This window comes from Mobula birostris, chromosome 25 (assembly GCF_030028105.1).
Source record: "Mobula birostris isolate sMobBir1 chromosome 25, sMobBir1.hap1, whole genome shotgun sequence".
NCBI classification, from domain to species: domain Eukaryota; kingdom Metazoa; phylum Chordata; class Chondrichthyes; order Myliobatiformes; family Myliobatidae; genus Mobula; species Mobula birostris.
In genome coordinates this window covers 54,103,406-54,331,346 of record NC_092394.1, presented here as the reverse complement: position 1 = coordinate 54,331,346, position 227,941 = coordinate 54,103,406, and the positions used below count along the sequence as shown (strand labels likewise).

At 43.5% G+C, this 227,941-nt stretch overlaps 3 protein-coding genes and 1 long non-coding RNA gene across 7 annotated transcripts; 2 read left to right on the top strand and 2 right to left on the bottom strand.

Annotated features, from left to right (window-relative positions):
- The first annotated feature begins 451 nt into the window (after positions 1–451).
- On the top strand, positions 452–29,901 carry LOC140187888 (uncharacterized). The gene is made up of 3 exons (XR_011883171.1): positions 452–1,202; positions 17,500–17,811; positions 21,928–29,901. It is a non-coding gene; the product is annotated as an uncharacterized lncRNA (long non-coding RNA).
- LOC140187885 (protein phosphatase PTC7 homolog) lies at positions 15,102–122,048 on the bottom strand. 2 transcript variants are annotated; one of them, XM_072243707.1, is made up of 6 exons: positions 121,581–122,048; positions 70,602–70,781; positions 56,087–56,285; positions 48,648–48,771; positions 29,371–29,500; positions 15,102–21,765 (listed from the first exon to the last, which is right to left on the bottom strand). In XM_072243707.1, exons 1-6 carry the CDS (start codon positions 121,798–121,800, stop codon positions 21,707–21,709), a joined length of 912 nt encoding a protein of 303 aa, XP_072099808.1. In that variant the 5' UTR covers positions 121,801–122,048; the 3' UTR covers positions 15,102–21,706. The 2 variants fall into 2 exon arrangements, with proteins under 2 accessions (XP_072099808.1, XP_072099809.1); XM_072243708.1 differs by lacking the exons at positions 15,102–21,765; positions 29,371–29,500 and adding an exon at positions 42,745–43,263 and having other exon boundaries at positions 121,581–122,021.
- A 1,160-nt stretch (positions 122,049–123,208) lies between these two features.
- On the bottom strand, positions 123,209–163,979 carry prkrip1 (PRKR interacting protein 1). 2 transcript variants are annotated; one of them, XM_072243710.1, is made up of 7 exons: positions 163,827–163,979; positions 162,803–162,881; positions 149,243–149,343; positions 144,047–144,132; positions 137,203–137,270; positions 133,513–133,642; positions 123,209–132,070 (listed from the first exon to the last, which is right to left on the bottom strand). In XM_072243710.1, exons 1-6 carry the CDS (start codon positions 163,935–163,937, stop codon positions 133,542–133,544), a joined length of 546 nt encoding a protein of 181 aa, XP_072099811.1. In that variant the 5' UTR covers positions 163,938–163,979; the 3' UTR covers positions 123,209–132,070; positions 133,513–133,541. The 2 variants fall into 2 exon arrangements, with proteins under 2 accessions (XP_072099811.1, XP_072099810.1); XM_072243709.1 differs by lacking the exon at positions 123,209–132,070 and having other exon boundaries at positions 133,365–133,642.
- Positions 163,980–174,714: 10,735 nt separating this feature from the next.
- Positions 174,715–201,546, top strand: ift22 (intraflagellar transport 22 homolog (Chlamydomonas)). 2 transcript variants are annotated; one of them, XM_072242898.1, is made up of 6 exons: positions 174,715–174,825; positions 181,415–181,497; positions 186,232–186,321; positions 190,108–190,307; positions 200,623–200,689; positions 200,988–201,546. In XM_072242898.1, exons 1-6 carry the CDS (start codon positions 174,787–174,789, stop codon positions 201,085–201,087), a joined length of 579 nt encoding a protein of 192 aa, XP_072098999.1. In that variant the 5' UTR covers positions 174,715–174,786; the 3' UTR covers positions 201,088–201,546. The 2 variants fall into 2 exon arrangements, with proteins under 2 accessions (XP_072098999.1, XP_072099000.1); XM_072242899.1 differs by lacking the exon at positions 200,623–200,689 and having other exon boundaries at positions 200,988–201,543.
- The last annotated feature ends 26,395 nt before the right edge of the window (positions 201,547–227,941 follow it).

Sequence of the window (227,941 nt, the reverse complement as noted above, 5' to 3'; positions counted from 1 at the left end):
ATCAGCCATGGTGAAATGGCAGAGAAGACTCGATGGGCCGAATGGCCTGATTCTGCTTTTATAGTCTACTGTGTAGAAATCTTAGGCACATGTATAAAATAAAATTGTAAAGCAAAGATGCTTTCAAAAATAATGAAATGAAAGTTTCTAAATATATAAAAAAATACTATAAATATTAAACAGTAAAGAGCTAAATCAGATCAATACTTGGTGTAACCCTCCTTTGCTTTTAAAACTGCATCAATTCTCTTAGGTAAACTGTCATTCAATTTTAAAACAAATAGCTGGTAGATTGTTCTAAAATAAGCATCTTGGAGATCTTGCCACAGGCAGCCTCGATGATGTTGAAATCAGGGCTCTGTGGAGGCCAGACCATCTGTGCAGAACTCTTTGTTCTTCTTTTTACTGAAGATAGTTCTTTATGTTCCTGGCCGTGTGTTTAAGGTCATCGTCCTGCTGCAGAATGAAGTTAGGACCAATCATATGTTACCCTGATGGCATTGCTTGACAGAAGAAAATCTGCATTAATTCTGAGCAGATCACCAACTCCATTTGCAGAAATGCGGTCCCAAGCTTGCAGGCAATCTCCGCCATGCTTTACTGTTGGCAGTAGACACTCATCCATTTAGTGCTCTCCAACTCTTCTAAAGACAAATTGCCTCCAAAATTTCAAACGTTGACCTGTCAGTCCAGAGCACTTACTACCGTTGTTCAGCAGCCCGGTCCTTGTGTTTTTGTGTGGAGGCGAGTCTCTTGGCTTTGGTTCCACTTTGGAGGAATGGCTTTTTGGCAACAACTCTTCCATGAAGACCATTCTAACAAGACTTCTCCAGACTGCAGCGGGGTGTACTTGGGTTCGAGTGGTTTCTGTGAATTCAGAGCTGACAGCTGTGCTGGATGTCTTCCAACTTAGAAGTGACGACAGTTTGCAGTACCTCTCATCTGCTGCACTCTGTTTCCATGGCCGACCACTGCATTTCTAGTCCTCAACCTTGTCCGTTTCTTTGTGCTTCTTCAGAAGAGCTTGGACAGCAGATCTCGAAACTCCTATCTACGGCAAAATTTCTGCTTGGGAGAGACCTTGCTGATGCAGGAGAACCACATTGTGTCTTGAAGCTATGCTCGCTGTTGCCATGGTGAAAGAGTGTGCCAGTGTTTAGAGTGGTTTTGGCTCATCAGGCTCGGGTGAGGTAGATTCTCTTGTAAGTTACTCGCTCACTGTTCTTATTTGTTCATTCCTCATCTATAAATGCATAGTATAGTGAGAATGTGTCACAACCACACATTCGGCAGCGCGGGAGATACAGCAATTGCACTTGTGAATATGCACGTGTCAGCCAATTATTTAATCATGATCGTATTTAACTCCATACTTGTTGTCGTAGTGCTTGTTGACAATTGGACAGAGAACAGCAATGCTTCGCTGCCTGCTTGCTTTCAGCTTTCCCTGAGAAAATTGGACTAGCGTTTGTTTATTTTCCCTTTAACGCTGTTCACGTTAAAGTCTGTGAACTATCGACCTGCTTCAGTGTATCTCGCTCCACACTTGGGCCATATCCGAACCTGGTGACAGAATGGCTCCAGGAGCAGTCTTTTGTACTGTGTGTGGGATGTGAGAAGTCTGGGAGACCTCCAGTCTCCCAGATAGACATGTATGCACCAGGTGCACTGTGCTACAGCTCCTGACAGAGTGTATTAAGGAACTGGAGCTCCAGCTCGATGACTTTCAACTCATAAGAGAATGAGGAGATGATTGACAGGATCTATAGGGAGATAGTCACCCCTAGGTTGCAGAAGACAGGTAACTGGGTGACTGTCAGCACAAGGAAGGGAAATCAATAATAAGTTCTCCTCAATAACAAGTACATAAATTTTGGTACTAAATGACGGGACGGGACGCAGACTAGGAGTAGGGACAGGAACACAGACTAGGCTAGGGAAGCAGGACCAGCACGAGGGACTGGGAACAAGGAGTCTAGGTGTGGACTCCGAGCCAGAGACTGGACAAGGACCCAGAACCTGGCTCTTGACTCGGGCTCGGACCCCAAAACTAGGCAAAGACGTGGCGAGGCCTGGGTTCCTGGAGACCAGGCGAAGATGTGGCAAGGTCTGGGATCTTCGAGGCCTGGGATCTTCAGGACTAAACAAGAGCATGATGGGGCAAGGGTACTTTGAGGCAACTCCTGGGCAGGATGCAGGACTCCTCCCCATGGAGGCAAAGACAGAGAGGGACAGACCCAACCGCAGGGTAACGGCAAACGGCCTGGCTTACCCAATGGAGGCAAGGGACAGGAAGGGAGCTGGGTCCGGGGTGGCTCCAAGACTTGAGGTGGCCAGTAACCTCGGCGGGATACAGAACAGCCAAATCCATATCTCGATGTCTGCACTAGCCTTCCAGCGGTGGGTTGCTCCAAGGGGAGACTGACGAGACAACCCAGCCCCCACACTCGATTCCAGGGCCACTTATATTCCCAGCCCCAAGATGAGCATCAGGTGGTTATGGTAAAGTCCAACCGAAACCAGGGATAACCAGAAGACCCGGAGTCTGGAGTCCGCGGACTGGACCGTGAACCGGAATGTGGACTTCGGACCGGACCACAACAGACAGCCTATAGGGGGGAGAGGGTGTGGAGCCACAGTGATTGGGTCTCTGGCACTGACTCTGGTACTGTGGTTCAGAAGAGCAGAGAGGTTGATAGGAGCTTCTTTAGTCAGAAGAACCTGTATGTTGCCTCCCTGGTGCCAGGAACAGGGAGGTCTTGGATCATGTCTGTGGTATTCTCAAGGGTGAAGGTGAGCAGCCAAGAGTCTTGGTACATATCGGCACCAACGGCATAGGTAGACAAGGTGAGGAGGTCCTGAAGAGATCTCAGGGAGCCAGGTAGAACGCTGAGAAACAGGACCTCCAGAGCAGTAATCTCTGGATTGCTGCCTGTGCCACGTGCCAGTGAGGGTAAGAATAGAATGGCTTCTCAGGTGAGCGTGTGGCGGTGGAACTGGTGCACGGAGCAGGGGTTCAGCTTTACGGATCATCGGGATCTCTTTTGGGGATGGTATGACCTGTACAAAAGGGACAGGTTACACCTAAACCCGGGAGATCTAACATCCTTGTGAGCGGGTTGACTAGAGTTGTTCAGGTGGGTTTAAACTAATTTGGCAGGGGGATGGGAACCGGAGTGATGATAGTGCTGAAGATGAGGTAGCTGGTTTACAAGCAGAGGCAATGTGTAATGGGAATCCTAGCGAGGAAAGGCTGATGATAGGACAGAATTGCAGACAACAGGATGAGCTGCAACATAAAAGACAGACAAAATCAAAGAGGGTGAATACAGGACTGACGGTGTTATATTTGAATGTGAACAATATAGTGAATAAGGCTGATGTAGCACAGTTACAGATTGGCAAGTATGATGTTATAGGCATCACTGAATCATGGTTGAAAGGAGATTATAGCTGGAATTCTAATGTCCAAGGATACACGTTGTATCACAACGATAGGCAGGAAGGCAAAGGGGGTGGCTTGGCTCAGCTGGTAAAAAAAAAGTCATTAGAAAGAGATGACATAGGGTCAGAAGGTGTTGAATCATAGTCATAGTCATACTTTATTGATCCCAGGGGAAATTGGTTTTCGTTACAGTTGCACCATAAATAATTAAATAGTAATAAAACAATAAATAGTTAAATAGTAATATGTAAATTATGCCAGGAAATAAGTCCAGGACCAGCCTATTGGCTCAGGGTGTCTGACCCTCCAAGGGAGGAGTTGTAAAGTTTGATGGCCACAGGCAGGAATGACTTCCTGTGACGCTCAGTGTTGCATCTCGGTGGAATGAGTCTCTGGCTGAATGTACTCCTGTGCCCACCCAGTACATTATGCAGTGGATGGGAGACATTGTCCAAGGTGGCATGCAACTTGGACAGCATCCTCTTTTCAGACACCACTGTGAGAGAGTCCAGTTCCATCCCCACAACATCACTGGCCTTACGAATGAGTTTGTTGATTCTGTTGGTGTCTGCTACCCTCAGCCTGCTGCCCCAGCACACAACAGCAAACATGATCGCACTGGCCACCACAGGCTCGTGGAACATCCTCAGCATCATCCGGCGGATGTTAAAGGACCTCAGTCTCCTCAGGAAATAGAGATGGCTCTGACCCTTCTTGTAGACAGCCTCAGTGTTCTTTGACCAGTCCAGTTTATTGTCAATTTGTATCCCCAGGTATTTGTAATCCTCCATCATGTCCACACTGACCCCCTGGATGGAAACAGGGGTCACCAGTACCTTAGCTCTCCTCAGGTCTACCACCAGCTCCTTAGTCTTTTTCACATTAAGCTGCAGATAATTCTGCTCACACTGTTGTAGATAGACCTTAGGAACTGCATGGGTTAAAAGATCCTAATGGGAGTTACAGTGGTACTAGAAAGCTTGTGAAGTCTTTAGAATCTCTATTTCTGCATAAATATGAACTAAAGTGTGATCAGATCTTCAGAGAAGTCAGAAGACTAAATAAAGAGGAGCAAATTAAATAAATAGCACAAAGACATTATACTTAAAATACACACAAAATGCGGGAGGAACTCAGCAGGCCAGGCAGCATCTATGGAAAAGAGTACAGTCGAAGTTTGGGACCAAGTCCCTTCAGTAGGACTGGGCCGAAATGTTGGCTGTACTATTTTCCATAGATGCTGCCTGGCCTGCTGAGTTGCTCCAGCATTTTAGAAATTTACAGCACATCACAGGCCCTTCGGCCCACAATGTTGTGCCGGCCATGTAACCTACTCAATGAGAGCTGATTTTGTGTGTGTTGTGCAGATTGTTTGTGAAAACATTATTCTTGTTCATTTATTTATTGAGAAAAATGATCCAGTATTAGATAGATACATAGATACTTTTGATCCCAAAAGAAATACAGTGTCACAGTAGCATTTCAAGTGCACAAATATACAACTATTAGGAGAGAAGAAAAAAGGAATAAAAAGGTTATCTCAAACAGTCTCACAGGAGGGGGGAATCATCACCTCACTTCCCCAGCTATAGGTTGACTCATTATAGAGCCTAATGGCCGAGGGTAAGAATGACCCCAACATGTATTTGTTGGAAAAGGTATGTGAACCTTGGCTTTCAGTAACTGGTGTGACCCCCTTGTACAGTAATAATTTCAACCAGACATTTCCGTTCACTGTTGATCGGTTCTGCATTTCTGCTTGGAGGAATTTAATACCATTCCTCCCTATAAAAGTGTTTCAGTTCATCAATATTTCTGGGATACCTTGCATGAACAGCCCCTTCAGTTCATGCCACAGGATCTCAATTGGGTTAATATTTGGACTCTGACTTGGCCATTTCAACACAAATTTTCTTGTTTTTTTAAACCATTCTGTTGCTGGTTTACTCTTGTGTTTCGGATCACTGTCTTGCTGCATCACCCAACTACTACCAAGCTTCAGGTGTAGGACCGCGACCCTGACATTCCCCTGTAAAACGTCTTGATAAAATTGTGAATTCATTGTTCCCTCAATGATTGCAAGCCCCGAGGCAGCAAAGCAGCCCCAAACCATGATGCTCCTTCCACTATGCTTCACAGTTAGGATGTTTTGATGTTGGTGTGCAGTGTCCTTTTCCCTACAAAAATAACAGTTTTTGCCATAAAGTTCAACTTCTGTCTCATCTGTTCACAGGATATTGTCCCAGAAGCTGGTCTTTGCAAACTTGAGACGTGCAGCAATGTTTTTTTTTTGGAGAGCAGTGGTTTCCTCCATGGTGTCCTTCCATGAACACCATTCTTGTTCAGTGTTTTCCTTGTAGTGGACACATGAACAGAGATTTTAGCAAGTTCTAGAGATTTCTGCAGGTCTTTTGCCTTTACCCTTGGGTTCTTTTTCACCTCTTCAGCATTGCACATTGTGCTCTTGGTGTGATCTTTGCAGGATGCCCATTCCTAGGGAGAGTAGCAACAGTACTGAATTTCCTCCACTTGTAGACAATTTCTCTTACTGGATTGGTCTTTAGAAATGCTTTTACAGCCTTTTCCAGCTTCATGCCTCTCTACAATTCTTCTTCTGAGGTCCTGTGAAAGTTGTCTTGATTGAAGGATGGTTCACATAAACAGATCTTTGCAGGCTCTGCCAGTAACCTGACTTTGTGTTTCTTTTTTAAAGGGTAACCGAAAACCCTCACCTCCAAGGCAGAGTAGAAAGTAAATGGCAGGATACTTGGTAGTGTGGAGGAGCAAAGGGATCTCGGGGTACATGTCCACAGATCCCTGAAAGTTACCTCACAGGTAGATAGGGTAGTTAAGAAAGCTTATGGGGTGTTAGCTTTCATAAGTCGAGGGATAGAGTTTAAGAGTCACGAGGTAATGATGCAGCTCTATAAAACTCTGGTTCGGCCACACGTGGAGTATTGTGTCCAGTTCTGGTTGCCTCACTATAGGAAGGATGTGGAAGCATTGGAGAGGGTACAGAGGAGATTTACCAGGATGCTGCCTGGTTTAGAGAGTATGGATTATGATCAGAGATTAAGGGAGCTAGGGCTTTACTCTTTGGAGAGAAGGAGGATGAGAGGAGACATGATAGAGGTATACAAGATATTAAGAGGAATAGATGAGTGGATAGCCAGCTCCTCTTCCCCAGGGCACCACTGCTCAATACAAGAGGACATGGCTTTAAGGTAAGGGGTGGGAAGTTCAAGGGGGATATTAGAGGAAGGTTTTTCACTCAGAGAGTGGTTGGTGCGTGGAATGCACTGCCTGAGTCAGTGGTGGAAGCAGATACACTAGTGAAGTTTAAGAAACTACTAGACAGGTATATGGAGAAATTTAAGGTGCGGGGTTATATGGGAGGCAGGGTTTGAGGGTAGGCACAACATTGTGGGCCTGTACTGTGCTGTAATATTCTATGTTCTGTTCAATCTTATTTCATTGATTATCAGACCTGACACCTAATAGCTTTTGTAGAAGGCATCACCCCAGAGGTACTTTTTAGAACCTAGGCTGTGATTGCTTGAATGGAATACTCAGTGATGATGTTTGTATGTTATTAGTTTGGGCAGATTGTTTGACTATTACCTAGACCACTAGGTAAAAGAGAGGCAAGACTGCGCAGGCACTTGACATCAGCTAGTACAGCAGGAAAAGTTTAAAAAGACCGCCATATCCAGCAGGCAACGGAGTGAGCAGTAGCAGAGTGATAGGGCTTTGGCTCAACAGGCTTAGGTGAGGCGAGGTAGGTCTACCCGTGGTAATTGTGGAAAGGAAGTAGTATCAGTGTGAGGCCGGTTTTCTGTGCTCAGTGTCAGATGTGGGAGGTCCTGGAGTCTCCCAGCCTCCCGGATGGCCATATCTGCACCCGCTATGTCGAGCAGCAGCTCCTAAGGGACCGCATCAGGGAACTGGAGACGCAGTTCGATGACCTTCGTCCAGTCATGGAGAGCAAGAAGGTGATACAGAGGAGTTATAGGCAGGCAGTCACACAGGGGCCACAGGAGACAGACAAGTGGGTAACAGTCAGGGAATGGGAAGAGTCAGGTACTAGAGAGTACCCCTGTGGCTGTACCCCTTGACAATAAGTACTCCTGTTTGAGTACCGTTGGGAGGGCAGCCTCTAGCACAGAGTACGGCCCTGTGGCTCAGAAGGGTAGGGAAAGAAAGAGGAAGGCAGTAGTGATAGGGGACTCTATAGTTAGGGGGTCAGACAGGCGATTCTGTGGACGCAGGAAAGAAACTCAGATGGTAGATTGCCTCCCAGGTGCCAGGGTCCAGGATGTTTCAGATCGCGCCCACGATGTCCTGCAGTGGGAGAGAGAACAGCCAAAGGTCGTGGTACATATTGGTACTAATGACTAGGTAGGAAAAGGGAAGAGGTCCTGAAAAAAGACTACAGGGAGTTAGGAAGGAAGTTGAGAAGCAGGACTGCAAAGGTAGTAATCTCGGGATTACTGCCTGTGCCACGTGACAGTGAGTATAGGAATAGAATGAGGTGGAGGATAAATGCGTGGCTGAGGGATTGGAGCGGGGGCAGAGATTCAGATCATTGGGATCTCTTTTTGGGCAGGTGTGACCTGTACGAAAAGGACGGGTTGCACTTGAATCGCAGGGGGACCAATATGCTGGTGGGGAGGTTTGCTAAGGCTAGTGGGGAGAGTGTAAACTAGAATTGTTGGGGGGTGGGAACCGAACTGAAGAGACTGGGGAAGAGGTGGTTGGTTCACAAATAGAGAAAGCTTGGAGACAGTGCGTGAGGGAGGATAGGCAGGTGATAGAGAAGGGACACATTCAGATGGACGGTTTGGGATGTGTCTACTTTAATGCAAGGAGTATTCTGAACAAAGCATATGAGCTTAGAGCGTGGATTAATACTTGGAGCTATGATGTGGTGGCCACTACAGAGAGCATTACTTGGATGGCTCAGGGACAGGTATGGTTACTTCAAGTGCTGGGTTTTAGGTGTTTCAGAAAGGACAGGGAGGGAGGCAAAAGAGGTGGGGGCAAGGCACTGTTGATCAGAGATAGTGCCACCGCTGCAGAAAAGGTGGACGTCATGGAGGGATTGTCTACGGCAGCGGTCCCCAACCACCGGGCCGCAGAGCATGCTCTACCGGGCCGCGAGGAAACGATATGATTTGGCGATATGAGTCAGCTGCACCTTTCCTCAATCCCTGTCACGCACTGTTGAGTTTGAACACACACGAGGTCATTACCCACGCGTCATCCACGTCAGCGCGGGAAGGAGATCAACTCCTCGAGCTTGGAAATGATGATGGGCTGAAAAGTATGTTTGACATAACATCTCTGCTGGCATTCTGGATCAAAGTCGAGGCTAAATATCCTGAGATAGCCACGAAAGCACTGAAAACGTTGCTTCCATTTCCAACGTATCTCTGCAATGAATGCAACGAAAACTAAATTGTGGAATAGACTGGACATAAGGAAGCCCCTTCGAGTATCGCTGTCTCCCATCACCCCTTGATGGGACCGTCTTGTTGCAGGGAAACAAGCCCAGGGCTCCCACTGATTCAGCGATATTGGTGTGTTGCAATGATTTTATATGTTCATACGGGGAAAATACGTGCTGCGTGTTTAATATCCAAACGATACTTAAAATGTTATGATGCTATTAACATATAACAATTACAGCACGGAAACAGGCCATCTCTGCCCTTCTAGTCCGTGCCGAACGCTATTCTCACCTCATCCAACCGACCTGCACTCAGCCCATACCCCTCCATTCCTTTCCAGTCCATATACCTATCCAATTTTACTTTAAATGATAATATCGAACCTGCCTCTACCACTTCTACTGGAAGTTCGTTCAATATTTACTTCAAGCTCCCGTCCTCCCCGATAATTGAGTAATCACTATATTCATGCGAGGAAAATATGCGCTGGGTGTTTAATATTAAATTCGTTAGATAAACCCTTTTAGAAATGAAATTGAGTGTATTAGCCACTTATCACCTGTATTCCGGTCGTGATTAACACCCCCCACACCGAACAGAATCGCCAAAAACGATTTGTAGAAAAAAATCGTACACGCAGCGCACTGGTGCCCGCGCAAGGCTTCATGGTCATTGTAGTCTTTATCGGGGAAAACATAGCGTATTTGACTGCTACTCTTGTCCGTTCACAACCCCCCCCCCCCCCGCCCCCCGGTCGGCCGGTCCGCAGTGCGAAAAAGTTTGGGGACTCCTGGTCTACGGAGTCTCTGTGGGTGGAGGTTAGGAACAGGAAGGGGTCAATAACTCTACTGGGTGTTTTTTATAGACAGCCCAATAGTAACAGGGATATCGAGGAGCAGATAGGGAAACAGGTCCTGAAAAAGTGTAATAATAACAGAGCTGTCGTGATGGGAGATTTTAATTTCCCAAATATCGATTGGCATCTCCATAGAGCAAGGGGTATAGATTGGGAGAAGTTTGTTAGGTGTGTTCAGGTAGGTTTCTTGACACAATATGTAGATAAGCCTACAAGAGGAGAGACTGTACTTGATTTGGTATTGGGAAATGAACCTGGTCAGGTGTCAGCTCTCTCAGTGGGAGAGCATTTTGGAGATAGGAACAGACAAGTTAGAAAAGCGTTTAATTGGAGTAAGGGGAATTATGAGGCTATCGGGCAGGAAATTGGAAGTTTAAATTGGGAACAGATGTTCTCAGGGAAAAGTACGGAAGAAATGTGGCAAACGTTCAGGGGATATTTGTGTGGAGTTCTGCATAGGTACATTCCAATGAGACAGGGAAGTTATGGTAGGGTACAGGAACCGTGGTGTTCAAAGGCTGTAATAAATCTAGTCAAGAAGAAAAGAAAAGCTTACAAAAGGTTCAGAGAGTCAGGTAATGTTAGGGACCTAGAAGATTATAAGGCTAACAAGAAGGAGCTTACAAAGGAAATTAGGAGAGCCAGAAGGGGCCATGAGAAAGCCTTGGTGGGCAGGGTTAAGGAAAATCCCTAGGCATTCTACAAGTATGTGAAGAGCAAGAGGATAAGACGTGAAAGAATAGGACCCATCAAGTGTGACAGTGGGAAAGTGTGTGTGGAACCAGAGGAAATAGCAGGGGTACTTAATGAATACTTTACTTCAGTATTCACTATGGAGAAGGATCTTGGTGATTGTAGTGCAGACGTGCAGCAGACTGAAAAGCTTGAGCATGTAGATATTAAGAAAGAGAACATGCTGGAGTTTTTGGAAAGCATCAAGTTGGATAAGTCGCTGGGACCAGATGAGATGTACCCCAGGCTACTGTGGGAGGCAAGGGAGGAGATTGCTGAGACTCTGGCAATGATCTTTGCATCATCAATTGGGACGGGAGAGGTTCCGGAGGATTGGAGGGTTGTAGATGTTGTTCCCTTATTCATGAAAGGGAGTAGAGATAGCCCAGGAAATTATAGACCGGTGAGTCTTACTTCAGTGGTTGGTAAGTTGATGGAAAAGATCCTGAGAGACAGGACTTAGGAACATTTGGGGAAGTATAGTATGATTAGGAATAGTCAGTATGGCTTTGTCAAAGGCAGGTCATGCCTTATTGAATTTTTTGAGGATGTGACTAAACAGATTGATGAAGGTAGAGCAGTAGATGTAGTGTATATGGATTTCGGCAAGGCATTTGAGAAGGTACCCCATGCAAGGCTTATTGGGAAAGTAAGGAGGCATGGGATCCAAGGGGACTTTGCATTGGAGATTCAGAATTGACTTGCCCACTGAAGGCAAAGAGTGGTTGTAGATGGGTCATATTCTGCATGGAGGTCAGTGACCAGTGGTGTGCCTCAGGGATCTGTTCTGGGATCCCTACTCTTCGTGATTTTTATAAATGACCTGGATGAGGAAGTGGAGGGATGAGTTAGTAAATTTGCTGATGACACAAAGGTTGGTGGTGTTGTGGATAGTGTGGAGGGCTGTCAGAGGTTACAGCGGGACACTGATAGGATGCAAAACTGTGCTGAGAAGTGGCAGATGGAGTTCAACCCAGATAAGTGTGAAGTGGTTCATTTTGGTAGGTCAAATATGATGGCAGTAAGATTCTTGGCAGTGTGGAGGATCAGAGGGATCTAGGGGTCCGAGTCCATAGGACGCTCAAAGCAGCTGCGCAGGTTGACTCTGTGGTTAAGAAGGCATGCAGTGTATTGGCCGCCATTAATCATGGAATTGAATTTAAGAGACGAGAGGTAATGTTGCAGCTATATAGGACCCTGGTCAGACCACACTTGGAGTACTGTGCTCAGTTCTGGTCGCCTCTCTACAGGAAGGACATGGAAGCCATAGAAGGGGTGCAGAGGAGACTTACAAGGACGTTGCCTGGATTGGGGAGCATGCCTTATGAAAACAGGTTGAGTGAACTCGGCCTTTTCTCCTTGGAGCGACAGAGGATAAGAGATGACCTGATAGAGGTGTATAAGATGATGAGAGGCATTGATCATGTGGATAGTCAGAGGCTTTTTCCCAGGGCTGAAATGGTTGCCACAAGAGGACACAGGTTTAAGGTGCTGCGGAGTAGGCATAGAGGAGATGTCAGGGGTAAATTTTTACTCGAGAGTGGTGAGTGCATGAAATGGGCTGCCAGCAACAGTGGTGTAGGCGGATTTGATAGGGTCTTTTAGGAGACTTTTGGATAGGTACATGGAGCTTAGAAAAATAGAGGGCTATGGGGAAGTCTAGTAATTTCTAAGGTAGGGACATGTTCGGCACAACTTTGTGGGCCGAAGGGCCTGTATTGTGCTGTAGGTCTTCTATGTTTCTATTGTGACTTAGATGAAGATCAGACTATATTTTATGAGTAACTGCAAAGGGTTCATAAATTTTTTCTTGCAACAGTATATACAAGCCCCAAACAGTAGTGATGATGTGGTCTACAAGTTCCAAAAGGAGACAGAAAATGCATGCCAGAAGGGCAATGTTACAATAGTTATGGGGGGATTTCAATATATGGGTATATTTGGAAAATCAGGTTGGTGCAGGATTCCAAGAGGTGGAAGTAGTAGAATGCCTACAAGATGGTTCTTTAGAGCAGCTCATAGTTGAGACCACTAGGTGATCAGCTAGTCTGCATTGGGTGCAACGAACTGGAATTCATTAGAGAGCTTAAAGTAAAAGATCCCCGAGGAGCAAGTGATCATAATATGATCAAATTCACCCTGAAATCTGGGAAGAAGTTAAAGTCAGATGTATCAGTATTGCAGTGGAGTAAAGGAAATTGCAAAGGCATTAGAGACTAACTGAATACGTACTCGAATTGAATTGACTTTATTACTTACATCCTTCATATATATGAGTAAAAATCTTAATCTAGATGTGCAATGTTCAATTTATAGTAAATATTATGTACAACAGGATAGTCAATATAACATAGAAATACAATTGTATCAGCATGAATTAAGCAGTCTGATGGCCTGGTGGAAGAAGCTATCCTGGAGCTTTTATGCTATGGTACCGTTTCCCGAATGGTAGCAGCTGGAACAGTTTGTGGTTGAGATAACTTGGGTCCCCAATGATCCTTCGGGCCCTTTTTACACACCTGTCTTTGTAAATATCCTAAATATTGGGAAGTTCACATCTACGGATGCACTGGGCTGTCCGCACCACTCTCTGCAGAGTCCTGTGATTGAGGGAAGTACAGTTCCCGTACCAGGCAGTGATGCAGCCAGTCAGGATGCTCTCAATTGTGCCCTTGTAGAAAGTTCTCAGGATTTGGGGGGCCCATAACAAACTTCTTCAATTGTCTGAGGTGAAAGAGGCGCTGTTGTGCCTTTTTCACCATGCAGCCAATATGTACAGACCATGTGAGATCCTCGGTGATCCCTGAGGAACTTAAAGCTGTTCACTCTCTCAACCCAAGATCCATAGATTTCAATAGGGGCTAGCCTGTCTCCACTCCTCCTGTTGTCCACAAACAGCCCCTTTGTTTTTGCGACACGAGGGAGTGGTGGTTTTCTTGACACCATTGTGTCAGGGTGATGACTTCTTCTCTGCAGGCTGCCTCATTATTGTTTGAGATTAGGCCAATCAGTGTAGTGTCATCAGCAAATTTAATTAGCAGTGGAGCTGTGGGTAGCGACACAGCCATGGGTATCCAGAGAGTAAAGGAGGGGGCGTAGTACACAGTTTCTGGTCGAGCTTGGAGGGAACTGTGGTGTTGAGTGCTGAACTGTAGTTCAAGAACAGCATTCTCACGTAAGCATCTGTCTTCTCCAGGTGTAGAGCTGTGGCTATTGCATTAGTCCTTACTGTGGAAGACACTAGCAGTATGGTGGAAGCTCCAGGTGTCGGGGTCATGAAGTGTGTGAAGTTACCATTCCTAGGGAGAAAGTTCTTTGGTAATTGAAAGGTCTGAAAATAGTTAAGTCACTTGGACCAGATGGACTACTACACCCTAGGGTTCTGAAAGAGGTGGCTGAAGAGATGGTGGAGGCATTAGTTATGATCTTTCAAGAACCACTAGACACTGGAATGGTTCTGGAAGACTGGGAAACTGCAAATGTCACTCCACTCTTCAAAAAAGGAGAACGGCTGAAAAAAGGAAATTATAAGCCAGTTAGTCTGACCTCAGTGGTTGGGAATATGTTGGAGTTGATTGTTAAGGATGTGGTTTCATGAGGCACAAGATAACATTTATGAAAGGTTGTGATCATGCACTTTGGTAGAAGAAATGAAAGGGAGAGAAAATACAAAAATCTGAGATACAAAGAGACTTGGGAGTCTTTGTGCAGGATTCACTAAAGGTTAATTTGCACATTGAGTCTGCGCAGTGAGGAAGGCAAATGCGATGTTCACATTCTTTTCAAGATGACTCAAATATAAAAGTAAGGATGTAATATTGAGACTTTTTCAAGCACTGGTGAGGCCTCACTTGGAGTATTCTGAGCAGTTTTGGGCCCCTTATCTTAGAAAGGATGTGCTGAAACTGGAGAGGATTCAAAGGATGTTCATGAAAATGATGCCAGGATTAAAGTCATATGAAGAGCATTTGATGGCTCTGGGCCTGTATTCATTGGAATTCAGAAATGAGGGTGACCTAATTGAAACATTGAATGGTGAAAGACCTTGACTGAGTGAATGTGGAGCAGATGATTTATATAGTGGGAAATTCTAAGACCAGAGGACATAGCCTCAGAATAGAGGGGTGTCCTTTTAGAACAGAGATGTGGAGGAATTCTTTAGCAAGAGAGTGGTGAATCTGTGGAATTCATTGCCACAGGCAACTGTGGAGGCCAACATATGGCAGAAGTTGATAGATTCTTGATTGGTCAGGGTATGAAGGGATATGGGGAGGTCGGGAGGGGGGAAAGGTAGGAGATTGGGGCTGAGAGGTAGAATGGATTAGCCATGATGAAATGGTGGAGAAAATTTGATTCACCAAAAGGCTTAATTCTGATGCTCTATCTTATGGCATTATGGTAAGAATCAATGACTTGAAGGTTAAACTATCATGTCTGCCGCACTCTCACCTTTTACCTTGGTTGTCCTTGGCCCAGTTTGATTCCTTCTATAGCTGTTTCTATTTCAGTTAATCAGTTTAGTTCATTCAACTGATTGATATCCTGTTTGTTTTTTATGTTAATCATGCACTGTGCTGTATACTTACAAAGTAATCAAGTTTTTATTTGAAAAGTGGTCTTACATATTGTTACTTTAACAAAATACAAATATTTCTCTGTACCATTAATTTTTTTGGAAAACAAATATTTGGAAATCTAAAACTTCATCTTTTCTACTGACACACTAATGTAGAAGACAAAAAATAAACATCTGAAACAAAATTATATAAAAAAATTAGGGTCCTTAAGACTTTTGCATAGTACTTATATGAATGAGGACTTGGGGAATTTAGAAATTTAAGGGGTGAGTGGTTCATTTTTAAACACTTGTGGTTGAAGTCCGAAAGTTAGTCCAAAGCCCTTCAGCAGTGAAGTTTGGAACACAGGTACACAGGAGACTGGAGGTTCTTCCTCAAACTGCAAATAACTATTCACTTGAAATTAGGAACTGATTTTTGTTACCTAAGTTGTTATGATTTGAAGAGATATGTACAAGGAAAAGAAGAAGTTGTCATGAGCATGGTGGGCTGTTTCTGTGCCCTCCATCAACATTAAGAACAGGTACATTCTAGCTGAGTAATGGAAAACCCTCAAAGGCTGAATGGCCTATGCCTGTGTTCCCAGGGTAAATTTCAATGCACCCAAAGTCCTGATTCTTTCCTTTTACTCTCTCCCTGTACTTGGGCAGTAGAATCTTACATTGAATGACATTAATTTGGATAAAAGCAAAACACACCATGTTTAAATAAATAAAGATTATTATTAGACTTACAGTTTATAAGTTATGAATGTCAAACTTCAACAATTTCAACAAACCTAAATTTTACAATATTGGATACAAAGAAAAATTAACTTGACTTTCAAATTACAAATGAAGACAAACAATGTAATTCAACAAGTTCTTTCCATAAGTCATTATGCACAAAGATAACTGCACCCAAAAAAACAGGTGTTTACAACTCCACTGTAGCTTTTCAGAGTTTGGTTTTGTTACAGATATGAAATATGGAACACAGTAACCCAACATTATGTCCAGTTATATGGTGAATGAAACCACAATATTTTACAAATATAATTTTTCGCATGAATACACCAGATTGAGGGCTGTTCATGACTCTGCAAACTGCCGTTAAGCAAACCTTTGGCTTAATAAAATCTTTTTAAGTACTCTGCAAGATCAGGTAGGAGGTTACACTTTTGATCACTATGAAATATTTGGTCCTTGATTCAGAGTCCTGCCTGCTGGAAGACTCAACTAATTCTACCTCTGGTTCACAAAGAATATTTCAAATGTTTAAAAAATATAGAGTTGCAGACCACAGTTGTGACAGTAGTTCCCAATGGTACAACTGGTGTTCAGAACTTGCACATACACACATTTTAGCAACAAACTTCCCATCTTCTGAATCCATTTTAACTTTCATAGCTTTTAAATGACACAATATTACAGACATCAGAAGCACAAACCAGGTAAGTACAAGACATCTCATTATTCATCGAAAGAGCCAATACAGTTCAAATTCATCTCCATATCTACATCGACATATCTAGTGATGGATGTGACTCCTTCAAATTTCCCACTGGATGAGGAAACCTGAAAACCAAGTTCTAGAAAAGTCTACAGAAAAGCAATAGTTTGGTCCCAAAAGCAGGCAGTTCATGGCTGTCCACAGTCCACAGCATGCACTCAATTAACATAATTTAGCACAATAAGAGAAAATTAAATATAAAAGTTGGAGCAATTTTATTCTTTTGGTATTTATATTAATGAATTCTAACTAGAGTTATTGGATAAGACTCAGAGTTTTTCAGCATCCATAGATATACGGCATCAGAATTAAAAAATCTCAACAGCAAGTAAGAAAACCCAACATACAATAAAAATATCAGCTTCAATTAACTGAAAGTACATAGCTCTGAAATGGTTAGTGGATCTGAGTTTCAATTTAGTATAAGAACAGGATAAGAAAACTGTAACTTGCACTAAAACACACAACTTTGGGCTTTGTACTGAAGAAATATAATAAGCATCTATTTGTCATTTCTAATAGCAAAAAAGAGGTAATGGGTAAAAGGAAAGAAAGAAAGAAAAGGACTAGGCAACCAAGGAAGATGAAGGAACAAAAGGTGGAGCAAGGGGAGTTCCTTGGCAGGAGGGCAATTAGATCGAGAAGATTGCAGTGGAAATGGGACAGAGACAGCGATAAGTCTGTAAGGGAGAACTACACGCAGTTGGGGTGAGAAAATGACGGACATACAGAAGGGGGTTGATGAAAGGACATAGGAGCTCAATAGTAAATGATACTGGGGATATAGTTGATTGTTCTTATTCATATTAAAATGAACAAGATAATTTTTTTTCAATAAAGCTTCTGAGTTTAAATTTTGTGCATCATCTATTATTTATGCTACTAAACAGATTCTTTTTATATATCAGATTTCTGATGTTGTTCTGTTTCTTATCCAATTTCTCCTAGAGAGTTCAGTAGGAATAAAAAAAGGACAAATTTTTATTTTCTGCTACAGAAAACGATGGATTGGATCTAAATACGGTGTCCATATGAATAAACTCTTCTGGGGCTTTGATGGTACAGAACTACTATGCAGCACCAATGGCTTTTGGGACCACCTGGTAAAGGAAGCTATTGAAATAAAACTAGAGAAAAAGAATTTTGCCAAAGACAAAGGACTTGCTCTAAGTAACAACTGAAATTCCATTGTAATCAAAGGGGAGAGCAGAACCTGATTGGATGAGGACTAATCAATCAGCAGGGACGGACCATGGGTGTGTAAGTACCAGCGGACTAGACATATCCAGCTATCATCCCTGAAGAAGATGGCAGAGTTTGTCAATGAAACATCAGTTAGATCTCAATACCTATACCTGGCTGGAAGCCCAAGAAGGATTTATTCATCATATAAACCGGAGAGCACTAGATCCTTTTTCACACCAGAGTCCATAGTTAATCCATGCATTATAACAGCTTCTGACATTACAGAATATAAATAAAATGAATGGCCTCACATACTTCAATTAAAACATTTAAAATCTATAAGATTAAGAGATGTTCTAAAGTTTTCAAGTGCACTGTTTCCGTCATTGTCTAAAGATATCTGACTCTTTACAAACTGTCACTGCAGACTAAATAAAATAAATGAAGAAAACTTAGATTTTTCTTTTTAAAACTGAAGATTACAGCAGAACCAAACCTGAAAAGCACCTGTATAAATCTATGTAGGTAGTGCATGTATCTGTCATAAACAAATAAATTATATACAGAGAATCACAGACATATTCCTGCAGCAATATCAATGGCTCAATTCAACAGCAGCAGCTCTTTATAGAGAGAAAAAAAATCAAATCTTAAGCCAAGTTACACCTTGCATCCTTCTCCAATGGGGAGCAGAGAAATATGTGAAATAGTCACAATGTCAGTGCAGCACAAAGCCTGCCGACTTTTCCCTCAAGCTTTCATCTTATTTATCCCACTGAACTAAACTGTAGTTCTAAATTCCCAGATCAAAATATTTACAGTAACTAATTGTATTTCTTGCCTTCATATAAAAATACTTCCCTTGTATCTTCCGGGGTTTCTATATTATATGCTGCCGAAGTGCAGATAAACTGGTTAAAAGTTGAAAAATACACGTTGACTCAACACAGTAAATAAAAATTTTGCCTTTTCAGGAAGGATGAAAGACCAAGTAATATTGTACAAGCTCTCCAGCTTCCAATGTGCACTGAGAGACTATGTGAACCTGAACCCTTTAGCTCCTTTAAGACTGCAGACGAATTGCAGAGCCATAAAATGACAGGCATCCACAAGCAGCCTGTGACAATTTTAAGATAATGTACATATATTGCAATTCTTGAAAAGCCACAAAATGCTGAACTTCTTTGGTGCAACTTTTTCTGAAAACCATCTCTGCAGCTCTTTGTCTGCAAGAGCTTTATTTCAATAGGATAGCTTTACTCTATCCTACACCAATAATTACAATAAGCTGCTGAACACTTCCCCTGATTGGTGATCTCGGGAAAGAGGTAGAACCACAGAGTGGGGAATTGGAAAATCATGAAACTGGAATTCGTTGAGGGAGGATTTCAAGAAAATAAGCTCAGTAATAGTCTGGGAAACAATTTTGACTCAGTGGTCATGGCTCAGGCAGAAGTATAAGGTTGTGCAGGATAGCTGGTAAATAGACAAACAATGAAAGCACCACCTTCAGCAGCAGAATTAGGGGCTCTCTTCAGAGAATGTGGCACAACAAGTAGGTTAGAGGAATATATGTAGAGGGAAAAAGTTAATATTAACGCCAGCAGTTACTGATGAAGAGATCTAGAAGAATTAGAGGCCAGGAGGAGGGATTCTGTTGGATCAAGAATTGCAGAAATAGCAGAAAAGGCCCACAGTCTGAAGAAATGGATGTAGAAGCAGCGTTAGAGCTCAGCTTCACATCAGGCCCAGAATTTACTGAGATGGAGACTTAAGGAGTTGAAACTGACACCTTGGCTGAAGACAAGTCATTAGGAATAGACAGAGAGGAAGATCAGAAGTGGTCATGAAGGCATTACACAGACCAAGAGAAATATGAAGGGATGAAATATCTAGGGTATCAGAATTCAAGAGTTACTGAAACTATTGCTTTACAGAACACCTTTATTCTGTCTGCACAGGAATCCCAGTGACCTGCCACTTTTACTTCCATCTCACACTGTGCTACAAAGCTCATAGAACAGGATCTCACATTCCACCTGTCCTACAGGACTATGATTTCAGACCTGGCCCTGTCCATTCTTTGTACCTTAAAACATTTAATTTCCAACTTCTCCAAATTCTTGGATAAATCATTATGAGGCATTAGCTCTCCCTTTCCTTCCCTCCTCTCCCTAAAAGGCTACTTGCCCTGTTAAGTACTTCTAACATTTTGGGCTTCACTTCAGATTTCCAGCACCTGTTACATTTATGCTTTTTAATGGCCTCTTCATACTTTGCAAAGGTTTATGATTCTGAAATGTTCTCTAAATTCTAATATATAAGTTTCTCCAAGCTCTGTGTTCAGTGTAATTGCTGGTAAACCAACACAGACCAAGAGAAAAACACCCCTGGTGCCAGTGAACAGCCAAAGAATGGGCCGTGCCCAACAGGTAGTCCAGCATACATTCTCAGTGGCCTTTTCATATTTACTTAGGAGAAAAAGGTGAACTGAGCAAAGAGTCCAACCAACCCCACTCCATCCATCATTACATGTACAGTTACCCTGATACAGGAGAGCATTTGGCAGTGATGGAAGAATTAATAACAAACTGAAACTGTGATAACAACATCAATGTAAATGTTGGTCACAAAAATCATCAAGTGGCTTCTGCTCATTTTATGTCCTTAAAAAAAAAGATTGTCAAGGCAACAACCAGCTGTGGAAGAGTTTTAACAGTATAATTCCTTTACAACAACTCTCCAAAAAAAACATTTGGAACTAAATCTAATCATTTGTATTTTTAGAATATGATTAACCATTAACCATTAAAAATTAAAAAATTAACCATTAAAACCAAATGCTGGTCTAGCTCAGTTCTACAATTAGATTAACCAAGCATCACACTCCAAAGACCTTTCTTCTCGCTGCTGCATACTTTACTCTGCAGTGTAACGCTGACATGGAGCAAACTGCCTGCTGTACACATCAGTACAAGCTCAGAGCATGTTCAAGGAGAACTTTTTTGTCTTGGAAATATTACTGATTCTGGATGCAACAATTTTGTCGACTGCTCTCCAGGCTGTTCACATAAGGCTTTTGCAACAATAATTGCCAATGAGCAGAGGGTTCACCTCACAAAAAATTTATAAAGATTGCTCACAAACAATTCAAGAAACAAAAGAATCCATTGCTTAGAGGTCGAAGTTGTCATAGTACACTTATTTGGGAAGAGTAATGCGGGGGTAGGCAACCCAGGCTGTTTTTTCAGTAGGGTGGGTTTTTAGGCAACGTTTAGCTCCCTGTCAGGATCTAATGAGTTGTGCATGTTTCATCACCACCTCATATTAGAACTGTACTCCACACTGCTTTCACTCATTATCTTCTATAGTACTGAGACCGGATCTGTTCTCAGACATCTCCTCTCCCAAAGAGACTGGGCCAAAAACTAATGCTCCAGTCCACCCAGAACAAAGGATATTAGCAAAATAGAATAAGCACCCTAGATAATGCATCTCATCCCAATCCATATTTAAAACAAAGCCACTTGGATTTTTCCCAAATGCGATTTAGTGAGTTAACGTGATTCAAGAGTGCAAAATATTTTTTAAAAGAACACATCTTTTAGCAGACTGGATTTCTAGGACTCATTTGTCATCAAGGACAATAATTGGCATTACCATTGTGCGATTAAAAGATGTTTGGATGAGGTTAATGCAAGGGGTACAGATTTTAGAGACAAGCTGTTTTACACATTTCATAGGATGCAAAAAGCAGTAAAGAACAAATGTAACTGTTTTCAAATGACTGGAACTAATTAGAATTTGTTCACCCAATAGTTCAAAAATAGCCTTAAAAGTTGGTAATCTGAGAACAGTCTCCAGTAGGATGCCCACAAGAGAGATGGGATTCTCACAGCAGAGATTGGGGAGCCACTTCTAAAGGTGTGTCAGCTGGGCACTTGTGGCCAATGAGGCAAAACTTTCCTCTTCATTCTTTGCTTTCAGTCACTACTGATAATAGCACAGTGATGTCATCGGGTTTGCCACCTAAAAAAGAAATTATGTTCAAAATGCAGAATTATTGATGGAGGTAAATAATATCGTAGTAGTTACCTGAATATTATTGGTGTCACAAGTTGATTGAATGAAGTTTAATAGAGATCAAGAAAGCTAGAAAATGATTGAGGATTTTTAAAATTTCTTTCATAGATGTGGATACCACTGGTAAAGCCAGCAATTACTGTCAACTTCGAATGTCATCGGAAAGAAGAATTTTTCTGAATCATTTCAAAGGGCAATTCATAAACAAATATATTGTTGGATCTGGAGTCACTTTCAACCTGTGCACATTGTGGGACAGTCTTCATTTAGAGTCATAGAGTCATAGTAGAGCAGAGAAACCCTTCGGCCCATCCAGTTAGTTCATGTTGAACCATTTAAACTGCCTGCTCCCATACCTGAAGACATAAAACAAGTACACAAATTTTGCTACTTAGGAAGCTGTGACATCAGATGGCAGGTGCAACTTGGACATCGAAAGAAGAATAGGGATGGCAAAAGACACCTTTACGAGAATGAAGAGTATACTGACCAATACTAAACTAGGCATGACAACCCGCCTCAGAGTACTGAAATGTTACGTTTATCCAGTTATGTTATATGGCTCAGAATGTTGGACAATATCTAGTAACATGAGGAAATGAATTGTAGCAGCAGAGATGTGTTTTTTGAGGAGGATACAAAGAATATCATGGACGAAACGAATATCTAATGAGGATGTCATGAACAGAGCAAACACAAAAAGAGAAATAATGTATGAGATCATGAAAAGGCAACGTAACTTCATTGGACATGTGATTAGGAAAGAGGAGTTAGAATGCACGGTAATTATAGGAAAGATTAAGGGAAGAAAGCAAGAGGAAGACAAAGACAAATAATGATGGAGACAGCAGCCAGAGAACTAGAAATGAATACCAATGAATTGATCCACTTGACCCGAAACAGGAGTGTGTGGGCCATGGCAGTCAAAACCCAAACTGGGCGTGGCACCTGATGATGATGATAATGCTCCCATACCTGCACCAGGACCATACCATCCAAACTCCTCTTAAACACTGAAATCAAGCTGCATGTACAAACTTAGTTTTTTTCTCTGTTATAAGACTACTGAACCTCACAATCTACCTCATTATGACCTTGCATCTTATTGTCTACCTGCACTGCACTTTCTTTGTAACTGTATCATTTTAATCTCTATTTTGTTATTAATTTCCCTTGTTCTACCTCAACACACTGTGTAATCAATTGATCTGCACAAATAATATGCAAAGCAAGCTTTTCAATGTGATAAATCAATTTCAATAGTATACAGGTTGACTACCTCGAATCCGGCAATCAGTAATCTGGTTCCACTGCTGGTTTAGACATAATTTTTGCAAGCCAAATTTCAAATATCCTGCATCGCTGCATGAACCTGCCACCACTGTTTTGTTGGCAGCATTAGCAGAATCAGCTGTTGGCACAATCTTTAAAAGAAGCAAGTTGTTTCTCTGCGTTATTCTGCATTTATTTTTAATAACCTGTGCTTATCTTGCCCTAGAAATGTTTTCATTGAATAAAGGAAGCACTTCTCATGGTGTAAAAAGCCATAAGAAGTACTTCCTTTGAGGAAGATAAGGTGGAAGTTCTGAAAAAACTTGACAGTGGGGTATTTGTGAAAAGCATATGCGACTTGTATAACATTGGTTTTTCCAGTTTATGACATAAAGAAACAAAATGGATAGTTTACGGGAATGGGCAAAGAAGTGGCAAATGAAACACAATGCTGAAAAGTGTATGGTCATGCACTTTGGTGGAAGAAATAAAAGGGCAGACTATTATTTAGATGGGGAGAGAATTCAAAATATAGAGATGCAAAGGGACTTGGGAGTCCTTTTGCAAGATACCCTAAAGGTTAACCTCCAGGTTGAGTCGGTGGTGAAGAAGGCAAATACAATGATGGCATTTATTTCTAGTGGTATAGAATATAAGAGCAGGGATGTGATGTTGAGGGTCTATACGGCACTCATGAGACCACACTGTGTACAGTTTTGGGCTCCTTATTTTAGAAAGGATACACTGAATTCAGAGAGGGTTCAGAGAAGATACACGAGAATTATTCCAGGAATGAAAGGGTTACCGTACGAGGAATGTCTGGCAGCTCTTGGGCTGTATTCCCTGGAGTTCAGGAGAATGAGGGGGGGATCTCACAGAAACATTCCAATTGTTAAAAGGCCTGAACAGATTAGATATGGCAAAGTTATTTCCCATAGTAGTGGAATCCAGGACAAGAGGGCACGATCTCAGGTTTGAAGCACATCCATTTACAACAGCATTGCAGAGAAATTAACTTTAGTCAGAGGGTGGTAAATCTGTGGAATTTGTTGCCTTGAGCAGCTGTGGAGGCCAAGTCTTTGGGTGTATTTAAGACAGAGATAGGTTCTTGATTAGCCAGGGCATTAAAGGGTATGGAGAGAAGGCAGGGGAGTGGGGATGACTGGAAGAATTGGATCAGCCCATGATTGAATAGTGGAGCAGACTCGATGGGCCAAATGGCCTACTTCTGCACCTACATCTTATGGTCTAAAAAAGAAAAGTTGCTCCAGTTCTTTGCTGACAGTGAATCAAAAACACAGATCTGTGTAAGAAAAATAATTAAAGTTTGAAGATGGTCACAACTAGATAACGTTCTCATAAAGTGGTTTATACTCCACATCACAAAGGCATATAACTGTCAGGAGAGATGGTGAAAGAACAAGCAACATTATTTCATGAAGAATTACGACTGGATAATGAGTGTGATTTCAGCATTTCAAGCAGCAACATGGCAAAAAATTTCGTGCAATATGTGGTGAAAAATGGTCAATAGATAAGGAAGCAGCTGCTGAGTTTACTAAGTTAGCTTCTGATGAAAATTTAAGACCCAAGCAGATCTACCATGTGGTCAAAACTGCCTTATATTGGCATTGTACTACAAGAACAACACTGACAAAAGTTGTAAAATAATGCTGATTTTAGATAACTGCTCTGAACGTGCAAAAGTAAAGAATAATGTTTACGCTATCTTGGTAAAGAATAATGTTTATGCTATCTACCTGCCACAGAACTGTACATCATTAATTCAATTCATTGAATTAATCCGTCATCTAATTTGTAAAGGGTAATTAAAGAAAGGGTAAGGTGATCATCAAGTGGGTTAGAGGTGTTTATTTATTTAATCCTAACCTAATCACCTGTAATTCGGCAAAATCACTAATCCAGCACTGCTCAGGTCCCAATCATTCCGGATTTGTAATAGTCAACTTCTAATGCCTCATTACCAGTGCCGCTTTCTAAATAACAAAAATTTAAATGAGCTGTCGCTGTGGAATTCAAATCCCTGTCTCTTGATCAATACTTGAGACCACTGCATTAACTTCACAAAGTTACTACTGGAACTTCAGTCAATAACTGAGCCAAAACATTCACTGCCTGCAAACTCAGACCAACAGCAGTAGAGCAGGAAGCCATTTGTGCTTCTCCTTTGGAAATCAGAGCACAGAGACAGGAATTTCAGGCCAGTATGTTCACACTGTGCTATTCCTGGAGCACCAAGCTTACCCTGCTTTGCCTGTTCTTCCTAAATATTTAATACCTTGCTTGGAAGAAATCTCATTGAAGACTGACAAAAAACAAAATGCAAAAAGTTGACTCAAATAGCCACAGTAGCATATATGAAATAACAACTCAAAGTACCGCCACACAAAGAGTCTACACTTCCCTTCCAGGATATGACAAGGTATCCAGATTGCAGAATGCTAACTGACCCATGGGTAAATCAGAGCATCTCTATTTCCCCTTTTACCACTGCATGCATACATTTCAGCAAAGTTGGGAAGTTGAGAAGTTATTCACGAAACCCATGAAGTTATTCGGGAGGTCTAAAAGAAAGCCATGAGATTGCTCACAGACAAAGGTGAAGGGGAATCCTAAGGGCTTTCAGATATATTAAGACCAAAAAGACAGAAAGGGTCAAAATTGGTGCCCTGGAAGATCAGAGTGGTCATCTATGCATGGAGCCAAAAGAGATGGGGGAGATCTTAAATGTTTTTTTTCATCTGTATTTTATTCGGGAGACAGAAACAGAATCTATAGAAGTAAGGCAAAGCAGCAGTGAAGTCATGGACTGCAAACTGAAGAGGAGGTGGTGTTTACTGTCTTAGTGTGGCTAAATCCCTAGGGCCTAACAAGGTCCCTTGGACCCTGTGGGAGGCTAGTGCAGAGAATGCAGGGGCCCTTGCAAAGACATTTAAAACGTTTTAGCCATGGTCGAGGTGCCAGAGGATTGGAAAATAGCTGATGTTCTGTTGCTTAAGAACGGCTCTAAGGATAAGCTAGGTTAGTATAGGCCGGTGTGCTTGACATCAGTAGTGAGTTAATTATTGTAAGGTATACTAAGGGACCTTATATATAAAATTAGGATTAATAGGGACTGATTAGGAATAGTTAACATGGCTTTGTGCATGGTAGGTCGTGTCTGATTAATTTTATAGCATTTTTTGAGGAAGGTACCCAGAAAATTGAGGAAGGCAAGGCAGTGGATAGTGCCTACATGGACTTTCACAAGACCTTTGACAAAGGCCTGCTTGAGAGGTTGGGTAAGAAAGTTCAGTCACTTGGCATTCAAGATAAGGTAGTATATTGGAATAGAAGCAACACACATCAAAGTTGCTGGTGAACGCAGCAGGCCAGGCAGCATCTCTAGGAAGAGGTATTGGAATAGACACTGGTTTCGTGGGAGAAGCTAGAGAGTGGTAGTAGACGGCTGCCTCCCTGACTGGAGGCATGTGACTAGTGATGAGCTGCAGGGGTCAGTGCTGGGTCCGTTGTTGTCAGCTATATCAACAACAATCTGAATGACAATGTGGTAAACTGGATCAGCAAATTTGCAGATGACACCAAGATTGGGTGTGAAGTGGGAAGTGAAGAAAGACTATCAAAGCTGGCAATGGGATCTGGAGCACCTGGAAAATGGGATGAAAGATGGAATTTAATGCAGACAAGTGTGATGTTTTTCACTTTTGGAGGACAAACCATGGTAGGAGTGTGGTAGAACACAGGGGTCTGGGAATACAGTTCCATAATTCCTGAAAGTGGCGTCACAGGTAGATAGAGTCGTAAAGAAAGCTTTTGGTACATTGGCCTCCATAAATCAAAGTACTGTATTGGGGTGTTATGTTGAAGTTGCATACTACAGTACTGAGGCCTAATTTGGAATATTGTGTGCAGTTTTGGTCACGACCCTACAGGAAATATGTCAATAGATTGAAAGAGTGCAGAGAAATCTACAAGAATGTTGCCAGGACTTGAAGAAGTGAGTTATAAGGAAAAGTTGAATAGAGACATAGAGGAATGAGGGGAGATTTGAGAGAGGCATATAGAATTATGTGGGGTAAATGCAAGCAATCTTTTTCCACTGAAGATGGGTGAGATTGTGCTCTGTGACTCTATTACCACAAGAGCAGAACTCTGTTAACAATACATATAGATCCAAATTTGCTTTTGACAAATCTGTTAGAGTTCTTTGTGGAAGTAACAAGCAGGGTGGACAAGGAGAGGCAATGGATGACATTTACTTGGATTTTCAGAAGGCATTTGATAAGGTGCCACGTGAGGCTGCTTAACAAGATAAAATCCCATGGCATTACAGGAAAGATACTGGTATGGATAGAGGAATGGCTGACAGGCAGGAGGTAGTGAGTGGGAATAAAAGGGGTCTTTTCTGGTGGGCTACCAGTGACTAGTGGTGTTTGTTAATGATTTAGATAATGGAATTGATGGCTTTGTGGCAAATTTTGCAGATAACATGAAGATAGGTGGAGGGGTAGGTAGTGCTGAGGAAGCAATGATACTGCAGCAAAACTTAGACAATTTGGAAGAATGGGCAAAAAAATTGACAGGTGGAATACAGTGTTGGGAAATGTATGATGCATTTTGGTAAAAGGAACATAAATGCAGACTATTATCTAAATGGGAAGAAAATGGGAGGTACAGAGTGACTTAAGAGTCCTTGTGCAAGACTCCCAGAAGTTTAATTTACAGGTGGAGTCTGTGGTAAAGAAGGCAAATGCAATGTTGGCATTTATTTCAAGGAGAATAGAATCTAAAAGCAAGGAGATAAAGCTTTATAAACCACTAGTCAAGTCATACTTGGAGTACTGTCAACAGTTTTGGGCCTCATATCTCAGAAAGGATGTATTGTCATTGGAGAGAGTCCAGAGGAGGTTCACAAGGAGGATTCCTGGAATGAAGGGGTTAACATACGAGCAGTGTTTGGCAGCTTTGGGTCTGTACTGTCTGGAATTTAGAAGAATGTGTAGGGATCTCATTGAAACCTACCGAATGTTGGAAGGACTAGTCTGGGTGAATGTGTAGAGGATGTTTCCTCCGGTGGGGGTATCCAGAACTGGAGGGCACAGACTCAAAATTGACGGCTGATCCTTTTGAACAGAGGTAAGGAGGAGTTTATTTTAGCCGGAGAGAAGTGAATCTCTGGAATGCTCTGCCACAGACTGCGGTACAGACCAAGACTGTGAGCATACTTAAAGCGAAATTTGGTAGTTCCTGATTGGTCGGGCATCAAAGGTTATGGCGAGAAGGCAGATGTATGCGGTTCAGTGGGATCTGGGATCCCTGGTCTTTCTTTCCCTGTCCTTCTATCTAACATACCTTTCCTGTACTCTTTAAACACCCTCTACTTGTCTGATGTGGACTTTGCCAGAAAAAAAAGGCAATCCCAATTAGCGCTGCTTATTTTCCTGTCTAACACCCTCATAATTTGCCCTATTCCAGTTTGAGACTGTCCCTCAATAACAATACCTATTCTCATCTATGGCTATCCTATAAATTACAGGAAGGATATAAATAAGGTTGAAAGAGTGCAGAGAAGGTTTACAAGGATGTTGCTGGGACTTGAGAAACTGAGTTACAGAGAAAGGTTGAATAGGTTAGGACTTTACTCCCTGGAGCGTAGAAGAATGAGGGGAGATTTGCTGGAGGTATATAAAATTATGATGGGTATAGACAGAGTGAATGCAAGCAGGCTTTTTCCACTGAGGCTAGGGGAGAAAAAAAATAGAGGACATGGTTTAAGGGTGAGGGGAGAAAAGTTTAAAGAGAACATTACAGGGGGCTTCTTCGCACGGAGAGTGGTGGGAGTGTGGAATGAGCTGCCAGATGAAGTGGTAAATGCGGGCTCACTTTTAACATTTGAGAAAAACTTGGGACAGGTACATGGATGAGAGGTGTATGGAGGGATATGGTCCGGGTGCAGGTCAGTGGGACTAGGCAGTGAAATGGTTTGGCACAGACACGAGGGGCCGGAAGGCCTGTTTCTGTGCTGTAATGTTCTATGGTTCTATAGATTTGATTATACTTCAAGTTAGCCATACAAACAACTAGGCTAAACTCAATTCTATTTCATGCAACAAACTGCAATAAAAAAGGATGTTCTGAAGAATCACATGAATGACTTCTCACTGTATAACCATAAATCCACAGCCAGAAACCTCTGCAGATTAATATGTCCCGGAAAATTAAAGACTTTTATCTTGTTCACAGTAGCAAAGTGCTTACCTTGGACATTCAACCCATTCTCACAGGCACGTTCTGCAAAAGGGGACATGTAGTTTGGATCATATGCCAGTTGCTGGGCCTGTTCTGCTATGTTCTGCACTGTTTCTTTCATGCTCTCATAATTAGAATCCTGTAACAAAACATTACCATCAAGTTGAATAAAACGATCTTTACAGCAATATTTATCCATAATAAAAATGTCTACACTGGTTATTTGGTAAAAATGATTGGCTGACATGATTTATTGGACACAGTACATACTGTGACGATTTCCCTTCTGGAGAAGTTGTACAGACTCTCCTACAAAAAGTTAATTGCTGTCACACCGCCTTTCTTAATTTCTTAATTCCTCCATCCTGATCAAAAAGGCGCAATAGCGCCTTTATTTCCTGCGGAGCATGAAGAAAGCTCACCTCTGTCCCAGGATACTGACAGACTTTTACTGCTGTACCATTGAGAGCATACTCACCAACTGCATCTCAGTGTGGTATGGCAATTGCCCCGTATCAGACCGCAAAGCACTCCAGCGTGTAGTGAAAACTGCCCAGCGGATTATCGGCACCCAATTGCCCACCATTGAGAACATCTACCATGCGCAATAGCTGTCGTGGTCTGGTCCGCCAAGTCCATATTCCGGTTCACGGTCCGGTCCATCAACCCTTGCTCCAGGTTTTCCTATCTACCCTGTTTCTGTTCTTGTTGAGCTCTAATTGAGTCAGCTGATGCTCATTGGGGCCGGCTGCATAAATACCTTCAGAGACACACGTGTGGCTGCTGGATTGTTCTTGTCCTTACTCCTTGCTCTGCCTTCTGTTTCCTTGCCTGAAGCCCTGCCTTGTCTTGCCGGTAACTCTTGCCTTGTCTGAAGTTCTCGTCTTGCCTTGCTTTGCCAGAAGCCTTGCCTTGTCTTGCCGGTAACTCTTGCCTCATCTCGCCTGCAGTCTTGTTCTGGAGCCACCCTGTACTGATTGGCCCTCATCAATTGTGGGATTGAGTTTAAGAGCTGAGAGGTAATATTGCAGCTATATAGGACATTGGTCAGACCCACTTGGAGTATTGTGCTCAATTTTGCTCACCTCACTACAGGAAGGATGTGGAAATGATAGAAAGGGTGCAAAGGAGATTTACAAGGATGTTGCCTGGGTTGGGGAGCATGCCTTATGAGAATAGGTTGAGTGAACTCAGCCTTTTCTCCTTGGAGCGATGGAGGATGAGAGGTGACCTGATAGAGGTGTTCAAAATAATGAGAGGCATTGATCTTGTGGATAGTCAGAGACTTTTCCCCAGGGCTGAAATGGCTAGCACGAGAGGGCATAGTTTTAAGGTGCTTGGAAGTAGGTACAGAGGAGATGTCAGGGTTAAGTTTTTTTACGTAGATAGTGGTGAGTGCGTGGAATGGACTGCCAGCAGCAGTAGTGGAGGCAGATACGATAGGGTCTTTTAAGAGACTCCTGAATGGCTACATGGAGCTTAGAAAAATAGAGGGCTATGGGTAAAGCCTAGGTAGTTCTAAGGTAGGAACATGTTCGGCACAGCTTTGTGGGCTGAAGGGCCTGTATTGTGCTGTAGGTTTGTTTCTAAATGCAGCTTCTGCTTCAGTAGTCCAGACAAAATTTTTGAGTGTATTTGTTGACATGCCAAATCTCTTCAAACTCCTAATGAAGTATACTCACTGTCTTGCCTACTTTATAACTGCATTGATGTGTTGGAAACAGGTTAGGTCCTCAGAGACCTTGACACCCAGGAACTTGAAACTGCTCACTCTATCCACTTCTGATCCCTCCTATGAGGATTGGTATCTGTTCCTTTGTCTTACCCTTCCTGAAGTCCACAATCAGCTCTTTCGTCTCACTGACGTTGAGTGCCAGGTTGTTGCTGTGACACCATTCCACTAGCTGGCCTATCTCACTCCTGTACGCCCTCTCATCTCCATCTGAGATTCTACCAACAATGGTTGTATCGTCAGCAAATGTATAGATGGTATTTAAGCAACACAGTCATGGGTATAGACAGAGTAGAGCAGTGGGCTAAGCATACACCCCTGAGGAGCACCAGTGTTGATCATCAGCGAGGAGGAGATATTATCACAAATCTGCACAGATTGTGGTCTGTCGGTTAGGAAGTCGAGAATCCAATCGCAGAAGAAATTTGTGCCGGTGGGTGAGGTGGAGGGCCAAATGAAGCTCGTGGCAAGAGCTTCCATTATATACTCCTCCATGGTGGAGGACAAGTACCAAGCAGCAGGTCAATGGCACAGTCACAGGGTCAGTGAGGTGGAAGAGCCGAGGCCTTTGCCTTGCTGAAGACCTCTTCTAATTCCTTATCAACACAGGGGAGATCATCCAGTCTGTGTGTTGCTATCTCCTCCAGACTCCTGAGACTTATTGGTGACAGGGGTGATTCAACAGGCTGCAGAGACCTCTCTCCGAGCTCACAAATTTCATTCTGTGGAAACAGTGGCCGAATCAGAGTGTGACAGGCAACGGCAGTGTGGTGTTACAGAGGGTTCTTGCATCTGGGGAATAGGCTTCGAGGATCGGCATAAAGAAGTCTTTAATTTCCTTGAGGCCTGGCGCCGGTTCACTTCAGCTTAATGGCAAGTCTCCCAGATTGCTCGGGCATTTCCTTGGTCTTCTCCTGACCTAGAAATTCCCTCTCTCTAGTTCCTGTAGGATTCTAACTTGACTGTGTCAGGACTTGCACTGTCCCATTGGCCAGAACCGCTTGTCCGCTCAAGGTCTGGACTAGGCATCCAGAAGCTCTCAGGTTCCTCGCACTGAAGCCTGCCCTCTTATAGGTCGCTGGTCATCAGACAGCCAGGGTGTTGGAACACCATGCCATAATTAAAGCCTCTTATAATAATTTTCCCCTCTCTCCAGTCCAGATAGGTTATGCTAGGACAGCCAAGGGTACCTGAGAATCAGAGGTATGAGTGGAGAGTCAGTCAAGTAGCAACTAATGTCTTCCACATGATCCCCTATCCTCATCTGCAATTTCACAGTCTGTTGCTGTACCTGCCCAGAACCTAGCGATCAGCTGTCCAAGACAGTTGCGGGCATGGACTGGCTCAACTCTGATGTAGGTTGAACGGACAGGCTTATTATACGTTTGTAAATCCAGAAAATTACCCGCTGCCCCCAAGTCTGCAAAAGCCTTCACCTGCCTAAAGTTCTTAGCTCAAGTGAACTCCGCTTTCAGCACGAAGTCAGAAACTGTGGGATTGCATACTGTGGCTGACACTGGACGGTCTTAGCAGTTCTCCAGGTGGCTGCAGCTTCAAACATTCGATCTGCAGGTCATCTGCTTCTCTGCAATAAAAACAGCCACCTCGACTCCAATGCCGGGACCTTTCATCAGCAGAGAGTCTAGTGCAACTGACCTGCATGGATTTTGGTCATGGCCTGAGGTTGGGGAGTGGAACTGCAATGCTAGGAACTGGGCTCACACCAGCTTTCTTTGACCTCCTGAAGTGGCCCCACTTTCACTCTGCCAGACGATTATTGAGGCAGATGGACTGGTCGATGAGAACTTCTAAGTTCTCTGCTGGCTCTCCTGTGGCAAGGGCATCCTTCAGTTCATCTTGGAGTTCGTAGTGGTAGAGTATAGCCAAGGATTCCCCGTTCCAACCACTCCTCTGGGCCAAGGTCCAAAATTCGATCGTGTAATCAGCTGCTGACCATCCACCCCCACCCCTGTCGAATATTCATCAGGCGGCCTGAGGCTCGGCTGGCTCGGGCGGGGTAATGAAACAGCTTCCTCATGGTGGCCATGAACTCCTCTGAATTCACGCAGAACTCTTGACCTCAGGCCAGGGCTCTTCCACTCTGGAGAGAGATAATGAAGGCCACTTTCCCGTGCGTTGGAGGAACTGGGACAGCTGAAGTTTAAATACTAATGAGCATTGAATGAGGAAGCCACAGCAAGAGCCCGGGTTACCGTCAATTCTCTTGGGGTTGGAAGATGTACTGGCTCTACAGCAGGACCAGCTGGCTCTCCCAAGTGATTTTGGTTTCCTCCTTGCAAAGGTTGACCAAAGCCACCTGGAAGTCATGAATCTCCAGGCTCAGTCTGGAAATATCTTCGTAGTGGCTAGTAACAGCAAACAATAGACTCTAAAACATAGCTTGGTCCAAGATGGCTCAATTATACCATGGCGAGAATCCTTGACAGGGGCGGCTTGGACCCAAATGTTGGAATATCTGAGGCTGGGATTGAGACACGGTCTCAAATGGGATCGAGAAACTGAGCACAAAACAAACACTAGGTTTATGACTGAGCACTGAAGCTATGTTCAGGTCTTCCTTAAATACTCAATTCTTGGCAGTCAAAACATCATTATTAATTAACAGGGAAGTCCTATGCCCTTAAAGATGCTGCTCAGCTATCCATACTCTGGAGAGTTAGAGTGTTTTAATCTCAGAAGCTGTTACGAGATGGCCTTTAAATGTTGCTATTGTACCCACCCCAATCACTATTTCTGGCAGTTGATTCCAATTACACACCATTCTTTGCATGAAGAAGTTGCCCCTAATATCCCTTCTAAATCTCTCACCTCTGTTCTGAAACCTATACCCTCTTGTTTTTAACATCTCTCTGGGGGAAAAAAGACTATAGCACACCTCAATCTTATTGATGTCTATCAAGTCACCCCCTCAATTTCCTACATTCTAGGGAATAAGGTCCTTATCTACGTTTGTACATAATCTGTTCTTGTATCCTTGTAACACAGAACCCCAAATCCAGACAATTTCCTTATTGGTCCTACATCCTATAGTCGTACTGGTGCTACGATACTGAGGTATGATTAAGTAAACAAAAGGAAGAATATGATAGGTATAGAATACTGAAAATAAGTAAGGCCTTTTTTGAGTATAGAGCATATGGGAGGGAGGGGCCTACTTAAAAAGGGTGGTGGGGTGCAAAAGAGTAATGAAGAACAGAGGGACAGTTATATACAAGTCCACAGATCCTTACAGGATACACAAGAGACTGCAGATGCTGGAGTTTGGAATAACAAACGATCTGTTGGAGAAACTCAGTATGCCAAACAGCATCTGTGGTAGGAAAGAAAGTGTCAATGTTACAAATTTAAACCCTGCACTGGAACTGAGGTCCTGTTTGTCATAGATCCATAAAGATGGCAGCATATGGTGGTGGTGAAGGAATATCAGGTGCTGGCCTTCATCAGAAGGTACAAAGATAATAACACAAAGATCACGGCACAACTTAATGAAACCCTGGTGAAGGCACAGCTGAAATATACGTAAGCTTTAGTTGTCACACCAAAAGGAGAGTGAGACTGCATTGGAGAGATGTTGGCAGAATGTTATTTTTCATTCTGGGTCTGTTTCCCAAGGAACAGAGGTGGCTGGGGTGGCGTCATGTTAAGATGACAAAGGTATGAGTAGCATAATAGGGCAGATAGTGAAAAACTGCTTTTCCCATAACGAAGACAATCAAAACCAGGAGGCATAGTTTAGGTTAAGAACCAAGAAAATTTAGAGGTGACCTGAGGGAAAAAAATCACCTAGTGCATGGCTGTAATCTGGAACATGCTGTCTGGGGTAGTGCAATGCAGTTCTCTCACAACGTGACAGAAGTGAATAAGCAGTTGTAGTGCAAAGGCATAGGCTACAAGTTAACATAGAAGTTCTGGTCAATGGGATTATCATAGATGAATGCTTGATGATCAGTATAAACATGATAGGTCGAAAGGTCCATGTTCCAAAGTGCATATAACTTAATAAAGTGCTATAAAGCTGTCCATAGAGTAGATGGGTGGCTGGAGAATTAGGGCAGTTAATGAGCACAGAAGATAGTACTGTACTGTACAGAAACATGTCCTTCATCTCACTACCTCTATACCAACTATGATGCCAATCTGACTAATCCCATCTGCCTGTACGTGGTCAATATATTCTTACATTCCCTGTCTGTTTCTCTATCTGTCCAAATGCCTTTTAAATGCTGCTGTCATATCTGGTTCCACCACCTCCCCTCAGCCTCCAGAGAAAACAACACTGTCTAATTTCTCCTTATATCTAACACTGTCCAATCCTGGTGCACCTCTTCGGAACCTGCCTGGAATGGGTCCCCAAGGGAAGAGACAATTTGGTGGTGTTGAAGAGGCTTTTAAATAGACACATGAATGTGGAAGAAAGGGAGGGATACGGATGAAGCACAGGAGGAGGACATCTAGTGCATCAAGATAAGCACAACATTGTAGGCTGGATGGCCTGTCCAATGCTATATTGTTCTATGAACCCTCTCCAAAGCTTCCAAATCCTTCCTGAATAACTTGCACACTATACTACAAATGTGGCCTAACTTAACAGATTTTATGCAGCTGCAGCATAACATCCCAATGTTTACATTCAGTGTCCAAGATCTGATCTCCCAAAGTGCAACACCACACAGTCACGGAGTCAGAGTTGTACAACACAGTAAAAGGTCTCATTAAAGCTCATCCCATTTCCCAGCACTTGGCTACATCCTTCTGAACTCTTGTCATCCATATACCTGTTAAATATACCTTAAATTTACTGTATCTAATATAGCTGCCTCAAAAACTTCATCTGGCAGCTGGTTCCATATATCTTGTCTGGATTAAACTCCACCCGCCATTTCTCCGCCCACACATCACCCTGGTCTATATGCTGCTGTATCCTTTGACAATCTTCCTCACTGTCCACAGCTCCACCAAATTTTGTGTCGTCTGGAAACTTAGTCATCAGCCCACCATTCAAATTATTTATACACATCACACATAACAGAAATCCCCAGACTGATCCCTGTGGAATACCACTACCCAGAAAAACCCCCCTCCACCTCTGTTTCCTGCGATCAGAAACTTGGGGTACGAGTACACTGGGATGATTCATTTGGATGCTGCCTGGAACAGAAAGCATTAGCTATAAGGAAAAGATGGACATACTTAGATTGTTTTCTCTGGAGCATCAGAGGGAACCCAAACAGACATAAAATTATGTGGGCTATTAATAGTGTAGGTAGTCATCTTTTCCCCCACAGTGCAGTTACCCTAAAGGACATAGGCTTAAGATAAGAGAGGGAAAGTTTAAGGGAGATTTATCTTGATCAACACAGAGTGTGATAGGTGTTAGTTTGATTCGCAGCTCTCAGACATCGCTAAACATTCAACCCCCTCCACTACCAGTACACAGTGACTGCACAATGCACCAAGGTCACCGATCAACCAAATGAAGATGGTTGGGTTGGACATTTCTGAGAAGCTCCTGTACTTGTACATCACAATTGCTGTCAATACCCTCTTAACAACCATAACTATTTTCTTTGTCTAAGAGACATTCTAGTTCCTGGATGTCTGTGAATTTCAGTTTTGTTACCATTCCTTGATATCTAAATAATACCTTGTTCCAACAGCAGTCATTCCTACATTAGATTAAAGATAGGTGAACCAAGCCTGAGAATCCCAGTGACTCAAATCTAAACAGATGAAAAAGGAGAGTTTTGTTCAGCCTCTTTGACAACTCAACAGCCCATTTATACAAAGCAGCCTGGTGCATCACTTTGAAGCACTGATTGAACCCTATGAACTTCAGATCATGCTCGTTTTGAAGAGCCCTTGAGATCTGATGAACTTGAAGAGGGCAGAGGAGTAAGCTAAGTTGTTGGCTACTTCAAAGCAGGAACATTTGGGGGAATCAAATAAATGATTACGTTGTTCTCCATAAACTGAATTCATGGGGTAGCAACAGTTTCAAAAGGAAAACATTTTGATGTTGAAATTTAGTTTTTAACTATCAAGGGTGGGGCCTCCCTGATTGGATATTTACAGAGCCAGATTGAAACTTGCTTTGCAATATGGGAAGAGAAGCCTTCTTGTTACAGTTACAGGCACACCACCAGTCACTCAACCAATGGTCAACCTCTCGGTATGCAATTTTGGTTCTGTGCCTCAGCAGTTCCTGCAATAAACGGAATGGCAAAAATAAACACAAGGTGGTTCTTCAGTAACATTGGTTCAAGTGCTGGAAAATGGGATTAATACGGGTGGATGCCCATTGGCAGATGTGGACATTATGAGCTAGGTGCCGTGCTTTCATTGCGTACCTGCATGCACCATTTTACACAAAGCTATGCTCCCTGCTTTAAAAGGCAGAAGTACAAAGCAATGCAATACTTAGCATAAAGCTCTGAAAAGCAGCTGTCTTGTTCAGCTTTCTCACTGAACTGACACTTCCCAACCACCAAAAAAGGGAAGAAGCACTGTGCAGGGTGCTAAAACTGCCTTCCAGACATGAGAAGAGAAATCCATTTATTTTATTTACTCTAGTGAACTGTAATACAATTATTCCACTGCCCATTGCCCCAATTATAGCAAAACCGTGATGACAAGACCCTGTCCAGATAGATTTACAACAAACCACCACCCATTAGGGCAAGCAAAGTAATGGGTAGAGGAATGTACTCTAGACTTATCCATGTAGAGCTCACGATCTAACCTAATGGAGACAAGCAACAAGTTAACAACTCATTATTGTTTTCAGTGGCTAATTTAGGGGCATAAAGGTTAGACAGTGGTAAGGTCAGAAAAGTGCAGACATGGCTTCTGCTCTCTTTATTCCCATTAGTAGTACAATGCAGTACAATCACATTGCTTGGCCAAGAGTAGCACATTACCTCTTCCATAGCAGCCCCATAGCCTGCAAGAGAGAGCACGTTGCAATATTTAGATTGTGCAGAAAATATGGCTGAGGTGCCTTTGAGGATATGATTAGATTGCAAGTAGATGGCGTAGAGAAAACAAAAAATCCTGCTGTTTTTGAAAGTTGATAGAAATCAAAAAGTTCACAGCATTCGGAAGCTTCTGCCAATTTGGCTCTGCTTAGATAATAACCTTCCTGATATTCATTGATCCTCTGTACGTCATGTTAGGAATACTTTGTCTGAAAACAAAACTGCAGGCTGGCCCTGTGGCAGATTCAAATGGTGATGTAAATACACCAACATATGGAAACTTAGTTTAAGAGATGGACAGGGCAGAATTCTTAATACATTCGGGTTTTGATGCTTTAGGAATGATAGAGGGGCCAGCTGGTGGCACAATGACATCAACGCCAGACTCTGGAATGGAGGTTCCCGGGTTCGAACCCAGTCGGGTCCACTCCCGAGTACGCTATCCGTCCGTGCCGGGTTGAGTGTCGAGATCGCAACTCGACCTGGTAAAATAAAGGGAAAAATACTGCGAAAATGTCTGTGTGAGGAGTGGCGTGCCACACAGTCTCTCTTTCTCTCTCTCTCTCGCTCTGCGCCTTGTAAAGGCATGAAAAAGACATTGTCCCACCAACATTGTACACGCACGCAGGCATGCAGACACATGTGCACAGATGCACATGCAAAAGAAAAGGAATGATGGAGACGGAGATAAAAAATGGTAATGGTGGGGTTGGGAGGCAAGAAGGGACAGCTGCACTCAAGGAACATAATGGAGAACTCATTCATTAAATCTATATGGGTAGAGCTCAAAAATAAAAATGTGCAATCATTCTGATGGTATTATACTAAAAACCCAATGGCCTCCAGGATATTGAGGAATACCTATATGGGAAAATTAAGGATAGGTTTAAAAATACCAGCTCTTTTGTCATAAGTATTTTCAAATTCTGCAGTATGGACCTCCTTAGTGAGAGGTTTAGATATAGAAACACAGAAATGTAGAAAACCTACAGCACAATACAGGCCCTTCGGCCCACAAAGTTGTGCCAAATATGTCCCTACCTTAGAAATTACTAGGCTTACCCATAGCCTTCTATTTTTCTAAGCTCCATGTACCTATCCAAAAGTCTCCAAAAAGACCCTATCGTATCTGCCTCCACCACTGTTGCCGGCAGCCCATTCCACGCACTCACCACTCTCTGAGTAAAAAACTTACCCCTGACATCTCCTCTGTACCTACTCCCCAGCACCTTAAACCTGTGTCCTCTTGTAGCAACCACTTCAGCCCTGGGAAAAAGCCTCTGACTATCCACACGATCAATGCCCCTCATCATCTTATACACCTCAATCAGGTCACCTCTCATCCTCCGTCGCTCCAAGGATAAAAGGCTGAGTTCACTCAACCTGTTTTCATAAGGCATGATCCCCCATCCAGGCAACATCCTTGTAAGTCTCCTCTGCACCCTTTCTATGGCTTCCACATCCTTCCTGTAGTGAGGTGACCAGAACTGAGCACAGTACTCTAAGTGGGGTCTGACCAGGGTCCTATATAGCTGCAACATTACCTTAAACTCGATCCCACAATTGATGAAGTCCAATGCACTGTACGCCTTCTTAACCACTGAGTCAACCTGCGCAGCTGCTTTGAGTGTCCTATAGACTCAGGCACCCAAGATCCCTCTGATCCTCCACACTGCCAAGAGTCTCACCATTCATACTATATTCTGCCATCATATTTGACCTACCAAAGTTAACCAACTCACACTTATCTGGGTTGAACTCCATCTGCCACTTCTCAGCCCAGTTTTGCATCCTATCAGTGTCCCGCTGAAACCTCTGACAGCCCTCCACACTATCCACAACACCTCCAACCTTTGTGTCATCAGCAAACTTACTAACCCACCCCTCCACTTCCTCATCCAGGTTATTTATAAAAATCATGAAGATTAAGGGTCCCAGAACAGATCCCTGAGGCACACCACTGGTCACCAACCTCCATGCAGAATATGACCCATCTACAACCACTCTTTGCCTTCTGTGGGCAAGCCAGTTCTGGATCCACAAAGCAATGTCCCTTTGGATCCCCTGCCTCCTTACTTTCTCAATAAGCCTTGCATGGGGTACCTTATCAAATGCTGGGGCAGACGGGGCAGAATTTGTTTAGGCGCATCCAAGAGGTTCTTTATATCAGTGTGTAGATAGCCCAGTGAGAAGACAGGCGGTTCTGGATCCGGTATCCGGAAAAAGGCCTACTCAGAGGGAGAAGAGTTAGAGGAGATTGATTATAATTCCTTAAATTATAAGATTGTTATCGATAGGATACTGTACATCTTAAATGGAGACAACTCTTTTTCCCTTTCTAGGAAGAAGGAGAGCCTGTGATATGTTGAATTACTGGGTGAATGATTAGTCTTTGGGGTACTGCAAGTCTGTGTCTTTGTTGATGCTTTGTTACACGCTTGAGTGCTTGGCGGGGGCGCCGATGCTTTTATTTTGCTGGTGGGAGAGGGGGGATCGTTGCTTTGTTGCTGCTTATGCGTGGGTGGGGGGAGCTGGGGGGTCTTCAGGGTTCTAACATTTAAATGTCATTCATTCTTTGGAGCACTCCTCTGTTTTCCTGGATGTCTGCAAAAAAAAAGAATTTCAGGATGTATTTTGTATATATTTCTCTGATATTAAATGTACCTTTGAAACCTTTGAAATATGAACCCTGCGAAGAGTATCACAATGGAGTAGGACAAACTACATGAGTACGAGGCAGGAACTCGGGACAGTTAATTGGGAACATCTGTTTTTGGCAAGGCTGCAATGGACATATGGAGTGTGCTTAAAATCCATTTGCACAGAGTACAGAAAATTATGGACAAGAATGATGAGGAAACCTTGGATGTCATGAGAGGTGTTGAATTTAGTCAAGAAGAAAATGGAAGCATATGTAAAATCAAACACAGCCCTTCCCTGGAACAATATGATTGACTCTTGACTTCACACACCACCTTAGTGTGACTTTGCATCTTACTGTCCACCTGCACTACACTTTCTCTGTCTGCAGCACTATTCTGCACAATTGTTCTGATCGGGGATAAAAGAAGAATCATGTGCCTGGAATTGGAGGAGATAGGGGAGGTAATTAATGAATACCTTGTTTCAGTATTCACCTGTGAGAAGGACCTTGAAAATATGAGGTCAGCATAGAACATGTTGATATGTCATTGTTCTTTTGAAAAACATTATGATGGATAAGACCCTAGGGCTGGATAGGATATAACATTACCACAGGAGGCAAGGGAAGAGATTGCTACACCTTTAGAAATGATCTTTGTGACTGAGGTAATGCCAGAGGACTGGAAGGTGGCAAATGTTATTTCATTGTTTAGGAAATATGTTAGTATAAAAGCCGGTATTATAGACAAGTGAGTGCTGCATTAATGGTGGGCAAGCTATCAGAGAGGATTCTTATAGACAGGATTTACAAGCGTTTGGAGAAGCACAGTCTGATTATGGATAGTCAACGTGGCTTTGTGAGGGGCTGGTCAGTCCTTGTGAACCTGATTGAATTCTTTGAGGAAATAACGAAACATACTGATGAAGGCAGAGCAGTGGATGTGGTGCATATCGATCTTAATAAGGCATTTGACAAGGTTCCCCATTCAGAAAGTTAAGGAGGCATGGGAACCAGGCAAGCCTGGCTGCTTGGATTCAGACACAAAATGCTAGTGGAACGCAGCAGGCCAGGCGGCATCTATAGGAAGAAGTACAGTTGACGTTTCGGGCTGAGACCCTTGACTACTTCTTCCTGTAGATGCTGCCTGGCCTGCTGCATTCCTCCAGCATTTTGTGTGTGTCGTTTGAATTTCCAGCATCTGCAGATTTCCTCATGTTTGCTTGGATTCAGAATTGGCTTGCCCACAGAAGACAATCAATGTTCATACATTCTGCCTGAAGTCGGTGACTAATGGTGTTCCACAGAGACCTGTTCTGGATCCCCTGCTCTTTATGATTTTTAAATGACTTAGATGAGGAATTTAAAGGATGGGTTAGTAAGCTTGCAGATGATAGAAAGGTTGGTGGAGTTATGGATTGTGGAGAAGGTTGTCATTGGTTACAATGGGACATTGATATGATGCAAAGCTGGACTGAGAAGTGGCAGATGTAGTTCAATCTGGAAATGTGAAGTGATTCACTTTGGAATGTTGAACTTGAAGGAAGAATAAATGGTTAACGGCAGGATTCTTAATAGTGTGAAGGAACTGAACAACATCCAAGTAGATGAGGACAAAACAATGATCTCATTTGACATCACCTCTCTGTTCAACTCCATCGATCTGAGCCTAGCCAAGGAAAGTTTAATAGATCTGCTCTCCAATGAAGAACCAAACAGTGGGAGACTAAGCAAGGACAGTATGTGCAAACTGGCAGAGTTCTGCTTATGTACTTACTTTAACAGCATGCTTTACAAACAGCTGAAAGTAACAGCAGTGGGTTTGCCCATCTCCAGGTTCATAGTAGAGACCGTCATGCAAAATTTAGAAAAGACGGTGTAGCCAATTACAAACCCTAAAAGTTGGGTTCATTACATTGATGATACCATTATGGCGACAATAAAGTATGAAGTACAAGTATCCATAAAGTAAAGTATACCATTGATGATGATGATTGTGAAGACACGCAGTCCTCTTTTATTGTCATTTAGTAATGCATGCATTCAGAAATGATACAATATTTCCTCCAGTGTGATATCACAAAAACAGGACAAACCAAGACTGAAAAAACTGACAAAACCACATAATTATAACGTATAGTTACAAACTGTGTAACAATACCATAACGTGATGAAGAAGTCCGTGAGCACAGTAAAGTTCAAAGTCTCTCAAATGTCCCACATCTCACGCAGACGGGAGAAGGAAGAAAAACTCTCCCTGCCATGCCGACCACAGTCCGACTCTGAGTCATCCGAAAACTTCGAGCTCTGATCAGCTCTCCGACACCGAGTACCGAGCACCACCTCTGTCTGAACGATTCGACCTCCTTCTCGATCGCCAAAAGCAGGCAAGGCCGGGGATTTGAGGCCTACCCTCCGAAAGATTCCCGACCTCACAGTAACAACAGCAGCCAACGGGCGTTTCAGAAATTTCTCCAGATGTTCCTCTGTGCTTTCACATCCATTCTCCATCAAATCAGAATTGTCCACGGCCCCTATTTAACAGATACCACATCATTTTTCACCGGAGAGCTGCGCACACGCAGGCGCGCCGCCATCTTCTCCTCCCACCTTTGTCATAGTAAAATGCAGTGAGCTTGAGATAAGTTATAAATTAATCACAGTTTTGGGCTCCATATCTCAGAAAGGATGTGTTGACATTGGAGAGTCCAGAGGAGGTTCACAAGGATGATTCCAGGAATGAAGGGATTAACATATGAGGAGCATTTGGCAGCTTTGGGCCTGTACTCACTGGAATTTAGAAGAAAGCAGGGGGATCTCATTGAAACCTACCAAATGTTGAAAAGACTAGATAAAGTGGATGTGGAGAGGATGTTTCTTATAGTGGGGGTGTCCAGAACTAGAGGGCACAGCCTCAGAATTTAGGGGCGACCCTTTAGAACAGAGGTAAAGAGGAATTTTTTTCAGCCAGTGAGTAGTGAATCTGTGGAATGCTCTGCCACAGACAGCCGTGAAGGCCAAGACCGTGGGTATATTTAAAGTGAAAATTGATCGTTTCCTGATAGTCAGGACATCAAAGGTCATGGCAGGTGCATGGGTTTGAGTGGGATCCCCGATCAGCCATGTTGGAATAGCGAAGTAGACTCGATGGGGTGAATGGCCTAATTCTGCTATGCCTTATGGCCTTCTGATCTTATGTGTTCGACGATATTAAGTACAGAATGGAAACAGAAACTGACTGAAAACCAGCATTCATGGACATTCTGGTCAGTAGAAACACAGACAACACATTGGCAACGTTTATTGTAAGGGAACACATACCGATCAGAGCAAAGCACACAAAATGCTGGAGTAACTCAGCAAGCCAGGCCATATCTATGGACTGCTGAAGGGTTTCAGCCCAAAACGCCAACTGTACCTTTTCCCATAAATGCTGCCTGGCCTGCTGAGTTCCTCCAGCATTTTGTGTGTGTTGCTCAGATTTCCAGCATCTGCAGATTTTCTCTTGTTTGTGGTTTGGCATACAGATCAGACCTAAATTATCACACCAACAACCCAAATGCACACAAGAAGAACGGTATCAAAGCTTTGATCTGAAAAGCAGAGACACACTGCAGCACAGCAGAGCTAAAGAATAAAGAGGAGGAACATCTCTTTACAATATTCATACAAAATGGATACCCACAGAACTTCATACAATGATGCCTATGAGGTTGACAATGCATCAAACAAGAAGCAACCAAATGGATTGTCCTTCCATACTTCTGAAATATCTTGGAAAAGAAGGCCCAGCTGCTCCAGGAACATAGAATTTCAGTTGCACATAAGCCAACCACAACATTTGGGAGAGTATTTTGCAGACCAAAAGAATGAACCAAGCTGTTAGACAGGACCAATGTGGTCTACAAAATCCAATGCGGCAAATATTACTTCACCCAAACTGGAGAAAACGATCCACACGGATCCATGAACATCAACTGACTGTAAAGCGGTGTGAAGACAGAAAGGGACACAAAATTCAACGAGTCATCAGTGAAAGTCATGGCACAAGCAAACACGCAGCATGCAAGGGAATTGCTAGAAATATGGTTTTCCGTGAACAATTCCGTAAACAAACACGTAGACCTCAATCCTACTTATGAACCAATTCAGGCAAAATTTTAGATCACAACACATGAAATTTGCCACACAACCAATCAGCGACAAGATTTCCTCCCCACATCACAACTGAGCTTACGAAATGGCGACCATTCAGCTGATTAACAAGTATATAAAGGCCAAGCATTTGGGGAACACACCATTCCCATGGGGGATAGGAATTAAAATGGTTGGCTACCTTGGCAAGTAAGATTAAAGAGAATCCAATACAAACATCAGGAGCAAGAGGATAACTAGGGAGCGGGTATGACCACTCAAAGATAAAGAAGCAACATTTACTTGGACGCAGATGATGTGGCTGAGGTCCTTAATGAGTACATTACATCAGTATTTACCAAGCAGAAAGGCAAGCAGGGGAGATCAGTGCTGAAAGTATTAATATACCAGAGGAGGTAGTGTGGGATATCTTAAAGAGCATTGACATGGATGTCTCTAAGGCCTACTGGAATGTTCTTTAGATGCTGTAATTTGATTCGTCTCTACCACTTCCACACACACACATATCACCCTCTTTCCTCTCTCGCTTTAAACCTTTGCCCTCTAGTTTTAGACTCCCTGAGAAAACCCTGTAACCATTCACCTTATCTGTGGCCACCTGATCATGTGCAGTCATGGCCATTAAACAGCGGAAGTGTGTCAGGCACTGGAGCCTCCCTGTCCTCAGTGATATCAGAGCCAGGCACTTATGCAGGTGTAGTTGTCAGGGACACAGGAGGCCTCCCTGCTTTCCCACATCCCAGAAGAGAAGCATATCCTGCATGGCATCCGCACTGCTCCAAAGGTGCAATAGGAAAGAAATGAGAAAAATTAAATGAAAAAATATATTACCTACAGCTTCCATCGAAGCCTTTATAAGCCAAGGCCTCAACTCCTCACTCTAACACTGGCCCACTCATGCAATAGCTGCTCTGATAAACGTAACTCCTTTTTGTTGGTCTTTGCCAAGTGCCTAATTATGCACAATCGAACCTCTCATCAGGAACTCTGGCATGCAGAATGTCAACACTGTCCCTGCTCGCTTCTTTTGAAATCTTTCTCCTGCTACGCAATCCAATGTCTCCTCGGGAACTGTGCTGTTCAGAATTAGAAATTTCCAACACTAGGGACATGCAAATAAGGTGAGTTCAAAGGAGATGTGCAGAACAAGCTTTTGTTTGCAGTGAGTGGTGGGTGCCTGGAAGTGCTGCCAGGGACTGAAGTGGCAGCAAACATGAATGATTTTTAGGTAGCTACTTGAATGGAAGGATATGGATTTGTGTAGCAGAGGGACTAGATTAGTTAGGGTTTTAATCATTAATTTAATTAGTTTGGCACAGCATCCTAAGCTGAAAGCCATGTTTCCGTGCTGTACTATCCTATGTTTTGTATAGTTTCCTGAAAGTGGTGACTGAAGGTGATGAAAATAGCATTTGGTGTGCACTGAGTATGGGAGCTGAGGTGTTATTTTAAAGTTGTACAAGTAAAGATGTCACTCAGCTGGAAAGTGTTGGAAGATACACATGAATATTGCCAGACTTGAGGGCATGAATTATAGGGACAGATTGAACAGGCTAGCACTTTATCCCTTGGAACATAGGAGACTGAGGAATAAGACCATAAAACGTAAGAGCAGAAGCAGACCATTCAGCCCATCAAATCTTTTCTGCCATTCCATAATGGCTGATCCCATTCAACTCCATACACCTGCCTCCTTTGATGCCCTGACCGATCAAGAAACAATCAACTTCCACCTTAAATATACCCATGGACTTGGCCTCCAGTCCAGTCTGTGGCAGAGCATTCCACAAATGCACTACTCTTTGTCCACAAAATTCCTCCTTACCCCTGTTTTAAAAGGTTGCTCCTCAATTTTGATGCTGTACCCTCTAGTTCTGGATACTCCCACCACAGGAAACATCCTCTCCATATCCACTCTATATAATCCTTTCAACATTCGGTAGGTTTCAATGAGATCCCCCCATATTGTTCTAAATTTCAGTGAATACAGGCCCAAGGGTGACAAACACTCTTCATAGGTTAACCCTTTATTCCCAGGATCATCCTTGAGAACCTCCTCTGGACTCTCTCCAATGTTGACACACCCTTTCTGAGATATGGGGTCCAAACCTGTTGACAATACTCCAAGTGCGACCTGACTAGTGTCTAGTAATGGCTCAGCATTATCTCCTTTTATATTCTATTCCCCTTGAAATAAATGCCAACATTGCATTTGCCTTCTTTACCATACACTCAACCTATAAATTAACCTTCTGAGAGTCTTGCATGAGGACTCCTAAATCCCTCTGCACCGCTGATGTTTGAAACTTCTCCCCATTTAGATAATAGTCTGCATTATTGTTCCTTTTACCAAAATGCATTATCGTACATTCCCCAACACTGTATTCCATCTGCCACTTTCTTCCAATTTGTCAAAGTCCTGTTGCAATCGCATTGCTTCCTCTGCACTGCCTACCCCTCCACCTGTCTTCGTATCATCTGCAAATTTTGCCACAAAACCATCAACTCCATTACCCAAATCAATGACAAACAATATGAAAAGTAGTGGTCCCAATACTGGCCCCTGAGGAACACCACTAGTCACTGGAAGCCAACCAAAAAATACCCTGCTTATTCCCACTCGCTGCCTCCTGCCTGTCAGCCATTCCTCCATCCATGCCAGTATCTTTCCTGTAATGCCATGGGATTTTATCCTGTTAAGCAGCCTCATATGTGACACCTTATCAAATGCCTTCTGAAAATCCAAGTAAATGACATCCACTGCTTCTCCTTTGTCCACCCTGCATATTACTTCCTCGAAGAACTCCAACAGAATGGTCAGGCAAGATTTCCCTTCACAGATACCATGCTGACTTTGACTTATTTTATCATTAGTCTCTAAGTACCTTGAAACCTCATCCTTAATAGTAGACTCCAATACTTTCCCAACAACTGAGGTTAGGCTGTTGATGTTCAGTCGTTTGAGTCCAACTCTTTGTGACCTCATGTATTCCTGCACACCACGTTTCTTGTTGGAAACTGCCTCCCCAAGGTCATATGCATTGTCTGAGTAATATTATCTATCCATCGTAGCCTCTGTCGTCCTCTCCTTCTTTTACCTTCTGTTAACCGTCTGTTCTACCTAACATGAGTCTTTTCTATGGAATCTTATCTTCTCATAATGTGGCCAAAATACTTGAGTTTTTCTTTTACAATCAGGCCTCCTAGTGAGCAGTCTGGCTGTATTTCTTCAAGTATTGACTTGTTGGATCTTCTTGCCGTCCAACAAACAGTTTCCTCCAGCATCCAAGTTCAAAGGCGTTGATTCGTTTGTATTCAGCCTCACTAACAGTCCAGCTCTCACGGCCATACATCACACCTGGAAATACCACAGACTTGATAATACTAGGTTAGGTTAACTGGCCTATAATTTCCTTTCTTTTGCTTTCCTCCCTTCTTAAAGAGAGAAGTGACATTTTCTTATTAGAGGTGTATAAAATCAGAAAGGACACAGATAGGGTGAGTCTTTTTCCTAGAGAAAGGAAGTAAAAAGGAAGCATAGCAACTTCTTTATGAAGAGGCTGGACAGTCTATGAAATGAGATACCAGAGTAAGTGGTTGAAGCAGTTAAAATAGTATAATTTAAAAGACATTTGAACAACAGATGTTATATAGATAAGACTGTGAGAGGGATATGGGCCAAGCACACACAAATGGGATTAGCCTCAACGGACATTGTGATTTGCATGGATGAGGTGGGTATCAACTCAGCTAATAACATTACCTTCAGCTGTCTTAGTTGCTGCAAGATCATGTAGTCAGGCATATTGTCAAAAAGCCCATCTGTTGCTGTAAGAATGATATCACCCACTTCTACATTGAATGTGGAATCTTCTGCCGTTTCAGGGCTATAGGATACAAAGTAAATAGAATTAATTAATTCTCGAGGAGCTGCGAGCTTGATGACCAGATACACAAATCAATAAAAGGTACTGGACAGTTACAAAAATAAAAATTAGAATTAAACCTCATTCAGTTAGTTTTCAATGTAACTGAATGGGAGGAAATTTATCTCTGGCTGTACAACATCCATAGAATTCATTCTGGTACATCCTATCTGAAGAATATAGTTATGGTTAGCAGTCGGTGTGGCATAGTATGGAGATGAGTTTTATTCCGACTTTGATTTAGAATATTAAAATATGAGCTTACTAAGGTTCCAATAATTAAAGGATTTGATAGGATTTATTCTGCTCAATGGATGGAACTCTGGTTATTCTGGAATGATGTTAAGAAAACTCATTCATGGAAAGATTTACTTCCAAGGTTGAAGTTTTCTTGTGGATAGATCAACTGAGAACCACAAGACTAAAACAGAGGGATAGCTTGGAAAGCAACCAACAAAGGCTCGGACAAGTGCAACTTCGGTTACCCTTGAAGCTTTGATTTATTAATTCATGGCAGGTAGGCATCAGCAGCAAAGTTAATCTATAGTTCTGGAAAAAGATGTTGGCAATTGCTTTCTTAAATGGGTTCTGTTGACGTGGTAAGGCACTCAAGTAGTTTAGTTAAATATTTAATTAAAATGCTTCTGAAAGTTAGCATACTTCCACAAATCTTGAGCTTTGAGCTCCTTACTTTCATTTCCTGAATGTTTGATATTCCAGGAAGGGACTTAACAGAGCAGTATGAATTTAAACTGCCAGGTTACAAAAACAAACTTGATGGCATCAATCAAGTTACAAAACCAAGGCACAGCACACCACTCGATGGGACAAAACCAAAACATTACTTTTGCTGCACAATACAAGAACAGAAAATTCTGGAACATGGTCAGGTAGCAACTGCATACAGAAGAACAACAAACTCCGCACCATACTCTTGGCCGGCACCATTCAGTCTCCTTTCTTCTACTACACCCATTTTCTCTGATGGAAATATTTTCTCTGATGCAATACCTTACACTTATTGGCATTAAATTCCATCTGTCATTTTTTAGCCTATTTTTCTAGCTGGTCCAGATCCCACTGCTAGCTCTGATAGTCTTCCCTGCTGTCCACTACTCTCTCAATCTTGTCATCCACAAATTTGCTGATCCAGTTAACCACATCATTCAGGTCATTGACATAGATAACAAACAACTGTAAGGGGGTTTCTTTTTTTTTATGTCACTGTGTAGTCTAATTAAAATGGCTTCTTTGTTATGTTATAATTGAAAGGGCTTCTTTGTTACGTTAACTGCTGAGAAAGTCCTTCCTCTAGTAGTTTGTTTTGGATTATCTATTGATAAGAGGACAAATGAACCAATTGGGATAGTTGTTATGCTTTGGTGTGTCTGTAAGATATTGTATACGTGGGGTTCTGGGGGAGAAGGAGGGAGCGAGAGACAGAGGATGGACCAGGTGCTATGAGGTCCACTAACGGGATCGGACCCCGAGTGGGGCATTCGGCGAGGAGAGGAGACGGAGACGGACTCATGTGGAGCGTCTGGTCGACCACCATTGTTGTTCCCAGGCAGCCGGTCGAGGTGATCCGAGGGGTCGCAGGGTGAAGAAGAAGGGTCCTGAGCTCCAACTGTTTGTGCATGAAGAGATTGAACTTCGATAAATGTGGCACCTTTTATTTTCCTTTTATATTTTATTCTCTATTAATTATATAGTTCCAGTAATATCTATAAACTGTAAATCATTTAATCGTATCTGGTGTATTGTCTGTTATTTGGGCGGGGTGGGGTGCATCACACAACATCCACACAAACTGATTCCCCAGTTTGGCGGGGCTGAGGGCTGTTTCCCTAGACGACAGCGAGCCGAGCGACCCTGAGGCTGACCGAAGGGGCGACACAACAATGAACCCAGTACTGATCCCTGTGGCACTCCACTAGTCACAGGTAGGCAACATTCTACCACCATTCTCTGGCTTTTCCTGCAAATCCAATGCTTAATCCAATTTACTACCCGAACTTGAATGCCAAGTAACAGAACCTTCCTAACCAACCTCCCACACGAGACCTTGTCAAATGCCTTGCTAAAGTCCATTCAGACAACATCCACTGTCTTGCCTTCATCAACTTTCCTGGTAACATCCTTGAAAAACTCAATAAGGTTGGTTTGACACTGATGAGGGATTGACAGCATGGTTTGTGAGCCTCACGAGCCTGACTGAATTTTTTGAAGATGTAATAAGGTATATTGATGAATGCAGAGCAGTGGATGTGGTGAAATAGATTTTAGAAAGACGAAAAGTAATGGATTTTAGATAAGGATTCCCCATGGTAGGCTCATAAAGTTCAAGGTTCAAAGTACAATTATTATCAAGGTATGAATACATTATACAACCTTGAAATAAGTCTCCTTACAGGCAACCAAGAAACAAGAAACCCAAAAGGACCCAGTTAAAAGTAAAGACTAACACCCAATACACAGAAAGAAAATTAACAGGGGCCAGCTGCTGGCACAATGACATCGGCACCAGACCCAGGAGCAACTCGACCTCATAAAATAAAAGGAAAATACTGCGAAAATGTCTGTGTGAGGAGTGGTGCGCCACACAGTCTCTCTCTCACTCTGCGCCTTGTAAAAGCCATGAAAAAGACATCATCACGGACGCACACACGCACAGACGCGCATGCACGGACACGCAGACGCACAGACTCACATGCACGCAGACACACGCCAAAAAAAAAAGAAAAAACACAAATCATGCAAACAACAAAAGCAAGCAATAGCATTCAGAACAAAAGTGAAGAATAAATATGGACAAATCTGGAGCAGCCAGGACAAGCACTCAGCCTCAGTGCAACAAAGAGTGAATCGCAGAACCAGCCTGATCCTCACCTCTGGTCCCAACACCCTGCCTTTTCAATCCATCTGGCCCAGCATTTAAATCATCCAAACATCAGGTCATTCCTCACTCTAGGACCTGGGCCGTCACTCCGAGCCTAGATCCCACCGCCACGTTCTGGCCCGTACCTGACCCTTCCAAACCGACCTGGCGCATAGATCAATCAGTCTACACTCTTGGTTTAGGTAGATGGGCTCTGAAACTCCTCCGCTCTGACACTTTCCCACTTTGCGCGCCCTGACTCTGTCTTGACCTCACTCCAACCACTTCTCCCCGAATATGCCTCGACCCTCAAGTCAGCCTCATCTTCATTTGTTTTTTCATTGTTTGCGTGGTCATTGAGCATTTTTTTTACAGAACAAGTGCTATTAATAAAGTATTTAGTTGTATTTCTTGCTTTGGAAACCGCCAGTAGGTTGTCACTCATCTTCAGTAGCGCCATCTTAAATCAGAAGTCAGGAGGCATATGATCCAGAGAAACTCGGCTGTGTGGATTCAAGACTGGCTTGCCCATAGAAGGCAGAGGGTGATTGTAGACGGAGCATAATCTGCCTAGATTATGACCAATGGTATCATAAACACGAGAAAATCTGCAGAATAGTATCACAAACATGAAGTCCTGAAGAAGGGTCTCAGCCCGAAACATTGACTGACTGCTTTTTTCCACAGATGCCATCTGGCCTGCTGAGTGGTGTTCAGCAGGGAGTCATCCTGGGATCCTGCTCTTTGTGATTTTTATAAATGACAGATGAAGAAGTTGAAGGGTGGGTTAGAAAGTTTGTAGTTGACATAAATATTGTTGGAGCTGTGAATAGTGTAGAGGGTTGTAGAAGGTTACAGTGGGACATTGGCAAGATGCAGAGCTGGGCTGAGATATGGCAGATGGAGTACAACCCAGAAGATTTTTTAAGTGATTCACTTTGGAAGGTCGAATTTGAAGGCTGAATACAGGGTTAAAGACATGATTTTTGGCAGTATGTCGGAACAGAGGGATACTGGGGGACATCAATATGTTCCTCAAAGTCGTCGTGCAAGTTGATAAGGTGGTTGAGAAGGCTTTTGGTGTATTGCTTTAATTGGTCAGGGGATCAAGTTCCAGAACCGCGAGGTAATGACTATGGGAACTGTATCAGGTAAAACTATATTACAGTAATGAAAATGCAGGCCAGGCCCAGAAATACATGATTTCTTCAGTCCAGATTTCTGATTATACACCAGATACAAAAGTGTCACAATGCTTTTCAACAACAATAACATGCTTCCACCAAACTCTTAAGAGAATGGTGGGTTACCAAGAAATTAGGTGATTACATGACCATGATAATCAATCAAGAGGGACTGAGAATCAAATGCTTACTATAAGTAACTTATTTCTTAAATTAAGCCTGTAATCCCTCCGAATATGTTAATATTTATTTCAATGTTACATCTGTCCCACAACGTGAGGGAGTAAAAATATTTGCCTTATGACTCCGTTGCAATGTACAGACATGTGTATTTATGTCTAATGACTTGTAGAAAGAAGCTGTCCCGTAGCCTGTTAGTCCTGGCTCCAATGTTGCGGTACTGTTTGCCAGATGGAAGCAGCTGAAACAGTTTATGGTTGGGGTGACTGGTGTCCCTGAAATTGTCGAGGCCTTCTTTATGCACCTGCTGCTATAAATGTCCTCAATGGAGGGAAGTTCGCATCCACAGATGCGCTGGCCTGTCCATACCGCTCTGCAGTGCCCAGCGATCAAGGTTGGTATATTTCCCGTACTAGGCGGTCATACAGCCAGTCAGGATGCTCTCAATGGTGCCCCTGTAGGAGGTCCTGAGGATTTGAAAGTGCATGCTGAACTTCTTCAGTGGCCTGAGTTGGAAGAGATGCTGTTGTGCTTTTTTTTGCCACACAGCTGATGTGTACAGTCCAAGTGAGATCTTTGGAGATGTTATACGGAGGAACTTGAAACTACTCATCCTCTCAACTACAGTCCCATTGATGTTGGTTGAAGCTGACCCCTTGCTAATGAGTGCCCACCACTGCCCTCTTAGAAGCTCCCACAGGGGGACAATATTGCCCACTTTGGGAACCACTGATGCCGAGGAAAGGAGATTGATTTTAATGTATTTCCACTCATATGTACGTTCCACTTTACCAGAAGTACAGCGACATGCTGGAAGTAACAAATAAAGAGGTAAAGAATTTGATATTGATTCTTAAGATTAGTAACAGAGAGGACCCAAAGGAGGTAAGCAAATGGTACCAGAAGACAGAACACCCCACTACATTTGCAATCCATCTATGGAAAGTGTTTCAAAGGGCATATGGATCAACCTTAGATCGAAATCATTTAGAACAAAAATGCTCACATTGGTGGTTAAGAGCATTAGTATCTGATAGCACTGACGAATCTAGAAAAATGTTGCAACTTTTTGATGCCAGTAATCCAACACAAACTGAGGCATGGATACTGAAGAAAATGAATAGGGCATCAGAGATGGAAGTGCAGAATTTAGATTTCAATTTTAAGAATACTTCGGAGGCAGCTGAAATGTGTCCCCTCCAGGAAAATACACAGGGCATTATGTGGAGAAATACAAGTCAGGGCAGAAGCCAGCAGAAAGCTAGTGCAGAAATTGCAGAGGCTCTAGCAGTGATATTTAAAATGTTGTTAACCATAGGCAGGATTGGAGGATAGCTAATGATTGGAAGGTATTCTAAGAGACCAGATATAGAACTATTTGGATAGATAAGTACTGATTAGGGGTAGTCAATTGGCTTTTTGTGTGGTAGGTTATATGTAACCAACCATATGAGTTTTTCAAGGAAGTTAGGATGAAAGTTGAAGGCGGCCAAGCAGTGGATGTTGCCATCAGGACCTCTAACAAGGTCCTGCCTGGTAGATTGGTCAAGAAGGTTCAGTTGTTTGGCATTCAAGATGAGGTAGTAAACTGGATTAGATATTTGCTTCATAGGAGACGCCAGAGAGAAGTAGTAGATGGTTGCCTCTCTAACTGAAGGCCTGTCAGAGGGATTGGTGTTGGGTCCGTTGTTGTTTGTCATCTATATCAATGATCTGGATAATAACGTGGTTAACTAGATCAGCAAATTTGCGGATGACACCAAGACTGGGGGTGTAGTAGACTGTGACAAAGACTATTAAAGCTTGCGGTGAGATCAGGATCAGCTGCAAAAACTGGCTGCAAAATAGCATAAGGTATTTAATATAGACAAGTTTGAGGTGTTCACCCTGGGATGACAAATTAGGTAGATCTTACACTGTAAGCAGTAGGGTACTAAGTAGTGAGGTGGAATAGAGGGCTCTGGGAATACAGATTCATATTTCCTTGAAAGTGATGTCACAGGTACATAGGGTCATAAATAAAGTTTTGGCACATGCACCTTCAGAAATCAAAGTATTGAGTACATATGTTATGTTGACATCATACAACACATTGGTGGGGGCTAATAAGAATCACTGTGTGTGGTTTTATGCACCTACCTACAGGAAAGATGGCTGAAGATTGAAAGAGCTCAGAAAAAAATTACAAGGATGTTGCCAGGACTTGAGGACCTGAGTTATAGGGAAAGGTTGGATTGGTTAGGACTTCATTCCCTGGAGCACAAAAAAATAAAGGGAGATTTGATAGAGGTAAAAAAAGTTATGAAGGGTATAGATAGGGTAAATGCAAGCAGGCTTTTTCCACTGAGGTTGGGTGAGACTACAGCTATAGGTGAACGGCTTAAGGGTAAACAGTGAAATGTTTAAGGGAAATATATGAGGAGGAACTTCTTCAGTCAGAGGCCGGTGAGAGTGTGGAATGAGCTACCAACACAAGTGGTGGATGCAGGTTCGATTTCAACAATTAAGAAAAATTTGGATAGGTACATGGATGGGAGGGATATGGAAGGCTATGGTCTGGATGCAGGTCAATGAGTCTCAACAGATTAATAGTCAGCATGGACTGGATGGCCAAAGGGCCTTTTTGTGTGCTGTAGTATTCTATGACTCTATGACATGAAGTTATAGAGTCATACAGTATGGCAGCAAGCCCCTCAGTCCACCACATCCATCTGACCAGTTTTCCCATTAATCTCATCTGTCCACATCCAGATTGTCTTTTATTGCCTTGCCTATTTAAGTAAAGATATTATTTTTTAAAGAGTTTAATAATTCTGAATTTACGGACGAGCACAATATTTGCCTTTGTGCCATTAAATATACAGTATGTGCATAAAGACCAGTATCTGTGGAACAGGTAATTAAGAATGTAACTGAAACTGGAAATGAAAACACAGCTTGCATGATGATCATTCTGAGCACAGCTGAGTACATGATACCACAGGGCAAAGCGTTCCATGTATTTCTGCACTGCTAGTATACCCATTCCTCTTACCTGTCATTGAGAATTGAACCTTGGGCCTCAGGGGGCGGGATTGCTAGCTGAAAGGGAGTGTTGAAGTAATGCTGCTGCTCATCTGATCTATGTATGATCCTCCCATCGCGCACTATGAGAAAGCCAGAGTCTCCCAAATTAGCTGTGTACAAACAGCGTTTCTCTCTGTCCAGAATTACAAGACAAGCAGTACTGCTACCTGTGAACAAATTAATAGGAGTATCATGAGTTTGACTTGAATAGCACAGCTTTTGGTACATCACGCTTAATGCTGCATGAAACACAATTTTTTTTTAAAATGACTGTTGCAAATCAACAATGGAAAAAAAAACTGGATATGGAACATGTTTTCATATAATAGCAATAAAAAAGGTTAACGTTTGTGTAAAGAAATGAGATTCACCCTGAAAGATAATTCCATAGACTTAATCAAACTTTAAAGTTTATTTATTTTTATTTTATTGGAATACAGTGTGGAATAGACTCTTCCTGCCCTTCGAGCCACACCGCCCAGCAAACCCCAAGTTAACCCTAGCCTAATCATGGGACAATTTACTAACTAATTAATCTACTAACTGGGACTTTGGACTGTGGAGCACCCAGAGGAAACTCACACATTCCATGGGGAGGATGTAAAGACTCTTTACAGATGATGTGAGAAGCGAACTCTAAACTCCGCCACACCGAGCTATAATAGCATCACGCTAACTACTGTGCTACTATGTCAAAGTTCAAAGTAAATTTTATTATCAAAGTACATATATGTCACCTGAGATTCATTTGTCTGCAGACATAGCAAATCTATAGAACTGTAACTATAACAGGATCCAGGAAAGATCAAGTACAGTGCAGAAGACAAATAGAAGGGAAAATACAAATATAAATAAATAACAATAAATAATGAGAACATGAAATAACAAGATAATGAGTCCTTAAAGTGAGATCATTGGTCATGGGAACATCTCAATGGATGGGCAACTGAGTGCAGTTATCCCCTTTTGTCCAAGAACCTGCTGGTTGAAGGGCAGTAACTGTTTGTGAACCTGGTGGTATAAGTCCTGAGGCTTTTGTTCCTTCTAACTGATGGCAGCAGCAAAAGAAGAGCATGGCCTGAGTGATGAGGATCTCTGATGATGCTTTCCTATGACAGCCTTTCATGTAGATATGCTCAGTGATCGGGAGGGCTTTACCCTTGATATACTAAGCCAAATCCACTACCTTTTGCAGGCAACACACACAAAATGCTAGAGGAACTCAGCAGGCCAAGCAGCATCTATGGAAAAGAGTAAAGGTCGATGTTTTGGCCAAGACCTTTCATCAGGATGGGAGAAAAAAGATGAGAAGTCAAGAGTTAAGAAGATGGGAGGAGGGGAGAAAGAAATACAAGGTAGTAAGTGATAGGTGAAACTGCGAGGAGGGAGGGGTGAAGTAAAGAGCTGGGAAGTCGATTGATGAGATAAAGGGCTGGAGAGGGGGAATCTGGCAGGAGAGGACAGAAGGCCATGGAAGAAAGGGAAAGGGAAGGAGAACCAGAGGGAGGTGATGGACAGGTAAGGTGATATGGTGAGAGAGGGAAATGGGAATGGGGAATGATAAAAGGGGGATGGAGTGGGCATTACTGGAAGCTCAAGAAATCGATGTTCATGCCATCAGGTTGGAGGCTACCCAGATTACAAGGTGTTGCTCCTCCAACCTGAGTGTGGCCTCATCACGGTGGTCGAGGAGCCCAGGGACTGACATGTCGGAATGGAAACAGGAAGTGGAATTAAAATGGGTGGCTACTGGGAGATCCCACTTCTTCTGGTAGGTGCTTGGCGAAGCGTTCTCCCAATCTATGTCGGGTCTCATCGGTATACTAGAGGCCACACCGGGAGCACCAGATACAGTAGATCAGTGGTCCCCAACCACCGAGCCATGGACCGGTAGCAGGCCGCAAAGCATGTGCTACCAGGCCGCGAGGAAACAATATGATTTGGCGATATGAAATGATACGAGTCAGCTGCACCTTTCCTCATTCCCTGTCACGCCCACTGTTGAAATTTAACGCATGCGAGATCATCAGTGACCCAAGTTGCAAATGACCCAAGACGTGCAAAGGAATGGGTCCATCACCCATTTGTGAATGTCCCCGGTGAATCATCCATGTCAGCGCAGGAAAAAGATCAACTCCTCCAGCTTGCAAATGACGGCGGGCTGAAAAGTATGTTTGACTAACATCTCTGCCTGCATTCTGGATCAAAGTCAAGGCTGAATATCCTGAGATAGCCACGAAAGCACCAAAAACATTGCTTCCATTTCCAACATCATATTGCTGTGAAGCAGAGTTTTCTGCAATGAATGCAACGAAAACTAAATTGTGGAATAGACTGGACATAAAGAACCCCCTTCGAGTATTGCTGTCTCCCATCACCCCTCAATGGGACCGTCTTGTTGCAGGAAAACAAGCCCAGGGCTCCCACTGATTCAGCAATATTGGTCTGTTGCAATGATTTTATATGTTCATACGAGGAAAATATGCGCTGTGTGTTTAATATCCAAACGTTACTTAAAATGTTATGATGCTACAGACTTATAAGTGACATATAATTCAGTGGTCCCCAAACTCTGGGCCGCGAAGAATGCAGCGGTACAGCGATAGCCAGAACACACCCAGCACATCTTTAAGAAAAAAACCCAAATAAACAAGCTAATTAATTAGGTGCCACCCGGCACGTAAATGTCAGCCCAGATCAGAGGCGATTGCCGATTGCGTCGCCCACCAGGAAGGCCTCAAAGCTCTCCATTTCTTTCTGAACACCAGACCCAACAAATTCTCCTCCACAACCACTTTCCTCCATCTAGCAGAACTGGTCCTCACTAGCCTCTCAAAACATTTCATCACTGTAGACGTAGTGCGATTGGACAATAGTCGTTGAGGCAGATCACCATGCTCTTCTTGGGCACCGGTATAATTGAAACCTATTTGAAAACAGCTAGGTATCACACAGTGCTGAAATGTCAAATTAGGGGAAGTCGGGAACACTAGTTAGTTAGTCATAATCGCCATGTCAGAGCACCAATGAGAATTGTGCACAGAATACAGATGCTAGAAAATGAAAATAAAAATGGAAAATCAGGAAAGGTAAAAGAAATTAAATGACAAAGGTAACAGAAATCTAGAGGAGATGAAAATGCAAATTAGCAAAAGGAATTCAGAGGTTATAATCCATCTACATGAGAAAGAAATGCTGCTGTCTTACTGGTGTTGAGACAAGAAGAAAATCAAAGGCGAGGAAGTTGGAATGTATGCCATAATACATTGGAGTATTGTGTGCAGTTTTGGGCTCCTTGTTTTACAAAGGATATACTGACATTGGAAAAGGTTCAGAGAAGATTCACGAGAATGATTCCAGGAATGAAAGGGTTACCGTATGAGGAATGTCTGGCAGCTCTTGGGCTGTATTCCCTGGAGTTCAGGAGAATGAGGGGGGATCTCATAGAAACATTCTGAATGTTAAAAGGCCTGAACAGATTAGAAGTGGCAAAGTTATTTCCCATGGTAGGGGATTCTAGGACTAGAGGGCACGACTTCACGATTGAAGGACGACCTTTTAGAACTAAGATGCGGTGAAAAATTATTTTAGTCAGAGCGTGGTAAATCTGTGGAATTTGCTTCCACGAGCGGCTGTGGAGGCCAAGTCACTGGGTGTATTTAAGGCAGAGATAGATAGGTTCTTGATTAGCCAGAGCATCAAAAGGTATGGGGTGAAAGCAGGGGAGTAGGGATGACTGAAATAATTGGATCAGCCCATGACTGAACAGCAGAGCAGACTCAATGGGCTGAATGGCCTACTTCTGCTCCTACATCTTATGACCTTATACGAAAACTGAGGTGATAGGCAACTTGAAGGTCGATGTCATGCTTACAGACTGAGCAGTCTGAATGCCAAGTACTTCCAGCATTTCATTTTTATTTCAAAATTTATCCAAAAAAAATCTAACATTGTCATCACTTGATCAAACAACAAACTCCAACAAACTTCCAGAGGATTGGAGAAGTTGTTCCCTTATTCAAGAAAGGGAGTAGAGATAGCCCAGGAAATTATAGACCAGTAAGCCGTGCTTCAGTGATCCTGAGAGGCAGTATCTATGAACATCTGGAGAAGCATAACATGATTAGGAACAGTCAGTCTGGCTTTGTCAAAGGTAGATCATGCCTTATGAGTCTGATGGAACTTTCTGAGGATGTGACTAAACACACTGATGAAGGTAGAGCGTAGATGTAGTGTATATGGATTTCAGCAAGGCATTTGATAAGGTACCCCATGCAAGGCTTATTGAGAAAGTAAGGAGGCATTGGATCCAAGGGGACTTTGCATTGGAGATTCAGAATTGGCTTGCCCACTGAAGGCAAAGAGTGGTTGTAGACGGGTCATATTCTGCATGGAGGTCAGTGACCAGTAGTGTGCCTCAGGGATTTGTTCTGGGACCCCTACTCTTTGTGATTTTTATAAATGACTAGATGAGGAAGTGGAGGGATGGGCTAGTAAATTTACTGATGACACAAAGGTTGGGGGTGTTGTAGATAGTGTGGTTGGCTGTCAGAGGTTACAGTGGGACATTGATAGGATACAAAACTGGACTTAGAAGTGGCAGATGGAATTCAGCACAGATAAGTGTGAGGTGGTTCATTTTGGTAGGTCAAATACGACAACAGAATATAGTATTAATGGTAAGACTCTTGGCAGTGTAGAGGATCAGAGGGTTCTTGGGGACCGAGTCCATAGGACACTCAAAGTCACTGTGCAGGCTAACCCTGTGGTTAAGAAGGCGTATGGTGCATTGCCCTTCATCAACCGTGGAATTGAGTTTCAGAGTCGAGAGGTAATGTTACAGCTATATAAAACCCTGGTCAGACCCCACTTGGAGTACTGCGCTCAGTACTGGTCACTTCACTACAGGAAGGATGTGGAAAATATAGAAAGGGTGCAGAGGAGATTTACAAGGATGTTGCCTGGATTGGGGAGCATGCCTTATGATAATAGGTTGAGTGAACTCAGCCTTTTCTCCTTGGAGCAGCGCAGGATGAGAGGTGACCTGATAGAGGTATATAAGATGATGAAAAGCATTGATCATGTGGATAGTCAGAAGCTTTTTCCCAGGGCTGAAATGGCTAGCACGAGAAGGCACTGTTTTAAGGTGCTTGGAAGTAGGTACAGAGGAGATGTCAGGGGTTAAGTTTTTAAACGCAGAGTGGTGAGCGTGTGGGATGGGCTGCCGGCAATTGTGGTGGAGGCAGATACGATAGGGTCTTTTAAGAGTCTCCTGGATAGGTACATGGAGCTTAGAAAAATAGAGGCTATGGGTAACCCTAGGTAATTTCTAAAGTAAGTGCATGTTCAGCACAGCATTGTGGGCGTAGGGCCTGTATTACGCTGCAGGTTTTCTATGTTTCTAAACTGTAAGAACTTTCTACAGGAACACAATTGAAAGCATCCTGACTGACTGCAGCATCACTGCCTGGTATGGGAACTGTACTTCCCTCAATCACAGGACTCTGCAGGGAGTGGTGCAGACAGCCCAGCACATCTGTAGATTATGGACTTCCCACTATTCAGAACATTTACAAAGATAGGTGTGCTAAAAGGGTCCGAAGGATCATTGAGGACCCAAGTCACCCCAACCACAAACTGCTCCAGCTGCTACCATCTGGGAAATGGTACAGCAGCATAAAAGACAGGACCAACAGGCTCCAGGACAGCTTCTCCCACCAGGCCATCAGACTGATTAATTCATGCTGATACAAATATATTTCTATGTTATACTGTCTGTCTTGTTACACATAGTATTTATTATAAATGACTATAAATTGCACATTGCACATTTACACAGAGACATAATGTAAAGATTTTTACTCATGTATATGAAGAATGTAATTAATAAAGTCAATTCAATTAATTCAGGTCTCCAGCATTCACTTACTTTCTTTTATTTTCAGAAAGTATAAGTAGACTTATACTTTGGTATATACTTATACTTTATATATATATGGTGAGTGTCTCTTAGACCGTAAGACCATAAGCCATAGGAGCAGAATTAGGCCATTTGGCCTATCAAGTCTGCTCCACTATTCCATCATAGCTGATTTATTATCTTGCGCATCCCATTCTCCTGCTTCTCTCCACAAGTTTTGACAACCTGACTAATGAAGACCCTATCACCCTCTGCCACCCATGGCTCTGGAAGCCAAGTCATTGCATATGTTTAAAGCAATGAATTCCACAGAACCACCACCCTCTGGCTAAAGAAATTCCTCCTTCATCTCTGTTCTAATTGGATGATATCCATACTGGGGCTATGCACTCTGGTCCTAGTATAGGAAACATCCTCTTCACATCCAATCTATCTCTATCTAGGTCTTTCAATAAGTTTCAATGAGATCCCCCTCTTTCTTCTAAACTCCAGTGAGTACAAGCATATGTTAACCCTTTCATTCCCAGAAACATTGTCACGAAACTCCTCCGGACCCTCTCCAATGTCAGCACATCTTTTCTTCAATAAGGTGCCCAAAACTATTCACAATACTCCAAGTGTGGCCTGACCAACACATTATGAAACCCCAGCATCACATCCTTGCTCTTTTCCAGTCCTCTCGAAACAAATACTAACATTGCATTTGCCTTTCTTACCACCAACTCAACTGCAACGTCCACAAAATGCTGGAGGAACTCAGTAGGCCAGGCAGCATCTATGTTAAAGAGTACAGTCGACGTTTCTGGCTGAGGCCCTTCAGCAGGACTGCAGAAAGAAAGATGAGGAATAGAGTTAAAAGGGGGGGGGAGGAGAGAAACACAAGGTGAGAGGTGAAACCGGGAGGGGGAGCGGTAAAGTAAAGAGCTGGGAAGCTGATTGGTAGAAGAGATACAGGGCTCAATTCCCCCTTCTCCAGCCTTGTGTCTCTTTCACTAATCAACTGTGGATTGTTGCCTATGCCACACCCCAGTAAGGTGATTTGGCAGATGAATGCATGGCTGAGATACTGCATTCAGGGGGCAGAATTTCTGATCATTTGGATCTCCTCTGGGGAATGTATGACCTTTACAAAAAGGACAGGTTACATCTGAACCCAAAGGGGGCCAATATTCTTTCAGACAGGTTTGCCAGAGCTGCTGTGGAAGGTTTAAATTAATTTGCCAGGAGGATGGGAACCAGACAGGTAGGGCTGTTGATTTACAAGCAGAGGCAGTATGTAGTGAGACTGTCAGGGAGGACAGGCAGCTAACAGGGCAAAATTGCAGTCAGTGGAATAAGTTGCAGTGTAAAAGAAGGACAAAAAATTGATACAGGACTGATACAGGTGTTATATTTGAACACATGCAGTATACAGAATAAGGTAGATGATCTTGTAGCGCAGTTAGAAATGGCAGTATGACATTGTGGGCATCACTGAGTCATGGCTAAAAGAAGATTATAGTTTGCAGCTGAACATCCAAGGATATATATTGTATCGAAATGACAAGCAGGTAGGCAGAGGGGGCGGCGTGCTCTGTTAGTAAAGTATGAAATATAATCCTTAGAAAGAGGTGACATAGGATTGTAAGATGGGGAATCCTTGTGGGTAGTGTTAAGAAACTGCAATGGTACAAAGACCCTACAGGGAGTTATATACAGGCCTCCGAAGAGTAGCCAGGATGTGGGCTACAAATTACAACGGGAGATAGGAAAGACACATCAAACAATAGTTATCGCAGATTTCAATCTACAGATCAATTAGTAAAATCAGGTTGCTGCTGGATCCCAAGAGTAAATTTTGTAGAATGCATACAAGATGGCTTTTTAAGAGCAGCTTGGAGTTGAAAGCCTATTAGGGGTTCAGCTATTCCTGATTTGGTGTTGTGTAATAAGGGAGCTTAAGGTAAAGGAAGCCCTAGGAGCCAGTGATCATAATATAATAGCAATTTGAAAGGCAGAAGCTAAAATCGGATGAATCAGTAAAGGGAACTACAGAGGCATGAAAGAGGGGTGAGCCAAAGTTGATTGGAAGGGGACACTAGCAGGGATGATGGCAGAGCAGCAATGGCTGGAGTTTCTGGTAGCAATTTGAAAGGCGCAAGATAGATACATCCCAAAGAAATAGTGGTATTCTAAAAGCGGGATAATGCAACTGTGGCCAGCAAGGGAAGTCAAAGCCAACATAAAAGCAAGAGAAGGCATATAATAGAGCCAAAGATTAGCAAGAAGTTAAGGGATTGGGAAAATTTTAAAACTCAACAGAAGGAAACAAATAAAAACATATGGGTGGCGGGGGAGATGAAATAGGAAGATAAGCTAGCCAATAATATTAAAAGAGGATACCGTAAGTTTTCCAGATATGTTAAGAATGAAGGAGAGATGAGAGTAGATATTGGACCGCTGGAAAATGACACTGGAGAGGTGGTCAGTGGACAAGGAAATGGCGGACAAACTGAATAAGTATTTAACATCAGTATTCACTGTGGAAGACACCAACAGTATGCCAAAGTTCGAGAGTATCGGGGGCAAAAATGAGTGCAGTTGCTATTACTAGGGAGAAGGTGCTTTGGAAACTGAAAGGTCAGAAGGTAGATAAGTCACCTGGACCAGATGTACTACACCCTAGAGTTCTGAAAGAAGTTGTGGAGGCATTAGTAATGATCTTTCAAGAATCAATAGATTCTGGCATGGGTCTAGAGGATTGGAAAATTGCAAACGTCATTCCACTTTTCAAAAGGGAGGGAGACAGAAGAAAGGCAATTATAGACCAGTTAGCCTGACCTCAGTGGTTGGGACGATGTTGGAGTCGATTGTTAAGGATGAGGTTTCTGGGTACTTTGAGGCACATGATAAAATAGGCCAAAGACAGCATGGTTTCCTTCAGGGAAAATCTTGCCTGACAAATCTGTTGGAATTCCTTGAGGAAATAACAAGCAGGATAGACGAAAGAGAAACAGCGAATGTTGTATACTTGGATTTTCAGAAGGCTTTTGACAAGGTGCCACATAAGGCTGCTCAACGAGTTAGAAAGACAAGAAAGCATGGACCATGAGTGATATACACCGTGTGCAGGGAGATTTGATTAGCTTGGATTGGCACTGTAGTCGGGACAGACGTCATGGCCAGAGGGCCTGTTCCTATGCTGTAATGGTCTATGCACAATGACCACCAAATCTTTGGCACATTTTCTATTTATGAAAGTGTTTGCAGAATCCTTATGAGTAGCTCACACCAAGGAGCTGACTATAGACTTCAGGAGAGTGAAGTCAGAGGTCCATGAGCAAGTCCTCATTAGAGGATCAGAGATGGAGAGAGCTAGTAGCTTTAAATTCCTGAGTATTACTATTTCAGAGGACCTATCCTAGACCCAGCACGCATCCAATTGCAAAGAAAGTACGGCAGCACCTCTACTTCCTTAGGAGTCTGCAGAGATTCAGCACAAATCCAAAACTTTGACATACCTCTACAGAAGTATAGTGGAGAGTATATTGACTAGCTGTATCATGACCTGTTATAGAAACACCAATCCCGTTGAATGGAAAAATCCTACAGAGGGTAATAGACTTGGCCCAGTGCATTGTGGATAAAGCCCTGCCAACCATTGAGCACACCTACATGAAACACTGGCATAGGAAAGCAGCATCCATCATCAGAGATCCCCATCACCCAGATCATGCTCTCTTCTTGCTGCTGCCATCAGGTAGAAGGTGCAAGAGTCTCGGGAGGTTCAAGAACAGTTACTAACCCTCAACCATGAGACCCTTGAATAAACGGGGATAACTAAACTCACTTGCTCCATCACTGAGATGTTCCTACAACCAATGATCGCAAGGTTACAAGGTGATTTACAAGGAAAGTTTTTTTTTATTAAGACACAATAGGCTATTGAAGAAAGGAAATAAAACTGATTCATCGGAGATGGATACGCTGTGTCTAGAAGGAAATGACAGGGACTAGTGGCTGGGTTCAGACATTCATAACTTGACGGGACCAAATATCACACTTTCAACTGCTGATACCTTACAACTAGGTGAAAGTGAGAGTAGGGACTATGGAAAGGGAGATAGACAGGTTAGTGTGTGGTGAACCTGTGGAATTCATTGCCCCAAGTGGCTATGGAAGCCAAGTCATTGCCACAATGGTTATAGATACAATAGGGTCTTTTAAGAGACTCTTAGATAGGTACATGGAGCTTAGAAAAATAAAGGGCTATGCAGTAGAGTAATACTAGGAAGTTTCTAGAGTACAACATTGTGGGCCAAAGGGCCTGTAATGTGTTGTAGATTTCTATGTTCTATGCAAGTCATTAGGTATGATTAACATGGAGGTTGATAGGTACCTGATTAGTAAGGACACCAAAGGTTACGGAGAGAAGGCAGGAGAATGGTGTTGAGAGGAATAATAAATCAGCAATAATTGAATGGCAGAGCAGACTCGATGGCCAAACAACCAAATTCTTTTCATATGTCTTATGCTCTTAAAGTCTAAATGAGTGGGAAACCACATACAATGGGAAAACCATAATGTCGTCCACTGGAGAGCAAATAAATGCTGAGTATTTACTTTAATGGAGTGGGAATGAGAAGATTTGATATTCAAAGAAAATTATGTCTTCTTGTACTCAATTTTCCTAAAGCCAACATGAGATACAGCAAGAGACTCAGAAGGCAAATGATACATTGGCCTTTATTACAAGAGCAATTATATATAATATTCGTCTTTCTGCAAGTTTATTGTATTTTGATAAAACCATGCCAGCTCTTCCCTGGTTAGCAAACATTTATTTAACAAACATACTCTATAACAGTATCTTATTCATGTAATTTGTCACGAAATGGATGTTTTGTTTACTATAATGAAGGATAGAGAGTCCATTTGGAGATAGTCTTCCAAAAACAACATATAAAAATCAATGGGTGGTTTGATCAATAATCAAGCTATTTTTTACTAATATCCAAATATAAAAGCAACATTTTAAGTGCTGGAAACATGATACACAACCATGATGCAAACCACACTTCAAGCAGACAACATACTATGGTCCACTGAAGACAAGAAAACCATCCTGGTGGAGCTCATGGTACCATGGGAGGTCGGATGCAAGGAAGCACATGAGAAGAAGGCCCTGAAGTAGTCCAGGAGTGCAGGGACAAAGGATGGCAGATATGGCTATTCCCTGTGGACATCGGCTGTAGAAACATCCCAGCAATGTCAGCATGGAGGTTGCTGTCTGCGTTGGGCTAAGATGAAAAGAGCAAGAACCAAGCAGCTCACAGGACGTGGGAGGAAACAGAAAGATTCTCTTGCTGGATATGGTGCAGGCCAAAGAGGAGTTGAGCTGGAAGTCAAGAGCGGATGGGCAGTGACATGGCCACCGCTGCTGACCCACCAGCTGAAGAGTGTAGTGGTTAAGGGTTGAAACAATCTATGAAGGTTGGGCACCACCTGATGGCATCTGCTCCTGGCCAAAGCTCTACGGTTACTTCATCAGGTAACTGAAGAGAGTGCTCCGGTGTACAATGCAAGCAAATGCACCAGAAACACTCAGCAAGTAAGGCAGCAAAAGTGGAAAGAGAAAAATAATATTGATGTTTCAGCCAATGAACTTCCATCTGAAAAGTAAAGGTAACTAATCCAAAAGTTTGATTGGTTTCTTCTTCACAGATGCTGCCTGATCTCAATAAGAAGTCAACATTTTAGGCAGAGATACTTCGCAGGACTGTGTACATTGACTGTTTATTCCTCTCCATGGACGCTGCCTGATTTGCTGAGTTCCTCCAGCATTTTGTGTGTGTTGTTCAAGATTTCCAGCACCTGCAGAATCTCCTATTTATGATTTCCTCTCTAACATTTACATCAATTAATTTATAAATCTAGGCTTTCTGCTTTTTGATCTTGCTGCTAAGTGAAGCCCTTTGAGTGCCAATTAAACAGAGATATCCTTCAAAATTGCTGAGCAAGTTGATAAGGTATTTAAGACAGTCAATGGTGTGCTGGCTATCATTAGATTGAGCACAAGAGCTGTGAGGTAATATTGCAGCTCTATAAAACCGTGGTTAGACCACACTTGGCATATTGTGATCAGTTTTGATCACCTCAATATAGGAAGAATGTAGAAGCTTTAAAGAAGGTGAAGATAAAATTTAACAGGATGCTGCCTGGATTAGAGAACGTGTCTTAAATGATAGGTTGAGCAAGCTACGGCTTTTCTCTTTGGAGTAAAGGAGGATGAGAGGCAATTTGATAGTGATGTACAGATGATAAGAGGCATAGATCGATTGGACAGTCAAGAGACTTCTTCCCAGGGCGGAAATGGCAATGCAAGGAGTGCATTGGAGGAAAAGGGGATATCAGTGGTAAGTTTTTCTACAGAGTGGCGAGTGTGTGGAATGTCCTTCCAGGCATGGTCATAGCAGCAGATATAATCAGGGCATTTAAGAAAATCTTAGATAGGCACATGGATGACAGAAAAATGGGGAGATATGTAGGAGGAATTCATTAGATTGATCTTCAGATTAGGTTGTGCTCTGCTGTGTTCTATAACCCAGGTAACTGCAAGTCATTTGTTGGTAAGTAATTCATAAGAATACTGAAAGACAGTAGGTGATGTTAACTTTCCATATATTCAACGGAATTCCCGTGCTGTAAAAGAGCCGGATGGGACAGCTTATCAAATGTGTCCAGAAAGTTTCCTTAATCAGTACAGAGAGGTTCCAAGAGAGTGCAATACTATATCTAATAGGGAATGAGACAAAGCAAGTGTCATAAGTATGTGTAGGAGAGTGCTTTGCATCTAGTGGTCATAATGCCATTTGTTTCAAGAAAATTACGGGGAAGAGATAGGCGCGGTCCTCAGGTTGAGATTCTAAATTGAAGAAAAACAAATTTTGATGGTATCAGATAGGATCCGGCAAGTGTGGATTGGAACAGGTTGTTTTCTGGCAAAGGTGCACTTAGTAAGTGGGAGGCCTTCAAGAGTGAAATTTGAGAATACAGAGTTTGTATGAACCTGTCATAACAAAAGGCAAGGATAACAAGTTTATGGAAACTTGGTGTTCGAGAAATATTGAGGACTGATTAAGAAAAAGGAGGTGCATAGCAAATATAGTCAGGAAGGAACAAATGAGTATAAGAAATGCAAGAGAATACTTAAAAAGGAAATCAGGAGGGCTAAAAGAAGGCATAAAGTTACTCTAGCACACAAGATGAAGGAAAATTTAAGGGCTTCTATAGATATATAGAGCATAGCAAGGGATAAAATTGGTCCTCTGGAAGAACATAGTAGTCAGCTGAAGGAGATGGGGGACATCCTAAATGGACTTTTTTTGCATTTGCATTTTACTTGGGAGATGAAAACGTAGACCATTGAAGTGAGGCAAAACAGCAGTAAGGCCATGGACCGTATGCAGATTACAAAGGAAAAGTTGTTTCCTGCCTTGTGGCAAAATAGAGTGGATAAATTCCCAGGGTCTGACAAGGGTTCCCTCAGAGCTTATGGGACACAAGTGCAAAAACTGCAGGGGCTCTAGCATTGATACTTATAACATCTGTAGGTGAAATGCCAGAGGTTTGAAGGATAGCTAATGTTGTTCCCTTGTTTAAGTAACACTCTATGAATAAGTCAGGAAATGATAGGCCAGTGAGTCTGACATCAGTACAGAGCAAGTTATTGGGAGATATCCTAAGGGACCGGATATAAAATATTTGGATAAACAGGGACCAACAAACAAGAGAAAATCTGCAGATGAGGGAAATCCAAGCAATACACACAAAATGTTGGAGGAACTCAGCAGGCCACGCAGCATGTATGGGAAAGAGTAAACAGGTGATGTTTCGGGCCAAGACCCTCCATCCTGATGGCGACAAATTTGGGATAGTCAACATGGCTCTGTGCATGGCAAGTCATGTTTTACCAATCTTACAGAGTTTTTTAAGAACTTTACCAGGAAAGCTGATGAATGCAAGGTAGAGGATTATGTCTACATGTACTTTAGCAAGTCGTTTAACAATAGGCAGTAAGTTGGATTAGATACTGGCTTTGCAGGAGCAGCCATAGAGTGGTAGTAGATGGTTGCCTCTCTGATTGGAAGCTTTAGACTAATGTCGTACTGCATGATCGGTGCTGGGTCTGTTGTTGTTTATAATCTATATGAACGACTGGATATTAATGTGGTAAACTGGATCGGCAACTTTCCAAATGACACCATCAGGTAACCAATTCTAGTTTACCAGCCAACTCTGTAACAACCACAATGAAGGAATTACTTGCTACTAATAATGTTAATAATCTACATTACATTAAATACCAACAGCAAAACTGAATTCTAAAAAGAGAATCTCTTCACTCAACAGAATCTCAATATTCATATGCCATTAAACAGTATACAGTAGAATGCAACTCCACAACTGAATGCACCTGAATAAATCTCCATTTTCTGAATACGTTTTTTTAATACATGCAAACGTTTAAGAATTTACTCAGCCAGGATTCCTTCACAGTACGAAAAAACAAATCTTCACTAACCCAACAATGGAACCTTATTCTGAAGCATTTCTTTGTAACTGGCCATCAGGATGCCCACTGGGTTACTGGGAACAAACAGTCCTTCTTGAACAAGCCGCTCACAAGTTTGCATCAGCGTAGTGGAAAACTGAGATGGATCCACACCATAATCCCACCATCCTCCAACACCATCTGCAACTCCTGTAACAAAAATAAAACAGTGTCAAATTGATACACTAAGAATTGTGACTGGTCCAATGTTTTGAGGAAAGAAGACAGAAGCACAGAGCACTACAGTCCAGCAAACTTTCAATTTGAAATGGAATCCATCTAGGCCTTTGCAAATGCATTAAGAACAATCATAAACTAAGTTATAAGCCTCCTTCAAACTATTATGCTATGAATTAAATGCAACATAAAAACAGGGACGTAGTAAGTAAAATGGAAATCACTACTGCACTTATGAGAAAAAATTTCACAGCTTTCAAAGTGCAAGGTAAATTTATTAACGAAGTACATATATGTCACCCTATACAATCTTGAGATTCATCTTCTCATGGGCATTCACAGTAAATACAAAGAAACAGATTCAATGAAATCCACACACAAGATGGGAAAATAATCAATATGCAAAAGACAATAAACTGTGCAAAAAGAAAAATAAAACAAACATAATAATAATAAATGAATAAGCAATAAGTATCAAAAACATAAGATGAGGAGTCCTTGAAGGCGAGTCCAAGGGTTGTGGGAACTATTCAGTGTCGTGGTGATTGAAGTTGAGTGAAGTTATCCCCTCTGGTTCGAGAGTCTGATGGTTGAGGGGTAATAATTGTTCTTGAATCTGGTGGTGTGGGTCCTGAGGGTCTTGTACAACCTTGCCGATGACAGCAGCAAGAAGCATGCACGGCCTGGATATTGGTGGTCCTTGATGATGATTGCTGCTTTCCTCAGACAGCCCTCCTCCTAGATGCTTCTTGTAAATGTACCTTGGAAACAGCTCCTTTGCAGTTTTGTCAAAAGAATGTGCTACTAAAGATCGTGACATCAGTAGATATCGTGTCTAACAAGCCTGATGGAGTTCTTTGAGGAGGTGACCAGGCATATAGATGAGGGTAGTGCAGTGGATGTGATCTATATGGATTTTAGTAAGGCATTTGACAAGGTTCCACATGGTAGGCTTATTCAGAAAGTTAGAAGGCATGGGATCCAGGGAAGTTTGGCCAGGTGGATTCAGAATTGGCTTGCCTGCAGAAGGTAGAGGGTGGTAGTGGAGGGAGTACATTCAGATTGGAGGATTGTGACTAGTGGTGTCCCACAAGGATCTGTTCTGGGACCTCCACTTTTCATAATTTTTATTAACGACCTGGATGTAGGGGTAGAAGGGTGGGTTGGCAAGTTTGCAAACGACACAAAGGTTGGTGGTGTTGTAGATAGTGTAGAGGATTGTCAAAGATTGCAGAGAGACATTGATAGGATGCAGAAATGGGCTGAGAAGTGGCAGATGGAGTTCAACCCAGAGAAGTGTGAGGTGGTACGCTTTGGAAGGACAAACTCCAAGGCAGAGTACAAAGTAAATGGCAGGATACTTGGTAGTGTGGAGGAGCAGAGGGATCTGGGGGTACATGTCCACAGATCCCTGAAAGTTGCCTCACAGGTGGATAGGGTAGTTAAGAAAGCTTATGGGGTGTTAGCTTTCATAAGTCGAGGGATAGAGTTTAAGAGTCGCGATGTAATGATGCAGCTCTGTAAAACTCTGGTTAGGTCACACTTGGAGTACTGTGTCCAGTTCTGGTCACCTCACTATAAGAAGGATGTGGAAACATTGGAAAGGGTACAGGGGAGATTTACCAGGATGCTGCCTGGTTTAGAAAGTATGCATTATGATCAGAGATTAAGGGAGCTAGGGTTTTACTCTTTGGAGAGAAGGAGGATGAGAGGAGACATGATAGAGGTGTACAAGATAATAAGAGGAATAGATAGAGTGGATAGCCAGCGCCTCTTCCCCAGGGCACCACTGCTCAATACAAGAGGACATGGCTTTAAGGTAAGGGGTGGGAAGTTCAAGGGGGATATTAGAGGAAGGTTTTTTACTCAGAGAGTGGTTGGTGCGTGGAATGCACTGCCTGAGTCAGTGGTGGAGGCAGATACACTAGTGAAGTTTAAGAGACTACTAGACAGGTATATGGAGGAATCTAAGGTGGGGGCTTATATGGGAGGCAGGGTTTGAGGGTCGGCACAACATTGTGGGCCGAAGGGCCTGTACTGTGCTGTACTATTCTATGTTCTATAAAGATATTAAGGAAAGACAGCACACCTTGGCCAAAGTTATTAGCTTAGGAGCTTTTCAAAAGATGATCAGGCAAAATATAGAAACATAGAAAACCTACAGCACAATACAGGCTCTTTCACCCACAATGCTGTGCCGAACATGTACTTACTTTAGGAATTACCTCGGGTTACCCATAGCCCTCCATTTTTTTCTAAGCTCCATGAACCTATCCAGGAGTCTCTTAAAAGACCCTATGGTACCTGGCTCCACCACCATCAGTGGCAGCCCATTCCACGCACTCACCACTCTGTGTAAAACAAAACTTACCCCTGACATCTCCCCTGTACCCACCTTAAAACTGTACCCTCTCATATTAGCCGTTTCTGCCCTGGGAAAAAGCCTCTATCAACATGATCAATGCCTCTCATCAACTTAAACACCTCTATCAGGTCACCTCTCATCCTCCGCCACTCCAAGGAGAAAGGCCGAGTTCAGTCAACCCGTTCTCATAAGGCATGCTCCCCAATCCAGACAACATCCTTGTAAATCTCCTCTGCGCCCTTTCTATGGTTTCCACATCCTTCCTGTAGTGAGGCGACCAGAACTGAGCACAGTACTCCAAGTGGGGCCTGACCAGGGTCCTATATAGCTGTAACATTACCTCTCGGCTCTTAAACTCAATCCCACGGTTGATGAAGGCCAATGCACCATACGCCTTTTTAACCACAGAGTCAACCTGCGCAGGGTCTTTGAGTGTCCTATAGACTTGAACCCCAAGATCCCTCTGATCCTCCACACTGCCAAGAGTCTTACCATTAATGCTATATCCTACCATCATATTTAACCTACCAAAATGAACCACCTCACACTTATCTGGGTTGAATTCCATCTGCCATTTCTCAGCCCATTTTTGCATCCTATCGATGTCCCGCTGTAACCTCTAACAACCCTCCACACTATCCACAACACCCCCAACCTTTGTGTCATCAGTAAATTTACTAACCCATCCCTCCACTTCCTCATCCAGGTCACTTATAAAAATCACAAAGGGAAAGGGTCCCAGAACAGAGTCCAGAGGCACACCACTGGTCACCGACCTCTATGCAGAATATGACCCATTTACAACCACTCTTTGCCTTCAGTGGGCAAGCCAATTCTGAATCTCCAATGCAAAGTCCCCTTGGATCCCATGCCTCCTTACTTTCTCAATAAGCCTTGCATGGGGTACCTTATCAAATGCTTTGCTGAAATCCATATACACTGCATCCACTGCTCTACCTTCATCAAATATTTCAATCAGGCTCATAAGGCATGACCTGCCTTTGACAAAGCCAGGCTGATTATCCCTAATCATATTATGCCTCTCCAGATGTTCATAAATCCTGCCTCTCAGGATCACTGAAGTAATTCTCACTGGTCTATAATTTCCTGGGCTATCACTACTCCCTTTCTTGAATAAGAGAACAACATCTGCAACCCTCTGGAACCTCCTCCATCCCCACTGATGATGCAAAGATCATTGCCAGAGTCCCAGCAATCTCCTCCCTCACCTCCCACAGTAGCCTGGGGTACATCTCATCCGGTCCTGGAGACTTATCCAGCTTGATGCTTTCCAAAAGCTCCAGCACATCCTCTTTCTTAATGCCTATATGCTCAAGCTTTTCAATCCGCTGTAAGTCATTCCTACAATTACCAAGATCCTTTTCCAAAGTAAATACGCAAAGTATTCATTAAATATCTCTGCTATCTCCTCCAATTCCATACACACTTTTCCACTGTCACACTTGATTGGTCCTATTCTCTCACGTCTTATCCTCTTGCTCTTCACGCACTTGTAGAACACTTTGGGGTTTTCTTTAACCCTGCTCACTTGATTTGGGGGCCCATACCAAACTTGTTCAACCATCTGAGGTGAAAGAGGTGCTGCTGTGCCCTTTTCAACACACAGCCAGTATGTACAGACCACATGAGAACCTCAGTGATGGGTATGCTGAGAAACTTAAAGCTGTTCACCCTCTCAACCTCAGATCCATTGATGTCAATAGGGGTTAGCCCGTCTTCATTCGTCCTGTAATCCACAGCCAGCTCCTCTGTTTTTGCGACATTGAGGGAGAGTTTGATTACTTGGCACCACTGTGTCAGGGTGATGACTCCTTCTCTGAAGGCTGCCTCATTGTTATTTGAGATTAGGCCAAACAATGTGGTATCATCAGCAAATTTAATTAGCAGATTGGAGCTGTGGGTGGCGACACAGTCATGGGTATACAGAGAGTAAAGGAGGGGGCTTAGGACACAGCTCTGAGGGACTCCTGTGTTGAGTGTCAGAAGGGCAGAGATGAGCGAGCCCAGTCTTACCACCTGTCAGTGATTTGACAGCAAGGCAGAGTGAAGGCCAAGGTCTCTGAGCTTCTTGTTGAGCCTGGGGGAAATTATGGTGCTGAATGCTGAACTGCAGTCCAAGAACAGCATTCTCACATAAGCATCTCTCTTCTCCAGGTGTGTAAGGATGGTGTGTAGATATGGCTATAGCGCCATCTGTCGATCAGTTGTTTCGGAAGGCGAATTATAGGTGTCCGGTGTAAGTGATAGCATGCTGCAGATCTAGGCCTTGACCTTTCGTAAGCTTTTCTTTTCTTCTTGACGAGAATTTCAATAGCCTTTGTACACCATGGTTCCTGTACCCACCTTTCCCTGTCTCATTGGAACATATCTATGCAGAACGCCACACAAATATCCCTGAACATTTGCCACATTTTTGTAGTACATTTCCCTGAGAACATCTGTCCCCAATTTATGCTTCCAAGTTCCTGCCTGATAGCTTCATATTTCCCCTTACTCCAATTAAACACTTTCCTAACTTGTCTGTTCATCTCTCTCCAACACTATGGTAAAGGAGATAGAATTGTGATCACCATCTCCAAAATACTCTCCCACTGAAAGACTTCACAACTGACCAGGTTCATTTCCCAATACCAGATCAAGTACAGCCTCTCTCTCCTCTTGTAGATTTATCGACATATTGTGTCAAGAAATCTTCCTGAACACACCTAACAAACTCCACCCCATCTAAACCCCTTGCTCTAGGGAGATGCCAATCAATATTTGGGAAATTAAAATCTCCCACCACGACAACCCTGTTATTATAACACCTTTCCAGAATCTGTCTCTCTATCTGCTCATCGATGTTCCTGTTACTATTGAGTGATCTATAAAAAACACCCTATAGAGTGATCGACTCCTTCCTGTTTCAAACTAACAACCACAGAGACCCAGTAGACAATTCCTCCATGACTTCCTCCTTTTCTGCAGCCGTGATCAGCAGTGCCGCGCCCCACCTCTTTCGTCTCGCTCCCTGCCCTTTCTGAAACATCTAAAGCCTGGCACTCCAAATAGCCATTCCTGCTCCTGAGCCATCCAACATCATAGCTCCAAGTACTGATCCACGCTGTAAGCTCATCTGCTTTGTCCATGATGCATTTTGCTTTAAAATAGACATACCTCATACTATCAGTCTGAGTACAACGCTGCTCTACCACCTGTCGATCCTCCTGCTCGCACTGTCTCCAAGCTTTCTCTATTTGTGAATGAACAGCCCCTTCCTCCATCTCTTCAATTCAGCTTCCACACCACCCCCCCAACAATTTAAATAGTCGCCAATAGCCCAGCAAACCTCCCTGCCAGGATATTAGTCCCCCTCAAATTCAAGTGTAACCCATCCTTTTTATACAGGTTACACCTGCCCCAAAAAAGGTCCTAATGATCCAGAAATCTGAATCCCTGCCCACTGCTCCAATCCCTCAGCCACACATTTATCCTCCTCCTCATTCTATTCCTATACTCACCGTTGCGTAGCACAGACAGTAATCCCGAGATTACTACCTTTTAAGTCCTGCTTCTCAACTTCCTTCCTAACTCCCTGTAACGTTTTCAGGACCTCCTCCCTTTTTCTACCTATGTCAATGGTACCAAATGGTATTGCGACCTCTGGCTGTTCACCCTCCCACTTCAGGATATTGTGGATGTGATCAGAAACATCCTGGACCCTGGCACCTGGGAGGCAAACTACCATCTATGCTTCTTTTCTGCGTCCACAGAATCGCCTGTCTGACCCCCTAATTATAGCGTCCCTATTACTGCTGCCTTCTTCCTTTCCCTATCCCTCTGAGCCACAGGGCCAGACTCTGTGCCAGAGACACGGCCTTTGTTGCTTCCTCATAGTCATAGTCATACTTTATTAATCCCGGGGGAAACTGGTTTTCATTACAGTTGCTCCATAAATAATAAATAGTAATAGAACCATAAATAGTTAAATAGTAATATGTAAATTATGCCAGTAAATTATGAAATAAGTCCAGGACCAGCATATTGGCTCAGGGTGTCCAACCCTCCAAGGGAGGAGTTGTAAAGTTTGATGGCCACAGGCAGGAATGACTTTCTATGACGCTCAGTGCTGCATCTCGGTGGAATGAGTCTCTGGCTGAATGTACTCCTGTGCCCAAACAGTACATTATGTAGTGGATGGGAGACATTGTCCAAGATGGCATGCAACTTAGACAGCATCCTCTTTTCAGACACCACCGTGAGAGAGTCCAGTTCCATCCCCACAACATCACTGGCCTTACGAATGAGTTTGTTGATTCTGTTGGTGTCTGCCACCCTCAGCCTGCTGCCCCAGCACACAACAGCAAACATGATAGCACTGGTATCATGGTAGGCTGGTGGGCTGTCCCCCCAACAATACTCAAACATGAGTACATAGAAACATAGAAAACCTACAGCACAATACAGGCCCTTCGGCCCACAACGCTGTGCCGAACATGTCCCTACCTTAGAACTACATAGGCTTTACCCATAGCCCTCTATTTTTCTAAGCTCCATGTAGCCATCCAGGAGTCTCTTAAAAGACCCTATTGTTTCTGCCTCCACCGTCGCTGCTGGCAGCCCATTCCACGTACTCGCCACTCTCTGCGTAAAAAAACTTAAAATCCCTGACATCTCTTCTGTACCTACTTCCAAGCAACACTTATTGTTAAGGAGGACAGCCACAGGGGTACTCTCTAGTATTTGACTCTTCCCCTTCCCTTTCCTGACTGTTACCCACTTATCTGTCTCCCAAGGCCGCGGTGTGACTACTTGCCTGTAGCTTCTCTCTATCACATCCTCACTTTCCCTGACGAGACGAAGGTCATCAAGCTGCATCTCCAGTTCCCTAACGCGGTCCCCAAGGAGCTGCAGCTCGACGCACCTGACGCAGAAGTGGCCTTCCGGGAGGCTGGGAGTCTCCCGGACATCCCAAATCCGACATCCAGTACAGAACACCAGCCTCACAGACAGACTTCCTGTTTCTATTCTAGCTCGCCTCAGATCGTTATTGCCAAATCCCCTTTGAACCAAAGCATCCTACTCTGTCGCCTGCTTCTCGAATGCCCGCTCTATAAAGCTGTCTCCTTTTAAACTCGTCACGCTGGTCTAATTCACTGACGTCCACACGCTTGCGCAGACGTCCCTTGATTAAACCGCTGAAGAAAAAACTGTCTCCTTTTAAACTCTTCGTGCTGGTCTAACTCACTGACATCCATGCACTAGCGCAGTCGTCCCTCGATCAAACTGTATTTACAAGGTGGAGGAAAGAGAGAGGAGAGGGAGATTGAATTTCCATTGCTGAGCCTGATGCCATGGAATCATTGAGAGTTACAGCATTGAAAGTTTCTTCAGCACACACTATCAATTACCCACTTACACCAAAATCCTATATTAATAACAATTTCATTCTCCCCATCTTATCATCAATTCTCCCCAGATTCTACCATTCACTGACAGAGCAATCCTCATGGCATTCAATTAATGGGATTCATTAGCAAGGATGAATAAAAATAAGGCAGTGGCAAGCGGAGAAACAATGGCTGGAGTGAGCCAATGTTAGTGGAGCAGTGGGGAGGCTTTAGCTTAGGTAAGATTAGGCTTGGGTGAGGCAAGTATCTTCAAGTATCCTCGTCTTCATTCCTTGTATGTTCAGGCATAGTTAGAGAAGTGAGTATAACTCCTGGGGCAGTGTTTTGTACTTTGTGTATGATGTGGGAATTCTGGAAGACCTACAGCATCCCAGATAACCACATCTACACCAGGCACACTGAGCTACAACTCTCAGAGAACATGTTAAGGATCAGGAGCTGTAGCTTGACCTTCAGTTAATTCGGGAGACTGAAGATAGGAGTCACAGCAAAGTAGACACCCCTAGGTTGCAGGAAACAGATAACTGAATGACTGTCACAAAAGGAAGGAAAGAAAACAGGCAGCCAGTACAGTATACCCCTGAACAACAAGAGTACCATTTTGGATACTGTTTAGGGGGAAACCTTCCAAGCACAGCCATAGCAACCAGGTCTCTGGCAATGAGGTTCAAAAGAGAAAGAGGTGAAGAGGACTGCAGTAGTGATAGGAGATTCCATAGTTAGACGAATAGAGATGAGATTCTGTGGAAGCGATAAAGACACCTGCAAAGTATGTTCCCTCCCAGGTGCCAGGGTCAGGATGTACCGGATTGGGTCCACAACATTCTGAAGGGGGAGTCTGAGCAGCCAGAAGTCTTGGTACATATTGGCACCAATGACATAGCAAGAAAAGGTGAGGAGGTCTGAAGAGAGATTTTAGGGAGCTAGGTAGAAAGGTGAAAAGCAAGACCACCAGGGCAATAATCTCTGGATTGATGCCAGTGCCATATACAACAACAGGTGTATCACTTTGGATACTGCGTGGGGGGGGGGCGGGCGGGAGATGACCCAACAGTGGGGAGTAACGGTAGTCCGGTCTCTGTCATTGGTCAGCCTCTGCAACTCAGAAGGGAAGCGGGGAGAAGAGGCACATTGTGGTGATAGGGGATTTGTAAGTTATGGGAACAGGTTCTGTGGACAAGAACAAGATTCCCAGATGGTATGTTGCCTCCAGGGTCCAGGGTATCTCAGATCGGGTCCTCAGCATTCTTGGATGGGAGGGTGAACAGCCAGAAGTCGTGGTTCATGTAGATGACTTCAACTACTGCACAGAGTCTTGTCATCTTCAGAAGTTTTCTGATGACCCTGCCACAGATGGATGCATCAGCAGGGGAGATGAGGCTGAGTACAGGGCTATGGTAGGAAACTTTGTCACATGGTGTGAGTAGAATTATCTGCAGCTTAATGTGAAAAAGACTAAAGAGCTGGTGGTAGACCTGAGGAGAGCTAAGGTACCAGTGATCCCTGTTTCCATCCAGGGGGTCAGTGTGGACATGGTGGAGGATTACAAATATCTGGGGATACGAATTGACAATAAACTGGACTGGTCAAAGAACACTGAGGCTGTCTACAGGAAGGGTCAGAGCTGTCTCTATTTCCTGAGGAGACTGAGGTCCTTTAACATCTGCCGGACGATGCTGAGGACGTCCTACGAGTCTGTGGTTGCCACTGCGATCATGTTTGCTGTTGTATGCTGGGGCAGCAGGCTGAGGGTAGCAGACACCAACAGAATCAACAAACTCATTAGTAAGGCCAGTGATGTTGTGGGGATGGAACTGGACTCTCTGACGGTGGTGTCTGAAAAGAGGATGCTGTCTAAGTTGCATGCCATCTTGGACAATGTCTCCCATCCACTACATAATGTACTGGATGGGCACAGGAGTACATTCAGCCAGAGACTCATTCCACCGAGATGCAACACTGAGCATCATAGGAAGTCATTCCTGCCTGTGGCCATCAAACTTTACAACTCCTCCCTTGGAGGGTCAGACACCCTGAGCCAATAGGCTGGTCGTGGACTTATTTCCTGGCATAATTTACATATTACTATTAATTATTTATGGTTTTATATTGCTATATTTATACTCTATTCTTGGTTGGTGCAACTGTAATGAAAACCAATTTCACTCGGGATCAGTAAAGTATGACTATGACTATGACTATGTGGAGGACAAGTGACGAGGTTCCGCATAGGGACTTCAGGGAGTTAGATGCTAAGTTAGGATTGTGAGCTCAGAATTGCTACCTGTGCCACGTGCTAGTGAGGCTAGAAGTAGAAAGATTATACAGTTTACTACATGGCTAAGGAGGGAGTGCATAAGATTTTTGGATCATTGGGCTCTCTTCCAGGGAAGGTGGGACCTGTATAAAGGGACAGTTTGCACTTGAACTGGAGGGGGCCTAATGTCCTAGCGGGAAGGTTAGCTAGTGCTGCACGGTAGGGTTTAAACTAGCAGGGGGATGGGAACCAGAGTGCCAAAACAGTTAGTGAAGAGATTATGGAGGCAGATGTTGGTAAGTCCTCAAAGTTAGGAGTCAAAGGGTTGAGCATGGTGAGGCTAGTGTCCTGAGCTGCCTATATTTCAATGCAAGAAGTATCATAGAAAGGCAGGTAATAGTGCTGAAGGTGAGGTAGCTGGAAGCAATGTGTAGTGAAGAGTGGCTGCTGATAAGGATTGTAGTTGACAGGATGAGTTGCAAAGTGAAAGGCGGACAAATCAAAAAGGGTGAATACAGGACTGAACATGTTGTATCTGAATGCACACAGTATACGAAATAAGGTAGATGAACTTGCAGCACAGTTGCAGATTGGCAGATATGATGTTGTAAACATCAATGAATCATGGCTGAAATATTATAACTGGGAGCTTAACGTCGATGTAAACACGTTGTATCAAAAGGATAACCAGGAAGGCAGGAGAGTGGCGTTGCTCTGTTGGTAATATGACAAAAGACCAAGTTATCAGAAGATTGATGCCGATGAGACAGATAAGAGAGACAATGGGGAAACATTCAGAAACGTTAATGAGAGATGAGAGAGATTAACGAAAAGAGACACAGTTCCGAGTATTGTCAGACCGGTTGCTTTGAACCTGAACTGTTTGAAGTTTGATGGATAGGCGATAAAAGGAACAGGTTCGCTAAGGCAAGACACACCATGACACCACGAGATCACGAGGTAACGAGACCCTGGAAGTGCGGTGTGCCCCCCCCCCCACAAGTTGGTGGGAGTTTTGGAGGTCTGATCGCGGGACCGACCATAGACACACAGGGTGAAAAGGTACGATCGGCGGGAACCTGGTGTGTGTGTCCGCCCTTGCCTGGGTGCCGGGTTCACCGCAGAAGAACGATCGTATCCGGAACGGAGGGGTCACAGTCGGTGACCTCAGAAGCTATTAAAAGGGCTCGCGCCGAAGGCTAACTGCAACGAACATCAAGGTCTGCTGAATCTGATTTGCATATCTTTTTCTCTCTCTCTCTCTTTCAAACGGCACAACAGCGATTACTGCGAACTGAACTCAGCGTCACTTGAGACTGATCATTTTACCCCTAGACTGCGATAGAGCTTGATTGATCCTATTATCCTAGTTCTGCGTACATGTGTGTTTTATCATTGCTAACCTGTTGCATTTATATCCTTACTATTAGAGTACTGTGTTACTTATTTCTTTAATAAAAACTTCCTTAGTTCCAGTAATCCAGAATCCATCTAAGTGGTCCATTTCTGCTGGTTTGGCAACCCAGTTACAGGGTACGTAACAGTAAAAAAATGAAATTAAATCATTAGAAAGAGGTGACCTGGGGTTGGAAGATATTGAATCATTGTGGATAGAGCTAAGGAACAGCAAGGGTAAAAAGACCCTGATGGGAGTTTTGTACAGACCCCCAAACAGTAGTAAGGATGTGGCCTACAACTAACAACGGGAGATAGAAAATGCATGCCAAAAGGGCAATGTTACAATAGTCAAGGGGGACTTCAATATACAGGTAGATTGGGAAAATCAGATTGGTACTGGATTACGGGAGGGGGAAATTTCTAGAGTGCCTATGAGATGGCAATTTAGAGCAGCTCATGGCTGAGCCTAGTAGAGAATCAGCTATTCTGCTTCAGTGTTGTGCAATGAACTGGAAATGATTAGGGGCAAGTGATCATAATATGGTCAAATACACTCTGAAATTTAAGATGGAGAAGCTAAAGTCAGATGTATCAGTATTACAGTGGAGGAAAGGAAAATACAGAGGAATGAGAGAGGAGCTGGCCAAAGTTGACTGGAAGGGGACACTAGCAAGAATGATGGCAGAGCTGCATTAGCTGAAATTTCGTAGAGCAATACAGAAGGTGCAGGATAGATACATCCCAAAGTAGTAGTATTCTAAAGGCAGAATGAAGCAACTGTGGCTGACAAGGGAAGTCAAAGACAACATAAAAGCCAAAGAGAAAGCATACAATAGAGCAAAAATTAGTGGGAAGTTAGAGGATTGGGAAGCTTTTATAATCCAACAAGAGGTTACTACAAAAATCATAAAGATGGAAATGATAGTATCTGAAAGTAAGCTAGCCAATAATATTAAAGAGGATACCAAAAGTTTCTTCAGATGTATAAAGGTTAAAAGAGAGGCAAGAGTAGATATCAGACCACTGGAAAATGATGCTGCAGAGGTCATAATGGGGGAGAAGGAAATGGCAGATGAACTAAATAAGTATTTTTGATCAGCCTTCACTGTGGAAGTTACGAGCAGTATGCCAGAAGTTCAAGAGTGTCAGGGGGCCAGAAGTGTGTGAAGTTGCCATTACTAGGGAGAAGGTGCTTAGTAAACAGAAAGATTTGAAGATAGATAAATCACCTGGCCCAGATCACCTGCACCCCAGGGTTCTGAAAGAGATGGCTGAAGAGATTGTGGAGGTATCTGTAATGATCTTTCAGTATCAATAGATTCTGGTTCCGGGTGATTGGAAAATTGTAAATGTCATTCCACTGTTCCAAGAAAGGAGAGAGGCAAAAAGAAAGGAAATTATAGGCCAATTAGTCTGACCTCGGTGGTTAAGATGATGTTGGAGTCAATTGTTAAGGATGTAGTTTTGGGGTATTTGGAGGTACATGATAAAATTAGCCTAAGTCAGCACGGCTTCCTTAAGGAAAAATCTTGCCTGACAAATCAGTTGAAATTCTTTAAAGAAATAACAAGCAGGATAGACAAAGGAGAATCGCTGGATCTTGGACCTTCTGAAGGCCTTGGGCATGAGGCTGATTGACAGGAGGCAAAGAGTGGAAATAACTGGAGCCCTTTCTGATTAGCTGCCGGTGACTAGTGGTGTTCCACAGGGTTCTGTATTGGGACTACTTCTTGTTATATTATATGTCAATGATTTGGATGACAAAATTAATGGCTTTGTGGCCAAGTTTACAAGGATAGGTGGAGGAGAAAATAGTGTCAAGGAAGCAGAGAAACTACAGAAGGACTTAAGACAGAATAGGAGAATGGGCAAAGAAGAGTATGGTCGTGCACTCTGGTAAAAGAAATAAAAGTGTAGACAATTTTCTAAATAGACAGAAGGTCTGGACCCCTTATCTAAGAAAGGTTGTGCTGACATTGGAGAAGGTTCAGAGGAGATTCACGGGAATGATTCCAGGAATGAAAGAGTGACCACATGAGGACAATTGGTTGTTCTGAGCCTGTGCTTACTGGAATTCAAAAGAGTGAGGGAGGGAAATCACATTGAAACTTATTGAATGTTGAAAGGCCTCGAAAGAGTGGATGTGGAGAGGATGGTTTTCTACAGTGGGGGGGGGGGGTCTTGGACCAGAGGGCACAGCCTCAGAATAGATGGCCATTCATCTAGAATGGAGATGAGGAATTTTTTTAGCCAAAGTGTGTTGAATCTGTGGAATTCATTACCACAGGTGGCTGTGGAGCCCAAGTCATTGGGTATATTTAAGGCAGAGGTTAATAGGCTTTTGATTAGTCAGGGCCTGAAAGGTTATTAGGTCTGAAAGGGAAATGGATCAGCCATGATGAAATGGTGGAGCACTTGATGAGCTAAATGGCCTAATTCTGCTCATCTTATGGTCTTAACCTACCAACCCTCGCAGGTTTAGGAAAGTGAAGGAAACCAGAGCAAACCTATACAGTAACAGACAGAACATATCACAAATACACTTGCCAATTGAACCCGGGTCTCTGGTACAGTGAGGCAGTTGTGGTGCAACTCACTGGACGTACCTCAGAATTGGAGGAAGAAATGCTTAAAGCTTGTAGAGCTAGAAGGAAACGGGCAGGACAATTAGCTGATGCAAAAAAAAGGAGAACATTTTGAGTAAGGTTTAAAAAGAGGCCTGTCTTACTCAGGGGCCAAATAGAGTCAGCAAAGAGTAATCAATGAACAAGTGGTGGTGATGGAGTTCAAGTGTATTCGGTTCGCCCCTACTGGGCCCTATTCTCACCTCCCTTATTGACTGCGCTTTTGCTCTATCAACTATGTATCCATCCTCACAGCCTCTTAACACATTGCAACAGTGGAGATTCATGAGAATGAATTTGGGAGTGAAAGGTTTATTATAAGAGAAGCAATAACGGGTCTCTGGGCCTATACCGGTATAGCCCCTTCTTCTTCAGGATTGTCTAAATATTGCTTTAAGAAACCCGCCTGGATGCACTTAAATTCCACCCCAACTAAGCCTCCTGCATTAAGAAAGTCCCAGTCTATTGCAGACAAAGTTGAAGTCACCACCGTGACAGCCCTGGTATGTTTGCACCCTTCCCTTACCTATCCATTAATCTGTTCCTCAATGTCACAATAGCTACTGGAGGATCTGCAGTATAATTCCACCGGAGAGATTGCATCCATCTTATTTTTGAGTTCTATCAAATTCAGTGAATGAGCCCTCCGTTATGTCCCCCAACTGCAGCTCTGATACTGTCTCTGATTAGTAATGCAATTCTTCCCCCTTTCACACCACTACCTCTTCCAAAACATTAAAACCCTGAAACATTAAGCATCCAGTTCTGTCACTCTCTCAGCCAGATTTCTGTAAATGATCCATGCTCTTAAGTTTCATCACCTTCACCAAAGAGGAAGCTAGGCCTTTCGTAACCAAACAACCAAAGCCCAATCTGCTGCTAACGGCCAGGTCCTGGGAGATGAGGGTCAATGTGGGAAGGAGGTTGCAGTTCCCGGTTGTGGTGCACACAATCCTATGCCCGGACATTGTACTGTGGTCAACTGAAGACAGGAAAATAATTCTGATTGAGCTGACTGTGCTGTGGGAGGAGGGATGGGAAGAGGCCCACAAGAGAAAGGCCTTGAAGTACCAGCCCTTAGTGCAGGAGTGTAAAGACAAGGGATGGTAGGCATGGTTGTTCCCTGTGGAGATCGGCTGCAGAGGTTTCCCAGCCAAATCAGCATGGTGGTTGTTGTCAGATCTGGGCCTGGATGAAAGGAGCAAAAAACAAGCAGCTCGTAGGATGGGGGAAGAGGCAGAACGAGCCTCTTGTTGGATTTTGAGTAGGCGAGAGGAGGGAAGCTGGAAGCCAGGAGCAGATGGGCAGTGATTTGGCCACCACTGCCGGCCCACCAACTGGAGAGTGTTGTGGTTAAGGGTCAAAACACTCTGTGAAGGTTGGGAACCACCTGATGACAGCTGCTCCTGGCTGAAGGCTACGGTTACCTTATAAGGTATCTGGAGAATGCACCCTAACAGGTGTATGTAACAAGTAACAAGCAAACATGCACCCATAGAAAATTGGGTTTGCAAGAATAGAAAATTGGATTTGCTATTAGGCCTGTGGACAGTCACTTTACTCTGTAATCAGGTTACTCTGTAACCTAGTCCATTTCTTAGGTCTTTCTGTAGCCACAATTCTCTTATCAAAATGTAACTTTGGTAATCCCATCAACTGAGAATGTAAAAGCTGTACCAAATCCATGCTTGGGTAGATCAGCTCTGACTGGTCTCCTTCTGCACCCCAGTTTTTAAGAAATCACCCATTATTTGGAACACCAATTCCACGTGATCTTTCGGTTTGCTCCTACACTAGCTATGTTTCTCATAATTTTAAAACTTCTAACTGGTCTCAACTCAGCCTCCAATTCTCCGGAGACAACAATCCAAGTTTGTCGAACCTCTCTTTGAATTAGTGAGAGTGACATCATTGCATGGCCTGAGCCATTTGAAAAGAAAAAGTCTCATCGGGAGGGGGTTTTACTGAAGCAAGGTGATAAAGTTTAAGGGAATGGGGGATTCTCAGATTCCTGTAAACAATGAATTCAGTACTGACTATGCCTGTGACTGCTGTGTGTTTGAATAATGTCTCACAGCTGCTTTCTTTGGAGCAAGATAAGGGTTAAAGTTCACTCAGATCCACATAAGATGTCTCAGGGCTTTTCACACCTTTTGATTTTGACAAAAAGCAGTACCTGATGGAAATTAGACAGAACATTCCCTTCCTAATTAAAGCATAAATTTGATGTATGTTCTTATCTTTGTAATTAAGTTGTGGCTCCAACAAACCAGGTAGGACATTCCTTTCTTTAATTAAGGTGGCTATCAAACTGATTGTTCTTTTGTATCGGTGGCCTTATAACTTCTGACAATTCTGACATCAGGCAGTGAACTTGTAGAACCGCCGGGGAGATGAGAAAGATTCTCTCTCTGATGTCGGGTCCAAGTTCACACGCCGGCTGAGCTCGAAGAAATAAACGGGTGAAAAGATAAGTAACAAACTTTTTGTGCTATCGTTATTTGATCCAGCAAATTTGTTTACATTTGGTGCCGTGACTCGGATCCCAACATAGGGAACGTGTCTCTGGGCTGAGTAAGTGACAGGGGGCTTGAATCGAACACAATTGAGTAGCAGGCGCCCCGGGGTAGTTTACCTCTGGCTACTCCTTGTGTCCGACCGAGCATTTTTGCCCCTCGCCCATTGGGACTGGTACCTTGACAGGATCGGACCACCCGTTTGGATACAGAATTTAAGGTAAGCAGTTGTCTCTTTTACATTGCTGCGGGTGACAGGATATGGCCGGTTGAAATTTGATGATTCGGAAGAGGGGTTGCGCTTGTCTCAAGATATGGCCAGTTGAAATTTGTAAATAATACAAGACTGGCAGCCCGGTTAAATTCTCGCCTTAGCAGCAGAAATATGGCCAGTTGAACTATAATGAGACAGTTCAGGATAAAGGAGGAAAGGCCTCCAGATTATGTGAGAGTTGGGTTTTTTTTGCGAGTATTAACGGAAAATAGGCTAGCAGTTTTTGTGAGAATTAAAGGCTGCGGGTGACATTGGGTATTCTGCATTGTTCCTAAGGAAAGAGTCGGGACTGGGGACACCGGTCAGGAGAGGTGGCCACCACTGACAGATCTGACCATATCAGCCTGTCCTGATAGTATGGCCAGTTGAAATTGATTAAAGGGGAGGCAGGCTGGCTAAATTTCTCACCCAGTGGCTTGTGCCTAGGCCCTTGTGTTGTGTATTTTGTGTCTATAAGCTGTTTGTCTCGTTGGTTTGTCTGTGTTTCGTGTATTTGTGATTCTGGCTACTTGCTTTACTTTGTACAGCACCTTGGTCAATGTGGTTGTTTTAAATGTGCTATATACTTGACCTGACTTGATAAATAAGAACAACTGATAAAGGCAATAATGGGACAGGCCCTTGATACAGCTCTGTGTGAATGAATACCAGATAAGAAAAGGACCTCCGGATGTTAAGTGCAGCGCTAACAAAGAAACTAGGGAAACAGTGTGGCCACCAGGGGAAACAATTTGGGAAAAGAATTGTGGTAAAAAGTGGAAATTATTGATTAAAGAATGGAAAGGTAGAGCCTATACTAAATGGAATGGTACCTTACTGGCCAGCTGGAGGAATAATGCATGTGGTAAAGGGATAAGGTATGTATGGCAGAAGGGAATCCCAAGAGTTGGGAGACACTGCAGGCGGAATGCTAATGGGTAGAAGGGAGAAGAAAGAGAGAACGAGAAACAACGAACACAGCCAAAAGCAGATATGGACAGACAGGAAGGTTTAAAATCAGCAGTGCCGCGTGTGAAGATCTAGGACCAATACGGGATCCCGAACCTATACCTGGCATACCAACCCAGTTTAAGGACAGTGATCGCGATGAGGATTGGGCACCCACCTTATCCCCCACCTTACCAGGGGCCGAGTGCACCTAGTGCTTCTGAACCCCAATCCTCCCAGTACTCAGATACGGTGGCCGCTCAGGTAAAACAGCAGAGGCAGGGAAGGGAAGGCTTCCTATACCCTGAGATCCAGAAAGGGAATACCAGGGATTATTCTGAGACAGGGAGGGAAGAATCCAATAAAACCCCAGAGTTAACGGCTCCACAGAGACAACTGCCCACCCAAATGCTGCCCAGTCCACGAGCAGCCGAGGGGGGGGGGGGCAGCCTCAAGAAATGATAACAATCATAAATCAGGCCCCCGATAGAAAAGAAAAACCAGCACAGTTTGCTTAGTATGTCCGCAGTACTATACAAATGTATAATGCGGCCCCACAAGATTTATTTGGTCTCTGCTGCATGATTCTCTCCTCTGATGAGGGGTGGAAATGGAAGGCAGAATTAAGATAGCAAACCCATCAGGAGTTACAGGCTGGCATCCATAATGAGAATGAACAGTTAGACCAGATTATTCAAGCCTTGGAGAGGGGTCTCCAACAACCTGTAAATATCACTAAAGTACTTGAATGCAAACCTAAGCCTGGGAAATTGAGACCAGACTATTGGCAGCGATTTATGGCCTGCTACGGCACTTTCGCAGGAGACCAAGCCTTTAATAACAGGAATCCATTCCCCCAGTTTAATGCCCTACTGCTCAAGTGCTTACCAACTAAGTTAGCCAACAGGATTAAAACTAGTAATATGGATTGGCCTGACAATGACCGAAATCAAATTCGGCAGGTGGAGTTCCAGGGCACCCAGTGTGAGGTTTCATTTACAGTCACCACCAGTCTGGGGTGTAACCTAGCAGAGTGAGACTTGCTCTGTCCGTTGGAAGCCGAGATTCTATGCACGGACAAGGGTATCACCCTGGGACTAGTGAACAACCGACCTCCCCCCCCGACCCTGCGGTGGGCACTTAATTTGGACTCCACTACATTTGAACCCCCTCTGCCTGACTCTGTGCTATGATCCTACAGGCTGCTCAACTGAGGAAAACCAATATTATGCAGCCCTCGAGGGACAGAAGTTCCCAGTCACGGTGATTCGAGAGGTTAAAGGAAGAGAGAGCAGGCAGTGCATCACTGACCGAAGTTCCGGATTTCCTTTGGCGACAGACATGACTGGTGGTTCCCTATACCACTGTTGGGCTTTGCCCTGGGTTCAAGCCAAAGAGCCTAGGTTCCTTGCCTACACCCTGACGAAACAAGCCTCCAGCACCGAGGGAGACTGGCGGGACTTGGCCGCGGGCCAACTCTGATACTGGAAGGAGTCAAAGGTGAAGACGGGACATCTGGTAATATTGACCAAACCCAAAATGTTGTACCCCATCTCGGGGCAATTTCAGGCCATGAAGTCGGTCGCACCAACTGTACCCCCCCCCCCCCGGTCTGGATCACCGTGAAAGAAGGACAGACTCTCCCACCCCTTCCACAATACCCCCTCAAGCCCGAGGCAACGTTTTGTGAGGATGGAAGCTCTTTTGTAGATCCAGCAGGAAAACGGTATTTTGGCTATGCGATAACTGACGACAGTGAAGTAATTGAGCAAATATCCTTTGCAGCAGCTGTCTCCACCCAGAAAGCTGAGCTACTTGCTCTGACTCATGCCTGTATCCTAGCAACGGACTAGTCTAACAGCGTATTCAGTTCTGATTTTGAATAATCTACCACAGGAGAGCGCAAACTACAGTCCCAAATGGGTTGCTTGAACCTCAGACCAATTTATGGGTGACCCCTGCGGGACAGGTTTGTGTTCCCTCTGTGTTCTTATCTATCTTGATAGATGATGTAAGTAATTGTACACACTTGGGCAAGGAGGGAATGGTTAATATCTTGGTGGCAGTGGCACCCACTCAGCTTCCAATGCTCCAGAGACAACTATCCAAGTTTGTCCAACCTCTTTGAATTAGTGAAAGTGACATCATTGCATGGCCTGAGCCATTTGAAAAGGAAAAAGTCTCATCGGGAGTGGGTTTTACTTAAGCAAGGTGTAAGCAAAGCCGCCATTGTTAGGCTACGCCCCCACTAGACCGGATAAATCCATAACTGAAGCTTTGTCTCTTCGTTTTGACCCTCCATCCACACTGAAACGGCATTTTCTTCCCCCGCAAACAGAGCTTTTCTAAAACACTCTCCAGAGTGTTTAAATCTGAAAACGCCAGTTGGCCATTGTAGTGTGTACGGGGTAACCAGCTCATTTTAAAAACGCTGTCATGACGTGCTGGAAGAAACGGTGGCGGCAGCGCGGCATTTCATTGTTTTCGTGAATGCAACCTCCAACACCACAACAACAATATCTGACAGTAGATGAGTAACAGCCGAATGTAACATTGTATGGAAGTACAAGATAACACTGATGCAGACATGTTTTATACATTTAACAAGGTGTTTTATTAACGTATTGCTTATGTAAACATTCAATAGATGCAATTGTCGCTTTTGCCCAGTAACTTGTTTTATTGCACATGTTAAATACAGCAAAATAATGCACAAAGACATGGCAAAAGTAAAGGCAAACAAATGAGGTAATAGCAAATTTCACTTTTGCCCAGTAACAAGCCTCATTGCATTTAGTTGGAGCTGTCGTCCCTTTCATCGGTGAAGACTATGGCTGTAGGAAATGTTTCTGGACAAACGCACAGCAAGTCTTTTGTCTGGCAATTTCCTTCGAAGTTTTTCTAGTCTGTAACTGGACAAACGTGCACCAAGTATACCGTTTCCTCTTTGCTTGTTTTCTGTGTGTCCTGCGCATGCCCAGTAGGAGGAGATTCGCCCAAATATCTGTTTTAATGTGGATAGAGGTATTTTCGAAAACGCCTAGTGTGGACGCCTGTCACTTTTACATGAAACCAGCGTTTTCAAAGTTACCCGGTCTAGTGTGGAAGTAGCCTTAGAATGGTCAGGCTTGCGCTCTAAAGGCTTAGGCAACAACAGCCTAAGGCTAGAACTTAAGCTTGAGAATTTAGAGGTAAATAAATGCAGGGAGGATGGTAGTTATGGCTTTGAAATGTCCCTCCTGTAGATCTGGGACTGCAGGGTACCTAACAGTTTCCATGGTAACTACATCTACAGCAACAATTATACGAGTGCCAAAGAAGAATAATGTGAGCTGCCTTAATGACTATCACCCAGTAGCACTCACATCTACAGTGATGAAATGCTTTGAGAGGTTGGTCATGACTAGACTGAACTCCTGCCTCAGCAAGGACCTGGACCCATTGCAATTTGCCTATGGCCACAGTAGGTCAACGGCAGATGCAATCTCAATGGCTCCTCACACAGCTTTAGACCACCTCGACAACACAAACACCTATGTCAGGATGCTGTTCATCGACTATAACTCACCATTTAACACCATCATTCCCACAATCCTGATTGAGAAGTTATAGAAAGAAAGAGAATGTGCTGGCGATTTTGGAAAGAAACACATTGGATAAGTCTCCAGGACCGGATGAGATACACCCCAGCCTACTGTGGGAAGCGAGGGAGGAGATTGATGAGCCTTCGGCAATAATCTTTGCATCATCAATGGGGACGGGAGAGGTTCTGGAGGATTGGAGGGTTGCAGATGTTGTTTCCTTATTCAAGAAAGGGAATAGAGATAGCCCAGGAAATTATAGACCACTGAATCTTACTTCAGTGATTGATAAGTTGATGGAAAAGATTCTAGGAGGCAGGATTTATGAATATTTGGAGAGGCATAATATGATTAGGAATAGTCAGCATGGCTTTATCAAAGCAGGTTGTGCCTTATGGGCCTGATTGAATTTTTTGAGGATGTGACTAAACACATTGATGTAGTGTATATGGATTTCAGCAAGGCATTTGGTAAGGTACCCCATGCAAGGCTTATTGAGAAAGTAAGGAGGCATGGGATCCAAGGGGACCTTGCTTTGTGGATCCAGAATTGGCTTGCCCACAGAAGGCAAAGAGTGGTTGTAAACCAGTCATATTCTGCATGGATGTTGGTGACCAGTGGTGTACCTCAGGGATCTGTTCTGGGACCCCTACTCTTCGTGATTTTTATAAATGACCTGGATGAGGAAGTGGAGGAATAGGTTAGTAAATTTGCTGATGACACAAAGGTTGGGGGTATGGTGGGATAGTGTGGATGGCTGTTAGAGGTTACAGCAGGACATCAATAGGATGCAAAACTGGGCTGAGAAGTGGCAGATGGAGTTCAACCCAGATAAGTGTGAGGTGGTTCATTTTGGTAGGTCAAATATGATGGCAGAATATAGTATAGTATAAGACTCTTGGCAGTGTGGTGGATCAGAGGGATCTTAGGGTCTGACTCCACAGGGCACTCAAAGCTGCTACATAGGTTGACTTTGTGGTTAAGAAAGCATACAGTGCATTGGCATTTATCAACCGTGGGATTGAGTTTAAGAGCCGAGAGGTAATATTGCAGCTATATAGGACCCTGGTCAGACCCCACTTGGAGTACTGTGCTCAGTTCTGGTCGCCTCACTATAGGAAGGATGTGGAAACCATAGAAATGGTGCAAAGGAGATTTACAAGGATGTTGCCTGGGTTGGGGAGCATGCCTTATGAGAATAGGTTGAGTGAACTCGGCCTTTTTTCCTTGGAGCGACGGGGGATGAGAGGTGACCTGATAGAGGTGTATAAGATGATGAGAGGCATTGATCGTGTGGATAGTCAGAGGCTTTTTCCCAGGGCTGAAATGGCTAGCACAAGAGAGCACAGTTTTAAGGTGCTTGGAAGTAGGTACAGAGGAGATGTCCGGGGTAAGTTGTTGTTGTTGTTTTTTACGCAGAGTGGTGAGTGCATGGAATGAGCTGCCAGCAACAGCGGTGGAGGCCAATACGATAGCGACTTTTAAGAGAATCCTGGACAGGTACATGGAGCTCATGAAAATAAAGGGCTATGGGTAACCCTAGGTAATTTCTAAGGCAAGGACATGTTCGGCACAGCTTTGTGGGCCGAAGGGCCTGTATTGTGCTGTCGGTTTTCTATGTTTCTAGAACGTGGGCCTCTGTACCTCCCTCTGCAATTGGATCATCAGCTTCCTAACCGGAAGACCACAATTTGTGCCGATTGGTGATAACATCTCCTCCTCGCTGACGATCAACACTGGTGTACCTCAGGGGTGTGTGCTTAGCCCACTGCTCTACTCCCTCTATACCCACGACTGTGTGGCTAGGCATAGCTCAAATACCATCAACAAGTTTGCTGATGATACAACCATTGTTGGTAGAACCTCAGATGGAGATGAGAGGGCGTACCAGCATGAGATATGCCAGCTAGTGGCATGGTGTCGCAGCAACAACCTGGCACTCAACATCAGTAAGATGAAAGAGCTGATTGTGGACTTGAGGAAGGGTAAGACGAAATAGAGGGATCAGAAGTGGAGAGAGTGAGCAGTTTCAAGTTCCTGGGTGTCAAGATCTCTGAGGACCTAACCTGGTCCCAACATATCGATGCAGTTATAAAGGCCGCAAGACAGCGACTACATTAGGAGTTTGAAGAGATTTGGTATGTCAACAAATACACTCAAAAACTTCTATATATATGTACCATGGAGAGCATTCTGACAGGCTGCATCACTGTCTGGTACGGGAGGGTGGGGGTGCTACTGTACAGGACCGAAAGAATCTGCAGAGGGTTGTAAATCTAGTCAGCTCCATCTTGGGTACTAGCCTACAAAGTACCCAGGACATCTTCAAGAAGTGTCTCAGAAAGGCAGCGTCCATTATTAAGGACCCCCAGCACCCAGAGCATACCCTTTTCTCACTGTTACCATCAGGTAGGAGGTACAGAAGCCTGAAGGCACACACTCAGTGATTCAGGAACAGCTTCTTCCCCTCTGCCATCTGATTCCTACATGGACATTGAACCCTTGAACACTACCTCACTTTTTTAATATATATTATTTCTGTTTTTGGCATGATTTTTATTCTATTCAATATACGTACACTGTAATTGATTTATTTATTTATAATTATTTTTTCTTCTATATTATGTATTGCATTGTATTGCTGCTGCTAAATTAACAAATTTCACAACACATGCCGGTGATAATAAACCTGATGCTGATTCTGAAGTGCAAGCAACTTCAGCTCCTGTCTGACAAGTTCAAGGAACTGGAGCTGGAGATACTTTGGACCATCCAGGAGGCTGAAAAAGATGAAACTCTTACTGAAGTGATCACACCCAGCGTGCAGGCTTCAGATACAAATCAGCACAGAATTCCACTGTGGCCATTTCCCTCAGCAACTAGCATACCCCTTTGGATACTGCTGAGAGGGGGTGGAGGGAGGGGAAGATCAGCGGCCAGGCCAGTGGCACTGTGACCAGCTCTTGGCTCAGCAGGGAAGGGCAAAGTCAGGGACGGCAATAGTGACAGGAGACTTTAGTGTTAGGGGGATAGAAAGAAGATTCTGTGGCCATGATAGAGATTCCAGGATTGTGTGTTGCCTCCCAGGTGCTAGGTAGAGTCCAGGATACCTCAGAGCAGCTGCAGAATTTTCTCAAGAGAGAGAGTAAGCAATCAGAGGCCGTAGTGCATAGTGGCACCAATGGCATACATAAAACGAGGCTGACTAGCAGGTCCTATAAGGAGGTAATCTCTGTAATACCCCCAGTGCCACATCCTAGTCAGGACAGGAATAGGATGATAGTACAGATGAATGAGTGGCTGAGAAGCAGGGTTCAGGGCAGGGTTTCAGGTTCAGGGCCCATTGGAACCTTTTCTGGAGCAGGGATGACCTGCCCAGGAGGGATGGCTTACACCTAATCTGGAGAGGAACTGAGAAAGGTTTAAGGTAGTTTGTAGGGGTTGGGAACCAGAGAACCAGGTTAGAAAGAGGAAGGTAGATGTCAGGACCAGTAAAAACAGCAGGAGCAAAGTACGGATGGTTTGAAGTGTATGTATTTTAATGTTAGGAGTATTATGGGTAAAGGTGATGAACTTAGAGCATGGAAAAATGATGTTGTGGCCATTACATGGACAGGAAGGTGTGCTTAATGTCCCAGGGTTTCAATGGTTTAGAAAAGATAGAGAGGGAGGTTAAAAAAGGTCGGGTGTTGGGGGGGCGGGGTTGCACTACTAATCAGGGGTAATACCACATTTATATTCTGAGGGAACTCATCCACTCAGCCTATATGGTAGAACTCAAAAATAGGAAGGGTGCAATCACTCTGATGGGATTGTACTGCAGACCCACCCCACCCCCCAAAAGCCACCAGGATATTGAGGAACAGATATGCAGACAGATTAATGAAAGGTGCAAAAACAATAGGGTTGTTGGCATGGGGGAATTCAATATTCCTAAAATAAACTGGGACTTCCTGAGTACAAGAGGTTTCAATGTGGCAGTTTGCTAGGTGTATACACGAGGCTTCCTTAATTCAATATGCAGGTAGTCTAACAAGGGGAGGGGCTGTAATAGATCTGGTGCTGGATATGAGCCTGGCCAGGTGACCGACTTTTTAGTGGGTGAGCAGACAGGGAACAGTGATCAAAGATTTAAGATAGCTGTAGCATAGAGGATAGTAAGGTGCTATTACAACTTGACGCAGCCCAGATCCCGGAGTTCAATCCTGGCGCCATTCTGCAAGGATTCTCTGTACATTCTCCCCACAGAATGGGAATTCTCCAGGGCCTCTGATAGCTTAATTGGTCATTGTAAATTGCCCCATGATTAGATTAGGGTTAATTGGGTTTATCAGGCATTCCTCAACTACTCCGCGTTAATTCACTAATTAAATAAAGTATGGTCCTTGTGGGACAGTATTAAATTGGAGCAGGACAATTTATGAGAGCATTAGGCAGGAACTATGGAGAGTTAATTGGCAACAGCTGTTTTGGGCAAGTCCTTTGAAAGACATTTGAAAGGTGTAGAGAGACCAACTACAGAGTATAAGACAGGCACATTCCATTCAGAAGGACGGACAAGGATGGCAAAGAAAGAGACCTTGCTCAAGTTCAAGTATATTTACATTTATTATCAAAGAATGTATAAATTATCAACCTCGATATTTGCTTGCTCACAGGTATCCACAAAGCAAGAAATCAAAAAGAATCGAATTTAAAGAAATAAAAGAATAAAAATAAAAATAAAAGACCAACACTCAATGCACGAGAAAAAAAATTACAAATCACGCAAGCAAATGAAGTGAGAACAACAGCATTACAAACCAAAAATGAGTCCTCAGATCCGAACCCCAGAGCAGCCCAGCAACAAAATGGGCAGACGAAATGGCAAATAGGGTTTCGAGTTATAGAGTCATAGAAAGTACAGCACAGAAACAGGCCTTTGGCCCATCTAGTCCTTGCCATGCTATTTAAACTGTCTACTCCCATCGACCTCCACCGTGACCAAAGCCCTCCGCACTCCTACCATCCATGTATCTATCCAGATCTCTCAAACGTCGAAATCGAGCTCGCACCACTTGTGCAGCAGCTCGTTCCACTCTCACCACCCTGAGTGAAGAAGTTTCCCCTCATGTTCCCCTTAAACTTTTCACCTGTCACCCTTAACTCATGACCTCCAGCTGTAGTCCCACACAACCTCAGTGGAAAAAATCTGTTGGCATTTACCCTATCAACATCCCTCATAATTTTGTACACCTCTATCAAATTTCCTCGTAATCTTCTACATTCTAAGGAGTAAGTCTTAACCTATTTAATCTTTCCATATAACTCAGGACCTCCAGACCCAACCAAAAGTGAAGTGTTCCACCTTGCTCAGTCAAATGTGAAGAAATAGTACATTGTTAAGGGCAAGACACTTAACAGTGTTGATGAGCAGAGGGATCTTGGGGTCCAAGTTCATAGCTCCCTAAAAGTGGCTACACAGGCTGATGGTGTGATTAAGGTGGCATTCGGTGTGCTTGCCTTTAATAGTTGAGGCATTGAGTTCAAAAATAAGCAAATAGAAACATAGAAAACCAATACAATACAGATCCTTTGACCTGCAATGCTGTGCCAAACATGTACTTACTTTAGAAATTACCCAGGGTTACACAGAGCCCTCTATTTTTCTAAGCTCCACATATCTAGCCAGGAGTCACTTAAAAGACCCTATCATATTCGCCTCGACTACTGTCGCCAGCAGCCCATTCCACGCACTAACCACACTCTGCATAAAAAACTTACCTCTGACATCTCCGCTCTAACTACTTCCAAGCAGCTTAAAACTGTGTCCAAAATAATGCTGCAGCTTTATAAAACTGTAATTAGGATGTATAAGACCATAAGACATAGGAGCAGAATTAAGCCATCTGGCCCATCGAGTCTGCTCCGCCATTCAATCATGGCTGATCCTTTATCTCTATCTCCTCAACCCCAGTTCCTGACCTTCTCCCCATAACATAGAAACATAGAAAACCTACAGCACAATACAGGCCCTTCTGCCCACAAAGTTGTGCTGTACTAGGCTTACCAATAGCCCTCTATCTTTCTGAGCTCCATGTACCTATCCAAAAGTCTCTTAAAAGACCCTATCATATCTGCCTCCACCACCATTGCCAGCAGCGCATTCCACGCACTCACCACTCTCTGCATAACCTTCGATGCCATGTCCTATCAAGAACCTATCAATCTCTGCCTTAAATAAACCCAACGACCTGGCCTCCACAGCTGCATGTGGCAATAAATTCCATAAATTCACCACCCTTTGGCTAAAGAAATTTCTCCACATCTGTTTTGAAAGGGCACCCCTTTATCCTGAGGCTGTGCCCTCTTGTCCTAGACTCTTCCTCCATGGCAAACATCCTTTCCCCATCTATTCTGTCTAGGCCTTTCAACATTTGAAAGGTTTCAATGAGATCCCTCCTCATCCTTCTGAATTCCAGCAAGTACAGACCCAGAGACATCAAACATTCCTCGTATGGATAGTCCTTCCACTCCTGGAATAATCCTTGTGAACCTCCACTGGACCCTCTCCAATGCCAGCACATCTTTTCTAAGATGAGGGGCCCAAAACTGTTCACAATACTCAAGGTGAGACCTCATCCAGTGCCTTACAAAAGCCTCAGCATCACATCCTTGCTCTTGTATTCTAGACCTCTTAAAATTAATGCTAACATTGCATTTGCCTTCCTCACCACTGACTCAACCTGCAAGTTAACCTTCTAGGTGTTCTGCACAAAACCTCCAAAGTCCCTCTGCATCTCACATTCCTGTAATTCTCCCCATTTAGAAAATAGTCAGCACACTTATTTCTGCGACCAAAGTGCATGACTATGAATTTTCCAACATTATATTTCATTTGCCACTTTCTTGCCCATTCTCCTAATCTAAGTCCTTCTGTATCCTACCTGTTTCCTCAACACTACCTGCCCCTCAACCAATCTTTGTATCATCTTCCAACTTGGCAACAAAGCCATCTATTCCATCATCTAAATCATTATTATATAGTATAAAAAGAAGCGGTCCGAACACCATTCCCTGCGGAATATCATTAGTCACTGGCAGCCAACCAGAAAAGGATCCTTTTATTCCCAGTCGCTGCCTCCTACCAATCAGCCAATGCTCTAACCATGTTAGTAACTCTCCTGTAATACCATGGGCTCTTAAGTAAGCAGCCTCATGTGTGGCACCTTGTCAAAGGCCTTCTGAAAGTCCAAATATACAACATCCACTGCATCTCCTTTATCTATCCTAAGTGTAATCTCCTCAAAGAATTCCAACAAGTTTGTCAATCAATATCTTCCCTGCAGGAAACCATGCTGACATTGTACTATCTTTCCTGTGTCACCAAGTACTCCATCACCTCATCTTCAACAATTGGCTCTAACATCTTCCCAACCACTGAGGTCAGGCTAACTGGTCTATAATTTCCTTTCTGTTGCCTTCCTCCTTTCTTAAAGAGTGGAGTGACATTTGCAATTTTCCAGTCCTCTGGCACCATGCCAGAGTCCAGTGATTTTTCAAAGATCATTTCTAATACCACCACAATCTCTAACGCTTCCTCTTTCAGAACCCTCAGCTGCAGTTCCTCTGGTCCAGGTGACTTATATACCTTTAGGTCTTTCAACATTTTGAGCACTTTCTCTCTTGGAACAGTAACTGCATCCACTTCTTTTCCTTGACACGCTACAACATCAGGCATACTGCTGGTGTCTTCCACAGTGAAGACTGATACTAAATACTCATTTAGTTCATCAGCCATCTCCTTGCCCCCGTTATTATTTCTCTGGCCTCATTTTCTGGCGGTCCTATATCCACTCTTATTTATCTTTTCTTTTTAACATACTTGAAAAACTTTTACTGTCTACTTTGATATCATTTGCTAGATTGCTCTCAAATTTCATCTTTTCCCTTCTAATGATTTTTTTAGTTGCTCTCTAAGTTTTTAAAAACTTCCCAATTCTCTATCTTCCCAATAATTTTTGCTTTGTTGTATGCCCTTTCTTTTGCTTTTACGATAGCTTTGATTTCCTTTATTGGCCACATTTGTAATATTTTAAGATTTGAGTATTTCTTCATTTTTGGACTAGAACATAGAATAGTACAGCACAGTACAGGCCCTTCGGCCCACAATGTTGTGCTGACCCTCAAACCCTGCCTCCCATATAAGCCCCCACCTTAGATTCCTCCATATACCTGTCTAGTAGTCTCTTAAACTTCACTAGTGTATCTGCCTCCACCACTGACTCAGGCAGTGCATTCCACGCACCAACCACTCTGAGTAAAAAACCTTCCTCTAATATCCCCCTTGAACTTCCCACCCCTTACCTTAAAGCCATGTCCTCTTGCATTGAGCAGTGGTGCCCTGGGGAAGAGGCGCTGGCTATCCACTCTATCTATTCCTCTTATTATCTTGTACACCTCTATCATGTCTCCTCTCATCCTCCTTCTCTCCAAAGAGTAAAGCCCTAGCTCCCTTAATCTCTGATCATAATGCATACTTTCTAAACCAGGCAGCATCCTGGTAAATCTCCTCTGTACCCTTTCCAATGCTTCCACATCCTTCCTATAGTGAGGTGACCAGAACTGGACACAGTACTCCAAGTGTGGCCTAACCAGAGTTTTATAGAGCTGCATCATTACATCGCGACTCTTAAACTCTATCCCTCGACTTATGAAAGCTAACACCCCATAAGCTTTCTTAACTGCCCTATCCACCTGTGAGGCAACTTTCAGGGATCTGTGGATATGTACCCCGAGATCCCTCTGCTCCTCCACACTACCAAGTATCCTGCCATTTACTTTGTACTCTGCCTTGGAGTTTGTCCTTCCAAAGTGTACCACCTCACACTTCTCCGGGTTGAACTCCATCTGCCACTTCTCAGCCCACTTCTGCATCCTATCAATGTCTCTCTGCAATCTTCGACAATCCTCTACACTATCTACAACACCACCAACCTTTGTGTCATCTGCAAACTTGCCAACCCACCCTTCTACCCCCACATCCAGGTCGTTAATAAAAATCACGAAAAGTAGAGGTCCCAGAACAGATCCTTGTGGGACACCACTAGTCACAATCCTCCAGTCCGAATGTACCCCCTCCACCACGACCCTCTGCCTTCTGCAGGCAAGCCAATTCTGAATCCACCTGGCCAAACTTCCCTGGATCCCATGCTTTCTAACTTTCTGAATAAGCCTACCGGGTGGAAGCTTGTCAAATGCCTTACTAAAATCCATATAGATCACATCCACTGCACTACCCTAATCTATATGCCTGGTCACCTCCTCAAAGAACTCTATCAGGCTTGTTAGACACGATCTGCCCTTCACAAAGCTATGCTGACTGTCCCTGATCAGACCATGATTCTCTAAATGCCTATAGATCCTATCTCTAAGAATCTTTTCCAACAGCTTTCCCACCACAGATGTAAGGCTCACTGGTCTATAATTACCCGGACTATCCCTACTACCTTTTTTGAACAAGGGGACAACATTCGCCTCCCTCCAATCCTCCAGTACCATTCCCATGGACAACGAGGACATAAAGATCCTAGCCAGAGGCTCAGCAATCTTTTCTCTCGCCTCGTGGAGCAGCCTGGGGAATATTCCGTCAGGACCTGGGGACTTATCTGTCCTAATGTATTTTAACAACTCCAACACCTCCTCTCCTTTAATATCAACATGCTCCAGAACATCAACCTCACTCATATTGTCCTCACCATCATCAAGTTCCCTCTCATTGGTGAATACCGAAGAGAAGTATTCATTGATGACCTCGCTCACTTCCACAGCCTCCAGGCACACCTTCCCACCTTTATCTCTAATCGGTCCTACCTTCACTCCTGTCATCCTTTTTTTCTTCACATAATTGAAGAATGCCTTGGGGTTTTCCTTTACCCTACTCGCCAAGGCCAATACAAATGTCCTGCATCATCTTCATTTTTCCCAGAAACGCAGGCCAAACCCGCTCTGCTGACATCCCTGCCAGCAGCTCCTTCCAATTTACTTTGGCCAACTACTCTCTCATACCACTGTAATTTCCCTTACTGCACTGGAATACTACTACATCACACCTTACTTTCTCCCTATCAAATTTCGAGTTGACCACAATCATATTGCGATCACTGGTTCCTAAAGGTTCTTTTACCTTAAGCTCCGTAATCGCCTCCGGTTCATTTCATAACACCCAATCCAGTATAGCTGATCCCTCGTAGGCTCAACGACAAACTGCTCTAACAGGCTATCTCTTAGGCATTCAACTAACTCACTCTCTTGAGATCCATTACCAACCTGATTTTCCCAATTGACCTGCATGTTAAAATCTCCCATGACTACCATAACATTGCCCTTTTGACTCGCCTTTTCTATTTCCTGTTGTAACCTGTGGTCCACCTCCCAGCCACTATTGGGAAGCCTGTATATAACTACCATCAATGTCCTTTTATCCCTGCAGTTTCCTAAGTCAACCCACGAGAATTCAACATCTTCCACTCCTATGTCACATCTTTCTGTTGATTTGACGCCATTCTTTACCAGTAGATCTACAGCACCCCCTCTGCCTACCTTCCTATCCCTCCGATATAACATGTAACCTTGGACATTCAGCTCCCAGCTACAACCATCCTTCAGCCACAATTCAGTGATGGCCACAGCATCATACCTGACAATCTGTAATATTGCAACAAGACCGTATTTTTTATATTACATGCATTTTGATACAACACCTTGAATACCATATTTGCTGTCCTTTCTGACTCTGCATCCCTAATGATTTGATACTCAGCCTGCTGGCTGCAACTAAATCCCATCACCTGCCTGCCCTTCCTGATAATCTGACTGCATGCTATCTTTACTTTTTTACCATCCATCCGTTCCTGAGTCCCTTCACTTCGTTTCCCACCTTCCCCCCCCCACCCCGCCAAGTTAGTTTAAACCCTCCCCATCAGCTCTAACAAACCTACCCATGAGAATATTGTCCCCCTCGGGTTCAGGTGCAACCTCTCACTTTTGAACAGAGTATCTGGAGTACAGTTGGCCCTCCATATCTACAGGTTCCGCATCCGCGGATTCAACCAACTGAGGATCGAAAATACTGTACAAGTATCCCCCGCTATCTGAAAGTAGAGCGTTCCTATGAAACCTTTCGTAAGCCGAACCCAAAAAAAAACCTACCAAACCATACCAAGTAACACATAAGACCTAAAATAACACTAACATATAGTAAACGCAGGAATGATATGGTACTAGCAGAACCAATAGTAACATCGGCAGCTTTCAAGATTCTTTCTCTCTCTGTGTAAATAGTAAGAATGATGGACGCAGGCAAGTTCAACGCACAATGTCTTTATTTCGTTCACCACAACCAAAACGCTTAATTACGTCCAGTTTTACGCTAAGTGTAACACCCTTACGAGCTCTCTTAGGCTCTTCTGATACCTTAGGACACATCTTGCTAACAGATGCATAAAATAAATCGAGATAAAGCACTCTCGTTGCTCGGGGTGTGCGCTGCCTCCGTAACGGCTCGCTGCAAAACAAACGCTGAACGCTATTTTCACTTTTCATAACACCCTTACGAGCTCTCTTAGGCTTTTATATAAGGGACTCAGGCATTCGCGAATTTTGGTATCTGTGGGGGTTCCCGGAACCAATCCCCCACACATACAGATGGCCAACTGTACTGCATACAATTCTGGTCACCCCATTATAGGAGGGTTGTTGAGGCTCTGGAGAAGGTGCAGAAAAAGTTTATCAGAATGTTGCCTAGATTACAGAACATTTGCTATAACAAGAAGTTGGACAAACTGGGGCTGTTTTCTCTGGAGTAGCAGGGGCTTAAGGGAGATCAGGTGGAGGTTTATAACATTATGAGCACATAGATGGAGTAGATAGACAACATAATTTTCCAAGGATTTTAATGTCTTGTACCACAGTGCATGCATTTAAACTGAGAGGAGGTAATTTCAAAAGAGACATAAGGAGCAAGTTTTTCTTTACAAAGATAGTGGTGGTTGTCTGAAATGTAGTGATGGTGGTAGAAAGAGAAATATTAGAGACTTTTAAGAGATGAATTGAATGATTGAATTCAATGATCTTTATTGTCATTACACATAGGTACAATGAAACTCTGTTTGGCTTCCTCAGGCAGTTAAATAAAGTGGTAGATAAAAACAAGACAGTCATAGAAAAACAGTATTAAATAGATAAGTAGCAGAAAATAAGTTGCCGCAGCACCAGAATATCACAGTAATGCACAAAGTGCCGTTAGTGCAAGTATTTGAGTCCTTGTGTGTGCTCACAGTTTCAGTCATTGTTCTGTGGGAGTGGTGTGATGGAGGCCACAGCTCTGGGATAGAAGCTGTTCCTCAGTCTGTTTGTTCTGGCTTTTAGTGTCCTGAACCTTCTGCTGGACGGCCGCGGGTCAAACAGATAGACAGACACATGAATGTGAGGAATATGGAAGGATATGGATATTGTGTAGACAAAAGAGATTAGTTTAGTTAGCCATTTGATTACTAATTTATACTTTTGTCCTGATGAAGGGTCTCGGCCCTAAAAGTCAACTGTTTGCTCTTTTCCATAGATGCTGCCTAGCCTGCTGAGTTCCTCCAGCATTTTGTATGTGATTACTAATTTAATTGGTTCTGCACAACACTGTGGGCTGAAGAGCCTGTTCCTGTCCTTATAGCTAATGTTTTCTTAGGCAACATCCTGGTGAACATCATCTGGACTGCCTTCAGAACCTTCACATCCTTCCTGTAATGCAGCGACCAAGTGTGGCTAGGCGAAGTTTATGCAGCCGCAACTTGACATTTCAACTCAACTCAACACCCCAATTGATGAAGGTAACTATGCCATACACTGCCTTCACTATCTTATCTGCCTGTGTTGCCTCAGATTAAATGTTTGACTGTAAATGAACAAAATCAGCACAGATATCTAGTGGAGATAAAGCTATAAACTGTTGTATTCTCAAAGTCTTCACTTTCATTGTAACATTCAAGATGATTGTCAATACCTTCAAATTCTTTGTAGTTCCTAACTTGTTGAAATAACGAATTAGTTTCATTTCACTCCCACCCGTTTCTGGCATCTCCAAGCCTGAATACTTGAAACCACAGCGAGTAAAACAGTGCTGAATTACCTTATTGCTTATTTTTCGCCAACTATCAATGACAAAATTTGCTACTTTTTGAACAGAATTACATGAAATTTACACAATTTAAAAATTGTTTGCTCGAAGCACAGTGTAGTGCCTAAGGGACACCCAAGTGCATGCAACTAATGCTAGTTAGAAATTATTCAGCAACAGCCTCCTGTTCGGTCCCAATTAAGTGGCAGTGTCCCAAGTAAACAAAGGGAATCCCAGTTATTTTCTCAATTAGTTTTTGTTTGTTAAGGATTGTCCCACATAAGCAGCTGCCCCAATTAACCAGAGTCCACTGCAATAAACTGCATATCATAAACATCAGGTTTCAGCATTGAACCTTGGTCACAGGAACATCACTAATCATACACTTCTAAACACAAAAACATCCCGCCACCAATACTCTCGGGTTTCTATGGCCAAACTAATTTTGAATCCAATCCACCAATTCAAAATAAATCTCATGTGCCTTAATTATTCAATTATTGAATTATGATCTTGGAAACTTGAAACCCCACCATGACAAATAGGGAATTCACATGCAGTTAATTAGCAATGTCAGTAATGAAACTCAAAAATCAAAGAAAATTTATCAGTACATATATGTCACCATATACAACCCTGAGATTTGTGAGGTTTTTTGGCGGGCATACACAGTAATCCCAAAAAAAGCACACTAGAATCAACGAAAGACCGTACCCAACAGAATGGACAATCAATGTGCAAAAAGTAACAAACTGTGCAAATTCAAAAGAAAAAAACAACAATAATAAATAAGCAATAACTCGAGAACATGAAATGGAAGAGTCCTTGAAAGTGAGTCCATAGGTTGTGGGAACAGTTCAGTGATAGGACGAGTGAAGTTATCCCCTGTGATTCAAGGGCCTGATAACTGAGGGGTAATAACTGTTCCTGAACCTGGTGGTGTGAGTCCTGAGGCTCCTGTACCTTTGTCCCAATGGCAGCAGCGAGAAGAGAGCATGCCTGGGCGGTGGAGATCTTTGATACTGGATGCTGAATTACTGCGACAGCGCTCCTTGTAGGCGTGCTCAATGATGTGGAGGTGATACCCGTGATAAACTCTGCCACATCCACTACTTTTTGAACCATAAGACCATAAGATATAGGAGCAGAATTAGGCCATTTTGCCCATCGAGTCTTGTCTGCCTTTTCATCATGACTTTCCATTTTCCTTCAACCTAAACCTCCTACCTTCTTCCCATATCACTTCATGCCCTGACCAATCAAACACCTATCAACCTCTGCCTTAAATATACATAAAGACTTGGCTTCTACAGCTGTTGAGGAATTATATACGAGAATATAATAAAAAGGGCTAAAACCTAACTGACTTATTGGCAGCTTCAGAATAATATATAAACAAATAAGTGCTTGTTGCATGGGAAAGCTGTTCTGTGTCAGGATGCTAGCAACAATCAGAGTATGTATGTGATAATGAATGTTTAACAAGCAGCCCCCAGACAGTATGATGTGCTACAACAGACTGTTTTACAGAACCAAATGGCCCTCGATTTTGTTATGGCTGAAAAAGGAGGTGCATGTGCCGTTATAGGACAAGAATGCTGCACCCACATCCCAGATAAATCAGGGAATATTACCTCTCTCTGTTCGCATTTAAAAGGAGGTAAATAAAATCCAGAAAATCAAGGCCAACCTACACGGCTTTAGCTCAAAGGGGTGAAGGTGAACCTTCAGTGGTACCTTCACAGGACGGAATGGCATACTGCTACATTATGCTATCATCACACGAATACTCATACTTGCTGCACTTCTGCGATGTTTCTGGCCCCTTGTCAGCCGGTGCTTTTGCCCTACACCTACAAGGGTATTTATACAAAGTCCCCCTAGGAGGAAGGGGACCTCAGAGAGACAGAGAAGCGAATGATGAGGATGGAGATCACGATGACACAGAAAGCCCTTCGGCTGATCCCAAGGGTTTCTATCCACCCTTCTTACACAAGTATGAAAATTAAGATGTACAACAATCCCGACATTGATAATCCTGGTTGTCATGGAATGACAAAAGGAGGGAATAAGGAATTATATACAGAATTAAAAGGGCTAAAACCTAATTGACATTAGCAGCTTGACAAGTCATGCTGTGAGAATAATGTATAAACAAAGTGCTTGTTGAAGGGAAAGCTGCTTGGTGTAACCCTTATCAAGATGCTTAGCAACAATCAGAGTATGTATGTGATAACGAAAGTTTAACAAGCAGGCCCAGACAGTACTCGGGGCTCACTTGATTGCAGATTTTCCCAGGCTCTACGAGCGGGGCTCTGTTGTATCAACGCAAGCCTGCTAATAAATAGTATGTAATTCTAAGTAAACAGTGTTTGACAATTATTCCCTGGGTCTGAACCTAAAGTCCTCTGCTAGAAAGGCAGATGGACATCTTGCAAGCAGGGTCCCAATGTGTGATAGACCCTCCCGCCAAAACTGAAGAAGTGGACGAACGGACCATTGGGGTGAATTAGAGATGGACAGGCCCACAAGGTAAGCTTTAACCTTGGTTCCTCTCTGCTCTCTGACGACTCTGTTTGTTCCCTCATTTTAGCGAGGAAAATCCACTGACGGGACCCAAAGGGAATAAAGAGGGGGACGGGTGGTTCGAGTCCTCCGGAAAGAGGAAATGGGTAGTTTGACTTCTCCGGGAAGTCAAAACAGGTGGTTCGAGTCCCTTGGAATATGATGGGTGCGCACTTAGACAAATGAGAAGTTGGAGTCTTCTTGTCCAAACACTGGGGAAAAGACAATTTGATTTAAATTTAATACAGCAGGCAGAACAGGGAAAGAGTATAGTTGTCTGATTGGCCTATGGTGACAAGAGACAGAAATAACAGAAGAAAGACAGAAATCAAATTGTTGGACCGATAACACGAAGCGAAGAGGGATAGACGTATGTGACAAAAGAGGCGATCCTAGGAGTTGGCAAGAATTGAGAGCAATTTGTGAAGAATGGGATAAGGGGCAGGCAAAGGAGATGGGGAAAGAAATTGTATCAGAGACAAAACATACTGACCATGGAAGAATGAATAAAGGGAAAAGGGAAATGGAAAATAAAAATAATTCTGGGGTACCCCGCCTCTATCCAGACATACCAACCGATTCCCCAAATGATATTGATGATAATTGTGAATGGGTAAGGCAACCTAATAATCCCGCCGTACTATCGACAGCTGCGTCGGCGCCTGTTTTATCATGGTCAGGTTCCCCACCCCTATATGATTCTCGCCCTGGTGCCTCAGTCGCCAACTCAACAGTCATTGTGTTGCCACTGACCGATGTAGTTCCTCTAGAACAGTTGGGAAGCCCGATACCCGTTTCTGCCCGCACGCACAGTCAGACTGGACCTTTCCCGGACTGGACCCCTGAACAAGGGCCACTGGTTTTAACGGGGCCAATACAGACTCAGTATCAATTGCCCATGAGGACCGTTCCTAACCCACATGCCAGAGTGATGGGACAAGCACCTACTATGCAAATCCGTAAGCCCTGGACTCCTCCCGAACTCTGTGAACGCTGCCCTCCCAAAAAGGTTGACCCCCAAGGGCTCTGTAATTATTTAAGAACTGTCTTGACTATTTATTCCGCTAACTCCCGAGATTTGTTCCCTCTGGCTATGGCCGCCCTTACCCCTACTGATCAGACATGATTCACCACTCGGCTTAGACGTGGCAACTATGACCAGTAAATCGCGACTGGGCAAACTGAAGTATAGATGACTGAAAATATATTGGACGCCTTGTCCCACGTTCTGGCCCCCTCCATAGATGTAACTAAGGTCTTGGAGTATAAACCCAGGAAAGATGAGACCCCCTAATGATTTCCTGAAACGCTTTAATGTCGTTTATTCTGCATAATCAGGAGATCCACCGTATGCAGCAGGGAACCAGTCCCCACTGTACTGTTCTCTCCTCCTCCTCCAAGCCCTGCCCAGCAGCGTGGCCAACAATTAAAGTCAACAATATGAACTGGTCAGATTCCACTCAAGCTTCAGAAGGCCATTTAAAATCAGTTAGTAGTTCACAAAGACAAAGCATTTCTACGAAAGCTGTAAATCAGATAAAGACGTTCATTATTTATCTTTGTAGCTGTATTAACAATCTGTAGCCTTGTCAGAAAGAAGCATCATAGTTCAGTCTTTCAAAGCAAACCACAAAGGCCATCTAAAGGGGAAAAAAAGGTTCATTTAAGTTTTAATACATAACTTTTCAGTGGGTGGCTACAGCAATCTTCTTCATTTTAATATTTGTTTTCTTTCGTTGTGAGGAAAGGTTAATTTTTGATTTTGTCCAATTCTGAACAAATATAAGGACACTACATTATACTTTAAAACAACATCTAGTGTGTTAGTTTGTTAGAAAACAAGATTTATTTGTTCTTAAAAGGTTTTATCAAGTATGGCTCCGATGTTGTACAGATGTTAATAGACCAGAAGATATCAGATTCAGCCCTTGACCTGTGCTAATTAGCTCCCATTGTTAATACACTATACCAACTCAGATGCATAAGTTCCTGAGCCTTGTCAACTTCTGCTGCACTTGGATTCTCGATGTTGCCCTGCTCCCCAAATCCCTTAGCCCTTATTCCTCGCCCAAATGTTTCAACTCTCACAGCAGGCTCAACAAGCAAGCCCTGATATCACACCTGTCCTTGGGCCGGCCCCTATATGACCGCCATTTTGCACTCTATGTGACAATCAAGGACCGGATGTGCCACCGCTGTCCTTTCCCAGAGCTATGGACATCGACAACGAACTGTCGCCTACTTCTCCAAGAAACTCGATCCGGTAGCTTCTGGCTTACTTCCCTGTACTCAAATTCTCCCTGCAGTATACGCCATGGTTCTGGCCACGAGAAACATTAACTTGCACCAGCCAGTGGACATACCCACCTCTCATGACAGAGTTGCCCTGATGAGCATCGGTCAAACTCAGGGCCTTGCAGAGGCCCGCTACACTAGATATGAGGTCCTTCTCCTACAGAACCCCCTTCTCCATTCTTTCCCGTTCTACTGTGAACCCAGCCACCTCTGTAGAATGCCCAGAGTCTAGCCTCACCGCCCCATGATTATGCAACAATAAATCATCAATTGACAGAAGTCCGACCTGAAATGACTGACGTTCCCTTCGCTAACCCAGACTTAGTCTTCTACACTGATGGAAGCTCCTTTATAGACAACCAAGCCCAGTGCCGTGCAGGCTACGTGGTTGCTTCTGACATAGAAACCGTGGAGTCCACTTCCCTTCTCCTCACTCGGCACAGCAAGCTGAACTCTTTGCACTCACTAGAGAATGCATCCTAGCCCGCTGGGAAATCGGCCAATATTTTTACAGACTCTCGATATGCCTTTGGTGTCGCTGATAACTTCAGCCAACTTTGGAAAGCTATGGGTTACGTCACCTCCTCTGGTATGCCCATCACTAAAAAAATGTACATCGACAACCTTTTGTCCGCCAGCTGTCTTCCTTCCCAACTGGCCATTATAAAACACACACTAACTCTGCACACACTAACAGCACGACTGAGACTGACCGTGGAAACAACAGAGCTGACTCAGCTGCAAAACAAGCTTCCCCTACTGGAGCACTGACTGTTCCCCACATGACGAATTGCCACGAAAAATCTGAATCCCGTTTCCAAGTCATAGGGTACACCTGGAACTGAGGATGTGCGTGTTTTACAGAGGGACGCCTCTGATAAAGAGAAAGCCACCTGGGAATCAGCTGGATGTTTTTACTCACTGACCCAGGACCTCTGGTTTACTCCTGTCCGTCAGGTCTGCATACCTGAAACCATACTGGGCTATATTGTAGATTTTGTACATACCAATACTCACCTTGGCAAGGAGAGAATGGTAAGGAAATGTTTGGAATCATGGTGGAGTCCGGAACTGGAGAAAGTAGCAGAAAATGTTGCCAGACGATGTCTGATATACCAAGAACATAATCCAGGAAAAGGCATCTTATGCCCAAAGATACCCTTTCTGCCAGCTACAACTCAGTTTTATCGTATTACCATGCACGCACTGTTATAAGTATTGTCTTGTAATTCTTCATGTTTTTAGAAGATAGATTGAAGCATATCCCACCACAGATAACAAAGCCAATACCGTGGTACATGCTTTGTGGAAAGAAATCATTCCCAGACTCGGGGTACTGGGGCAAGATGTATCTGACAACGGCCCTCACTTTGTGGGTGAAATTAATACCCAACTATGCCAGGCTCTGGGTATTGAACAGAGCCCCCACAGACTGCAGGCCGCCGGCCTGATTGAAAGGGTTAATGGGATACTGAAAAATAAATTGGCTAAACTAGGACCTCATTCCATTCCTACTCTGTCGCGTGGCACAGGCAGTAAGCCCGAGATTACTACCTTTGCTGTCTTTTTTCTCAACTCCCTTCCTAACTCCCTATATTCTCCTTTCAGGACCTCTTCCCTTTTCCTACCTATGTCATTGGTACCTATATATACCACAACCTCTGGCTCCTCACCCTCCCACTTCAGGATATCTTGGACGCGATCAGAAACATCCTGGACCCTGGCACCAGGGAGGCAAACTACCATTCGGGTCTCCTGACTGCATCCACAGAATCGCCTATCTGACCCCCTAAATATAGAGTCCCCTATCACTGCTGCCATCCTCTTCCTTTCCCTACCCTTCTGAGCCATAGGGCCAGACTCTGTGTCAGCGACATGGCCACTGTTGCTTCCCCGAGGTAAGCTGTCCCCCCCCCCCCAACAGTACTCAAACAGGAGTACTTATTGTCAAGGGGCACAGCCACTGGGCTACTCTCTAGTACCTGACCCTTCCCCTTCCTAACTGTGACCCACTTGTCTGCCTCCCGTGGCCCCAGTGTGACCACCTGCCTGTAACTCCTGTCTGTCAACTCCTCACTCTCCCTGACCAGACGAAGGTCATCGAGCTGCAGCTCCAGTTCCCTAACACGGTCCCTTAGGAGCTGCAGCTCAGCGCACCTGGCGCAGATGTGGACATCCGGGAGGCTGGGAGACTCCAGGGCCTCCCACATCCGACTCCGAGAACAACAAGCTGCCCTCACACTCATACTTCCCCCTTTCCTCAAATAACAGGAAAAAGTGAAAACCAAACCTACTCCGCCTCACCTGTTTCCACCTAAGCCTGTTGAGCCAAAGCCCTTAGGCCTTCACTCTACTCCCGGCTCACTCTGCTGCCCGCAAAACGACGCTACCCGTTGTATAAGGCTGTGTTCCTTTTAAATCTTCCAAGCTTCACTGCCCGACGTCACACGCTTGCGCAGTCCGGCCTGTCTTAACTCCGATGAAAAAATGAAAAATTCAAAATGGCTTCTCTTCTAAACTTTTTGTCTGTCTCTATTTTGGAGACTTTTATAACCTCTCCTGCACTCTCCTTTCCTTTTACTTCATCCTCACTTTTCCACACTGTTGAACCCCTACTATTTAGTTTAAAGCCAAATCCACAGCTCTAGTTCTGCGATTCACCAGGACTCTGATCCTAGCACGGGTCAGGTGGACCCGTCCCACCCTTTGCCAATTTGCCCATGGCTCAAACAGCAATCTAGAAATTATCTTTATGGTTCTGTATTTTAATTTAGCCCTTAGCTGCAAAATCGATATTTGTTTTGCTTGATTCCACACTCACCATTGGGAGACTCATTGCTCCACACTATAACTTTGAGAATTTCATGTAATTCCTGCAACCACTACTAGCACTTTTAGTGATGAGATTAGTTTCATTCATATGGTGCTTTGATATCCCTGAGCTCTCCCAAAGCTTTTATGACAAATCCACAAATTGCGTTAATTGTGTTAATTTTCATTAGTAATTACACTGGGTTACAGACATTCGGAGGATATCATAGCGCTGTCCAACTTCCCTGCTCTTTCACAAGTTTCACTATCAATATCTGGCTGAGAAAATGTATCAAGATGCCAATTACTATTTAACCACTTCAAGTGCCAAAATCAGTTAAGTGAATGTTTAACAGTACAGTGTACTACCAGAAAGCTTGCTCAGCATTGGAAATTTACTCTTAAAGCACATCTGCACTGGCAGAGGATGTGGATATAAAGTGCCAATTTCACATAGGACTATACCAGTTAGGTTCAGGACAGACCTGGCAACTCAATGTAGGGCATTCAAGCCCTATTGAATGCTCCGTCAACAATAGCAAAAATGTAGAGAACCACATTTTGAGACATCAAGGGTTGGCATATCCCACACTCCGCACTGGCAAGCATTTATTCAACCTAGTCAAGTTCCAACAGTGTTATATGTAATCAAACAACATTCAGAAAGTGCAAAGTGATTTTACAGCCAATTGATTAAATCAAAGCTCTTTCCTGACATATTCAGTAGCTGATGGCGGTGAACAATTCCAACGCTAGGAAGAAGGGGCTCTCAAGAACATTTTAATCTTCAAAAATAGCAGAACACGGCATGTGAGTACAAGGACAAGGTGTTTAGGAAGAACTGTTGAATAGATCTCCTGTCCTGGTAGATCCCTACCATCACAGAAGCAAGACTTCAACTACTTCTATTCACTCTACAAGAGATCAAGACACAGCTAAATCTTTGGGATCAGACTGTACTGTAGTACTGATGAGCTACACTGCAGGACAAGCTAATCCTCTAGCCATGCTGCTCGAGTACACAGATAACACTGGCACATGATAAGATGGACTCTTGACTTCACAATCTACCTGCCAACTTGCACTGCATTTTCTCTGGAGTGTAACATTTTATTGTGATTGTTTTACCTTGTACTACAGTGCACGCTGTAATGAATTGGTCTGTATAGATGGCACGTAGGACTAGTTTTTCTACTGTACATTGGTAGATGTGACAATAATAAACCATTTAAGAATGTACAATATTGAAAACTGAAAGATATACCATATTCAGTAAAAGGACATATCTGACAATTACCATCCAGCCTCCTCTCATTCATCAAAGAGCTGGAGTATGTTATAGACAGGGCTATCAGGAAATATAGCCTCTCGCCAACTTGGGTTGAACCGGAACCACCTCAATCCAAACCGCATCACAGCCTTAGTTTAAATATAGACCAAACTCTGAATTCCAGAAGGAAGAAGAGTGGCTCCCTTTGACGTGAGACGTATGGTTGGAATCAAGGGAACATGGCAGTTGGAGGTCAATCAGCACTCCCACACTGTCTTTGGCCCAGCTTCCTTGAGCTGCCTTCCTTCCATCAAGTAGTCATCAGTGGGGATGTTTGCTGTTAACCAAAATGTTAAATTCAACTTGCAGTTCCCCAGAAAATGAAGCAGATCATGACTATATGCAGGAAGACCCAGACAAGAGCTGAAAGTGACAACATTTCCTTGTGGCTCTGGAACTCAATCTCCCTGACTAATGAAGGCCAACATAACACATGACTTCTTACCAACCCTATCAATTTGTATGACAACTTTGAGAGATCTATGGACATGGACCCCACGATCCCGTTCCTCCACACTGCTCAGAACCCTGTATCCTGCCTTCAAATTCGACCTTCCAAAGTGAGTCATTTCACATTTCCACATTGAACTCTGTCTACCACTCCTCAGCCTAGCTCTGTACCCTGTCCATGACCCATTGCAAACTACAATCCTCCGCACCATCCACAAATCCACCAACATTTGTGTCAGCTGCAAACTTATGACCCCCCCCCCTTTCCACTTTCTTATCCAAGTAATTTATGAAAAATCACAAAGAGCAGGAGTCCCGTAACAGATCCTGCGGAACACCACCGGTCATCAACCTCCAGTCAGAAAATTCTCCATCTTCCACTGCCCTCTGCTTTCTGTAGGAAAGCCAATTCTGAATCCGTGCAACCAAGTTTCACTGGTTTTCTCATGCCTCCTGGCTTTCTGACTGAGCCTATGGGGAGGCTTGTCAAATTCCTTACTAAAATCTATATATACCACATCCACTACTCTGTCTTTATCAATAAGTTGTCACTTCCTCAAACAATTCAATCAGGCTTGTGAGGCACTATCTGCCTTCACAAAGCCATGTTAGCTATCCTTAATCAGACTACAATTATTAGATCTCCCCTCAACCTTCATCACACCAGAGAAAACAATTCAAGTTTGCCCAACATCTCCTTGTATCACACTCCCCCTAATCCAGGCAGCATTCTGTTAAATCCGTTCTGCTCTCTCTCCGAAGTCTCCACATCTTTCCTGTAATGGGGTGATCAGAATTGGATGCAATACTCCAGGCGCAGCCTAACCAGTTTTATAAAATTTCAACATAACTTCCCAACTCTTAAATTCAGTGCCATGATTAATAAAGTCGAGCATGCCCTATGCCTTTCTTTACCACCCTATCAATGTGTGCAGCAATTTTCAGGGGGTTATGGCCATGGACCCCAAGATCTCCCTGTAATTAAACACTTAAGTTTCTTGCCACTAACTATGTACTTTCCCTTTACATTTGACCTGCTAAATGTTTAGCCAGATTAAAACTTCATCTTCCATTTCTCTACCTATATATGCAAAGGACCTATATCCCAATGTGTCCTAAATTTTCTAAAGATCAAAGAGCTGATTGTAGACTTCAGGAAGAGAACACAAAGCAATCAGAAGTGGAGAGAGTGAGCAATTTCAAGTTCCTTGGTGTCACTGTTATTAATCTGGATGCAACATATTGCTTTGTAGGAAGCCATGTCCTCATCTAGGATGAATGTAGAAAATCTAGTTAAGAAGAAAAGCTTACAAAAAAGTTCAAGAAACTAGGTACTGTTAGAGCTCTAGAAAATTACAAGGGTGCCAGGAAGGAGCTCAAGAATGAAATTACAAGAGCTAGAAGGGGCAATGAGAAGGCCTTGGCGAGCAGGATTAAGGAAAACCCCAAGGCATTCTACAAGTATGTGGAGAGGAGCCTTGTGAGAATAGGACCAATCAGAAACGAGAGTGGAAACGTGCATGGAGCCAAAGGAGGTAGCAGAGGTACTTAATAAATACTTTGCTTCAGTATTCACCAGTGAAAAGGACCTTGGTCTTACAACTGATACTCATCTCTGCTGTAATATTTCACCCACTACATTCCTTCATCACCTATGGGGAAGGGAGTTCAAAAGACTTGCAATTCTCAGAGAAACTCACTTTACTCTAGTCCTCATCTTTCCTTCCCCAGTCCTGCTGAAGGGTAATCTTTTCCATAGACGCTGTCTGGCCTGCTGAGTTCCTCCAGCATTTCGTGTGTGCTGCTTGGATTTTCAGCATCTGCAGGTTTTCTGTTGTTTGTGATTGTCTTACTAACTTGATTAGGTTTCTAAGGATGTAAAGGGTTTCTTTTTTTATGTCACTGCACAGTCTAATTAAAATGGCTTCTTTGTTATGTTATAATTGAAAGGGCTTCTTTGTTATGTTAACTGCCTTCCCGCTAGCAGTTTGTTTGAATCACGTTACTGATAAGATGATGTTATGAACCAACTGCGATATTTGTTGTTTTTGGCGTATCTGTAAGATATTGTATGCGCGGGGTTTTGGGGCAGAAGGCGGGAGAGAGAGACAGAGGATGGACCAGGTGCTGTGAGTCCGCTAAAGGGGGTCAGACCCCGAGCGGGGCGTTCGGCGAGAGGATACGGAGACGGACTCCTGTGGAGCGTCTGGTCGACCACCGTTGTTGGTCCCAGGCGGCTGGTTGAGGTGGTCTGAGAGGTCGCAGGGTGAAGAAGAAGGGTCTTGAGCTCCAACTGTTTGTGCACGAAGAGATTGAACTTTGATAAGTGTGGCACCTTTTATTTTCCTTTTATATTTTATTCTCTATTAATTATATAGTTCCAGTAATATCTATAAACTGTAAATCATTTAATCGTATCTGGTGTGTTGTCTGTTATTTGGGCGGGGTGGGGTACATCACACAGCATCCACACAAACTTATCACCCAGTTTGGCAGGGCCGAAGGCTGTTTCCCTAGACGACAGCGAGCCGGGCGACCCTGACGGTGGCCAGGGGGGCTACAAGGAGGTGATTAGTGAAAGTACAGCAATGAATGTCATCTCCACGACCCGGCCATTCGATTTAGAATAGGCTTACCCATAGAACGCATCTTATTCTGTCTGGAAGTCTGTCTCAAGTGAAGTTTAGCAATGGTCCGTATGGGAACCTCTGCTGTAACATGGATGGATGGGTAGGTTAGTAAGTTTACAAATGGCACGAAGGTCGGTGGTGTTGTGGATAGTGTAGAAGGTTGCCAAAGGATACAGTGGGATATAGGTCCTTTGCACAAATAGGTAGAAAAATGGAAGATGGAGTTTAATCTGGCTAAACATGAGGTTCAGCAGATCAAATATAAAGGGGAAGTACACAGTTAGCAGCAAGAAACTTAAGTGTTTAATTACAGGGAGATCTTGGGGTCCATGGCCATAACCCCCCTGAAAATTGCTGCACACATTGATAGGGTGGTAAAGAAAGGCGTAGGGCATGCTCAACTTTATTAATCATGGCACTGAATTCGAGAGTTGGGAAGTTATGTTGCTATTTTATAAAACTATGGTTAGGCTGCGCCTGGAGTATTGCATCCAATTCTGATCACCCCATTACGGGAAAGACATGGAGACTTTGGAGAGAGTGCAAAGTTAGTGCACTGAAACATATGAATGTATAGACATTAAAAAAGGGCATGTGCTGGAGTTTTTGGAAGGTATTAAGTTAGATAAATTGCTGGGACTAGATGAGATATACCCCAGGTTACTGTGGGAAGTGAAGGAGGAGATTGCTGAGCCTCTGGCGATGATCTTTGCATAGCAATAGGGACAGAAGTACCAGAATATTGTAAGTTTTTAAATGTTGCTCCCTGTTCAAGAAAGGGAGTAGAGATAACCCAGTAAATTATAGACCAGTACGTCTTACTTCAGTGGTGGGCACGTTGTTGAAGATCCTGGAGATAGGATTTACAAGCACTTGAAGAGACATAGTCTGATTAGGGATTGTCAGCTGGTCATGCCTTACGAACCTGATTAAATTCTTTGAGGATGTAACAAAACACATTGATGAAGGTAAAGTAGTGGATGTGGTGTATATGGATTTCAGCAAGGCAAATGAAAAGGTTCCTCATGCAAGGCTTATTGAAAAAGTATCGAGGCCTGGGATCCAGGGAGACATTGCTTTGTGGATCCAGAATTGGCTTGCCCACAGAAAGCAAAGGGAGGTCGTGGATGTTCGTACTCTGCATGGAGGATGGTGACCAGTGGTGCTCGGCAGGGATCTGTTCTGGGACTCCACCTCTTTGTGATTTTTATGAACGACCTGCATAAGGAAGTAGAAGGGTGGTTAGTAAGTTTGCTGATGGAACAAAAGTTAGGTTGTTGTGGATAGTCCAGAGGGTTGTCAGAGGCTACAGCGCGACATCAATAGGATGCAGAACTGGGCTGAGAAGTGACAGATGAAGTTCAACCCAGAAAACTGTGAAGTGGTTCATTTTGGTTGGCCAAATTTGAAGACAGAATATAATATTAATGGTAAGACTCTTGGCAGTGTGGAGGATCAGTGGTATCTTGGGGTCTGTGCCAATAGGACACTCAAAAGCTGCACAGGTTGACAGTGTTATGAAGACATATGGTGTGTCGGCCTTCCTCAACCGCGGGATTGAGTTCAAGAGCCATGAGGTAATGTTATAGTTATATAAGACCTTAGTTAGACCCCACTTGGAGTACTGTGTTCAGTTCTGGTCACCTCATTACAGGAAGGATTTGGATGCTATAGAGAGAGTGCAGACGAGATTTACAAGGATGTTGCCTGGATTGGAGACTATGCCTTATGAAAATAGGTTGAGTGAACTTGGCCTTTTCTCCTTGGAGCGACTAAGGATGAGAGGTGATCTGATAGAGATGTATAAGATGATGAGAGGCATTGATTGTGTGGATAGCCAGAGGCTTTTTTCCCAGGGCTGAAATGGCTAACAGGAAGGGGCATAGTTTTAAGGTGCTTGGCAGTAGGTACAGAGGGGATGTCAGGGGTAAGTTTTTCCACACAGAGAGCGGTGGGTGCGTGGAATGCACTGCCAGCAACAGTGGTACAGGCAGATACAACAGGGTCTTTTAAAACAGTGGCCCCCAACCACCGGGCCACGAGCATGTGCTACCAGGTCGTGAGGAAACAACATGATTTGGTGATATGAACCGATATGAGTCAGCTGCACCTTTCCTCATTCCCTGTCACACCCACTGCTGAACTTGAACACACGCAAGGTCCGCAAGAATATTGTCGATATTAAACCAGTCCACAGTGCGCAAAACGTTGGGGACCCCTGTTTTAAAAGACCCTTAGATAGGTACTTGGAGCCTAGAAAAATAGACAGCAATGCTGCAAGGAAATTCTAGGCAGTTTCTAGAATAGGTTACATGGTCGGCACAACATTGTGGGCCGAAGGGCCTGTAATGTGGTGTAGATTTCTGTGTTCTATGTCCTGCAAACCCTGCCAGAGCTAACATGTATGTTGCCTCCAACCTCTCCCGGAACTGTTTCTTGGCTCTTGAAATAGCCCTCCAGAAGTCATACCTGGTTTTCTTAGAGAGACCTGGATCGCCAGACTTAAATGCCACAGATCTAGCCCTCCCAAGACTATGCAACGCCTGTTTCATCCACGGCTTTTGGTCTGGGAACGTACACCATGTTTTCATAGGCACACACCCATCCACACGGGTTTTTAATGAAGTATGTGTCAAACGTGGCATACTCATCCAGGATCGAAGATGTCTCCTTGGACTCAGTCCAAAACTCTGATTCAAAGCAGCCCTGGAAGTGCTCCTGCCCCTCCCTTGTTCACACCTTCTTGGTCATCACTACTGGTGCTGCAGTCTTCAGTTTCTACCGGTACTTTATTTATCATCAAATACTACCTAAATTTCATGCCTGCAGATTACATCGCTCAGTTTGTCTTGTGTCTGTTTGACATTAGCCTGAGATGGAATGTACACCACGACGAAAAAGATCGCTGAATCTCACATGGCAGGTAAAATGGTCAGTGCTTAATCGCGAGATATCCCAGGTCTGGTGCACAATATTGGGATGTCAGTGACACATTAGCACATCACAAGAAGTTGATCATGAGGCATACATATAGTTATGAATAATAATTAGTTACAATAATATTCTTAAAGACCACCAGATTAGTCAATTATATTTCCTTCATAAATCCAAACTCAAGCATATTATTACTATGTGCCCTGATATTATGTCCATTATTAGAGAATTTAATGTTTTGTCTACCACAGACATTAGGATAACAGATTAATAGTTTCGTGTTTTTTCCTCACTCTCTCCTTTCTGAAACAATGGAATCAGGTTTGATAGGCCTCAATCTGCAACTCTTGAAGATAACTAAATCAGACACTATCCTTACAGTGATATTTTGGAAACAGGATCATAGGCTTGGGTTTTATTGGCTTTCACTCATTAACTGAATGATTTTTAAGTGAAATTTATTTTGTTTGCTCTTTAATTGGACCTTGGATTTTTAGCACTCAAATCAGTATTCATGAAACTTTGATTCAGTCACTTATCTATGGAAATAACCTGCAGAAATATCAGAGGTCAATAAGAATTTAAAAAAACAAAAGCAGCACAGGATTTATTTTTCAAAGGATAGAATTGAACAGGAGGAAACTTACGCTTAAATTATCATTTCTTAATTAGCGCCAAACTTCATTGTGCCCTTGGCTTCATTCTAAGGTAACTGGCTGAAGGTCACAGAGATCAACAGGCACGCAGCTGTGGTTTCACCACAGACCACATCAAATCAGTGAAGTGAAGGGGGAGAGGGGCTGCCAGCCAACCAAAGGAGGGACAGCAAGTGAGGGAATAGTAGGAAAAGGAAGGTGGAGGGCTTGGTATCAAAGAATGGATCAAGCCAGTAGGGAAATTGAAAAGTTAGAGAAAAATTTAAAGGGAGCGGTGGTGTACGAGGCTAGAGGGATGGATGTGAAGCAGGGATTCAAGGGGGTGGGGAGGGAGAATTAGTGGCTGACGAGAACCGGGGAGGTAACGGAGAGGGTGACCGTATGGGAGACCCCTTACAGGGAAGAGGCAAAGGGGCTGGGGGAAATACAGTAACCTGCTCTGGGGGGAGGGGTGACAGGGCCTGGGATGACCGTGAAGAGGTGACCGATGACTGAAGGGGCACGTTACGTGTGTGTATATGTGTGCGTGTTGGGGTGGGGGGGGAAGACAGGGTAACCAGCGTGGTGGGCATCTCACGGGGAGGTCTCCCGGCCTTACCCAACACGTCCGCCAGCCTGTGACTGGCCACGAAACAGGCATCATCCCCGTAGCCCAGGCCCTTGCAGCGGTCTTTGCCGAAGCCGCAGCCGACGGTGATGAGCCGGTACTCCCGCCTGTCCGTCCGCTGGAGGCCGCCCCCGAGCAGTGCACGGGCCACAAGGCGGCCACACGCCAACAGTGACTGCATCGTCCCGGTCCGGCCGCCGCTCTCACACATCGGCCGGCACCAGGTACTGCCCCGGCCTGATTGACACTATCTACAGCCATTCAACAGCAGCGCCGCCAACCAATTCACCAATCGAAGCCCTTCGTAGGTGGGGTGCAGGGGAGACCAACCTCCGTATGGTGGCCCCGTAGCCAATCAAACTGCGGCATGCCTGTCGACATGTACCGCCTCGTCCCACCGCGCCTCCTGCTGGTGAGAGATGAGGGTCGCCTCCTCTGCAGATATGCCGTATACTGAACTGAGCAGAGGACTTAATTGCAAGTTTCCAAAACAACGTTCGCGCAAATCAAAACTGAAGCGAAAGAACTAGTCAGCTCTATCCAAGTCTTGGGAAACACTGACGGTACAGAAACAGTGAATCAGAATCATGTTTATCATGTGACGTGAAATGTGTTAACTTGGCAGTAGCAGTTCAACGTCATACATAATCTAGCAGAGAGAAAAAATAATAATCATAAACAGAATAACAGTAATCATAAATAAGTAAATCAATTACGGTATACGTATATTGAATAGATTTTAAAAACGTGCCAAAAACACAAATACTGTATGTTTTAAAAAAGTGAGATAGTGTCCAAAGATTCAATGTCCATTTAGGAATCAGATGGCAGAGGGGAAGAAGCTGTTCCTGAATCGCTGAGCGTGTGCCTTCAGGCTTCTGTACCTCCTACCTGATGGTAACAGTGAGAAAAGGGCATGACCTGGGTGCTAGAGGTTCTTAATAATGGAAGCTGACTTTCTGAAACATTGCTCCCTGAAGATGTCCTGGGTACTTTGTAGGCTAGTACCCAAGGTGAAGCTGACTCCATTTACACCCTTCTGAAGCTTCTTTCAGTACTATGATGTAGCCCCTCCATACCAGACAGTGATGCAGCCTGTCAGAATGCTCTCCACCATACAACTATGAAAGTTTTTGAGTGTATTTGTTGACATGCCAAATCTCTTCAAACTCCTGATAAAGTATAGCAGCTATGCTGCCTTCTTTATAACTACATCAATATGTTGGGACCAGGTTAGATCCTCAGAGATCTTGACACCCAGAAGCTTGAAACCGCTCACTCTCTCCACTTCTGATCCCTCTATGAGAATTGGTATGTGATCCTTCGTCTTACCCTTCCTGAAGTACACAATCAGCTCTTTCGTTTTCTGCCAATAACCAAATCAGAAGATAATGCAAAAAACATTAGGCACATCTTGTGCAAGATGTGAGTAAGAGTAAGGCAGGACTTAAAAATATCATGGGAGACAACAGGCAAGAAAAAAGCAGACTGTAACAGATCTTAAGAGTATGTGAAAGTCACTTTACCCTAACGCTGGACAAAACCACACATTTGATTCAAAGATTCAAAATATATTTATTATCAAAGTATGTGTAAATTATACAACTTTGTGATTCGTCTGCTTACAGGCAGCCACACAAGAAACCTGAAAGAACCCAATTTAAAAAAAGACCAATACACAATATGCAGAGAAGAAAAAAAACACTAATCATGCAAACAATAAAAGCAAGTGACAGCATTCCGAACCAAATTGAGTCAATAGACCCAAATCCTGAAACAGCTGGAATAGGCCCATAGCCTCGGTCTCAGTTCATCATATAGAGGGGAAAATCTCCATGAAGCTCACAGGCACAGAGCATTTAGCAGCCAGAGCAGTCTCACAGCCTCAGCTTTAATGTCAAGGAGAATGGAGTAAAGCATCACGAAGCAGAAATGGATTGACGCCTGTCTTCGGTCCTGACACCCTGCTTTTTCAGCCCATCGGGTCCAGTGTTTGAATTCTCCAAGCACCCTGCTGTAGCGATACACTCTGGACTACTTCAGCCCGTACTCGACCTTTCCAAATCAGCACAGTGCTTAGATGGATCAAATCTCACTCCCTGTTTAGATGGACAGGCTCTGAAACAATTTCACTTCAACTTTTCTCCACTCTTGCTCGCTCCAACTTCATTTCCGAAGTTCACCTCACTCCAACTGTCTAGCACCCACATGCCTCTACCCTGAGATCTGCATTGCCTTCATTCGCCTATTGAGGTCATTGTTTACCACAATTTTCTAAAAAGTGTTATTAATGGACAGTAGGTGCAGTAGGCCATTCAGCCCTTCGAGCCAGCACCACCATTCACTGTGATCATGGCTTATCATCCACAATCAGTACCCTTTTCCTGCCTTCTCCCCATATTCCTTCACTCCGCTATCTTTAAGAGCTGTATCTAACTCCTTTTTTAAAAGAATCCAGAGAATTAGCCTCCACTGCCTTCTGAGGCAGAGCATTCCACAGATCCATAACTCTCTGGGTGAAAAAGATTTTCCTCAACCCAGTTCTAAATTGTCTACCCCTTATTCTTAAACTGTGGCCTCTGGTCCTGGACTTCCCCCAACATCGGGAACAATGTTTCCTGCCTCTAGCGTGTCCAATCCCTTAATAATCTTATGTGTTTCAATCAGATCCCCTCTCATCCTTCTAAATTCCAGTGTATACAACCCCAGTCGCTCCAATCTTTCAACATATGACAGTCCCGCCATTCCGGGAATTAACCTTGTGAACCTACGCTGCACTCCCTCAATAGCAAGAATGTCCTTCCTCAAATTTGGAGACCAAAACTGTACACAATATTGAGTAGTTAGTCGAATTTCTTGCTTTGAAAACAACCAGTGTGTTGTCGCCCACCTTTAGAAGCGCCATCTTAAACCAGAAGTTTAATAGTGTAAATCAAAAAAAATGTGGATGCTGGAAACAGAGCCATAGAGCAATACAGTACAAATGCAGCCCCTTCGGCCCAATGAATCCATTCTGACCACTGTGCCCACCTAGCTCATCCCAAAGTTGTGATTGTACCAGCCTCTACCACTTCCTCTGACAGTTCATTCAATGCACAGACCACCAGGTTCCCTTTAAATCTTCCCCCATCCCTGATCTATACCTGCTAGTATTAGATTCCCCTACCCTGGGAACACAACTACAATCATTCACCTTACTGGTGCCCTTGTTATCTTATTAACTGTATAAGTTATCAGCCTCCTTCACTCCAGAGAAAACAGTTCCAGCCTATTCAGTCTCTCCCAATAACTCAAGCTCTCTTGATCCAGTTAACACCGCTGTGAATCTTTACTGCACCCTTTCCAGCTTAGTCACAACTTTTCTATAACTAGATGAGCAGCATGACACACAATTTGCAAGTACAGTCTCATCAATTTTTGGTACAGCTCCCACATGACATCCCAACTCCTATACTCACTGCCCTGACCCAGTAAGTTAAGCATGCCATTCACCTTCTTCACTGTCCTAAACACCTGTATCGCCACTTTCAAGGAACTATATATCAAAACTCCCAGGTCTCTGTTGCACAACACTCCGCAGGGCCCTGCCATTTAATGTGCGAGTCCTAACCTGGTTTAACTTAACCATCTGAAACCAACCAAACTTAACTGCATCATTTTGCAGTTGTCTGTTCAATTTCACCTGCAAATTCTTGGCCCTCTTCCCCAATTGATTTAAATCCTGCTGTAACCTTAGACAAACTTCTTCATTTATCTCCTATACCACTAGTTTTAATGTCATCTGCAAATTTACTAATTATGTCACCTATGTTTACATCCAAATTGTTAAGATAGAAGACAAACAGCAGATGACCCAGCATCAATTCCTGTGGGAAACTACTGGGTCACAGGTCTCTGGTCTGCCAAACAAACCTGCAACTCTAACCACCAAGCTAACTTCGTATCCAGTTGGTTGGCTCAGCCCAGAACCTTATGACCCTAACTTCCAGATCAGCTTACTGCAAGAGATAATGTCAAAAGTAACACCTAATTCAATTTATACATCCAAACACTCACCTCCGTACCTTGGTATACGGAAAAATACTAAGACTATAAGACCATAAAGCATAGGAGCACAATTAGGCCATTCAGCCCAATGAATCTTCTCCGCCATTCCATCATGGCTGATCCCAGATCCCACTCAACCCCATACACCTGCCGTCTCGCCATATTCTTGTGATGCCCTGACCAATCAGGAAACAATCAACTTCAGCCTTATATATACACACGGACTTGGCCTCCATCACAGCCTGTGGCAGACCATTCCACGGATTCACCACTCTCCTTACCTCCGTTCCCCTCAATTTTGAGGCTGTGCCCTCTAGTTATGGATACTCACACAAAAGGAAACATCCTCTCCACATCCACCATATCTAGTCCATTCAACATTCGGTAGATTTCAATGAGATCCCCACGCATTCTTCTAAATGCCTGTGAGTGCAGACCTAAGCTACCAAACGCTTCCTATATGTTAGCCCCCTTAATTCCCAGAATCATTCTCGTGAACCTCCTCTGTACTTTCTCCAATGACAACACACCCTTTCTGAGATATGGGGCCCAAAACTGTTGACAATACTTCAAGTGCAGCCTGACTAGTGTCTTATAGAGCCTCAGCATTATCTCCTTACTTTTATATTCTATTCCCCTTGAAATAAATAATACAAACATTGCAGTTGCCTTCTTTACCAAAGACTCGACCTGTAAATTAACCTTCTGAGACTCAAGTCCCTTTGCATCTCTGATGTTTGAACTATTATTTAGATAATAGTCTGCACTATTGTTTCTTTTACCAAAATGTATTACCATTCATTCCCCATCTCTGTATTCCATCTGCCACTTTTTTTCCCATTCTTCCAATTTGTCTAAGTCCAGCTGCAATCACATTGCTTCCTCAGTACTACCTACCCCTCCACCTATCTTTATATCATCCGCAAACATTGCCACAAAGCCACCAACTCCATGATCTAAATCATTGACAATCAATGTGAAAAGTAGCAGTCCCAATAGTGACCTTGAGGAACACCTCAAGTCACTGTCAGCCAACCAGTAAAGGCCCCTTTTATACCCACTCGCTGCCTCCTGCCTGTCAGCCGTTCCTCTATCCATGCTAGTATCTTTCCTGTAACGCCATGATTTTATCTTGTTAAGCAGCCTCATGTGTGGCACCTTATCAAATGTCGTCCGAAAATAAAATAAAGTAAATGACATCCACTCTCTCGTCTTTGTCCACTCTGCTTGTTACTTCCTCGAAGAACTCTAAACAGATTTGTCAGGCAAGATTTCCCTTTGAATTGAATTGACTTTATTTCTTACATCCTTCACATACATGAGGAGTAAAAATCTTTACGTTACATCTCTGTCTAAATGTGCAATCATAGTAATTTATAATAAATAGAACAGTCAATGTAACATAGAATACACTCAAATCAGTGTGAGTTAAACAGTCTGATGGCTACTGGAAGAAGCTGTCACTGAGACTCACTGAAGTTAGCCTGTTGGTCCTGGCTCTTATGCTGCGGTACCGCTTCCCGGATGGTAGGAGCTGGAATAGATTGTGGTTGGGGTGACTCGGGTCTCCAATGATCCTACGGGCCCTTTTTACACAGCTGCCTTTGTATGTCTTGAATCATGGGAAGTTCACAACTACAGATGCACTGGGCTGTCAGCACCACTCTTTGTAGAGTCCTATGATTAAGGGAGGTACAGTTCCCATACTAGACAGTGATGCAGCCAGTCAGGATGCATCAATTGTGCCCCTGTTGAAAGTTCTTAGGATTTGGGGGCCCATACCAAACTTCCTCAGCCTTCTGAGGTGAAAGAGGCACTGCTGTGTACAGACCATGTGAGGTTCTCGGTGATGTGGATGCCAAGGAACTTGATGTTGTTTACCCTCTCAAACCCAGATCCATTCCTCCTGTAATCCACAAACAGCTCCTTTCTTTTTGCGACATTGAGGGAGAGGTTGTTATCTTGACACCACTGTGTCAGAGAGATAACTTCTTCCCTGTAGGCCACATCATTATCATTTGACACCATGCTGATTTTGACTTATTTTATCATTGTTCTCCAAGTACATCGAAACCTCATCCTTAATAATAGACTCCAACACTTTCCCAACCACTGAGGTTAGGCTAACTGGCCTGTCATTTCCTTTCTTTTGCCTCCTTCCCTTCTTAAAGAACGGAGTGCCATTTGCAAACTTCAAGCCCTCCGGAACCATGCCAGAACCAAGTGATTCTTGAAAGATCAGGACCAATACATCTGTTATCTCTTTGGCAATCTCTCTCAGGACTCCAGGATGTAGTCCATTGCATACACTTTAAGACCTTTGACTATGCCTAGCACTTTTTCCTTTATAACAACAAAGGCACACAATCCTGCTCCCTGACACTCACGAACCTCTGGCACACTGCTAATGTCTTCCACAGTGAAGATTGATGCAATTGAGTTCATCTACCATTTCTTTGTCCCCCATTACTACCTCACCAGCATCATTTTCCTGTGGTCCATTGTCAACTCTCACCTCCCTTTTACTCTTCATATAACTAAAAGAAATTTTGGTATCCTACTTTATATTATTGGCTAGTTTGCCTTCGGATTTCATCTTTTCCCTTCTTATAGCTTTTTAGTTGCCTTTTGTTGGATTTTAAAAGCTTCCTAATCATCCAGCTTCCCACTCACCAGCTACCTTGTATACCCTTTCCATAAGACCATAAGATATAGGAGAAGTAAGCCATTCAGCCCAATCATTCAATCCAATTCTTCCAGTCATCCCCACTCCTCTGCTTTCACCCTATACCCTTCGATGGATGCCCTGGCTAATTAAGAACCTACCTATCTCTGCCTTAAATACGCCCGAAGACTTTGCCTCCACAGCTGCTCGTGGCATCAAATTTCACAGACTTATTACCCTCTGACTTAAGTAATTTCTCCACATCTCAGTTCTAAAAGGGCGCCCTTCAATCCCGAAATCGTGCCCTCTCGTCCAAAAATCCCCTACCATGAGAAATAACTTTGCCATATCTAATCTATTCAGGCCTTTTAACATTTGGAATGTTTCTATGAGATCCCCCCTCATTCTCCTGAACTCCAGGGAATACAGCCCAAGAGCTGCCAGACGTTCCTCATACAGTAACCCTTTCACTCCTGGAATCATTCTCGTGAATCTTCTCTGAACCTTCTCCAACGTCAGTACATCCTTTCTAAAACAAGGAGCCCAAAACTGCACACAATACTCCAAGTGTGGTCTTACAAGTGCCTTATAGAGCCTCAACATCACATTGTTGCTCTTATATTCTATACCTCTAGAAATGAATGCCAAAATTACATTCGCCTTCTTCACAACCAACTCAACCTGGAGGTTAACCTTTAGGGTATCTTGCACAAGGACTCCCAAGTCCCTTTACATCTCTGCATTTTGAATTCTCTCCCCATCTACATATTAGTCTGCTCAGTTATTTCTTCCACCAAAGTGCATGACCATACACTTTCCAACATTATATTTCATTTGCCACTTCCTTGTCCATTCCCCTGAACTATTTAAGACTCTCTGCAGGCTCTCCGTCAACACTACCTGCTCCTCCACCTATCTTTGTATCATCGGCAAATTTAGTCACAAATCCATTAATACCGTAGTCCAAATCATTGACATACATCGTAAAAAGCAGCGGTCCCATCACCAACCCCTGTGGAACTCCACTGGTAACCAGCAACAGCCAGAACAGGATCCCATTATTCCCACTGTTTTCTTCCCACCAGCCAATGCTCCACTCACGCTAGTAACTTTTTGTAATTCCACAGGCTCTTATCTTGCTAAGTAGCCTCATGTGCGACGCCTTGTCAAGGGCCTTCTGAAAATCCAAGTACACCATGTCTACTGCATCTCCTTTGTCTAGCCTGCTTGTAATTTCCTCAAAGAATTGCAGTAGGTTTGTCAGGCAGTATTTTCCTTTCAGGAAACCATGCTGGCTTTGGCCTACCTTGTCAAGTGCCTCCAGGCTTTCCTTGGCTTTTATGCAGTCCTTAACTTCTCTTGTCAGCCACAGTTGCCTACCTCTGCCATTTGACAATTTCTTCTGTGGGACATATCTAACCTGCGCCTTGTGAACTAATCCCAGAAACTTCAACCACCTCTACTCAGCTGCCATCCCCGCCAGTATCCTCTTCCAGTCCACCTGGCCAACCTCCTCTCTCATGCCTCTGTAATTCCCTTTATTCCACTGTGACATTGAGACGTGACTTATGCTTCTCCCTCTCAAATTGCAGTATGAATTCAATCATATTATAATCACTGTCTCCTAAGAGTTCCTTTACATTAAGCTCCCTAAGATCCCTAATTACACCCAATCTAAGATAGCCTTTTCCCCCAAGTAGGCTCCAGCACAAGCTACTCTAAAAAGCCATTTCATCAGCATTCAACCAATTTCCTCTCTTGCAATCCCAATCCCTTTGCATATTTAAGTCCCCCATTACATTGTAACATTCTCATTACATGCTCTTTCCAGCTCCCTTTGCAATCTCAACCCCACATCTTGCCTACTATTTCGACACCTATATGATTCCCAGAATGGTGTTTTTTACCCTTGCAGTTTCAACATTTTCAGACCCTGTCACCTCTTTCTAAAAATGTAATTCCTTCTCTTAGCAACAGAGCTACACCACCACCTATGCCTTCTTGACTGTCCTTTCAATACAAAGTATATCCTTTGATCTTAAGCTCCCAACTATGGCCTTCTTTCAGCCACAACTCAGTGATGCTCACGTCATACCGACCAATCTCCAACTGCACCAGGAGTTCATCCACCTTATTCCAAATACTATGCACATTTAAATACAACACCTTCAGTCCTGCATTCTTCACCCTTTTGAATTTTGCCTCTTTGGTACAAATTCCTTTGCTCTGTCTGCATTTGTACCCATCATTGGCTTGTCCTTATTACACCCACCATCTACTTGTCATCCTCAGCTCGATCATACTGGTTCCCATCCCCTTGCTATATTAGTTTAAACCACTCCCAACAGCTCTAGTAAGCCTGCCCACAAAAATATTGGTCCCCCTCAGATTCAAGTGCAACCCCTCCCTTTTGTACAGGTCACACCTGGCCACAAGAGGTCCCAATTATCCAAGAAAACTGAATCCCTGTCCCTGATCCAATTCTTCAGCCACGCATTTATCTGCCACCTCATTCTATTTCTATCCACACCGTCAAGTGGCACAGGCAGCAATTCCGAGATTACTACCCTTGAGATCCTGCTTCTCATCTTCTTCCTAACTCCTTTATTATTTTTTCAGTACCTCCCCTCTTTTTCTACCCATGTCGATACCAATATGTACCACGACTTCTAGCTGCTCACCTTCCCTTTTCAGAATATTGTGGACACGTTCAGAAACATCATGGACCCCGGCACCTGGGAGGCAACCTACTGTCCGTTTTCCCTTTTACATCCACAGAATCCCCCATCTGTCCCACAGCTAGAGTCCCCTACTACTGCTGCCATCCTCTCTAGCTCCCCCACCCTTCTGAGCTACAGGGCCATCCTCAGTGCCAGAGGCACAGCTGCTGTTGCTTCCCCCAGGTAGGTCATCCTCCCCAACAGTACTCAAAATGGAGAACTCATTATTGAAGGGGACAGCCACAGAGGTTCTCTGCACTATCAGACATTCTCCCTTCCCTCTCCTGAGGGTCACCCATTTATCTGTCTCCTGTAACAATGGGATGACTACCTCCCTGTTGCTCCTGTTTATTACCGCTTCACTTTCCCTAACAAGCCAAAGGTCATCAAGCTGCAGCTCCAGTTCCCTAACATGGTCTCTAAGGAGCTGCATCTTGATGCACCTGGTGCAGATGCGGCCATTGGGGAGGCTGATAGTCTCCTGGAAATTCCACATCTGACACTGAGAACAGAACACTAGCTCTGTAGACATATCCCCTATTCTCTCAATAGTTAAATAAGAAAAAAGTAAGTAATGAACTCACCTACTTACCTTGCCTCCACCTGTTCCCGCCAAAGCCTTCTTGAACCGAGACCTTACTCCTCTGACGACGACCGCCCTGCTAGGCGGGCCTTTCTTTTATAGAGACTGGAATTTTAAAGCTCCTCACTGGACTTGCTCGGGAACACTTCTGTTGTGTCTGTGCATTGCTTCAATCAATGACTCCCGTCAAAAATCTTCCTGGATTTTATAAGCTCTTCGCAGGACCTGCACCGGAATGCTTCTTTGTGTCTGCGCAGTACTCCAATCAACTAAACCAATTTATTTACATTTGCAGTTTTAATAGAATGTCAAAATTAACTATGTCACATTTCCTTTTTTTTTAAAAAAGAAAAGCCCTTTAAGAGTGATTCTTCATGTAAACACTCAGGGAAACAGCTGGGTGGGAGGCAACAAACAAGGAAATGAGGAAAGTTGGCAGTAGTCACACTCCAAGACTCCACTGTCTCTAGAAGCAAAACAAAATTCAGGTTAAGTCAAGTGTGCCAATGAACTGTGAGGAATTTTTGTTTTTGTTTTGTAAGGGAACCCAAGTGATGCACAAGTAAAACAAATGCTGAATCCATCTTACGACAAGCGAGCTACCCTCTTTAAACACAGGAGTAGGAACGCAGTGTAAATGGAGAAGTGAGACAGGATGTATAATGTTTTAAGAAATAATATATGCAACTGAAAGAAGGATCATGGTTGCCATAAACAATTTACAGTAGGACGGGTAGGAATTGGACATTGAGTGCATGAATGGTTTAAAATACAAATCTACAGCATGACAACAGTTCCAGAGAGCTGGTCACAGGTCATTCAGGTTTGGGTTGCTCATCTCAGGAAAGATTGGTACAGATCCAGTACCATCACCATACTGAAACGAAACAAGTTAATGAGACTTCTGTTTCACTATACTTTTCCTCATGCTTAGAAATGATTTCTCACATTAACAGCAGTGATTATACCTCAGAAGCACTTTGAGACAACCCGAAGTCAGTTACAGTGTGCAAGTTACACTCCCTTCTCTCCCAATGTACGTTGTTGAGTCTGTCATCTGATCCCACTTTCAGTCCTCTCCTATTCTCTTTTCTCTTCTTGTTCCCCTGACATTAAAGGCAAAAGGTCCTTGGGAATAAGGCAGGTAAAGATTCCACAGTGTAAGGTCAATGTGCAGCATCTTTCACTGTGTGGAATCCAGGCAAGTCAAATCAACCCAAACAACGGCAGACAAACAGAACAGCTGGAAGCTGGCTGCCAGTGTACCCAACTCCCCGTCCACCATCCAGTCCAGTGGCAGAACTCTGACACACTGAGCAGTGGGGCGAGAGGCACTCTGCATCCTGCTCCTCAGTTTTTAATCAGGATGGAGGTCTCCGCCACATAATCAACTACCTGAATTATTTCTTTAATGAACTTCAGGTTTTTAAACTGCCTTGAGAAATGTTTTATTTTAAAGAATTTTTATTAATTTATATGTCTCTAACTTGCTAACTGATATTTAGAATAGTTCCAAAACCTCTGAGGGAGGTAGAGGGGGGTAGATCTCATCACGCCTGCACAGCATGCTGCTTTGACACTACGTACGGAGCCCCTTCTTCCACCACCCGCACTGCCTTACTGCCTCAGGAAGCAGCAGAGGCCAGAGGCAGCAGGGTGGGTGATGCAAATTTTAGAAAGAGGTAATAGTGAGAATTCAAGGGGAGAAGGCAGTTCATTGGAAAGCTTCGTTTTGTAAATATCAGACATCTAACCAACAATGGCATTTGATTAAAATAATTTTACTGAGCTCCATATATACATGTTAATCACAAAGCTTCATATAAAATGTTAATTAACTTTCCACATTAAATAAATAGTACAACATTCAGGACACAGCAATGTATTTTCTATTCGAATGGCAAATACCGTATAACAAAAAAACTACACAACGAAGGTCATCGGCCACCCATGATAAAGCTTGGTGCTTCTGTGTCATCTGTTTCCTCGTTTGGACTTTCCACCCCCTCGTCTTCACCACTGCCTGAAGTTTCAGACCCTGAAGCATAGATTGAAAAATATTTCACTCTGAAGGATCTTGGATATTCTACCTTCGATCATTTTCTTTCTTACAATTTAAAATTATTATGAAGTTGGTTAATGCAAAGTAAGTCGAGTTTTCCTTACTGCAAATAAATAATGGAGCTAAAAATCACGTACCATGTAATAACTCTCCTCAAATGGGCTCTAAAATCACGGTCGTTGTGTTGTGTGGAGAAGGGCCATACAGACAAATCGAAAGCTGGTTTTACACGGATCCAATCCCAGTTGTACAGTACAAAAACGGGCTCTTCGGCCCACCACCTTCATGTATACCAGATCACAAACAGAAAATCTGCAGATGCTGGAAATCCAAGCAACACACACAAAATGCTGGAGGAACTCAGCAGGTCAGGCAGCATCTATGGGAAAAAAAGTACAATCAATGTTTCGGGCCGTCGCCTGTACTTTTCTCCACAGATGCTGCCCGGCCTGCTGAGTTCCTCCAGCATTTTGTGTGTGTTTCATATATACCAGTCCCAGTTCCCACAGCAGGTTCATAGCCAACTACACTGTGGTGATTGAAGTGCCTGTCCAGATGCTGCATGACACTGTGACAGCCTCTGCCTCTACCCCGTTAGGCAGCGAGTTCCAGGACCCAACATCCTCCAGGTGAGAAAGTTCTCACTCAAATCATCCCACAACTCTCACCTTAGATATGCCCACCACAACAACGTATCTAAGCATCTACTTCTTTCATAACGTTATAGACTTTTTTAATAGAGCTGGTCCCTCCTAACTGTTGTAATGGAGATAGTGAGGTCGAGGGCGGGGGGTAGGGGGAGTACCTTCTTTTTAACAGTGAAACAGTGTAATATCTTCAGCTAACAGTTTAATGCACCTTCAGCTGCTTCAGAAAATTACAAACTGCTCATATTACTTATACCACCCATAATATATTGCTCTGACAAGCAGAACCACAGCAATTCAAAGCTCCCTCCCCATTTAGAGTGAACATGAACTGATTGGATTACAATGGGAAAATAACTAATGCATAGAGAAAACAACAACACAGAAAGCTGGAGGGTCAGTTATAGATACTTGCTGAGGCAACTAACAGAGAGATCAAAATCTGGCTATATCCAGGTGTGAATGATTGTGAACACTTTTAAAGCTGACAGGATGTCAGACATCCAAGAACATGCTTGGCACAAGGCTGAAGCAGTCACACCCATCTACATTGTCAAATAGTTGATCCATCTCAGCTCCCTTCTGAGATCCCTATCATAAAAGAAACCTGGCTTCGGCTGTCAATTCGCTCCACGTAGAATCAGATATCATCCTAAGTCTCCAGCCAAGCTACTCCATCACACTTTTCCCTGAAAGTGATATCACAGGTAAGCAGGGTGGTGAAGAAGACTGTCTTTCATCAGTCAAGGCACTGCGTATAGAAGTTAGGATGTCACGTTGCAGCTGTACAATACACTGGTGAAGCCACGTTCAGAATATTGTGTTCTGTTTTGGACACCCGCCAATAGGAAAGGCATTATGCTGGATAGAATGCAAAGGGGATTTACAAGGATAGAACCATAGAACATTACAGCACAGAAACAGGCCTTTTGGCCCTTCTTGGCTGTACCGAACCATTTTTCTGCCTAGTCCCACTGACCTGCACCGGACCATATCCCTCCATACACCTCTCATCCATATACCTGTCCTAAGTTTTTCTTAAATGTTAAAAGTGAGTCCGCATTTACCACTTCACCTAGCAGCTTATTCCACACTCCCACCACTCTGTGTGAAGAAGCCCCCCCTACAATGTTCCCTTTAAACTTTTCCCCCTTCACCCTTAACCCATATCTTCTCTTTTTTTTTTCTCCCCTAGCCTCAGTGGAAAAAGCCTGCTTGCATTCACTCTATCTACACCCATAATAATTTTATATACCTCTATCAAATCTCCCCTCATTCTTCTACGCCCCCAGGAATAAGGTCCTAACCTATTCAGCCTTTCTCTGTAACTCAGTTTCTCAAGTCCCGGCAACATCCTTGTAAACCTTCTGTGCACTCTTTCAATCTTATTCATATCCTTCCTGTAATCTGGTGTCCAAAACTGCACACAATACTCCAAATTCGGCCTCACCGATGCCTTATACAACCTCACCATAACATTCCAATTCTTACACTCAATACTTTGATTTATAAAGGCCAATGTACCAAAAGCTCTTTACGACCCTATCTACCTGTGACTCCACTTTTAGGGAATTTTGTATCTGTATTCCCAGATCCCTCTGTTCTACTGCACTCCTCAGTGCCCTACCATTTACCTTGTATGTTCTACCTTGGTTTGTCCTTCCAAAGTACAACACCTCACAACTGTCTGTATTAAACTCCATCTGCCATTTTTCAGCCCATTTTTCCAGCTGCAGGGACTTGCAGGGATATTGCAGGGACTCAAATGACTGAGCTATGGACAGAGGTTGAGCAAATTGGGATTTATTCATTGGAGCACAACTAATAAGGGGTCATCTTTTATGAACATATAAAGTCTTGAATGGCATAGATCGGGTGAATTTTTCCCGAGGCTAAGGAGTCAAGAACTAAAGGACACGAGTTTAAGGTGAGAGGGAGTTGAGGAGCAACTTTTTCACCCAGAGAACGGTCAGTTTTTCAAACAAGCTATCAGAGGAAGTGGTTGAGGCAGGGAGATTAATAATATTTAAAATGCACTTGGTTCATGGACAGGGAAGGTTTAGAGGAATATGGGCCAAATACAGGCAAATAGGACTAGCTTAGATGGGAATCTTGTTGTGCATGGAATTGAGCCAAAGGCTCATTTCTGTGCTTTTTAACTTTCCAGTTATATCACAATTATCCACAAATTGAGGTAAGTTTCCATTCAGTTTTAGTGTGTCAAAACATCACTGAGATTAGCATTAGCACAAAATTGGATTGAATTCAACAAACTTGTGAAACGAATGAGGAACAATCCTACAGGATTGTTACCATGTTTTTCCACCAATAAAACAAGAGGACATTGCAAACTGCATGGTTCCCCAGCACAGTCTGCTGCACAGCACCCAGATAAAAATGTCATCTGTCGAAAGTTGGTAAACTCCATGTCAGCCAAGCAACCAGAGCACATCATGGGGCAGGTGGAACATTCTCACCAGCAGAGGCAGTATCAAATTTGCCAATTATGCTTCTTTAAGCCTTTCATGTTAAGTACTGCATCATCTGAGTTTATCTGCAGCAAATAGTGTATGCTGAAGGTGAGATTTTGTCATCTTCACTTCTCAGCTTCAGCTTGTTCCAGATATGGACCACAGAGTTCAATTCGTCACACCTCTCGCTCTCCTCACACATGCTGCTTAACCACAACAAATTAGCAGCTTTTGCTTTTTTTATGATTTTGAGGTCAGGTATGGCCCTGATTACAAACAACTAAAAACAAAGTTTGTGATAAAAATCAAAGACTCAATCTTCTCAATAACAAACTAAAGGAATTTTCTACTCCAGGACAGGTGGTTAGCTTGACAGCTCAGAAACAGAGGGGAGGTTGAGGAAACATTGATCACTTACCGTCTGTTGCTTTTGTCTGCTCCTGCTTGGCTTTCTTCGCCAAAATTTTCTTTTGTTTTAACTTCTGACTGTAGTAAGAAAAGCAAACCTTGAAATACAAGCACCTTAAGTACCCGAAACACAACAGATAATACATTGCTAGCAGGGAAAAGAATATGGGGTTGAGTTAGATTGCAACTTAGTGGGCCATGCCTCAGTATATCAGTGACAATTATCATTCTCATAAATTGGATCCAAATGAATTTTGATCTGGGTAAACTGACAATGAAAAATGACTCACAAACAAGAGAAAATCTAAAGATGCTGGAAGTCAAAGTAATACGCACAAAAAGTTGGATGAACTCAGCAGGCCAGGCAGCATCTATGGAAAAGAGTAAACAGTCGATGTTTCAGGCCGATGAGCTTTAGAAAATCTCAGAACCTGACATTTGTTCATCAGACAAATTCCAGACAAATTTTTATTGTCCTGGCTGGGATCAGCTAATTCATGAGGGAGATAATCCTGCTCCATGATTCAACTCGAATTGTAATGACAGAGGTTCTTCCAAGGCAGAAATCTGATCAGTGTAAAACCCCCAACAGTACAAAATCTGACTACACACTGTTGTGTTAAAGTACAGATACTTCTTGATTTACAAAGGAGTCGCGTTGCCAGAAGATGCTTCATACACACAAGTTCCACTATCATAAAAACTTCAATGTTAAAAGTGTGGTGATGTTCCAAAACAAGACTTTTGGTCAAAAATAAAACAAGAAACATTTGGAAATACATCACTTTCAATGGCTCTCCATTCTGCTCTGGACAACATCAAAACCTACGTCATGTAGCTGGTTATCAATTACAGATCAGCACTGAAAACCATCATCCCCTCAGTAGTAATCACTAAGCTTCAAAACTTGGACCTCAGTACCTCCCTCAGCAATTGTATTCTCAACATCCTCATTAGGAGACCATAGTCAGTAGAAGTTGATAACATCTCTGCCGCATTGACAATCAACACAGGCACACCTCAAGGATGCATGCTTAGCCCACTGCTCTACTCTCTCTACACTTAAGACTATGTGGCTAAGAACAGATTAAACATCATCTATAGTTGCAAGAAAAAGTTTATGAACCCTTTGCATTTACCTGATACTCTGCATTAATTATTCATAAAATGTAGTCAGATCTTCATCTAAGTGACAATAATAGATAATCTGCCTAAACTAATAATACACAAATAATTGTACTTCTCATCAATACTGAGTACACCATTTAAACAATCAACTTTCAAAAAAATTATAAAATTATCCTCTGGGATAATGGTTTCTACGAAAGCTATTTGGAGTCAGAATGAGATGAGATTGGAGCTGTGGGTTGCAGAGGTGTCCTACCCTATAAAAAAGGCACACAAAGTCAGGTTACTGACAGAGCCTGCTCTTCTCAACAAAGATCTGCTTATGTGCATCATGCCTCAATCAAAACAACTTTCAAAAGACCTTAGAAGAATTGTAGAGATGCATGAAGCTGGAAAAGGCTACAAAAGCACTGCTAAAGACCTGAGAAATTTCTACAAATGGAAGAAATTCAGTACTGTTGCAACTCTCCTTTGGAGTGGGCATCCTGCACAGATCACACCAACAGCACAAGGTGCAATGCTGAAGGAGGTGGGGAAAAAAAAAAAACAAGGGTAACAGCAATAGACCTGCAGAAATCTCTAGAACTTGCAAAAGTCTCTATTCATGTGTACACTATAAGTAAAAAAACACTAAACAAGAATGGTGTTCATGAAAGGTCAACACAGAGGAAACCACTGCTCTCAAAAAAAAACACTGCTGCTCGTCTCAAGTTTGCAGGAGACCACCTGGATGTTCTACAATGCTTCTGGGACAATGTTCTGTGGACAGAGAAGACTTTTTGGAGGAAAAAGGGCACTGCACACCAACACCAAAACCTCATCCCAACTGTGAAACATGGCGGAAAGAGCATCATGGCTTGGGGCTGTTTTGCTGCCTCAGAGCATGGGCAGCTTGCAATCATTGAGGGAACAATTAATTCAAAATTGTATCAAGGCATTTTACAGGAGAATGTCACAGTAGTGGTCCATCACCTGAAGTTGGATGATGTAACAAGACAATGATCCAAAACAAAAGAGTAAATCAACAGCAGTATGTTTAAAAAGAAGCAAGTTTGTGGTTTGGAATGGACAAGTCAGAGTCCAGACCTTAACCCAATTGAGATGCTGTGACATGACCTGAAGAGGGATGTTCATGCAAAGTATCCCAGAAATATTGATGAACAGAAACAGTTTTGTATGGAGGAATGGTCTAAAATTCCTACCTGCCATTGAGCAAATCTGATCAGCAACTACATGGAATGTTTGGTGGAGGTTAATGCTGCTAAAGGAGGTCCTACCTTATTCAATACAAGGGTTCACATACTTCTTCAACCTGGACTGTGAATGATTAAACAGCATGTTCAATAAAGACATGAGAAGTATAATTGTCTGTGTGTTATTAGTTTAGGCAGATTGTTTGTCTATTATTGTGACTTAGATGAAGATCAGACCACACTTTATGAGTAATTAATACAGAAAATCAGGTAAGTGCAAAGAGTTCACAAACTTTTTCTTGGAACTGTAGATGACACTGTGTTTGTAAAATCTTAGGTGGTGGAAGGAGGCATACAGTGCTGAGATAGATTGGCTAGTTGAGTGGTATTTGCAACAACAACCTTGCACCCAATATCAACAAGACCAAGAAATTGACTATGGGGCTTCAGGAAGGGGAAGCTAGGAGAATACACCAGTACTCATGGAGGGGTCAGCGGTGGAAGGGTGAGAAGCTTTAAGTTTCTGTGCATCAACATCTGAGGATCTGTCCTAAGTCCAACACATTTTTGCAGTCATGAAGGCAGCATGCCAGCAGCTCTGCTTCGTTAGGAGTTTGAAAAGATTTAGTATGTCGTGCGTGCAAATTTGTACAGATGTAGAATGAAGTGCATTCTGATTGGTTGCATCACTCCTGATGTGAAGCCTCCAATGAACAGGATCACAAAAGACGGCAGAGGGTTTTAGCCAACTTCGAGAGGTAGTGCCTCAAGACGGGACATTCCCACTTCCTGTTGCTACTGTCAGGGAGAAGGTTAAGGAGCCCGAAGATTCATACTTAATATTTTTGGAACAGCATCTTCCACTCCACCATCAGATTTCCAAGAACACTTACTTATTATTTATTCTTTATGCACTATTTTGTGATTTATAGTAATTGTATGTATTTGTACTGCGGCCGCAAAACAAAAAAATTCACGTAATGTAAGACAGTGTAAATAAACCTGATACTGAAAACAAGCACCTAAAAATCCTTTTATTACTTTATTAAGTTACATCTTAGACTACTTTGCAACAATCTGCTGCAGCAACTCAGCCCTTTGAGCAGCATCTGTGGGAAGAAAGGACTTATCAGAGTTTCAGTTCAAAACTCTGCCTCAGGACAATGAGTGGAGAGGGGAGATGGCCAGCACAGGGAGAGGGGAGTGGTGAGACAGGAGTCTGAGGTATTTGGTACATTGAGGAGTGGTATAAAGTGACAGGCTGGTGTTGACAGGTAGGGGAGGTGAGTGAGGGGTGAAGTTGGGAGACTGGCAGGTGAATGACAGATGGAAGTAGAGAGGAAGGAATGAATGAAAGGCAGTTGGAATAAGGTAGGTGAAAGTAAGAGTGAAGACAGGTGACAGCTGCTGGAGGGAGATAAACAGGAACACTAAATGCAACCAGAGATGAGAGTGGGAACAATTAATGGGGACGTGGATGATAGATGGACCTGGAACAGATTTGGGGGAGGTGGGAGGAAGGAAGGAGCACGAATATTAGGAGAATCTGAAGGAGAGAGAGTGGGGAAATGGACAGAGAAAGATGGAAAAGAAACAGCTAGTGGGGATGGCTAACTAAACTAGTTAAACTCATGGATGATAGGCAAAATGTGAGGTGTTATTCTTCTAGTGTGTGTTGGGCCTCATCATGACAGTGGAGGTGGCAGGGAATGGACAGGTCAGTGTGCCGGCAAGAAGGGGAATTGAAATGATGTGCAACTGGGAGCTCGGGGTATCTAGTGCAGACTAAGCGTGGAGGCTCGGCTAAATATCCCTCCAAATCTGTGCTTGTATTGCTGCTGCCAAGGCTACAGAGACCCAAATGCAGTAGGCAAGGTTGGAGGAGATGCACGGGAAATCTTTGCGTCACCTTAAGGTCTGTTTACGTCCTGGATGGTGGTGAGGGAGGAACTGTAGGGACAATCGTTACATTTGCTTTGAAAGCAGAGGAAAGTGCCAGGAGTAAAGAGATGAGTGTGGAGGAATGAGCAGGCCAAAAAGTTATAGAGGGAACGATCGATCCCTGTACAAAGCAGAAAGTAAAGAACTGGTGGTGGGATCTTATTACAGCTGGTAGAAATTACAAAGGATGATGTGCTGAATGTGCAGTTTCACAGCGTGAAAGGTGAGAAGGTAAAGTCTGATGGGGAGAAAATAAGGTCTGACAGAGCAGTATTTCAGTGGAGTAAAGGAAATTACAGTTGTATGAGAGAGGAGTTGGCCAAAGTAAATTGGAAGGAGGTGCTGGCAGGGATGACAGCAGAGCAGCAAAGGAGTAAGTTTCCTAGGAAAAATGAGGAAGGTGCAGAACATGTGTATTCCAAAAACAAAGAAATGCTCAAATGGCAAAATAGTACAACCGTGGCTGAAAGGAAAGTCAAAGCAAAAGAAAGAGCATACAACAAAGCAAAAATTAGTGCGAAGACAGAGGATTGGGAAGCTTTTAAAACTCTACAGGGAGCAACTAAAAGAATCATTACAAGGGAGAAGATGAAAGATGAAAGCAAGCTAGAAAACAATATCTAAGTGGATAGTAAATACTTTTTCAAGTCTGTAAAAAAATTTAAAAAAGACAAGAGTGGATATAGGACCACTATATTTGAGATGTGTCTATTTTAATGCAAGGAGTATCATGAGCAAGGCAGATGAACTCGAGCGTCAATCAATATGTGGAACGATGATGCTTGTGGCCATTACAGAGATTTGGATGAATCAGGGGCAGGAATAGCTCCTGAGTGTGCCAGGCTTTGTTTCAAAAAGGACAGGAAGAGAGGCAAAAGAGATGGAGGTGTGGCACTGCTAATCATGGATAGTATTACGCCTGCAGAAAAGGAAGTAGTCATGGGGGGATTGTCTACTGAATCACTGTGGGTGGAAGTCAGAAACAGGAAGGGGGCAATGACTCTACCGGGTGTTTTTTTATAGACCCCCCGACCCCAAAAGTAACAGAGACATCACGGAGCAGATAGGAAGGGAGGCTCTGGAACGGTGCAATAATAATAGGGTCCTTATGATGGGTGATTTTAACTTTCCTAATAATGACTGACATCTCCTTAGAGCAAGGAGTTTAGATGGGGTGGAATTTGTTAGGTGTGTTCAAGAAGGTTTCCTGACGCAATATGTAAATAAGCCAACTAGAGGAGAGGCTGTACTTGATCTGGTATTGGAAAATGAACCTGGTCAGATATCAGATCTCTCAGTGGGAGAGCATTTTGGAGGTAGTGATCACAACCCTATCTCTTTTACCATAGTGCTGGAGAGGGATAGGAGCAGAAAATTTGGAAAAACATTTAATTGGGATGGGAGAAATAGCAGGAATGGGAACATAAATTGGGAGCAGATGTTCTCAGGGAAATGCATGGCAGAAATGTGACAAATGTTCAGACAACACTGCATGGCATTCTGCATAGGTATATTCCATTGTGGCAGGGAAAGGATGGTAGGGTAAAAGAATCATGGTGTACAAAGGATATAGAAAATCTAGTGAAAAAGAAACGGAAAGTTTATGAAAGGTTTAAGAAACTAGGTACTGTTAGAAAATTACAAGGGTGCCAGGCAGGAGCTCAAGAATGAAATTAGGAGAGCTAGAAGGGGCCATGAAAAGGCATTGACGAACAAGATTAAGGAAACAGCCAAGGCATTCTACAAGCATGTGAAGAGCAAGACGATGAGCCAAGTGTAGAAGGGTGGAAGGGTGGGTTAGTAAGTTTGCTGATGATGCAAAAGTTGGGGGTGCTGTGGATAGTCTGGAGGGTTGTCCGAGGTTACGCAGGACATCGATAGGATGCAGAACTGGGCTGAGAAGTGGCGAGTCCTGAACCCTAGTCCAAGGGTCACAGCGATCAACTGATGATATGCTACCTAGGCGTTGTCAGCTACATCGTCAGTTTTACATGGATGTCTGGGGAAGTGTTCACAATGAGCAAGGAATATGGAGAGAATAAAATGAGCTACGGTAGGAGTAGTGTGAAAATGAGTGCTTTATAAGTGGTGCAATGGGCCTTAGTCAGTCAAAGGGCCTGATTCCATTATGATTCCTTTGATAACTCTCACCCCATGAACTTTCATTCTCTCCACTATAATTACTCTTGATCATGTGTACTCTTTAAAGGTAACATTCCGTTGCAATCAAGATATTACTTCCAACAGTCAATCATTACCAATGTTCTGCACACAGAGCAATGTGTTTCGGAGCTGCTGTCGGTCAAATAGACAACAACTTTTGTTGAGGTAGCCATGCCAACTGGGACTTCAATTATCATTTGTTACTAACCGCCAACATCAAAAGCCAAAGGCATTTTAAATCAAATACAGGTACTCTTAGTTGAATGTTCATAATAATTTGTAAACTGAATGCTTACAAATCAATCTGTACAAACAGTATTTGTATATACCAACTCCTTTGATTTCAATGGGGATAAAATTACACATTGGAAACTGTCATATTCCATCACTTACATGGTTTCATGGATTAGGAACTCCTGATGCTCTTACCGTTTCCTCCTGCGTTTTCCTGTCCTCTCTTCAGCCACCCTCCTATTCTCATCTAGTTTCTTCTGGAATTCTTCATCCAGACGTTGCTGGAAAGCAAAGGATTTTTACTTTACACAGCACAACATCATATCACATTTCCAATGCATGCTAAAGAGCAGGAAGACTGAAACCAAGCTAAAATGACTAGTAATTTACAATCCCCGCGGCAGTTCACTACAGAAGCACCACAGCAATTTCCATAAAATCTAGATGATAAATGTTTAAGACACCACATTACACAACCATACTTAATTGATCCCAGTATTTACCAACCAGACCCCCAGCAGAGATTCCATTGTTCTACTACCATTAGGTAGAAATTAATTCAGTATGAAAACATCACATCATAGTATTAGCAGGTGAACATCAAGATGTTGGGCAGCATGACAGCACAGCGGTTAGCTCAACACTTTACAGTACCAGCAACCCCAGTGTCATTCCTGCTGCTGCCTGTACTCCCCGTGACTGCGTGGGTTTCCTCCGGGTGCTCCAGTTTCCTCCCACAGTCCAAAGACGTACCAGTTTGTAGGTTAACTGGTCACTGTAAATTGTCCCATGATTAAACAGGGGATTGCTGGGCGACACAGTTCGACGAGCCAGAAGGGCCTATTTCACATTGTATCTCAATAAATAAATACGGCAAATGTTGGCATACTTACAGTAAACGATGGTAACTATATTTTTTAAACAATCATACAAACTGCACATCCAAGGGAAATTACTCAGCATTCATTTTCCAACAAAATTAAGAGACATCATTTTCAATGTATTACTTAGGAATGAGAGCTTGAAATTTGATCCATTGATTATTCCAAGAGCCATCAAAACCTCACTGATAACTTCATTTCTGCCCTTCTGTGATTCAATTCATCCCTAGCTTACTCTCGTTTTCAGGTATAGCTAGCCAATTGGACAAAAAATGGGCTTGACAGAAGAAAGCAGACGGTTGTAACGGAGGATTGTTTCTCAAGCCTATGATCAGAGGTGTGCCGCAGGGATCAATGCTGTATTTCCTGTTCTTCATCATGTTTTTTAATGATCTGGATGAGAATGGTTAGTATGGTTGTGAATAACACTAAATTGATTGTATAAATCACATTGAAGAACACTATCTAATATCACAAGAATATTTTGAACAACCAGGCCAGTGGGTGGTAGATGGAGTTTAAAAATACAAGCATTTGCATTTTAGTAGGTCACGCCAGATCAGGCTGACAGAGTGTATGGCAAAGTATTAGGGGGTGTTACAGAACAAGAGACCTTGGAATGCAAGCACGTCATTCATTGAAAATGTCGATGCAGGGAGACAGTTTAGCAAAGATTATGTTTACCTTGAAATACAAGGTCATCATTCATTGAAAGTGTTGATGCAGAGAGACAGTTTAGCGAAGATTATGTTTGTCACACTGACCTTTATCATCCAGAATATTGAACACAAGAGTTGAAATGCCATGTTACAACTGTAAACTCATTAGTATTATGTACAATTCTGGTAACCACACGATTGGAAGGATGTCATCAAACTGGAAAGGTTGCATAAAAGATGCACAAAAATGTTACTGGGACTGTGGCAGTTTGAGTACAAGGATAGACTGGATAGGCTGGAATTTTTTGCCTGAAGCATTAGAAACTAAGAGGTTACCTTCATGGGATTTATACCATGGGATGCAGATACACCGCCTATAAAAAGTATTCAACACCCCCACCCCATAAGTTTTCGTGTTTTATTGTTTTACAACATTGAATCACAGTGGATTTAATTTGACTTTTTTTGGCACTGATCAACAAAAAAATTCTTTTGTGGCAGAATGAAAAAAGATCTCTGCACAGTGATCTAAATTAATTACAAATTAATTATAAAACACAAATAATTGCATAAATATTCATCCCCTTCAATATTTAGTAGATGCACCTTTGGCAGCAATTACAGCCTTGAGTCTGTATAGATAAGTCTTTATTAGCTTTGCACATCTGGACACTGCAACACTTCCCCATTCTTCTTTACAAAACTGCTCAAGCTCTGTCGGATTGCATGGGGATCATGAGTGAACGGCCCTTTTCAAGTCCACCCATAAATTCTCAATTGGATTGAGTTCTGGACTCTGACTGCAGCACATTAACTTTGTTGTTTTTAAGCCATTCCTGTGTAGCATTGGCTTTATGCTTGGGGTTATTGTCTTGCTGGAAAACAAACCTTCTCCGAAGTCACAGTTCTCTTGCATTTTGCATCAGGTTTTACTCCAGGAGTTCCCTGTATTTTGCTGCATTCATTTTACTCTCTACTTTCTCAAGCTGCAGTGAAGCACCTCCATGGCATGATGCAGCGACCATCATGCTTCACAGTAGGGATGATGTGTTTTTGATGATGTGCGGTGTATGATTTACGCCAACAGAGGGTTGTGTCTGATGGCCAAAAAGCTCAATTTTGGTTTCATAAGACCACACAGCCTTCTTCCAGCTAATTTCAAAGCTTCCCACATGCCTTCTGGCAAACTAGCTGAGATTTCATGTCAGTTTTATTTTCCTCCCAATAGTGGCTTTCTCTTTGCCATTCTCCCATTAAGCTGTGACAGCTGAAGCACCTGGGCAACTGTTGTATACGCAGTCTCTCCCATCTCAGCCACTGAAGCTTTCAACTCATCTGGAGTTGTCATAGGTCTCTTGGTGGCCTCCCTCACTAGTCCCCTCCTTGCACAGTCACTCAGCTTTTAAGGTCGACCTGCTCAAGACAGATTTACAGCTGTGCCATATTCTTTCCATTTCTTGATGATTGACTTAACTTCCGAGGAATATTCACTGACTTGGAAATTTTCTTGTATCCATCTCCTGATTTGTGCTTTTCAATAACCTTTTTGCAGATCTGCTTGGAGTGTTCTTTTGTCTTCATGGTGTAGTTTTTGGCAGGATACTGACTCACTAGCAGTTGGACCTTCCAGATACAAAGCAATCAACTGAAACACCTTGACTGCACACAGCGCAGTCTCTATTTAACCAATTATGTGACTTCTAAATGATGATGATTTGGCATGTCATATTAAATGGGGTGAATATTTAAGCAATCAATTATTTTGTGTTTTATATTTGTAATTAATTTAGATCACTACGTGGAGATCCGTTTTTACTTTGACACGAAAGAGTCTTTACTGTTGACCAGTGTTAAAATAAGCCAAATTAAATCCACTGTGATTCAATGTTGTAAAAGAATAAAACATGCAAACTTCCAAGGGAGGTGAATACTTTTTATAGGCACTGTACAAGCTAAATGGTCACAGGCATTTTCCCTGGTTAGGTGAGTCCAAAACTTGTAAGCATAGATTTAAGGTAAGATGGGAAGGTTTTAAAGGGAAGCAGAAGGGCATGTCATTCACACAAAAGCCGGTGGGTATAAGGGAAGCGCCAGGGTAAGAGGTAGAAGCAGTTAAATTACAACACAATGGATTTTGGTTAACTGGAACACATCTGGACCAGTATATTTTCGCCCAATTAAGTGGTTGCCTCAATTAACCAAAGGTTCATGCAAATAGTTAAGAAGGTATATTAAAAAAAGCTACCATTTCACTGAGTAATGGTATAAAACTTTACTAAGAATACACTAAGACATACAGCAGTTCCACTAATGGATGAAGAGATGACAGATGACATTTAATCCAGTTTAATCAGGCCAAATGTGAGGTGTTGAACCTTTGGAGATCAAAGGCAAAGGTACATGGTTAGTGACAGGACTCTTAACATTGTTGACGTGCAAAGAGATCTTGGAGGTTCAAATCCATAGCTTCCTGAAAGTGGGTGAACAGGTTCGTATGGTGGTAAAGAACATGTAAGACATGCTTGCCTTCATTAGTCAAGCCACTATGTTTGAAAGTCTGGAAATTATGTTACAGTTTTATAGAACTCTAGTTAGGCCCAATCTGAAGTACTGCATTCAGTTCTGGTCACCCCGCTACATTAAGAATGTGAAGGCTTTGGAGAGGGTGCAGAAGAGGTTCACCAGGATTCTGCCTGGATTAAAGAAGTGCTACAAGGAGAGGCTTAAAAAGGTTTTTATTCTCTAGAGCAGTGGAGGCTGGGGGGAAGACCAGAGAGAAGTTTCTAAATTTATGAGAGGCATAAATGGAGTAGATAGCTGTATCTTTTTTCCAGGGTCAAGATGTCTAATACTAGACAGCACACATTTAAGGTGAGACTATAAAGTTCAAAGGGGATGGGCGGGACAAGTTATGGTTTTCTTTATACAGAGAGTGGTGGGTGCCTGAGATGATTGTGGAGGCAAATAAGATAGAGGAATTTAAAATGCTCTTAGGAACATGAATGTGCCGAGAATGGAAGGATATAGATGTAGTATAGGCAGATGGAATTAATTTAGTTAGGCATTCAATTATTAGTTTACTTAGCTTGCACATCATCATGAGCTGAAGCAGGCATTGATTGTGTGGATAGTCAGAGGCTTTATCCCGGGGCTGAAATGACTAACACGAGAGGGCACAGTTTTAAGGTGCTTGGAAGTAGGTAGAGGAGATGTTGGGGTAAGTTGTTTTTTTTTTTTTTCCACAGAGTGTGCTGAATGTGTGGAATGGGTTACCAGCAACGGTGGTGGAGGCAGATACGATAGGGTCTTTTAATAGACTCCTGGATAGGTACATGGCGTTTAGAAAAATAGAGGCTATGGGTAACCTGAGGTGATTTCTATAGTAAGGACATGTTCGGCACAGCTTTGTGGGCATAAGGGCCTGTACTGTGCTGTAGGCTTTCTATGTTTCTATGGCTGATCCCGGATCCCACTCAAAACTATACACCTGTCTTTTCTCCACATCCTCTGATGCCCTGATCGATCAGGAAACTTAAATATACATATGGACTTGGCCTGCATCCTTTGTCCTACAATTCAGCATCATCTGCAAACTTGCAGTTATTACACTTACTTCCCTGCAGTACCCCAGGAGTCACTGCCTACCACCTAGGAAAGGACTTCTTTTTCCCCAACTGTTTCCTGTCTCTCAACCACTTCTCAGTCTACACCAGTATATTACCCCCAATACTATATGCTTTAATTTTGCATATGAACTTCTAACTTGCTTTTTTGAGTCCAAATACACCACTGATTTGACCTTTTCCTATAAAGGCTGGATAACCCCGTTCTGCTCTTCACTCTTCTGTTACCTGGGTTGCTTGTTTCTCCATGAAATCCTCTCTCATGTACTCCCTGCGACGAAGGTGTCTGTAGACATGGAACTCTCCACTCCCTGCACCAGCACTTGATCCTGCAACCACAGCACATTTATCACTTCTTGTACAGTCAAAAGAATAATGATTAGTACTCAGTGTCTCTCAAAGTGCAAATATGAGAACAACTTCATGTGCCAGATCTAGCGTGCAGTGGATGAGAAGTGAGTCCCCTGTCATCTGTGTCATTGGCTGACAAAGGAGTAGAATTCGCAGCTGGCACGTCATTGCTTTCTGAAACACATACTCAATGCAGGCATCCTCCCATTGGGAAATTGTGGAAGATATTTACCCAGAGCCTCATAGTAATAGGAATCAATGTCCCCAGACAAAGGAAAAACAATCATTCTGATTGTGCATTACCCAGATCTGTCAAAATGTGGATGTTTCAGAAATTAAGACTAAAATTTAAAACTGTTTTTTAAAAAAATGAAATACACATTTCAATCTCTTGCAGCTTTGACTCCCAGAGTGGCAGGAGGGTTGAGCATGTTTCCCACCACAAACAGCAGAGAACCTTCACAGGTTTAATCATCAAATGTTTCCGGTTAGGACTACTACAACTGAAATCCACAGTCATAGCCATGAATACTTCAGTAGGCAACATTGTTTTAAGATGCTTAAGGAGTTCATTAATCCTAAAAATCAGTGGAACATGGACTGCAGACTCAGGTTGAGGGGGCAGTTTCTCTTCTAGAAAAGCCAGTCTACAAATAACATTGAAACAGAGCTCCTTAGATTCCCACTCCCTACTATCCTGCTGGCAAATATAGGCCTCTGTAAAATAAAATTGAAGATCTCAGAGCAAGATTGCAGTACCAGAGGGACATCAGGGACTGCAATATACATTGCTTCATGTACATCACTGGCTCATCTCCACCAATTCAGACACAGTTGTCCTGTCTTTCAAGTGGACGGTGAAGCCCTCGGGCTGCAGCGCTGAGTCTTTTAAAATTAGAGGCAGCAGCGTATGCTTCATGATTAACTCACTGTAGTGCACAGACATGACGGTTCTGTTTCAGTCCTGCTCACCCGACCTAAAACATCTAGCAGTCAAGTGTTATCCATTTCATCTGTCGGGGGAGTTTTCTGCTATACTTCTACTAACAGTGTATATTTTCCCCCCAGTCAGTGTCAGGTAGGCACTGAAGCAGCTAAGCACCATGATCAGCAGTCGAAACAGTACACTGAGATGTCTGCCCTATCATTGCAGATGATTTCAACTAGGCCAGTTTGAAGTCTCTGAACAACTAGCACCTGTGAAACCAGAAGAACCAACACACTTGGCCAATGTTCCACCACCATCAAGAATGATTTTGGAAAGTTTGATCATCTGGCTGCACAGGCAGAGATTGAAGACCATAGCACCAGTGGTGAGGACAGGAAGGTAAGGTCAAGGGAGGAGGTGGAGCACTTACAGGGCTGCTTTGAGTCGGGGGACTAGACCGGACCATATTCATGGATTCATCTTTGAATCTGAATGAAGACACAACAGTTGTCACTGACCTCATCAAGACCTGTGTAGACGAGTATGTGTCTTTGAGAACATACCCAACCAAAACCCATGGGTGAACCAGGAGATTCATTGTCTACTGAGGGCTAGATCTATGCCATTCAAGACCAGTGATGCAGAACAATACAAGAAGCTCAGGTACAACTTAAGGAAGACTATTTTAAGGGCAAAAAACAAAACAATTCCAGTTGAAATTAGAGATGGAATCAAATGCACTCAGCTCTGGCAGGGCACGTCATTACTTCCTGCAAGGCGTCACTGTCTGGCATGGAGGGGCTACTGCACAGGACCAAAAGAAGCTGCAGAAGGCTGTAAATCTAGTCAGTTCCATCTTGGGCACTAGCCTACAAAGTACCCAGGACGTCTTTAGGGAGCGGTGTCTCAGAAAGTCAGCGTCCATTATTAAGGACCTCCAGCACCCAGGGCATGCCCTTTTCTCACTGTTACCATCAGGTAGGAGGTACAGAAGCCTGAAGGCACACACTCAGCAATTCAGGAACAGCTTCTTCCCCTCTGTCATCTGATTCCTAAATGGACACTGAATCTTTGGGCATTACCTCACTTTTTTTTTTAAATATACAGCATTTCTGTTTTTGCACATTTTTTAAATGTATTCAATATACGTAAGTGATTTACTTGTTTATTTATTATTATTTTTCTCTGCTAGATTATGTATTGCATTGAACTGCTGCTGCTAAGTTAACAAATTTCACATCACATACCAATAATAAACTTGATTCTGATACCTAACATCATGAATGTTTGTGATGCTTCACTGCCAGATTAGCTCAATGCCTTTTATGTCCACTTTGAAAGGGAGAATAAAACTACACCTGTGTAAATCCTTGCAGCATCTGGTGACCCTGTGACCTCTGTTTCGGAGGCTAACATCAGAACATGTTCAAGAGGGTGAACCTTTGCGAGGCATCAGGCTCTGATGGCAAACCTGGTAGGGCACTGAAAACCTGTGCCAACCAGGCGGGAGAGTTCAAGGACATCTTCAAAAGAGTTGTGCCGAACATGTCCCTACCTTAGAAATTACTAGGGTTACCTATAGCCCTCTATTTCACTAAACTCCATGTACCTATCTGAAAGTCTCTTAAAAGACCCTATCGTATCCCCCTCTACCACCGTTGCTGGCAGCCCATTCCACGCACTCACCACTCTCAGAATAAAAAACTTACCCCTGACATCTCCTCTGTACCTACTCCCCAGCATCTTAAACCTGTGTCCTTTTGTGGCAACCACTTCAGCCCTGGGAAAAAGCCTCTGACTATCCACACGATCAATGCCTCTCATCACCTTATACACCTCTATCAGGTCACCTCTCATCCCCCGTGGCTCCAAGGAAAAAAGGCCGAGTTCACTCAACCTATTCTCATAGGGCACGCTCCCCAATCCAGGCAACATCCTTGTAAATCTCCTCTGCACCCTTTGCATGGCTTCCACGTCCTTCCTGTAGTGAGGCGACCAGAATTGAGCACAGTACTCCAAGTGGGGTCTGACCAGGGTCCTATATAGCTGCAACATTACCTCTCGGCTCCTAAGTACAATTCCACGATTGATGAAGGCCAATACACTGTATGCCTTCTTAACCACAGAGTCAACCTGCGCAACTGCTTTGAGCGTCCTATAGACTCGGACCCCAAGATCCCTCTGATCCTCCACACTGCCAAGAGTCTTACCATTAATGCTATATTCTGCCATCATATTTGACCTACCTAAATGAACCACTTCAGACTTATCTGGGTTGAACTCCATCTGCCACTTCTCAGCACAGTTTTGCATCCTATCAATGTCCTGCTGTAACCTCTGACAGCCCTCCACACTATCCACAACACCTCCAGCATCGGTGTCATCAAACTTACTAACCCATCCCTCCACTTCCTCATCCAGGTCATTTATAAAAATCACAAAGCGTAAGGGTCCCAGAACAGATCCCTGAAGCACTCCACTGGTGACTGACCTCCACGCAGAATATGACCCGTCTACAACTACTCTTTGCCTTCTGTGGGCAAGCTAATTCTGGATCCACAAATCAATGTCCCCTTGGATCCCATACCTCCTTACTTTCTTAATAAGTCTTGCATGGGGTACCTTATCAAATGTCTTGCTGAAATCCATACACACTACAACTACTGCTCTTCCTTCATCAATGTGTTTAGTCACATCCTCAAAAAATTTCAGTCAGGCTCGTAAGGCACGACCTGCCCTTGACAAAGCCATGCCTCTCAGGATCTTCTCCATCAACTTACCAACCACTGAGGTGAGACTCACTCGTCTATAATTTCCTGAGCTATCTCTACTCCCTTTCTTGAATAAAGGAACAACATCCGCAACCCTCTAATCCTCCGGAACCTCTCCCATCCCCATTGATGATGCAAAGACCTCCCTCGCCTCCCACAGTAGCCTGGGGTACATCTCATCCGGTCCCAGCGACTTATCCAACTTGATGCTTTCCAAAAGCTCCAGCACATCCTCTTTCTTAATATCTACATGCTCAAGCTTCTCAGTCTGCTGCAAGTCATCCCTACAATCACCAAGATCCTTTTCCATAGTGAATACTGAAGCAAAGTATTCATTAAGTACTTCTGCTATATCCTCGGGTTCCACACACACTTTCCCACTGTCACACTTGATAGGTCCTATTCTTTCACGTCTTATCCTCTTGCTCTTCACGTACTTGTAGAATGCCTAGGGATTTTCCTTAATCCTGCCCGCCAAGGCCTTCTCATTAGGCTCTCCTAATTTCCTTCTTAAGCTCCTTCCTATTAGCCTTATAATCTTCTAGATCTCTAACATTACCTAGCTCTCTAAACCTTCTGTATGCTTCTCCTTGACTAGATTTATTACAGCCTTCGTACACCATGGTTCCTGTACCCTACCATAACCTCCCTGTCTCATTGGAACGTACCTATGCAGAACTCCACACAAATATCCCCTGAATATTTGCAACATTTCTTCTAGACTTTTCCCTGAGAACATCTGTTTCCAACTTAAGCCTCCAATTTCCTGCCTGATAGCTTCACAATTCCCCTTACTCCAATTAAACGCTTTTCTAACTTGTCTGTTCCTATCTCTCTCCAATGCTATTGTAAAGGAGATAGAATTATGATCACTATCTCTAAAATGCTCTCCCACTGATAGATCTGACACCTGACCAGGTTCATTTCCCAATACCAAATCAAGTACACTCTTCCCCAGTCTCTTCAGTTCGATTCCCAACCCCCAACAATTCTAGTTTAAACTCTCCCCAATAGCCTTAGCAAACCTCCCCGCCAGGATATTGGTCCCCCTGGGATTCAAGTGCAACCCATCCTTTTTGTACAGGTCACACCTGCCCCAAAAGAGGTCCCAATGATCCAGAAATCTGAATCCCTGCCCCCTGCTCCAATCCCTCAGCCACGCATTTACCCTCCAACTCATTCTATTCCTATACTCACTGTCGCGTGGCACAGGCAGTAATCCCAAGATTACTACCTTTGCAGTCCTGCTTCTCAACTTCCTCCCTAACTCCCTGTAGTCTTTCTTCAGGGCCTCTTCCCTTTTCCTACCTATGTTATTGGTACCAATATGTACCACGACCTCTGGCTGTTCTCCCTCCCACTGCAGGGTATCTTGGACGCAATCAGAAACATCCTGGACCCTGGCACCTGGGAGGCAAACTACCATCCGAGTTTCTTTCCTGCATCCACAGAATCACCTGTCTGACCTCCTAACTATAGAGTCCCCTATCACTACTGCCTTCCTCTTCATTTCCATACCCTTCTGAGCCACAGGGCCAGACTCTGTGCCAGAGGCACGGCCATTGTTGCTTCCCCGAGGTAGGCTGTCCCCCCCCAACAGTATTCAAACAGGAGTACTTATTGTCAAGGGGTACAGCCACAGGGGTACTCTCTAGTATCTGACTCTTTCCCTTTCGCTCTCCTGACTGTTACCCACTTGTTTGTCTCCCATGACCCTGGTGTGACCACCTGCCTATAATTCCTTTCTATCACCACCTCGCTCTCCCTGACCAGACGAAGGTCATCGAGCTGCATCTCCAGTTCCCTGACTCAGTCCCTCAGGAGCTGCTTCTGAACACACCTGGTGCAGATATGGCTGTCCGGGAGGCTGGGAGATTCCAGGACCTCCCACATCCGACACTAAGCACAGAAAACTGGCCTCACACACATACTTCTTCCTTTCCACAAATAACACAGGTAAACCTACCTCGCCTCATCCCGATAACGCCTAAGCCCGTTTAGCCAAAGCTCAATCACTCTGCTGCCTCTCACTCCGCTGCCCGCTCCAAACGCTGTCCGCTGGATATGGCGATCTTTTTAAACCTTTCACGCTCTACTGGCTGACGTCATGCGCCTGTGCAGTCTCACCTCTCTTTTACCCCGAGTAGTAAAAAACTCATTTCGCTCCAAAAAATCAGCCATTCACTCGCAGCCTTCTTGCTCCAAATCAAAAACCATTGACGATTCCTTGCTTTTTTTAAACATTTTTAAACCTTTTGCTGACCTCAAAAAAAAATTGTACAAGTTCTTTTAAAACTCTGTTAATATACCTGCCTCAGCATGTGACTACACTAATGACAACCTGGATGTAAAAGTTGCTGTTATATATCTCCCCTCTCACCTTAAACTTATGCCCTCTAACTCTTGATTCCTTGCATTGATCCAATCTGAGCCCCAATGACACTATACAGATATACAAGATCACCTTCAGTCTCCCATGGTCCAATGAAAAAGTTCCCAACCTGTTCAACCCCACTCCAGAATTTAATCCCTCAAGTCCCCATAACATCCTCATAAATCTTCTCTGTACTTTTTCCAGCATAACAGCACCTTTCCAATAGCAGGGTGACCAAAGCTGAAAACAATACTCTAAACACAGCATCACCAACTTCTTGTACAACTGCAACATAACAATCCAATCTCTATAGTCTGACACTGAGTCAGGTGCTGTGGCTCAGAAGGGAAGCAGGAAGGTGCTGTGGCTCAGAAGGGAAGCAGGAGAGAGGAGGACTGCAGAAGTGAGAGAGGGTTCCATAGTTAGAGCAGTAGGCACTAGATTCTGTGGGCCTGATACATAACCCGATGATATGTTGCCTCCCAGGTGCCAGCGTCAGGGACATCTCAGATTGGATCTACAACATTCTAAAGGGAAAGGGTGAGCAGTCAGAAGTCTTGGTACATACATATTGGTACCAATGACAGTAGAAGGAAAAGCAAAGTTCTGAAAAGAGAATTTAGAGAGCTAGGTAGAAAGCTGAAAAGCAGGACCTCCAGAGTAGCCATGCACCAGTGAGGGTGAGAATAGGATGACTTGGCAGATGAATGCATGCCTGAGAAACTGGTGCTGGGGACAGGGTTTCAGATTTCTGGGTCATTGGACCTCTTCTGGGGAAGGTATGACCTGTACAAAAGAGTCAGGTTACATCTGACCCCAAGGGGACCAATATCCTTGCTAGAGTTTTTAGGGAGGGTGTAAACTAACTTGGCAGGGGGTTGCAATTTTGAGTGATAGGGCTGCTAGTTTACAAGCAAAGGCAGTGTGCAGTGACAGAGTGAGGAAGGACAGGCAGACGATAGGGCAAAACTGCAGTTGTAGGATGAGCTGACATGTAAAGGAGGACAAAATAAAAAAGGGTGACGGATACAGGACTGAAGGTGTTATATTTGAATGCACACAGTATACAGGATAAAGTAGATGATCTTGTAGCACAGTTGCTTTTACACTCTATGCTTGATTTTAATTTGCTAAACCTTCCATATACTTCCTTTTCTTTACTAAATTCACCACATCTATTGTATTCCAAGATCACTTCATCTTGCTATTCTATCCTTCTTTCTCACTAGAACATACTTGTTCTGTACTCAGTGCAGTTGCTCTTTAAACACCCTTTACATGTCAGATGCGGACATGCCTGGAAAATGCTATTCTAAATTAACTTGCCCGAGCTCCTGCCTAATACTCTTATAATTTCCACTGCCCCAATTTAATACTCTCCCATAAGGTCCATAATTATCCTTATTCATAGCAATCTTAAAGCTTATGAAGTTGTGATGACTATTTGCTAAGTGCTCCCCACTGCAAGGTCAGTGAGCCCACCAGGTTTATTTCCCATAACCAGGTCCAGTACGGCTGCTCCTCTCACTCGACTATCTACATACTGATTTAAGAAACCAAATGCACCTTGGATGCACTGAACAAATTCAGCTCCATCAAACTACTTGCACTAAAGAGATCCCAGCCTGTCTGAGGAAGTTGAAGTCACCCTCTGACAACCCTTTTGTTTTTTAACCTTTCTCTAATCTGTCTGCTACGTTCCCTAATACGGGGGGGGTGGGGGGGGGGTGCTCTGTAGCATAACCCATCAGAGCAATTGTACCTTCTTTATTTTTTGAGTCCTACTCCTACACTCAGTGGTCAAGCCCTCCATTACGTCCAGGGGTTGTAGCTGTGATGTTTTCGTGATTAGTAGTGTAAGTTGCTCCCAACCCCCCCCCCCCACAACTTTTACCTCCCTCTCTATCTTCTGTAGAACATGAAAACCCTGGAACAATGAGCACCCAATCCTGTCTCTCTCAACCAAGTTTCTAATGACTTCAACATCATACTTCCATGTACTGATCCATGCTCTTAGTCATCACCATTACTCTTAATATTTAATTTTTTATGATTTCATTAAAATAAACCCATTTCAACCTATCCATTCCATTGTGTCTATTACCTTGCCTGTTCTTCTTTGCAGGTTCCTTAAGGTTGTTACAACCAAGGGCAGTAGTGAGGACAAACTCCCACTACCTATTAAATGCTCCCAATGGCATCTGTCTCAAACAGCCTCTGACAACCAAGTCCAGCTCCTGGCCTTCACATGTGGCTTAGGTACTAAGCCCCGTGAAACTGTTTCTGCTGACAGAAGGGGCAAAGTCGGGTCACTAACGTCTTAAATCCACTCGCTTTAGGCAGATGGGGCACGTCAGAAGTGGCTGGCAGCTCACTTAGAAAGTAAACTGATCTCAAACCTCCGCTTGCCTTGCAACTATCCCCACTCATGTGCAAGGCTTCAGGAGTAATCCCCATTAAAAAATCTGAAGCTAAGGGTCATAAGGCAGTCATCCTATATTAAGTTCAACATTGACTGGTAACTCAGAGGATCAGAGGTCGAGAGGGTCAGTAATTTTAAATTCCTGGGTGTTACTATCTCATAGGACATGTCCTGGACTCATCTTATAAATGTAATTGCAAAGAAAGCACGACAGCACCTCTACTTCCTTAGGAGTTTGCAGAGATTTGGCACGACATTAAAAACCTTGGCAAACTTCTGTAGATGTGTAGTGGAGATTGTATTGACTGGCTGCATCACCCGAACACCAATGCCTTTGAACGGAACATTTGACAAAAGGTAGTGGATTCAGCCCAGTATGTCATGGGTAAAGCCCTCCCTCCCAATGTCATGGGTAAAGCCATCCCTCCCAATTCATCTACATGAAAAGTTGTCGTAGGAAAGCAGCATCCATCATCAAATATTCTCACCACCTAGGCCATGCTCTTTTCTCATTGCTGCTGTCAAGTAGAAGACACAATAGCCTCAGGACTCGCACTACCAGGTACAAGGATAGTTACTAACCCTCAACCACCAGGCTCTTGAACAAGAGGGTAACTACACTCATCTATTGAGATGTTCCCACAACCAATGATCTCACTTTAAGGACTTTTTACCCTGTTACTTCATGTCCTTGTTATTTATTTATAGCTGCATTTGCACAGTTTGTTGTTCATTGATCCTGTTTAAAATTACTGTTCTCCGTGGTGCAGAAGGGAAAGACAGAAGAAGGGAGCAGTAGTGATAGGGATTTGATAGTAAGGGGAGCAGACAGGAGATCCTGTGGACATGAACAGGATACCCGGATAGCACGTTGCCTCCCAGGTGCCAGGGTCAGATCGCATCCCCAACATTTTGTGGGGGGGAGGGGAGCAGCCAGATGACCTGGTACATATTGGTACCAATGACATAGGATGGAAAAGCAATGAGGTCCTGAAAAGAGAACTTAGAGAGCTAGGTAGAAAGCTGAGCAGCAGGACCTCCCAGGTAGTCATTTCTGGATTGCTGCCTGTGCCACGCGCCAGTGAGGGTAGAAATGGTGATTTGGCAGATCAATGCGTGGCTGAGAAGTTGCTGCAGGGAGCAGGGCTTCAGATTCTTAGATAATTGGGATCCCTTCTGGAGGATGCAGGACCTGTTCAAAAGTGATGGGTTGCACCTGAACCTGAGGGGGATCAATATTCTCATGAGCAGGTTTTGGGGTGGGAACCAGAGTGAAGGGCCTCAGGAAAGGATGGATGGTAAAAATTAAAGATAACCTGCTGACAGATTGTCAGGAAAGGCAGGCAGGTGTTGCAGCCAACAGGCTGAATATCAAATCATTAGGGATGCAGAGTCAGAAAGGACAGCAAATACGGTACTCAAGGTGTTGTATCAAAATGCACATACTATAAGAAATAAGGTCTTGTTGCAATACTGCCAGGTATGATGTTGTGGTCATCACTGAATCGGGGCTGAAGGATGGTTGTAGTTGGGAGCTGAATGTCCAAAGTTACACTTTGTATCAGAAGGTAGGCAAAGGGGTTGGTGTGGCTCTACTGGTAAAGAATGGCATCAAATCAGTAGAAAGACGTGACATAGGATCAGAAGATATTGAATCCTTGTAGGTTGAGTTTAGAAACTGCAAGGGTAAAAGATCATTGATGGCAGTTATATAGAGGCCTCCCAACAGTGGCTAGGAGGTAGACCACAGGATACAACAGGAAATAGAAAAGGCTAGTCAAAAGTGCAATTTATGGTAGTCACGGGAGATGTTAACATGCAGGTCAATTGGGGAAATAAGTTTGGTAATGGATCTCAAGAGAGTGAGTTTGTTGAATGCCTAAGAGATAGTTTTTTAGAGCAGTTTGTTGTTGAGCCTACTTGGGGATCAGTGATACTGGATTGGGTCTTATGTAATGAACCTGAGGTGATTAGGGAGCTTAAGGTAAAAGAATCCTTCAGAACCAGTGATCACAATATGATTCTGTTCAACTTGAAATTTGATAGGGAGAAAATAAAGTCTGATGTAGCAATATTTCAGTGGAATAAGGGAAATTACAGTGGTATAAAGGAGGACAACAGGAATTCTGCAGATGCTGGAAATTCAAGCAACACACATAAAAGTTGCTGGTGAATGCAGCAGGCCAGGCAGCATCTCTAGGAAGAGGTGCAGTCGACGTTTCAGGCCGAGACCCTTCGTCAGGACTCACCTCTTCCTAGAGATGCTGCCTGGCCTGCTGCGTTCACCAGCAACTTTGATGTGTGTCCTGACGAAGGGTCTCGGCCTGAAACATCGACTGCACCTCTTCCTAGAGATGCTGCCTGGCCTGCTGCGTTCACCAGCAACTTTTATGTGTGTTGTATAAGGGAGGAGTTTGCCAAAGTTAACTGGAAGGAGCTGTTGGCAGGGATGTCAGCAGAGCAGCAATGGTGTGTGTTTCTGGGAAAAATGAAGGTGGTGTAGGACATGCGTATTCAAAAATGAAGAAATACTCAAATGGTAAAATAGTACAACCATGGCTGACAAAGGAATTCAAAGGTATTGTAAAGCAAAAGAAAGGGCACACAACATAGCAAAAATTAGTGGGAAGATAGAGGATTGGGAAGTTTTTAAAAACCTACAGAGTGCAACTAAAAAAGTCATTAGAAGGGAAAAGATGAAATATGAAACCATGCTAACAAGCAATAGTAAAGTGGACAGTAAAAACTTTTCAAGTATGTTAAAAATAAAAATGAGAGTGGATATAGGACCATCAGAAAATGAGGCAGGAGAAATAAAAACAGGGGATAAGGAGATGGCTGATGAACTAAATGAGTATTTTGCATCAGTCTTCACTGCGGAAGACACGAGCAGTATGCCTGATGTTGTAGTGTGTGAAGGAAGAGAAGTGGGTGCAGTTACTGTTACAAGAGAGAAGGTGCTCAAAAAGCTGAAAGACCTAGAAGTACATAAGTCACCCGGACCAGAGGAACTGCACCCTAGGGTTCTGAAAGGGGTAGCATTAGAGAAGTGTTCTGCAGGGGTCTGTGCTGGGATGACTTCATTTTATGCTGTATATATAAATGATTTAGATGATGGAAGAGATGGCTTTCTTGCCAAGCTTGCAGATGATACGAAGATTGGTGGAGGGGCAGGGGTAGTGTTGAGGAAACAGGTATGATGCAGAGGATTTAGACAGATTAGGAGAATGAGCAAGAAAGTTGCAAATGAAATACGATGTTGGGAAATGCATCGTCAAGCACTTTGGTAGTAGAAATAAATGTGCGGACTATTTTCTAAACGGGGAGAAAATCCAGGAAACTGAGAGGCAGAGGGACTTGGGAGTCCTTGTGCAGATCACCCCGAAGGTTAACTTGCATGCTGAGTCAGTAGTGAGGAAGGCAAATGCCATGTTAGTATTCATTTCAAGAGGTCTAGAATATAAGAGCAAGGATGTGATGCTGAGGCTTTATAAGGCACTGGTGAGGCCTCACCTTGGGTATTGTGAACAGTTTTTGGGCTCCTCTTCAAAGAAAAGATTGCTGGCATTGGAGAGGGTCCAGAGGAGGTTCACAAGGATGATTCCAGGAATGAAAGGGTTATTATATGAGGAACGTTTGATGGCTCTGGGTCTGTACTCACTAGAATTCAGAAGGATGAGAGGGAACCTCATTGAAACCTTTTGAATGTTGAAAGGCCTAGACAGAGTAGATGAGGAAAGGATATTTCCCACGGTGGGAAAGTCTAGGACAACAGGGCATAGCCTCAGGATGCAGGAGTGCCCTTTCAAAACAGAGATGCGGAGAAATTCTTTTAGCCACGTTCTGATCCATGCTCTAAGTCCATCACCTTTACCCGTAATACTCCTAGCATTAAAACACACACACTTCAAAATTGTATCTATTTTGCTCCTGCCTGTTTTTACTGGCCTTGACATGTACCTTTCTTTCCAATCCTCCACTTTCTGATCCTGTGCTCTGACTCCCAAGTCCACCGTTAATCCAGTTTGAACCTTCTCAACTAGCACTTGTGTAGTCCCATCCAAGATTTTAGGGGCCTCCAGCTTAGGTGCAATCTGTCCCTCCTATACAGGTCACCCCTACCCAAGAAGAGGTTCCAATGATCCAAGAACCTGAAACCCTGCCTCCTGCACCAGTCGCTCAGCCACTCTTTCACCTGTACTATAATCCCATTCCTGCCCTGACTAACACATGGCACTGGGAGTAATCCAGAGATTACTACCTTGGAGGTCCCGCTCTTCTGTGCAGGATTTCTTTACCCTTTCCACCGATGCCATTGGTGCCAATGTGCACCGTGACTTCTAGCTGCTCACTCTCCCCCTTGACAATATTCTGCAGCCGCTCTGAGACATATAGCACCTGGGAGGTAACACACCACCCTGGCAACTCTTTTGTGGCCACAGAAATTCCGATCTGTCCCCTAACTGTTGAGTCTTCTATCACTATTTCTCTGCCTGACTTTACCCTTCTCTGCAGTGCCTCAGAGCTGGCCTAGTTGCTGTGCCCTGATAGGTCATCTCCCCAAAGAGGATACTTTTTGTTTCTCAGGGGAATGGCAGGAAATCCTGCACTAACAGCTTAGTCCTGGTACTCACCCATCTTCTAGCCCTCACTCTTGGGTGTGACTACCTCAGTAAAAGTTTAATCTTTTATCTGTCATGCTTCCTCTTCTGATCTTTCTCTATGCCAATTTTCCCAGTGAACCTTAAGCAACTCTCCCATCACACCATAATTACAATGACTTACACTGAAGACACTAACTATACACATATGCTGTCCCTCAGTTTGCATATAATAGATTGGTTACACATGGTCATAATGTTGTAAAGGATTATTAACCGCTACCTCATTCTTCATTACATAAAACCAATGCCAGACTTTTAAGAGCAAAACCACCACTTACCCATAACATCACGAACAAATTCCGGGGGCGGCCGTGGAGCCCACTCCTTCGGTTTCTCACCGATTAACACTTGTTTATCCTGCAATAAATGCAGATTTAGAAACTAAACTTATTACAAATTAACCCTCACAACAGAAACAGGCCCACCTCTTCCTGGGGCAGGGGTGTTGGGGGATAACGTCTCCTCACCCCTAGTGGGGATCGTACCACATTCCACATTCGGTGGGTACTGCTCTTTCTTCCCCCTTTCCCACCCTCTTCAGCAGGGCCCTTCCCACCCCCACTCTCTCCAGTGGGTTTATTCTCTCCCCCACCCCTCTCTCCAGAGGGTTTCTCCCCCACCCCACTCTCTCCAGAGGGTTTCTCCCCCCCCACTCTCTCCAGAGGGTTTCTCCCCCCCTCCAGAGGGTTTCTTCCCCCCCAACTCTCTCCAGTGGGGAGTTTCCACATCCACCACTGTTATTTTGTCGGATTTCCAGAAGGCCTTTGACAAGCTGCTGCACATGAGGCTGCTAAACAAAATAAGAGCCCATGGCATTACAAGGTATGATAGAAGATTGGCTGACTAGCAGAAGGTAAAGAGTAGGAATACTCTGCTGGTAATTAGTGGTGTTTTATAGGGGGTCAGAATAGGGTGCTTTATTATCACATTACATGCCAATGGTCTGGATGATGGAATTGATGGCTTTGTGGCAATTTGGGGATGACAGACGGGTGAGGCAGGTGATGTTGAGGAAGTAGGGAGTACGTAGAAGGAATCAGACAGAAGCACCATACTAGTAGTCCGGGTACGACCTACTGAAGGCTATCTTAAGAGCGAAAGAACAATTCCGACTGAGGTTAGAGACAGAACCTGGCAGGGTTTACTTCCTGCAAAGCGAAGCCTAACAACATGAATGCCACTCTCCCTCGCTCCGGTGCAGAGGAGATCCGGATCCCTACCCAAACATCAGGCCAGCAGAACCATATCCGTACCTCCCCCTCCAGCTTAGTAAAAACCTCCCTAACCCTATCTTTACATCACCGGATTTCTCATCAGCCGCTCGAGCTTGAGCCGCTGCTCCTCGGCCGCTGTGCGGGGAATGACCAGGGCCTGCTGCGGCCGCCCACCGCGCTCCGGCTCCACCGCCGCCATCTTGCTGCTGGCGCGGACTCGGCGGGGTGACGTTACGTGTATTTCTGGCGCCGACAACAAAAGACGCAGGCGCAGAAAGATGTCGTCAGAACTGAGACGGGGGGGTGGGATTGTTAGCGACGGAAAGGCCGCTACCTGCACCATGTTCTCCCTAATTTATATTCTATGCCCCAACTAATGACGGCACGTTGAAAGAAAAAGTTCAATGTGATTCCTCCTTGGTATATGCAATGTAAGTCTGAGACAGAATGGTGTAGACCTGGAGCGGTGATTAAGTGTCTTGGCCCGAAACGTCGGCTGTTTACTCTTGGACAGATGCAGCTGACTCCGGGTCCACCAATGCACAGTATCTGATGCCCTCCACCTCGCAGTCCATGTATCACAGGCCCTTCGCCTCACGATGCTGTGCCGAACATCTACCTACCTCAGAAATTACCTCGGGTTACCCATAGCCCTCTATTTTTCTAAGCTCCATGTACCTGTCCAGGTGTCTCTTAAAAGACCCTATCGTATCCGCCTCCACCAGCGTCGCTGGCAGCCCATCCCACACACTCACCACTCTCTGAGTAAAAAACTTGCCCCTGACATCTCCTCTGTACCTACTTCTAAGCACCTTAAACCTGTGCCCTCTCATATAAGCCTTGCTCTTCACCCAAATGGCCTACCTGGAGAGGTGACAATGGAGGGATCCTGCTGGAGGTCTCAGGTAGTGCCAACTGCTGGGTGTTTCCTGATGGCTACGCTGGGCTATGGCGTGGTGCTGGTATGGGGCAGTCCTGGCTTACGAGGACTGCCTCACCACACTGTTAGCACAAGTCTCTCTGCGGGGCCAGTGCAGCATTGGTCGTACCTGTCTCACAGGCTTCTCCGCGTCAGTTTCCTCCTCCGCCTCGTTGACACAAGTCTGGGTTCATGGTATACAGAGCATCACTGGAATACCTTGGGGGGGCTAACATTGCGTCTGCCCGCTCCACCTCAGCCAGTGATGATGGTGATGTCAGATGAACATGCTGCCAAAGGCACGGAGGACAAGCTCTTCCTGGGCTGTGGGAGGGAAATGGGGTAGCCATGCCAAGCACGGTGATGGAGATCTGCCATAAATGCCCCCAGGACGTCTCCCACATGGCGCCGCCTGCTGCCCAGTTTTCCCTCATTGCTTTCTCCAATGGCCTCTGCTCAAAACACCGCTACGAGAGCCCTGTAGTCACGCTGCTCAGCTGACATTAGGTCAAAAAGACCCGCAGGGCATCCCCCTCCAGCGCCAAGGGCAAGGTTCGTCGTCAGTGGGGCTCCAGCCGGTATGCTACGCAGCAAGTTTGACTTGCACCAGGTAAGGCTGAAGGTGGTTAGTACCGTTATATCTGTAGAACTTCAGTGTGGACCTTGTGGCGTGAATCACTGGCACTCGTTGTTCCATGGCTGCAGTGCCTTGGGTTCCCTGGCGGGCCACAAGGGTGGCAGGTGATGCACTCCACTGTGTCCTCTGGGTTGGGGAGCCTTGCTTCATCCAGGTTCTCTGGGAAGGCATGATACTCAGCTCCCAGGTTCTCCCTCCGGGTTAGCATCTCATCTTCAGGAATGTGGCCCAGGGTTGTGGGGCAGGCATACCACTCCATCCCTTGACTGATTCCCAGGGTCTTAAGAAGATGTATAAGCTGCTGAGAGTCATTGATCGTGTGGATAGTCAGAGGCTTTTTCCCAGGGCTGAAATGGCTAGCATGAGAGGGCACAGTTTTAAGGTGCTTAGAAGCAGGTACAGAGGAGATGTCAGGGGTAAGTTTTTTACGCAGAGAGTGGTGAGTGCATGGAATGGGCTGCCGGTGACGTTGGTGGAGGCGGATACTATAGGGTCTTTTAAGAGAATCCTGCACAGGTATATGGCACTCAGAAAAATAGAGGGCTATGGGTATCCCTAGGTAATTTCTAAGGTAAGGACATGTTCGGCACGGCTTTGTGGGCTGAAGGGCCTGTATTGTGCTGTAGGCTTTCTGTGTTTCTGTGTAACACACAGAGCACCAATGCTCAGTGAGAACCAAATCAGACACATACAGGTGGAGGGAGATGGTTATTACACTGTCCAGTTACAGTCAGGGTGTCCCACGAACACAGAAATGAACACTTTATAGCCCGAACTAAAATGTAACAATAAATTAACTTGAACATCCCACCATAATCCCACGAACGCATTTTAAAACACAACAATAAATAGTCAAACACAAGGAATTCTGCAGATGCTGGAAATTCAAGCAACACACATCAAAGTTGCTGGTGAACGCAGCAGGCCAGGCAGCATCTCTAGGAAGAGGCACAGTCGACGTTTCAGGCCAAGACCCTTCGTCAAGGCATCCAATATTCCATCACTATTCCCCTTCCGCCACCAAGGCCCAATCTTCATCTCCCAAATCATTTCCCTTGCACCTGCCGTGATCATAGCTCCCAGGCGTTCCAACAGATCTCTCTCTAAGATTGTGCTTTTGTGACTGTTGCAAACCCAGATACACATCGTCGTACTCATACCTCAGTTTTATCGGACATTTCCATCAGAGGGCTGATACTTGTCATTCTGTAAGGAGTTGTTTAAACTCCTCTGAGGAGATCTGAAAGACAGCTTCTGCTATGGTACAACTCAAAGCAGTGTGGTGGTCTTCAGTTTACTGGGTCCATGGTCCTTTTTCTGCCTTTCCTTTGTCTTTTGACTGACAATTGTCTTCTCTATGCCCTGTCTTCCACAATTACTGCACTGTTCTTACAATCCAGGGCTTCTGTGTATGCCTCATCATTTCCTATCAGAAACATTCCACATTGCCTTGCCTGTTCTGTCTTACATCTGCCACTGTGGCTGCACAGTCTCCTGTTTTTCTCCTCTCTACTTTTGCTTTTATTGCCAGTTAAGACTTTCATTCAATGTATGTGTGGTAAACCACATATATATGTTGTAACTGGGTTACCTGTCTGGACACGCCCCTCTGCTGACTGCCCCTGTGACTCCTCCCACAGGCCCCTGAATAAAGGTGACTTCACCCTGCCCCTCCTCCTCAGTCCAGGGGCAGACACTCAGCATGCTGGAAGTCATATTTTACTGCGAATAAAAGCCTTTCAGTATTCACCCTACTTCAGTCTTTTGGAGTAATTGATGGTGCATCAATGTGGCCAATGTGTAGCCCTGTTTTTATTATCTGGGTCAGATGTGGACCCATGCCATCATTCAGAAATGTAAGTAGACATAATTTTGGTCACTGTGCTGCTCAAATGACAGACTTTTTCACTCTGCATAGTCCTCAACTTTCTCCTTGCATAATTAAAGTGACCTTGGTGCAATTCACCTGTCCTTTGCCTATCACATTCTTAACTACCGCAGTAAGGTATCCCAGTTTGTCCTTTGGGAAATCTGTATCTCCCATTAAGCCAATTTTCAGTTTGGATATGGCGAGGTAATGTAGAGCAGTTCTACCTGGGTATTTTAGCCCAGGGGTCCCCAACCTTTTTTGCACCATGGACCAGTTTAATATTGACAATATTCTTGCAGCCAACCCGGGGGAGGGGTAGGGTTGCCAACGGACAAGAGTAGCAGTCAAATAGGGGACACTTGCGTTTATGCCGAGAAAGACTACCATGACCATGAAGCCTTGCATGCGTGTACGTGCTGATTTTTTCTACAGATCGTTTTTGGCAATCCTGTTCAGTGAAACTACACTGTACATACATTATTTCTACTTTATATAGGCTGTGTATTTATCATATCATTCCTGCTTTTACTATATGTCAGTGTTAGTTTAGGTTTCATGTGTTAGTTGGTAGGTTATTTTTTGGGTCTGGGAATGCTCAAAAATTTTTCCCATATAAATTACTGTAATGGCAATTGCTTCTTCGCTTTACGCCATTTCGGCATGAAAGGTTTCATAGAAACATAGAAAACATAGAAGCTTCATACTAGCTTCATAGAAGTGTCATAGGAGCGCTCTACCTTAGTGGGGGAAATACGGCACAAGGGCAGTCCCGTATGGGACAAACCAATTTAGCCCAATGTATGGGATGTCCTGGCTAATACAGGACAGTTGGCAACCCTAGGGGTGGGGTGTTAATCACGACCGGAATATAGGTGATAAGTCAACTATAAGTCACTTATAAATGGCTAATACACTCAATTTCGTTTCTAAAAAGGCTTATCTAATGAATTTAATATTAAACACACAGCACATATTTTCCTTGCATGAATATAGTGATAAGTCAATTATAAGTCAATAGCATCATAACATTTTAAGTAACGTTTGGATATTAAACACACAGCACACATTTTCCTCGTATGAACATATAAAATCATTACAACACACCAATATCGCCGAATCAGTGGGAGCCCTGGGCTTGTTTCCCTGCAACAAGACAGTACCATCGAGGGGTGATGGGAGACAGTGATACTCGAAGGGGATTCCTTATGTCCAGTCTATTCCGCAATTTAGTTTTCATTGCATTCATTGCAGAGATATGTTGGAAATGGAAGCAACGTTTTCAGTGCTTTCGTGGCTATCTCAGGATATTCAGCCTTGACTTTGATCCAGAATGCAGGCAGAGATGTTATGTCAAACATACTTTTCAGCCTGCCGTCGTTGATCTCCTTCCCTCGCTGACATGGATGACGCGTGCGTAATGACCTCGCGTGCATTCAAGCTCAACAGTGGGCGTGACAGGGAATGTCATAGTCATAGTCATACTTCATTGATCCCGGGGGGAATTGGTTTTTGTTACAGTTGCACCATAAATAATTAAATAGTAATATGTAAATTATGCCAGGAAATAAGGCCAGGAATGAGGAAAGGTGCAGCTGACTCCTATCGCCAAATCATATCGTTTCCTCGCGGCCCGGTAGCACATGCTTTGTGGCCCGGTACGGGTCCGCGGCCCGGTGGTTGGGGACCACTGCCCCACAGTCTTCCGGACAGTCGAGAAGGGTGCTAGTTTGGAGGCACCCACTGCAACCTTGTGAATCTTATTACAAGTCCTATCAGTCAAATCATCACAATGTTCTGGGGCTGCCCTTGGACATACACTACCTACCACTTGCCCTGAGATCTAGGGGTTCTAAGCTTGTTTGGAGATTGCTACTCTGCTTAGTGCATGATAAAACTGTTACTATTACTGTGACTTTTTCATACTTGCCCTTCTCTTGTCCCTTCCACCGAGCATTTACTCAGGGATTGTTCCAATTGGAAGTAACCCTTCTCTACTATTTTTTTTGCACCAACTTATGGCTACGGTGCGCTACCACCTGCATGAGGGATCTTTCCAAGTTTCACATTACCTTATTCATTTCCTCCAGCATTCTTTTTTCCTTAGAGTATCTGTAATTCTCACTTGCAAGCCTATTTCTCAAATTAAGTTGGTTAGTCAATCGATTTCCCAAATAAATTGCAACCAATACCACCTGAAACTTATCAGCCTGTTACCCAGACACCATAATCTCCTGCTCTCCTACATGAAACTCCTCATGCTTGAAGATCTCTTTTTACCACAACTTACAGCCACACTCGACTATTGGGTTACTCCTTAACCGAACAGGGTAGTATTTCAACACAAGAGATTCTGCAGATGCTGGAAATTTTAGAAACAAAGAAACATAGAAAGCCTGCAGCACAATACAGGCCCTTCGGCCCACAAAGCTGTGCCGAACATGTCCTTACTATAGAAATTACCTCAGGTTACCCATAGCCTCTATTTTTCCTAAGAAACTCCAGGAGTCTCTTCTTTCTTTCTTTCTTCCTTTCTTTATCTTTTTATTGATTTAAAAGGAATATAAATACAAACAAGAGGAGAATTATATAATCAATAACAATACAGAGATCGAAATAGACATTATCAAAATCATACATAGTGTTAAGCTAGTATATAATATATAATAAAAAATGAATTGATAAGAGGAGTCTCTTAAAAGACCCTATCGTATCTGCCTCCACCACTGTTGTCAGCAGCCCATTCCATGCACTCACAGCTCTGTATAAAAAACTTACCTCTGACATCTCCTCTGTACCTATTTCCAAGCAATTTAAAACTGTGCCCTCTCATGCTATCCATTTCAGCCCTGGAGAAAAGCCTCTGAATATCTACATGATGCCTCTCATCATCTTATACACCTCTATCAGGTCACCTCTCATCCTCCGTCGCTCCAAGGAGAAAAGGTCAGGTTCACTCAACCTAATCTCATAAGGCATGCTCCCCAATCCAGGAAATATTCTTGTAAATCTCCTCTGCACCCTTTCTATAGTTTCCACGTCCTTCCTGTAGTGAGGTGAACAGAACTGAGCACAGTACTCCAAGTGGGGTCTGACCAAGGTCCTATATAGCTGTAACATTACCTCTCGGCTCCTAAACTTAATCCCACGATAGATGAATGCGTTCTTAACCACAGAGTCAACCTGCACAGCAGCTTTGAGTGTCCTATGGACTTGGATCCCAAGACCCCTCTGATCCTCCACGCTGTCAAGAGTCTTACCATTAATACTATATTCTGCCACCATATTTGACTTACCAAAATAAATCACCTCACACTTATCTGGGTTGAACACCATCTGCCACTTCTCAGCCTAGTTTTGCATCCTATCAATGTCCCGCTGTAACCTCTGATAGCCCTCCACATTATTCACAACACCCCCAATCTTTGTTCAGCAAATTTACTAACCCATCCCTCCACTTCCTCATCCAGGTCATTTATAAAAATCACGAAGAGTAAGGGTTCCAGAACAGATCCATGAGGCACACCACCGGTCACCGACCTCCATGCAGAACATGACCACTCTTTGCCTTCTGTGGGCAAGCCAGTTCTGGATCCACAAAGCAAGGTCCCCTTGGATCCCATGCCTCCTTACTTTCTCAATAAGCCTTGCATGGGGTACTTTATCAAATGCCTTGCTGAAATCCATATACACTATATCTACTGCTCTACCTTCATCAATGTGTTTAGTCACATCCTCAAAAAATTCACTCAGGCTCGTAATGCATGACCTGCCTTTCACAAAGCCATACTGACTATTCCTAATCTGTCATAACCATGGATTTGGCAGCGCAGTAGATAGGGCAATTGCGCTTGTGAATCTGCACGTGTCAGCTAATTATTATTTAATTGTGATAGTATTTAACTTCATACTTGTCGTAGTGCTTGTTGAGACTTGGACAGAACGCAGCAACACTTCGCTGCCTGTTTGCTTTTGGCCTTCCCTAGAAAATTGGACTTTGGAGGGTTCCAGGGAATACCTACTGTTGTACATTGGTTTCTGCGAATAAGTACATTTGGGCAGTGGGTTCCAGGGAATAGGTACTGTAGGGCGGTGGGTTCTTGGGAATAAGTACTGTTGGACAGTGGTTTCAGGGAATATGTACTCTTAGGTAGCGGGTTCCAAGGAATAAGTACCGTTGGACATTCCAGGGCATCGGTACTGTCGTGCAGTAAGTTCCGAGGAATAACTTCTGTTGGAGATTGTGTTCCAGGGATTAATTACTGTCGGGCACTGGGTTCCAGGGATTAAGTATTGTTTGACAATGGTTTCCAGGGAGTAAGTACTGTTGGACAGTAGGGTCCAAGGAATAATTGCTATTGGACAGTATGTTTCAGGAAATAAGTACTCCTGGGTAGCGGGTTCCAGGGAGTAGGAACTGTTGGACAGTGCATTCCATGAAATAACTGCTGTTGCAGAGTGGGTACAGGGAATAAGTACTGTAGGGCGGTGGGTTCTGGGGAATACATGCTGTTGAGCTGTGAGTTGCAGGAAATAAGTACTGTTGGACAGGGAGTTGCAGGGAATAAGATTAGTTGGGCAGTGGTTGCAGGGAATAAGTACTTTTCGACACTGTGTACCAGTGAAAAAGAACTGTTGGGAAGTGAGTCCCAGGGAACAAGAACTCTTGGGCAGGGGGTTCTGGGGAATAGGTACTGCTGAGTTCCATAGCCCTCTATTTTTCTGAGCTCTGTGTATCTATCCAGGAGTCTATTAAAACACCCTATTGTACCCACCTCCATCACCGTCCTTATCAATCTTCTGCACCCCTTCTATACTTCCCACATCCTTCCTGTAGTGAAGTAACCAGAACTGAGCACAGTGCTCCAACTGGAGTCTGACCAGGGTCCTATATAGCTGTAACATTACCTCTCGGCTCTTAAACTCAATCCCACAGTTGATGAAGGTCAAGGCACCGTATGCCTTCTTAACCACAGAGTCAACCTGCGCAGCACCATTGAGTGTCCTATGGACTCAGACCCCAAGATCCCTCTGATCCTCCACACTGCCAAGAGTCCTACCATTAATACTACATTCTGCCATCATATTTGACCTACCACTCACACTTCTGCCACTTCTCTGCCCAACTCCATCTGCCACTTCTCAGCCCAGTTTTGCATCCTATCAATCTCCCGCTGTAACCTCTGACAGCACTCCACATTATCCACAACACCCCCAACCTCTGTGTCATCAGCAAATTTACTAACCCACAGCTCCTCTTCATCATCCAGGTCACTTATAAGAATCACGAATAGAAGGGGTCCCAGAACAGATCCCTGAGGTCACCAACCTCCATGCAGAATATGACCCATCTACAACCCCTCTTTGCCTTCAGTGGGCAAGCCAATTCTGGACCCACAAAGCAAAGCCCCCTTGGATCCCATGCCTCCTTACTTTCTCAATAAGGCCTTGCATAGAGTACCTTATTAAATGCCTTGCTGAAACCCATTTACACTACATCTACTGTTCTACCTTCATCAATGTGTTTAGTCACATCCTCAAAAAAATTCAATCAGGCTCGTAAGGCATGACCTGCCTTTCACAGGGTCATGCTGACTATTCCTAATCATATTATACCTCTCCAAATGTTCATAAGTCCTGCCTCTCAGGATCTTCTCCATCAACTCACTGGTCTATAATTTCCTAGGCTATCTCTACTCCTTTTCTTAAATAAGGGAACAACTTCTGCAACCCTCCAATCCTCCAGAACCTCTCCCAACCGAGTAACTACTGTTGGACAACGGGTTCCAGGGCATAAGCACTGTGTGCTGTGAGTTCTATGGAATAAATGCTGTTGGACAGTGCGTTTCAGGGTATAAGTACCCTTGGGTAGCGGGTTTCAGGGAATAAGTACTATTGGACTGTGGGTTCCGGGAAATAAGAACTCTTGGACAGTGGGTTCCAGGGAATAAGGACTGTTGGGTATTGAGTTCCGGGGAATAGCAACACTCACAACACGCTGGAGGAACTCAGCAGGTAGGGCAGCATCTGTGGAAAAGATCGGTCGACGTTTCCGGCCGGAACCCTTTGTCAGGACTAACTGAAAGAAGAGATAGTAAGAGATTTAAAAGCAGGAGGGGGAGATGGAGATCCGAAATGATTGGAGAAAACTGGAGGGGGAGGGATAGAGCCAAGAGCTGGACAGGTGATTGGCAAAAGGGATATGAGAAGGTCATGGGACAGGAGGCCCAGGGAGAAAGAAAGGGGGAGGGGGGAAGCCCAGAGGATGGGCAAGGGGTATAGTGAGAGGGACAGAGGGAGAAAAAGGAGAGAGAGAGAAAAAAAATATATATATATAATAAATAAATAATAACAGATGGGGTACGAAGGGGACATGGGGTATTAACGGAAGTTAGAGAAGAGTTAGGCATGAATATTGACTTCTCTAACTTCCGTTAATGCCCCACCTCCCCTTCGTACCCCATCCGTTATTTATTTATATATATATATATATTATACATAAATAATAAAATTATATGTTTATATATTTTTTTCTCTCTCCTTTTTCTCCCTCTGTCCCTCTCACTATAATCCTTGCCCATTTAATAAACCCTCCTGGATACACTTAACAAATTCTGCCTCATCTAAAATCCTTGCACTGAGAAAGTCCTAGTTTATATTTGGGAAGATGAAATCCCCCATGGTAACAATCCTTAATCTGATCACATATCTTTTCCTGAATTTCCTGGTGGTTATGGGGTTGGGGGGGGTCTCTAATTCTGATGTCTAATTATTTCTATAAATTACAATGTCACCATTAGTTTATTTACCTCCACCCAAAGTGAAATTACAATTTGACTAGTTAGTTTCTTCTTTTCCAGTGCATTTCCTTCTTTTAGCATACCACTGGAAATGAGTTAAGGAGATTGCAAGATCTGGTAATAGAGTGGCTTCACAATTCAACAGTGAACAGCTCAGCAGGTCAACACCATCTCTGGAGAGGAATAAACATTTAACGTTTCAGGCTGAGATCCTTCATCAGGACTTGAGACTTAATCAGGTCTTTGCCTAAAATGTCAACTGTTTGTTCCTCTCCATCAGTTGCTGCCTGACCTGCTCCCTCATTCTGTGTGTTTTGCTCTGAATTTCCAACGTATGTCGAATCCCTTGTGTTTAACAGTAAACAGTTGTTTGTTTCCATTCTGCATACGAGTCCATTCAACCCATCAGCTCTCTGCAAGCTTGCCCTATGTTCTCCTCACGTCCTCAATGAACGTACTGGAGCATAGTACCAGTATATATTAGACACAACTCAGGGCTGCTGACTGAAGACCTCAAGGTGAGGACAATGAGCGGTGACCCATTGTCGGCGATCACGGAGATAACTTCCAGCTGTTCACAGGCCCTGGGTGTTGTGAGTCGGCCACCCGGGAACCGGCACTTCTCGGCTGGAAAGTAACCTTGGAAACTGCAGACAACGTGAACGGGACCGTTCGGCGCCCGACCCGGCTGTCGCCGGTCCCTTGGCCCGCCGGGAGCGGGAGGAGGTTGCCGAGGAAACGGGATGACGTGCAGAGTCCCTCCCGTCCGTGGGCTGGGCCTCGCCGTCTCTATGGTAACGGGAGCGTTAATGGCGGTGTGGAGTCATGTTTAGTCCGAAGTTGCTGCTGGTGGGCCCGAGCGAGGTGAGCTGGGTCGAGTGTGACAGTGAAATAACTCGGGGCGTAGAGCAGGGTGTGATGATTAATCTCGGCTGCGAGTATGCATTTAAGGTGGGGTTGGCGCACCAGGCCGTTCTCTGTAGTGTTGGCGTGCAGCGTTCAGTGCTGGGGATGGTTCATACAGCTGCAGGAGCTGGAGACGGCGGGGTTACCAGATGCTTTGGTGCTGCCGGAGCGCTTGGGCCTGTGTCAGAACCTCTTCCGTCTTCGTGCAGCACAGGCCTGGAACTAGTGGGTTGTAACGGCTGAGCAACAGCTGTGACGTGGGAGTAATAACGGGGGACACTTGTGGAGAGGTCTTGGCGATCGTGGCTGTGGAAAAGTGGGTGCAGCAGTTTAGTGGGATCCATCCAGGCATCAGAATCTTATTTAATTTCCAGACTTTTCTCCTTTACTTTATGCCTATCACTTTTTCTCTTGCTTTAACTCCAAGAACATTACACTACACTATTCTCTGGAGCGTAGAAGGTTGAGGGGGGACTTGATAGAGGTATTTAAAATTATGAGGGGGATTGATAGAGTTGACGAGGATAGGCTTTTTCCATTGAGAGTGGGGAAGATTCAAACAAGAGGACGTGAGTTGAGACTTAAAGGACAAAAGTTTAGTCGTAGTCATACTTTATTAATCCCAAGGGAAATTGGTTTTCGTTATTGTTGCACCATAATTAATTAAATAGTAACAAAACCATAAATAGTTAAATAGTAATATGTAAATTATGCCAGGAAATAAGTTCAAAACCAGCCTATTGACTCAGGGTGTCTGACCCTCCAGGGGAGGAGTAAAACTTGATGGCCACAGGCAGGAATGACTTCCTATGACGTTCTGTGTTGCATCTCGGTGGAATGAGTCTCTGGCTGAATGTACTCCTGTGCCCACCCAGTACGTTATGTAGTGGATGGGAGATATTGTCCAAGATGGCATGCAACTTGGACAGCATCCTCTTTTCAGACACCACCATGAGAGATTCCAGTTCCATCCCCTCAATATCACTGACCTTACAAATGAGTTTGTTGATTCTGTTGGTGTCTGCTACCCTCAGCCTGCTGCCCCAGCACACAACAGCAAACATGATAGCACTGGCCACCACAGACTCATAGAACATCCTCAGCATCATCCGGCAGATGTTAAAGGACCTCAGTCTCCTCAGGAAATAGAGACGGCTCTGACCCTTCTTGTAGACAGCTTCAGTATTCTTTGACCAGTCCAGTTTACTGTCAATTTGTATCCCCAGATATTTGTAATCCTCCACCATGTCCACACTGACCCCCTGGATGGAAACAGGGGTCACCGGTACCTTAGCTCTCCTCAGGTCTACCACCAGCTCCCTAGTCTTTTTCACATTAAGCTGCAGATAATTCTGCCCACACCACGTGACAAAGTTTCCTACTGTAGCCCTGTACTCAGCCTCATCTCCCCTGCTGATGCATCCAACTATGGCAGAGTAGGGGTAACATGAGGGGGAACTTCTTTACTCAGAGAGTGATAGCTGTGTGGAATGAGCTTCCAGCAGAAGTGGTTGAGGCAGGTTTGATGTTGTCACTTAAAGTTAAATTGGATAGATATATGGACAGGAAAGGAATAGAGAGTTATGGGCTGAGTGCAGGTCGGTGGGACTAGGTGAGAGTAAGAGTTCGGCAGAGACTAGACGGGCAGAGATGGCCTGTTTCCGTGCTGTAATTGTTATATGGTTATACTTGCTGATTCCTAATTCTGAGAAACTGCGACCACGGCGACATTCTGTGGGTTATTGACAATATTTACAAATATACTGTACCTCTTTTGAATTACTCTCACTGCAAGCTGCAGCATGTAATTTCCCTCTAAGCAATGTACTTTTAAATCAATTTAATGATCTCATCTCATGCTCTTGATATTTATTGCTTATGTATTTATTATTGTTTATGTTGAAACTTTGTCTTTTGCACGCTGGTTGATGTGGCTCATTGATCCTATAGTAGTTATTTTTCTATTGTGGATTTATTGAGTGTGCCTGGAAGAGCCAACAGTGTCTATAAAAAGTGTTTGCCTCTCCACCTTGAAAGTTTTAATCTTTTATTGTTTTACATTAAATCACAGTGGATTTAACTTGGCTTTTTTGATAGTGATTAACAGAAAAAGACTTGTGTCAAAGTGAAAACAGATCTCTACAGAGTGATCTGATTAATTACAAATATAAAACACAACATAATTGATTTCATGAGTATTCACCCCCATTCAAGTCAGTATTTACCGTAATAGATTTGCCTTCGGCAGCAATTACAGCCTTGTGTCTGTGTGGGTAGATCTCTATCAACTTTGCACATCTGGACACTGCAATTTTTCCCCATTCTTCTTTACGAAACTGCTCAAGCTCTGTCAAATTGCATGGGGATTGTGTGTGAAAAGCGCTTTTCAAGTCCAGCCACACATTCTCAATTGGATTGAGGTCTGGACTCTGACTTGGCCACTCCAGGACATGAACTTTGTTGTTTTTAAGCCATTCCTGTGTAGCTTTGGCTTTGTACTTGGGATCATTGTCTTGCTGTAAAACAAATGTTCTCCTAAGTTGCAGTTCCTTTGCAGACTGCATCAGGTTTTCCAGCAGGATTTCCCCATACTTTGCTACATTCATTTTACCCTCTACCTTCACAAGCTTTCCAGGGCCTGCTACAGTGAAGCATCCCCACAGCATGATGCTTCACAGTAGGGATGGTGTGTCCTTGATAATGTGCAATGTTTGGCTCACGCCAAACATAACATTTAGGCTGATGGCTAAGAAACTCAATTTTGGTTTCTTCTGACAATAGAACCTTCTTCCAACTGACTTCAAAGTCTCCCACATGCCTTCTGGCAAACTCTAGCTGAGATTTCATATGAGTTTTTTTTCAACAGTGGCTTTCTCTTTGCCACTTTCCCATAAAGCTGCGACTGGTGAAACGCCCAGGCAACAGTTGTATGTACGGTTTCTCCCATCTCAGCCACTGAAGCTTGTAACTCCTCCAGTGTTATCATGGGTCTCTTGGTGGTTTCCCTCACTAGTCCCCTTCTTGCATGGTTACTCAATTTTTGAGGATGGCCTGCTCTTGGCAGATTTACAGCTGTGCCATGTTCTTTCCATTTCTTGGTGATTGACTTAACTGTACTGTAAGGGATATTCAGTGATTTGAAAATTTTCTTGTATTCATCTCCTGACTTGTGCTTTTCAATAACTTTTTGCAGAGTTTCTTGGAATGTTCTTTTGTCTTCATGGTGTAGTCTTTGCCAAGATACTGACTCACCAGCAGTTGGACCTTCCAGATACAGGTGTACTTTTACTACAATCAATTGAAACACTTTGCTGCACACAGTGATCTCAATTTAACTAATTATGTGACTCCTAAAACCAACTGGCTCACCAGTGATGATTTGGTGTGTTATATTAAAAGGGATAAATACTTATGCAATCAATTATTTTGTGTTTTTATTTGTAATTAATTTAGATCACTTTGTAGAGATCTGTTTTCACTTTGACATGAAAGTGTCTTTTTCTGTTGATCAGAATCAAAAAAAATTAAATCCACTGTGATTCAATGTTGTAAAACAATAAAACATGAAAACTTCCATGGGGTGTGAATACTTTTTATAGGCACTGTACTCTGTGCTGTATCTCAATAAATTAAAAAAATGAATCTGAGGGTTGTATATGGTGACATAAATTCAATTCAATGATAAATTTACTTTGAACTTCGAGCCTATTAAAGAATAGGGATAGAATATGCAGATAAGCACTGGAGGAACTCAGCAGGTCAGGTAAGAGGGGAGAGGCCAGAACAAAAAAAAGGAGGGGGAGCTTGAGGGTGATGAATGAATCCGGTTGAGAGGGAGAAAGCAGAAGGGTGAGGAGGTAGTGGAAAGGAAACAATGTGAAAAACTGGAAGGCTGAAGGTGAAGGAATCTCATGGGAGAGGATACTAGAACAGGGAACAAAGGGAAGGAGTTGGCGAACCAGAGGCAGGAAGGTGAAGAGCAGGTTGTGAGAGTGGGGAAGGGGAAAGAGAAGAGGTATAAGGGGATGGGGATAAGGGGAATGGAAGTGGGTGAGAGAGACAGGGGGGAGTGGTTAGATTTTGCTCCATCCTGCAGCTTTGCAATGTTGACATTTAGGGTATCATGTTCACTTCTGGTTGCTGCATTACAGGATGGATGCGGAGGATTTGGGGAGCGTGCAGAGAAAGTTCGCCAGGATGCTGCCTGGATTAGTATTAGCTATAAGGACAAACTTGGGTTGTTTTCTCTCAAGTGTTGGAGGCTGTGGGGGGGGGGGGGGGCTGACAAATGCTTGTAAAAGTGTGGAAGATTGGTTGATAGTTGGCATCTCTTTCCCACGTAGTTATGTCAATTACTAGTCGATATAGCTTTAAAGTGAGAAGTGGAAAGCGTAAAGGAGATGTGCAGGCTAAGTATTTTTTTCACACTGTGAGTGGTAGGTGTCTGATACAGGCTGCCAGTGGTATGACAATGGTTTTTAAGAAACCTTCACACTGACACCTGAACATCGAGATGTGGATCCTGTGCAGGTAGTTGGAATTAATTTCATTGGGTGTCGTGGTCAGAGCAGACATCTTGGGCCAAATCTAATCCCTTCAGGGGCTCATTGCTGCTTGTCACAGGGTTGTTGCATGTAAACAAAGGAAACTAGTATTGGGTTATTATTAGCACATTGACTGAGATACCGTGAAAAGCTTGTCTTGCATTCTGTTCATACAGATCAAATCATTACACAGTGCTGAATAAATAGCAGCTACAGAGAAAGTGCTATGCCTGAAAACAATTAAGTGCAAAATCATAGTGAAATTGTGAGTGAAGAGTTCTCCTTATTGTACTGGGGATCCTTTGAAGTTTTCTTTACTAAAATGAGATTCTGTAGAAGCTGGAAATCTTGATGCTGGAGGAACACAGCAGGAAAGGCAGCATCCATGGAGGGGGATAACCAATTGATATTTCAGGCTGAGTCCCATCATTATGATTGACTCTTAATCTGATCAAAGTTCTCAGCCAGAAACAGTTTATTTCCCTCTATTTGACCTGCTGAGTTCCTCCAGCATTTTGTATGTGTGTGAGAGTGAAAATTTCCTTTGGAACAGTAATAAGCAACATAACTGGGAACTGAACAAAGTTATTTTGCTGGTTCAGCTGACAAGGTTGAGACATTACCCACCCACATCTTCAGGTTTCCCAAACTTCGTTATGCTACATTTGCAATATTATGTCTAGTTTCGGTCACTCTGCTGCAGGAAGGAGTGCAGAGGTTATTTATGATGATGTTGCTAAGACTTTGAATTGAGTTATGGAGAGGTTGAACAGACCGGAGCTTTTTTTACAGCATTAAAAAAGTTAGGGTGATTGTGTAGAGCTGTATAAAGTCACGACAAGCTTGGATGGGTGAATTCACAAATTCTTTTTTCTAGCATTGGGGAATCAAGAACTAGATTCAGAATCAGGTTCATTATCATTGATAGATGTTGTGAAATTTGTTGTTTTGCAGCAGCAGTGCAATGCAAGATGTAAAATGTTCTATATGTCACAAAAATAAATAATGCTGAAGATGAATTATGGGGTAATGCTTATGACTAGAGGGCATCGGTTTAAGGTGAGAGGGAAAGTATTTGATAGAAACCTAAAGGCATCAAAAATGGAAGTTGTGCACAATGGTGTGAGATGGAATAGATCAGAGGTCCTATGGTCCGAGTCCATAGCACGCTCAAAGCAGCTGCGATGGTTAACCGTGTGGTTAAGAAGGTGTACGGTATATTGGCCTTCATCAATCGTGGAATTGAATTTAGGAGCTGAGGGGTAATGTTGCAGCTATATAGGACCCTGGTCAGACCACACTTGGAGTACTGTGCTCAGTTCTGGTCGCCTCACTACAGGAAGGATGTGGAAGCCATAGAAAGGGTGCAGAGGAGATTTACAAGGATGTTGCCTGGATTGGGGAGCATGCCTTATGAGAATAGGTTGAGTGAACTTGGCCTTTTCTTCTTGGAGTGACAGAGGATGAGAGGTGACCTAGTAGAGGTGTATAAGATGATGAGAGGCATTGATCGTGTGCATAGTCAAAGGCTTTTTCCCAGGGCTGAAATGGTTGCCCAGAGGACACAAGTTTAAGGTGCTGGGGAGTCAGTACTGAGGAGAGTTCAGATGTAAGTTTTTTTTTACTCAGAGTGGTGAGTGCGTGCAATAGGCTGCCGGCAACGGTGGTGGAGGCGGATATGATAGGGTCTTTTAAGAGACTTTTGGATAGGTACATGGAGCTTAGAAAAATAGAGGGCTATAGGTAAGCCTAATAATTTCTAAGTTAGAGACATGTTCGGCACAATTTTGTGGGCCGAAGGGCCTGTATTGTGCTGTAGGTTTTCTATGTTTCTATGTATGTAAAAGTTGAAATATTACTGTCACCTTACATTGTTGAAACTATAAATATTGTCATGGTACTTCCATGTTTTATGAGTATATGATCTACATATAAATTATAATGTATCTAGCAGATCCATCATCATTGTAAGTTTATTTATGTTCCTGTATTTATCTTTTCAGAGCGGAAAAACTGTTCTGGCAAATTTTCTTTCTGATGCAACAGAAGCTATTGGTGGTGACTACAACCCTACTCAGGGAGTCAGGTACATGAACTTAGTACATGAGTTACTAAGAACAAACCTGTCTCATAATGTATTTTGTAGGACGTGAAGTGATGATGACAAAATGGCAACAGATGAATATTATTGTTCCCGAAGACACATGTATAGCTGAGCTTTGTGTACAATATTGTCACTAAATTGATAAATTGGTTTATTATTGTCAAATGTGCCAGGGAACAGTGGAAAAACTTGTCTTGTGTACCATCCATATAGACAATATAATTACAACAATCTATCGAGGTAGTATGAGATAAAATAAGACAATGCAGTAAAATGTGTTTCAGTTACAGAGAAAGTGCTGTTCAAGTAAACAATAAGGTACAAGGCCTTGACAGGGTAGATAGTGTCGTCCAATGACTATCTTATTGTAATAGAGGTTTGTTCAGTAGTCTTAAAAATAATGGGTTTGTAACTGTCCTTGATCTTAATAGTATGTGTTTTCAGGCTTTTGTATCTTCTGCCAAATGGGAGGGTAGGAGAAGAGAGAATGTCTGGGGTGGGTGGGGTCCAGGGCCGGATTAAGCTAGAGCGGGGCCTGTAGCATATGTTATAAAGGGGCCCTTATAAAGCAATTTTTAAAATGCACATTAAGTATTGAAACATAAATTATTTACTTGCATAGTAAAGTAATACAATTTTTTCATTTGCTGTACAGCCAGATAATACGACAAATGTCCAACACTTCAGTAATGGTATTACTTGTACGTGTCAATTTTAAATGTCAAAACTAACAAAACTACGATTTAAAAGTTAGATTTTCTATAATTAGCATGAGCAAACTTGATGATACTGGAAATGTCTATTTCACGCAGAAGTTCATGTTCAATGCTCATTAGAGTGAGATTGTTCAATCTGTTTTGACCATTGGTGCTCCTTAGTTCATTTTTAATCCTTTTCAGTTTTGAAAATGAGCGTTCTCCGCTGCAGTTGGTAACCATGAGTGACAAATAGATGCGCAAAGCATTTTCTACATATGGAAAACATGACTCCAAAGAATTTTCAGTTATCAAACGGTACAACTGTAACTCTACAAGGTCTTATTTGGTGCCAATATGAGAAGCAAGATCAGTTTTCAACAGTTCAGTAAACTGCACAAATTCTTTCTTCCAGATCTTCCGGATATGATTTAATAAGATTTGATGACCGCTTTATGAGCTCTTCAGGTGTAAGCAACTGTAACTGATGAAGGAATTCAAAAACACCATTCACCTTTAGATAAGCTTTCTGCCTTTTTGACAGGGCACAAAGCAAGCTGTCAATAGTGGAAAGAAATGTTTGGCATTTCAACTTCTAAGAAGGTGTTTGAGATTCAACAAGTGGATCAAGAGTGCCGGAACCACTGAAATCAACATACATGCGATTTTGCTTGTTTTTTTTTGAGTTTGCTGTTGATAATCTTCACACTTGGTCAGATCCTTGGGCTTTCTGCTCAATGTCTGAAAAAGTAGACCGCGTAGCATGCAAGGATTCATAGAGTGCACAAGCTGTGATCAAGTCTTGGCCAGAAGATTGCAAAGAAGCACTGGTCATTTGAAAATGCTGTAATACTTGATCCCACAATATGACCATTATTTCTGTTTCCAACTTCATCATGGTTGAAAGTAGTTCACAAGCCTGTTGTCAACACTCTGCCTTCTGATCTTTGTTATCTGAAATGTCATCCAAGACTTATTTTATTGCAGAAAAGCTGTGTAAAAGTGCTTTTGCTGCATCTGCACGAGCTGACCACTTGGTATCTGGCATTCTTTTCACAATGGGCAAATGAGTACCACCATCAGATAATGCAGCAGAAAGGAGATCCCACCGATAAGTAGAAGCAGAAAAAAAATGTGTACAGGCTTTCTACAAATTGAAAGAAAATTAATGCTTTGTGACAACATTCAGCAGCACATTTTCCAGCCAAATTTAGTAAATGTGCAAAACATGGAATGTAATCCACAAACTCATTCAGCTCTTTAATTAGTGCTTGTGAGCCACTATACTTGCCACTCATGTTGCTGGCATTGTCATAACTTTGACCACGGCAGTCTTTTATATCAATGACATTTTTCTTTAAAAAGTCAAGTAAACTTTGAGCGAGCTGTTCAGCACTATGACCTTCCATATCCAAAAACTTCACAAATCTTTCAACTGGTCCAGATGGCAAAACATGGCACACAGTCAAAGTCAGCGACGCACCTTCCAGCGGCGTAACAGCGCACGCTGCAGCGGCTTGGGAGTGTGGGAGGTAGCACAAAGGTCACCACAATACAGCAAGGAGCCAACACACACTTGCACACACATACCATGCAGCATGCAGCTTCCCCAACATGAAAACAACAGCGTTGTCATGAGAATACGGTCAGATGCCTATTTCACCAGGCTGCAGCTTGCAAGCATTTAGTGCGGGGCCCTCGAAAATGCGGGACACGTAGCATATGCTACTTTTGCTACTAGGTTAATCCGGCCCTGGTGGGGTCTTTGATGACGCTAGCTGCTTTACCAAGGCAGCGAGAAGTGCAGACAGAATCCATGGAGGGGAAGCTGATTGCTGTGATGTGCTGAGCTGTGTCCACCATTCTATCCAAATTTCTTGTGGTCACAGGCAGAACAGTTGTTATCCCAAGCCGTAATAGTTTGCATTCTATAGTGCATCAATAAAAATTGGTGAAGGACAAAAGGAACATGCCATGCCATACATTTCTTTAGAAATTATGAGGAAACAGTGCTGCTGGTGAGATTCCTAGGTCATGGCGTGTACATGGTCGAACCAGGACAGGGTTTTGGTGCATTCACCAGCAACTTTTATGTGTGTTGCTTGAAATTCCAGCATCTGCAGATTTCCTCGTGTTTGCATTTTCAATTTCATCAACTTTGCTTCCAACTTCCACCCTGCCCTTAAGTTCACTTGGGCCATTTCTGACACTTCTATCCCCTTTCTTGATCTCTTTTTCTTTTCTCTCTCTCTCTCCCCCCCCCTCCCCCCCTCCCCCCCTCTCCCCCCCTCCCCCCTCCCCCCCCTCTCCCCCCCCTCTCCCCCCCCCTCCCCCCCCTCCCCCCCCCTCCCCCCCCCTCCCCCCCCCTCCCCCCCCCTCCCCCCCCTCCCCCCCTCCCCCCCCTCCCCCCCCTCCCCCCCCTCCCCCCCTCCCCCCCCTCCCCCCCCTCCCCCCCCTCTCCCCCCCCTCCCCCCCTCCCCCCCCTCCCCCCTCCCCCCCCTCCCCCCCTCTCCCCCCCTCTCCCCCCCCTCTCCCCCCCTCTCTCTTCCTTCCCCCCCCCCATCTCTAGAGACAGACTATCTCCTGACACCTTTTATAAACCTGCAGACTCTCATGGTTATCTTGACTATACCTCTTCCCACCCCTAAAAGTGCTATTCTTTTCTCTCAGTTCCTCCATCTCTTCTGTTCTCAGAATGAGACTTCCTATTCTAGATCATCTTAGATGCGCTCTTCTTTTCAAAGAACAGGGTTTGCCTTCCCCCACCATCGATGCTGACTTCACTCCTCAAATTCCCTGACATATGCCCTCACCCCACCCTCCTGCTGTGATAATGGGGAACGGATTCCCTCACTTCCCTAACAAGTCTGCCTAACTTCTGCCATATCCAATAGGGTCATACAACAAAGCACATTTCCTATCCCCACCACCCCTCTTCACGTTTCATTTGAGATCACTCTCTATGTGACTCCCTTATCCTTGTAACATGACAAGCTCATACACTTTCTCCCTCACCACCATTCAGGGCCCTAAACCATCCTTCCTCTACATTGGTGAGACTTGACACAGGCTGGGGGACCACTTCATCGAGCACCTTCACTCTGTCTAAATTGACTTCCCAATTCCATTCTGACATGTCTGCCCATGGCTGCCTTTACTGCACAATGAAGACAAATTCAGGTTGGAAAAGCACCACCTCATATTCCAACCTGGTGGCATGAATATTGATTTCTCTAACTTTCAGTAATTGCTATCACCCTCTTTTTTTCTATTACCCATTCTGCTTACCCTTTTATTCCTTCCCTTCTCATTAGCCCTTCACCTCCCTCTGGTTCCCTCTTCCTTTTCTTCAACGATCCACCTATCACCTCCCAGCTTCATACTTCAACTACAGAATCTCTCATGTTTCTGTGTTTCCTGGTTCTTGAACCCTTCTCAGAGGATAACTTCTGACTTTCTGTATCCTTTATTATTTTAAATATCTCTATCAGATGTTCCCACAAGCTCCTGTGTTCCAAACAGGGTAACTCTTTACTTTTATCTGACAATCCACTTAACAGCTATTCATTCCTTGGTAAACCTCTTGTGCTTTCCATTTTTCCTTCCATATGAAATGCATAACTGGATGCAATGATGCATTTGGAGCTAAACTGGTTTTGTGTAAAGGTTCATCAAGACTTTGAAAATGACAGGATCCTTTATGTATTTAAACTACTTTCTCAACCAACCTTGACACTTTCAATGTCTCTCTACTCTTCTGCTTAGAATTGTACTATCGACTTTTATGTTTATTCTTATTATTGTACCCAGAAGTCAGTTACTTCATTCAAGTTGATACCCATATGAAATTTGGTATGTCACTCTTCAGGCATTAAACAAAAGCTGTTCAATATTTTGTTCAATTCTGCAATGGACCCTACTTCCAGGTGACTAAGTCTTAACGCTGTATCATTGTCTTTAGACCTTAAGTTTAAATAAGCTATGCATGTTAATGCTAATAAAAAATGATTTTCTATTCTAGAATACTGGAATTCGAATGTTTAAATGTGAATGCTGGTGGCAGAAATGTTGGATGTGAAGTGGAACTCTGGGACTGCTCTGGTGATCAGAAGTAAGAAAACAGTGGAATTGATAAGTCTGTCAGTTACAGCAGTTTGCTCCCTCAATTACTGTCAACTTGCCCTGAAACTGGGCAAGATCACAAATGGACACATTACCCAGGTCTGAATTCTTCCACTTTACTCCCAATATGATAAATATTCATGGGGTTCAATCATTAAAGAAACTTGGTCCTTAAAGCTATAAAATGGAAAAATAAACTATTGTTGGTTATTTTGAGAAGATTAAAATTTGTAAGCAGAGTTAAAATTTGCATAGAACCTTGGCCAATTTCACGCTTGTAATATTGGACATAGTTCTGATGTCCATATCAAGCTACAAAGGTAGGGATAATTTACAAGTCAGGGCACAACTTACTAAGACAGGTTGAATAATTTGAGGCACTTTCTCCATAACATAGAGGACTGAAAAGTGCCCTGACAGCACCTTTTTAAAAATTAGTATAGAACCTCTTTTCCTTCCTTCTATTCTAAAGTTGTCCCAGTTGCATTTGAGTAACAAAAAATTCCCCAATATACACTTCTTGCACATGCCTGTAATTTCCCTATAGTTCTTCTCCAGCTCCCACTATTTGGAGATTTACAGTAGCGTGATTATATCCTATTTGCTTTGCATCTGCAACAAAATGAATTTGCTTCTTGCCCCTCATCGTTCCTTTGTAACATTGCAGTATCATCTCCTATCAGCACTCTTAGTCTATCTCCCTTTCTCCTTAAATATACACAGATTATTTCTGCACTCAGCTGATCAGGCAACATCTGTATAATAATCTTCTTTATCATTTCTGAAAACTGTAAACATGAATATTAAGTGCTTGGTGAACTCAGATTTTGGACCTTTCCATTACTGCAACATATCTGTGCTGGATGTTCTGCCAACATATTTACATACAATTCTAAACTTGTATTTGTATTCCTCATGGTTACGCCTTCTGCTGGAACTACTTCCTTTACTGGTACGATCCCATGAAAGAGTCATTTAGACAGATATATGGACAGATAAGGAATTTGGCATCATTGTCCTCAAAGACATTGTGGCTGAAGAGCCGTTTTCTTTTCTTTTCTGTACTGTTTTATGTTCTGTTCAATGGTCATGCTCTTTTAAGCATCATTGTCTTTACAGCTTCTGTGTATTGATGCTCATCCTACAGAAACTCAGTACAAACCTTCCCTGCCATACTAGTAGATCCCCCAGTGAGGATATCACTCCCAGTGCCACCATCCATTCCTTTGAAGGAGGTGCTCTTACCTCAGTACTGGTTCCAAAGGTCTCTCATTCTCCCCACTGAGCTAGTGTTGATTCTTTTTATCATCTGACACTGAACACAATTCAGAGATTACTATTCTTTTCCTAAAGCTCCTTCCCCAGCTCTGAAAACTTTGTAATCATGAAATGCCTACTGGGACCTCAGTACTTGCACAGTTACAGATTGGCATGCATAACATTGTGGGTGTCACTGAATCATGACTGAAAGAAGATTATAGCTGGGAGCTTAACGTGCAAGGACACACAATGTATCAAAAGGATAGGCAGAGGGTGTGGTGTGGCTCTGTCAGTAAAAAAAAAAATGAAATCAAATCGTTGGAAAGAGGTGACATAGGTCAGAAGGTGTTGAATCATTATGGGTAGAGCTAAGGAACTGCAAGAGTAAAAAGACCCTGATATACAGATCCCCAAACAGTTGTAAGGATGTGGTCTTAGAAGTCTAAAAGGGCAGTGTTACAATAGTCAGAGGGGATATCAATATGCAGGTTGATTGGGAAAATCAGATTGGTGCTGGATCCCAAGAGGCGGATTTCCAGAATGCCTGCGAGATGGCTTTTCAGAGCAGATCATAGTTGAGCCCACCAGGGGAATCAACTATTCTGGATTAGGTGTTGTGCAATGAACCAGAGTTGATGAGAGAGCTTAAGGTAAAGGAACCCTTAGGAGAAATTGATCATAATGTGACAGAATCCACTGTGCAATTTGACAAGGAGAAGCTAAAGTTGGATGTATCAGTATTATAGGGGCATGAGAGAGGAACTGGCCAAAATTGAATGGAAAAGAATACTAGTAGGGATGACAGCAGAGCAGCAATGGTTGGAATTTCTGGAAGCAACTCAGAAGGCATAGGATATATGCATCCCAAATATTCTAAGTACAAGATGTCACAACCGTGGCTAACAAGAGAAGTCAAAGCTAACATAAAAGCCAAAAAGAGGGCATATAATAGAGCAAAAATTAGTGGAAAGTTAGAGAATTGGGAAGCTTTTAAAAACCATCAAAAGGCAACTAAAAAAGTAATTAAGAAGGGAAAAAAAATTAAAGAGGATAACAAAAGTTTGTTCAGATGCATAAAGTGTAAAAGAGAGGCGAGAGTGGATATCAGACCGCTGGAAAATGGTGCTGCAGAGGTCATAATGGGGAACAAGGAAATGGTGGATGAACTGAATTAAGTATTTTGCATCAGTCTTAACTGTGGAAGACACTAACAGTATGCCAGAAGTTCGAGAGTGTCAGAAGGCAGATTGGGTGAAGTTGCCATTACTAGGGAGAAAGTTCGAAGGAAACTGAAAGCTCTGAAGATAGATAAATTACCTGGGCAGATGGTATACATCCCAGGTTCTGAAAGAGGAGACTGAAGAGATTGTGGAGGCATTAGTAATGATCTATGAAGGATCACTAGATTCTGACGTTGCAAAAAAGGTTGGGGATCCCTGCCTTGTGGGGGGTGGGGTGTCTGTGTTGGGGCCACATCTTTTTACGTTATATGTCAATGACTGGGATGATAGCTTTGTGGCCAACTTCGCAGATGATACGAAGATAGGTGGAGGGGCAGGTAGTGTTGAGGAAATAGGCTACAGAAGGATTTAGACAGATTAGGAAAATAGGCAAAGAAGTGGCAGATGGATTACAGTGTCAGGAATGTATAGTCATGCCCTTTGGTAGAAGAAATAAAAGGGTAGACTATTTTCTAGAGAAATTGAGAGAAAATTCAAAAATCTGAGGTGCAAAGGGCCTTGGGAGTCTTTGTACAGGATTCCTTAAAGGTTAATTTGCAGGTTGAGTCAGTGGTGAGGAAGGCAAATGCAATGTTAGCACTCATTTCAAAAGGACTAGAGTATAAAAGCAAGGATGTAATGTTGATGGTTTATAAAGCACTGGTGAGGCCTCACTTGGTGTATTCTGTGCAGTTTTGGGCCCCTTATCTAAGAAAGGATTTGCTAACATTGGAGAAGGTTCAAAGGAGTTCAGGAAGACAATTCTGGGATTGAAAGGCTTGTCATATGTAGAATATTTGATGGCTCTGGGCCTGTGCTTACTAGAATTCAGAAGAACAAGCTGTGATCTCATTGAAACCTATCAAATGTTGAATGGATGTGAAAAGGATGTTTCTTATGGTGGAGGAATGTAAGACCAGAGGACACAGCCTTAGAATAGAGAGGCGTCCTTTTAGAAATGAGACAAAGAGGAATTTCTTTAGACAGAGTGGTGAATCTGTGGAATTCATTGCCACAGGTGGCTGTGGAGGCCAAGTCATTGGCTATATTCAAGGCAGAAGTTGATAGGTTCTTGATTAGTCAGGGCATGAAGGGATCTGAGGAGATTGCAGCTGAGATGGAAAATGAATCAGCCGAGATGAAATGGCGGAGGAGACTCAATGGGCCAAATGGCCTTATTCGGCTCCTTTATCTTATGGTTTAATAATAATATTGAATGTTACATGTTCACTTATTATGTACTTTTTTTCAATTCTTATAGTAAGTTTCACATAATGTTCTTTTCATCTCTGAAGGTTTGAGACATGCTGGCCTGCTTTAATGAAAGACTCCAACGGAGTTATCATTGTGTTTAATGATATACCCAGCCACCTGAAAGAGATTGAGATGTTCTATTCCTACTTTGTTCAGCAGCAAAGGTTACATGACTCTCAATGTCTTCTCATTGCTCACCACAAACCAAGCTCAGCAACTGGTAGAAACCGGCCAAATCTGGGTAAGTAAAGGAATTGTGTGCCTCCAACTATTGTATTACAGAAGATGATATCTAGTGCAATTCAGTGGGTTTTCAAACAATTTCTGATTTAAGGAATCAAATGTTAAACCAATCCACTTAATGGATTGTGTGTTAGATTTTTATTGTTAAATGTCTTGCATTATATGTTGGTAAATATGTATCATCTGATGCCAAACTCTGTACAGATGGCAGCTGTATGAGGATAAAATGTGGATACTTGGAGCCATGTGACAGCTGTGCGAATCAATGTGTCACTGTGCTGCACTTCTCCAGAAACAAATGGAACAATTGTATTGTCACCCCTTTCATTCTCCCTTTTGTCGGTGTGCTAATTGCATTGTTACCGTGCGATGAAGACTTTTGGATTAATTGCAGCAATTACTTAGCAAAAGCGCGATTCAAGATTGTTTAATGTCATTTCCTGTACGCAGGTGTAAAAGAGAATGAAGTAATTGTTATTGCAGGTCCATTGCAGCACAAAAAGAAATAAAGTAAGATAAAGAACACAATAATAAACACAATGAATATATTAACACAAGATAACTTGTGTGTATATATATTGATTGTATGTCCATAAAATATTTCTAGGCACAAAGGTGTCTCTACGTAGGTGAGTTTAACAGGAAATGATGAAGTAGTGGTGGTGGGGGATGCGGAGAGATGGGTTAGTGGGTGGAGGTGTTGATCAGCCTTACTGCTTAGGGAAAGAAAGTAGTTTTGAGTCTGATGGTCCTGGTATGGAGGCTTACATAGCCTCCTCCTTGAAGAGAGTGGGAGATATGGTCCACGGGCAGGGTGAGTGGGATCCTCCATGATTTACTGGCCTTTTTCCAGCACCTTTCTGTATGTACGTCCTTGGTGGCAGGTAGGCTGGGCCGGTGATGCACTGGGCAGTTTTGACTACCCGTTGTAGAGCACTCCTGCAGCGTCCATACCACGCAATGGTGCAGCATGTTGGGGTACACTCTACTGTGCATTTGTAGGACCATAAGACCAGAAGTGATAGGAACAGAATTCGGCCATTTGGCTTGTCGAGTCATCTCTGCCATTTCATCATGGCTGATCCATATTTCCTCCCAACCACATTCTCGTGCCTTCTCCTAGTAACCTTTCACGCCCTGATTAATTGAGAATCTTATCAGCTTCTGCTTTAAATACACCCAATGACTTGGCACCACAGCCACCCTGTGGCAACGAATCCCACAGATTCACTACCCTCTAGCTGTAGGAGTTCCTCATCTCCATTCTAAATGGATGTCTCTCTATTCTGAGGCTGTGCCCTCTGGTCCTAGATTCTCCCACAATAGGAAGCATCCTCTCCACATCCACTCTATTTAGGCCTTTCAATATTCAATGTTTCAGTGAGATACCCCCCACCCCATTCTTCTAAACTCCGGCAAGTACAGGCCCAGAACCATCATAATAAGCCTTTCATTCCCAGAATGACTCCCATGAACCACCTCTGAACCCTCTCCAATGTCAGCATATCCTTTCTTAGATAAGGGCCTAAAACTGATCACACTACTCCAAATGAGACCAGTGTCTTATAAAGCCTCAGCATTATATCCTTGCTTTTATATTTTAGTCATCTCAAAATCAATGCTAACATTGCATTTGCCTTCCTCACTTGCAAGTTAATCTTTAGGAATTCCGCATAAGGACTCTTGATTCCCTTCGCACCTCAGATTTTTGAATTTTCTGCCCATCTAGAAAATAGTCTATATATTCCTTCTACTGAAGTGCATGACCCTACACTTTCCGACACACTATTCCATCTGCCCACAACAAACGAGAAAATCTGCAGATGTTGGAAATCCCGAAATGTTGACTACTCTTCTCCATAGATGCTGCCTGGCCTGCTGAGTTCCTTGCTGAGCATTTTGTGTGTGTTATTCCATCTGCCACTTGCCTATTCTCCTAATCTATCTAAGTCCTTCTGCAGCCTCCCTGCTTTTTCAATACTATCACCCCTTCACCTTTCTTCATATCGTCCACAAACTTTGCCACAAAGCCATCAATTCTATCATCCTATCATGTAATGTAATATGAGTATAGATGTGCATAGCCCAGCTCTTTAGCCTCCTCAGAAAGTAGAATCATTGGTGAACTTTCTTGATAGTGCAGTGTCTTCTGGAACCATGAAAGGTTTTGCGAGATATGCACACCAATGAACTTGAAACTGTTTACAGATTTCACTCTGTTCTGCTAATGTAAAGAGGGCTGCAAGTTTTCCTGAAGATGATAAGCATCTCTTGTTGACATGATTGAGGAAGAGGTTATTTGCCTGGCACCAGGCCTTGAACTCTTCCACCTCTCTGTAGGCTGTCTCATCGTTGTTGCTGATGAGCCCCACCACTTGGTCATTGGTGAACTTGACAATGTGATTACTCAGGCTGTGTAGTCATGTGTGAGCAGAGTGTACAGCAATGGGCTCAGCACACAGCCCTGGAGCAGCCAGCATCCGTGTTGAGAATAATGGTGTTTAACTGACTGTTTAAATGTCATTTTCTTTGCAGTTTAAATAAACTTACCTTGACCTTTGAAACATTTTGGAGTTTCAATGTATTTACATTGTCAGTGTTTCAAAGTACAACACTGTTACAAATTATAACAATAAACGCAGAATGGAAGCTCATTGTTAACAAACTGTGGCCCGCTGAATGCCAAAACATTTTACTCTTGCCATTCTGCCTGACAGTTGCTTTGACTGCCTGACATAATTTACTTGTGTTGTGAGTTGTGGTTTGTGCTTGTTTGGTGTTCATATTATATTAAAAAAACACAAGTTCCAAACAGTTTTCATGCCGTGTAATAATTTTCTGCTCAGAGCAATGGTTGATCTGCACAGCTGTTTAAAAAATTAGAGGGAGCATGGCTCTGTGGTATAAAAGTAGCTGTTTTGTGCAAGGCATCATTTTCTTTAGATCCTCCGTTTCAAGTAGCAGTGACCCCTTCACTGTTCTGTTCCTGTTCTCATTGTTTAATCATCTCTTAAAAAACAATCATGAAGCAACAAGTTTTATGCCTTGTTCCTGACTTCTAAAAGAACCTCAGATTTAAACACCAGAATCTGACAATGAGGAGGGCAGTTGTGCATCTTGATTATGTGAGGTCTTTAGGTTATGAAGTTCAACACCTAGCTGCACAGTGTGTATTTCAATCCTGTTTCACAGAGGAGATTGAATCATACTTTGGAAGAAAAAGGGTGAAATAGGTATTCAATTGGGACTTGAGGCATACAACAATCCCTGATTACTAATCAGGCCAAGATCTATATCCTGCATTTACAATCACTAATAAGGATCAGTTTGATTGTAACTGGCATCTGACCAGCTCATCATTGAATACATCAGTCCCAAATGTCCCTAATTTCTTTATTCCTCAAACTTGTCAATTTTTCATAATAATTTTACATTTAAATAGAATATTATATATAGATTCTCATTTTTTTCTTTTCATGTTCGTCAGCAACCAGTAGTCATCATCATGAGACTTGTAAAGCTAAATAAACAATATTTAATTTTCAGACATTTTTAATTTCAATATGCTGGCATACCGATCTAACATGCACAAGTGAGAAGCAACTCCCAGCTGTGTTGAGCAGTCGTTAAAAGTCCTGCAGGTCGCTCAGGATGTGTTGGTGCATATAGCTTGGTCACTTCTGTGATTGATTATAGCTAATTTTCTTACAAGTATGAGTTCAGTTTATTATCTTTCAACTGTACACATGTCAAATGAAACGATGTTCCTCCAGACTAAGGTGCACAACACAGTACATATAGTACACAACAACACATCAGGTAATATTACCACAAATAAATTAACAAATAATAAGGGGCATTTATGACACAATTTAAAAAGTAAACAGTATAATGCTACTGGCGCCTCATACATAATAAAATCTGGGTGGTGGCAAGGAGTTCAGTAATCTTAGGGCTTGGGGGAAGAAGCTGTTTCCCATCCTAACAGTTCTTGCCCGAATGCTACAGTCTTGCCTGATGGTAAGGGATGAAAGAGGTTGTTGGATGAATGGGGGGGATAATTGACAATGCTCAGGGCCCTCCGTAAGCAGTGCACCTAATAAATATCTCTGTTAGATGGAAGGCAGAACACGACGATCCTCTCAGCAGCCTTTGCAATCCTTTGTAGGGACTTGCAGTCAGATGCCTTACAATTCCCACACCAGGCAATGAAGCAGCTGCTCAGGACACTTTTGATGGAGCACTTGTTAAAATGGGGAAGGGTGTGAGGGATCCTCACTCGCTTGAATCTCCTCGGGATGTGGTGATGTTGCTGTGTTTTCTTGACCAAAGAGGTGGTGTCGAGGGACCAAGTGAAATTGTCCATTATATGCACTCCCAGAAACATGGTGCTCCGAACTGTCTTATATGTAGTAAGGAGTGGACAGGCAGAACCTTGCTAAAGTTCACTATCATATCTTTGGTCTTGTCCATGTTGACAATCAAATTGTTGTGCTCTCACCATTCTACTAGCTGCTCTGCCTCGTCTCTGTATGCTGCCTTGTCATTGTTGATGAGACCATCCCTTGTGCCCTCAGCGCACTTGATTGGGTTTGAAATGGATCTAGCAGTGCAGCCATGTGGCAGCAGCAGGCTAAGCCTGCAGCCCTGCGGAGCACAGATCAGTGTGATGGAGCTAGAGATGCCTAGCTCCTCTTGCGGGATGTGGGAAGGCAGGGAGACCTTCAGTGTCCCTGATGACGACAACTGCAAGAAGTACATCCAGCTGTAGGTCCTAACCACGTTGGAGATGGAACTGGATGAACTTGGGATCATTCAGAAGGCTGACGGTGATGGATGTGACACGTAGAGAGGTAGTTACACCCAAGGTGCAGGACACAGGAAACTCGGAGACAGTCAGAAAGTGGAAAGGGGATAAGGACCGAATGCAGAGTACTCCTGTGCCAACCCCCGCAACAACAGGTATATCACTTTGGATACTATTGGGGAGAGGGGACGTCAACCTAACAGGAACGTCACCGTGGTTAGGTCTCTGGCACTGACTCAGAAGGGAAGGGGGGAGGAGAGGATTCGTTAGTTAAGAAAATGGACAGGAGGTTCTGTGGATGTGGACGAGATTCCAGGATGGCATGTTGCCTCGTGGGGGCCTGAGTCCAGGATATCTCGGATTGAGTCCTCAGCACTCTTAAGTGGGAGGGTGAACAGCCAGAAGTCTTGGTCCATGTAGGTACCAATGACATGGGTAGGATAAGTGACATGGGAAGTTCAGGGAGTTCGGTGTTCAGATAGAGGACAGGACCTCTAGGGTTGAGATCTCAGGATCATGTGCTTCAAATGCTCGATTTGAGGAAAAAATGGAATACGAAAGTAACAGTAAAGAGGATACCAAAAGTTTCTTTGGTTACATAAAGTGTATAAGAGAAGTGAGAATAGATATCAGACTGCTGGAAAAAAATGCTGGAGGGATAGTAACAGGGACAATGAAATGGCAGATGATTTGTATAAATATTTTGCATTAGTCCTCACTGCAGTATAGTGGAAGTTCCAGCTGTCAGGAGTCATGAAGTGTATGAAGTTACCATTACTAGGGAGAAGGTTCTTGAGAAACTGAATGGTCTGAAGGTAGATAGCCCAGATGGTATACATCCCAGGGTACTAAAACAGCTGAGGAGATCTTGACGACATTAGTAATGATCTTTCAAGAATCACTAGATTCTGGAATACTTCTGGAAGACTGGAAAATTGTAGATGTCACTCCACTCCTCAAGAAGAAGCTATAGGCCAGTTTGTCTGACCTTGGGGGTTGGGAACATGCTGGAGTCGAGTATTATGGATGAGGTACTTGGAGGCACATGATAAAATAGGCCATAGTCAGCATGGTTCCTCAAGGGAAAATCTTGCCTGACAAATCTGTTGGAATTCTTTGAAGAAATAACAAGCAATAAAGTCAAAGGAAAATTGGTTGATGTTGTGTACTAGGATTTTCAGAAGGGCCTTCACAAGGCTGCTTAACACACGACGAGCCCATGGTATTACAGGGAAGATCCTAGCGTGTATAAAGCAGTGGCTGACTGACAGGAGGCAAAGAGTGTGAATAAAGCGCGCCTTTGGGTAGCTGCCAGTAACTAATGGTGTTCCACAGGTGTCTGTGTTGGGACCGATTCCTTTTACATTATTATGTCAATGATTATAGATGATATAAAGATAGCTGGAGGGGCAGATAATAGGAAGTAGAGAGGCTACAGGAAAACTTGGACAGATTAGGAGAATGGGCAAAGAAATGGCAGATAGAATACCATGTCGGGAAGTGGTCATGCACTTTAGTAAAAGAAATGAAAGGGTTAACTATTTTCTAAATGAAGAGAAAATACAAAAAACGTGTGCAAAGAGACCTGGGAGTCCTTGTGCAAGATTCCCTAAAGGTTAATTTGCAGGTTGAGTCTGTGGTCAGGAAGGCAAATGCAATGTTGGCATTCCTTTCAAGAGAACTAGAATATAAAATCAAGCAACACACATCAAAGTTGCTGGTGAACGCAGCAGGCCAGGCAGCATCTCCAGGAAGAGGTACAGTCGACGTTTCAGGCCGAGACCCTTCGTCAGGACTAACTGAAGGAAGAGTGAGTAAGGGATTTCAAAGTTGGAGGGGGAGGGGGAGATCCAAAATGATGGGAGAAGACAGGAGGGGGAGGGATGGAGCCAAGAGCTGGACAGGTGATTGGCAAAAGGGATACGAGAGGATCATGGGACAGGAGGTCCGGGAGAAAGACAAGGTGGGGGGGGACCCAGAGGATGGGCAAGAGGTATATTCAGAGGGACAGAGGGAGAAAAAGGAGAGTGAGAGAAAGAATGTGTGCATAAAAATGAGTAACAGATGGGATACAAGGGGAAGGTGGGGCCTTAGCGGAAGTTAGAGAAGTCGATGTTCATGCCATCAGGTTGGAGGCTACCCAGACAGAATATAAGGTGTTGTTCCTCCAACCTGAGTGTGGCTTCATCTTTACAGTAGAGGAGGCCGTGGATGGACATGTCAGAATGGGAATGGGATGTGGAATTAAAATGTGTGGCCACTGGGAGATCCTGCTTTCTCTGGCGGACAGAGCGTAGATGTTCAGCAAAGCGGTCTCCCAGTCTGCGTCGGGTCTCGCCAATATATAAAAGGCCACATCGGGAGCACCGGACGCAGTATATCACCCCAGTTGACTCACAGGTGAAGTGTTGCCTCACCTGGAAGGACTGTTTGGGGCCCTGAATGGTGGTAAGGGAGGAAGTGTAAGGGCACGTGTAGCACTTGTTCCGCTTACACGGATAAGTGCCAGGAGGGAGATCAGTGGGGAGGGATGGGGGGGACGAATGGACAAGGGAGTTGTGTAGGGAGCGATCCCTGCGGAATGCAGAGAGAGGGGGGGAGGGAAAGATGTGCTTAGTGGTGGGATCCCGTTGGAGGTGGCGGAAGTTACGGAGAATAATATGTTGGACCCGGAGGCTGGTGGGGTGGTAGGTGAGGACCAGGGGAACCCTATTCCTAGTGGGGTGGCGAGAGGATGGAGTGAGAGCAGATGTACGTGAAATGGGGGAGATGCGTTTAAGAGCAGAGTTGATAGTGGAGGAAGGGAAGCCCCTTTCTTTAAAAAAGGAAGACATCTCCCTCGTCCTAGAATGAAAAGCCTCATCCTGAGAGCAGATGCGGCGGAGACGGAGGAATTGCGAGAAGGGGATGGCGTTTTTGCAAGAGACAGGGTGAGAAGAGGAATAGTCCAGATAGCTGTGAGAGTCAGTAGGCTTATAGTAGACATCAGTGGATAAGCTGTCTCCAGAGACAGAGACAGAAAGATCTAGAAAGGGGAGGGAGGTGTCGGAAATGGACCAGGTAAACTTGAGGGCAGGGTGAAAGTTGGAGGCAAAGTTAATAAAGTCAACGAGTTCTGCATGCGTGCAGGAAGCAGCGCCAATGCAGTCATCGATGTAGCGAAGGAAAAGTCCTGACAAAGGGTCTCGGCCTGAAACGTCGACTGCACCTCTTCCTACAGATGCTGCCTGGCCTGCTGCGTTCACCAGCAACTTTGATGTGTGTTGCTTGAATTTCCAGCATCTGCAGAATTCCTGTTGTTTGCATATAAAATCAAGGATGTCATTTTGAGATTTTATAAAGCACTGTTGAGGTCTCATTTGGAGTTAAACAAGGCCTCACTTGTAGTATTGTGAGCAGTTTTGTACCCCTGGAGAGGGTTCAAAGGAGGTTCATAACAATTACTCCAGGATTGAGTGGCTTGCATATGAAGAGCATTTGATGGCTCTGCACCTGTATTCACTAGAATTCGGAAGAATGAGGGGTGACCTCACTGAACCCCTATGGAATGGTTTCGCTTATTATAGAGGATGTTTCCTACTGGGGGAGAGTCTAAGACCAGAGGACACAGTCTCAGAATAGAGGGTTGCCCTTTCAGAATGTAGATGATGAGTCATTTGTTTAGCCAGAGAGTAGTGAATCTTTGGAACTCTTTGCCACAGGCAGCTGTGGAGGCCAAGTTTTTATGTACGGTATATTTAAGGCAAAGATTGATAGATTCCTGATTGGTCAGGGCTTGAAAGGAAATTGGAGAAGGCAGGAGGTTGGGGCTGAGAGCAAAACTGATGAAATATCAGAGCAGACTCAATGGGCCAAATGGCCTAATTCTGCTCCTGTATCATATGATCTTATATTTCTGCCAACACAGGCTGGCTGTGTCCTTTCTGTCAAGAAGTGCAAGGTCCAGTTACAGAGAAAGGTCTTGAGACCCAATGCAGACAGTTTACCCACCAGCTTCTAAAAGATATTCATATTAAATGCTGAACTTGTGTCTCCAGCGACTGCTAACTGTTTGCTAATAGGGTGTAGGTAATTATTTCAACTTTGTGATGAGGGATAATCAGAAGTTACAGATTTCTGGGTTGTGACTCTCAGTGGCTTCCGATTAGTGTAGAAGATTACCTTGTCAGCTGCAAGGAGTGTCCACTTCTTCAATATGCTTCTCAGGTGAGTACAACATTCCCAGTCAGCTTTCTCGATGATGTCATTCTCTTGCAATCTCTTCTCCGTTCTCTTTGCATTGCTCTCCCAGGCAGATAGATCAGCTGTATACACGGGGACCAGGAATTATACCCATGCCCTACTTCAAAACCCGGGTGATCACACCGTTTAGGCAATAAGGTCGGGGAACATTACGACCAGAACCAGCTAAGCTCAAGTCTCATTTAGCAAATAATTGGGACATTGAAAATGTGTTTTTGAGTGCTTTATTTTTATTTTTATGTCCTTTATTGTACATTAAACAGCCATGCACTCCTTGCCCACCTCTCCAGTACTCGTGCAATCCCAGCAAATTGTGAGATGTAGATACAAGAGAGACTGCAGTTGCTAGAAATCTGGAGCAATACAAAATACTGGAGGAACTCAGCAGGCCAGGCAGCAACTATAGAAAAATGTACAGTCCACGTAGATACGTGGACGCTGCCTAGTCTGCTGAGTTCCTCCAGCATTTTGTGTGTGAGCCTCTCAACACTCTTACACTGTAAAATATGTGTGTTGTCTTGTGCAGCTGTAGACATTCACTGTAAAACTTGTGCATGCTGCAGCTCATGGTACAGGCAGGCTATTCAGATCCCTGTTTTAACATATTAGATGCATTTTGGAGCTGCTAATTGGGATGCTAAATGGTTATAGGAAAGAACATCATCCTATTCTCATTGGTGTTTATGTGTGCAAGCACTTGGAGTAGGCATGAATGCACTTGCGATTTGCTGTATATTAATGCCAATGGCCACACACCCACTGGATTGAGAACATCATGAAGGCAACTAGCTAAGTTGTTCATGTCCAAACTTCACTCCACTTTTTATAACCACAGACCTGGACAGTCTGCCATCACACATCCTTTGCTGCTCTATTAATATCCGTTTTGTCTTGACTTTCAACTGAGCGGAGCTTGAACAGCCAGTGCTCTCTGTCTATTCCATCTGCTGTTGCTTGTTCTGTGAGATCCACAAGCTGAAACCTGTAACCAATTGAAACAGTGCAGGGTGGGCAGGAGTCCTTGGAATGAATGATTTCCTGTGTAAGGCAGTTATTGTTGCCTTGTGTATCCTGTAACATTAAAGATGGAAATTGAAAATGTCTGATTATTGGTGTTTGTATTGCTGACGACAAGACTACAAGTGGTTCTTGCAGTATGACTCGTGCAAGAGAATTTATTTTCTTTGTAGTTTTAAGGCATATGTATTCAGCCTTGCAGGTCTCATAATTATGAGCATTTATTCCTTCTATCGGTTATTTGCAGATCCATCATTTCTGCCTCTGTTAATTGCACAAAGGTTGCCTGACCATCTTTGGTTGCTTCCCTACAGGTACTCCATCCTCCTTTCATATGGTGGGTGGGAAAAGAGTATGAATGAATATTAGTAAATGTTGAACGGATGAAGATCATTTGTTATTCTCCATCCCCAGCTGCTGACAAAGTTGATCCTATCCCCTTGAACTCCATATATTTAAGAATCAAAGAATATTTGAACAAAGACACACCTTATTTTGTAGACCGAAAGGTTAAACTTCAAGTAGTGGTCAGAAAATGGCTTGTATATAATTTCTTTGTTATGGGGATATGACTTCAGCTCCTAACAAGTTTTGGTTCTTTTTTTCCATTAGCCCAGCAACTAAGCAAGCTGCGTTTGATCCATTCAAACCTGGAGGAGGATCCGGAACAAGTCCGCACAGCTTTCCGTCAGTACTTGGGAACGGTTGTTAGTTCTTTGTCAGAAAGCAGAGACAAAGAAGAGATGTCAATCATCACTTAATAACTGCTGATGGATTTTTAAATAGCTCCAGAATAGAGCAGCTTCAATCAAAAATCCAAAACTGCATTCATTGGCATATTTCTAGCTCTCTTTTCTACATTGTCACATTTGCCCAGCGAATGCAGGTGAACTGTCAGATTTGTGTGCACTTTGATGCTGTTGACTGTTGCTGTTCTAAAAGAGCGACAAAGTTGGTTCTGAAGATTTTCCATTATGTCAAAGCACTAAATTGGAGATGCAAGGAAAATGTTTATATTTTATCTGCTTTAACTTCAGAGGTCAATATTCTAGGTGGGGAGATAGTAAACAGACTCGGATTGAATGTGACGGCAGCAGTATTTATTACTGAATCAGTGCCCTCTTCCAAATGTCTTCAAATAAACAATCTGTGTTTAGTTTTTGGATTTGCATTGTTTTTCAATTGGCATTTGCAGGCAAACCAATGTTTTACCAAACTAAATTTTTACTTGTCTGTAACACCACACGCTATTAACAAACAGTCACTGGAGACATAAGCTGAGCATTTAATATGAATCCATTAGAAGCTGGTGGAATGACGAACCAAAAGTCCATGTGTATTGGTAACCAAACCAACTACCAAAATACATTTTGCAATTATTATTGATTTCTTTCTCAAAATGTTCACCTGTTGGATATTAGCTAGTCTAAAACTTCGCTCTGCAAATCCTAAGAGCATAAAATTGTTCATAAGTATGAAACATATTCCACATCATTGTCGTGTCTGAAACTTCTAAGTTGGCCCCAGCCCCAGCCCCAGGTGATGTGTTCCAGTGCACACCCGGTTCATTGAACCAAGTGGTGTCGGACCACGATAGTGAAAGGCATGGGCCAGATTCACCTGGCTTCACCACACGAGCCCATCCGCCATAGCACTTCATACCACACAACTCAAAACTCCACAGCCATACCTCTCCCAGTCACACATATACATCCACCAGCCCAACACTCAAACCTAATCCTAATATCCAAGGGGGCACACACCCCACAAACCCAAGGCACATCCCGATTATCCATGGCCACACCCACACAAACCCTAGGCACACCCTGATTAACCCTATCCACACCCCCACTAACCCAATTACCTTTGTCAGGGGGGGCAAGATCCTAGAAAGGCAAGTGTTGGACCTGGTTAATGAAGACGTGGGCCAGATGAAAGTGGCAGGGTTGCGTGAAATTGAATCTCAAGTGAGGAGATCAAAAAGCACAAGAGGGCTGATTAGCCCACTGCCCGCATACTCTCAACCTAACCCTAGCCCTGCACTTCCCCTAACCCTAACCCTACACTTCACCCTAATCCTAACCCTCTCATTATCCTGGTTCATGGGAAAACACAAGCCGAGCTTGATCAACTCTGGCTGGGTCACCTCGGGGAAGGTGCCTAATGATTAAAGACCCAAAACACCTGATGATTCGAGGATGGATTACTGATGATGTGTCCCAGTGCACACCCGGTTCATTGAACCAAGTGGTGTCGGACCATGATAATGAAAGGCATAGGCCAGATTAACCTGGCTTCACCACACGAGCCCATTCGCCATAGCACCTCATACCTCACCACTCAAAACTCCACAGCCTTACCTCTCCCAGTCACACATATACATCCACCAGCCCAACACTCAAACCTAATCCTAACATCCAAGGGGGCATACACCGCAACAAACCCTCGGAACATCCCAATTATCCTATGGCCACACCTCCACAAACCCTAGGCACACCCCGATTAACCCTGGACACACCCCCACAAACCTGATTACCTTTGTCAGGATGGGCAAGATCCAAGAAAGGCAAGTGTTGGACCTGGTTAATGAAGGCATAGGCCAGATCAAAGTGGCAGGGTTGCATAAAATTGAATCTCAAGTGAGGAGATTAAAAAGCACAAGAGAGCTGATTTGCCCACTGCCCGCATACTCGCATCTTAACCACAGCCCTGACCCTGACTCTAACCCTAATTTCCAATGGACCGTGCACCCCAACTAAACCGGACAGCACCCCAAATAAACCAAACCACACCACACTAAAGGGTTTATATAAAGTCCTTTACCCTACCCCTAAACCTAATATCTCCAACCCTGCTACACACCCCCATAAACCCAAGCCCTTACCCCATCAAGGGGCCAAATTTGCCCAATATCACCAGCAGCTAGGCTCCTATTTCAGCCCTCCCCTCTACTGCAGGGGACACCCCCACCCCCGCAATGCCAATTGCCACCCCATCCCACCTCCCTTCGCCGTGAATCCTCAACCCCCATTACCTAACTCTACCCCCAGGCATATCCCTCCCCACAACACCCCTCAATTAGCTACCGCACAACCCCCAGATCACAGCACACAGTCCCTATAAAAAAGACTCCAAATCCAAAACACTATCCATAGGCAATAACTCCACTATTGTAACTTAAACTCCAGAATGGAGGTTAAAGAGGAGGAAGAACCCAGTAAAGGAAAGTTGGGGACTGAGATGATGATGACGTGGGCCAAAAACAAAGTGGCAGGGTAAAGTGATACTGCATCTCCAGTTTGAGATCCACAAACACTAGAGGGATATTTTGCCCACTGCCCGCATACTCGCATCCTAACCCTACACTTCACCCTAAACCTCACCCTAACCCTACACTTCACCCTAAACCTCACCCTAACCCTAATCCTAACCCTACACTTCACCCTAAACCTCACCCTAACCCTCACCCTAACCCTAATCCTAACCCTACACTTCACCCTAAACCTCACCCTAACCCTAATCCTAACCCTACACTTCACCCTAAACCTCACCCTAACCTTACACTAACCCTAACCCTAACCCTACACTTCACCCTAACCATAACCCTTACCCTAATCCTACCCTTACCCTTACCCTTCTCCACCAGGGGACCAAGTTCACCACACTACACCATCAGTTTGGGTGCTCTAACCCTAATCCTAACCCTCCCACCACCGCCAGGTCCCGTGACCCCACTACCCAGCCATACACCTCAGCCTAACACCTCCAACCCTTCAGCACACCCCCATAAACCCTAGCCCTCTCCCCACCCGGGAACCAGGTTCACCCCACATCACCAGTACCACCCCACTCCGCAAACATCCCCAACCCTAACCACTCACCCTAACCATAACTTTAAATGGATCGCGCACCCCAACTAAACCAGACAGCACCCCAAATAACCCACCACACCACACCAAAGGGCTTATGTAACAGTCTTTTGCCCTACCACTTAACCTAACATCTCTCACCCTGCTACACACCACCATAAACCCAAACCCTCACCCCATCAAGGGGCCAAATTAACCCCATAATACCAGCAGTTAGGCTCCTATTTCGGCCCTCCCCCCTACTGCAAGGGCCAAACACACCCCCCCGCAACACAATTTGCCACCCCACCCCACCTCCCTTCGCCGTGAATCCTCAACCCCCACTACCTAACTCTATCCCCGGGCATGTCCCTCCCCACACATCCCTCAATTAGCTACCGCACAACCCCCAGATCACAGCACACAGTCCCTATAAAAAAGACCCCAAATCCAAAACACTATCCATAGGCAATAACTCCACTATTGTAACTTAAACTCCAGAATGGAGGTTAAAGAGGAGGAAGAACCCAGTAAAGGAAAGTTGGGGACCGAGATGATGACAACGTGGGCCAAAAACAAAGTGGCAGGGTGAAGTGATACTGCATCTCCAGTACGAGATCCACAAACACCAGAGGGATATTTTGCCCACTGCCCGCATACTCGCATCTTAACCCTAACTCTGACCCTAACCCTTTTCCTCACCCTAACCCTTTCCCTTTCCCTTTCCCCAGGAAGTACTGGACACAGCAAGTTATTATTTATAAAGCTTGACTGGACTGTACAAAATAAAGTTGAGACCAGTATTTATTCACTATATACAGTATAGTTTTGCTGGATCTGCTTGAACTGTTATTTATCAAATTCAGTCACTTACTGGCTTCCCTTCCACTCTTGCACTGTTACTACTGGTGGTTTCTGTGAACCCTTTGATTTCACTTTTTAAAATTTCAAACAGTCTCCTTGGAAGCTCATTCAAAATACAACTCTGCTCCATTATCCGCTACACTGGTAGCTCTGTAAAGGTGCCAAAGTTGTATGGATGAGTCCCTTATCCATAGTTGACTTGATCATAAAGTTTTGCTAATTATAAACACCGTAGATTCTGCAGATCCTGGAAATCCAGGGAAAAACACACAAAATGCTGGAGAAACCTGTTGCATGAATGAAGTCACTAGAGAAAATTGCTGGTAAATACAAAGCAACTTCCTTTTTCAACAAAACAAGGTACGGCCGGCATCATATGGAGATGCTTTCAGTGGAAAGGTCTGCTGGCCCAACGTGGGGCTTGATATTTTATGTGCCAAATAAAGGACAATTCCATATTTACAAAGTATAGACAATGCTTTCTTTGAAACTACTTATAGTGGCATGCAAAAGTTTGGGCACCCCGGTCAAAATTTCTGTTACTTTGAGTAAAACATAAACTGATTTGCAAAAGGCAGAAAGTTAAAGATGAAACAGTTCTTTAATATTTTAAGCAAGAAAACTTTTTTATTTCCATCTTTTATAGTTTCAAAATAACAAAAAATTAAAATGGCCTGAAGCAAAAGTTTGGGCACCCTGAATGGCAGTACTTCGTAACACCCCCTTTGGCAAGTGGCACAGCTTGTAAATGCTTTCTGTAGCCAGCTAAGAGTCTTTCAATTCTTGTTTGGAGGATTTTTGCCCATTCTTCCTTGTAAAAGGCTTCTAGTTCTGTGAGATTCTTGGGCTCTTTTAACAAAAAGTTCTATTTTAACTTCATCAGTCCACAGGACTTGTTTCCAAAAATCATCAGGCTTGTTTAGATGTTCCTTTGAACCTTTCGAATAGAACTTTTTGGCCGCAGTGAGTAAAGTTATATTTGGAGAAAAAAGGGTGCAGAATTTCATGAAAAGAACCCCCCTCCAAAGGTGCAAGCTGAAGGCTTTGCCATGGCCCTCACAGTCCCCCGACCTAAACATCATTGAAAATCTGTGGATAGACCTCAAAAGAGCAGTAGATGCAAGATGGCCCAAGAATCTCACAGACTAGAAGCCTTTTGCAAGGAAGAATGGGAAATCCCCCAAACAAGAATTGAAAGACTCTTAGCTGGCTACAAGAATCTTTTACAAGCTGTGACGCTTACCAAAGGGGGTGTTACTAAGTACTGACCATGCAGGGTGCCCAAACTTTTGCTTCAGGCTCTTTTCCTTTTTTGTTATTTTGAAACTGTAAAAGATAGAAATAAAAATTTTCTTGCTTAAAATGTTAAATAAATATGTCATCTTTAACTTTATGCCTTTTGGAAATCAGTTTACCTTTTACACGCTTAGCTATTCACAGTGTTACGTACCCTATAACTGGGCTGCCAAACCAGCAGAAATGGAACGCTCATTGGAGTCTGTGATTACTAGGAACTAATGAAGTTTTATTAAAGAAATAAGTAATACAGTACACTAATCGCAAGGATATAAATGTAACAGGTTAGCAATGATAATACACACATATACACAGAAATCGGGTAATAGGAATCAACCAAGCTCTGTCGCAGTCCAGGGGTAAAATGATCAGTCTTAAGTGAAGCAGAGTTCAGTTCAGTTTAGTGCAGTTTGAAGTAATCGCTGTTGTTGTACCGTTGGAGAGAGAGGGAGAGAGAGTGAGAGATGCATTTAGTTTCGGGCAGACCTTTTGATGTCTTCTGATCCCTCTGTGGTCACCGACTGTGACCCCTCCATTCCGGATACGATCGTTCTTCCGCGGTGAACCCAGCACCCAGGCAAGGGCGGATACACACCCCAGGTTCCCACTGATCGTACCTTTACATCCTGTGAGTCTCTGACCGATTCCCGCAAACCAGTCCTCCAAACTCTCACCAACTTGTGGGGGCACACTGCTCTTTCCAGGGTCTCATGGCGTGCCTCGTGCCTTAGCAAACCTGCTCTTTTTATCCCCCTGCTGGGGTATCACCTGTCCATCAAACTTCAAACAGTTCAGGTTCAAAGCAAATGGTCTGTCAATATATGAATTGTGTTTCTTTCTCGTTAATCTCTCTCTTCTCTCTTATTAGCATTTTGAATGTTTCTCCATTGTCTTCCGTTATCTCTCTCATTAGCATCATCCGTCCGGTAGCTCAGCTTGGCGTCACACATGACACCCCACCCTTAAAAGGATTTTTATCAGGGTAAAAATTATGGGCATCAATGCACATTATAAGATACGCACTAATATACAGGTAGTCATCAGCTATTCGGCTAATACAGAGAACTTTAATTTTTAACACCTTGACAGACAATCAGCAATCACATTGTCAGTTCCTTTTATATGTTTTATCTTAATATCAAATTCCTGTAATACCAGGCTCCAACTTAATAAGCGTTAGTTTTTATCCTTCATTGTGGCCAAAAACACTAATGGATTGTGATCAGTGTAAATTATCAGTGGTTTCCATGCCGGACAAATATAAACCTCAGAATGTTGTAATGCCAATATGATTGCCAGTAATTCCTTTTCCACAGTGGAATAATTTCTCTGATGGACATTAAACTTCTTAGAAAAATAAGCCACTGGGTGTTCAATTCCTTCCTTGTCTGTCTGCAACAGCACCGCCCCTGTCGCTTCATCGCTAGCATCTGTTGCTAGGGAGAAGGGTTTTCATAGTCATAGTCATACTTTATTGATCCCGGGGGAAATTGGTTTTCGTTACAGTTGCACCATAAATAATAACTAGTAATAGAAATAGTAATAGTAATACTACTATTAGTAAATAGTAAATAGTAATAGTCATGGAAATAATAAATAGTAATAGAAAAATAGTAATAAATAGTTAAATAGTAATATGTAAATTATGCCAGTAAATTCTGAAATAAGTCCAGGACCAGCCTATCGGCTCAGGGTGTCTGACCCTCCAAGGGAGGAGTTGTAAAGTTTGATGGCCACAGGCAGGAATGACTTCCTATGGCGCTCTGTGTTGCATCTCGGTGGAATGAGTCTCTGGCTGAATGTACTCCTGTGCCCTTTGAAAAGTCAGGCACATTTAATACAGGGTGATGACACAGAATCGCCTTCAGACTCTCGAAGGCTTGTTGACAAAGGTCGTTCCACACGAACTTTGCATTCTTTGGCAAGAGCCTAGTAAGAGGGAGGGTAATATCCGCAAATTTTTTGCAAAACTTCTGATAGTACCCCACCATCCCCAAGAACCTTCTCAGGGCTCTTGTCCGTCGGGATGGGAACTTCAGAGATAGCCTGCACCCTAGCCTGCATCGGTGCCAGCTGCCCTGTCCTACCACATACCCCAGATAAGTGACCTTAGCGTGGCCGAACTCACTTTTCGCGAGGTTCACTGTCAGGTTGGCTTCAGACAGCCATTTAAACAGTTCCTCTACTGCCACAATGTGCTCCTCCCACATGTCACTCCAGACCACCAAATCATCAATATACGCTTCTGCATTCTTTAACCTTTTTATCACTGAATTAATCATCCTTTGGAAGGTCCCTGGGGCATTTTTCATGCCAAAAGGTAAAACATTATACTCGTATAACCCGGATGGAGTGACAAATGCTGAGATTTCTCTAGCCCAGTTGGTTAAAGGAACACACCAGTACCCTTTTAGCAAATCGAACTTTGTGATGTACAGAGCTCTCCCCACTTTATCGATGCAATCGTCTACCCTTGGGATGGGGTAAGCATCAGTTTTTGTGATGGCGTTCACCTTTCTGTAATCTGTACAGAATCGTGTGGTCTCATTGGGTTTCAGGACAACCACACAGGGAGAAGCCCATTCCGATTTGGGTGGCCTAATAATACCTGTGGCTAGCATGTGTTCAATTTCTTTCTCCACTAGCTTGCCCTTCTCCAAGTTCATCCTATAGGGGTGTTGCTTAAAAGGGTGATCTGATGTAACGACAACATCATGTACCATCCCCTTGCATCGCCTCGGGACATCTGGACACACATCTGCATGCCGGTTAATTAGCTTTATCAGCGGCTCGCTCTGTTCAGAGGTTAAGTGAGAGACCTTTCAGCAAACAACAGGAATTCTGCAGATGCTGGAAATTCAAGCAACACACATAAAAGTTGCTGGTGAACGCAGCAGCAACTTTTATGTGTGGGTTGGTTACCACTGAAAACAGAACTAAGACCCTATCGCCCACTTGAAACGCTTGTTCGCAGGCACATCTATCATACCACTATTTCATTTTAGTTTGGGAGTGTCGTAGATTTTCTTTGGCAAGGTCACAGATCCTGTTAAGCCTCTCACAAAATTTAAAACATAATCAATCACATTGACTTGCACTGTCGGACTGGACCATTGCTCTCTCAGTAAGGTCAGAGGTCCTCTGGGCCGATGACCGAAGACGAGCTCGAATGGGCTGAACCCCAATGACTCCTGAACGGTGTCCCTTACGGCAAATAACAAAAGAGGCAAGGCATCATCCCAGTCTCGAGTGTTCTCTTGACAATAAGTTTTAATCATGGTCTTTAATGTTGCGTGGAATCTTTCCAATGCCCCTTAGGACTCCGGGTTGTACGTGGAGGCCAAAATCTGCTTTGCTCCCATCTCATCCAACATCCGTCGGAATGTATGAGATGTGAAGACACTCCCCTGATCTGACTGGATTTCCCTGGGCAGCCCCACCGCAGTGAAAAATTTCACAAGTGCCTTTTCCACTGTGGGAGCCTTGACGCTTGCCAGGGGCACAGCCTCTGGAAACCTGGTGGCGGTGCACATCATAGTCATCACATACTCTCGCCCACTCGCAGTTCTGGGCAGGGGACCAACAAAATCCACAATTATTTGGAAAAAAGTTTCCCCGAAAGCGGGTATTGGTCGAAGGGGCACTTTAGGCAGGACCTGGTTCGGCTGACCTACCACCTGACAGGAATGACACCGTCTACAATATTCAATAATATCCTTCCTCATGTTCGGCCAGTAAAACTCTTTCATAATTCTATCGACTGTTTTCCTCACCCCAAAATGTCCACCGAGGGTTATCTTGTGGGCCAGGTTAAAAATCTCGTCCCTATAAATTTTCGGCACTACCAGCTGGTGTACCACCCCCCACTCCTCATCTGCAGGCACGGTACTTGGTCTCCACTTCCTCATCAGTACTGCCTCCTTCACATAATAGCCCACTGGTTCCCTTTTTATTTCAGCTTCAGAGAGAGCTGTCTCCGTCAAAACCATCAGCTCCTTGTCTCATTCCTGTGCCTGTATAAATTCCTTCCTCGCTAATGATAAATCTACCTCAACTCCCTCACTTCCTTCCACTCCACTACGCTCCTTCTTCTCACTTTCTAACCCCTCCCAGTACAAAGCCAGTAAAAACGTCTCAGCTAAATCCACATTCGCTTCGGCAGCCTTTCTCGACATGCGTCGAGTTACTGCACAAATGGGATAAACTTATGAGTCCATGGGTGGGTCCTCAGTCCTGGCAGATTTGCTCATCAGCTTTACTGCTGGGTACACATCTCCACCTGCAAGGTCGTTACCGAGTAAGACCTCCACGTCTTCCATCGGTAATTCAGACCTCACCCCTATCATGACCGGTCAGGACACCAAGTCACTTTTCAGGTATATCTGGTGCAAAGGTACTGCTTCAGTCCCCTTCCCAATGCCTTTTATCACACTGACCTCCCCAGTCTTGGTCTCTGCACTGAATTCTAACACCCTCCTTAAGATCAATGACTGACAAGTCCCAGTGTCTCTCCAGATCCATACTGGAACTGGGTTTGACCCTCCCCTTCACCGACAATCAATCCTGCCGAAATAAACTTCTGGCGCCCTTCCTGAACTCTATCAGACCTCTTCTCCCCTAGCGGTTTGTTTGCCGGCTCAGTACAGCCAGTTGGAGTCGTCATTTTTCCTTTCCCCATCTCCTTCTTTGGGGCAAAATATCAGGACGCAATGTGACTGGCTGTCCCACAATTATAGCATACGACCCCAGGAGACTTCCTACCAAACTGCTTCCTGTCTTCCTTATCCCTCTCACTAGTCTCCGGCTTACTTTCTGGCTTTTCTGGTGGACTTGCTCCACCCTCTTGACTACCCTTCTGGTAGCTCTTACTCGGGGTAAACTTTGCTTTGTGTGTTAACGCGTACTCATCCACTAATTTAGCAGTTGCGGCTAAGGTTTCTGCCCCTTTCTCATCTAGATTGGGCCTCATACCTTCAGGGACACAACCTTTAAATTGCTCAATCAGTATTAGCTGTAGCATCTGTCATAATTTCCAGTGACCCTTTTCGAGGTGCACCAACGCTCACCATACACTTGCATCTCACAGGCAAACTCTAAATACATGCGGCCCCACTGCTTCCTCGCATTCCGGAACCTCTGCCGGTATGCCTCCGGGACCAACTCATAAATCCTGAGTATGGCCTCTTTCACCACATCATACCTCTGGGCATCTTCTGCGGACAAGGCCGAGTAAGCTTGCTGGGCTTTTCCTTTAAGTAGGCTCTGAAGCAAAACAGCCCACTTATCCCTCGGCCAGTCCTGACTTGCAGTGACTTTTTCAAAATGTAGAAGTACTGATCAACATCGGCCTCCTCAAATGGGGGAACCAACCTAACCTCCTGGGTCGCCCTGAACCCTCCACCTTGGTTCGGCATGGGCCCCTGCGCTAGCGTCATCCTTAACTTCTCCAGCTCAAACTCCCTTTCCTTCTCTCTCTCTCTTCCCGTTCTAACTGCTTCTCTTCTCGTTCTAACTGCTTTACTCTGAACTCGTGCTCGAGTCTTAATTTTTCCATCTGCAACTGTACTGCCTCTCCACCAGGTTTGCTCATAGACACCACCTCCAGCTCCCCGTGGGGAAACACACCTTTAGATACATGATGCTCAACAATAGCTCTGTGCATCTCCGCTCTCCTCATTGTTGGCTGCCCCTGAAAAAGGTTCAACCGTTTTGCAACAGTCGCCAATTCTGATTTCCTGGCATCCTCTAATGCCTCCAAGGTTGGTGCCTTTAGAAATTCCTCAATCTCCATTTCTGCTGTTTGCCCTTTCTTTCTTTCGGGAATTTTAACCCAATCAATTTACCCAGTCCCAATTTTGGCGTTCAAAATCCCAGACAAGATCCCCACTTATGTTATATACCCCGTAACTGGGTTACCGAATCAGCAGAAATGGACGCTCGTTGGAGTCTGTGATTACTAGGAACGATTAAAGTTTTATTAAAGAAATAAGTAATAATCGCAAGGATATAAATGTAACAGGTTAGCAATGATAATACACACATATACACAGAAATAGGGTAATAGGAATCAACCAAGTTCTATCGCAGTCTAGGGGTAAAATGATCAGTCTTAAGTGAAGCAGAGTTCAGTTCAGTTTAGTGCAGTTCGAAGTAATCGCTGTTGTTGTACCGTTGGATTTGGGCAGACCTTTTGATGTCTTCTGATCCCTCTGTGGTCACCGACTGTGACCCCTCCGTTCCGGATACGATCGCTCTTCCGCGGTGAACCCGGCACCCAGGCAAGGGCGGACACACACCCCAGGTTCCCACTGATCGTACCTTTACACCCTGTGAGTCTCTGACCGATTCCCGCGAACCGGTCCTCCAAACTCCCACCAACTTGTGGGGGCATACTGCTCTTTCCAGGGTCTCGTGGCGTTCCTCGTGCCTTAGCAAACCTGCTCTTTTTATCCCCCTGCTGGGATATCACCTGTCCATCAAACTTCAAACAGTTCAGGTTCAAAGCAAACGGTCTGTCAATATCTGAATTGTGTTTCTTTCTCCTTAATCTCTCTCTTCTCTCTTATTAGCATTTTGAATGTTTCTCCATTGTCTTCCGTTATCTCTCTCATTAGCATCATCCGTCCGGTAGCTCTGCTTGGCATCACACATGACAACAGTAACAGAAATTTTGACCAGGAGTGCCCAAACTTTTGCATGCCATTGTACAACCTTCATACCTCTTGGTTCGCATCCACACCACAGACATACAAATTAATTTTAATCAGCATTTCTGGACTGGGATTCACAGCTTTTAGGAACCCATTGTTAAGAGCTGCACTCCAAATTAAATGCATATTTTCAGATGTGAAGACTGGTAGCCAAAATCAATTGCTAAACATATATGTCCTAAATCCAAAAATCACTAACAGAACTCAGTAGGTCAGTCAGCATCTTTAGAGGGGAACAAGCAGTTGATGTTTCAGGCATTTCAATTCTGACATGTCAGTCTAAGGCCTCTTCTGCTACCATGATGAGACCACTCAACACCCTAGCCTCCAAACTGGCACGAACATTGATTTCTCTAACTTCTGGTAATTTCTCCCCCCTCTCTTTTTCCATTTGCCATTCTGGCTCCCCTCTTACTCCTCTTTCCCTCACTTCCCTCTGGTACCCCTCCTCTCTCCCTTTCTTCCATATCAGATTATTTCTTTCTTCAGCCATTTCACCACTCAACTTCTCACTTCATTCACCTTTCCCCTAACTTGGTTTCACCTATCCCTCCCTACATCTTATTCTGGCATCTTTCCTCTTCCATAATTATAGGGCTCTTGTGATGGGTAATTTTAACTTTACTAATATTCACTGACATCTTCTCAGAGCAAGGGGTTTGGATGGGGTGCATGTTTGTTAGGTGTGTTCAGGATGGTTTTCTGATGCAATATGTAGCCAACTAGAGGAGAGGATGTACTTGATCTGGTATTGGGAAATGAACCTAGTCGGGTGTCAGATTCCTTGGTGGGAGAGCATTTTGGAGGTAGTAATCATAACTCTGCCTCCTTTACCATAGCACTGAAGATGGATATGAGCAGACAATTAATGAAAATATTTAATTGGGTAGTGTGAAATATGATGGTATTAAGCAGAAACTTAGGAGCATAAATTGGGAGCAGATGTTCTCAGGGAAATGAAGGTAGAACAGCGGATGTAGTGCATATGGATTTCAGTAAGGCATTTGATAAATTTCCCCATGCAAGGCTCCTTCAGAAAGTAAGGAGGCGTGGGATCCAAGGAGACCTTGCTTTGTGGATCCAGAATCAGCTTGTGAACAGAAGGCAAAGGGTGGTTGTAGATGGTTCATATACTGCATGGAAGATGGTGACCAGTGGTGTTGTGCAGAGATCTGTTCTGGGACCCCTCCTCTTTGTGATTTTTATAAATGACCTGGCTGAAGAAGTAGAAGGGTGGATCAGTAAATTTGCTGATGACAACAAAGGTTGGGGGTGTTGTGGATAGTCTGCAGGATTGTCAGAGGTTACAGTAGGACATCGGTAGGATGCAGAAACTGGCAGATGGACCACAACCCAGATAAGTGTGAAATGGTTCATTTTGGCAGGTCCAATATGATGACAGAATACAATATTAATGGTAAGACTTTTGGCAGTTTGAAGGATCTGAGATCTTGGGGTCCATAAGAAATAGGAGCAGGAGTAGGCCATCCGGCCCATCGAGCCTGCCCCGCCATTCAATATGATCATGCCTGATCTGTCCATAAACTCAGCTCCATCTACCTGCCTTTTCCCCATAACCCTTAATTCTCCTACTATGTAAAAATCTATCTAACTGTATCTTAAATATATTTAGTGAAGAAGCCTCAACTACTTCCCTGGGCAAAGAATTCCACAGATTCACCGCTCTCTGGTAAAAACAGTTTCTCCTCATCTCTGTCCTAAATCTTCTCCCCTGAATCTTGAGGTAATGTCCCCTAGTTCTCATCTCACCTACCAATGGAAACAACTTTCCTACTATCTTATCTATCCCTTTCAAAATTTTGTATCCATGTCGATAGGACACTCAAAAGGCAAGCCAGTTCTGGATCCACAAAGCAAAGTCTCCTTGGAACCCATGCCTCCTTACTTTCTGAAAAAGCCTTGCACGGGGAACCTTATCAAATACCTTACTAAAATCCATATACACTACATTCACTGCTCTACCTTCATCAATGTGCTTTGTCACATCCTCAGAGAATTCAATCAGGCTCGTAAAGCACAACCTGCCCTTGACAAAGCCATGCTGACTATCGCTAATCAGATTATGTCTCTCCAATTGTTCATAAATCCTGCCTCTCAGGATCTTCTTCATCAAATTACCAACCACTGAAGTCAGACTCACTGGTCTATAATTTCCTGAGTTATCTCTACTCCCTTTCTTGAACAAGGGAACAACATTTGCAACTCTCTAATCCTCCAGTACTTCTCCCATCCCAATTGATGATGCAAAGATCATTGCAAGAGGCCCAGCAATCTCCTCTCTCACTTCCCACGGTAACCTGGGATATATCTCATCTCGTCCCAATGACTTATCTAATTTAATGCTTTTCAAAAGTTCCAGCACATCCTCTTTCTTAATGTCTATATGCTCAAGTGTTTCAGTCCACTGTAAGTCATCCCCACAATTGCCAAGGTCTTTTTCCATGGTGAACACTGAAGCATTCAGTAAGTGCCTCCACTACCTCCTCTGACTCCATGCACACTTTTGCACTGTCATACGTGATTTGCCCTCTTCTCTCATGGCTTATCTTCTTGCTCTTCACATACTTGTAGAAGGCCTTGGGGTTGTCCTTAATCCTGTCTGCTAAGGCCTTCACATGGCCCCTTCTGGCTCTCCTAATTTCATTCTTAAGCTCCTTCCTACTAGCCTTATAATTTTCTAGATCTCTATCATTACCTCCCGAGAGTAAACCCTGAGGACAAATCAGGAGCTGGAGTCCCTAAGGCAGTCGGACGTTGCTTTCAATCTCACTCTGGCAACTCCAGCGACGTCACTGGTGCCAAGCTGTATCGGCGTTGCCCTTCCCTTGGACAACATCAGTGGCATAGAGAGGGGAGACTTGCTGCTTGGGCAACTGCCGGTCTTCCATACAACCTTGCCCAGGCCTGCGCCCTGGAGAGACTGAAGCAAGACTTTCCAGACGCAGATCCATGGTTTCGCGAGACTAACGGATGCCATCTATCATTATCTAGATTTTGAACCTATCATATGCCTTTTTTTTCTACTTGACTAGATTTACAACAGCCTTTGTACACCATGGTTCCTGTACCCAACCATCCTTTACCTGTCTCATTGGAATGTAAAACACTATGCAAATATCCCCTGAACATTTGCCACATTTCTGCTGTACATTTCCCTAAGAACATTTGTTCCCAATTTATGCTTTCAAGTTCCTGCCTGATAGCTTCATATTTCCCCTCACAACACGCTGGAGGAACTCAGCAGGTCGGGCAGCATCCGTGGGAACGATCAGTCAACATTTCGGGCCAGAACCCTTCATCAGGACTGAAGAGGGAAGGGGCAGAGGCCCTATAAAGCGGGTGGGGGGAGGGTGGGAAGGAGAAGGCTGGTAGGTTCCAGGTGAAAAACCAGTAAGGGGAAAGATAAATATAAAGGGGTGGGGGAGGGGAAGCAGGGAGGTGATAGGCAGGAAAGGTGAAGAAGGAATAGGGGAAAACACAATGGGTAGTAGAAGGAGGTGGAACCATGAGGGAGGTGATAGGCAGCTGGGGGAGGGGGAAGAGTGAAATAGGGATAGGGGAAGGGAGGGGGAGGGAATTACCAGAAGTTGGAGAATTCTTTGTTCATACCAAGAATTACCTAGACGATGTATGAGGTATTGTTCCTCCAACCTGAGAGGAATTACCGAGACTACCTAGACGATGTATGAGGTATTGTTCCTCCAACCTGAGTTTAGCCTCATCATGGCAGTAGAGGAGGCCATGTATGGACATATCCAAATGGGAATGGGAAGCAGAGTTGAAGTGGGTGGCAACTGGGAGATGCTGTCTGTTGTGGCGGACCCGTTCTCATGGTTCCGCCTCCTTCTACTACCCTTTGTGCTTTCCCCTATTCCTTCTTCACCTTTCCTGCCTATCACCTCCCTGAATCCCCTCCCCCACTCCTTTATATTTCCCCTTACTTGTTTTTCACCTGGCACCTACCAGCCTTCTCCTTCCCATCCTCCCCCCACCTTCTTTATAGGGACTCTGCCCCTTCCCTCTACAGTCCTGATGAAGAGTTTCAGCCTGAAATGTTGACTGATCGTTTCCACAGGTGCTGCCCAACCTGCTGAGTTCCTCCAGCGTATTATGAGTGTTGCTTTCACCCCAGCATCTGCAGAGTATTTTGTGTTCATATTTCCCCTTACTCCAATTAAACACTTTCCTAACTTGTCTGTTCCTATCCATCTCCAGTGCTATGGTAAAGGAGATAGAATTGTGATCACTATCTCCAAAATGCTCTCCCACTGAGAGACCTGACATATGACCAGATTCATTTCCCAATACCAATCAAGTACAGCCTCTGTTACATGCATCAAGGAGATCTGTTTTTTTCTGTGAGAATGTTGTAATGGTCTTTTGGAGGTCATCTGATGTAATTTTCCCGCCAATGTGAGGTCACATGATGACATGTGCACCACGGATATATAAGGGAAGACCCCAGATGACGCAGTTAGTCTTTAGTTTTTAGATTTCTAGCTAGAACATACTGTGTCTCTATTTCTGTTGCGTATTTGTTTTTATGATGCAGTTTCATTTTTAAAATGGAGTGTTGCGTTCTGTTGCAAGGTACAATATTACTGAACTGGAAATTTTTGCTAGATGTGTTGGTGTACCTTATTCTAGCAATAGAAGGGAGAGTGAAGACGTTATCGAAGTACAGGGCCCAAAGGATTGAGAGGAGTCGGTTTTGTTCGGCAGTTTAACAAAGGATCGACCTTATTGAGTCTTCGTTGAAGGAGTAATGACCTGCATCGAAGATAACTCTTGCCAAAAGAGAAAAGAGTTCATGCAAAGGTTTGCTCTCTCTAAAAGAAATTAAGGTCGGTTGTTTTAAACTGTTTTATTTCCTGCATCGTGAATCCTTTGGACAGAACCAGCAGGAAAGTCACGTCTATGAAGAAATCCTTCTCCAGAGAAATCTCTCCAAATTGAACATATAAATCTGTTGGACTTTTGAATTTACCATTTTAAAAACTATATCTGACTTTATCGCTTTAAGAACTGTTTTCGCATTTAACGTTTTAAGAACCAGTGCCGAGTGACGATTTGTTGAACGGCTGCATAGTGGTTAACTTCCGGTTAAGATTTTCGGTTTTTTTTATCGTTTATCCCTGTTTAATAAATGTTTGGTTATTTTTATATAACCTGTCTGGATTGATATTCCTTGTTGCCGGTTACGTAACATAATCTGTGGAGGCTCGCAGGAGATATTCCGATTTTGAGTTTAAGTGCTGGTAATTGCCATTTTGATTTGGAAAAGGGAAAAATCTGATTTTTTTTGGTTTGATTGGTGTGTGTGTTGTATTCGGCAACAATGGATATTGACGAGTTTTTGGAGATGCCTGACTCGGGGTCTTTAGTGAATGCGAGAAAACCTGAGGTATTGGAGATTGCTAGGAGGTTGGATATTAAAGGATTTACGAAGAATTCCACCAAGGCTTTCATACAAAGAAAAATCGCTGAGCATTATATTACTTTGAATTTATTTGATGAGGAGGTGTTAGATAAGTTTCCAATGAGTAATCTGGAAATGCAGTTACATCTTGAACAAATAAAGTTAAAGCAATTAGAAGCTAATTTGGAAAAGAGTTGGTTAGAAGCTGTAAATAAACAGAAGGAATTCGAGGCTAGAGAGGCTAACAAAATAAGGGAATTTGAAGAAAGAGAGGCTAATAAAAAAAGGGAATTTGAAGAAAGAGAAGCTGAAAACCAGAGGAAATTTTAGCTAGAGATGCAGAAACTAAAGTCCGGGGATCAGTTTTCTGGTTCTACGAAGCAGTTTATTGCTAAATGTGAGGTTATTTTGGCTCCTCCATTTAATGAAGATGAAGTGGACAAATATTTCCAGCATTTCAAAACCATTGCTTTGTGTTTAAAGTGGCTGAAAGAGCAATGGCCAGTGATGTTACAAAGTGTAATCAAAGGCAAGGCACAACAAATTTATACAGCTTTACATGCTGATCAAGCACTAAATTATGATATTGTTAAGCAGCATATATTAAAGGCATATGAGTTGGTTCCAGAAGCGTATAAAGAAAGATTCAGAAATTTGAAGAAATCGGTGGAAAAAACATGTGGAATTTGCCTGTGAGAAATCTGTGTGTTTTGAGAGATGGTTTCCTCTAAAAATGTGAATGGGGAGTATAATAAATTAAAAGAGCTGATTTTGCAGGAGGAATTTAAAAGAAGCATTCCCGTTGAAGTGAGAACATACTCAAATGAATGGGACACGGCTACATTGCAGGAGATTGCTAAATTAGCTGATGAGTATGTTTTAATTCACAAAAATACATTTTCTCCAGGTAAAAGTTTTAAAAGGAAAAATAGCACAGAGAGTCAAGGTAAATCAGAAATTAAACCTGAAGTTAGTGAGAAAAGTAAGGATGAAGGGAGACGTGAAGGAAAGACATTTTGGTATTATTTATAATTATTGTAAGAAACCTGGACATGTAGTAGCTAACTGCTTTCGATTGAAAAAGAAAGAGAAAGAAGCCGTCCCAGGTGCTTGTGTGCAGCATATTGAAAAACCTGTAAAGCCACAGGGTTCAGAAAATATTAATGAAGATGTGTCAGAGTCTGACCAAGTTAAGAAGGGATATGAAACATTTATAACAGAAAGATTTGTATCCTTGAAAGAAGGATCCAATTCAGTACCAATAAGAATACTTAGAGATACTGGAGCTTCTCAATCACTAATATTAGACAGTGTGCTAAAGTTTAGTGATGAGTCTGACATTCGTGAGGTAAATTATGTAAGAGGAGTTGGGAGTGCCCTTATGCCAGTACATTTACATAGAGTAAATTTAAGGTCAGGATTAGTTACAGGGGTTGTTAAAGTAGGATTACAATCCAGTTTACCTGTGAATGATGTTTCTCTTTTGTTAGGGAATGATTTAGCAGGTGGACAAGTTTTTCCTGAAGTGCATTTGACAATAAATTCAAATTCTGAGGAACCACAGAGGGATTCTAACACAGATTCTTCCTGTGTTGTAACAAGAGCTATGGCTAAAAAGACTGGTGTAAAGGATGAGGTTGTTACCCATGACAGTTCAAATCAAGATTCGAATTTTGAGAATGCATCAGAAACTTTCTTACCTACATTATTTGATCAGGATTTTGGTGTTAAGTCTGACCAGAAAGATTTGTCTTTATCTCGGAAGGAGATGATAGCAGAGCAGGGTAGAGATCCTGAGATAGTTAAATTAAAGGAACAAGCTCTTCCAGATAGTGAAATTGGAAAAGTACCAGTAGGATATTATTTTGAAAAGGGGGTATTAATGAGAAAGTGGAGATCGCCTACAATTCCTGCTAGTGAGGAATGGGAAGTTAATCATCAGGTAGTAGTTCCTAAAATTTACGAAATAAGATTTTAACTATGGCTCATAGTATTCCTTTGGGTGGTCATTTAGGTGTAAAGAAAACTATGAGCAAAGTTTCTAAACATTTTTATCGGCCTAGTTTAAGTCAAGCTGTGGCGACATTTTGTAGCATGTGTCATACGTGTCAAATTGTGGGTAAACCTAATCAGGTTTCTCCAGTGGCCCCACTGCAACCAATTCCAGTATTTGGTGAGCCGTTCTCAAAAATCATTGTAGACTGTGTCACCAAAAACTAAAACTGGACATCAATATTTATTAACTATTATGTGCACAGCCTCTAGGTTTCCAGAGGCAGTATCTCTTAGGAATATAACAGCCAAAACTGTGACAAAGGCTCTTATAAAATTCTTTACTTATTTTGGGTTGCCTAAGGAAATACAAATGGATCAAGGTAGTAATTTTATGTCTGGATTGTTTCAGCAGATAGTTTATAACCTGGGAGCAAAACAGATTATTTCCTCAGCCTATCATCCAGAATCACAAGGAACCTTGGAGAGATTTCATTCTACACTAAAAACTATAATTAGGACATATTGTGTGGAAAATGAAAAGGACTGGGATGAAGGTATACATTTACTACTTTTTGCAGTAAGGGAGGCAGTACAGGAATCATTAGGTTTTAGTCCTTTTGAACTTGTGTTTGGATATAGAGTTTGAGGACCTTTGGCCTTGTTGAAGGAACAGTGGATTAATAAAGTACACACTAATTTGCTGGATTATGTTTTAAAATTTAAAGAAAGATTGTATAAAGCTTGTAGCTTGGCCAAGGAAAATTTAAAGCTAGCTCAAGAGAAGATGAAGACTTGGTATGATGAGGAAGCTAGGATGAGGTCATTTAAGCCTGGAGATAAGGAGTTGGTTCTTTTCCCAGTGCAAACGAACCCATTACAAGCTAAATTTCAGAAAGCATGACCTGTCTTTCACAAAGCCATGCCAAATATTTCTAATTATATTATGCCTCTCCAAACGTTCATAAATCCTGCCTCTCAGGATCTTCTCTATCAACTTACCAATCACTGAAGTAAGACTCACTGGTCTATAATTTCTTGGGCTATCTCTACTCTCTTTCTTGAATAACGGAACAACATCTGCAATCCTCTGGAACCTCTCCCGTCCCCACTGATGATGCAAAGATCCTCCCTCGCCTCCCACAGTAGCCTGGGGTACTTCTTGTCTGGTCCCAGTGCCTTATCCAACTTGATGCTTTCAAAAAGCTTCTGCATATCCTTTCTTAATATCTACATGCTCAAGCTTTTCAGTCCGCTGTAAGTCATCCCTTTTCGGTAGTGAATACTGAAGCAAAGTACTCTTTAATGTTTTCTGCTATGTTTTCCAGTTCCATACACACTTTTCCACTGTCACACTTGATTGGTCCTATTCTCTGAAGTCTTATCCTCTTGCTCTTCACATACTTGCAGAGTGCCTTGGGGTTTTCCTTAATCCTGCCCGTCATTCCTTCTCATGGCCCCTTCTGGCTGTCCTAAATTCTTTCTTAAGCTCCTTCCTGCTAGCCTTGTAATCTTCTAGATCTCTATCATTACCAAGCTTTTTGAACCTTTTGTAAGCTCTTCTTTTCTTCTTGACTAGATTTACAACAGCCTTTGTACACCACGGTTCCTGTACCCTACCATCCTTTCCCTGTCTCATTGGAATGCACCTGTGCAGAACTCCACGCAAATATCCCCTGAACATTTGCCACCTTTCTTCTGTACCTTTCCCTGAGAACATCTGTTCCCAATTTATGCTTCCAATTCCTGCCTGATAGCCTATTTCCCCTTACTCCAATTAAACGCTTTCCTAACTTGTCTGTTCCTATCCATCTCCAGTGTTATGGTAAAGGAGATAGAATTGTGATCACTATCTCCAAAATGCTCTCCCACTGAGAGATCTGACACCTGACCAGGTTCATTTCCCAATACCAAATCAAGTACAGCCTCTCCTCTTGTAGGCTTATCTACATATTGTGTCAAGAAACCTTCTTGAACACACCTAACAAACTCCACCCCATCTAAACCCCTCGCTGTTGGGACATGCCAATTGATATTTGGGAAATTAAAATATCCCACCACGGCAACCCTGTTATTATTACACCTTTCCAGAATCTGTCTCCCTATCTGCTTCTTGATATCTCTGTTACTATTAGGTGGTCTATAAAATCCTCCTACTACATTTCAATGGTTTTCCCAAACTATATCTTGTTTAAATTTAGAAAAAATCAGAAGTGTCACTTTTGACCCTTCGGTTTAATTTGAAGAGACTTGGAGGCCACTTATTCAACACTTTTGTATGATGTAACTTGACCTTTGCCGAATCCTTTTTATTAACCTTAAATATATGGACAGGGGAGCGAAGTTAATGACATTAATGATTGTAGCCGATGTAATATAATAGCCCAGCTTTGTTTAGTTTAGTTTTCTTTGGTTCTTTTTTTTATAATTTGTTTTTTTTTTCCCCCTGACATTTTTTCATTTTTCTTGTTATCGTGTTTAATTACATTAAGAGTTGGGAGGCTTGGTATACTTGTTATCCATAGTTTAAATTCACATATGCTAATTATCAATGTAATCCCAATCTCTTTGTACTAATATTGTTATGTTTATGAACTTGAAAATTAATAAGATTGATAAAGAAAAACACCCAGTAGAGTTATTGACCCCTTCCTCTTCCTAACTTCCACCCACAGAGACTCCATAGACAATCCCTCATCTTCCTCCTTTTCTGTAGCTGTGACACTATCTCTGATCAACAGTGCCATGCCCCCAACTCTTTTGCCTCCCTGTCTGTCCTTTCTGAAACATCTAAAGCCTGGCACTTGAAGTAACCATTCCTGCCCCTGAGCCATCCAAGTCTCTGTAATGGCCACAGCATCATAGCTCCAAGTACTGATCCACACCCTAACCTCATCCGCTTTGTTCATAATACTCCTTGCATTAAGATAAACACATCTCAAACCATCAATCTGAGCGCGTCCTTTCTCTGTCGCCTTCCTATTCCCCCTCTCGCACTGTCTCCAAGCTTTCTCTATCTGTGAGCCAACCGCCTCTTCAGTTTGGTTCCCACCCTCCAGCAATTCTAGTTTAAGCTCTCCCCAGTAGCCTTAGCAAACCTCCCCGCCAGGATATTTGTCTCCCTGGGATTCAAGTGCAACCCATCCTTTTTGTACAGGTCACACTTGCCCCAAAAAAGGTCCCAATGATCCAAAAATCTGAATCCCTGCCCGCTGCTCCAATTCCTCAGCCTCGCATTTATCCTCCACCTCATTCTATTCCTATACTCACTGTCACATGGCATAGGCAGTAATCCCGAGATTACTACCTTTGAGATCCTGCTTCTCAACTTCGTTCCTAACTCCCTGTTCAGGACCTCCTCCCTTTTCCTACCTATGTCGTTGATACCAATATGTACCACGACCTCTGGCTGTTCTCCCTCCCACTTCAGGATATCATGGACGTGATCAGAAACATCCCAGACCCTGGCACCTGGGAGGCAAACTACCATCCACGTTTCTTTCCTGTGTCCACAGAATCGCCTGTCTGACCCCCTAACAGTCCCCTGTCTTCCTTTCCCTATTCTTCTGAGCCACAGGGCCAGACTCTGTGCCAGAGGCACGGTCACTGTTGCTTCCCCCAGGTAGGTCATTCCCAACAGTACTCAAGCAGGAATACTTATTGTTAAGAGGGACAACCACAGGGGTACTCTCTAGTATCCGATTCTTGCCCTTCCCTCTCCTGACTGTTACCCACTTACCCGTCTCCCAAAGCCTACAGCTCCCCTCTATCACCTCTTTACCTTCCCTGACCAGACAATGGTCATAGAGCTGCATCTTCAGTTCCCTAACACGGTCCCTAAGAAGCTGTAGCTCAATGCACCTGGCGCAGACGTGGCTGTCCAGGAGGCTGGGAGTCTCGATCAAAGCGCCAAAGAAAAAATGATCGCCTTTTCTACTCTTCTCACTGGTCTAACTTGCTGACGTCCACATGCCTGTAGTCTTTCTTTGGTCTAGTATGCCCCTCCTGATTAAAAAGTTCTTGGTTTCTGCTCCAACCGGTCACACACCAAGTATTTATCCGGATTAATTTTTAGTGGTAGTGAGGGTTTCTGCATCTACCACCGTCAGTCAGTGAGTTGCAGACCTTCACCAGACACCGGATTCTGTTTTTAAAAAAATGGTTTCTACTATCTATCAATCTGTGCTTTATTGTTTTTGACTTCTGTGTAGGGAAGGTAAATGTGGTGCCATCCTGCCCTTCATAATTGTACATATCCTGTTCAGACATCCTTTTTTCACATAAACCCTCGTCTACCCACTGTGCCTCTGATGTTGCCGCGAGAGAGTTTTGTACTTGCACACATGACAATAAAGTGGATCCTCCCCTTTTGCTACAATTTTACAATTTTGGTAACATCCCCAAATCTCTGCACCCTTCAATCCTATCACATTTCTCCTGTTGTGGTCAGATCCGTGTTGGCGTGTGGCCAAGTGGTTAAGGCGTTCGTCTAGTGATTTGAAGGTCGCTAGTTCTTGGCTGAGACAGCGTGTTGTATCCTTGAGCAAGGCACTTAACCACACATTGCTCTGCAACGACACTGGTGCCAGGCTGGATGGGTCCTAATGCCCTTCCCTTGGACAACATCAGTGGCATGGAGAGGGGAGACTTGCAGCATGGGCAACTGCTGGTCTTCCATACAACCTTGCCCAAGCCTTCACTCTGGAAACCTACCAAGATCATGAGACTAATGGATGCCTAAAGAAAGGTCAGATCCATATGCAGTAAATAAGTTTTTCCAGCATAATTCCTCAGCTGTTCTATTCTAGTCATGCTTTTCTTTTTGCAAGCTAGGAAGAGGCCATTTGGCCCATCAACTTACTGGCAACTCTGAAGACCCATTTCACCATCAATAGTTCCATTTAATATCAGAATGCATTCTATATCCTGAAATTCTTGTTCTTCACAGAAATCCACAAAAAGTTATCCAAAGAATGAGTAACAGTAAAAACATTGGAACCCAAAAGCCCCCCCCACGCAAAAGCAGCAGCAAATCAATCACCTTCCCCACCCCCACGTCTTTCATTTCTCATGCTATTAACACTCCATTGATCCCTCTATCACTTAGCTACATCAGGGGCAATTTACAGTACCCTTTCAGCACACCATTGGAATGTACAGTAGAGTGCCCAATAAACTGGGTGTGCAAACTTCACACTGCCTGAGTGGGATTGAATCATAATTGTTTGAGCTGCAGAGGCAGCCACATTACCTCTACTCAAATGACTATTAAAAACCTCGTCATCCTGCTGCCTTTAAAGAATCACAGCAACTCTTGTCTCTTCCACCGTATCACCGATGTCCTCCCATCTACTGTGTATTCTGTTATTTGTTCAATTTCCCCTCCATAGGAAAGGGTCCAGACAAGATTCATGAAGATGTAACCAGGAGCAGAGGGTTTATAAGGATAGGCTGCCACTATTTCCCCCAAAGTAAGGGAGTCTGAAGGGTGACTCACATCACATCACGAGCTGCATGCTGGCCTTCATCGGTCACAGCTTTGATTTTAGGAGTAGGGACATTATATTACTGGTGAGCTGTACTTGGGAGTATTGTGTACAGTTTTGGTCTCCCTGTCATAGGAGAGACAGCCTCAGGCTGGAGAGAATGCAAAACATATTTACACAAGATTGATGCCTGAGTTATAGGAAGAGGTTGGTCAGGCTGGATCCTTGGAACATAAGGAAATGAGAGATGACCTCACAGAAGTTTAGAAAATCAGGAGTATAGATATGGTAGACCATCAGCCCATGGTTGGGGAATCCAAAACCAGAGGGCAGAATTAAGACAGGAGAGATTCAAGAGATCTAGGAGGTAACTTCTTTATACCCAGGGTAGTGCTGGGAGGAGCTGTTAGAGGAAGTGGTCGGGGCAGGTACAGTTGCGATATTTAAGGTTTGAAGGGTTTGGGCCTAACACAAGTAAGGAGAATGCTGTGGTTTGGCCAAAGGGCCCGTTCCTGTGCTCTAACACAGGGGTAGACAGCCCGAGGTGAATTAATTAATAAATTTACCACAGAAAGCAAGCTTTATTGAGTTTTGCACTACATAACTAGTTTCCTAACATTTTCAAAAGAATTCATACTGTTCAATATGTGCAGGATCTCAGAACACTTTGTATATCACTTTTCCCACTTACTACACTGGCCATTTTCTTGCTCTTTGAGCCAGTAAAAATTAACAATATTTTAAGTAATTTTATGTATTGTGTCTCAGACAAGAAAGGGAATGGTCTATTTCGCAGTAAAGTTCACAGCTCTTCAATTTACAGCATGACTCATATCCGGAAGATGACCGATCACCTGATCTGACCTCGATTACATTTTGTGTTGCATCAATCGCTTTTTATTCATGCACTCTCAGCTCGCATCTGTCTTAATTCATCCTTGTATTGCTCTTCAATTTTTGCAAGCACTGCTGGGATGTTGAGGGCCAAGTCTGTAACAAAGGCCAGGCTCTCTGGAATTCTGCTAATTCCATTCTCCTTCCACATATGATCCAAGCTGTTCAACCAGTGAATCCTCTGCTCCAGTTTCAGCTCAGCCATCTTTTGCTCTTCCAACTCACTCAGAAAGGCATGCTTGGCTGCTATTTCACATTTATAACATTGTTGAAGCTGAGAGATTTCCATCAAAAGTTCCTGGTACTCTTCCTGTGTGTGTAAGTGCTGCTCTTGAACATGGTCTTCAGGAAGCAGAATATTTTCAGGAATACAAAAAATATGCTGCAAAATTCCTTGTTCAACCTTTTCAAAGATTGCGTCCAAACGATCTTTCATCAACTGGAGAAAACTCTCTGTACAGGCACGGAGTTGAGATGGTGTGATGCTGTTGTCTGGGAGCTCTTTCAGCTTCTTAAGGATTACTCGTTCCACAACAAGCATAACATCAAGGAGAGAATCCTGGATTGCACTGTGAATTCGGAGAACACAAGTCTGAGGAGAAAACCCAAAGAACTGGGTTTCGTATGTCATCAGCCTATCTGCCATTTTAAAATCTAAAAAATAATTAAAATTAAAAAATGAATAAAAATGTACAGATGGCCTCGGAACAAACAGTCCCCGACAATTCATAAATCAAAAAATATCTAAATGACAGGGAAGCAATGGAGCTGACAACAGACAAACATGCGGCTACGGTTTCCGACTCTAATGACCCTCCCTCTCACCGCCTTCATCAGCAGACACAAAATGCATCCAGAGAGGGAAATGAACAGTCAACATTTCAGGCCAAGACCCTTCATCAGGACTAGAAAGGAAGAGGGCAAAAGACAGAATTAAAAAGGTGGGGCGAGGAAACAATGCGAGAAGCTGGATGGTTATAGGTGGGGAGGGCATGGTGGGAGAGAGCAGTGGACGGTGGAATAAAGGGAAAGAAGG

What these genes read in the sequence shown, in the direction of transcription:
- prkrip1 (XM_072243710.1), bottom strand. Translation starts at nt 163,937, where the DNA reads ATGGCGGCGGTGGAGCCGGAGCGCGGTGGGCGGCCGCAGCAGGCCCTG. An exon ending in AGCGGCTGATGAGAAATCCG is followed by an intron (nt 162,882 to 163,826) that starts GTGATGTAAAGA and finishes CATTTATTGCAG; the next exon opens with GATAAACAAGTGTTAATCGG. An exon ending in GCAGACAAAAGCAACAGACG is followed by an intron (nt 133,643 to 137,202) that starts GTAAGTGATCAA and finishes TCTATGCTTCAG; the next exon opens with GGTCTGAAACTTCAGGCAGT.
- LOC140187885 (XM_072243707.1), bottom strand. Translation starts at nt 121,800, where the DNA reads ATGTGTGAGAGCGGCGGCCGGACCGGGACGATGCAGTCACTGTTGGCG. An exon ending in GAATAAGGTTCCATTGTTGG is followed by an intron (nt 56,286 to 70,601) that starts GTTAGTGAAGAT and finishes ATTTGTTCACAG; the next exon opens with GTAGCAGTACTGCTTGTCTT. An exon ending in GAATGGGTTGAATGTCCAAG is followed by an intron (nt 21,766 to 29,370) that starts GTAAGCACTTTG and finishes TTTCTTTTTTAG; the next exon opens with GTGGCAAACCCGATGACATC.
- ift22 (XM_072242898.1), top strand. Translation starts at nt 174,787, where the DNA reads ATGTTTAGTCCGAAGTTGCTGCTGGTGGGCCCGAGCGAG. An exon ending in GACTGCTCTGGTGATCAGAA is followed by an intron (nt 186,322 to 190,107) that starts GTAAGAAAACAG and finishes TCATCTCTGAAG; the next exon opens with GTTTGAGACATGCTGGCCTG. An exon ending in CTTTGGTTGCTTCCCTACAG is followed by an intron (nt 200,690 to 200,987) that starts GTACTCCATCCT and finishes TTTTTCCATTAG; the next exon opens with CCCAGCAACTAAGCAAGCTG.